This window comes from Heterocephalus glaber, unplaced genomic scaffold (genome assembly GCF_053883595.1).
Source record: "Heterocephalus glaber isolate CG9 unplaced genomic scaffold, H.glaber_assembly_v1.0 deba00001531, whole genome shotgun sequence".
NCBI lineage: Eukaryota > Metazoa > Chordata > Mammalia > Rodentia > Bathyergidae > Heterocephalus > Heterocephalus glaber.
Window position 1 is genome coordinate 20,944,019 of NW_028258329.1, and position 243,793 is coordinate 21,187,811.

Genomic DNA, 243,793 nt, shown 5'->3' on the forward strand with positions numbered 1-243,793 from the left:
CCAAAATAGACCACATACTCACACATAGAACATGTTTAAGTAAGTGCAAAGGAATTGAAGGTATCCCCTGCATATTATCAGACCATAGTGCAATGAAACTGGAGATCTATAGCAAAAGAAACTCAAAAAATTTCATAAACACGTGGAAATTGAATAACACACTTCTGAATAACCAATGGGTCACAGAGGAAATTAAAGAGGAAATCAGAGAGTTCCTTCAATTAAATGACAATGACAATACAACATATCAGAATTTATGGGTCACAATGAAAGCAGTCTTACGAGGGAAATTCATAGCAGTGAATATGCATATTAGGAAAACAGAACGAGCCCAATTAAACAACCTGATGCTGAACCTCAAGCTTCTAGAAAAAGAAGAACAGGACAACCTCAAAGCTCATACAAAGGAGGAAATTATATAGATCAGAGGAGAAATCAATGCAATGGAGACTAAGAGAACGATACAAAAAATCAATGAAGCCAAGAGTTGGTTCTTCAAAAGAATCAACAAAATTGACAAACCCTTAGCCAACCTTGTCAGAAAAAGGAAAGAAAAGGCCCAAATCCATGCAATTAGGAATGAAAAGGGTGAAATTACAAGAGACCCAGCAGAAATCCAGAGGATCATCAATACCTACTTCCAGAACCTATACGCCAATAAGGTGGACAACACAGGACAAATGGACAGATTCCTAGATACATATGAATTACCAAAGTTTAATGAAGAAGACCTAAAAATTCTGAACAACCCAATATCAACCAATGAAATTGAAAATGTAATTAAAAACTTATCAACTAAGAAAAGCCCAGGCCCTGATGGCTTCACTGCTGAATTCTACAAGACATTTAGAGAGGAACTACTGCCACTACTGTTTAAACTCTTCAATGAAATGGAAAGGGAAGCAATACTCCCAAATTCATTCCTGGAAGCAAGCATCACCTTGATCCCTAAGGCAGAGAAAGACCCAAGCGAAAAAGAGAACTATAGGCCAATCTCACTAATGAACATAGATGCAAAAATCCTTAATAAGATACTGGCAAACAGAATGCAGACGATCATCAAGAAGATCATACACCCTGATCAAATGGGATTCATCCCAGGGATGCAGGGATGGTTCAATATATGAAAATCAATCAATGTAATACACTATATCAATAGAGCCAAGGACAAAAACCATATGATTATCTCCATAGATGCAGAAAAAGCATTTGACAAAATCCAACATGCATTTATGATAAAAACCCTCCAAAAAATTGGAATAGATGGTCTCTACCTCAAACTGATAGAAGACATCTATGAAAAACCAACAGCCAATATCATACTAAATGGTCAAAAACTGAAATCCTTCACACTAAAATCAGGAACAAGACAAGGATGTCCACTATCACCACTCTTGTTCAATATAGTTCTGGAAACATTAGCCACGGCAATTAGACAAGAGAAAGAAATAAAAGGAATAAAGATAGGAAATGAAGAAGTCAAATTGTCATTATTTGCAGATGACATGATACTCTATATAGAAGACCCCAAGAACTCCACCAAAAGTCTTCTAGACTTAATAACCAAATTCAGTCAAGTAGCTGGTTACAAGGTTAACACACAAAAATCAATAGCTTTCCTCTACACCAATGACAGACTCACTGAGAGAGAATTAGGGCAAATAATTCCTTTCACAATAGCATCCAAAAAACTGAAATACCTAGGAGTCAACCTAACAAAAGAAATCAAAGATCTCTTCTCTGAAAACTATGGCACGCTGAAAGGAGAGATTGAAGATGATATCAGAAAATGGACAGACATCCCCTGCTCCTGGGTAGGAAGGATTAATATAGTGAAAATGGCCATACTTCCAAAACTGCTATATAGATTTAATGCAATTCCGATTGAGATCCCAGCAGCATACTTCATAGACCTTGAGAAAACAATCCAAAAATTTATTTGGAACAAGAAGAGACCCAGAATAGCAAAAGCAATTCTAGGTAACAGAGACATGGCAGGGGGTATCATAATCCCCAACCTGCAACTATACTACAAAGCTACTGTGATAAAAACAGCATGGTACTGGCAAAGAAACAGACCTGAGGACCAGTGGAACAGATTAGAAGATGCAGAAACAATGCCAGACACACTCAGCCATCTCATCTTCGATAAAGGAGCCAAACACCCTCACTGGAGGAAAGGTAGCCTCTTTAATAAATGGTGCTGGAATAATTGGGCTTCAACTTGCCAAAGATTAAAACTAGATCTATATCTCTCACCATGCACTAAACTAAAATCAAAATGGATTAAAGATCTAAATATTAAAATAGAAACTCTGAACCAGTTGGAACAGAGGTTAGGTAGAACCCTTGAGTACATGGGTGTAGGAAAAGATTTTATGAACAAAACCTCAGTTGCCCATGAACTAGCACAAACAATTAACAAGTGGGATCTCTTCTTATTAAAAGGCTTCTGCACAGCAAGCAAAACCACCAGCAGTGTGAAGAGACAACCCACAATGTGGGAAAAAATCTTCACCTGCTCTTCCTTAGACAAAGGTCTACTATCTCGAATCTATAAAGAACTTAAAAAGATCAGACCTCCCAAATTTAAAGACCCAATCCAAAAATGGGCATCTGAAATGAACAGACATTTCTCAGACAAAGAAGTAGAAAGAGCAAATAAATACATGAAAAAATGTTCAACATCACTGGTCATTCGAGAGATGCAAATGAAAACAACGCTGAGATTCCACTTCACTCCAGAAAGAATGGCTGCTATCATGAAATCAACAAATAACAAATGCTGGTGGGGCTGTAGGGAAAGAGGAACCCTGCTCCACTGCTGGTGGGAGTGTAGACTGATGCAACCACTGTGGAAATCAGTATGGAGATACCTCAAAGAACTAGGACTGGAAGTCCCATTTGACCCAGCTATTCCACTCCTGGGGATCTTCCTCAAAGAATTAAAAGAATCATACCACAGTGATATATGTGCACCCATGTTCATAGCTGCACAGTTTGTAATAGCTAAAACTTGGAAACAGCCCAAATGCCCATCAACTGGAGACTGGATAAAGAAAATGTGGTTTTTTTATAAAATGGAGTACTACTCAGCCATAAAAAATGAGAAATTAGAGACATTTATAGCTAAGTGGATGCACGTTGAGGCCATACTCTTAAGTGAAATAAATAGGACACACATGTATAAATACTGAATAGTTTCTCTGGTGCGAGAAACTGAAAGTGTAAATAAGGACTAAATGTATAACAGGTAATGTGAAATAGGAAGAAAAGGGGCAAAGGGGAAGGAAGCAGGAGGGCTAGGGGAAAGGATAGAAGGGAATGGGATTAATATGAGAAAATGGAAAAATAGGAACAAAATGTTTGTAAACAGGGAGGACTGGAGGGGTTGAAGGGAGGGCTGGGCAAGGGTGAAAAATAAGAACCAAGAGAGACTATGTAAAGGTGCAAATTTCCAATGATGAATGTCATTATATTGTATACCTAAAATGTACCAATGATTAGAATGAATAATCGAAAATGTAAATTAGGAAGAAAAGGTCCAAAGGGGTAGGGGTAGTGGGAGGGGTAGGGGAAAAGAAAGAAGGGAAAGGAAAAATGATGAGAAATGGAAAAAATGGAAATAAAGTCTTTGTAAATAGGGACGGGTGGAGGGGGTGAAGGGAGGGCTAGGAATGGGGAAAAAATAAGAACCAAGATGCATTATGTAAAGGTACAATTCCCAATGAGAAATGTAATTGTGTTGTATACCTACAATGAACCAATAAAAGAATTTAGTGAAAAAAAAAAAGAATGAGGAACTAGAGACATTTATAGCTAAATGGATGCACATTCAGGTGATAATCTTAAGTGAAATAAATAGGACACACAGGTGTAAATACCGAATCATTTCTCTATTGTGAGAAACTGAAAGTGTAAATAAGGACTAAAAGGTATAACAGATAATGTGAAACAGGAAGAAAAGGGGCAAAGGGGAAGGGGAAGGGGTAGGGGAAAGGAAAGAAGGGAATGGAATCAATATGCGAACATGAAAAAATGGAAATAAAGTCTTTGTAAATAGGGAGGGATGGAGGGGTTGAAGGGAGGGAAGGGGAAGGGGGAAAAATAAGAACCAAGAGAGATTATGTAAAGGTGCAAATTTCCAATGATGAATGTTACTATATTGTATACCTAAAATGTACCAATAAAATAATATTTAAAAAAAGAATGTGCTTTCTGCAATAATTAGGTGAAGTGTGAATGATCAGATCTTGTGGGTTCAAATCTTCCCACGTCACTGCTAACCTTTGATCCACTTTCTGTCAGTTACTACTACAAGAAGCATGATAATAATCTCTTACCTTGTAGCAAAGCTGAGCTTTAGTCTTGGCCCTTCTGACCTAGTTCCACGTTTCTCTTTTTCCTAGAGCCACAATTTCAGTGAGCTTCTGGTGTTCACCATGGTTCCTAGTCTGTGCCAGGCCCAGAGGATTCCTTCTGCCTCGCCCTGGGAGACTGCTGTAAGCTCTGCCTAGCTCCTGACTGACTCCTGACAGCCTCTTGCCACCATCTACCTGACAAACGCCTCCAGGGCCCAGTGGGACCCCCTCCAGTTTCACCCCCTGTTCCCTTCTCTCCAGGATCTTGACCTCTCAGATCCACTGCCTGTACAACTCTTGTCTGACCCCAACAGGTTTTATTTTTCTTAGTGTCTGTGTATCCAGTTTTTTTAGCTGATGCTGATATCAGTTGGCAACAAGCTAGTCTCCCCTTGCTGGAAGCAGACATCTTTTTAAAAGAGAATTGAAAACTCTCTGAAAAATATATGTATGGGAATTTAGAATTGACAAAATTATGAAAAAGTTCACATCCGTGCCTATGTGGGCCAGCTAAAAGCCTCAGCCATGCCCCCCGTTCCCTGATAATGACTTTGGTGAGATACCCATTTTGTGTCCCTTCTCCCTAATTATTATTACACAACCAACACTAATGAAGAAAAAGCAGTTGATGACTCATAATCTCATTCTTCCAAATAAAAACACCCCTTTTTATTTTGTTGTATGTACTATTACATATTCTTTGTGCATAAGTTCCCCCTATCGTATCATAATTTATATATCTTTTTGACTTGACGTTATGTCATAAGAAACCCTGTCTATGGCATCCCAGTGTTTAATACCAGTGTCACACAGCCTAAGCTGCCCTACACACTTGTTAAAAACCTCCATTTCTCATGTGACTTGCCTGTGTATCTACTTATTTGACAGTCATTATTTAAAAAATTGGATCTTAGAAATGGCTGTTTTAAAAAATCTATTTTATTTTTATGCTATTTTATTTCTCAAGGCATTTTCTTTTTACACAGTTAAATCTGTCAGTTTTCTCCCTTGTGATTCCTTCTATTGCAGAGAAACCAAACCATAGCTGGCTCTGTGCGTTTGCTGAGGATATATTTTAGAGTCCCCACAGGGCAAGAAAGACTCTGATTACTGTTGCAATCATAGGGTGGTGAGGAGGAGGGAGGTGCAGAGAGGAAACAGCGATGAAGGCATGCTCTTGCCCCCGAGACACTTACCCTCTCCAAGCAGTGACAAATGGTCCTTGCCTGTGAACACCTGAGTTCATCTAACTTTGGTGAGAAGCATAACAGATACATTAGGAAGGGACCCGGGAAGAGCACAGTGGTGCACACCTGTAATTCCAGCACTTTGGGAGGCTGAGGCAGGAGGATTGCAAGTATGAGGCCAGAAAGGGCAACTTAGTGACTTAGTGAGATCATGTCTCAGAATAAAAAATAAAAAAGAGTTGGGGATGTAGCTCAGTGTGAAGGCCCTGGGAAACACAATGGAAAAAATCTTTAGGGGGTAACAAAATACAACTAGTCTTCCCTTGATATTTGCGGGGCATTGGGGTATTAGATCCATGACTCCTATCTGAGGATACAAAAATCCTCAGATGCTCAAATTCATTGTATAAAATAGTGCCGTATTGGTATGTAACTTATGCACATCCTCCTATATACTTTAAGTCATTTGTAAATGACTTAGAATACTTAATATGATGTAATGCTATGCAAAGTTGTATTATTTAGAGCATAAACAACAAGGAAAAACATCTGTACATGTTTAGTATGTCTGCAATTAAAAATATTCTCTATCCGCAGTTGGTTGGCTCTGTAGGTGTGCAACCTGCAGGTACAGAGGGCCAGCTGGAAGTGTTCTTCTTCCTCTTGGCTCCTTGGGACTCAGAGGAATCATGAGTGACTTCTCTGAGCAGTTGAGTGGATAAGAATTTTCAGCAGAAAAGATGATCTAGGCAGAAGGGAAAAGCATGTGGCGAGATGGAAGTGCCTGAATGCATCAAGCAATCAGGAGAGAGCAGGCGAGGCAGTCAGGGTGCGGGGGTGGGGTAGAGGCATGAATCTAGATTAATCCAACAGGTACAGAGCATACGGAAAATGTTCTGTTGTGCAGTGAGCTCCCTGTACCTTTTCCAGACCACCCATTCCCCTTCTCTGGGGATAACCATTCCTATTCTCTCCTTTCTTTTGCAATTTGAACTCAGTAAAAATAAATGTTTATTGCTTAAATTGGCACAGAATTGTGAATATTTTCATCAGCCGGCTAATGAGAACATCTGAATAACTCTTTATTAAGAGAACTGAAATGAAATATTAACTCAGATTAGGTGCGCCCAAGTTGCACTTGGCTGTTTCATGGACTCAGGTATCAGCATTACACCCGTATGCTGTATGGTGTGGATTCTATAAAAATTGTTTGATTACTACTAATTACCATTATGAACTCTAAATTAGAGTTATGACAACAAAGTTTCATATACTTATATGCTTTTTATGGTGCAAATTTTAAAAACTGACATTATGTTTTTCACCCTAAAGATGAGCTTTCACCTTTCTTAATTCTTACTTCTTTTCCACTGGAATAGTACTCTATGCATCTCCATTCTCCCTTCTGGTGTTCATGCAGACATTAACAGTTGATCCTGAGGACTTTGTAGTTGAGCCACAATGTGGTCTCAGAAAGTTGCACCCTGACCCCCAGGCATCACCATCCATGGACTGTACATATTTGTGAGATGAAACCTATTTACCACCCCGGCATCATCTCAGTATTCTTATTTTTCCCCCTGACATTGGAAACCTTATGCTTTAAACACAAACCTCTCACTCTGTGACATTCATACATTTCTTCCCAATGGCTGGCCATGATTACTCACTTCCTTCCTCAATCTTTGGCAACAGAGGACTCTCCTAACATCCGCATAACAGAGACACCAATGCAAAATATCCAGGTTGGGAATTCTTATTCTAGCAATGAATCACCGGTCTAGCAGTCTTTTCCAAATCTAAGGAGAAAAATTCTAAGAAAGAACTTGGAGAAATCACCTCCTTCACCAAAATATTTCCAGCTGTGAGATTCCCTGAATTTTTAAAGTGTAAATGATGGTAAAGGTATGGCCTTGAAGTGGCTCCAATCTTTTGGCACTGACACCCTTTCTCTATAAAGCTTCTGTCTGAGCTCACATCAGACTATTTACATTACAAAAATAGTGCATGCTTGTTTATTATAAAAACAGTCACAAAATACAGAGTGTGGAAGTCCCCACTCTCCTTTCCAACTCCCTAAAGGTAATTACTGTTAAAAGTTTCTTGAAACAGTCTTCTATATACATGTAAATATATATGTATTTCTTTTTACCCATAATGAGAGCCTTTTTAAAAACAAGAATGAGACTATACCATACATATATATTATATATATTATTCTGTAATTTGCTTTATTTCCCCTATATGGTTGATATACATGCATATAGATATATTTTTCCATTTCAGTGCATACAGTTCTTTTCTCTATAATTTTTTATATGCAGATAAACCACAACTACTGATCTTCCTACAATTACTGGGCTTTTGAACATAATTTCAAATAGTGCTACAAGCACCAGATTATGAACTCGGGTGTATTTACTTGTGTACTTATATGATAATTTTTTGTGGGAGAGATAACCAAAAGTGAAATTTCTGAATCTAAGGGTATATGTTAGAAGATTTTATGAGAATATGTCTTGTACTTTTACTAATACTGGGTATTATTAGTCTTTCAGTTTTTGCCAAGATATAATCTTTTTTAAAATTCTTGCATTTTCCTGATCACTGCTGAGGCAAAATATTTTCCTATATTTGTATTTGTATTTCTTCTCTAAATTCTTGTTATATTCCTGGCCGGTTTTTCTGTGTCATTGGCATTTTGTTGAGTTGAATGTCCATGAATATGTTTGGTACAGTGGTTCTCGCATTGGAATCACCCAGGGAACTCTTAAACAACAGGCCCCAACCTGGGGAATATTTTGCTTCTAATGGAATGTGGTGAGGTCCAGGGATTAAGTCTCCCAAGTGAGTGTGATACACAGCCAAGGTTGAAACTCACTGGTCCAGGTGGCAAGATAGGAGTAGGTGATTCAGTTAGGCTGTAGGAGGGTGAGGTCATAGGAAATAAGATGTCAAGGAGCTAAGAGGACAGAGTGTTGGAAGAGTTGGGTATGTGGTTGTCTTAGCTCAGGCTGCCATAACAAAACACCATAGATCGTGTGGCTGAAACAACAAAAGTTTATTTTCTCACAGTTGTGGAGTTTGAGAAATCCAAGATGAATGTCTGATGATAGGGCTTGGCCTCTGGTAAGTGCTCTCTTCCCAGCCTATAGATGGCCACCTTCTCACTGTGTTCTCAGAAGGCAGAGACTGAGAGCTCTGGTCTCTTCTTTTTTCTTATAATGACTCTAATCCCATTTGGGGGCCCCATCTAACTCAATCTCCTCCCAAAGGACCCCCCAAACACCATCACTTGGGGGTTAAGCATTCAATATACAAATTTAGGGAAATGAAAGCATTCAGTCCACAGCTAAATGGAGTGGTAGCTACTATTTCATTCCTGCTGTTGTTATTTTGCATTTATAGTATTATTGTTGGGAGCAATGCTACATAATTCTAGGGAAAAATCATTTGAGTAGGCCTAGTTCTCCTGCCTACAGACTAGCTACAACATTCCAGACATAATTGCATTTTGGCCTTGGGTCACAACTGAGACTTTAGTGATCCCCGGATGCTGTAATGCTCCAGAACAAGACCACACCTGCGGGAGACACCGGAGAGAAACCAAATCTTCATCTGCATAGTTCCTCATTGTTCTTAGATTTCCACTGCCCCCCAGTCTTTTTACATCTTGTTTATCCCAATGTAAAGTACTGAGCTCTGCATTTTCACTTGTTACATCTGTTTCCCCAGGTACTGAATAAAAACTGCTACAAGCTAGGGGGCTTTTGTCTTTGCTCCCTAGAGCAGCACTGATCAGACCCAAAGCTCAGCTTCTTCTCATTTGTCTACCTTTCCTGTAATTCGCCGTGTGCTGCCATGGCTCGCAGGAGACTAGGACTTACTGCAGAGGTTCTGGTAACGTCCCCTTCCCCTGTTCCCTACATATTATATTTTTTATCTTGGTGAGACCAGTTAAGTTTCACTATGTTAATCTTTCTAGTCTTTGCACAAAGCTTGGTCTGTTCTACTTTATTCTCACCCCTTGCTCTGTGTGTTTACTGTACTTCAGTTAGCTTCTCAGTTTGCTTCTCTTTCCAATTATATTAAAGTCAAGTCACAGGTTCAGAGAGCAGCCAGTTTGTAATTTCATCCATTAATGTTTACCCCAAAATTAGGAGCATAAAGTCATATCTGGTCATTGGAGATTAGTAGATGAAATTCTTTTATGCTGTTTATTCTTGGACAACTTCAATGGAACTATGTAGTATCTAAGATTTTACAGAAATTTTTTGGGAGCGAGTCAGAGCTGGAGATAGACGCTTATACCTTGGGAGCACAGGGAACCCTCGAATCTGATGAATGATTTCCTAATTTGATTCAAATGCCACAGGGTGAAGACAAGGAAACCAGAGCAGTAAAAACAAAAGGAAGAAGTAATATAGGGAGATGGGATGGATGGAGCATAGGCTGTCAGAGGATGGTCCTGGCCCAGCCCTGCAGCCAACTTGCCGAGGGGACTTGTGCCAGCATTACCTTGCCCAGGATGGACTTTATCTATAGAAGGGGCTGGAGGGACCTCTGAGTTTTCTTCCAGCCATACATGCCTTTAAACAGGAAAACACCAACCCCAAACTCTGCCTTTGGAATTTACTTGTCCATGGATACAGTGAAGTCCCCATGGGTATGTTCTCCCCAGTTTGTAGCTCTTTGTTTTGCTATTAAATCCTTTAGTCAGGAGAAAAGAATTGGGGTGACTGGCTCAAATGAGTGTAGCTTCCACATCTCTGCATCCACCTGAGTTCTAGCAATATCATATTTGCCACACAGTAACTGCTTTGTTCAAGGAAATTTTATCCTAAAATGATGTTTAAAGTACAGAGTAATGGGTTTTAAATATAAATATTAAAACACAAAATTCACACATCACATGTGCTTTTAGAAGATTTAAAAGAAAGAAGGGTTTTGTGGTGCCAAAATTTATTTTTCAATTTCTCGCCCACTTTCTTTCCTTTTCACAAATTCACGAGCGTCTTCCACATGGCAGTAGGATGGTCAACTGTGTAAGTCTTAGTTTGCCCTTGACTTTTCCAGCTTTAGCATGCAAAGTCCGAGTCCTGGGAACCCCTTAGTTCTCAGGAGATGGAGACAGTTGGCTGGATTCTGTACAAGGCATCGAGTATACAGTGACAAATGAACAAAAACCAAACAATTACAATAGCTCCTATATCCCAGTCAGACTAAATTTAAATGTTTAATTTACATTTGGATATTCAGCAAAATTGGACTGAACATTAAGATCTTCAATATTTAAAGATAAAATTTACAATGAGTGAGTGAAATCAGCCTTAGATGAATCATATGCTTTTCCTTGAAGAGTTCCTGGATGTAATTTCATACACAAATCCCCAGATTACCCAAAGATGGTTCTATTGAATGTTAATATGAGAATTATGAAGCATCAATTAACAAAACATGGAGTTGGTTTGACACTCTGAAATGGCTAGTTCTCATGAACTCAACATCTACTGAAGACTGTATTTAGGACACATAGTCAACTTTAATTAATTTGTTCACTTTTTTTCCTCAGCAAACAGTTTTCCTCAGCAAATAGCAATACCCTGGAAATATCTGTACAAAGCATTGCCTTACCAGAAGGCTTTGAATAAAATGCACCCTTTACACACACACTTGGTGGTTGTCACATATGGAAAGCACTGGGGGGAATCATTTTATTTTATTTTTTTTATTTGGAAATGCTTTTTATTTTTTAAAAATTCTTTTATTGGTACATTTTAGGTATATTATGTTTACATTTACCATTGGGTGTTTGTACCTGTACATGATGTATCTTAGTTCTTATTTTTTCCCCCATTACCTATGCGCCCTTCACCCCCTCCATCTTTCCCTATTTACATAGACTTCATTTCCGTTTTTTTTCTTTTCTCATAATTTTTCCTTTCCCTTCTTTCCTTCCCCCTTCCCCTCCCACCACCCCTACACCTTTGGACCTTTTCCTATTTCAAATTTTCAATTATTCATTTTAATCATTTTAATCCTTATTTACACTTTCAGTTTCTCACACTAGAGAAACTTCTGTATTTACACGTGTGTCCTATTTATTTCACTTAAGAGTATGGCGTCCATATGCATCGATTTAGCTATAAATGTCTCTAGTTTCTCATTCTTTATGGCTGAGTAGTACTCCATTTTATAAAAAAACCCACATTTTCTTTATCCAATTTTCAGTTGATGGGAACTTGGGCTGTTTCCAAGCTTTAGCTATTACAAACTGTGCAGCTATGAACATGGGTGCACATATATCACTGTGGTATGATTCTTTTAATTCTTTGGGGAAGATACCCAGCAGGGGAATAGCTGGGTCAAATGGGACCTTTAGCCCTAGTTCTTTGAGGTATCTCCATACTGATTTCCACAGTAGTTGCACCAGTCTGCACTCCCACCAGCGGTGGAGCAGTGTTCCTCTTTCCCTACAGCCCCACCAGCATTTGTTATTTGTTGATTTCTTGATAGCAGCCATTCTTTCTGGAGTGAGGTGGAATCACAGTGTTGTTTTCATCTGTATCTCTCGAATGACCAGTGATGTTGAACATTTTTTCATATATTTATTTGCTGCTTTTACTTCTTTGTCTGAGAAATGTCTGTTCATTTCAGATGCCCACTTTTGAATTGGGTCTTTGAATTTGAGGGGTCTGATTTTTTTCAGTTCTTTATATATTCTAGATAGTAGTCCTTTGTCTGAAGTACAGCTGCTAAATTTTTTTTCCCAAATTGTAGGTTGTCTCTTAGCTCTGTTTGTGATTTCTCTTGCAGTGCAGAGGCTTTTTAACAAGATGAGATCCCAGTTGTTGATTCTTTATACTAGTTCCTGTGCTACTGAGGTTTTGTTCATAAAGTCTTTTCCTATGCCAGTGTCTTCAAGAGTTCTACCTAACTTATCTTCCAGCAAGTTTAGTATTTCTGTCTTAATATTTAGATTTTTAATCCACTTTGATCTTAGTTTAGTGCATAGTGATAGATTTGGGTCTAGTTTTAATCTCTGGCAGGTTGAAATCCAGTTTTTCCAACACCATTTATTAAATAGGCTATCTTTCCTCCAATGAGGGTGGTTGGCTCCTTTGTCAAAGATGAGGTGGCTGAGTATGTCTGAAGTTGTTTCTGAATCTTCTAATCCATTCCACAGATCCTCAGGTCTGTTTCTTTGCCAATACCATACTGTTTTTATCACAGTAGCTTTGTAATATAGTTTCAAGTTGGGGATTGTGATACCCCCAGCCATGTCTCTAGAATTGCTTTTACTATTCTAGGTCTCTTCTGGTTCCAAATGAATTTTTGGATTGTTTTCTCTAGTTCTGTGAAGTATATTGTTGGAATTTCAATCGGCATTGCATTAAATCTATATAGTAGTTTTGGAAGTATGGCGATTTTCACTATATTGGCTCTTCCTACCCAGGAACAAGGGATGTTTTGCCCTTTTCTTATATCCTCCTCAATCTCTTTTTTTCAGAGTGCTGTGGTTTTCAGCATAGAGGTCTTTTGCTGCCTTTGTTAGGTTGATTCCTAGATATTTTATTTTTGTTGGATACTATTGTAGAAGGAATTGTTTCCCAAATTTCTCTCTCAGTGAGTCTGCTATTTGTGTATAAGAAGGCTATTGATTTTTGAGTGTTGACCTTATATCCAGCTACTCTACTGAATCTGTCAATTAGGTCTAGAAGTCTTTTGGCTGAGTTTTTTGGGTCTTCTATGTAAAGTATCATATCATCAGCAAATAATGACAGTTTCATTTCTTCCTTTCCTATCTTTATTCCTTTTATTTCTTTCTCTTTTCTAATTGCCGTGGCTAATGTTTCCAGAACTATATTGAACAGGAGTGGTGATAGTGGGCATCCTTGTCTTGTTCCTGATTTTAGTGTGAAAGTTTTCAGTGTTTGACCATTTAGTATGATGTTGGCTGTTGGTTTTTCATAAATAGCCTTAATCAGGTTGAGATAAAGACCTTCTATTCCAATTTTCTGTAGCGTTTTTATCATGAATGGGTGTTGGATTTTGTCAAATGCCTTTTCTGCATCTATTGAGATGTTCATATGGTTTTTGTCCTTGACTCTGTTAATATAATGTATTACATTTATTGATTTATGGATGTTGAACCATCCTTGCATCCCTTGGATAAATCTGACTTGGTCAGGGTGTATGGTCTTCTTGATGACCCTCTGTATTCTGTTTGCCAGCATCTTGTTGAGGAGTTTTGCATCTGTGTTCCTTAGGGAGACTGGTCTGTAGTTCTCTTTTGGGGTTGGGTCTTTCCTTGGTTTTGGAATCAAAGTAACATTTGCCTCCAGGAAAGAATTTGGAAGGCTTGCTTCCCTTTCAATTTCCTTGATGAGTTTAAAGAGTAATGGTGATAGTTCCTCTTTAAACCTCTTGTAGAATTCAGCAGTGAACCCATCAGGACCTGGGCTTTTCTTTGTTGGTAAATTTGTTTTATTACATTTTCAATTTCACTCATTGTAATTGGGGTGTTTAGAATTTCTATATCTTCTTCATTTAACTTTGGTAATTCGTATGTATCTAGCAATCTGTCCATTTCTTCTGTGTTTTCCATTTTATTAGAGTACAGGTTCTCAAAGTAGGTATTGATGATCCTCTGGATTTCTGCTGGGTCTGTTGTGACTTCACCTTTTTCGTTCTTAATTGCATGGATTTGAGCCTTTTCTTTCCTTTTTTTTTGATAAGGTTGGCTAAAGGTTTATCTATTTTATTTATTCTTTCAAAAAACCAACTCTTTGATTCATTAATTTTTTGTATTCTCTTAGTCTCCATTGCATTGATTTTTGCTCTGATCTTTATCATTTCCTTTCTTGTATGAGCTTTGGGTTTGTTATGCTCTTCTTTTTCTAGGAACTTGAGGTTCTGCATTATGTTATTTTTCTGAGTTCTCTCTGGTTTCCTAATATGGGCATTCACTGCTATGAATTTCCCAAGTAGAACTGCTTTCATTGTGTCCCATAGATTCCTGTATGTTGCACTGGCATTGTCATTTACTTGTAGAAACTGTCTAATTTCTTCTTTAATTTCCTCTGTGACCCATTGGTTGTTCAGGAGGGTGTTATTCAATTTCCATGTGTTTGTGGGGGTTTTGCAGTTTCTTATGTTATTGACCTCCAATTTTATTCCACTATGGTCTGATAACATACGGGGGTAACTTCAATTCTTTTACATTTACTTAGACATGTCCTATGAGCTAGCATGTGGTCTATTTTGCAGAATGACTAGTGTGCAGCTGAAAAGAACGTGTATTCTGATTTTGTGGGGTGGAACACTCTGTAAACATCTATTAAGTCCATTTGTTCAATAGCTTGGTTCAGTTCTAAAATTTCGTTGTTAATTTTTTGTCTAGATGATCTGTCTATTTGTGATAGTGGGGCATTGAAGTCCCCCACTACAATTGTATTAGTGCTTATTTGATTTTTCATGTCCATTAATAATTGTTTTGTATAGTTGGGGACATTCATATTTGGTGGATATATATTTAGGATTGTCATCTCTTCCTTTTGGACTGCTCACTTAACAAGGATGTAGTGACAATCTTTGTCTCTCTTAATTAGTTTTGGTTTGAAATCTACTTTGTCTGCAAATAAGATTGCTATACCTGTTTTTTTCTGGGTTCCTGTCACATGGAGAACAGTTTTCCATCCTTTTATTTTCAGTCTATGAATTTCTTTTTGAGTTAGGTGTGTTTCTTGTATACAGCATATTGCTGGATTTTGCTTCTTAATCTATTCTGTTAGTCTATTTCTTTTGATTGGTGAATTGAGACCATTAACATTGAGTTATAATTGATAGATATTGACTCAACCTTGTCATGAAGTTTTGCTGTTGTTGGCTCTTTTATTTCTTATATTTTTCCCCCTTTCCCTTTAGTTTCTTACCTTGCCTGGTGGCTTCCCTCTATTCAGCCTCAAGGAGTTGTGACCTTCACTGTCTTTTTCTAGGATATTGCTTAGAATTGTTTGGAGTGCTGGTTTGGTGTTCATGAAATTTCTCAGGTGTTCTTTGTCATGGAAGTATCTAATTTCCCTACCAATTTGGAAAGATAATTTTGCAGGATATAACAGTCTAGGTTGGAAGTTATTTTCTTTTAGGGCTTGAAATACTTCACTCTAGGATTTCCTTGATTTGAGGGTTTGTGTTGAGAAGTCTGCCATGATTCTGATGGGGTTTCCTTTGTAGGTGATTTGTTTCTTTTCTCTAACTGCTTGTAGGATTTTGTTCTTCTGCTTGGTTTCTGGGATCTTGACTATTATATGTCTATGTGTAGATTTTTTCTGATCATGGGTAGTTGGAGTTCTATATGCCTCACTTATCTGTATGTCCAATTATCTACCTCTGTTTGGGAAGTTTTCTACTATTACTTCTGTGAACAGTTTTTTTTATGTCAATTGCACTTTCGCCTGTTTTTTCATGGACTCCTATCAGTCTTATGTTATTCTTCTTTGCATCATCTAGTAGCTCCTGGGTTGATTTCTCATGGTCCCTTACTATTTTGAAGAGCTCTCTGTTTTCATGGTCCTTAATCACAATCCTGTCATCTATATCTGATATTCTATCTTCAGATTCCTTTAATCTGGTCTGCATGCTTTCAGTGGAGTTTTTAATCTCCTGAATATCTGTTTGAATCTGTTTCATGGGTTCCATTTCTTTCTTATGTTGGGTGATTATGGTTTCCATTTCTTTCTTATTCTGGGCATTCATGGTTTCCAGCATGTTTCTGAGCTCATCTATTTTTTTTATCTGTTTCTGTTCTAGAGCCTCTAATCATGTCTTTCACTCTGCTCACCATCTCTGTAGTTATCTGGGAAATTATTTCTGTTTTGAATTTTTCTAGAGCCTCATTCATCTGTTTTGTTACTTCTTGTGCTATCAGTTCAGGGTGTCCAGGTTGTTGATTATCAGACTTTTGCACCTCATTTCCCCCAGAATTTGTCTTTTGTGGGGTGGAAGTCTGAGTTTGTGTCTTACTTAAATGTCTTCTCATTTTTGTTTTTGGTACTGTCTCTGGTTTAATTCCTGGGTTGATACTTTGAAGTTGCTTATTGTAAATATCTTTGTTGATGTATTTAGAACACGTATGGAATGATTGCTTCTCAGAGGTGTCTCCCAGATATAGCTGGTCTTTAGGTTTTGAGTCTCTAATGGCTCTGAGGCTGTCACATTTTCATTATACCAGGAAGGACAACTGATTAGATCAATCACAACAGCTTAGCCCAGTGATACAATCAGCAACACAATAGCATCAAGTACCTCTTAGAAAATGACAATTTGTGGTAGTTATGAATCAATCACCTTTAACTGTGTGAATTAAATCAAAATCAAGGACCAACCCAACATATGTTTATAGTGAATAAACTCTTCAATATAGCAACTTTACCCTTTGGGATGGGGAGTTAGAAGGAGCTGGGGAGGGAGGAATAGGTAAGTAGAAGGATAGGGGAAGGTTAGCAGTGAGGCCAGAGGGCACAGGCAAGAGAAGGAAAGAGAAGAAAAGATAAAGAAGAAATCTGAATTAGGGCCAGAACAGGAACACAAAGGGAGATGAAGAACAATGTGGGACAGCAAGTTAGAGAGGCAGAGAGAGAGAAAGAAAAGAGAAAAGAAAGGAAAAAGAGAAAAATAAAAATTTTAAAAGAGTAACAAAGAAGAAAAAATATTAAAAATAAGAGCAAAAGAAAAATAGTGGTGATTTTGAAAATAACAAATAAAAGATAAAAATGAGGGACCTCCTTCAGGGGATGTGTCTGCTGTCACAATAGACAATGTGGGCAGAAGTATGCAGTTATAAGTCAATGAGTCTCACGTGAGATTCATGCAGATTGCTGGCTGCACGTCCCAAGTTGAGCTCCCTGTCCTCCTGCAGGGTTGAACTCTGCAAGGTTCTACTGCAGGTTCCAGTTGCCTTTCCCCTGAAGATAGTCCAGGTTCTGATGGGAGGTGATGATCCCTCCAATTTACCAAGCACGGTGGTCTGGTGAGCCTTTATTGCGGAGATTCTCTTCACTTTTCCAGTGGGCTTCAGTTTTCATCAGGGAGCCTGAGAGAGGCTCTCTCTCTGTTGTTCACTTCTGCAGCTCAGAACAATGGCCTTTATGCTCCCCTGTGCCTCTGTAGTGTGGATCCAAGTAGCGGCTCAGTCTCCTGGTCCAAAGAGGGCTGAGCGAGCCTGACTGAGCAGGGCACACTCAGCCCGCGCCTGCTCTGCCTGCGTGCTCGGCCAAGCTGGAGGTTGGTGGGCGTGCCCGGGGGTCCTCACCGGCTCGGTCTCTGGCTTAGTGTCCTGGTCCTGAGGGAATCATTTTTAAAGTCCTTGCACATAGACTATCTCAGTTAGCTTTCAGGAACCCCCACCCCCACCATGGGAGAGAGTTGTTATTATTTTAAGTTTACAACTGAGCAACAGAAGCTCAGGCAGATTAAACTGCTTGTGCAGGATCATTCAGTTAATGCCAGTTGTGATAAAACAATGTGAAGAGTATTTAAATTAAAAAACTTAAAAATGTATTACACATTTCCATGAATCCCCCTGCAAAGCCCTTCCCCCCTTTGAACACACTTATCCCATTGTTCTTGCCACTTTCTGGAGCAGTTCTGAGTGTCTTCTTTCATTTAGTGTCTTTTGAGGTGTGATGAAAAATACAGTGAATGCTACTGCTGAATGCTATCCAACAGAATGTCCTCATCCATCTTATTCACCAGATCTGGCACTGTGTGATTTCTGACTCTTCCCCAAGGTAAAGATGTTCAAGAAAGGTCGACATTTTGAATCCATTCAGAACATTTAGGCAGCCACAGCAATGCAAGTAAAGACACTCATGAAATATTCATGGCAATGTGTCTTTTACTATAATAAAATTTTAAAATTTAAGCATTGACCATATGGTTTGATCATAACACATTAAGAGGCAGAGCGGGATTTGAATCCTGGTCTCTTCTGTGCTGCAGTAACATTTGAACAGCAGAAAGAATGAGGGAGGGATGGAGAGAAGAAGGAGGGAATTTACTGAATCACATCTCTGGCAATGGGCAACCAAGAGAATAACTCTGCTTTTTTATTTCCAGAAAAGAAAGACTTTTGGATATTCAGCACAATTGGGCTTAACATTAAGACCTACTTCATTAGTTTCAACCTAGTCTATAAACAGTAATTTATTCTCAAATATTCCCAGGGTGGAATAGACATAGAACAGACACATACTAGATCATTCTCTGCTGTTCAGACTACAGAGAGAAAAAAATTAAGAATGACTAGTCTTTCCTGCAAGGACTTTACAAATTGTCAGTGAGGCAAATACACAAACTGCTGCATTTCAAGAGCAGAGTGTGGCCCGACAGAGGGAAGTGGGGAAGAGTTGACTCTTAGAGAACACTATGGGGAGCTCCAGAGGGGGCCGGTCCACGAGAAGGTGAGGAGTGAGGTTCAGTCACGGGCCCCTGTGTGGGTAAAGGCAGAGGGTTGGCTGGGGGGGGAAGTAAAGGCCAGTGATCATAGGACAGCGACTTGGCTGTGTGGCTCTGAAGTCAGCTGAAGGCGGGCAAGCCACACTTAGGTGTTTTAGCACATCCGTGCCCAGCACACCAGCTGAGGTTGTCCCCACACACACTTCTGCTTAAGCAATCTGCCTTCTCCCAAGAAGTTACCTGAGGGAACCATGAAATTATATACCTGGCAGTTGAGAATAAAGGTAAACAAAGGGCAGACACTGCCTGAGGTCACAGGGCAAGCTGGTAATAGCATAACAAATTCCTAAAGGGAAGAGTAGTTTGGCTGCAGCTGCAGCCGCCCACAGAGCAGGGTAGGTGCCGACACAGGGTCCAGGACACCCCAGCGCGCATGCTTTCCATGCCATCGCAGCAGATCTGGGTCCATGGGGGTCCCTCGCTGCAGCTGGGCTCAAGATCCAACCTCACAGGCTGTGTCTCAGGGGCTTGAGGCCATTTACAAACTGCCAAAGTCACAGGCAGACAGGTTTCCTGCCAGGGATTATGAAATGGTTGCTAATTCAGTCTTCTCTTTTTGGACTAAATTTGAGGGCATCTGTACAGATGTGAATTGAAATAACCATGCAGCTGGGAGCGATGACAATGTGCATGTATGCTAAGCACTGTACATTTCATGTTAAAGACAGAAACTAACACAGAATCCTGAGTTCAGTCTTGAGGCCCAAGGTAAACTGTTAACAAGTCTAATTTTTAGTACAATTGGAAACCAGATGCTGATAGCTTATGTCTGCATTGGTAATAAATACAAGTTTCGTGAGTGTGTTCTCTACTGTGTCCCCCGTGCTAATTGTTAGCTGAATAATGAAATAATTCTAGACAGTGAAAACTACCACACAGGCACTAGGCCTTGGCTGACTCCAGAGCTGGTCAGAACTTTCCGGGTGGGTTGGAGTACCTTCTTTTCTCTCTTTAAACTCCCACTTCAACCGTGAATCGTGGTCCACAGCCTTTTCCGTGAGAAAATGGGTGTTTTAGAGACACCATAAATCGTGTGTGTACAGAGACACGCGTTCACACACTGTCTCCCAGAGATACTTGGGAGGCTGGTGACATTGGAGTCGCACTGCTTTGTGGCTTGCATCAGGAACTTGGCTGCTCAGCAGAGGATGTCCTGGAGACTCCAGTTGTCCTCCAAGGCCTGACAGTTCACTGTGGCAAAGGGTGCCACAGCCTCATAGCTGCAGCTCCTCTGTGCTCCATGACGGACATGGACATGCAGGATCAAGAGTGTAATTCAGGCCCCACAAAACCCTATTTCTCAACTTGGTCTCGCAATTTAAAAATAGACCAGCCAGGCATAATGGTGCATGCCTGTACTCCCAGTGCTCTGAGAGCCTGAGGAAGGAGGATCAAAACCATGAGCCCAGCCTGGGCACCTTAGTAACTTTAGCAAGGTCCTGTCTTAAAAAACAAAACAAAACAAAAAAAACCCAAGACAGGCTGGGGATGTAGCTCACTATGAAGGCCCTGGGTTCATTCCCAGCAGTGAAAAAAAAGCCTAACAAAGGCACACACACACATCTACTTCTCATCAGATTTATTTTTCTTTCACATCTTCCTGCAATTTGAATTAGTGCGTACAGCACAGAATAATTAAAACCAAACCCCGGCAGTGCCTGAAAGTCAGCCCCCTTGCTCTGAGTCATCAGCTCTCAGCTCAGCCCCCAGACCTCCCTCGGGTGTAGGTCCAGGGGACAGTCGGCTGGGCTGGAAGACAGGAGGGTGTGGACCTGGTCAGAGCCTCTTCCCTCTCCACTGCTGTCTTCCTGGAGCTACTGAGTCTTCTATGAAAGGCCAGGCCTGTCGGGACACGAAGCAGCCACAACAGGTCCTCCAGGCAAGACTTCCCATAGACAATTTGGCCAAATTCATAAATTAAGTTGAAAATTTGATCCAGCTTGCTGCCAAGTGGGGCTAATTAATTTCTGTAGAGACTGATGAACAGGAAGCACAGTATTCACATTATTTCATCAACAATTAATTCACTAAGCTCCGATTCATTAGTTTCCTGGCATTCGCCATCCCAAACAGTGTTGGGAAGGTGCTTGTGAAGGGAGCCTGGCTATTTTAAGCCTCCTGGAGAAGCCCGTGGGCTGGGCGCCTCTCACAGGTGACTTCACCCTCCCTCGTGGAGGACTCATTAGGGGTTGTTTTGTAGCCCTGAAGGGGAGGCCTGGGTGGTGTGCCTTTTGGTCCGGGGATGTTCTGGGGCTTTGTGCCTCCCTGGCAAGGGGAAGCCTTGCTCTGGGCCCCACTTTAATCGCTGCTTCACTAATGAGCTTCCTAAATGCCCCAGGGCCCTCCCAAGGACCGGAAGCTGGAAGGGATAGAGCTGCAGCTCAGCTGGGCCAGCCCTCTGGTCTTCTCAGGTCCCCTCCAGGCCCAGGGTAGGAGGTCCCAGGTCCAAGAGTTCTGGTCAGCTGGCAGGTACTGGGTGTGATCCTAAGTGGCAGTTAGGGAGGGTGTACAACATAACTGTTCCATGAGGACAGGAGCCCTATTGGTTTTGTTACAACTGTTGGCTATGTGATTAAAAAATAGGATGATATGTTTAAGTAAGTTTTTTATAGTAAAAGGCACAGTGTCATTAATCTCCCTTAAAATCCTTCCCCCTGGTTTGAACCCACTCATCCCATCATCCTTGTCACTTTCTGAAGCAGCTCTGGAAGTCTTCCTTTGTGAGTGTCTTTAGTTGCTTTGTCATGGCTGCCTTGATGTCCAGAATAGACTCAAAATATTTACCTCTCGTGGTCATTTTTTTTTGACTTTACAGGAGAGCCGGAAGTTGCACAGTGCCAGATCCGGTGAATAAAGTGGATATTTTTATAAGCCTGTTTTTTTGTTGGATGGCACTCGGCAGCAGCATTCATTCCATTTTTAATCACACTTCAAAAAGACACCCAGGAAAGAGGACTTTCAGAGCGGCTTCAGAAAGTGTTGACAACAATGGAATAGGTGTGCTTAAAGCAAGGGTAAATGTTTTGAGAGGAATTAATGGTGATATGTCTTTTATTATAATACATGTTTTAATTTAAACATTTACCATATTTTTAGATCACATCTTTATACTCATTTCCTAGCATAGGTCCTGACAATAGGTAGTCAGTAAATGTGAGATATAGAAAGAGAGGGAAGGAGGGAAAGAAAAAAGAAAGAAAGGTGGAAGGGAAGAAAGAAAGATAATGACTAAGCTGAAACTTGAGTAGGAGCTACTCCCAGACAGGAGAAATAAGGTGGAGGTGGCAGTCAGAGCCATGCTGTTCAGTTGTATAAGTTGTGCACTGCACATCTCTGAGGCACCACCTACCCAAATGGACATAGAGCTTGTTCACTGCATTGTGACTACGGGCATCCTCATTTAGGCTGCAAACAAACCATAGGAGCCCTGTAAGGACAGCCTTTCCCAAGCTGGGTGCAGGTTGGCACAGAGAAGTGGTCAGATTGGTTCACCTGGCTGGGCTCCACCTTGTGAAGGAGGAAAGGCCTGGGAGAGGCCTTACCAGGAGTCCTGGCTCCAGTTCTTGGCAGTGGCCGTGCACTTGACGCTCTCTCTGTTCATGAATTTCCTTTTCTGTCTGGGCATAGTGAACTATTGTGGCTAAGGCAGGCCTTGGCCAGACCAGGCAAGTCAGAGACCCCGGCCAGCCTTACTCCACGGCCCGGACTTGCTGGGACCCTGCCTTGCAAGAAGACACTGCCCACGAACACCCTGCTGTGCTCTTCTCTGCAAGGGGTTACTCATCACAGACTCTTACTTCCCCTGAGTGTTGCCAGAAACAGGACTTCACATGGGTGCCAATCTCTGACACATTTTGCAAGAACTGTTGGGTACTGCGCTCTCTGCAACTGCAGACAGTAAGAGAAGCTGCGTTTCCCCTAGGAAAGGCTCCAGGCTCAGCTCGGAGGGCAACATAGCCCTTCCATCTGACCCTAAATTAAGTTATGGAAGATCCATGAAAATGGGGGAGTCTAGATTCATTCTGGAAGCTGGGTCAGGCTGCCAAGCAAATACCTGAAGATTTCAAGGAATGTCTGTTAGAATGAGAAGCAATGGCTCAAAATGAAGGCACCATGTAGGGACCCAGAATTCAACTTCCCCAGGAAGAACCAAGGCTCAAGGGAGGAGCCGGGCAGATCCCAGATGTCCAAACTCCTTCTGGCTCAGAAGGGAAGACCAGGGGATGCAACCTGGGATTTGGAAGCAGCAGAAAGCTGAAGAGGAGAGGCAGGAAGGCCCTTCCTGGGCCACAGATGTCCCCTCCAGCAGCCCTACGGGCAGATCAGCCACCTGTTAGCCCTGGCCTGCAGCTGGGTTGACATAGGGCCAGCTTCACCTGGCCTCCTCGGGGTGCTGTGGGAGCTCTTGGGGGATATGGCGGGGGGGTGTTGCCAGAGAACAGGGCTGCTTTCTTCAGGGACAGTGGAAATGGCCAAAGGCAAGGATCCCTGATGTCTCCCCGCACACTTGGGGGCTGAGTCTGAGAACTGACCTGTGTTTGTCTTTCTTTTCTTCCTCCTTTTTTTTTTTTTTTTCAGTATTAGGAATTGAACTGAGGGCCTTTTCATTGAGCTCTACCCCAATCCCTTTCTTTTGCACTTTTTATTTTGAGACAGGGCCTTGCTAAGTCACTAAATTGCCTGGGCTCCCAGAGTGCTGAGATCATAGGTGTGTGCCACCTGGCTGTGTTTTAAGATCAAGTAGAAAACAAGTCAAACAGTAGTACTGAGGCCAATTAAAGCAGAAGCATCGAGCCAAGAAAGAGTTTTTAAAAAGTTTTTACAATAATAATTTATTGAGGTGTAATTTATATAACATAAAATTAACCATTTAGAGTGACCAGTTTGTGACATTTTATACATTCACAATATGGCACAATCACTTCCTCTATGCCAAAACATTTCCACCTCTGCAGAGTGAAACCCCCGGCCCATGAAGTGGTCGCTCCCAGTCCCCATTCCCTGCCTGCTCTTGGTAACCGATGCTTGGCATCTCATCTCTATGGATTTCTCAATTCTGGAAATTTCATGCAGATGTCACCATACCACATGTGACCTTTTGTTTCTGGCTTCTTTCACTTACCATAGTGCTTTTGAGGGTCATCTAATTAGCTTACTGATTATAGCATCTATCAATACATCACTCCTTTTTATGGTGTAATAATTGCATACATACATTGTGTATACCACAATTTGTATATTCTTCCATCCACATCCATCCATCCATCCATCCATCCATCCATCTATCCATTCATTGATGGGCATTTGGCTATTTCCACTGTTTGGTGCTGTGAATAATGCTGCTATGAACACGAGTGTACACATATTTGCGGAATACTGTTCGATTCTTTTGGGGAATATGCCTAGGAGCAGAACTGAGGGGATGCATGGTATGCATCTATGTTTAATTTTTTGAGGAACTTTCAGCTCTTTCCCAAAGTGGCTTCCTTGTTTACAATCCTCCCAGCAATAATTGAGAGCTCAGATCCCCATATCCTTGCTAACATTTGTTGTTGTCAACTTTTAAAATTTTTTTATTGCAGCCATCCTAATGGATGTGAAGTGGTTTTTTTTTTTGGTACTGGGGATCGAACTTAGGACCTTGCGCTTGCGAGGCAGGCAGTGGAACCACTGAGCTAAATCCCTGGCCCTGAAGTGTTTTTTATGAACATTCAGTTTTGATTGTTTTGTTTTGGGGAATGAAGAAAACTTTCCTTGACCTTTTGCTCAGGACCCAGAGATGGGAGGAGAGCACCCCAAAGGGGTGAGCTCTGGATGGAGTCTGATGATGATGTTAGCAGCTGACATCTGTTAAACAGCAATGACAGACACATTAAAATATATATTTTAATTCCCACTAATAAAAACTGAGGTGGTTTATTATTAATCCCATTTAATAGATACAGAAACAGAGGCCCAGAGAGGGTCAGGAACTTGCACAAGGTAGGGGGAAGAAACACTTCTGAAAAAGATTTCCTGTGAAAAATGCATTTTACATAGCATCTGCTTTATTCTCTCTATAAAATTCAGGAATGCTTTCCAGAGATGAAACCTGAATTAAGATGAAAGGAAGACTATGAAGGAGGCCGTGTGATGTAATGATACAGGGATGCGATCCTAAAATGTTATGGTGGAATTTGAAGCCTTAGAAGCCTCGAAGAGCAGAATTCATGCTGGGGAAGGCAGAAAGGGAATCCATTTCTTCATCTGCTGGCAGTGTGGAGAGGAGGAGGGGTGAGGGGTGAGTGAAGGTTTGTGCCATTAGATGCCAGGCACCACGCTGGAGTCTTTCATTGGAAACAGTTACACATTTTCATCTGCCTGGAAAGATCTGGATCCCATCCTGCCAAAAAGGAAGGGGATCCAGCCCAGTTACTTCTCTGCTCACTTTCCAGCTCTTCTATTCTGTAAGGTTCTCTTCCACCAATCCCAGCTATGGGCTCCATCAAAAACTAGATATGAAGTCTAGTGATTTTTTAAATTTTTTTATTGTTGTTGGGGGAGCAACAGCCATATTTTAAAAACTATAGTCCCTTGCATTTCCTGTGGGGCCTTTGCTTCCCTGGGCATCTGGGCATTTTTGGGTGGGTTTTCTTCCTCCTTGGCTGGGCACTGCCCATCTGCATCTCTCTTTCCCTGCAGGGTTTAGCGCTGACCTGCAGCCAAGGCCTCCTGAACCCAGGGGAATGTGTCCTCCAAGGGCAGAGCCTCCGGGTGCAGAGCAGAGCTGGGTGGACCACTGATGAGATTGCTTGACCCCTGCAGTCAGCTGCACCTGAAACTTGGCTCTACCTTGTCCAGCCAATCATATGAGCCAATCAATAGCCTTGCGCTTAAGCCAATGCGAGTTGGGTTTTCTGAAATCAACCCTACTGTCTAAAGTTGAGCTCACTTCTCAGACTCTGCGGGTGTTTGCTACAGCATTAATATTAACCTCTTTGCTCTTAAGAACAGTCTGTCTTCATAAGATGCTTTTTAAGAACAACTAACAGAAAGGAAATCAATGAGCTGTATGTAAATGGCATGCACACAAACAGAATTTCGTTCACGCTTGCATGTGTTATTAGTATTTTAATTTTCCCGAGAGCTGACCAAGGGGAAGAAGAGGCTGAGTGAATTGAAGGTAGCCTGCTGTCTTCCCTGCCCTGTGCCTGATGCCCAGCCCACCCCATCTGAAGAGGAGCCTGTGGGTTTGTTCAGTGGCCCCCACAAGACGGTCTCTGGCTGTGTAGAGGGAGAAGCTTCTTTTGTCCATTTGACAACACTTCCCACCCTCTTCATGCTCAGCTTCCTTCCTCCTGGCTCCTCACCTCTGCTGTGCCCCCCACCCTGTTTGCTTTCACAGCACCCACCATGGTGGCTTGTGGTAAAGTGCTCACCAATGTGTGCAATGTCATACACACTGTTCCCTCCACTGTCAGGTCCACAGAGCACTGGCCAGGGTGGCTTCAGCCTCTACATTCAGGAAGTAACCTAACAGCAACCCCGTCCTTGCTGATAAATGTATGAATAGGATGAATGAATGAATGTGTGTTGGGCTCCAGAGGAATAAAGGAGTGAGTTTCTCTATACACTATTTTTGTCTGAGACATTTCTCCCCTCCAAAGCCCTCTCTTTACTCAAATGTTGGTGTTTAGTCAGCTGATTTTGACCCTGGCTTTTGCAGGGGAGGGGAGCCAAGGAGGGGGAGCAGGGGCCTGGCGTTACCCAGATGCAGTTCTGGAGTTTATCTTCCTGTGCGTGCAGAGCAGGCTGTTTAGGGGGGATCTGAGAGTGAGCTGATTCTACTTTCTGAAGGGAATTTACTAGCTGCTGCCAGGAGTTGGGGAGAGAATGGGCTCTGGTGGATGGGTCAAGTCCTGGTTGGGGTAAAGCAGTGTTATCACATCAGTGTTTGTAATTTTATGTAATTTTCCATTGCCCAGAGACTTTGGAGAATAAGAGAAGTTCAGCAAGGAAAAACTGGCTCTTTCTTTTTCATATTAAAAATTATCCTGGAGATAGGTTCATCTTCTACAAGAGGAGATTAGCTCAGTAAACAAGGCCTCATTCATTGGGAAAATATTATGCATCCATTAAAATGGCTTATAATGCTATAAAACAAGATTATACTATAAAGTCTAGAGCTACAAACAAAAGCAAAAAAAAAAAAAGCTCAGGACCCAATGTTGTAGCTACAGAACAAGAACCAGTGGTTGATAAGTGCAGGGCCTGGCGGGCCTGGCTTCCCTCCCTAGCAGCATCTCTTATCACCCTGCCTCCTGGAGGCCCCTGCCCTTTGCCCTCCTACCACCCTAGACCCACATTTCACTCACACACTGCCCATTGCTTCCCCTCCCCTCTCCAGGACAGCTCCACTGGACTCTTTTCTTCTCAGTTTAAATAGAGTTGGTGCCTCTCTCTGGAAACCCTTCCCTAAACCCAAAGGAATCACCTGAGGTTGTACTTCCAGGTCATCAGTCTTAACCTTGGGTCTCTCCCCAGGGCTGTGAGCTCTTTGAGGTGGCTGGAGTCACTCACTGTGGTATCCCTGCTCTAATGCTGTGCCTGCCTTGGTCTCCGTAAGAACACGTTGGGTACAGACCTGAAGGAAACAGGATGGAATGCTGCTCCAAATGGAGTAACTTGTGCTGATTTTGATTCCTTTTGAAATGTTCTACAATCGGCGCATATCGTACATGTGTTTACAGATTCTCTGGTGAGGGATTGGATAGCTCATGTTTTCTTTCTTCACACAGCAGTGGGATTTTACCTGTGCCTTTTAGGTCTTTGAGGGCGAAACATACAAATGCACCAGGACACAAGAGAGAGGCTAAGGAGGCGAGTGGGCCATGGAAGCCGTGGGGACATTGTCCAGGGTGCCTTGGGCCAGCAGGAACCAGGCTGTTCACCTGAGTGACCCAGTCAGGGCCTGGCACAGCAGGGACCTACTTAGTTTAGATGTTCGCTGAATTCTTCCATCCCAGTTCTAGGAATAAGGCTCGTGTACATGAAGGTAAAGAAAAGCAGACTGTGTTGATGCCATTATTTTGGGAATGTAGGGTTGTGTGTACGGGAAAACTTCCCTCTTCTCAGAGACAGCGGTACAGTTGGTAGGTGTATACATGCAAATCAACCTCCATTTATCCAGAGTTAATACTTAAAGTGACCACAGTCTTCCAGACTATGACTAAAAACAAAAGAGGAGGAGGGCTGGGTGGGGTAGCAGACACCTGTAATCCCAGCACTCTGGGAGGCTGAGGCAGAAGGATTGCAAGTTTCAGCTCAGTCTGGGCAACTTGGTGACTTAATGAGAACCTGTCTCAAAAATTTTAAAAAGGGCTGAGATATAGCTCAGTTCAAAGGCCCTGGGTTCAATCCTTAGTACTGCCAAAATAAAGAAAAAAAGAAGAGAGGAAGGAAGGAAGAGAGGGAGGGAAGGAAGAGGGAGGGAAGGAAGCAAAATTTAAAGCATCTTGACAAATTCACAATGCCCACACCCTCAGGTTCAGCCCTGGAAACCTCCAGGAACATTGTGGAGCCTCCCTTAAAACTGTCTACAGGTTCTTTGGATACAACTCTCACAAAGCCAGTCTTGAGCCTAAAAGAGGGTCCCAAATCATTGCGTCCAAGGACATTTTCCCCAGGGGCACACTACCTTCCATGTTACAAATTTAAGAAACAAAAAATATCCACACCAGGTCAGGCCTTTATAAATCATCCAGTGAGGGCCTGGGATTTAGCTCAGTTGTTCTGCTGCCTGGCCGAAAGTGCAAGGATCCAAGTTCAATCCCCAGTACCGGAAAAAAAAAAAAAAAAAAAAAATCCAGTGAAGTCCACCCTCCTTTTACAGGTAGAGAAGCACAATTAGACAGGTTAAGGGGCTGGCCCCAAATCACAGAGTAGAAAGTAAAGCTGTGATACACAATAAACAAAAACTGCCCAGCGCTTGGCTGCCTGTCCCAAAGCAACTGTAACTGAGGGTCCTGGTGACCAAATGATGCAAAGGAGGCAGAGGAATAAGTCCTCTATTTTAGAATGATTCCCATCAAATTTTCTTTATAGTTTTAAAATTGATTCTTAAGAGTGATTTTCCTCCACTGAAGTACTGAGTTCTGGGCAAAGTTTCATTGCTCAATATTGCTGGACACAAAAGATCTCTCTCTCTCTCTCTCCCCCTCCCTTCCTCCCTCCCTCCCTATTATTGAACAGACTGGGGGCTTTGTGAAGGCAGGATTTGACTTGCTCATTTCTGCACAGTACTCAGTACCCAGGGCAGTAGTTTTTCTGGATGAATGAATAAATGAATGAACGAATGAACGAATCTCAAGACTCTGTAGTGAGCTGTCCTATTTCAGTTTTAACACAGCATACCCATGTCTTGAGGCCAATTCTTAAAATCCATATTGTAGATGCACTTGGCATGACAGGAAGCAATTAAAAAACACCGTAGCATGAGGGAATGGCTGTCAACACTTATTCTGATAACCAACAAACAATGCGGAAACAGCATTTTCGCCTGCAGTTGGGGGCATGCTGACTTGTGGGAATGTAAAGCAAACTTCAATACAACATGTAAACTGTAGTAGGTGAAGGAAAAAAAATCACACAAAGCAGTGTTCCCTCCCTCCCTCCTTCTCTCCCTCTTTCTTTCCTTCCTTCTGATGCAAGATTTATACTCATGTAGTTTTGTGCTTCTTTTGTTACCTCACCTTTTTTCTCCCTGGAAAACTGTTAAAATCATTCTCCATTTAGTTCTTTCATTTAGTGCCTCCTGAAAATTCAAGCTATTATTTCTTCTAATGAGCAAAATTTGGGGATATTATCCTACTCATCTGCATCTCTGAGACTACAAATTATCAGGATGCACCTCATGTCTAGACACCTGCAGGTGTCATTTTAGTCCCGATTCAAGCTGTTTACACCCTACATTGTTTTATTTATCCTTCAACATCAGGTCTCCCGCTAATTAGAGTTGACTTTGGTCCTCTGGCATGCCCAGCTCTCTCCCCATTGCAGCGCAGAGGAGGTTTTGCTCCTAGTAATCCCCCCTCACCTCTGTCTGATTTCACCCAAGAACACCGCGTGCCCCATTCCTGGAGCGCTGGGGTGGAAACCTTCGGGCAGCGCCAAGGAACTTCCCATTTACAAGCTGCTCGCTGGGACAACGCTGATCTTCCCCAGACGCTAAATCATAATCTTCATGTTTTTCGTATTTCACATTCTAGCCACAATTTCAACATCCCATCCCCGTGACATTAGGGAATGATAAATCAGTAGGCGGGACAGCTCCCCTGTACAGACTGGTACGGGGACCAAGCTCTGCCAACACTTCTCTCCTCCACCAGGTTAACCCTTTCTTCAGCCTCCCCCAAGCCTGCCCTTCCCAACAGGCAGCTGCTTTTGCAAACATCAAAGGGCTTTTCTTTTTGAACTTTTTTTTTTCAGTACTGGGGATTGAACCCAGAGCCTTCTCATTGAGCTACATCCCCAGCCCATTTGACTTTTTGTTTGGAGACAGGGCCTGGCTAAGTTACCCAGACTGGGCTTGAATTTGCAACCTCCTGCCTCAGCCTCCCAGTGTGTGTAAGCAAGTGTCACCCCACCCAGAATCTTTCAAACTTTATTTCTTTCCTTCTCTCATTTTCTTCCCCTTGCCTACTTTCCGTACCTTGCCAGGTCTAACAGCACTTTTATTAAAGCAAATGAAAGTATCAAACCATCAGCAATGGAAAATAGTGAGTCTGTATTGACACTGTTTTGTTCTCTCCTCATCACCAAATATTGCCAAAGGAGGATGAGGGTGAAAAAGTTTCTTTTAAGGTGGTGAAATATTTAAAGCTTCATTTTTGTTGTTAATTTTAAATACTTTTATTGACATATAATATACATAGCAATGAGTTTGTCTGTTTTACCAGTGCTTTCCAAAGGTTTTGGATATATTTATAGGTTTGTATCATCATAGACAGAATCTAATTCTAGAGAATCTCCATCATGAACCCTCTAACTCCTGGTTGTCCCCTGGCAGTCATTTCTGTCCTTACCCTCAGGTAACCACAACATCTACATTCTGTCTTTATAGATTTGCCTTTTCTGAGCATTTTACACAAATGGAATCATACAATAGGTGGTCTTCAGCATCTGGCTTCTTTCACTTAGTCTAATGTCTTTGAAGTTCAGTGCTAATGGCTTTTGTTATATGGCAAAGCCCTTTGGAGTAGCCAAGCTGTCCCAGAAGCCTATGTGATATACTGTGTGCGAACTAAGTGTATGTGTAGAGCACACACTGCATAGTGTATTCCTCAAAACAGGGCTAAAACTCTGTTTGGGGTCTAGTTTTGAGGGGGGTGTAGGAAATGGTTGTCAAGGGCCCTATGCAAACGCAAAGCAACTTACTCAGTTGTTTTGTTTAGAAAGGGAAAAATCCTGAACATAAAATTCACTTATTATTGAACTGACATATTAGGGCTACATAACTTTAAGAAATACAGCACTTTTTGTTTTCTTTCTAGTACTGGGGATCAAACCGAGGGGTGCTCCATAACTGAGCTACGTCCCTAACCCTTAAAAATTTTTATTTTAAATTTTGAGACAGAGTCTTACTAAGTTGCTCACATGGGACTCAGACTTGTGATCCTTCTGCTTCAGCCTCCATAAATAAGTGTTGGGATTGCAGATGTGCGCCACCACATCCTGTAGAAACACAAGGCTTCTAAACTCTCTCCTTTTCATGTCATCTGATGGGATTATTATAGATGTTAAGACAATATACATTTCAGTAGTTTACCTACCGAAGTGGTATGCTCAGGTGGAAAGTATTCTTATACTACTAATATAATTATAACTAACATATATAGTTAGCTATACATAGTTACTTAATTAGAACCAATTCTTACATTACCTAATTTTTCATATTAACTAATATATATCATTAAAGAAGAGAGAAGGAGAAACTAAAAGCCAGACTGAGAGGTCAAAGGCAGCAGAAATATGAGAAGAAAGACAAAGAGTCAGGCTTGTGGGCTGATTGAGGTGGTGGCATCAGAGGAGGGAAACTGCCTTTCCCCACACAGGCGCGGTGTAGGCAGCAGCGACTCAGTAGCTTTCTGGTTGCTCTTTCAAGTTCCCATCAGTGTGCTGGTGCTGCCTCTTTTCCTACCTGAAGGTTACAGATTGCTGTGGCCCTTGCCAGGCTGCACAATGGAAGTGGCTTGGGGAGTTCTGCCACTATACCCAGGCCACGTTCAATCCTAAGCCAATTATGAAGTCTTTGGAGGTAAGACCTGGACTGAAGTATTTTTGAAGAGTCTTTTCAGGTCATTTTAACATGAGGACCAGGCCTGGGAACCAGTGAGTAGGCAGAGCAGTGCTTATGTGCACAAAAATCACCTAGAGACAGGTTTGGATTCAAGGGTTCCTAGGTAGGGTCCTGAGGGCCTGCTCTTGTAATAAGCTCCTAGCAATCCCCTTGCTGCTCCCCCAGGAACATACTTTGAAATGGGAAGAGCTAAAGGAAATTCAAGGTTTTTTTGGCTTGACCTGGGGTACTCCATCATTTGCTTTTGTGGTTTTTAAAGGGCGGTTCTCAAGCCTGCAGCATTAGCACCAGCTGGCAACTTGTTAGAAATGCAAATCCTCAGCCCCCATTTTAGATATATGAAACCAGAAACTCAGGGAAGGTCCAGCAATCTGCATCTCCTCAAGGCCTCTGGGTGATGCTAAGGAGTGTTCCAGTGTGACAGCCATAGATCTGCTGTTTCCTAAACATGCTGTGTTGTGTATGTGCTCTTACTGCCTGGTATCCCTTCTCCACGCTGCCCACCCTCATCAAACTCGCATCCATCCTTCAAAACTCGTGTCTTTTCTGATGCCCGAGACACAGTGGTGCACTGGTAAATATTTATCAATCAGCTCTCCAGGGCACTGATTATAGCATTTGCTGATTTCTGACTCTCACCATGGCCAGTTTCAAGCCACCAGTGTTAAGATTCTGAATGTCAAATTGGGAAGAGGGGCCCACTTGCTAGCAGGGAAGGGCTCCAGCACAGTTTTGCTTGTGGTTCCAGCATAGCTTTGCTCTGTCCCATACTTACCCTTCCGTACTAAATGTTTGGCTTTCTGCCTGTTAACAGGCTAAGAGGTGAGGCTCCACGTCCTCCATCTGTGCCTTCCTTCTCCATCTCTAGAGTGGAGTCTGCACTTTGAAGGTCCTTAGATGTCTGTCCTGAACTGATCCAACCTTTGTTGTGGCAGCCTTGTAGGTGCACACTCATCTACACATCTGAACTTTTCCAAATGAACATTGTTCAATAATGAAGTAACTATTTCAGCTTTAAACAAACTAGAAGTTAGATTGAGCATAAGAAAATGTTCCACCTATATTTCATTTCCAGGACTGAGGCATGTTGAAGTTCATGCTAGTGGTGACCTTATGAATTAGGAGCAGAGCTTTGGTTCGTTTGATAGTACTCACCAGAGTGGAAGCCTCCAGAAGGTGGCTTCCCACAGGGCAGGGAGATGGGACCCAGGGTGGTGCTCCTAGCTCAGCCACTGACCCAGGCTCACCCTTCCCTTACCCTGTGCTCCTATCTGTAAAGGAGGGTGCTGTGTTGTTTGCTGGCTCTGAAGATCCAGGCTACCCCTGATTGTTAAGTCACAATTTAGGACTCCAAATGCTCTTTAAATTGAGAAGAAAGTATGAATTTAGAAATTTGTTTGGCCCATTAAAAAATAAAACACCGTGTCTATCTCACAGTAAATGAGTAAGTCCCTGATATGACCGAAGAGTCAAGGGCTTCTCTTGGCATCTTGTTTTCTTTCTTCCTGACGAATTGCCTGACGCTCCCCTGATCCTGTAGCTCTTTAGAAAATAACATTTGGTTCTGGTCATGGCAGAATCCCAGGCCTTGCTGATTTAAAGCCATAAGGAATGTGACAGCAAATTTAAATACTTTCATATCTATAAAAGCACGAGTCTTGAAATACAAATGTTAACATAAAACAGTGTTGGCTTTTTATGTACACTGGAGTTTTCTTTAATCATTAGTGGTTCAGTTAGTATTTATCTCTAATTCCTTTTTGGAACTTCAAATCTTGGATTCAGTTATAATTCTCTATATTGCTAGACTATGTTAAGACTGAACTGTAATTTCAGGGTTTAGATTTCAATGGATTAACTTTACAGCATAAATAATTAGGAAACTGATACTTTTTCTCTAATCTTCCATTTCAGTGATCCTGGCATTGACTCTGTAGTGGTAGGTTTTATCAATACATTGTTATATGATTTTAAAAACACAAATAACTGTCAATATCAGAAATTGGTTTTAAAAACTCTCTGAGAAGTCTTAAACATTTTTAGCACATGGGAGGTAAGAGTTTAGGGGTAGCTATTCTGTTTGCAATTCAAAAACATAAATTAGGATAATTGTTTTAGAAAAGACTGAGAGAAGATGTGCTGATAAGTTTGAGCCCTAATTAAGCAGCCTCTTTTTAAGCCATGTTTCATTTACCTCCAGATACTTTCTCTTTTTGCTAGTCAACATTGACACAGACCTGTCTGCTTCAAGAGTGTTTGTATGGTCCATTAATTGGGGTTTACAACTAGAGTCTTAGCATTAGGTAAAGGCTTAGAATAAAAGATAGCTTTGAATTTAAACAACTTCAGGAAAGACCTCAATGTTTTTATTCATTTCAAGTCCTTTAGCATGTCAAACTGAAGATGTAATGACTGAATTAATTACTTTTAATCCACAAAAATAAGCTCAGGGCTCCCATAGTTCACTCACTGGTAGGTCATTCTCCCAGCCTCAAATTCTGGAGGGCTTTTCTTTCTTTTCTCTCCACATTCTATATCCAGCCAATTGTTAAACTCTGCCAACTGTTCCTTGTAATGCATCTAGAATATATCTATCCTTCCTTCCTTCCTTCTCCCCTCCTCTGTGTTTTCAATTTGAGAGTGTACCATTAGCACTTGAGGGAGCTTCTAATTCCAGGGCCCTTTCCCAATATGTGATTCAGGATGTTTGAGATGGGTCCTAAGAGATATTCATTTCTAATGGGTGATTTTGAGGGCCTTTCCTCAGGAACTTTGGGAGGCTGAGCAATAGGAACCAGCTTAAGAGGAAGGAAGGATTTCCAAACAGGCAGCCAGGCTAGCAGGAGTGAGCCCTGGGCATAACACAGGAGGCTGCAGGCTGGGGAGCAAGGGGGAGGCCCCAGGGACCAATGTGTGGGACCTCTCAGGCCCAGTGAAACAGCTCTGCCTTGGACAGGTAGAATCTGAGGTACCCCAAGCCTCCTCCCTGGAATGCTAGCTGGAAGCAGGAAAAGGGTGTCAATAGCTGAGGAGAGGTCTGGGCTGGATTGGATCATTAGCTCTCTTGGAAGGAGATGAGAAGGGACCAAGATGGAAGCCCATTTAAACAGTGACTGGGGAAGATGTGCCAGAAAGGACAGGAGGAAGAAGGGAAAGAGCTGGAGAAGCCAAGAGAAAAGAGAATTTAGAATAACAAAGATGCTGTTGACTATGTCACAGTCACTCTAGCATTCCCTATGCCCTGAACAAAATAGGTGTATAATAAATGTCTTCCAAATTGAACGGGAAGGCTGACCAGGCCAGGGAGGGTAAGAAACACATGGGGAGAGGCTGTGGGTCCCTGTGTGACCTTGGCCAGGCAGCCCCCATGGAGGGTGAATGAGGCAGAGCATAGCTGGTTGGGGAGGAGGTCTGAGGGGGGCTGTGTGTAGACCACAAGTGTAGATGCTGAATAAATGGCTGAACAAGGCAAGGGAGGAGTGGGATGTTGATTGGATGAGGAGCAAGGTGGGGAAATGGGAAAGGAAGAAATGAAGGCTGTTCTGTTTTTCCTCAGGTATGTGGCCACTTTCCATCTGTGGAGCATGGGCTGTCAGTTCCTCAGAAAACAAGGGAGCTGTCTCTGTGCTCACCTAGATTGTTCAAAATGTTGCCTCCATGGTTTCCTCTTTGAAGAAATATTTCCTTTTTCATAAAGCCGTGGCTAAGCATGTCTTCTCCAGAATGTTTAGCTTTGGGTTTCCTGATGCCAAGGATTCCTGGCTGGATGCAGCCTGGGTGCCATAGTGTTACTGAGGAGGTGCTTTGCCTGTGTGGGCTCATCACAATCTCCAACACTGGGTTCTTGTCCTACCCACCCCCCATGACCCTTGCCTGATTAAGTGGTCATGCTGGGACACAAGCCTGGTGCTGTCTGACTCAGAAACATCCTTACTCCACCCAGACCGCCTGGCTTCCATTGTACAAATTCCAAAATGACAGGGCTGCCTTCTTCCAAAGTTCCTGACCTCTCTACAGTCCAGACAGATCTTTCCAGTTGGAGTGTTGCTTCTTCAGTCACTGAAGGCAAAGATCTTGCCCTCCTGCTCCAGCCCCCTCCTTCCCTCCCTTTCTCCCTCCCTCTTTCCCTCCCCTCTCCCTCCTTCCCTTCATAAACCACACAGAAGCCATGAGAGAAGCTGCCTGCTGCTCACCTCCCAGAAGCACCCCTGTCCTGCCCTGCTCTGCTCTGTGGGACCTGTTACCTGCCTCCTGGTGCCCAAGCATACTGGACAGTTTAGTGTGTGGTCCAGCAACCCTCTGGGGCCCCTTCTGGCTTAGAGAAATCATATCCACTCAGCACCCTTGTCCAAGTGGGGCCATCGAATTTAAGCCACTGCATGTTGCTGGCTTGATACTATCATCTCTGTGGCACACCTGAGGTAACTTTGCCTCAGAGGGGAGGTGACCCTCAGGAACACCTGCCTGGGGGTGTTGAAGCTTGTACTCAGCCCGGGTCTACGTGCATTTGAAGACCCTTTATTACATTATCTCCCAGGCAAAGGTGAAATCACAGTAGCAGACACTTCTGGTGCGGAGCTGGGTTGCTCCAGGAAGGGCACAGACTGGAAGGAGCAGGGGAAAGTAACTGGTTATGAGAATATGTCAATACTTTGCATGCTTTGATGAGAATTTTATAATTTAAATGGTAAATCTATTAAATTCACATTCCTGGTAGTAATAAGGGTTCCTCTTATCAGTGTATCTTTTTGTGCCTCTCCCTGTTAGTATTTAACCAATCAGACATTTAAAAATATGTATTTCTAATTGGAGATGTTGCAGGTGCTTCCACTACCAACCTCATTTTCAGAGGAAGCACTGGACCCTGGGGCCAGGAACTCTGGTATGAACTAAGGACAGCAGTGAAATAGCTGAAAGGGAGTGGACCTTTAGGATACCTCAGCTGATCTCCCAGGCTTCCCAGCCTGGTCCATGCTGGAACTGAAGCAGAACTGTGTGGCTCACAGCCTCTGCAGGTGCCCACATCCAGTGATGATGCAGAGTAGATGGGACCGGTAGTGTGCTCCTGTCTGCTTCTTCTGAGTAGGGGGGCAGCATCCTTGGCCCTAAGGCCCTGACTGATGCCAACCCCACCTGCCAGGTGTGCAGACTCTAAAGATGCTTCTACCATCCTAGTATAGCCTCCTTTCAGCCTAGAGCCTGAAGTGCACTAGCTGCGGGGAGCCTCAAGGAACTCTCCTGTCTCTGTCTCCATGTTTCCATGGACACGGGTGTGGGGTGGAACCTTTTCCTTGTTCCCCGCTGGGAATGAATTCCCAAAAGTTGTCCCTCTCTGGCAGAGTCCCTGCTTTAAAATGGAAAGCAGAGAAAGTTTGGAAATGTTATAAAGCTTCCATGGGCTTTTATTAGACAGTGAAGGCTCTTTAGGAATCCCCAGGAAATGTTTATTAAGGCACCTCTGGAAGCCCCAAGACACCCGCTTTCTTATGGTGGTTTCTGATTCACAACTCCTAGCTACATACCCAATCCCTGAGGTTCATGACACCCTGCCATGGCTGGGGCATGAGAGTGTGTGTGGGTAGGATTTGGAGCCCCCTTTGAATGTGTGTAATATTTTGTAAATCTGCATATCATTTGCATTTGTAACTATCATCAGATTCTCAAAGGAGTCCTGGACCAAAAGGCCAAATACCACTTGCCTTGTATTTCTGAGGCCTTGGCCAGACAGGGCCATTTGGAGAGGAGAAAGAGGAACCTTTCAAAAGCCTTTTGGATTTGAATACAGTATGAAGGTCTGGTGTTTTGGTTTTCCCTCTAGTGGGAGTTTGTTTGGGGTGAGGCTGGCTTGGGGAGCTTTTTCTGTATAATACTGTGATAAGCTGATTTTACTTCTGTTGTTTTAGGTGCCTGATTGTTGGGAAAAGTAGCAGAAAACTGGCAGATTCCCCAAGAAATCCTGCTCCCTTTGTCCCTTCACAATGAAGCTCCTTCAAGGATTTGTCTGTGCTGGATTCTCTCCATTTCTGGGTCTTCATTCATGCCCCAACCCATAGCCATCTCAGCTTCCTCTCCTGTCTTACTGAAATGGCCCCTCCTCCAGGTCCACACTGATCCTCGTCTTACACATCCTTGAGATGCTTTTCAACTCCTGCCTTGCTTGACTTGATTGTGGTTCTTTATATGGACTTAAATAATTAATCTTCATCTATCTTAGTCAAGGCATGCTCTGTCTATAGCACTGTTAGCTATCACTAATACACTCTCTAGGAAAAGCAAGGAATTTTAACTTCAGGTTCTGGCACTGCTAAACACTCACACCTAGGCTTGGTATCAATATCTATAAATTCCTTAACTATTACTGAGGACGTACTGGGTCCCCTGCACTGTAATGGGTGCTGGTGATACAAGGATGGGCTGGCCTGGGCCAACAAGGTGGCTACCCACGCGCTCCAGGAGAAGGAGCTCTGAGAAGGATTCTGTGGTTAGGATTTTGGTTGCTTCTACTGAAACTACATTATTCATATGGGCTGGCCAGGGGTCCCTGAGAGTTCGGCCTTTCCAAAGTTAAAATAATCAGAGAGTACTTTCCTATTATACACACACAGGCACACACATGCACACACACATACACGCACACACACACAGTCAGCAACCACTGCAAGGTCAGGCTTAAATGATCAGCAAGATATTAATTTTCTAAAGGGGGCCCAAGGGGTGTGTATGTGTGTGTGATATAAAATTTGATTCCAAGTTCTAGAACAATAAGAAAATACAGTATAGTTGCACCTCCAACTTGAAAGTTTTCTAATCTGGTAGAGAGAGCAGGCTGAACACATAAGCAATACAGATCTGAGTATATACCCACAGGTACAAAAGGGTAATTAATCAAGGCAATGACAGGGTGAAACAGGGATTTTATTCTTGCCTTGAAATTGCAGTTAAGTCACTAAGCAGCTTAGGCTTGAGCAAATCCAGGGGACCCCAGCAGGAGTGGTCACTACCTGCAAGGCTGGCTGGGAGGTACAAGGTCAATCTGGGTCAATCCAGAGACCCACTTCCTCCCCTCCCACAGGAGTGGGAGAAGGCTGCTGGCCTGAGGGCTGAGTGGTACTCAGGGCTACTCTTTCTCTTCTCTGTGTGGAAGAGGAGGCCCCCTTCCACGAGTGATGGGCTCTATGGAGCACTGGTGATGACTGCAGGTTCTTAGCAAAGGAAGGAGACAGGCTTCTGGAATTCCTGTGGTTGAACCACAGGAGTGAGTGTGGGAGAGTCCCCATGAGAGAATCCTTGCACTCTTGAAGCTTGCTCTTTTCTCTTCTTTTCTTTTTTTCATAGAACCCATATCAGGTTCCATGAAGAACCTGAAAGGTTTCTTCACCCATTTTCCAAAGTGGTCAAGACCTTAGGAGCCCTAATCTCAGGCCTTCAGCCCTGCACCACTTCTGGACCTTGTACATAGATGGTGATATAAACAGTAGGTCATGGTGGTCCTGCCCATTGTGCCTGTTCAATGGATATGTTCAGATGGAAGTAGCAATAAACTCTCCAATGGGTTGATCCAAAACAACATTTGTCATTTACTTAAGGGTCTAGAGCTGAGTGGTCCCAGGACTGGTGTTCAGGATGCCCTTGCAGACCCAGCACCTCCTGGTTTTGGATTTCTGTCCATTGCCTCTCCCCTTGGCATTGCCACAGGCTTGCTACAGTTCCAGATGCTCTGCATTGACACCATGGTCCAAGGTCAAAGGAGAGAGCAAAGATGAAAAGCTGTGTCTTTCTTTTTATTGTGAAGGGCAGGCTCCAGAATTCCTCTGGGTGTCACTAAGCAAAAGGAGGACAGGAATCCCCTAAATGGTTTAGGCCAACCATGATGCTTGCCCTGAGGTCAAGGATGTGTTGAGGTCCTTCAGCCGGTAAATAGGTTAAACAGACGATGTCCAGAGTCTCCATCAGCCTGCAATGAGTTTTGTACAGTTTCGAACATGGGTTCATCTCCTTCCTTCTTGCACTTAGAGAATATTTACAGGCTGACCTCTGCCTGCCAGGCTGTGTGCCGGAATTGCTAGCCAATCTCCAACAGCACCCTCAGCATTCTCGCTCTCAGTCCGGTCATCTCTAATACTTCCTGACCAGCTCTAATTGCAGACAAGCCCCATTATTTGCCTCTTTGCTTCCCACTCCCAACCAGAACACAGCTGATCACCCATTAGAATATTAGATTATCAGCCTAATCACTGGACACTTGACAGATCCCATCAATTTTTATGTTCCTGGCAAGTTCCTCTCCCATCCCCAAGGGGCTATTTGGAACTTCTCCCTTCTCACCCACTCAGTCCTCATCTTCCTCCTCCTCAGATGTTTTCCACTTCCTTCCTAGGACAAATGAGGGCCAAGGGGGTAACACTCCTTGCTGTCCTCCTCCCACTCACCTTTATGAAATATCTGGCCTGGAGCTGAGCGTTCCAACATGAAAAACATCAATTTCATCTTCACACCAAGAGCACCAGTGACTCCAGTGTTAAAACAGGGCAGAGCGCATGTTCAATCCCAGATCCACCCAGAACTTGCAAAGTTTTGCTCTGTGCAGGGTTGAGATCTCCAGGGGCTCACCTCCCCTTGTCACCACGCTCCCCCGGCACGCCACGTGGTTTGCTGATGACACCTGTCTCTTGTCTGCTTTCCCACTGGACTGGGAGTCTTCTGAGGGAGGGCAGAGATTCCAACTGATTCATAGTGTCCTCCCAGACGTTGCTCTTTCTGCTGTGTGGCAGCCATAGGTGGGAGGGGAGTTTACTGATGACTAAGGAGACCGGAATTGGTGACATCTGTGCCCAGGAGCTCCCCAGCCAGAGACAACCCCCTCTCCAGGAGCCCCCTCCTGCCCATACTCTGGGAAGTTACAACTCACTCCAGACCTAGCCACACTCTCTAGCACCACAGGCCCTGGCGTGAGTATCCCAACATAGCCCCCTGTCTTGGAGAGTCCAGAGCTGCAGGGAACTGCCCAGTCTGGTGTGTCAGCAGGGAGTAAGCTATGGTTGCTGGCATGTGCCCGGAGTCCCTGGTGTCTCCCTACAGGCACTTGCCCCACCCTGTGGCTTGTTAGAGTCACCTCACTGCTGCAAGTCCACACCCCCATCCTTCTGTCCCCCTCCCCCCCCAATCAGGGAGTCCACCCTGTCCCCAGCCCCTGTCCTAACTCTGTCCAAGGGGACTGGATCATGCAGGTCTGTGGGACTCCGGGTCAAGGGAAACAAGCAGTTTTACAGCCACATGGGTGTGAGGCTCCCCAGAGGGCAGGGAGGAAGGTGCTGGCTGGCAGTGTCCTGACTGCTGGATCAGTCTCTGGAGTCTACAAGAAGTTTAAGTCTCCACAACTAAAGATGCTCCTATGTGCCAGCCTCCCAGCCACTGTGGGCAGTGATCTCAGTGGTCCTGGGACAGGGCACTGCGAGTCTCAGGTGAAGCCCTGAGTGGTTGGTGCACCCCAGCACCGTCACCATGAGGTCATCCTGCCCTAGGAATTTCCTGTCCCTTAAACACTGACTGGAGACATCCCCGCCCATTGCCTTGTCCCTGGGTTCCTAGACTCCCCAAATACCTCCAGCAGTCGGTGCCAGGTAGTGCCAGGCCCTGCCTGCAGGCCTCAGCTTGCCGCAGACTGGGACAGGTGGTAAGCCACGTCTGCGGGCATGTTCTGCGGCATGTCCTTTGAGGCAGACAAGCCTGCTTTCCTGAGCAGTGGCCCAACTCTGTCTCATTTTGGTCCCACTCTTTCAGGGCCTGGCAGAGCTGTTGCAGAAACTGGGCTCCCTGGAGAAACTGAAGGCTGTTGGCCAGAAGGTGCCCTGGGGACCACTTGGAGGAATGCCCAGCTTCCTGAAAGGATCAGGTTTCACCTAGCAAAAGCTGAACAATCTTCCAAGATGTGCTTGGCAGGTGAAGACTGGGCTAAGAATGTTGCTGTCACATGAAACCTATCTGTCCCTGGTCCCAGGAGACATGAGGCAGGAGCCCTTCCTGCTGTGACATGAGCTGGGATAGACAACCCTGGGGGTGTGCTCACTTTTGCATCCAGCGTCCTTTGCACACACAGTGCAGAGAGCACAGTGACCTCTGTCCTTGTTGAAGATGGGGGTCATGGCCTGATGTTCCCCTGGGCTGGGCACCGTCTTCTCTGGTGCAGCAAGAGGGAGGAGAAGAAGGTCTCAGACACAGGAGGAACTGCACTTCAGGAGCCTCGTGTGAGTTTCAGCAAGAGAAAAGCTGAGGGCAGAAGTGAAGAGTGCGTTACATGCAAGAGGATCGTGAGGATAGTGGAGCCCAAGTGTCAAAGTGGAACTGGAACAGGGGAGGGGACATTTCTCACTTCGGGGTTTGTGAGGGGCTGGGTGTGTGAGGTCATGCGACCCACCCATCCTAAGTAGGCCTTGCTACCTGGAGCTCCAGGAGGTGGGGACCTGAGGCATGCAGCCTGTCTGGACAGGTCCATTTGGTCACAGTGTCACAGTCACAGCGGGGAGGCGCCCTCAAGTGGCTTCATGCAGCAGACCTGAAGGAGAAGCTGGAGCTCAAGAAGGTGAGTGGCTGATACCTAGCTCTTTCTCCCAGAAATACTTGGTGGTGGTTGGAGCAAGTCAGGAAGAAAGGCTGGGGGCAGGGTTGAGAGCCCTTGAGACAGGATACTTGATAATGTGTCACCGGTACGTCCCATAGGCAGAGGGCTAGGAGAGAATCGTAATACTTAGCAATAGGATATTTTATCTTGAAAGTTGTATTTCCAAACAAGAGTAATTTTTAAAAATAGCATTTACTATGTGCCTTCTTATTACAAACCAGTACTTGTTTATGCAGAAATGTGGATGATATGGAGAGATGGCAAAAATAAAATAAGAATAACTCTCTTCTCAGAGGTAACCACTCTTTACATTATATATTATGCATATTGTTTTGTATTTTACATTATCCACTTAAAAGTATGTCATGAATCTTTTCACATGTCAATAAATGTTCCTTTACATTATTTTTTAATGGTAGTTTAGTATTCCTTTCTGTAGGTCTGCCAAAAATTATTTAACAAATCCGTCTATGAGACATTAAGGTTGCTTAGAACTGTTAGCCATAAAGTAAGTCTGTGAGCAGCCCTGTAAACAAATCTGTGTGCACACGCAGAGTGAGTTTCTTATGATAAATTCCTACACATATAATTGCTGGTCAGATGGTATGCACATCTCTTAAGGCTTTTGCTATCCATTAAGAAACTTCCCTCCAGCCACATGGTTTCAATTTATACTTACAAAGCCTGAGAATTCCCATTTTTCCACATCCTTGCCCAAACTTGGCCTTTAAAAAAAATCTTTTTATCAATTTGAATGTAGAATCTGATAATGTTTAAATTCCCATTCCTTGATGATGAGTAAAGGTGAGCAAAAATATTTTTTCAGTTTTCCTTTTTTAATGTAAATTGTTTGCTTATCTCATTTGTTTATTTTATTGAATGCTTACTATATATTATTATTAGGCCTTTCCTACTATGTGCTTTCAATTCTCGTTTTCAGTTCTTTAGATAGTATTGTTACCCTCTTGCTTGTTATGTTATGAAGACTTTATCCTTGTTTGTCTTTTAGCTTTAAACATTGCTTTTGCTTTATAGAATTTAAAAGTTTTTCAGTAGTCAAAATTGTCAGCCTTGGTATTACATTCAGAAAGGTTTTCTCCATATCAGCAATGTAAGAATATAATTTTCTAGTCCTCCTCCATTTAACCCAATTACTTTTACTATAGTAAAATACACATAATATAAAATTTACCACTGTAATAGTAATAATTTAAGTGCTTTTAAAGACATTCATAACACTGTGTAGCCATCAATGTCATAGCTGTTTTCATTTTGTAGAAGTGGAGATCCACGCAGTGAAAGGACTCCTGCCCCTGGTAGCCACCATGCTGCTGTTTTGTCCCTATGACTTTGACTATTTGTAAATACTTCCTATAAATGGAATTATACACTCTTTGTATTTTTGTGACTGGTTTATTTCACTTAGTATAATGTCTTCAGCTTCATATCCCCCACCCACTTTCCCACTTTTATAATTGGTGTGTTTATATTTAAACCTTTAATTCTACTTGTATTTATTTTTATGTCCTTTCAGGTATTGCATAAGTACCTCATTTAATTTTTTTCAAAAGTTCAGCCAATTTTCTCAACATTGATAAAGTGCTCTATCTTTTCCTCTAGGATTTAAGATATGACTGTTTTAATATTTTGATGATTTTCATATGTGCATTAGCTACTTGCATTTCTTCTTTAGTGGATGACCATGACTGTCCTTTTTCTATCAGTGCTTTCATCTCTTATTGATTGGAAAGGGTGCTTCATAGACTGAAGCTACAGATCCTTTCCTGGTTATTTGTGTTGCAAATGTTTTCCCTCTCAGAATTAATTTCTATAGTTTTTATTTTGGGATACCGAGGCTTTGTTTTTTCTTTAGTCATATTCATCTTTTCCCTTATGGGTTCTGAGCTGATGATTGCACTTATGAAGACCTTCCCCATGCCAAAGTCATATAAATTATCACCCTTAGTTTGTCTTATTTTCTCCCTTCTTCTCTTACTTGCTTCTACCTTCGACTCTAATTTGTCTATAATTTATGCTGGTATGCTATGTTGGCAAAAATCTAATTTCATCTTTTCCCCAAAATGTTACCCAATGATCCCACTATTACTTATCTTTCATTTTTTCTTTGCACCTGTATCATAAACTCAATTCTCAGCACATGCCAGGTCCTGTTTTCTTGCCAATATCCTACCTCTGCTCTGTTCTGAATTCTGAGATCCCTTCCCTGCAGAACCTCCGTCCTGGACGAATCCTGTCTCCCATCTCCTCGTTCTTCCTCTCTGGCTGCTCAGAGTTTCTGGGAAGTTCACCCCTGATGGTCAGTGCTGCTCTGGGATCATGGTCTTCAGCCTCAGCTGGACCTTCTGCTTGGGCTGGAGCTTCCAGTTTCACAATAGCCATGTCAGTCCTCTTCCCCAACACCTGAAGATAACTCCACTGTCTACCCAGAGAAAAAATAGAAATTGTACTGGAACCTTCTCAACTTCCACCACCTACCAACCTTCCCTCCTTGAAGAACAACAATCACCAAGGTTTATTGAGTGTTTACTCTATGCTAGGCAATGTTTAACTGTGAGATGCCATTCATCCTCACAGTGCCCCTATGAAGTGGACCATAACTTTATCCTCTGAAAGTAGGAAAATAAACTGAGGTCAGTTTATATAATTTGCCTAAGATCTCATTACTAGTAATGGCTGAAAGCTGAGATTTGAATCTTGCTAATGTCCTAGAGCCAAGTTCTGGGTCATCTCTCTGTATTACTCTTTTCAACCGTGGTGTGTTTAACAGACAGGTTTTAACTTTTGTCCTCTGATATGGTGGGAGAATTATTCACTTATCAATGACCCATATATTCAAGTGTTCCAGAAATATTCAGGCATCTTTTGTGTGGCAGGAACTCTTCCAGGGACACAACTGGAAACAAAACCAGACATAGACCTTATCCTTCTAAAGCTGATTAAATTGACCAAAGAATCACACCAACGAACACAAAACCACATGCCAAATAAATACTCTAAAGCTGAGGCATCGTTCTAGCTCGAGGACTACGGGTGAGGGTGTTTGGAGAACCCCTGCCCCCGAGAAAGCAACCAGTGGGCTCTGGGCTGAGAGCTGAGGAGGGGAGGAGCAGTTACTAGGTAGAGGCAGCACTGCCAAGGCTCCATACACACTCAGTGAAGGTTCGGGAGGGGTACTAGCACAAGTGCATAGACACAGGGCCTATAGGGGGTCTCCACCCAGACTCAGCCCAGGGTAATGACTTGGATCTGAAATTCAGCTGTGTCATGGGTGGCTATAGCCTTTCTGCCCCTGCCCTGCCTGTATATGATGCCAAAACAGCAGCATTTGACCACAGGCCCTCCTGACCTCTAGGCCCTAACAGCTCTCACTGGAGGAGTCACTATGATGCACTGTGGAGGGAAGGTGTGTCAGCTTGTGCAGCAAACCTGGTTTACCTTTGTGTTTGGGGAGTGTCCTCCTTGACTACCCCATGTTTTCAGATGTGGGACTTGCATCAGGGGGACCCTCCTGGTCCCCAGCCCCACCCCCTGCTCTCCTCTCAGAGGTAGGGTGAGCTCTCTAACTGGAAGCTGACACATACATCTGCCCATGGTTCTCATTTGGGAGGAGCTGATCAGAACCTGTCCCCTCCTCCTCCCTTCTGGCCTGGGACAGGTGCCAGGCTCCTGTGAGTATGTGTTCATCGGTGACTGGCACAGGCTGAACCAGGGTCTGGCCAGGGCAACAGAGGGGCATATACAGGAGTGCTGGCAAATCCTCGTGGCCAGGAATCTAAGGACCTTCTCCAATGAGCTTGTCAATGATAGAGCTGATGGGTTAGAGCTCTGTCCATCTCTTTCACATGTTTTATATTTAACTATTGGTCCTGTTCCTAGGAAAGGAAAAACAGTATTATGTATGATCTCTCTCAAACCTGTAGGATACACACATAAGGCTTTGGATGGTAAAGGACCACTCTCATGATGGTGGTTACATCTTCACACACAAGGATCGTTGTTCACTGTCTCCCAGGTTCCCTTGCCAAGGAGGGCATGGGGAAGCAGATAAGAGATTGGAGGCCACAATTCCAAGCTCCATCATGATGGCTGAAGCTAATTTCTGGGGCATATACAATTTCAGACATAGGTGTAAGACCGTTGGCCTTACCAAACGCTCCGAGGAGCTGACTGCAGCGAAGAACCCCCGGGAAGGAACACCCTGGACAAGTTGGAAAGTAAAACAGACCTTTATTAGTCTGGCCAGACGGCACTCCCAAAGCAAAATAGCTTAGAGAGGCAGCTGGCTCAGAGTCTGAGGCTGTTTTTATAGGGGGTTGAGGGGGGAAGTTAACATATAGAATTAAAGAAAAAGGGACAAAGGTTAGTGGTCGACTGTCATGTATTGATGGTCAGCAGACATTTGCAGCTTGTTCTAAAAATTGTGGTGCCCAGAACATCAGTTCCGGGCAAACAAGGAATTGAGTAGTTTACTTTGGGACTTTAGGTCTGTTACAGATTTTTATCTAGTGTCCCAAAACTAACAAGTATCTTTATCCATTAACTCACATTTAAGCACAATGGGGCTGGAGAAAAGGAACAAAGGTTATGCAGTCCCACATAGGGACAACCTCCATTCCCACCACACGGAAATTCTATCCTTCTCTGTGATTTGAATGATCCTACCTATTGCCCTCCCTTAGTACAGGTATGTGGGAGCTAGTGCTTGTGGCCAATGTTCCAGAAATTGTGTGAGCTCTAAAGGGTCCAAACCCATTCTGGCTGGGGACACAGCCTTGCCCCTGCTCTGCTGTGTGTCTTCCTGAGACATTGCATAGTGGACCCGGGGACCAAGGCATGGAAAGATCCTTCTTATGCCAAGGTAGACCCCCCACTGGTTCTGCCTCAGTGTTTGTTGGCAGACCCCAGAGTGCCTCACTCAGCTGGTCTGGAAGCAGAAAGAGGGGCTGGCACAGTTGCAGCTACTCTTTGGGCATAGCAGCTGCTGGTTTTTATTCAACAGGAGGAGAGCAAGATATGGTCTCTGAATAGAGTCTCATGTGACTCTGGGTTCAGTCTGTCGCTTTTTAGGGTAACCTGGTAGAGGCAGGAAGGGTGCCAGTTGAGCAGGGTGGGAATAGCACGAAAACCTTGAAACGTTCACACCTCTGTCTTGGGATCTCTTTGCAACTCTGCATTTTGGTGAGTTACTGTCTGGAGGAGAGAGTGAGAGGGAACTGGAGGAGATGGACAGGTGTTAAGGCCACACGCTTGGGACAACCCACAGGAGTGGAAGTAGATTCTTGGCAACCTTATGCTCAGTGCTGGTACAGCTGGCAAAGGCATGTGCACAATGAGATAAGGGCTGGCATGTGACACCTTAGAAACATGCTAAGCATCACACTAAGCCACTGAATTCCAGTAGCGTTGGTTGTAGAACATGGAGGAAGATGGAGGTGAGGTTGAGGTTTAGCAGAATCAGGAACAATCCTCGCCTCTGCCTAGAAGCAGCCTGTCACTAACTCTGTGCAAATGTTCTAATGTCCACCAATCTCTGCCTTTGTGAGTGAAGAGGCCCTGGGGGTGTGGGGCAGGGACGCCTGGAGGCCATACGGGGGACATTCAGCTTCCCCTGAAGACTGTGAGCACTGTGCTTCATGCCCTGGGGCTTCCGGATGGAACCACAGGGCCCAGTGGCTTGTTGTGTCTCCTGCCTTGCTTTAGGAGCACCCCCATCTCAGAGGGAACTTCTGGGGGATCTCAGGATGCCCCACCCCAACACGCCAGTCCGAGTTTGCAAACGTGGACTTAGGAAGTGAGAAGTTTATTGAAGTTATCTCAATGCCTCGCCTCCCCTGCCTTGGCAGCCTAGGCCTTCTGATAACCCTGGGGTTCCCATGGGAACCTCTGAATTCTTTCTGGTAAGAAAAACACCCCCTCTGTGCTCTGGAGGATCTATGATCTGGTGTTTCTGGGCACATAACAAGCACACTCGGGTTCAAATTCAGGTTCAGGATTCATTGCAGCCTCTCAGCCAGAGAAGGTAAAAGAACAAAGACCAGGGAAATATCCAAGTGGGCAGACGTGTCTCCTGTTATCTTTATTTATTTTAAAAAGAGTTATCTTGAATCCCAGAGCTTACATTTTCTGAGCCTGCTTTGGGGCTCTGGTGTGGACCTCAGTGTGCGAAGTCCGTGGGGTGGGGGGGTCACTTGCAGAAGTGGGGAGTCATCAGAGGGCTTTTCAGGGAGAGGTGGACCACAGGCCTCCGTAATTTACATCTAGGTGCTGACTGGCTGAGAAACAGCAGGCTGAGTTTGTAAGCAAATGGGGTGTTGCCATGGCAACAGCAAACACTGGCAAATTAGGTTACTGTTAAATGTGGATTATCACAGGCCTTAGGCACACCTCTTCCTCCTCTCTCCCTCCCCAGTCCCCACCCAGTCCTTTATGTGATTTGTGGTTATTTGAGGGGAAAACATTACTAATGACTACAGGGTCTGAGGGTCCATTTGAGCATTTTGAATTTAGAGTTAAATACAGAATGTGTTTGCTCAGGAGTAATCTTTGAAGGGGGTGTTTATCTGGCTGTGAAATGTTTGGAGATGCAAACCACCCTCAGAGGTCAACTGGCTCTGTCTCTTTTCCAGGAAAGGAATCCCTTCTCTATAATTTCTGCTCTAGGTCAAGAAATAGAAAATCCAACTCAAAATAGCTCAGACAATAAAGGGGCTGATTGATTTTTGTACCTTGAAGATCAAAAGTAGTAGGGTGGGCTTTAGGGCTGGTTTGGTCCAATGGCTTAGTGAGGAAAGATGAAGAACAATGTTTCTTGCTTTCTGTGTACTCTGATTCCATTCTTTCTGAAAGTTTCATCCTAAACCTGGTCTTCCCCATGATGGCAAAATGGCTGCAGCAGCTCCTGGCTTCACATATACATTCCATGCTTTGTAGAAGATGAGAAAGCATCCTTTCCTAGAGTGCTCTCAGGAAAGTGAACAAACATTTGTATTTTTCAAAGACCTCACACTTTCCCCATTGAACTGAATTACATGCCCTTTGGGGAATTTGATGTGCTGATTGGGAGAGGCAACCACTGTGGCATAGAGTTTGTGATTATCCTGCTTGGCTTAAACCAAGAGGAACCCACATTTGGATGTTGAGTCACATGGCTACTACAGTGAGGGGTGGGTGTTGAGGTCTGCCGTGTACCTACCCCGGCATCCCCAGCAGGTGGGAGCCTTTGCTGTGGCAGGGTGGCTATGGCTGTGGCCTGGTCCCTTTCGTGACACAGGAGCTGCATCAGAAATCTGCCCCTTCTCTGCCCACTGGAGCAAGGGCAGCATCTCCTCCAGCTGTCCCCTCCTCTCTGAGTAGAGGAGGGGTGGTGTAGCAAGTGTCCAAGGGACAGTGGGCAGCTGCTGCCTATCTTCTTGCCTCCATGTCTTCCTCAGGGGCAGGAGCTGTGACAAGGAGAGGAGCATTAATGATGCCCTGGGAGGAGGGAGAGGAGATCTTTAGGGATCAAGCCTGGGGTTGACTTGTGACTCCAGCCCAGGTGGTCCCTTCTGGGCGTGGCATGTCTTGCTCTCATTCCTCCTCCCAAGCCAGGTTAGTATGTGAGACTGAGGTGCATTTAGAGATCACATATGACCTCCAAGGGTCAGGTCTCACCTGGGCCTGTTGTGTGTCTTATGAATAGCAGGTCTTGGAAACATCACAAGTCCTATAACTTAAGGGAGAGAAGCACAAGCCACCTTTTGCCCCACACATCAACTTGCTGGCCTCAATGGATGCCTCACCCCATATACCAACACCGAAGTATGCCACAAAGCCTCCTGCAAGTGGTGATATGCGTGTGGGTAAGCTGTTACTCCAGCTTTTACGCCTCATTTCTTTTTCATGCTTATTGCATTGAAGAAACTTCCTAAATTAGTAACAACAGTAACTTCTGGATAGTAAACTTCTTGAGAGCAGAGGTCATTGCCATATGACTTTATGTCCCATCTAGCAAGAGGGACACAGTAGATGCTTAATAATTGTTGGAAGGAGGGTAGGAATGAAAGAAGGCAATAGGGAATTGCTCCTATGTTTTCCTTTGCTTAGAGGAACTGCTTCTAGCTTTTTACCACTTAACATAATTTGGGGCATTTCTTTTAGAGTGGGTGCTGTTTAAATTATTTAAAAGTGCTTTACACCAATATTCACTTTGTGTTTTTTCTTTAAAGTTAGTAGGAAGTGCCAGAGTAAAGTAAAAGCACCTGGGTTTTTTCTTCTATTTTTGTATTAAATATCCATGAATATATGCAAATAGGCAAGACCTGCCTCAGTGTCGGGAACTGAGGAAAAGAATGAAGATGAATCAGGACCTGGGAGGGGCTGGGTGGATGGCTGATTCCTCTGACTTAGGGTGGCTGGTCCCCACAGTGTCCCCACTCCCTGCTCTGCAGTAGGGCTGACCAGGCCTGTCTGTAGTGCCTGGCCTGGGATTCCTGGCATGCAAGTGGCTCTCCTTGATAGTGCAGGCAGTGGGTGGGAGGACTGTTCCTTTGGTGGATGCTGCTGCTCCGATGAAGGAAATAGCTCAAGTCTCTCCCTGCAGCTTCACTCACAAGCAGGACTTGAAATCCACAATGGAGTTCTCCTTCCCAGCCTTTATTTTCTGAAACAATCTCCAAGCTGGCAAGGGGACATTTCTCCTAGTACTTCTGGAAGTCCTCTCTGGTGAGTGTTTTTTTTAGGTGTGAAAAACAAATGCTGTGGAAGTTGCTGCTGAAGGCCATTCAATGAAAAGACAGGCTTGTAAAAACAATGATGGTGAGTCTTCATCCACCTCATTCACTGGGTCTGGCAACATGTGACTTCTGACTCTTCTCCAAAGTTAAAACTACCATGAAAGGTAAAGGTTTTGAATCAATTCAGGACATAAAGACAGCCATAACAACACAACTAAAGACATTCATGAAAGAAGACTTCCAGAACTACTTCAGAAAGTGTGAAGAACAATGGAATAAGTGTGGGGAATAAAGGCAATGTGTATTTTGCTGTAATAATTTTTAAAAAATTAAATATTCATTATCATTCTAGATCACTCATCATAAGTCTTTAAGTTTCCTGAGGGAAACTATTAGAAATGCACCTCCTGAATTCAACCCTACAGAATCAGCACCCATATTTTAAGGTCATGATTCAGAATGCTCAGCTTTGGGTGTTGAGGGCTTAGCAGGCTTGGAAATAGCTGCATGCAGGAAGCATGATTTCTATTCCCATCTCTCTGCACCAGGATGGACAGTTGGCCGCCCATGAGAAGCAGAAAGTGTAAGGGATGAATGGGGGGTGGGAGGAAGCCAGTTACTCCAGATGTGTGTGTGTGTATATATACACATATGTATGTATGCATATACACATGTATATACAGAAAACAAAGTATATTTTGATTCAGATACAAAGGAAATGATGTTCTTGGAGAGCCTTGCTATTCAGAAATAAGAGCTTTTCATCATACTCTGATTAAAGGTAAGCCACTTTCGTAATCTAGATCCATCCACTGAACAGCTGGACAAATCCCAGTTTGGAAAATTATTGCCAAATGTTGTGGGATCTGCCTTGCTGTGGTGGTTCTACAGTTTGGTCAGAATTCTGTGCTTGGGACAGATGGCTGTTTGGAAAATTACTTTGCTTCACTGAGCAGTGCACAGCCCAGGACTCAACGCGTGATTATTACCAAAGCCGCCAGTAATGAACACTTTTCCAAATTATGACTCATTCCTCTGAGCTGACTCTTCACAGCGTCTGCTTAGCTGTACCCGTCCTGATCACTCCTTTTGTCATATGACTTGCAGACGGGTGCCTGATCTCCTTTGATATACTGTACATGACATCCTAACAAACCCTTCTCTTTAATCAAAGACATCAGACATGTGCCACTGTCAGAAGTCGGGTGGGGCAGACGTGGAGCAGATGTATTCCTGCAGGTCAGACGGAATGATCGGATTTGGAATGTACACTCGGCATACTCTTTCAAATCAACCCAAGGATCTATTTAAAAATAAAACTCCACATTTTTCACGGGGCAGAGACATTGTTGCCAGCGGCTTCTAGCAGCAACAACAGATGAAAAAGTCCTGAGATAAATTTTTCTAAGTCTACTGAGGAGTTGAGCATCATTGTGTGGAAACTCTTGAGCTAGAGAGCCTCACCTTTTAGATATCGAAAGAGAAAACACCTCCATGTTCAAACGCCAGAAATATACATATGAATTCCAAAGCAACCTGTGAATAAGACCAATACACAACTAGCTTACACATACTAATTTTTATAAATCACATTGTTGAATGTACATATCCACGGCAGGGTAGAAGTGTATTTTTTTTCTGACAATTCAGCAGGGCTATTTTTGTTCAAAAGGGGAGGGATGCTCAACAAAGGCTCTGTTGTGATGGACATGCTCAGAAAGGGCTGAGATGAGATGCAGATGTTGAGCCAGAGGTTGGGCTTGTGATCTAGGAGAGGCCTTTTTCTGCCTGAGCTGAGATGCAATGTCTGATGCACCCACCCATTTCCTCCACCCAGCTCCTCTGCTGTGTCTGGGGATGTCTTGGTCCTCGGTCCCCGGACACCTGCCTGGCCTGTTCATCCCAGGCCCCATCCGCCCTGTCTTGGCTTCTTCTGGAGCGCATCTTTCCTGGTGGATGACATCTGTCTCCTCCCAGCCCATCCTTTCAGCTGTCAGTGTCAGTTCCGGGAAGGAAGAGAACAACAGAACTCCTCTTCTAGAATTTCTCCCCTTTATCTAAAAACAGGATCCTCATTTTCTTTTCTTCACCGCTAGGAGACGGGGTGAGAAAATAGAAAGGCTGGATTTTTTATTTATATGGATTTAAATCTTAGCTCCACCACTTTCTGTACAGTGACCTTGGGAAAATCAGCTAGTCTCTCCAAACCTCTTTGGTGACCTACTGATTTGAGGTGTATTAAGCTTTTACTATGTGTTCTACACTGTGCTGGCTTTGGAGGAGGTGACAGTGAATGACAGCATCTCTGCCCCAAAGGGACGTATAGCCTAGTGGAGCAGAAGGAAGTAAACTGGTGGTGAAGGCGCAGTAGGGCCAGGGTTAGGGACGTGAGAAAGCACACAGGAAGAGCACCCAGCCACTCACTTTCTCCAAGAGGCGGCTTCTGCAGAATGGCTATAAGGGTGACTCAGATGAAAGATGGGGTGCAACAGACACAGAAAACATGGGGAGTCCAGAGACTTCTACCTTATTCTTTGTGGCTACAGCTTGGGATGGGGATGAGGTGAGAGGCAAGGTTGGGGAAGCAATCAGGAGCTAGAGCCTGCAGCTTTGACATAAAGGATTTGGGACTTGAAGGATCTTGAAGGAAATGAGGTCCTGACTCCTCCCCTTCTCTATCCTGTCACATCTGCTCCCTGAGCAAGTCTTGTTGCTTTATTCCCCAAACATATCTCAGAACTGCCACTTTCTCCAGACCCACTGCCATCTTGCTTTAGTCAATTCCAATCCAAATAGCCCGAACCTTGGTTTCTTTGGCCCAAGGGAGAGACGAAGTTGGTCTGAACTAAAGCCATGATTGTGGCTGTGGAGACAGTGGGTCAGAGTATAAGGAGACAGAATCCTCTCATACTGAGCTGGGCTGGGGATAAAAATTCACCTGAACACACTCTCCTTGCCTTCATGGAAGTCACTGTGTTCCTGAGGAGACAGAAATTAACTCAATGAACTCAAAGTTGCCACAATGACAGTGCTGTGAATGTCCTGCCCTGGGGCATGGCACCTGGTACACCCAGACTCTTCAATGGGAAGAGAGGTTCTAGTGAAAATGGCCAGGAAGTTTTGCTAGAAGACACAGAAAGAGAGGTAGGTCCCTGAGAGAGGAGGCCTCTGCCCAATTCACTGAGTGTTACAGGCAGATCAGCTGTTAGGCATGGAGTCTTTTTCCTCTCTCAGCAAAATTGAGGGGACCAACTTTAATCACATGGATTTCAAAATTATTTTGAGAAAATAAAAAAATGGTTTGTTAATACAGTGAAATATAATGTAGATTTCTTAACATTGAGAGAACCACAAAACTTGCCTGAAATTGTGAAGCATCCTAACAATTTAAAAAAGAAAACCAATCAGGGATGGAGGCAGAAAAGGATAAAGTTCTTCTGCTCCTTTCAACCCAGAAGTCCTCTTGTGGCTGCCATTCTGTCCTGTAGCAGCAGCAGGAGGAATGTCTGGTCAGCCTTTCTGTGGGACTAAAATTGCAAATAAATGATACAGACTCTCAATGCTCAATTATGCTCTTTGTAGACAAGATGACACCTAGAGCTTTGGAATGGGGTGGGGGACCCAAGCACATTTGTGCAAAAGCCACATGCTTTTTCCAGGAGACCACAGTCAATAGTGGGAAATGCCTGCTGGCAGGAAGCTTTTAAATTACTGAGACCATTAGACACAGCAGATGTGATTTGAGTAAACATCTCTTAGATTCGAAGTATGAATGGATAATGGAATTCATGAGAGGCAGGATCAATGAAGCATTGTAACCTGCAAATACAGAGATAGACAGGTGCCCAGGGAGACTGTTGAACATGGAGATTACACCTAACCACAGGGCTTTGAAAAACTTTGAACTGAGCGTAAATAGACTGGATATAAAGTGTATCAGCTACTAAATACGGGAAATCTTTTGTAAGAACTTAGTTTAAGGCAGTGGTTCTCAAGCAGAGGCAATTTTGTCCAATTCAGACATCTGGCACCACCTAGAGATGGTCATGTTTGATTGTCATAACTGGCAGGAGGTAAAGTGCTTCTGCCACCCAGTGGGTAGAAGCCAGGGATGCTGCCAAACATCCTACAATGTTAGACACTTTTCCCCTCCTCACCTCAACAAAGGACCATCCAGCCTGAAATGTCAATAGTACAGAGCTGAAAAACTCTGGTATAAGAGGAAAACCGCGTGAAAGATTAAAAAGGGCAAAAGCACACAACTCTTTGAAGGAGGCTGTAGGCCTACAGGTTGCAGGTGGGCAATCCTACAGGAGAGCGAGGGAAGCTGGAGTCCTTCTATAAAACTCACCTTCAAGGAAAAGCAAGAAGGAAAGACAGGCTGGCTCAGGCTGCCCTGTAGCTCAGTTATGCAGCAGTTCACCTCCATCACCCTTTTTGTTTCTAGCTGGCTCTGATAAAATCAATTCACTTTGAGAATCTTGAGTGCACAGTAAAACAAAGGTATTACTAAAACATAAAGGATGCTGCTATCAGCTCATGTGGGCTACTGCAGATCTCTTGGACCCACGTCCAAAGGCAGAATGGAAAGTGAGAAGAGCTGGCCAGGGCCCCCTCCAGACCCAAGGATGGGTGGCTTGCTGCCTATGCTGTTGGAAGGCTCACTGCTCTGGGGGTTTGAGAGCTGAGGCTGGACTTGGGACAAGCCCACTCTTTCACCCGTGATGTCATGTACCACAGGCCCCATGGCTAGCTTCTTTCTGTGTCTTCTGCACCATGGGAAGGACACTCGGTGTTCACATGTTACAGAGTAAACCAGGGTTTCAAACAGCAGAGAATCTTGTCTCATTTCAAATGTATTTCCAATTGTTTAGATGTCCACAAATAAGCTGTTAGATTTCATGGCCTTCTATTTAAAAGTGACTTATTTTCCCTTTTCTGCTTAGCTCAGAAGTTATGTCTATGTTTTCCCAAGTCTGTTCTCACTCCTGATTCTGCATTGGGACTCTTTTGAGTTCTCCTTACACTGACCGTCTTCTCGTCTGTAACTTCTCTTGTTCTCTCTCTTTCCTTGGCTCTGTTCTTTCTATCAACAAACCTAAACTCCAGCCCTTAAAGTCAAACACAAGAAACAACCCTCTCATTGTCTGAATCAGTGATTTGCCCTGGAGTTGTGTAACATCATGGTATTGTACCCTCCTTTTGGAGTTGAAATAAAGATTAAATGATTTAATAGCTGCAAAGCTTAAAATAATACTTAGTACATATGTGGTCATCAAAAGTTAGAAGACTTTAATGCTCAACATCAGTTGTCTCAACATATTTTTCTATTTTGATTTGCTTCTTTTGACTGAGTACTATGATATGTACTTGAATTTTTTCCTACGTGCTTCAGAATGTTGCACTACTTTTTTAGGACATCTTGGCTGGTTATAAAACTCTCAAGTATCCCTTTCTTCTCCTTACCTTTCGTAGACATTTCTCACAAAATGTTGCGGTGGAGAAGCCCAAGGTCAGCCTGATTTCTTGCCCCCGATCATGTATGTGATTGGCTTTTGCCATATCCATTCCCATAAAGATTTTTCTTTTAATCTAAGCTTATTCTGTTCACCAGGATATATCTTAGTGTAGGTCATTCTGGATCACTTTCTCTCCTTGGAGTCTTTGAATGTCAAGATTCATGTCTTTAATTCAGGCGAGATATTTTCTTTAATATTTTGATGTTTTTCCTGTTCTCTCCTTTAGGGACACAAAATGGATTAGTTGCCTTCCAAATGTATTTCCCAATAATATCAAGCCTCCTTTTTCCTGTTTCATTTTGAATGCTCTCCTTAAGCTTTCCACATGAACCTGACCACTTCTTCAACCATGTTTAACATGCTTGTGTCATATTTTCATTCTCTTTCCCCTACGATCTTCAATTGGCTCTCCATCCCCTTCTGTTGGCCTATCATCTTCATTTCAAACTCTTCTACCTCTTGCATCACTTCTTTTGAATCTCTTACCTTTGAAGAAAGTCATCCTGTTCTATAATTTTATTGGCATAATGAAGGATTATTTGTATAAACTCTTACTTTGTGTCTTTGGATAATTTCTCAAGTGATTTACTTTACTTTGCCTTTTAAAGTAAACATAGTTCATGCTTCATCTTCTTCTTTGATTGTGGCTGTCTATTAATGTATAATAGGAAGTTTTAGAGTGTCCCACTTTCTTTCACTTTTTTTTTGTCCTGGGACCAATTCTCTTCCAGAGGTCAGCATTTAGGAGTTTGGGGCCATTTATAGATAAGTCTTTAAATCCTGGTTTCCCTCTGTTGTGATTTGACCTTGTTTCCACCACCCTTTCTTCACTCAGCTTTTCCTCCGGAGTCTCCTCCTTCCATTTGGTTGAATTATGACCTCAGGGTATGGGTATGGATGCCTCGCCTTGAACTATGCCCCCCTTACCTCCAACCAGAGCTCAAAGGATCTTTTCACAATGACATTTACTTTAGGAGAACTATGTACCTGCTCATTCAGAAGTTCTTGGAAGCATATGATAATGGGTATGTCATCCCAACAGCCTTGGGGAATAAAGGCCTTATATGGTCTCCCAAAAGCCTCAAGTGGCCATAGGCAGAGTTTTTAAAAGGTGATTGAATCATGGGGGTGCTATAGCTACATGTGATGTTGAGAGGTGGGGTTTAGTCAGAAGAGAGGGTCACTGGGGGTGTGACACAGAAGGGCATAGCTCCCTCCCTGGCTCTGCCTTTCTAGGCTTTCTGGCCTCCATGACCTGAGCAGCTTTTCTTCTACCAGGTCCTTCCACCATGCTGTTGGTCATGAAAGGACTGAAACTTCTGAAGTGGGAGCCAAAATAAACCTCTCCTCCTTTAAGTTGTGTGTGTTGGGTATTGTGTCTTAGCAACAAAGTGACTAAAACAAGGACTATCTGTCCAGTTGGCAGGGGTGTTGTTGGCAAGCAGCCCTAGCTGTTGACTCCCTTTTGAATGCCTCTTCTGGTGAGAGTCCCAATGCCTGAGGTCTTACCCTGTTCCTAGATTTTCCCTCTGAATAGGGAACAACGCTGGGTAGTGCAGGGGCATAAAGGTCAGATCCCTCAGCATAACTCAGAACATCTCTGAAGACAATCCTAGCTCCAGAGATGCCTGGAAGGGGGACTGAGGCCTTAGTCCAGATAACATTACTGCTCCCTGCCTTCTGTTGCCCTCCCACCCATGGCATTGATCTCTAGAACACTCCCAATAAAGGCTACACTTCCAACTCCTCTCAGACAAGGCTTCCTGGGACACAAGGCTGGACATGCTCACTTCCTGAGACATGTGTGGGCTTTCAGGATGATCTCTTATCTCCATGCAGATCTCACAGATTCAGAAGATTTTGTCTCATCAAAAATCCTTACCCCCCACAAAGGGTTCGAAGGCATGAAAATGAAATAAGAAATGCTGTCATCCTTGCTCTACTGAAGAAGAATCTAAAGTCAAAAGAACTAAACCAAAAATTTTTATTTTCATATAATTTCAAATTTTGAGAAAAGTTGCAAAAGCAGTACAACTTCTTTCTATATATACTGTATATATTTCTTATATACATGCATATATCACTTTATTATTTGAACTACTTGAAAGTAAGGAGCAGACCTTGGCTTCCTAATTGCTAAATACTTCAGTATACATTTGCTAAGAACCAAAATATTCTCTTACAAAAACAAGTATGATGATTATTGTTGGAAAATTTACACTGATACAATACTCTCTGTCAATATGTGGTGGTCCACATTCAATTTTGTTAACTGTCTTAATTATGTCCTTTATGTTCTTTTATGACCTGGAATTCAATCTAGAATCATTCTTTGTACTTAGTCACCACAAATCTTTAGTTAGTTAATTAATTAATTAACTTATTTTTGAGATGAGGTTTTGCCATGTGACCCAGGAATCGCAAATAGCTGGGATCACAGGCACACACCACTGTGTCTGGTTTTTTAATCTCTTTAATCTGTAACAGTCCCTCAGTTGTTTTTTTTAATGTTTGTCATGACCTTGATATATATATATAATATATATATATATAATATATATATATATGTTTCCCTATTAAGTTTATTGGTACATTTTCGGTATAAAATACAGTTACATTCATCATTGGGATCTTGTACCATTACATGAGTCTCTTGGTTCTTAATTTTTTTCCACTTCCCTTGCCCACCCTTCCCTATTTGCAAAGAACCTTGTTTCCATTTTTTCCCTCTTGTCATATTTTTTCCTTTCCCTTTTTTCCCTTCCCCTACCCCTATCAATTCCCCTGCTCTTTTAGACTTTTTCTTCCTGTTACACAATATCAGATATACATTTTAAAAATTACAATATTAAGATCTAGGAGACATTACCACAAATTTTACAGAATTTAAAAGGATATAGAAAGCATATTACAAAAATCTTTTTTGAAATAAATTTGACAACTTCTAAGAAGTACCTTGGAAGACAAATTAATGAAACTAACTCTGGAGGAAATATAAAATTTGAATAGCACCTATTAAAGAAAGTATATTCCTAGCTTGAAAACCTATCTATATGACAACAGCAGGCTCATATACATTTTAACTGATAAATTATATCAAACAATTAAAGCAGAAAAAAGAAGGAACACTTCTCCCCTCATTTTAGGAACTCAACATTGTGCTAATCCTAAAACTGGATAAAGATAATAGAAGAAAAAAGTATGAACACAGATAGAAATTTGTTTAACTAAACAAACTATTGAAAGTCAGATCTGGCAGGATGTAGAAAGTGGTTTTGTTATAGGGATGGAAGTGTTGGTTCAGCATTGGAAGATCCACCCCCAAAAGTCATCATTTAAACAGAGGAAAGGAAAAAGCCATATGATCCTGTCACTAGTTGGAGAACAAGTATTGGACTAAATTCTACAGCTGTTCATGGTAAAAGCTATCAGGAGACTAGAAGTAGAACAGCACCTTTTCAACAGATTAAAGACATGTGCTCCATACTTCCAGCGAGAATGCCTTATATGAATGGAGAAGATACAATGCTTTCTCCTTAAGGTGGGGAACAAGGGCAGATATGCTTACTCTTTATCTGTCCATTAAACTTTGAAACCTAGTCCCCACCAAACTAGTCTGGCAATAAAATGACACAATTAGGATAGGATTGGCATGGCAGAAGCAAAATCTTTATATGTAGATGAAATGATCATCTACAGAGAAAATACTAAGAAATCTCTAGGAGCCCCTAGAACTTGTACTTGAATTTAGCAGGATTAGAAAACACAAGGTATATGTAAAAATTCAGATCTGTGTATACTTGCTATAAATGAAGAATTGGATATTGAAATTTAAAAGTTATGTAGGAGTACAAAGGACCTAGAAAAGTTAAAAACAAAAACAAAAACAAAAGTTTTGGGAGACATTTAGTACCTAATTTTAAGACTTCTTCTAAAGCTACAGTAATCAAGGCAGTGTTGGTGTAAGGAAAGATATATAAATCATTGGAATAAAACAGAGAATCTAGAAATAGGACCACACATATATGGTCCACTGAGTTTTGAAAGATTATTTAACATTAGCATTTTATAGAATATAAAGTCAATTCAAGAGGTGAGGAAGAGATGGTGTTTTCAGCAAATGGCCCTAGAACACCTGGTGTCTATATATAAAAAATTAACTTCAACCCTTTTTTTCCATACATGAAAATAACTTGAAGGGATCTATGAACCTAAATAAGAAAGCCTAAAAGTATAAAACTTTAAGAAGAAATTATAAGGGAAAATGTTTATGAATTCAGGGTAGACAAGAACTACCTAGGATACAAAAAACATGATGTATAAGAGAAAAAAATTGATAAATGAGATTCCATCAAAATTTAGAACTTTAAATGACATCATTAAAATGAAAAGTAGTCCTTAAACAGACCATATTTACAATGCATATAACCTATGACCAGAATATATAAAGAATTCTTAGAGCTCATTAATAGACAACCCAATTAAAATGTAGACATAAGAAGATGATAAATAGCCAGTATAGCACAAGGAATGGTGTGCAACTCTAGAATCAGAAAAATACTAATCAGTACAATAACAAGATTGAATTATACACTCATTAGGGAGATGCAGTTAAAAGTTTTAAAAGCCTTGTCATGACTTTTTCTTTTTGTTGGATTCTCCCCCTTTGTGTTTAATTTGTCACACCCAAGGGATTCATTCTGCTGGGTTTCCTGGGGTTGTGATCCTCATTGTCTTTTCCTAGGGTATTGTCTAACATTTTTTGGAGTGCCGGTTTGATATTCATGAAGTTCCTGAGGTGCTCTTTATCATGAAAGTATCTTATTTCTCCATCAATTTTGAAAGATAGTTTTGCAGGGTACATCAATCTGGGTTGGAGGCTGTTTTCCTTTCGGGCTTGAAGTACATCACTCCAAGCTCTTCTTGCCTTGAGGGTTTGCATTGAGAAGTCTGCTGTGATTCAGATGGGCTTTCCTTTGTATGTGATTTGTTTCTTTTCTCTCACTGCTTGTAGAATTTTGTTCTTCTGTTGGATTTCTGGAATCCTAACTATTATATGCCTATGTGTAGATTTTTTTTGATCAAGGCTAGCTGGAGTCCTATATGCCTCACTTATCTGTATGTCAAGTTCTTTTCCCCTCCTTGGGAAGTTTTCTGCCATCACTTCTGTGAACAGTTTTTTTTATGTCATCTGCACTCTCTTCTCTTTCTTCATTGACTCCAGTCAGTCTTATGTTATTCTTCTTTGCATTGACAAGCAGCTGCTGGATTGATTTCTCGTGTTTCTTTACAATTTTAAAGCAATTTTTCTTTTCCTGGTCACTAATTGCAATCTTATCTTCTATATGTGAAATTCTATCCTCTCATTGGTTCATTCTGCTTTGCAGACTTTCAATGAAGTTTTTAATCTCTTGGAAATCTGTTTGCCTCTGTTTTATGGATTCCATTTGTTTCCTATGTTGGGATTCCATCATGTTCCTCAGATCCTCTATTTTTTAAATCTGTGTCCTCTCTAGATTTATTAATCATGTCTTGCACCATGAGCAAAACCTTTGCTGTTATCTGAGTAATTATTTCTGATTTCATTTTTCCCAGATCCTCTTTTGTTGCCAGTTCAGAGAGTCCAGGTTGTTGAGTATCAGATTTTTCCATCTTGTTTCCCTTTGGGGTTGCTGTCGGTGATCCAGAAGTCTGTTTTTGAGGCTTGTTTACATGTCTTCTCATTTCCACGGGGGGTGGGGTGGGGTGGTGGTGCTTCTGGCGCCTGCATGGCTCACCTTCTCTACCCTAGGAGCTTGGGATGGTGGTGGAGGAGGTTCCTTCTGGGTGCTGGGACTAGCTGACTTTCTCTGCCCTAGGAGCCTGGGATGGAGATGGGGAGCTTCCTTCCTGGTTCTGGGACCGGCTCACCTTCTCTGCCCTAGGAGCCTGGGATGGCGGCGGGGGAGCTTCCTATGACCTTGATATAATTGAAGGGCAGAAGTGAGTTATTTCGTAGAGTGTCCCTCCATTTGGGTTTGTTTCCTCATGACTAGAATTAGGTTCTCTCTCTCTCTGCAGACATGTCACTGTAGTGGTGTTGTGTTGTCTTTGTGTCATACTAGGAGCGATATGATGTCACTCTGTCCCAGTATTGGTGAAATTCACTGATCACTTGGTTAAGAAGGTGTCTGCTAAGTATCTTTTCTCTAAAATTAGAATTTTCCCCTTTGTAGTTCATAATGAATTTATGGGAAATACTTTGATATTATGTAAACAACCTGTTACTCATCAAACTTTTACCTATTAAGAGTGTTCACTGATAATTTGAAAGCACTCTCTGTCTATGTGTATGTTTGGGGGGTGGTGTGTTAGATATTCATATATATAGATATGGATATTAGGAACCACTTGTGATACCTCGGTTCCCATCAAATACTACAAGGTTTATTCTGTATTTTCCTATCCATATTTGTAACTCTGCTCTCCAGCAGTGAGAAACTTGCTTTTCATTATCTTCAATAAATTTACTCATTTGCTCCAGGATAGAGTACGAAAAGTAGCTTTTGAATTGCTAACATATCCCATTGTGGAAGCATAAACCTACTAACTAGAATTGTCTGTGTTGAAGGATCTTTTTCTTTTTTAAGGTAAAATTTACATACATTAAAATACATAGGCTTAAGTATATAGTTTGATCAATATCTACATCCATGTAATAAACACTATAGTCAAGATATAAAACATTGTCATCAGCCCACAAAATTTTGTTAAGCTTCCTTTTAGTAAATCCCTATCCCCCCTCAGGGCAGCTATCGATACAGCTTTACTCACCACAAATGAATTTTGCCTATTCTTGTAGTTCATATCAGTGAAAAAATAATAGATGTACTCTTTTGTGCCTGGCTTCTTCTATGCAACATGATATTTTTGTGGTGTATCCATGCTGTGGCTTGTATCAGTTATAACACTGACTTTTATTAGTGAAAAGTAGTTCATTGTGAATATATTGCTATCTGATTACCCACACTCCTGTTGATGGATGTTTGGTTGTTTGGGGTATTTTGAATAAAGTTGCTGTAAACATTCCTGTACGAGTCTCTTTAAGGATCAATGTTTTCAACTCTTGAGTAAATAGCACATCATAGGATATTTTGTGTGTTCATAAAAAAATCACCTGCCAAAACATTTTCAAAGTAGTTGTTTCACTGTATATTCCTACCAGCAATATATGAGAGTTCTAGTTGCTCCTTATGCTTGCCAACATTTGGTGCTATAAGCATTTTGATTGTAACTACTTGAGTGGATGTGAGGTGGTATCTCATTATGACTTTTACTTGCATTTCTCAGAACAAATGACACTGAATATCTTTCTATATTCTTACTGGTTTTTAAAAAATATTTTCTTTTATTAAATATCTGTTAAAGTCTTTTTTCTGCTTTTAATAGGGCTGACTTTTCATTATAGATTTGTAGGAGTTATTTATACATTTTGATTACAAGTCTTTTGTCAGATATGTATGCTGTGGCTCTTTTCTCCCAGCCTGTGGCCCTCCATTTTATTTTCTCAATGGTGCTTTAATATGCAGAATATTTTGATATCATTCATTTTATAAAAATATTTTGTTTAGTGCTTTCTATGTCTTTTAAAACAAATCTTTGCTTTCTCCTGCTTTTTATCCTAGAAGCTGTATAGTGTTTAGGTCTATATTCCTTCTTAAATTAATTTTGGAATGCAGTAGAGGTCAAGGTTCATTTTTTTCTCTCTATGTTTATCTAATTGTTTCAGCTCTATTTACTGAAAGACTTTCTTTTCTGTCTTTGAATCGCCTTGGTATTTTGGTTGAGAATCAGTCCTCTTACATGTGTGGGCCTATTCCTGGACTCTATTCTTTTCCATTAAGCTCTTTCTCTGTTATCACATTAGTCTCTTGTTTACTGCAGCTTTATAGTAAAATTTTAAATCATGTAGTATGTGTCCTTAAGCTTTGTTCTCTTTTCAAGATTGCCTTGACCGCCCGGGGATTTAGCTCAGTGGTTTCTCTGCCTTCTTCGCAAGCGAAAGGACCCGAGTTCGATCCCCGGTGCCAAAAGAAAAACTAGGTAATCAAAATTGCCTTGACTATTCTGTTTATTTCACATATATTCTAGAATTAATTCATCTATTTCTCAAAAAAATGTCCTTTGAGAATTTTATTGGTATTAATCTATAAATTAATTGGGAGAATAATTAGAATCTCTTTTTTTTTTTTTTTTGGTACTGGGGATCAAACTTGGGTCCTTCTACTTTCGAGGCAGGCAGCGGAACCACTGAGCTAAATCCCTGGTCCAATAACTAGAATCTTAATGGTAACATATCTTTCAATGTCTGAACTTGACAGTTAAGAACTTGAGTTAGATAGATATTGCTTTTTCATAATCCCCAAAATTTTATTTTTAAGAAGAAAAATATAATCATTTATTTAATAATGAAAGGCTATATAAATCTATCAAACAATTATATAGTTTAAAGTAATATTTAATACTACATTTCTGAAAATATTTAAACCATTGTGTAATTCTTGAAATTGTATTGATGATTTTTCTTTCTGTGACATTTGTAAGTGTTGTATATTCAATCAAATAATTTTAACTGAATTAACTTGCAGATTGCAATTCATCATTTTTTCCCATTGCTTTTCCCTTTGTTTATTTGAGTTTTGTTAATGTGATTTTTGACTTCAACCTATTTAGTTTTTTTTAATCATCATTGTAGTGTTTGAAATCACTGACAGCCCTGTTCAAATGAGAAAAATGTTAAGGGGAAATTAAGTACTAAGTAATTTCTATGCAACTCTGTGGAATTTTTTTCTAAGAAAGAGTCATTTCCACTTTTTACCATAGCAATACATAACAATCACATTCATTTTGGGGAACTGGTATATACACATATCACCTATCACATCTTGACCATTTTTACTGAGTTAGACTTTGACCTTTGAATCGATCTCTCCCATGTATAGGTGCACATATATATGTGTTCTATATACTTATGCTGGACAACAGTAGTCAGTAGTGAGCTCTTTGCTCTACTCCTGTGGAACTGAAAACAAACTCCACCCTTTAGAAACTGTAAAACAAGGATTGAATGCAGGAACATTATGTCTACCAGCTGACTCTGAGAAGACTTGGCAGTGGGGATGACTGGGAGAGAGGCCCACATTCCTGGGTGCTGCAGGCAGGGTAGGCCAGGGTCTTCCTGGGTGTAGCCCATGGCCCTGGTAGGAGAGGGACTGTTAGAAGTAGAGAGAAGCACTCAGAGCTAATATTATGGAATGCATGGTGGAGACATAAACTATCTAAGTCCTGGTTGAAGTGCTGGTTATCTGAGAAAGCTGATGAGAGAAGTGGCCACCCTAAGCAGATACCATGTAAATATCTTCCCTAAAGTTGCATCTGTCCCATTCAGAGCTGGGCTGAGTCTTTGGATCTGAAAGATAAACTGTCCTTTGCTTCTCAGGGCTGGTCACTTTTGTGGATATTTTACTGTAGTAGAGTGACATAATGACACAATGACATAATCTAGTAATAGCTATCCTTTATTGGGCACTTATTTTGGGTCAGGACCAATCCTGCCATTTTATATATTTCATGTTCTGTGATAACATTACAAAATAGGTGATATTAGCTGTAGCTTACAAGTGAAGAAATTAAGAATTTGAATAGAGAAGTGGATGGGAGCACAAGTCTACTAAATGGAAGAGCCCTTGTTCTAACCCCCACATCTCCTAGCCTCTCTACATAACACAGATCTATAGTCACTTTAAATCTCAGTCTTAAAGCCCCTGAGACTTCCTCATCCTGGGGGAAGCCCTGTTGATGTCTCATTTTCCTTCTTGGCATCTTTTCTTCCTCATAAATCTAGACCAAGGCTAGGGTGAGTTTCTCTGTCAGATTCTGTCTCCACTGTTCCTTAATTAGCACAATGGAGATGGAACACTGTGGCCATCAGGGCTGGAAATTAGAATTGGGAATTCCCCAGTGGCGATCAGGCCATTACTGCTCAGCCTGGGCTTGCTTCTGGGCTTTTACGTGCTTTAGAGCACTCTGCATTGACGAGACTGCAGCTCGGTGCTGGCTCACTTGTCAAATTACTTCCCATTTGTGCAGCTTACCTGATGTTGTTGAAGCACTTTCCTGGCATTGGAAGCTACTGGTTCATCCTGAGGGATCTGGGGATAGGCCCTAGTTTTACAATGGGGAAGCTGAGACCTAGCCACGCTGCGGAAGTGTATTGTTGGTCACTTTCAAATGCTTCATGTTTGTAACTGGAGTGATTTTTTTTCACGTGGCCTGATTTAAAATTCCAATCTGATGGTTTAATGAGCTGCGGAGGGAGGCCATGTTTGGAACATTGAAGTAACACAGAGAGGGGACTGATTCATTGTTGAATATGGGTCTGTGGAGAACACAAAGGGATGCCCTGGATTTAGAGGAGGGCATATTTTTTCTCATATTTCTGGGTGTAGAGGCTGGTTGGTTTAAGTCACATGCCTAGCCATGTTAGTCTAATGGAAGTTGTCTGCCAGAGACTGTCCCCTGATGAGAGCAGAACCAAGGCAGAGCTGTGGTCCTAGGACTTCACCTTGAGTAGATGCCATCTATCCACTTGATAAGAAGGGGAGCTATTTAGAAGGGAAAGAACAGCACATCCATTCATCCATCCATCCATCCATCTGTCCATTCATCTACCAGTTCCCATATCCACCCCTTCTACCACATTTTAATTGGGTAACTATTGTGAGCTATGTTTGGTAGTTGAAAAGCACTTAGTATGGGAGAAAATTGGATGGAGTGTGAAGGAGATGTATACCTAGGCAAAGCAGAGTCTCCAGATGTGGTTTGGGCAAGAAAATTCCAACAGGCAGATGCTGGGCCAGGGCCTCCATTCCCCAAGGGTTCAGCAGAGATACACTAAAAACAGGAGTCAAAGCAACTTACCCTGCAAACTGGAGCTCAGTTAGAGGATGAGCCCAGGGGTGGCACTGAAATGGTTTGTCCTTGGCCAGTCAGCTAGGAGGAGTGACTTTATTCATGTTCCTAACTTGGGAGAGAGCCTGAGGATGTTCTACTTTAGGTCTGTTATTCTGGAATGTAGGAGCCACACTGAGCTCTGAGACCCCAGAAGACCAGGCCTAGAATCTTGGGATGGTCAAGGCTGGGGATGAGACAAGGATTCATGGCAAGACTTTCTATATGTAGTAATTTGGAAAAATATTGCTTTAGGCTGCTTTTTGGATACAAAGAATAACTTTTCAGTTGAGTGTACCTACTTACCTCTCTTCTGAGTGATGAACCTTGACTTCTCTAAAACTCTAAACATAACAATCATTATGGGCCCATTCACAGTAGCTTCAAAAACATTAAATACTTGGGAACTAACCAAGGAAGTGAAAGACCTCTATAACAAAAACTTTAGTATTCTGAAAAAAGAGATTGAAGAGGACATCAGAAAATGGAGACATTTCCTGACCCGGATAAGCAGAACCAATATTGTCAAAATGGCCATACTTCCAAAAATGATATACTGCATAGATTTAATGAAATGCCAATCAAAATATCAACAGTGTTCTACACAGAACTAGCAACAGAACCCTAAAATTTATATGAACCAGAAGAGGCTCAGAAGAGCAAAAGCCATCCCAAGCAACAAGAGCAAAACAAAAAGCATCACAATCATAAATTTCAAGTTTTATTACAAAATTATAGTGACAAAAACATAGCACAAAAACAAACATATGGCTCAAGGGAACAGAATAGAGGCTGCAGAAACAACCCCGGGCATGTTTAACCATCTAATCTTTGACAAAGGGGCCAAAAGACAGCCTCTTAAAAATAGTGCTGGGAAAACTGGCTATTCACAGGCAGAAAATTGAAGCTAGACCCATATCGCTCACCAGGTACTAAACTAAGATCAAAATGGATCAAAGATCTAAATGTTAAAACAGAAACCTTAATCTGCTAGAAAATAAAGTTAAAAATCTTGACAATATAGGCACAGGCAAGGATGTTCTGAACAGAACCCCTCTGTACAAGAAATACCAAGAATCAACAAATGGGACTATATCAAATTCACAAGCTTCTGCTCAGCAAAGGAAATAATCAACAGAGTGAAGAGGGAACCTACACAATGGGAAATTTTTTTTGCCACGGCAGAGGACTAATATCTAGAACATATAAAGAACTAAAAAAAACATGCCTGCACCCCAATAAGAGACTCAATCAAAAAATGGGCAATTGAAGAATAGACACATCTCAAAAGAAAAAATACAAATCACCAATATGTACATGAAAAAATATTCAGTATTTCTGGCCACAAGAGAAATGCAAATCAAAACAACAGTGAGATGCTTACTCCAGAAGGAATGGCTATCATCAAGAATTCAAAAAACAACAAATGCTGGAGAGTATGTGGGGATGAAGGAAACTTCTAGATTGTTAGTGGGAATATAAACTAGTACAACCACTATGGAAATCAGTATGGAGATTCCTCAAAAAACTAAAAATAGAAATCCCATTTGACCTAGCTGTGCCTCTTCTGGGTATCTTCCCAAAAGACCTGCTTCAGATAATGACAAACTGGGTGAATTGGGCCTAACCTGCTGCAGGGAACAACCATAAAAACTGGACATAAAATAAAATCTCTGTAAGGTACCAAAGACCCAAAAGAGTGGGAAAATTGACAGTGCCCAGAGCTTGGAGGAAAGGAAAACCCTGAAGCATAAGCTTAGCATTTTGGGATGATTTTTCCCTTGGGATGTCATCCTGTCCTGGGAAAGGCAGCTGAGAAAGAGAAAAGTTGAGCTACACTCTCAGCATCTCGGGAAGGAGGGCTCATGGCTGACATCGCCTTTCCTTCTTTGTTACCAAACTCTGTCACTTTTACCTGACGATGACTATGTTTGTTACATTCCCGTCTCTGGAATACAATATTGGCACCCACAGTTTAAAAGGGAAAGATTTATTTTGGCCCGTGGTTTTCAGAGCATTCAGTCTATGGTCGGTGGCTCCAAGGCAGAAACAGTATGGTGGAATGGCCTGGCAGAGGAGAGCTGCTCACCCCAAGCCGGCCAGGAAGCAGAGGCGGGGGGGGGGGGAAGCTGGGGACAAGAATACATCCTTCCAGGTCACACTTGCAGTGACTTCCTCTAACCAACCAGGCCCCGCCTCCTAACAGCACATTCAGCTGTATTCAACAATGGACTAATCTACTGATAAATATAGCACCCCATGATCCAATCACCTTCAAAATGCCCAACTTCTGAACACCTGAGACTGTTGGGGAACATTTAGATCTAAACCATAACAATGTCCCTGGAATTCATTCACTTCTCTTACCACCCCCACCTTGAACCACAGGGCTCAGATCCCCAGCTCCTCACATCAGAGTCACTGCCCCAAGCCAACACCCTCTGATCTGTTGTCCATTCTACAGCTCCTTCACAATACAGCTGCTGGTTGGGTCACTAATGTGCTTCTTGCTTTAAAAATTTTCTGTGACTTCTTGGTATATTTAGGATTTGGATCCAGAGCTTTAATAGAACCTATGAGGCCCTGCATAGTCTGGCTGCAAATACCACTCCAGCCTCATTTCACAGGATGCTGGCTCCAACTTTGTGGTCCAGCTCCTTGATCTTCTTTCAGCTCTATGCCCTCCCCTGCTGTAGGACCTTTATGCATGCTCTACTTCTGCCTGAAATGGTCTTTCCAATACCCATGCCTCAGATTATTTTTTAGCTCTACTAAGGGGAGCATACTTGAAGGGAGAAATGAGTGTTGTCTCTCGTCGATTAATCAGCTTCCCATGGATGTGTGAACCATGGAGACAAAACTCAGACACAACTTTCCACATTGTGCAGGTTACCTTGAAAGCCTTTTTTTTCCCATTAAGTTTATTGATATTTTCGGTATAAAATACAGTTACATTCATCATTGGGATCTTGTACCATTACATGGGTATCTTGGTTCTTATTTTTCTCCCTTTCCCTTGCCCTCCCTTCACCCCCTCCACCCTTCTCTATTTGCAAAGATTTTGTTTCTATTTTTTTCCTTTTCTCATATTTTTTCTTTTCCCTTTTTTCCTTTCCCCTACCCCTCCCACTTCCCCTGCTCCTTTAAACCTTTTCTTCCCATTACACAGTATCAATTATACATTTTAAAAATTACAATATTAAGATCTAGGAGACATTACCACAGATTTTACAGAATTTAAAAGGATATAGAAAGCATATTACAAAAATCTTTTTTGAAATAAATTTGACAACTTCTAAGAAGTACCTTGGAAGACAAATTAATGAAACTAACTCTGGAGGAAATATAAAATTTGAATAGCACCTATTAAAGAAAGTATATTCCTAGCTTGAAAACCTATCTATATGACAACAGCAGGCTCATATACATTTTAACTGATAAATTATATCAAACAATTAAAGCAGAAAAAAGAAGGAACACTTCTCCCCTCATTTTAGGAACTCAACATTGTGCTAATCCTAAAACTGGATAAAGATAATAGAAGAAAAAAGTATGAACATAGATAGAAATTTGTTTAACAAAACCAACTATTAGAAGTCAGATCTGGCAGTATGTAGAAAATAGTTTTGTTATAGGGATGGCAGTGTTGGTTTAGCATTGGAAGATCCACCCCCAAAAGTCATCATTTAAACAGAGGAAAGGAAAAAGCCATATGATCCTGCCACTAGTTGGAGAAAAAGTATTGGACTAAATTCTACAGCTGTTCATGGTAAAAGCTATCAGGAGACTAGAAGTAGAACAGAATCTTCTCAACAGATTAAAGACATGTATTCCTTACTTCCAGGGAGAACGCCTTATATGAATGGAGAAGATACAATGCTTTCTCCTTAAGGTGGGGAACAAGGGCAGATATGCTTACTCTTTATCTGTCCATTAAACTTTGAAACCTAGTCCCCACCAAACTAGTCTGGCAATAAAATGACACAATTAGGATAGGATTGGCAGTAGAAACAAAATCTTTATATGTAGATGAAATGATCATCTACAGAGAAAATACTAAGAAATCTCTAGGAGCCCCTAGAACTTGTACTTGAATTTAGCAGGATTAGAAAACACAAGGTATATGTAAAAATTCAGGTCTGTGTATACTTGCTATAAATGAAGAATTGGATATTGAAATTTAAAAGTTATGTAGGAGTACAAAGGACCTAGAAAAATTAAAAAAGCAAACAAACCAAAAACAGTGTTGGAAGACATTTAGTACCTAATTTTAAGACTTCCTCTAAAGCTACAGTAATCAAGGCAGTGTTGGTGTAAGGAAAGACATATAGATCATTGGAATAAAACAGAGAATCTAGAAATAGAACCCCACATATATGGTCCACTGAGTTTTGAAAGATTATTTAACATTAGCAGTTTATAGAATATAAACTCAATTCAAGAGCCGAGGAAGAGATAGTGTTTTCAGCAAATGGCACTAGAATACCTGGTATCCATATATAAAAAATTAACCTCAACCTTTATTTTCCATACATGAATGGATCTATGAACCTAAATATGAAAGCCTAAAAGTATAAAACTTTAAGAAGAAATTATAAGGGAAAATGTTTATGAATTCAGGGTAGGCAAGAACTACCTAGGATACAAAAGACATGATGCATAAAAGAAAAAAGTTGATAAATGAGATTCCATCAAAATTTAGAACTTTAAATGACATCATTAAAATGAAAAGTAGTCCTTAAACAGACCATATTTACAATGCATATAACCTATGACCAGAATATATAAAGAATTCTTAGAGCTCATTAGTAGACAATCCAATTAAAAAGTAGACATAAGAAGATGATAAATAGCCAGTATAGCACAAGGAATGGTGTGCAACTCTAGAATCAGAAAAATACTAATCAATATAATAACAAGATTGAATTATACACTCATTAGGGAGATGCAGTTAAAAGTTTTAAAAGCCTTGTCATGACTTTTTCTTTTTGTTGGATTCTCCCCCTTTGTGTTTAATTTGTCACACCCAAGGGATTCATTCTGCTGGGTTTCCTGGGGTTGTGATCCTCATTGTCTTTTCCTAGGGTATTGTCTAACATTTTTTGGAGTGCCGGTTTGATATTCATGAAGCTCCTGAGGTGCTCTTTATCATGAAAGTATCTTATTTCTCCATCAATTTTGAAAGATAGTTTTGCAGGGTACATCAATCTGGGTTGGAGGCCGTTTTCCTTTCGGGCTTGAAATACATCACTCCAAGCTCTTCTTGCCTTGAGGGTTTGCATTGAGAAGTCTGCTGTGATTCAGATGGGCTTTCCTTTGTATGTGATTTGTTTCTTTTCTCTCACTGCTTGTAGAATTTTGTTCTTCTGTTGGATTTCTGGAATCCTAACTATTATATACTTATGTGTAGATTTTTTTTGATCAAGGCTATTTGGAGTCCTATATGCCTCACTTATCTGTATGTCAAGTTCTTTTCCCCTCCTTGGGAAGTTTTCTGCCATCACTTCTGTGAACAGCTTTTTTATGTCATCTGCACTCTCTCCTCTTTCTTCATTGACTCCAATCAGTCTTATGTTATTCTTCTTTGCGTCGACAAGCAACTGTTGGATTAATTTCTCATGTTCCTTTTTCTTTTCCTGGTCACTAATTGCAATCTTATCTTCTATATGTGAAATTCTATCCTCTCATTGGTTCATTCTGCTTCACAGACTTTCGATGGAGTTTTTAATCTCCTGGAAATCTGTTTGCTTCTGTTTTATGGATTCCATTTGTTTCCTGTGTTGGGATTCCATCATGTTCCTCAGATCCTCTATTTTTTTAATCTATGTCCTCTCTAGATTTATTAATCATGTCTTGCACTATGAGCCAAATCTTTGCTGTTATCTGAGTAATTATTTCTGATTTCATTTTTCCCAGATCCTCTTTTGTTGCCAGTTCAGACAGTCCAGGTTGTTGAGTATCAGATTGTTCCATCTTGTTTCCCTTTGGGGTTGCTGTAGGTGATCCAGAAGTCTGTTTTTGAGGCTTGTTTACATGTCTTCTCATTTCCACAGGGGGGAGGGTGCTTCTGGCACCCACATGGCTCACCTTCTCTGCCCTAGGAGCGTGGGATGGTGGCAGGAAAGCTTCCTTCTGGGGCCTTGAGAGCCTTTAAAAGGGTAATATTCAAAATTGGAGTGAATGGTACTGGGTGCCACAATCAGAAAGATAGTAAATGTTTGAAATTGGCCTCCTTTCTCAAGAGAGGTCTGTTATTCTCTCTGGAAGCCAGTGGTTGTTGCTGATAGAATGTTTTGTTCCCACCTGGCTAATTAGATTGATCTGAATCCTACTCATCCCCTGACTTACTCAGACCTATATCAGGTTGGCCAGCATGGGTACAGCAAAATGTTGTAAGAAGTCTGATGGGTACACCCACTGTGGAATGCTAGGGAAGAAAATTAAGTGAGTTAAACACTCTGGGCTCTGGGTTCAGCTTAAGTGATCAGGTTCATTGTTAAAGGATTTGGGATAAGTACAAAATTGGGAGTGGACTTCATAGTGGGCAAAGTTTTATCTAATACAATCTCTGTGAAAGTTTTCCTCTTCCAAAACCAGCTTGTGCTGGGACACTGCTGTCTTCTGTAGTAGAAGGGTCATACTGTGTCCAACAAATTTCCTAAGAGACTTGGCTGCAGTTTTCTCTAAGTTGCTTGGGAAGCTATCCAGCCACAGCTCCTGGGGCTTGTGGAGGGAGGCAGAAAAACTTGCAGGAGGAAATGTCCCACTTTACCTCAACCTCCAAGATGCCAGCATAATAGGTTTCCTGAATTCTGGTGTTTGGGGCATGCTCCTGTGTGCACATAAGGCATCTTCAGTAGAAAAGCAGCAGCCTCTGGTCCTTACTTTCCCAAAGCATTGCAGTCCTATGTGATTAAACTCTTAGGAGGATGACAGAACATACTTGAACTGGGAAAAAACAGGGTTTGAGGAATTTCTGAGATAAGAGAAACATTGATGTAGTAGAAAGAACAGTGCAAACTCAGAAAAGTCTTAATGGTTTCTAGGCACCAGATTTCCCATCCATTTCTAAAATTTGTGTATCTTTACCTTGTTCTCCACAGCTACTGGGAACTGTCACCCATTTGACCAGTGACTCTTCTCTCTTCACTTTTTATTGAAGTCTTGCTCCTTCCCACACAATCACCTTCTCACAGCTAGCAGATTCTGATGGGAGAGCCTCCTCCAACAGTGTTTTGAGGGCCATCTAAATGTTTATCTCCTCAGTGAAGAGTTTCATCCTGCCTTTTCAGCTTTGCTGATTCCTCTCCATGAATCACTTTCCATCTCTATGCTCTCCCTGCTAAAGAGCCTGCACTGCTAGACCCCTCAGAACAGGCTATGTGAATGCAGTGGCCTTAGCATGACAGGGAATTAAGGCTCGGCCACAGGAATCACAGTCCCCTGGCCCTGGGCCTGAGCTCCTCAGCTTTTCTCTCTCTGAATTACTTCTGGTTCCAGAATGTACCTCTTTCCTTCTAGCACCATTCCCACCACTTGAGATCCCTCACTCAGTCTCTGTGTGTGAAAAGCTGCCCATTATTCAGACACATTTATGTGTGTGTGTGTGTGTGTGTGTGTGTGTGTGTGTGGTGTGTACGTCCATCCAGATGTAAAGCAGCCTTCTGACTTGAGCAACCAGGCAGTGACATTCACTGAAGTAGAACCATGTTTCAGAGAAAAGATGATGAGGTCATTAATAGACATATCAAGTTTTTTTGCATGTGAAGTGAGGTAGAGGTCCAACTTAGTTCTTTTGTTTGTATATATACAGTTATCCCCCAAATTGTTGATCTTCTATAAACTTAATAGAGTATTCATATTTCTTGAAATATAAGAAAGATTGTAGGTTTCTGGTCACAAAATACGCCAGCCAGAGATGGCATCTTTGAAGAGCTGATAGGCATCTGCAAACCTAGAGTTTTATGCCTAGTGAAAATATCTTTAAAAAATAAACATGGAATAAAAACTTTTCCACACGAAAGACTGAGCTAATTCAGTGCTGGTAGACTCGCACCACAAAGGATGTGAGAGGAAGTCCTTTGAATGAAGGAAAATGATAGCAGATGGACATTGAGCTCTACACAAAAGACTATTAGAAATGGTATACATGAAGGAAAATGTAAAATATATCTTTTTATTTAAATTTTTATTTCAATATAATTGACTGTTTAAAGCAAATACAATAATGATTTATTGTGAGGTTTATAACATGCATAGAAATAAAAAGTATGATAATGATAATGTAAAGTGTAAGGGGGAAATAGAAGTATAATATTGTTAATTTCATGTATAATACGCAAAATGTTATAACACTATGTGTAGGAAGACTGTGACGTTACAGAAGAATACTGTTAACCTAAAGCAACTACCCAAAAGAACAAAACAATACAACAAAGAGCTATAGTTAGCTAATAGTGGAAAAATAAAGTGGAATTATAAAAGGTACAGATTGACACAAAAGAAGATGATACAAGAGAGAAAAGCTGACAGAGAACAGATGGGAGGGATAGAAAAAATAGCAAGATGGTAGATTTAAGCTCAACCATAATAATAATTACATTAAACATAAATGGACTAAAGACTACAATTAAAAGTCAGAGATTGTCGGATTTAATTTAATAAAAAGAAGCCCCAAGTCTATGTTATCTATAAGAAACCTACCTTAACATAAAGATATATATGGGTTAAAACTAAAGGGTGGGAAAATATAGCAGGCAAACACTAACTAAACACCCCAGAAGCCTGCTTAGTCACTACACCAGCAAAGACGGAAGACCAGCTCCATTTTTGTTTGTGAATTTGCCATCCTGTAGTAATGACTTTTAAAAAGAGTTACACCACACAATGAGATTGTATGCAGTAGCTTCATGGGCCACCTCACCTTGTCTTCCCCCTGGGAGGCTTATGTGGGAAGTGTCTTGTGTATAAGGAGAGATCCCCATCCTCAGTTGACACATCCATTCCCAACCAGGTCCCCTTACTATAGCTCCAGTACAGATATCACTGTTGACTCTATACAATCTCCAAGCAGTGTTTCCACTTGTGCTCTGGCTAATTCCATGCTTGAAACCAGCCTGTTTAACTGCCAGGACAGGTACCTCTTGGTTCAGCTTTACAGAGTTCAATGGGCATTAGAGTTCCCTAATCGCAGATAGCTACATCTTTGAACTGAGAAGGGAGGCAGGAGGAGCCAAAGAAGCTTACCAGGCTTGCTGGTCATGTGGTGTGGTCTCTTGGAATCCCTCCCTACCTTTGGAGAAATCCTCACATCTGCTGGTGATTAGGAGGAGCAGAGCAGTGGTCTAATCCCCTCTCAACAAACTGTGCATGTGCATGCATGCACACACGCACACACACAATTCTTAAGAATGTCTAACAAAGCCCTTTTCAAAATGTAATATATTTTTACTGAAGCAGTATATGCACAAAGTTTTCCTTTCTGGGTCATTTAAAACTTTTATTAATACCTGTTTGCAGTACATACTCTTTCGATTCCTTGTGTGGAGTTGGTGCAAGTACACAACACATCTTCATTCCTTTTTTCATCCCCATCCTTCTCCTTCTTTCCTCCCTGTCCCCCTTCTTCCATTTCTTGATCCCCTTCCCATTTGAGAAAGATCTGTCTCCCTAATTCCTATTATTTATATTTTATTTTTCTCTTTATTTATAATTCTGGTTTCTCATATAAGAGAAACCATTACATAAGTGCATAGTTTTAAAATCAAATGATACCACATATGTTATAGGAAGGTGAATGATCCTCTTTTATTCCAGCTCTCCTAAATCTCAATTTCTCCTTCCCATCTCTACCACTCAGAAGAAATACTTTAAACTGTTAGCTCTTTCTTCTCTCTGTCTTTATTAAACTTTGGCATTTCTACATAATATGTTTATACTAGTATTTATGATTTGTTTTCAGTACTGGGGATTGAACCCAGGGCCTTGCATGTGCTGGGCAACTGCTCTAGCTCTGAATTACATACCTAGTCTTTGAAATTCATTTAGTCTTGAGACAGGGTTTCACAAAGTTGTCCAGGCTGGCCTTGAACTTGTGATTGCTTCAGCCTCCTGAGTAACTGGGATTACAGGCATGCACCACCATACCCAGTTTATTTATAATTTTAGAAATTTTGTAAGTTTCTTTACTTCCTATGATCAAAACTCTATTTTTTTCTAAACCGTACATTTTCTTTCTCCTCTCAACTTAGTCATATCAGTTTTTCTGTCAAATTCATATTTTATATTGTTACGATTATGCAAATATTATCCACAGCAGCTAGAATGCATACTGATTCTGTTTCCTTTCTTATACCATCTTTAACAATTGCTTGACTTTTATTTACTTAGTTTTACAGCAATTAATGATCATGGATTCAGCCCCAAATATTCTAGAACATTCTAGAACACAAACCCTCCTCTCCAGACATACCAGGTAACGGATGAGCTCCATGGTTTTACTTATAATTTTTTGAGTTTTAGAAATCTGTTCACTTTCTCTCATCCAAACCCTGTTCTGTTTTCCTAACTTCCATACATTCCCTCTCATTATCCTTTTACCTTAGCTATATCATGTTTTTTTGTCATACTGGTGTTTTGCAGACAGGGCCGGCCCTCTGAATGTCAGGGCTGAATGTGGGATGGGTGAGGGGAGAGGGGCTACATCCCCCTGCGGGAGATGTCTTTTGCGCTGCATCGTAGCCAGGCATCCCTGCCTCAGTCTCCCTGGAGAAGCAACTCCTGTCTTCTGCTGGGGCAGAGAGGAGAGGGTAGGGGCATGCCGCTGGCCCATCTACTCCTCATTCAGGCTTTAATTCAGTCCTGCACTGGCAGGGTGCTGCCTGACTCGTCCTCCCCTTCCTCCTCAGGTGCCTGTGCCTTGGTTCCTCAGGGTTTCTTTTCCCCAGATTCCTGTCCTCTGTGTGGTTCAATCTGTATCACTTCTCCAGCTGTCTTCATTTCCCCAAATTTGGTTAGAGTTTCTGGTTTGTTATCTCTCATTTTCTTCCTTATTCTTTTCCTGTCTTTCTGTGTGGGTCTGGAAAGAGGTGGAGAAAAGCATGTTTCAGCTTTGTTTAGCGAAGGCTTCCTTTGCTCAGTTCTTTACTTTGTCATTCAGGTACAGAATTGGCCCAGTGGAGATTCAAGAGATGGCAGGGCTGAGCCCACAAAGCTCATCCATGAGCACCCTTTATGGATGGGATGTGGCCTGGTCTTCCCAGCAGCTCTCCCCCATCTGTGCAGCCCATAACTCTGCTTGAGGTGAGCAGAATCAGTTTCTCTTGGACACTGTTGTCTTCCTTGTCACCTTGTTCCCAGTGCTTTTCTATCTGTCTTCTCCCTAAAGTGGCAGCTCTTGGCCTGGCCTGGGTGTTCCCCGTCCCTGGATCACACAGAGTCTGGACAGGAGTCCCCACTTTGCCCAGTCCTGTGGCTGGAGATGGCAGAGGGAGTCTCAGACCCTGCTGGTGGGGTGGAGGGAGGCCACTGTGGTCATCTGGTTTCCAGGTGGATCTCTAACATACATCAGATGTCCTGGGCTGTTAGCGTATCTCCTGTGTTTTATTATCCCGAAGAGTCTCAGCCTTCTTCCAAGACTTGGGTTATGTTACACGCATCCTTTTCAATCTCTTTTCAATTCTCTGGGCTGAAGACAATGGGAGAGAGAGAAAAAAATCCCAAGAACATTTAAAAAATTCAAGCAAACAATGTTGCTTGCATATATTAATCAGTATTTTGTGACACCTAATTTTTGTGTGTGTGGTACTTGGTATTGAACCCAGAGCCTTTGCACTAAGCTACAACACTAGCTTTTTAAAATTTTTAAATTTGAGACAGGGACTCATAACATTTCCCAGGCTGGGTTTGAATTTGCAATCTTTCTGTTTCAGACTCACAGAGTGCTGGGATTACAGGCATGGGCTACCACATCTAGCTATGATATATATTTGAAAGCAAAGTGCAAAGAAGCTGAATAAACTTCTGTTTTAGTTTTTGTCTCTTTCATTCTAACCATCTGGGCAGAGCTCACAAATTGGGCATAAACCCTCTGTATGCTATAATTTGCTTAATAAGTCCCTGTGGTGTACCAAGTTCTATAAATTTAATTTTTAAACAGTAGAGTGGCTATGAGAAACTTCAAAGAGAGAAAGGTAATACCTTGGGCAAATTCTAAGAATTTGTTAACTGTATAATAGAAACATGAAACTAAAGTTGAAGTCCCTTAGAAAGATTGGCTGAATGATTTTATCAAAAAGTAGAGGAAGCAAAAAGATATCAAAGTTACTCAAAACATCTCCAGAAAAGTAGACCGGGTTATACTATGAACAGTTGGTTCCGTTATGCATCAAACAAGGCACCTAGTTTCCAGCTAAGAAGGTTCTAGATATTCAGAGAGATTCAAATATTTCAGTCCATTCAATGAAATTATTTCCAAAAGCCTGAACATCTACACTTTCAATGCCACTGAAAATTAGGCCTCATGTCTGGAAATCAAGGAAAGGAAATGTAAGGCAAAAAACAAAGGGTCAAGATTGTGTAAAAGGTGAACTCACATCCCAAGGGAGAGGCTGCCCAGTGTCCTTTCGGGGCAGGGAAGGGGTCTAATTCTTTTCCTGAAATTGGAGATCTTGAGAAGTGAGTGGGGCCAGGTCTGGAACTAGCATTTTCTGTGGGTGGAGATGGCACCTTCCTCCTAGGCCCATGAATCAAGGCCATGGAGAGCAGCTGAGATGGAGTCCTTTTCCTCACAGAGGGAAATTGGGGAAAATGTGGGTTCCCAGGATCACAGTCGAGGGGAGATAAGGGGCTGGAGGAAACTGATGCCAGATGGATTCAATTTTCTATATAAAAATCGGGTGAAGTCATCCGACAAGGGGGGAAAACAGAATGGAAAGCAGAAGAGCATGGGGGTCGTTTTTGAAGTTTTTAGCCTTAAATTTGTTGCATGGGGGTGGCCGGGATTAGGTAATTGGTGATTTGTTTTGTTTTTAAACAGAAGTGAAAGACCTGCAAAGGAGAAAATTCAGGGCATTTGTTCATTGTCATTGATTGAAGCAAGCACCCGGAGTTAATTCCTGTTTTAAAAATCACTGCTGTATGTAGCCAAAATGTTTTAAAGTTCTGAGAGTAATGCCATTTCCTTTTGCATACAGAAAAGTGCATGTGTATCAAGAGTGTGGCTCCACCAATTTTCACAGAGTGAGCCCACTCTCAGCCCTTGCACCCCGACAAGGAGCAGAACCTCAGCAGACTCAGCCTTACATGGCCCCTTCTGGACTTCCCTGCCCTCCCAAGGGTGACCCACATCCTGATTGCTAACAGCTTACATCAGTGTTGCCTAAAATGAAATGAACTTTAAAGCCAATCCATTCCTGTTGGGAAAGCCCATGGGTAAAATCTCAGCCCTTCATTTACTTCTCTCGTCTTGTGGAGTGGCAGAGTTCACCAGGCTTCCTTCCAAGGAGGACGAGTGTGTGTGCCGAGGCAAGTGAGGCAAACTTCACCTTCCATGAGCTTGATCAAAGCATGCTCATGGTCCCCGAGGAGGGTGGGGGAAGAGAGTGCATGTCAACGCTCTGAACATTCTGTTGCCTCCCTTGAACTGGCTGGCTCCTGGTTCCTCAGCACGGTGGGCAGAGGGCAAGACTATGTGAGGAAAGGTCAGCAGCCAGGGAAGAGAGGGGACAGTGCCAACTCTGTTCTCTTGCCTACCAGACTCTGCCCAAGCTCAGAGTCGGGTAGGGAGGGGAACAGAGCCACAACTAATAACTACAAGGAAAGAGGGGTCACATTGGGCACAAAGTCTTCTGTCTCCACTGCACTCCTGGCAACAACAAATGAGCAGTCTTGTGTTCCTCTGTCAAGAAGTACCAGAAGGGGCCGGTGGCAAGGACTCAGTACACTGACTTGAGCTGAGACAGTCCACAGAAGCCTGCCTGCATGTTACAAATGTCAGTTCCTGCAGGACTCCTCTGTGCCAGCCCAGCCCCCAGCAGGAGGGCAGGCATATAACAGGGAATCAGTAGATGTCATGATGTAAACTAAGAGTCAATGAATGGACTCCAGTGTATTCTACTGCAAGGAGGTCCCAAATGCATGCAAGCCCTGGTCCTCTATGGGCTGCAGGCATCTGTGGCCAGAGCCCAAGACATGGGTCAATCCCACTTCATTGGATGTCAGTCTCTCTCTCTCTGAGCTTGGATATATCTCATGGAGGTGCTCTGAGAGCACAGGGTGGTCCAGCACGTCCTATACACACTGTGGGTCTTGTCCTGTGGATCCAGAGCCTGCCATGATCTGGGCTATGGAAGGTGGCTGCAGGCCATCAGCCCCATCCTTTCCACGTAGAGGTCCATTCTACTCATCAGGAAAAATCTAGAAAATTCAGGATCAGATTCCAAGAACTGTCTGGGCTGAGGTGAGGATAGGTCACAAGGGAGAAAATGATCCTCTGCAGCCAAGGGCAACACATACCTGGAATTCAGCTGTTTTCCATCTAGCCCATTCCCCGGAACACGGGTGCTGTGGGCCTGGTGTTCAGCACTCATCAAGGATCTGTGTGAGACTGGACTCTGAGACTGCTCAGGACTTGTTGTTTGTAGCCTTGCTACCTGAAATGTGGTCCCCGAGCTGCAGCAGTCTGTCCTGGGAGTGCGTGAGACATGCAGAGACTCAGACCTTGGGACTCCTGCAGACCCAGGCACCAGGCCCTTCATCCCATCCCCTGCCCAGGGTATTCTGTGCACTGGAGAGATTATGAAGTGCTGCTTTAGGAGCTGTAGGATCACAGCGTCTGCAGTGGGCGTTTCTAAATTCTGCATTTCGCGTTGGGGCTCCTTGCTGCCCCCTTTTGGCCATAATCAGAACAACAATAGGCTAACTACAAATCATCCCAGGGATGGATAGATGTGCGTAGATGTTTCCTGTGTGATTAGAGGCCCTGCAGATTCTTGAGATACCAGATACAGAGCGCATTGCTGCTGCATTTGTAAACACAGCTACCTCCTGCACCCAGGGAGAACCACCATTTCTTCTCAGAGGGCAATGAAAAGAAAGATAGAGTCAATCTGGGGGTTTGTTTTTCTACGGCTCAGAGGAAAATGAATGGTAGCCTATCAAGCAATTTCTCCTAAAACTGAGTATCTGGGGGCCGGGGATTTAGCTCAGTGGTTTCACCACCTGCTGCGCAAGCGCAAGGACCCGAGTTCGATCCCCAGTACCAAAAAAAAAAAAAAACAAAAACAAAAACCTGAGTATCTGTGTCTTTATTTTTGAGTTTTCATGGAATGATGCAGTGAAATACAATTTCACAACTATTACCTCTAAGCCCTGAGAGTTTACATCTTCAGTGTTTTCATTTAGTGCACTTTATACATGGAATCTGACATTTCTTTCCAAGGTGGATGAGCTCAATAGATGCCACGACAGCATCAGTGCAGTTGGTGGGTGGAGAGGAAGGAGATGGAGGAATATGACAAGCCTGGGCTGATGGATCTAGGGCCACTGAGGGCCCTAGAAGAGGAATTAAGCAATGACATGAATGAAAATGTATTGTATATTCAACAAAGCTCTCCCAGGCCCTACAACACCTGGGAGGTCTTTGCTACCAATCTCATAGTCACTTATGAAGCCAGGGATCCATAAGGAGGGGAACACATTCCAAAGCAGGTTTCCTGTTCCCCTAGACAGCTGCCGTGCATGCCTGGTCAGATGTACCACAGGAAAGCCGTATTTCCTGTACTCCCCTTCCTGCTGACCATCATGCAGGATTCCTAACCCTTGTACAAACTCTGGCTGCAGAACCAACTACATTACTACATGGAAATCACAAGACTGTTGATCGCATCGCCTTGAATATACATGATCAACACCACCTTACTTTTACTGGCCTTCCTGAATCATCACCCTAGCTGATTGCTAAGTGTAATACATTACCCTAGTTCCTCATCTACCCTCTTGATTGTCATTAAATGAATATTTATGTTTATTGAGCAGCTCCAGGATTTCAGGACTCTCTGGTATTAGGATCCCGGCAGTAAATAAAGCAGATTAATGCTTTGGCCTTCTAGAACTGTGCAGCTTAACACAGCAGTCACTAGCCAAATGGGGCTATTTAAAGTTTAATTAATTGAAATTAAATACAATTAATAGTTAAGAGCCTCAGTTACTAACCTATAAGTAATCAGGATTGGACAGACCAATACCAAACATTTCTGGTATCACAGAAAGTTATGTTGGACAGTGCTGCTTGAGAGCTTTGATTTTATTCTAGTAGAGGAAGGTAAACAGAAAACAATCAAAGGAATATACACATGTATATAGAAACACAAGTTAAAGTGTTGCGTAAGGAAATAAAAGCAAGATAGTGGTGGAATTGGGGTCCCAGGGGTGCTGTTGAAACTACTGGATCTGATGGCCACTTTGTCCTTTTCAAACTTCCTCCTTTGGTACCAGGACACCTATCTTCGTTCTCCTACCTGTCTTGGCTGATACCATAGGAATGGAGCATCCTTCTTGAGATCCTCACAATAAAAACTGCAAGTTGCTGCAGCAGCATTTTTACACTAAACACCATTCAAGTGGGATACAAGACTCAAGGTGCTTGTGTCTGTTTAAACTCTGAAGTTTACTATAAGTGACACAAAAGTAACCTCTGTCTGATATGGTTGTGGTTAAGGTTTACTTTTATCACTTCTTAGTAACACCACGAGGTGGCAGCTGTAGCTCATGAAAGCCATTTTGCATGGTTCACCTTATCCCTTACCCCCAGCACAAGCTTTATGCTCTATTTATTAGAAGTGGAAAATAAGTCATCCAGGGTCAAGTATAGAGATGTAAAATGGCACCTATGTAGTTAACAAAGGGAAACTATAGTTGCAGCATGACTTAGAATAGTACCTGAATGTTTAGACAGTTCAGAATAATGGAGTCATGTGTATAACTATGATATGCATTAGTTTACTAGGTAATTATACTTGCCTTTGTTGTTGAGATGTTGCCCTTCCCTCAGTCCTCATTTTTAAATAAATTGAAATCTTCCAGGTTTCCCCCCACATTCTAAAATGAAAAGTCTTTCTATCCTTCTCTTGACTGAACATTTGATTTTCCCTCAGCTTCATGTAAAGCAGTAAGCGAATGAAATCTATACATTTGTTCCCAGTTGTGATCTTGCAAGTTCAAGGCAAATTGCCATGTTCAACATCTGGGATATATCATGTCTGTTCTGTTACCTCATTGACAGCACACATCTTTCCCAGATGGGGGAAAAAAACTACCTTATGAAGTAACAAGGAAAGCAAAACAGCGCCGATGCTCTCGGCTTTCTGCTGCAGCCAGGTGTGGTGTGTGAGGATAGTAAATTGAGGGAAGGCCTGGTTGTGGGTCTCGTTTATCTGAATACTTGGCACCTGCACCATGCTGCATAGGCTCAAGCCCCACTCTTTTCTTGGTGAGTGACCCAAGATGTCTCCCAGAAGGGAGTCAGTGAGAACTTTTTCCATGAGAGGCAAAGCTAGAAATCAATAGGTCATGGTTAAAAGAACATTTGGGGTTAATGCACAGCATTGGTATTCAAACTCAGCTCCCCATGTACTGCCTGGAACTGAGTCCAGAGTTTGTGTCAGGCCACGAGTTGGCCCACTTTTTAGACATGGAATTCAATTTAAGGCAAACAGAAGACACAAATCCATGTTTCTTTAGCTCCTTTTTCTCCCCTTTTTCTTTTGGTCCCCTTTACCTTTTCTCTCATTAATGACCATGTAGCATGGGAATAATTAAAAACATGCCACACATAAGTTCTACATGTCAATTTGTACTTAGAATTATTCAAGTTCTTAGATACACTAATTTTACACCTCAGAGTGCATCCTAAGGAACTATTCTCACACACAGAAAGAAAACCCTAATATAAAAAGAGATGTTTAATGCAGTATTTTTAAATCATGAAAAAATTTTGGAGAAAACCTTTAAATACATAATAATTGAAAATGATCAATTATAATTTGACATATCCACCATATTCACGTAAGTGGTTCATTAAGTTGTCATGAAAATAATGTGTGTGGAGACTGAACAATATAGGAAATACTTATATAATTAAAAGAACAAATACAAAAATAAAGTACGCATAGTGATGATTGAATTTTGCTCAGGAAAAACTATAAAAGAAAAAAATGGCAAAATATTAACAGTGTTTGTTTCAAATACAATCCCAAGGTGACGTTTTCATTTTTTTTTCCTTTTGGATAGTTTCTAAGTTTTCTTTAAGTCTTGTGTAATGGAAAATATATACCTATGAAAAATTTTGAGTTTCAAAAATTTATTTTTAAGTTCTCATTCTCCATTTTTGTCTCCTTGCCTTAAAACCAACACCCTATACATCAGTCTCACACTGGTTTATTTGTTGTTTCAGACCAAAGAAATTGGGCCCATTCTAGTCTCTGTCCCAAGGTTCTCAGGTGGAACCTGGGCAGGTGGTATTCTGAGCAGAAGCAGGTGATGGGGCGGGGGGGCGCGAGACTGGGCTCTGGAGCCTGGCATAACCTAGACACAGCATGGCTGCCATACCACATTTAATTATTGATGGTGATAGGGAATATAAATTCAAATATTTTACAGGTTGATTATAACCATTCACTAAGTAAAAATTGGGTGTATAAATCAAAACAAAGGGGACGAATAAGCAAAGAAAATGTGAGTAACAGATACTAATGATAGAAAATGAGACTCTTTAAAGGAAAAACAACAGACATCATAAAATGGCAAAACTAAGACAAATCATACCCCTTCCCTAATAAGTGTGAATACTTTAAATCTCTCTAGAAAAAAGACAAAGAATATTTGATCCAAAAACAAAGTTTGTATTTTGTTTATATCAACACACATTTAAGACAAAACGAAAGTTCTAAAATAAAGCTAATATTACCAACTAAGATATAGGATGCATATATGAACAAAAAGCAGGGATACAAATATGGATTAAAAAAGTAAAAAGCGAAAGAGCCAAAATAGAACAAATGTTATTTTTTTTTTAGATAAAAGGAACAATCAACAAAGAAGCTATGACAATCATAAACAACTATAAATATTTAAGCAAAACCCCCAAATATAAAGGGCAACAGACATAATCATAACTGTGGGACAATCATCTTGGGGTAGAATACACTAATGCTGGACAAAAGTAGAAAAAAATATTTGGATCCAGAGTATTTGAATAAGCTCTGAGGACTTGGTCTATGCTACAGTGGGATAATGTTCTGAAGCATCAGTAAATATTCCTCCTCCTGTATTTCAGTTACTTTCTAGCTGCTGAGACACAATACTGGACACCCACAACTTAAAAGAGGAAAGGTTTATTTTTGGCTCACAGTTTGTGGAGGTTTCAGCTCGTAGATGGCTGGCTCTAAGAATGAAAGAATTGCTCAAGGAACAGGAAGCAGAGAGTGATCAAGGGAGTGGGAGGAAGATGCACCCTTCTGGGCCACACCCCCAAATGACCCACCTCCTCCAACTAAGCTTCACATTTAGCTATAACCCCATCACACCCCCAAAATCCTATCACCTCCCCCAAAACCCATGTATGAGTGCATGAGGCTTTGGGGGAACATCTAGCTATGAACTGTAACACCCTGTATCACCTAGCTAGGATTCTTCAGCACTCCCATACCCACCGCCAGATAGATGTGAGTCTCTCCTTACAGAACCAGAGAGAAGGACTGCAAATACTAGGTTTAGAAGCTGGTCCCAGCATAAGACAGAGAAATGCCAGTGTGTACTTAGTGGCAAAGCAGTCTGCAGACCAAGGAGAAGAAAGGGATGGAGAGAGACAAGGGTTCATCTTAAAAGAACACTCATACCTCTGCCAGAGTCTGGGCCACCTCCTCAGAGTGCCAGAGACAACTTAGGTGTCCCGTTGGCATAGTCCTTTGAAGTTAAAGAATGTCCAAATGTCCTTCAGTTCAGAGTGGTGTCTGTGTCCTAAGACTCTTCCCTGTTCCTGTTAATTTCAACCCACGAAGACAACCTGCACAGTTTCTTTTTATTTTCTCTCCATCTTTGCCCCCTTAGCAAAGATAGTGGATGACATTTTTATATCCTTCCCCAAACAAAGGTGCTATGGGCCCTTGGGTGGCTTTAAAGGTGTCATAGGCTATGAGGGAAAGCCTAGAATGGCCAAGCCATTCTGGTTTCATCCTGCTCTGAGCTGCAAGCTGTGGCAGAACACAAGTTCCTATTGCACATAAATGGCAAATCTGTACACTAGAAACCGGAATGCCACACATCATTGCAAACTTCTATGGTAGATATCTTCATTTTAACATCACAGGCTGTGTACAAAAAACCTTCAAGACCTGTTCTTTGACAACGGTAGCACAAATTTAATATGGAAAGAATAAAAGACCAAACCACCTAGAAAAGACTTTTTAAAATTGTCCTGAATAACATTTGAACCAAAGAAATCAAATCTGTAATTTTAAGTTTTTTAGAAAATAATCAGAAGATCTATATTATGAAAACAAAGCATGAAACCAAAGCTTTTGTCTGGTGGGAAATCCATAGCACTATGTTCTAATCCTAAAGAATAAAAATAAATAAACCTCACAGTCAACTATAAGATTAAGGAGGGCCAGGGACTTAGCTCAGTGGTTCCGGTGCCTGCTGCGCAAGTGCAAGGTCCCAAGTTCGATTCTCTGTACCAAAAAAAAAAAAAAACAACAAAAAACTGAGGAGACACAATGGAGACTCAAACTATAGTGGAGATTTATTGTTGTTTGTTACATAATTTTGATTTTTTGGCTACCTAGCTTCTGGAGCTTCTGTCTACATCACAGAAATCCCCTGGCACCCCTCCTGTGAATTTCCCAGCTACCTAACATCTTTCTTCAATCCTTCTTTTCCAGATTATATTAACCAGAATCAGTTTCTGTTGCTAATAATTTCAAACTTTGACTAGTCTTCTGAATAAAACAGAAGGAAAGAACATATAAGGATAAAGAAAAACTAACAAGAGAAAAAATCTGTATCAATGATAAGTAAGTTCAGAAATTGTTTAAAAGAGCGGTACAATTGGCAGGCATTCAATGAGTCTAATCACTGGAAAAAAACTAAGAAAAATCACAAATATTTTTACAAAGAAAAATGTATGTGGAAGTTTCTAAAGGGAGCAAATTATGAGAATATGATCTACAACTCTACACTTGATTAAATTGAGATACCAGAATTAAAGTAGAAAACTTGAATATATGACCAACCATGGAAGAAATGCTCATAAGCTTTTTTTATGTTTTAAATAACCTGCTTCATTCTCATAGAGCCAGATTGGTTTAGGAGGAAGTTCTTTAAACCCGTGCTGTTTAAACTACTCTTGGGCATGGAGAAAGCAGGCAGCTGAATGTGGTATACACAGCCCTGGACCAGCCCAGGACAAAGGAGATCCACCAGGCCTGGTTCCTGCTGGTTTTCTGCCTTGGGCGACAGCTACCCTAGGAGAGACTTCACTCTCAAGTGGGACTGCTGGTGGACAGGCCATCTGTGGCTGGTGTCAGCCACCCCTCGGCCAATCAAGCCCAAGTGCTAACCAAATCACCCTCAGCAATACACTGAGCACCAGGGCTTCTCCTAGGTTCACACATTTCTCCCTCATCAGACTCCAGTCCACTCCATACAAGGTAATATGAGGAGACTAAGGCACAAGACCTTGGCGTGACTTGCCGGGTCCTCACCAGGATGAAGTCAGGGAGAAGCACTTGGGCCTGACTGCCACAGGAGAGGCTGTGAGATGTTTGTCTTGAAGAAATCCTACACCTGAGTGGATGTCAGGGCCCAGACAGAAGCAGGACATGACAGGGCAAACTGGGGTCACTAAATGGGACCCAGTGAGGGCCCACACAGAAACTGTTTTTAGGCTGAGACAGAAGGAGGAAGATGTTTCTTCCATTGTCAAGTGTCGCCAAAGTGGGTTCTAAATGTTAGGTGCCTTGGTCCTTGGAAGGCAGATTCTGGGGAGAGAGTCAGGTCAGGTATGACCGTGGAGTCCACACAGTGCTCCGTGCCCCAGGCTAGGCCTCACTGTGGGAGGGCTGACTTGTGGACTCAGTGCAAAGTGACGTCCTAGAAGGGACAGCGGCCGCAGTCTCGGGGATCCCGGACTGCCGAAGGGTCCCGGATAAGCTCCCCGCAGGTAGCTGCTCTTCATAGCTCACAGGGAGACTGCAAGAGCACAAAACTGCCTGGTCAGATTGCACCCAAAGCACAGTGTCCAGCCGTCCGCAGACGTCCTCCCAGGACAATTCCCCTGTCTTGTTCCTTTCCCTGCCCAGGCACCTTTCCGAGGGCCTCTTTCCTAAAAACAGACCTCTCCCGGAAAACGTGCCAGAGGAAGGATGGCGACGTTGCTGGTTGGTGAACAACAGCAGGTTTCCCACCAAGTCCCCAGCGTGACACTCAGACCCCGCGCTCCACGCCCCGCGCCCCGCAAGGCCTCTTGGCTCGGCCAGAGGACCAGGTCCTCCCCGCCGCGTCCCCTGCCCGCATCCTCGGGTCTCCACGCAACAATGCGGGTGGGCGGTTCGCAGCCTCATTTGCATACCGCCTGGCTGGGCCAATGGGCGGCGCGGGCTCTGCGCGCTGGGACCCTCAGCGCGCGCGCGGGTGCGCGAGGTGACAGCGGCCGGGCCGGGCAGTGGGACGCCGAGCCCAGCCCGGGGGACCGGCCCGCTCCCCAGCGCAGCCGCGATGTCGGTGGCCGGGCTGAAGAAGCAGTTCCACAAAGCCAGCCAGGTAGGGTACCCCGCTGGAGGGGCCCGGGCGCCGCGGGCCTGAGGCTCTGGCCTGTGGGGCTCAGGATCGTTCCTTCCCGCCTCGCTGTCTTCGGCCCCTTCCCGGTCCACGGCCCCCACTGCTCCCCGGGCCCGGGCACAGCAGAGTGGGGAGCAGCGGGCAGCTGCGGGGTTTCGCGCGCTCAGACAGGGGACGGGGAGGCCTGGAGAACCCAGCAACCCCGCCGCCGCGCGCTGGAAGGGGGACCCCGGCGAGCAATCGCTGCGGGCTCGGTCCCTGCCTGGGGGTGACCTGGCGCCCCTGCGCCCCTGGGGGCCCCCGCTGCCCCTCTCCTCCTACTCTTCCTGCCTGGCCCCGAGCTTAAAGGGGCTCCCCTGTGGCAGGGAGACACCTACACCTGCGCGTAAACAAACAGTGCCAGACGCGCGGAGGCGAGGGCCACGGGCGAGAACACGGCGGGGGCGTCAGGCAGAGCTTCCCAGAGGGGAGGGGGAGGGGAAGGGGGAGCGGGGAGAGGAAGGGCACTCAGAGTGGAGGAAGCAGGAAAACAGCGAGGCATGGCATTGTGTTGCGTATATGTGTTGATGACAACCAAATTTGTTGTCCAGCCCTGCAGGTTCTGCCTGCCTAAAACCTATTATTCCGCACTCCTATCCTGCCTCCTCAGCCTCAGTTTTGGAAGCCCTCAGGTGCACAGATGCCACTGCGATTCAGTGCTCGCTCACATCCTGCTGCTTCCACCAATAGGTCAGGGAGGAACCCTTTGGCTTGCCCGAGCCTCCTCTTTCAGCCTCCTGAAGGGCAGCGCCACCACTCCCTCGCACTCCTTCCCCAGGAAGGTGGGCAGTGCTGTATGGGGGCACTGGAGGGACTGGGTGCTGTTCAAGGGGTGGGAGGGCAGTCATGGCCATTCGCCGCTGGCTCTAGAGGAGGCATTCAGATGTCAACATTTAGATGTCAGCTGGCCTTGGGGCAGGTGCCTGTCCTGTTTAGGGCCCAGGGGGTGAGGCCAAGACAGGAGCTACTGATTTGGGGGCATTTGCAAGGCAAATGGAGGCTTAGAAAGGTAAATGGGAAAAGGCACAGTGTGCTAAACACAAACACTAAGGACAACCACATTAAGGGATATTGGCTAGCCCAGAGTTTGATAAGCAGAGACCACTCAACAAATATTTTTGAATAAATGAAGTTTGGGGTGGAGCAACACAGGAAGGAAAGAATTAAAGAATATAGGAGAGAGAAAAAATGGGACATGTTTAAAGGCAGGAGCAATCCGGGTGCTCCTGTGGGGTGAGTAGGGCAGTGCAGTTGGCTCGGGCAGCAGGCGGCCAATGCTTCTCAAAGCAATGCCAGAGGAATTGCTGGCAGCTTGTTACATGGGCTTTCTCAGCACTGATGGGGTGAAACTCCTAAAGTATTTTCTTTTATTGAGTAAGGACTTCATAGGCACAAAACTTGGAGATAATCAAGATGCCTTGGTTGATTCAGATTGTTTTCTGACCACTAACCTGAATGGATGGTTGAAATCTTCAGAAGTTATGCTCATTGGAGAAACGTTATGCCAGTGATAGGTGGTTTGGTTTAACTACTTATAATCAACCCATTAAAAATGAAAGAAGCCAAGGGTCTAGAAATCACTTGTGACTTTATATGAAAGGAAAAGCCATCACATTCTCTCTGGGTTTACTAATAACATTTTGTTCGTAAAATGTTTAACAGATAAATTTTTAATCTGTTCTAAAAGTCTTTCTAAGAAATCTTGCAATGCAACAGATTGGCTGGAGAAGTCAGACTGGGTTTAATAAAATAATAAACACACAGTGATTAAAAAAAACCAGCCAAATATTCACAGACAATATTTTAACAGTGGGTTTTAATTCACACAGAACTTTCCTAAGAGCAGGGGAAAGGAGTCCCGGATGATGTCAATGGGAAAGGAATTCCTAGGGATTCAGGGTTGGTTTGGCCAGTGGTCAGCTGTGTGACCTTGGAAACATGACTTAACTTATCTGGACCTTGGTTTTCCTCTCTGTAGGATGGATTAGAGGATTTAGAAGCTGTGTCCCTCTTCTAAAATCAATTGGTGATGGTTGCTCAACTCTGTGAATACACTTAAAACCACTGAGTTGTACATGTAGTTGTACAATAGGGTGAATTGTATGTCATATGAATTATATTAGTAAAGTGCACATATATGTGTATATGTGTTTATCCATCCCAGTTCTGAAATTCTTCCACATTCACTTAAAGATGATGAAGTAGATCTTTTACAGATAAAGGTAACAGGGCCATAGCAAACTGAGATCATTTTCCTCAACAATAGACAAGCTAAAATTACTTACAATCGCCTGGTTAATGGATACCTTACCTGTCTTTGAGAAAAAGATATCCTTACTTTACAGAGAATGATCTGTAAACCCCAAGATTATGCATCATTTTGGCTGAACACAGAGCCTAACAAGACAGAGGATAATATAAACTAAAATGAAAGGAGTATAAGTTGAGCTACTAACAAAAGTAAGTCAATTCTTTGCTTCAGCATTTGGAACTAGAACTCAGGTTTCCTGAGACTGTAATTCCTTTTTTTTTCTTGATAGATTTGTTTATAGAATTGTTTACTCTTCCCTTGATAGAGATGGAGCTGGAACTATTATAAATGAATCCAAGTAGCTTAGGGATGACCCTGTGGTTTCTTGTTATTGGTCCCAGAGCCTGACCAATGAAAGCACAGCTCATGAGAACTACGTTACTTGTCACTCACTGACTTGTGTTCATTATGCTTAATTCCTAGTCATTTTTCTTGACAGCAGGTATAGTTGGTGAAGGAGAACTAGACCACAGTAGTGGATACCCTGACCTGCACACTGTACTAAGACTCACGTTACAGGACCTTCGTACTTTCTAGGGCCTTATTCTACATCCCCGTAAAAGTTCAGGGACAAGTTTCGTCTGTTTTTCTTCTTTTCTCCCGAGACTATCTCCTGGTGACATCCTTGTGGACTCCATGTTAAATTTCTTTTTGCCTTTATGTAGTAATGCCCTTTGACCTCTTTCATGTGACCTAGAAACACAATAGGGACGAGAAGCCTTTAACGTAGCTGTTTGGTGACTTCTTCCCTGTCTCTTAACTGTCTCCTAATGCACTGAACAGAAAAACGGTAAGTGGTTATAAGGGGTCCGGTCACGTCCCCTGCAGTCACAGTCCAGGCTGACCATTGATGGGTAAATGCTTCAGAGAAGGATGTTCTTTCTAAATTATGAGATTCTCTAGGGAGAGAATGAATGTCTCTTGTTTCACATTCTCATTAGGAAGAAAAAAATGCACTTTGCAAAATCCATAATGATTTTTTCCTCTTAGATGCATCAAAATATTAGAGCTAAAATATTCTTACTGCTTTCCATATAGATGATTACTTTATAAATTAATCCATACAGTAAATCTGTGTGGGTTTAAAAAAAACGTCAGGGTGGAAGCTCAAATCAAATTGATTTGGATTTTTAAAAACATCTGAAGGATATAATATCATCCAAACAGTTTTTACCCCCTGGTAATTTTTTATTCTATAAACATAATTCAGGTTACCAATTGGAATTTGATTTTAAAGCAGAGATTTTTTTTCCTGTTATTTAAGATTAGTTTTTCAGATTTATTAACGAATCAAATATAAATTATATTTTCCAAAGTTAAATGTATTTGTGGGTGTCTCATGTGTATTTGGGGAAGTTATTATTGGCATGTTTTACCCAGAAAATAAAACTGTCAATAAATGGAATTGACACACTATTTTTAAATTTAATTAATTAATTAATTAATTTATGGTACTAAGAATTGAATCCAGGGCCTTCACACTGAGCTACATCCCCAGCCTCTTTTTATTTTTAAATTTTGACACAAGGTCTCACTAAGTAGCCCAGCTTGGGCTGGAACTTGTGACCCTCCTGCCTCAGCCTCCCAGAGTGCTGGGATCATAGGCGTGTGCTACCATGTGTGGGTTTTATTTGGCTAAATAATAGGTGAACATATTCTGGAGATTCTACATCAGCACAATGTGGATATTTTGATTTTGCTTTCCAACAGAAGCCTGGGAAGGTGTTGAGCTGGCGGTGGGCATGGGGAGGAGTTTGGGGGAAGCTGAGACAGGAAGGCATGGTCATAGTTCTCAGTATTCTAGTTCTCTGAAAGCCTTCTCCATGGACTCTGCCTTTGCAGTCCATTCCCTTTGGACTCACTTGCTTTTACCGCAGTGCCAGGAGCCAGTGACCTTCCTGAGCCCATACTCCTCTTGGTTTCTTTCCAATCTTCAGGCACTGAATGAATCTGTCTCAAACGCTGATGCCACCAAGGATGTTGCCCACTGCACTCATCCATCAATGGCAAGCTGCTGCTATTTCATGCTCCACGACTTGGGCAATGCCCAGTCAGTCTGACGAGTCACAGCTTGTCATCTGCATCCCAGCTGTTTCCTCCTGGGTCACAGCTCATGAGTCCAGCACATCCGGCTGGTCACTTGGTTTCCGTGCCACCAACACTGCCTCCTCTCCTTGTCCTGGGCTTTACCCCCGTGGGCACGTCTTTTCCACAGGACATTTCTTCTCTCCTGGGTCATTTTCATCAGCATGATGATATGCTCTTTAGTGTCTTCTATCTTGCATAAACAAAGGAGAAAACCTCCCATAGTCTCAGACTCCTTTTATCCCTGGCCCATTTCCCTTCTCCCTTGGTCTATCCCTGTCTCTGCTTTCTTGTTACCCATTCTCATCTCAGCCCGTTATGGTTGGCTTGCTTCTGCACTGCTCTGAAACTACACTCAAGTGATCTCCAGCTCTACATCTGATGGTCACTTTCCCATCTGAACTCTCAGCACCACTTGACCTGGTGGGCTGATATCGGAGCACAATGCCTTCTACACTTGCTCAGTTTTCTTCTGGACTCTGTGGCTGCTCCTTCAGGTCTCTCTTCATGGTTTCATGTCCCTTTGACTGATAAATCCTGGAATAGCCAGGTGCTTGTGGTCTGTTTTTCTAGGTTTGTGCTCTGTTTTTCTAGGTTTGTGCTCTCTCAAGCCCACAGATGTAAATATAATATATGCCTGGATTACACTTTAAATTATATTTCTTTGCAATCTAACTCTCTACATCACCTCTTTCCTTGAATATTTAAAAGGATAGCAAGCTCCAGATGTCCAAACTCAAGCTCTTAATTTTCTTCATCCCAATATGTTTTTCTATTGGTGGTTTCAAACATCTGCTCAGCTGTGTAGGTGAAACAAAGCAAAGCAAAGCAAAACAAAACAAAAGCCAGGACTCATCCTTGATTTCTTTCTTCTTTTCCTCAATTCATCAGCACATCCTTTCTCTTGGTTCATCTTTGCAAATACATTTGTAAGCCATTCACTGACCATCTCTGCTACTATCATCCTGGTCCTGTCCATCATTGCTTGACCCCATGGCTCCAGTAGCCTCCTAACTCATTTCCAGACCTTTGTAGTTTCCACCCAGCTGTTTACCGAGTGGCCAAGATGCTTTTTCACAAATGTATTTCAGGTCAGGTATGGTGTTGCATGGCTGTGATCCCAGTACTCTGGGAGGCTAAGGCAAGAGGATTGCAAGTTATAGCCCTGGCTGGGCAATTTTGTGACTTAGTGAGACACTAAAAAAACCCTCCAGTAAATATGCACATGCACGCACACACACACACACACACACACACACGCACGCGCGAGTCTCAAAACTAAACATAAATCCTGGAGAGGCTGTGGAGGAAAGGAACTCTCAAATGCTGTTGGTAGGAATGTGAATTAGGTCAGCCATATACAGAAGAGTATGGAGGCTCTTCAAAAAACTAAAAATAGATCTACCACATTATTCTGCTTCTGAGTATATATCCAAAGGAATTGTAATTAGCATACCAAAGAGAGCTACCTGAACACACATTTACTGAAGCACCATCTCCAGTATCTAAGATACAGAATCAACCTAAGTGCCCATCAGTGGATAAATGGGCAAAGGGAATGTGTATATATATTATGGCATATTATTCAGCCACAAAGAAAAATGAAATCCTGTCATTTGTAGCAAAAAAATAAAAAAAGATGGATCTGTACTACATTATGTTAAGTGAAAAAGCCAGACACAGAAAGACAAGTAACAAACGTAGAGACAACAGAAAAATCGACCTGAATATATACAAGTGCTTAATATCTTAGAGCAATGATGGCGAACCTTTTAGAGACCAAGTGTCCAAACTGCAACCCCAAACCCACTTATTCGTTGCCAAGTGCCAATAGTTCAATTAAACCTGAATACTGAGGTTTTAGTTTGGAAAAAACAACTGTTATCCCATGTTTCCCTGCTGGGGCAGCTTGGCTCATGTGCTGAGACAGCGCTTTGTGTGGCCACTGCTGTGTGCATGCCATAGTTTCCCCACCACTGCCATAGAAATTGGTGTGTGTGTGTGTGTGTGTGTGTGTAAGTGTAAAGAGAGACTAGGTTTGATTAGTGTGTGCTATATGCATATGTTGGAATATCACATTAAACTCAGTATGTATAATTAATACATGTTAATAAAAATGAAATATTAAAAAAAAGAAAAACAGGTATCGCAAACTATGTCATTCATCTGCTCTCGAATCTCTATTAGCTTCCAGTTGCATTTAAAATGAAACCCAAACTTAAAATGTTACTCTTGGTGATTTTCTTTGTTCTGACATCTACTTTATCTGATATTAAGGTAGCTAATCTGCCTTTTGGTTCATATTTGCATGACATATATTCTCATCTTTTTGCTTTCAACTTGACTATATTGCAATATTTGAAGGGTGTTTTTTGGAGACAGCATATAGTTAGGTCATGCTTTTAAATCCACTCTTTGGTCTGTCTTTAATTGGTATATTTGAACCATTTATACTTAATGTCATTATTTACATATTAAGGCTGAAGTCTGCCATTTTATTTATTTATTTATTTTTATTTGTTGGCTTTGTTTTGCATTTCTTTTCTTTTCTTTTTTTTTTTTTTTACAGGGGAAGAAGTAAAACCATATGTGTTTATATCGATTTGGGTTAAGGAAATGAATCACAAGCTATAAAATTGAGATAAACTGGAAAACTTAAAGTACCGTTTCTACTCCCAGCCGCCCAGAACAAAAGATCACATTAAAAAATCCATGGTGTGAATTCCCACCATGGGCCAGAAGGGAGGAAGACAGGTTTCCCTGCAACTCTGCCGACTGCACCCTGCCCTCCCTGATGTAGCAGAGCTCCCCAGTGGAGAAGCAGATACAAGTGCGTTCCTTAGGGCTGGAACGGAACCTCATTACTTCCCGGGGCACCCAGAGCTCAGACCCTGAGACCCAGCCCAAAACCTGCCCTCAGGAGGTCGAGTGGAGCCATGATGGGCCCCTATCAAGATACACCTGCAGGGAGCGGGTTCCTCCCCGGAAATCATTTCTTTGGTTGCCTGATGTCAGTGCTGGCCTCAGGCACCTCTAGGTCTCAATCTTCTTCCCCACTTTCCTTTTCCATTTCTTTATTTTATACCCAAATGAATGCTTCTTCTATTTCACTATTTTCAAAACAAAGCAAAAACAGAAAAGGGAGGTAGGTAAGCAGGGACGGAGAGGGTACAGAGAACCTAAAAATACCAAGAACCCTACCACACGAGGACGGCCTGTGCCACTGCCCAGTGAACCTGAGTCCTCTGGGCCTCGTGCACCCCAACTACACAGGGCCACCCATGGGGCAGAAGCTCTTCCACAACCTTTCTCCTTGCCGTGCCTCCCCACCTGGATGTGAAAAGTGGCCAGAGAGCCTGGCAAGGCCAAGCAAACTCCTGGGAAAGGTCACCATCTTGGTAAGAGCCACCTCACTAGAGAATTTCCTCATCCTTATCCCCAGAGGTAGAATCATTTTACCCAATATCTGAAACACATGCTTCCAGTTCTCATTATTGCAGTAACTCCTGATAGCACACCCCGCCCCTCACACTTCCAGTGTCCTCTGCCCCTGCAAAGGGGCCACAAAGTGCAGGCGCAGCTCACTGTGCAGGTGCCACTAACAACCATTGCCCCATGCTCACCCTACCATGGGCATCTTCACGGCCTCCCCACATGTACACCAGCACACGGTATGCATGGTGGCCAGATGTACATTTATAGCGTGAATGTGAGTGTGGAGCCGGCCCCATGTCCTTGAGCAGGGCTGCCCCTTAGTCCTGGGGTCCTGAGGCTGCTTTGCAGCTAGCTCGGCTCAGTGTTTGATCTCCAGAACGGAAGGGTTGTGGTCCGGGATGGCCAGGATAATCTTGTCCATGTACTGCCTCAGCCGGAAGTTGATCTCCTCCTGCTCCTTTAGGGCTTCCATGAGCTCATCTCGAGAGGCTGTGTCTATTTCTGCAGCCAGAGACTGAGCTTTGGTCTGGGTAGCAAAGAGGTTCTTTGCTTCGTAGAGGCTCGGCTCAGGGTCTGTCCATTCAGGTCATCATTCTGATCCCGCAGCTTGTGATTCTCCTGCTTCAGCCGCTTGACCTCATGCTCGAGCGCCACCTCTTGAGCTCTGGCGTTAAACTCGCTCAGGCCGGATGAGGAGCTGCGGCCCCTGCCTGTCTGCTCACAGTCCAGCTTGTACATCTGCAGGTGCTTCAGCTCCTTCCACAGGTCCTCGATGAGCTCCTGCGTTGCTTCTCGCTCCTTCTGGAACTCGAGGCGATTCTGGCATAGCTTGTCCATCACACGCTTGTACAGGTCCATCTCATCCTTGAGCCGCAGGCTGGTGTCCTCCAGCCGGTCAGACATGCGCTGCCGCTCCTCGTCCAGTTTCTCTGTCTGAGACTTGAGTCATGACACAGTTGTTCTAAGCTCGGTGTTTTCTTCCTCTAACTGCTGCACCCTGGTGTTGAGTAGGTCCAGCTCCATCCTCTACTCCTGCTCCAGCTTGCTGTAGGCCTCTTGGTGTCACCGGGCCTCCTCCAGCACCTGCTCAGCAGTGGTCTCCTGGTCCTTCACCATCTCCTCCAGCTCGTGCACTCTGTGTACCAGCTGCATATTCTCCTGCTTCAGCTTGCTCTTCAGGTCCCCGTTGGTCAGGCTGTCATTCTCCAGCTCTGTCACCTTCTTTTCCAGGAAGCTCACCTTCTCTGTGATGTCGTTGTCACAGGAGTCAATGCTGTCCCGAAACAGATCTTCTGTGCTGCCGTTGCTGCTGCTGAAGTTGCTGTTGTGCATGAGCTGCCGTCCAAAGGCTGTGCTAGAGATCTTCCGGTTGGGGCTGTTGGCCTTCAGGTTTTTCAGCCTAGCTTCCAAGTCATTCAGCAAGTTGATTTTCTTGCAGCACTGAGAGCAGTATACATCCAGCAACTCGCTGTTGTACACATGCCGCATCTTCCTTGAGGTCTGTCCTGCACTGGAAGACACTGAAGACCCCAGGTCTGAGGAGACTTTGGTCCTGGTCTTGTCGTCAGGGCAGGGGCTGCTGGGGGCACAGTCCACATCATCCCCCTCTCCGTAGCCTTCAAACTGCTCCTCGCTGCTGATGAGCTAGGCAGTGGAGTGTGTGGAGAGGTCTGGCATCATCATGGACGGAGTGTGCACCAGGGACTTGTCCTCTGATAGAAACGGGCCCCCAGGTTCCTGTTCCTTCTCCTCAGCAGGACTCCCAACAGACCCCTCCAGACTCTGGGTGCTCTCCATGGGGCTGTCCATGTCTGACTCCAGGGGGGCCTCAGACGGGGCGAGCGTCACCTCTTCCTCGTCCTCAGGAAAGAAACCAGGTTCCCTGGGGAGGAGCTTGCCATCAGCAAAGGTGGAGCCCAAAACCTCGGTGCCCTCTGCGAGACCCAGTGTGCTCATCTGTAAGATGACGGGGACAGCACATTCCAGGGTTGCTGTTCTCCCTCACACCTGTTTTGCATTTCTTTGCTTTTTAACCCTGTCTTCCTGGTTATTAGTTGAAACGTTTTCAAATTCCATTTTGATTTCTATTTTTATTTTTATTTTTATTTATTTATTTTTTCCATTTTGATTTCTATATGAAGCTTTTCTTTTTTTTTTTTTGGTATTGGAAATCAAACTCAGGACCTTGAGCTTGCAAGGCAGGTGGCAGCACCACTGAGCTACATCCCCGGCCCTTATATGAAGCTTTTTCATGTTATCCTTTTGTGTAGATTGGTTGGTAATGGCTATTTTAGGTATTACATTATATGTACATAATTTATCACCTATTAGTGCCATCATTTTACCAGTTCAGGTGAAGTGTAGAAAATTTACTTTCCTTTACCTCCCATTCTTCCCTCATATATAATTGCATTAAATGCTTACCTCAATACATTTGGAAGCACATCAGGCAGTGTTATAATTTGGTTACAATTTGTGCTTTAGCCATCAAATAATTTAGAAAACTCAAGAGGAGTCTCTTATGTTCACCTATATTTTTGCTTATATTATTTCTTCCTTCTTGATGTTCCAAGTTTTCTTCTTTTATTGTTTCCTTTCTGTTTTAAGAACCTTCTTTAGCTCCTCTTTCAGAGTAGGTCTGCTGGTTAAAAGTTCTCTTAATTACCTTCATCTGAGAATGTCTCAATATCTCTTTCATTCCTGAATGGTATTTGCTGTGGATCTAGGATTCTGGGATGATGATTCTTTTCTTTCACACTTGAAAAATATTGTGGCAAGTTCTTATTCTTCTGACCTCTAAGGTATTAAATAGCAGGAGGCCATTAGCCTGAGGTTGTTTAGATAGTCTTGAGTTCCTACATAATGAACAGCAAACAGTACTTAAAACAAATTGAAATTTAACTTAAAAGTACAACAAACAATAGAGTTTGAACCAATCACAAACAGCCAGGTTTTAGCCAATCACAAGTAGCCAAATGATTGGACCATGCCCCAGAAAGTCAAATACTGGTCATACCATGCCCAAATAAGGCAGCCACCCTAGCTATAGCCAATTAGGTGATTTTTCTGCTTTGCTTCTATGTTCTACTTATCAAGGTTTGTGCTCATACTGCTGATTAGAGCTTTCTGAACATTTTGTGGTTCTGAGTGCTGCTCAGTTGGTCTTTGCTCAAATAGGCTCTGCTAAATTTAATTAATCTTTTAGCAGTGATTTTGGATGAGAAATTGGTGGGATTCCTGTCATTTGCTTCTAGAAGTTAGGTATCATGTCTTTCACTGCTTGCAAGATTATTTTGTGTGTTTAGCTTTTAGAAGTTTTACTATGACGTATCTTGATGTGGATTTCTTTGGCTTTAACCTGTTTGGGGTTCTCTTTTCTTCTTGGATTAGTAGGCTTTTTTTTTTTTTTTTTTTTTGCTAAATTTGGAATGTTTTCAGTCATCATTTCTTTGAGTGCTTTGTCATCTCTTCCCTTTTCTCTTTGTAGGATTCTGATATGAATGTTTAATCTTCTGTTATAGACTCACATTGTTCCTGAGTGTGTCTTCCCCTTACCCCAAGTTAGTTTTCTCTGTGTTACTCTGATTGGATAATTTATGTTGTTTTGTCTTCCTGTTCACAGATCCTTTTCTTTATCTCCTGCACTCTGGGTGAGCTGCATGCTAATTTTTTATTTCAGTTATTGCATTTTTCAGTTCTAAAAGTTTTATTTGGCTCTGCTTTATATCTTCAGTCTCTTTGCTAAGTCTATTTTTTTCATTTATTTCAAGCTTGTTTACAGTTGTTTGCTAGCTCCTTTAAAATCTGTGTCATGTTTTTAATGTTTTTTTTTATGTTGGCATTGGTGTCTATTAATTTTCTTTTCACATTCAACTTGAGATCTTCGTGGTTCATAGTACGATGAGTGACTTTCTTAATTGAAATTTAGGTATTTGGGGTATTAAATTATGAGATCTTTTTATATATTTGATTGTGCTGGTTTTATTTATCACCATGATGTTGGGGAAGGATTAGCATAACCTTGTGATTTCCATGTAGGGGTAGACATCCAAGTTCCCTGCATGACTGTGTTGGCTCTAAAGGTGGGGCTCCTCCTTACTGCTGAGTAGTATGGGAATTCTGGCTCCCTGTTTAGCCCATGTTGGCACCTCTGTAGCTAGAAGAGGTAGAAATGTCTTGTTATGGCTCATCATGTGGCCTCAGCTTACACCATGGAGGGACACCTTCATTTCCACTGGGTGATGAGAGAAGTCCTAGGCCTCCTCTGGTAGACCAGAGGGACAAGGAAAAACACCTTATTATTGGTGGGAATGATATCCAGACTCCCTTCATAGTTTCCACTGACGCCAAATGTAAGGCAGGAGGGGTTAGCAGTGCCTTATGTGATGACAGTCCCAGCTTCTCACCTGGACTTCTCTGACCCCACTCTAGGGGTGAGATGGGGAGAGGGTGTTGAGTCACCTCATTTCTAGGCAGGGGTGGAAATCTAGTCTCCTACTCATCCTGACTCCTGTGAATCGGTTGAGATCACAGCCTTTTCTGTGATGTTTGGCTGAAGCAGAGCAGTTGCTGTCTAGAGATTTTCTGTCTTGGGAGGCTCTCCCCTTGCCTGGTCTGTTTGCTAGAGTGTGAGGACCTCTGTGGGGGCTTTTGCTTAGATGCCTATTGGCATTTCATGTTGCCAGCTTCTTCAGCTCCAAGTCTTGAATATATGAAGGAAAGAGGAAACCCAGGACTCACCAGTATGTCATTTCTCAGGTCTCAGAGTCCCTAGCCAGGGGGCTTTCCTATCTCCACCTCTCAGATTCTTCTTATGTTTGTGCTATTAATAGTGCGCTGGGATTTTAGTTGTATTAAGTGGGAGAAATGTGGAAAAATACATGTACTACATCTTTCCTGAAGCAAAAAATCCTCTTTGTCAGCAAATATTAAATCCTTTCTTAGCTGATATTACTGTCTGATAATTTCTTTTCCTGTTTTGCCCCTGTAGTATCCCAAGCCCTCCAAACAGTGCCTTGCACATAGTAGGTGCTTAGTAAACTCTCTACCAGTGTTGAATAAATATTCAGCAAATGCTGTTGGGAAGTTGGGCCCAGATGGCCTGCTTCTGTTACTTCCAGGCCATCATTTGCCTCCATCTTCTTGATTTGGGTGTATGGGGTGTAGAGTGATGTTCAGAATTCAGATTTTATGTGTAATTTCCTAGTTTTGAATATTTATACTTAATTAAAATTTCTAAAAAGCTGTGGAGGTGCAAGGAAACATGTGTGATGAATTAATGTGGTCCACTACCAAAAGGGTGGCACTGTTCCTTGCAAGTCTTAGATAAGAATATATTGTTCCCATGGTTCACGCACAGGTTGCCTTTTGCTCATGTTTGAATAATAGAAGAATAACACCTGCTTGCTCCGCTGTTGTTTGGGAGCTAAATGTGGTCTCTGCAGAGATCCTGGAGACCCGTGGAAAGGCAGATTGGTAGAACTGAGCATTTCTGGTGTACTGCAGTGTGATCTCTTGAAGGAGCTTGACTGGCTTAATGTGGGGATTGCGGCATAATGGGGCACCAGGGCAGGGAGCTGGGAAGTCTTGATGCAGATTTGACAGCAGTGAGTGGGCAGAGCAGAGGAAGGCAGACATGGCACAAGTGGGCAGCACTACACAGCGGTACAGATGCTGGCAGGCAGGGAAGCAGAGCCACAGCTTCGTTGGCAGTGACCTACTTAGGACTCTTTGAAGTAGAGAATTCAGGAGTAGATGGCTTCTAATAAGGCAGATCAAATCCCCTCCTTGGTGGTCTCATGGAAACTTAGCACTTCATGTGTGTAAAACACACATTTTAATAAATATAGGTCACAAAATTTGTTTTTAAAAAAATATAAACATTAAAAAATTTTAATAAATATAGCTCAAAAACATTTTAATAAACATAGCTCACAAAATTTGTTTTTAAAAAACATTTAAATAAATATAAACTTTGAAACATTTAAATAAATATAGCTCACAAAATGTTTTAATAAATGTAGCTCACAAAATTTGTTTTTAAAAAAGTTTACCAATATTCTTGAATTTTATCTGTTCTGAATCCCTATTATTCAAGATGATGTTTTGGGTCAAATACTTTTTCCAGGAAAAGAGGAGTGTTTAAAAACCAGGGTTGATGGAGGGGCGTCCTGGACCTGGAGTGATTCCATAAGGTTAGCATGTAATGCACAAATTCCACAGGGTAAAAATAAAATTCCATCATTTGGCCACAGATAGCAAGGATTTGGGTCTTCAAAGACCACAGGTTCACTTCTTTTCTCTTACTTTCCCACAGCGTATTCCTTTCCTGGAGAGATTGGGTAGAGTCCCAGGTTTAGTTTGTAGATGTGAGGATGAGAGCAGTCAGGAAAATAATTTTTTTCTCTCAAGAGAGAGAGAATCTCCCCCTCTCTTTCTTTCTCCTCTCTCCAGCTACTCTTTCTTCTCTTCTGCCAGTAGCACTGAGCCAAGTATATTAAATGTGCCTTTCATTAAACTCCATTCTACCGTGTTTTTTATTTATCCATTTTTATTAGTACATGTTCACAGTACATGCAGTTTACAATCATCTTGGAGAGTGGACACACATACATAATTCAGCTTGGTTCTCTTTTTTTATTCCCCTTCCCTCTTGAGTCTCTCCCTCCTCCCCTAAATCCCCTTTCCCCATTTTCATTCTTGTTGTTAATATTTATCTTAGCTCATGTTTTTTTTTTGGTACCAGGGATCAAACTCAGATCCCTGCTCTTTCTAGGCAGGCGGTGGAACCACTGAGCTAAATCCCCGGCCTCTTAGCTCATGTTTATGACATATAATGTTTACATTCATTGATGTTATTAGGTTCATGGACATGGCATTTTTTGTTCTACTTATTTTTTCTTCCTCTCTGGCTCTCCTCTCACCATTGGACTCCTTCTCATTTGCAAGAGATCCATCCCCTTGTCTCCTTCTGTCCATTCTTTATTATGCTCTTTGTTTGTACGTTGCCTCACTCAAAATGACAGATATTATACTGTATTTAAGCTTGTGTGTCTGATTTATTTCACTCAACATTATATTTTTCAGGTACATCCATTTTCCTACAAATGTCTCAAATTTGTCCTTCTTTTTAGCTGAGTAGTATTCCATTATGTATAGATACCACATTTTCTTTATGCAGTCATTTTTTGATGGGTATACAGGCTGCTTCCAGGATTTGGCTATTACGAATTGTGCTGTTATAAACATTGGTATATGTGTATCACTGTAGTCTTTAGCTCTTTAAAGAAGATTCTGCAGTAGTTTGAAGCTAACCCTCCAGGAAACGAGCCTCTGTTGGTGCTGGTAGAAAGTGCTTTGGGCCAAAGGTTTCAGGGCTGCATTTGAATGAACACTGCTGTGCCTCTGTACAGCTTTGAGTTGCTTTGCTCATCTGGAAAACAGGGCACAGATAACCTCACCAGCTGGCTCCAAGGTAAAGTGAGGGGATCCAAAAAGGCTTTGTCGGCAGTGAAGCTCATCACCAGGGGAAGTAGCCTGAAATACTAGAGAGGCAGTGGGATTTGGAGTTGGGAAAATTAGTTGTGACTTTGAGAGAGCAACTTCACTTCCCTTGGGTTGATTTCCTCATCCCTGAAGTGGGACACTGGGGCCACTGTCAGCATCTGTTCACAGGCGTTTCTGTTCTCTGAGTGCTTCTGTTTACACTGACTGTAGTAGGTACTTAGACATGCACTTAATCTGCTTGCCTGTTTCCACCATTTAACAAATAATAGCAAATGAGAAAATTCAAGAGAAGCAGCCCTTGAGATGTTCCAGGACTGTCCAATTCCTGGCGATCTCTCTTGGAAATTTACCAAATGAATGAGGAGGCTCCAGAGGTCAGGCAGTGCTCTCAAGTCTACAGAGTGGTCTCATCTTTGAGCAGAGGCTTGAACTCAGCTACCATGAGGGCCTCTACCTTGGCCACCATTTCTTGTATTCTGAACATGATTTCTCAAGAGTGAATGAGTAAGTACGTGAACGCACAGGCTGGTGAACTAATTCTTCTGCAGGACAGAGAGGTAAGGTTTGCACTATTTTGTTTGCCATCGTAATTGCTTTTAAAAAGAACAGATCATAACACACTAAATGGTGCTTGAGTGTTTATTTGTATGCATTTGGTGGCGTGTACCCCACTTCCAGGCATGCTGCAGGGGCCTATGGAAGGGCTCAGGGAGAGTCTGATGCCACAGTGCTGGGGCTGCTGCTTTGGCAGGAGGCCACTCCATCCCGCTGCTCTGAACATGCGGGGAGTGTGTGTCCCAGCCTGTGCCTTGTGTGTGTGGTTTTCCTTGCTTTCTCTCCTGCCTGTTCCCTAGCTGCCCTGGGCTCTGAGGTCACCAGCCATCCTCACAACATTATGGAAAACTAACAGACCACACCCACTGTCTCTCCTAGAATCTACCACATTCCTCCCTTTCTGGCTCATTTTGTGGCTTCTTATTTCAATGTTGGTCTCCTCTTTTTTCATTTCTTAACATTTGCTCCAAAAGTCCTGTGTAGATTTTGCCTGAAAAACATTCTCCCATCACCCCTTGTCCCCATCCTCACCACATGCCCCTGCTTCACAGGGATTGTGGCTCCTGCCTCACAGAACTCTGTGCTCTGTTGCCACTGGCATAAATTTGACCTTTCATCTGCCATGGGGGTCCCCAAAGGCATCAGGTGAGCTCCTTAATTTCATGTATGGGGACATTTCTGGCTGTGCAGTTCCTTCTAGCAACCCTCTCTCTGAGCTAACTACTCCCTTTCCCCTCCCATTCTCTAGGAGCCCTGCACCCATTCACTCCTTTGCCTGTGCTATTATTTCTGCATGGAAAAACCCCTCCCCACTTTCAGAGCCTGGCCCAGGGCAGCCCGTCTTCTGCCCCTGCTGCCTGAGCCCTGGTGTACAAACTCTGATAATGGAATGTTGTACTGAAATTATTTTGGTCTTGTCTTGAGCCTTCCATACTAGACAATGCAAGCTGCCTCCCTAATGGAGACCTTCAGAAATGCTTGCTGAGTGAATGAATGAGTGAATGAATGTCTACACTTGCATTTCTTTTCAATGGCCTTGAACTCACAACTCTTAGAGAAATCTGAGGTTTCCAGGCTTCTAATAGCTGAAGAACTGGCATGTGGCACTAAGCTTAAATTTTTTCTTTATTGTGTTATCTTTGTGTTTAATCCTGGCATCTACTTTTTATTTTGAGCTTTGACTTTTATAAATAAATGATTAGGAACTGAGATTTCTAAACATGTTATCTTCATATCCAGGAAATGTTTTACAATCAGCCAATCATCAATGTGCATTGGTCATTTTACTAAATGATTTTATTTTGCAGAGGCCCTGGATGCTGTGCAAAGTATTTTAGAGGCAGGGTTTCATTGAATCGTCACAAAAACTCTTATCAAAAATATACTATTATTTTTATTGGGTTTCACTGTGACATTTCATGCATGCATATAACATCCCTTGATCATATCCATCCCTCCCTTATCCTTCCTTACCTCCCTACTAAGCCCTCTTCTCCTATCTAATAGTCTGCCTTCTACTTTCATGTCATCTTTTCCCCCTAGATTGTGTAAATGGTACTACTCTTGTCCTTCAACACAGGAGGGAATTGAGGTTTGGCAAGGTCAAGTAAAGCTTGCTCAAGGTCACAGAGTTGGAAAGTGATCTTCCCAGGAATCCAGGATGGGCTTGTGTGATTCCAAAGCAAGGTCAGCGAGTACTTGTCACTACTGTGTGAGATAAATCTGTCCTTCAGCCTCCTCCCCATGATTTTGAATCTTTACATACATTTCATCATTCATCATCATTCATTTCATCATTTTTCATCATTCATTTGAGCCAGATGTCGCCTGTTGAAATTCTGTATTGTAGAGAATACTCTAAAACATTGGTGGTCAACTATAGCCTGGGGGCCAAATATGGCCATTGCCCATTTCTCTGTATATCCCTTGAGCTCAGGATAGCTTTTATATTTTCTTTTAATGATTGGAAAAAACCCCAAAAGAATAAAAATGTTTGGTAACACATCCTGATTACATGAAATTAAAATTCCAGCTTTTTAAATAAAGATTTATTGGCACACAGCCATACTCATTCTTGTTGTCTGTGGCTGCTTTTGCACAACAAAGGCAGAGGTGAGCAGTTGTGAAAAGAGTGCATTGGACTGAATGCCAATCCTGAAATATGACTGGTCCTTTGCAGACAAAGTGCACCAACCTTTGATCTGGACGGTAGGTCTGGGGAATTGACGCATGGCAGCATGCGTGTTTCTGGTGCCAGAATGCTAGACACATGTCTGAATACACAGTTTGTGTGTGGATTTTTTGAAGGGTCTCCATTTGCCTAACAATCTACTTCATTCTGGTGACTTGGGACGTGCCTGGCAGTGGAATAAATTCTTTTTTTGTTGATGCTGGGGATTGAATCCAGGGCCTTATATATTGCAGGCAAGTGCTCTACCACCGAGCTATGTCCCCAGCCCTTTATTTATGGAAAAAAAGGTATAATATTGTTAGGAAATGAGTAGAGATATGTTAACAAATGAAAATATATTCTTTTAAGATCATGATACACAGTGTATTTACCATTGTTATTCTCTATTTTTGTTATGAAAAATTATTTTTTCATAGAACTGTTTTTATATTTTCTTTATTAATATCTACTTGTATTACATTAAAATTAAAAAGGTCTTAAAAACAATTTTTTTGTGAGACATAGTCTCACTAAGTTGCCCAGGCTGGCCTTGAATTTGCAGTCCCCCTCTTCAGCCTTCTAAGTAGGTAGGATTATAGGTATGTGCCAGCACACCTGTCCTGGAATATAATCTTTATAGCTCGAAGGTAAGCAGGCACCCAAAGTCACATCTGCTAATGTGTCATCCTATTGTCACACACTGAACCCTTCTGTCCAAGCACAGTTATGCACAGGAGAGTGGCCATTCAGTCAGTGATGGACCATGTATATGATGGTGGCCTTGTAACATAATGGAGCTAAAAAACTCCTATCACCTAGTGACATAGCCATTCTAATGTTGTAGTGCAACACCTTACATATTTGTGGTGTTACTGGTGTAAACATACCTACTGCACTGCCAGTACCAGAAAAACAAAGCACAATTATGTAAAGTACATAATGCTTGATAATGACAGTAAGTTACTGTTTCTGGTTTATATATTTACTATATCATACTTTGTAAAGCAGCCTCATTTCTTGTTTCCTATGTTTCTGGACTGCTACATTTTTCAGTTGTGCTTAATTTAATCTTGTGTTTGCTCATTGTGATGCTAGGAGCAGTAGGATTGCCTGTATATATCTATCTACATATAATATATGTATACATGCCTAGGCATGCATGTATTATATATGTATGGAACAATATAATTAACTATATCTATCTACATATAATATATAATATGTATATATTATAAACCAAATAACTTAAGTCTGTAGTGGGCTGGACCATCAAGGCTTGTGCAAGTGTTCTCCACGATGTTCACATGATGAAATCACTCAAGCTAAAGGCAAGGAAAACACCCACCTGTACAACATACAAACTCACTGTGTGTGCAGATCAGCTGGAGAGCGTGGCCTCCTGCCAGAGCAGCAGACCACCTGAGTACATCTGAGTGCCACTGTGGGTGCCTGGAAAAGGGGTATGTACAATAAAATTCAGTTATCAGGATGAGTCCTGTTATTAAGCTGCAGGTGAGTATGACAGGTGAGCAGAAGAATGACCACAGAGTGTTTACCTGGGTGGCGACTCCCCTTCAGTTGCATGGGGAGGTCAAGAGGTGTTGTCTGTGTGCTTGCTTGGCATTTTTCTGGGCACCTCACTTTGACTCCTTACTGCAAACACGGCTTTGCTCCTCTTCCATCTTCTTCCCCTTCTCCTTTTAATGCTTCCAACCCTGTGTTGCCTTCTCCTTTGCTGTATTTTGAAAAAAGTCCTGTTTGCTTTTCCTGCCAGCACTCTGCTGATTTTCCCAAGGGCTCAAAAGTGATTCCTAGGGTGATGTCATTTTTGTGTTTATCTTTCCTGTCTAGCATGACTTTGATTAAGTATGCATATTTAATTTGTGACCTGTGTTCGGAAGGAGTTGATCATTGTCTCCACTTGAAAGGGCCGTGGCCAGGGTTAGCCTTGATTAACCTGAGTCAGTTTGTACAATAGCAATGTAATGTTTTGGCTTCTATTGGGGCAGGCATGAGTTGTATGTGTTCTATAGACTTCAGAAATTTTATGCTGAAATTATGTGAACCAGATGGTATTCTTATGAGTTGCCAGACATGCATGCTTAAAAGAAATATGGTACATTTATTCTTCTTGGGAGATTTCAAGGGAGTCTTTGGGAATGGAAATCAGCTGAAATTACCCCAAATGAGAAATTTTTTGGAGCTTGTCATCAAAATAAGGAGTGTAATACCAGAAGATCGTTATATATTTTTTAGAAGGAACAAATATTATTGGATTAATTTAATTTACTTGTCTGAAAATGAAAAATTCCATGAAATTACGTAAAACAAAGCATAATCCTTGGTATGTTTTTTTCTTTGATAAGGCTATTGATTTTGTTTACTTAGGACTCTTTGGGAGCTGTTATGGTTTGGATTGAAAATGTTCCGCAAGGGTTCATGTGTTCAGAAGTAGGGGCTTTTGTAAGGTGATTGAATCATGGTGTGCTGTGCTTGTTAGTGGATTAATCCACTCATGAGTTCCTAGTTGAATATGCTGTTAGGAGATGGGGCCTGGATGGAGGAGGTCACACAGAGCATGACCTGGAAGGGTGTGTTCTTGTCCGTTTTCTTTCTCACTGGCTCTTCCCTGCTCTCTCTACTTCCAGCTATCATGAGATGAGCAGCTTTTCTCTGCCGTGTCCCTCTGCCACCATGTTTCTGCTGTGGAGCCATCCAACCATGTCCTTCCTTTAAGTTGTGTATCTTAGGTGATGGAAAGCTGACTGATACAGGGATATTTTGAGAGTAGGTAGATGAGAAGCAGGTAAGGGAGACTGTATAGTTCTCGGGCTGAATGGAGGTGGGGGCAACACATTAAGCCAAAAGCTGAAGGGATAGGGTCAAGTGACACTGAGGAGACAAGGTGTAGATGAGCTGCAGATTATAGAAAGAGCTGAATTCAGAGAGGATGACCACTGGGTTTCCTCTGAGCAGGGTGAAGTTGCAGACCAATTCTAGTTCACTCTCAGCCCAGAGATTTGAGATCCAGCAGGGACTGTGAGGGGGAGGTTGTATCTCTCTGCAGATCCCACAAGGAGCAGAATGGAACTGGGAGCCCCAACCAGGGAGGCAGAGTTGAGCCTGCTTGGCTCTGGGCACTGGCACTTCCTGGGGACTTCGGGTAAATGTCTTTCAGTGCCTCAGTTTCCTTATTTGCAAAATGTAGTTAATACCTCAAAGCACAGATGTATTTATGAAGCTTATACAGTATTTGGCTCAATTTTAACTTACAGGTTTTGAGAAATTATGTATCTAAAGAGCTTTCTACATCATATGTGGTTTAATGAATGAGGCCTTAGAATAATTATCCTTTAGTAGGGAGTTGTGTAAGGTATTGGTTAAGGGTTTGGTCTCAGAGTCAAAGAGACCTGGTTGGAGTCCCAGCTCAGCCATCTTAGTGGCTGCATGGCTGTGAACAAGACACTTCTCTTCAGCAAGCCACAGCCTTCCCTTTTTGTACAATGGAGCTCCAACATGTGGACTCACTTTGGGGATTAAGGGAGCTAATGCAGGTGCAGGGCTGAGCACAGACCTTGATAAAGGTCATTTATATGCTAGCTGGGAACTTTTGTCAGCTGACCTCTTCCATCCTAGGAAAGAAAAGCAAATTCTGCTCTTGAAAGCCAAATTTTGCAAAGTTATCTTTATAAGCCAACTGCTCTTGGAAATGCCTTCTTTATACTCTGTTAAATCCTTTTGTAGGTAACTAGGGTGCAGAAGCCCTGTTTAGGTAATGACTTACGTCTCCAGAAATCCACTCTATCCATCCATGATGAGACATGTTTTTATACTGCATTCTTTAAGGTCTGTAATTCATTTATGATTTAAGGGCTGGGTGCATCTGTTGTCCTTGGCTAAGGTGGAATGTTGCCTCTGCCACCTGCCAGCTCTGTAATATGGCACATAGATGTCCCCCCAAAGCCTCATGTACTCATAGGTGAAGCCTTTGGAAAGTGACTGGATCATGGATGTGTGATAATGAATTAGTCAGCTGAGTGGTTTAGCAAAGTTCTGGATGTAGATGATGGGCTTCCTGAAGAGGGAAGATCCACCTTGTGTGTGGATGGCACCAACCATTAGACTTATAGCCTGGATGGAATAAAAAGAGAAAGAAGGAAGTCTCGCTGATCCCTGCTTGCCACACTATGGACTGTTTCTCCTCTGTGATGCCCCTCTCCTCTGTGTTGCCCTGCTTTTGAGCCAGCCAACTATGGGCTGAAAGCTATACAAACTGGGAGCTAAAATAAACTTTTCTTCCTTTACCTGTGGGTGTCAGATATTTTGTCCCACCAGCGAGAAAGTAATTAAGACAATAGGTATGGGAGGGGGTAAGTGTCTTTGCAATATGTTGATTTCATTTCCTTTATGTATATACCTACTAGTGGGACTGCTGGGTTATATGATAGTTCTATTTTTTGTATTTTGAGAAACCTCCATATTGTTCGTCATATTGGCTGTACTAATTTACATTCCCACCAATAGCATGTATATGTTCTTTTTTTACATCTTTGGCAGTATTTGTTATTTTTTATCTTTTGAAAAACCCTTTCAATCTTACTATTCTTCAGCTATTATTAATCTTTTTATTCCTTTAGAATCTATCAATATAAATTCACATTTCTACATAGTTATAACAAGTAGTGACAAACACTATTTTTATCACTGCTTGTTCTAAGAAGAAAATTTCAACCCAGAACCCAGTCCACTTTACAGGTTTTATCTCATCTGTTTGTGCTTTATGAATTAAGGGAAGTAATTCCTATCATGGGAGGTGGAAACATGCTGAAATTATTTCCAGCAGGTAACTCTGGGAACCAGGGCAATGTGACACTAGGAGATCGAGTGGGCATTGGATTTCTAGTGATTTGTCAGTTTTGCTTTATTGAAGTGGAGCTTCATTTAATCTACTTCCATGCCTACCCTGCTGGTTTGGAGTAGTTTTCTTCAGAAATGCCTAATGTATTTTGGATTTGACTTGAGTTACATTAAAGCAGAAGAAAAGATGTTTTAGGAACTGAAATTTCAGGTTGGCAAAAGGAAACAAGGCTCTGTTTTTCTTAAGCATGGATCGGAAAGATCATAATGGTTCACTATGATGGCAGAACTTCATTCTCTGTAATGATGTGAAGGAGTTTTAGAGACTAAAGGATTGATTATTTTTTCTGACAAAAATACTTCCTTTTATATGTGCAGAAAAATATGTGAATTGGGTTGTGTTGAAAAGAAGCTATTCATGCTGTTTCTCTCATTCCAGCTTGTGCTCTTAGATTTAATATTTTCTATATGAGACCATTCTACTTGAGAGAAAAATATTACAAACGCCACTAGAGAGGCATTGGACTCTTTTGTGGGGGAGTCATATTTAATTTTCTTTATGAAAATTAATTATGGCTTTATGAAAGAGGGGAAGTCATTTCCTATTTATTACCAAGGAAAAAGATGATTAATTTATCCTCTCACCAATAGTATTTGAGAGCACCTACTTGCCATTTCTTTTCCAACACTGAGAATTGTTATTCTTTTTAAATGTTTGGCATTGTGACCAGTTAAAAACGAGTTGTTTTGGTTTGTATACATTTGTTCCATGTAACCTAAAACACAGAGATTCTTTAAAGATGATGAATTTATTTGGGAATGGACATTTCAGTGGGAATACACATGGCATAGTAAACAAAGGGAGGCAAGGGGACATTTTTAAAGACAAAATGTGGAGAGTTTCATAAGTTGATTTGAAACAATTATTTTTGGTGACATGGATCAATAACAAGGGTGGCAAAAGCCCAAGGATAGACAGGCAGTTAATGGACAGACCTCATCGCAGAAGTAGTTTCTGCATAAGGTTGCTCTTGTGCAAAGCTGTGGTTTTGGCAGGGACTTGTGATGGATGTTGTTATCAGGCATCTGTGAATGAGATCTCCTTTTTTTTTTTTTTTTTGGTACTAGGGATCCAACTCGGGTCCTTGCGCTTTCGGGGCAGGTGGTGGAACCACTGAGCACTGAGCTAAATCCCCAGCCCAGATCTCCTCCTTCTTAACGTCCAGGCTTCATTTAGTTTTTGTTAGGATTTTACCCAAGTGACTCTGTTTTGATTCTGGCAGCTTCACAGTGCCAACTATTTGCATTCCTTTTTTGAATTTCCTTTTGTCATTTTCCATGTGTCATTTAAAAATTTATTTTCAGGGCCGGGGATTTAGCTCAGTGGTTCTGCCACCTGCTTCGCAAGTGCAAGGAACTGAGTTTGATCCCTGGCACCAAAAATGGAAAAAAAATTTATTTTCATATGTTAAGTATAATAATCCTGCTATCACATGTCTTATATATTTTATTTAGTTGATCCTCTGTGTTGTAACTGTGTGTTTTTATTACAAATTACATCTTTTTTTGGATATAAAGTAGCCTTTTTATGTATTCTACTCTTCTTTATCTCTTTGGGATTCTTACTACTATATAGATTGACCCTCCCAGGGTTTGTTTGGCTTAATCTCCTATTTCTATAAATATTTATCTCTAGATACTTTTTTAAGTTCTGGGAGAATTTTCTTAAGATTTGTTTTCCCCTAAAGTCTCTGACTTCATTTCCCTTGATATGTGAGCTGATTTTTCAGTACTATCTTGTCTTTCATTTGAATAATTATATTCTTTGAATAGAAGTCTTGATCTCAATTTGTCCTTTATCCAGAGATGCAATGCCATCATAGTAATAGGAGTAAGTGAGTTGTTTTCATGCTTTCTTCTTCTGCTTTGTGTAGGGCTGGTTCTCAAGGGCATACTTACTTTTGCTTATCAGATCCAGGCTCTTATTTGGAACTATCAGCTTTCTTCACATATGTGGTGATTTTCTCCAGTGCTCTTAAAAGAAAGTGGCCTTAGTGTGTCTAGTTTCAGCAGGTGAGATCTGCTCTGTCAGCCCAGACAAGGCAAGAAGGGAGAGGCTTAGACTGAGAGTTTAGCTTCTCAAAGGAAGGTTGTGAATGCTTTTAAGAGCCAGGAAGGCATTGGCCAAGACCTACATTGCCCAGTGCCACTTCCTGTGATGAGGGACATGTTAGGATCCCAGCTGTGACTTTGATAGCCACTAGCCACACATGGCTATTGAGCCCTTGAAATGTGGCTAGAGTGACTAAGATGTAAGTCTATAATTTTTAATCAATTAAAATAAAAATTTAAATGGCCATGGGTGGTCATGTATGTATTGGATCACATAATCACTGAGTTTAGAGATCACAGAGGTTTTGTTTACTGCACCATTCCTGGCCCTAGTTACTGTTACATAGAAGACACTTAATATTTGCAGAAATGAATGAAACCCCCATCCCTACCTTGAGAGTGTCTCACTTCTGTGACAGTCATTCCTTTTCCTTTTGTATGTCTACCCAGAGTAAGAGAGGTGCCCTGCTCTTGCCAATAGGTACCACAGTGTTTCTTTAGGGGCATCTGTGGGACTCCCACTCTAGCCTCTGGGTTTACCCACTCTGTGTGCCCATCTGACTGGTGAGGTCGAGCCATCCTTGCCTGCTTCATGTCTTTCAGAAATTTCTCAAGCCTGCTGCCCCATAGTTAGGTAGTTGGGAGTTGCCTCAGTTTTGAAAGATGGTCTAGATGCTTTTCCAAATGTTATAGCTCTCTAGCCACTCCAGGAGACTCTTGGTGCTAAGGAGTGAAGCACTCAGGTATAGATTTTGAATCAGGAGCCTATCATCAGATTTCTTTCTGTTTAAGCTACTTAATGTGTCTTGGTACAAAAGCTTTGGTTTGATTGAGTCTTTGTTAGTGATTGTATCTTTCAGCAATATAAAAGGACCCATTTGAATCTCACTTTCTGTCTTCTGCTTTAATTCTACTCAGAGTGACATAAATACTGCCTCCTGATTTAATTTTTCCCTCACATTATCCCCCTATCTTTCAATGTAACACCACAGTGTTATTTTAAAGGAGCTTAAAGGAGCAGGTAATTTATGCTTGTACCATGTTATAGTTGGTCTTGAATATCCCCAAAGCTATGTGTTAAGGCTTGGTCACCAGCCCAAGGCACTGTTAGGAGGTGGTGGAGCCTCTAGGGATTGGGGTCAAGTGGCAGGAAGTTAGGTCATTGGGTTTGCCTTTGAAGAGGATACTGGAACCCTTCCTATGTGTCTCTTTGCTTCCTGGCTGTTGTGATGAAAGTGTTTTCCTCCACTGTGGGCTTCTGCCATGATGTGCTGTGTTGCCACAAGCATGTAAATAAATGGGTAAGATGTTAGCAGACTGAAACCTCTGAGACTGTGAGCCAGAAGTTTTTCCTCTTATAAATTTGTTTTCTTAGGCATTTTGTCACAGTGGTAAGATAAAGAATTCAGTGGCATTTAGTACATTCACAGTGTTGTGCAACCATCATCTCTACCTAGTTCCAAAAGACTTCCCTCACCCCAAAATTAAATCCTATATCCTTTAAGCAGTTACTCTCCATTGTCCCCCCTCATCCCTGGCAACAACCAATATGCTTTCTGTTCCTGTGGATTTGTCTACTCTGGATATTTCATATGAATGGAATTGTATAGTATGTGACTTTTTGTGTCATGTTTTTTACTTTGTATGTTTCTGAGAGTCATCTATGGTGCAGCAGTACTTTGTTCCTTTTTATGTTTAAATAATATTCTATTGTATAGATACACCATAACTTGTTTATTCATTCATCTATTGGTGGACATTTGGGCTTTTCCTTTGTTTGGCTTTTGTGAGTAATGCTGCTATGAATACTTTATTCTAGTCAACTCAGGGTGCTAAAACAAAATATTATAGACTAGGGAGCTCAAACAGCAGATATTTGTTAGTCATAATTCTGAATCTAAGATCAAAGTGCTGCCAGATTTTTCCCTTTCTTTCTTTCTTTTTTTTGTAGTAGTGGGGATTGAACCCAGGGCATTTGAACTGAGCTACATCCCCAGCTCCCCCTCCCCCTTTAAATTTTTTAAAAAAATTTTGAGACAGGATCTTATTTTTAAATTGCCCAGGCTGGGCTTGAACTTGTTATCCTCCTGCCCCAGCCTCCCAGAGTTCTAGGATTACAGGTGTGCACCACTGTGCCTAGCAAGTGCTGGCAGATTTGATTCCTGGTGGGGGTCCTTTTCCTGGCTGGGACTTTTGTGTCAGAGAAAGAGAGAGAGCCACTGAACTCTGTTTTCTCCTCTTCCTCTTACAAAGACACTCTCCCCACTATGGAGTCATTGCCTTTGTTGGTTTTTCTAAACCTAATCATATTCTCAAATCTCACTTCCAAATTCAATCTTGTTGGGGGTTAGGACTTTTTCAAATGCATCTAGGGGCACAGACATTCACTCCACACAATACAAAGTATTTGGGACCTGTTTTCAATTAATTTTAGTATCCACCCATGGGTGGAGTTGCTGGGTCATTTAAATCTCTTAATCAAGTGCTCCCCTCACCTCTTTTATTTCTATTTTTTTCTTTTTGTTCTTTCCCTTGCAAGATGTCAATGTGTTGTCCCTCCCTTGGCTTGTTCTCAATATTGTCTCATGTCCTTGCCCAGCATGTTCCTCTGTGCCTTGCATGTCTTGTAATTTGGTTCTTTTTTTTTTTTCTTCAGTTAACTGTGTGCTATATTGGCCTCTTCTGTTTTGTACATGGCCTGTTTTGAGGACTATGCCTTCCTGTCCTAACGTGGACCCAGAGCAATTTCTGCTCTTCTTTGTAGTGAGTCTTTGTGTGAGGAACATATTGTTCTGATTATTCCAGGAACTGTATTTGTCCTTTTATGCTCCAGATTCTGGTCCTGAGCCGCTAGCTGCTGTGTCCCTTCTCCCTTACCCATGAACAAGCCTAGTGTTGGTACAAGAGTGGGACATGGGTTTCTCACACTGATGTCACTGGCCCCAGTAACATTCCTTCTCAGGTCTTCAGCCAGAGACAGCCCTCTTCTGTGGCACATCTCAGCCATAACATCCATCTCTGACAAGTGATAAAAAGGCTGTTGATCCTTGCTATAATTTGGATCCAAAATGTTGCTCCAAGGTGCATATGGTCAAGGCTCAGCTATTTCCCCTGGAACTTCTGGGAGCTGGAGGAACTTTAGGAGGTGGGGCCTGGTAGAAGAAAGTTAGGTCATTGGGCCCAGCCTTTGAAGGGCACAGTAGGACCCCAGCCCCTTCCCTATCTCTGCTTCCTGGATGCTGTGATGGGAACAGGCTTCTCTGCCATATGCTCTTCCGATGACTCACTGCCTCACCACAATCTCAAAAGCAACAGGGCTCACTCTCCATGAACTGAAACCTCCAACACGAGGATCCAAAATAAATCTTACCTTCATATTCGCTGAATATGTGGGGATTTTGTCACAGTGCTGAAAAAGTGCTTACATGTCCTTCAGGGCTGCTGGGCCACACTGACCATTCTGAGACATGAACATGTACACCTTCCAACAGCAGTGTCCCCAGGTGAGGAGCCCATATGGCAGGGAGTAGTTAGTATGGGCATCTTCACACCAGCCCGGTTGTCCCCTAAGGACTGTGGATATGGGATGGATGAGGAACAGAAGTTACTGATAAAGACAGACACTCAACCTGGTGTATGTATGTGATTTGACTCAAACTTCTTAAGGCTCTGTGAGGAGCAGTGGTGTATGGGAGTCAGCATGTCCCTGCAGTCACTGCTAGCCCCAGTGATACTCTTTGCTTGAATTAGAAAAAGGCTTCTCTTCCTTCCATGTAGGGGAAAACTTGAGCTACATTAACTGGTTAGAACTGGTCACCTATGTGCCTGCTAGAAAAATGGATGCTAAGTACCCAAATCTATGGCAGAAAGACACCCCAGACCCCCAACCTGGAATTCTTTCTTTTTCCTGGCTGTGTTCTCCCAGGCTTACTGGTATATTTTTCCTAGTTAAGCCAATATATACCTACCTATGAAGAAAATTCAAGTTGCACAGTAAGGCTTGAGGAAAAGGTAAAAACTACCCTAAATTTCCACTATCCAGGAGTGATGACCCTTCAGCTCCCCTCCCCATCCCTGCACAAGTCCCCATTTCCACCCTCATCCAACTTGCTCCTTGTATTATCTCAGGATTGTGTCTGTTTCCAGAACAGGGGTGAGCCCTCCATACCCCAAGAAACTTAGTTGCTTTTACCCCATCCTTAGCCAGGGTTTGATAGTCCAAGGGCAAATTTGTGTATTTGCAAACCAATTGTTCTATAACTAGAGATCCGAGGTTCCTTCAATATTGAATGCTCCAGTTTCTATAGGGCACATGAGTTTAGATTTCAGTTTGCCATTTCTGTGTGATCTTGGGAAAGTCACTTAGTCCCTCTAGGTCCCTCTAGGTCTCTCTAGGTCTTAAAATGAAGAGGCTAAACCAAAATGCTGTTCCAGGTGAAAGCAAGCAAGGGAAGCAGAGACCAGACTGAGAAATAGAGAGCAGACAGTGAGTCGGGTTTTTGCCTGATGGTGACAGAGTCTGGAGGAAGATGGCAAAAGTAAATAGGCAGGGAGATAAATAGATAGGTTAGGGAGAGCAGCTTCAGTGAGGACAGAGGTCTCCGATGAAGACAGGAAGGAGGTCAGTGACCTTGTCTGGACACCATCCTTGGGGAGATGGAAGAGGCTGGGACCTGTCCAGGGACCCCTCCTCTGTGGACCCAGCCAATTTCTTCCTGTTGTGTGTGTTTCTATTGCCTCTTCACTGAATGCTCTCACTTGTTTCCATGGACCCTGATAAGCAAGGTTCTGGTCTGCACACTCACTGTCCAGGTGATCTTGGTGCTGTTCTCTGGTGGGTCAGGGCCAGAAGGACACAGAGAAGTCATCAGGTGGGCTCCGCCACCACTCAGAGAGGAAGACATGTGGCTGGATAACGATTTATTTTTTGGTAAATGTATTAGGTAGAAAATATTATTTGTGCTTTGGAAATGACCACACAGAATTCAAGTGAGGAAGGAGCGGGTTCCCTGAAGCTCAGCAAGAAACCATGCTCATCTTCTTGGCCCATCAAGGAGGTGCGGCCTCTTTGATGTCCCCGTCAGCTTCTCCCACCCTTGCATCAGCCTAATGCAGCCATATATAAGGACCACCACTGGGGCTGTCTCTGGGCAGGACAGCCTTTGCTCATCATGAAAACAGCAGTGTCAGTATTGCAGGAGCAATATCATCCTCTGAAATGTGTTCACTTTTAATGACATACTATATTAAGATTGTTTTCCTAATGAGCATTATCCTAAACACCGAGAAGACTCCTAAATCAGAACATGAATGAATGGATGACAGTTTTTCTGGAACAATATGTAAACCTAATAAGCCTTACCTAGATGGGAGAAAGGGCATGGGGAAGAACTAAAATTGGAAGTCATTGTCATCAGTACAGAAGCTCAGAAGCAACTTGCAGACTTAAATGAGAGAAAGTGGGGAGCCCTCCAGGAGCAGGAGTGATGAGCAGGGGGCAGTCTGAGATCCTGTGCACACAGAGAAAAGCAGAACATAGGAAGTCCCCATGCATGTTGGAGGACAAGAGCACAAGTGCATGGTGCAGGAGCAAGGGGAAAAGTAAAGAAAAGGCCTGCAGCATGTGGCCATCAGTCAGGAGCCTCATGCACAGACTGGGGAGCCATGTTTGTATCTCAAGGCTTCTTGATGGTGTCATTCAGGGATCACTATTAGAAGACAAACAGAAGGCATTGCAGGGGAAGATCTCTTTAATATGGGGTATAAAAATTACTCACAACTGAAAAATAAAGATGGGGTATGGGCTGAAAGCCTGAGATAACATTGAGGAAATTGGTATGACCAAGACTGAGAGGAACTCCTTCCCATCAGTGGCCAGCGCAGTTCCCGAGCCCATATGGTTGGTAAGCAGTTTTTGAATGAGTGATTGGACAGTGTGGACCCCAATGTGGAGAAAGCTTAATGGCAATGAGCAGGCAAGACCTTGGGAAATAAAATGAACAGAGTCTGCTGCCTGAACAATGATGACTAAAAGTCTTCAACTTGTCAGTATTGTATGATACACACTTCCGATAGGGTCATTCTTGGAATCTGGTTTTATCTTTCCTTCCAGAGTCTCATCTTGTTTCTTCTGAGTGCCTTCTGTGCACACGGTGCAGTAAGACAGACTTTTCTTGTGAAATAGTGTAGGTAAGATTTAGAGGCTCTGAATGTCCCTGTGCTTTGGAATTTGTTGAGGCTAACATGTCAGTAGATCCACACATTGAAAATTCAAAATCAGTGCTTACACTATTCTGGTATTCAAGTTGGTTTCCAAAGGAGCTTAGTGTTTGCAAGGTGCTTTGAGGAGCAGGGGAATAAATGACATCTTCAGACGTTTGTGCCAGGTCAACTTTCCTTGAAAGGCCTTTGAATGACATAGTCTAACTTGTCCACTTCATGTTTGTCAGCCTCCACAGTGCATGGAAGAAGTTGCTTCTTTCATGCTGGGCAAACCTTTTGTTCCAGAAATGGTGGAAAGAAATACATGGAGACACAGAATTCAGGTAAAATAATAAAAGTTTACTTGCAAGCAGGCAGGACCACCAGAAACTGGTCTGGTCAGTGTCCGTGCACCCCTTTGTTCAGCATTTCCTTTTATATCCTTTTTAGCCATTATCTCATCCCTAGTGGTACTTGCTGAGCAAACAAAATTCCAGTTTCTGTTTAATGGTTAGACATAGGTGGTTTCTATCACTGGTTACAGGCACAAACACATGACAGTTAAAGCACATATATCACAAATTTTCCCAAGCATTGCAACTTTGTTTTTAAGATGTTATCTGTAGGAGGGCTGTAGGTCAAAAGAGTCGTATATCACTTTAAACAACCAAAGCAATGGGCAAAGCAAGTTTTAAAGGGATACACTACCTATTTTGTTCCTACAACTACTTTAATTGTTAATCTACTAAGCAGTCTAAAACTTTTCCCCATCATTCCTCCCTCTGTTTACTTCAGGATAATTCTTCTATCCATAATATGTTTTATCTAGCTCATCTGTATTTCTTAGCACTAGCATTTTGTAGTGTTGAGTGGCAGCAATATGCTGCTGTATACATTTTGAAATCCATTGAATGACACAAGGACTAAACATTAATATTAATATTATAACAAGGAGGGGACTCAGAAGAGGTCCTATCCAAGTTTTTCATCCTGTCAAAGTAAAGTTAATTCCATAGGATGGCTCTCCTGTACCAAATTCATTATCAAGAGCTTTGATCCGATCTTTCAGTTTGTCTAGTGATTCTTGTATTACACCAGATTTATTAGCCTGATAACAGCACTCTTTACCGAGAAATAAGCAAGTTCCTCCTTTCTGAGCTGTTAGCAAATCAAGAGCATGCCTATTCTGTAATACAACATTGGGCAGTGAATCTACTTGGGTTTCTGAAGCCTGAATTGTGTCTCGAATTTCCTCAAGATCATTCTTGTCCTAATGAAATATATTGTTTTCTTCCTTTAACAAGACTAGATTTGTGCAAGTGTTGTTTGTCCCATTCTTCCTTCGTCGCCCAAGGAAACATGTATCATTTCCAGTAACCTTTCAGGGGTATTTCAGAAGTGAATGCATAGCTTCCTATATAAATTTGATACATTACTCCTTGTAGCCAAATAGGATCCCATGGGGCTGGCATTTACATAGATATAGGATTACATTGACCTTGTTTACAGTTGTTACCAGTGGCTCATCCAACAAGGGAGCTGTTGATCCAAACTTGTGTTTTCTCTTTGCAATATAATTTCTCATTAGAATAGCCCCCACAGTCAGAAGCTACCCCAGGTCCCCCATAATGTTCTTTTGGGCAGGCATCAAAGAACATTGTAAATGGATAGCCTTCTGGTTCCCATTTTACCATTTTAAAAGTCACATATTGTTCATCAAATTTTTAATCACTAGGCTTAAACACCCACAGTTCGAAAACAAAGAAACTTAGAGCCGTGGTGATCTGGAACAAGAGCCCATATTGCTTTTCTTGGTGCTCCCATTCTTCAGCTGAGCATTGACTCACCAGCCTTTGGAGTGGTGAGGGCAGGGCTTTGAGTGTGTTGTCTTTTCTGGCTTTCAGGGTCAGCCTTGGTGTGGGATTTCTTCACTTGGGAGTGGTGAATCCATCGTTGGATGTTAGTGACCCTGACAGCTGTGGGAGTAACCATAAGTGTAACATATGGTCCTTCCCATATAGATTGTAAAGGCATCTTTTTCCAACTTTTAACATAAATTAAATCACCAGGCTTAATCAAATGTGCAGGAGTCCTAATTGGTAAGCCTTCCTTTGTTCTCAACTGACCTTGTATATGGTTAAATGCTTTTCCTAATTCTAACACCTGCAATTCCATAGTAGAGGTTCCTAATTGTGTGAGGTTACCTGTAAAATCTCTTAAGTATGCAAGGAGGCTGACATCTCTGAGATACCTATTCACACAGAGCAACCACACAAGGGATATAAAAATATTTCTCTAGTAGCTTTTGTAATGCAGTCTTGCCTCCATGTGTTAACTCATGATACCAGTTTACCCAGTAATAGGATGAAGGTTCAGGAATAACTAGTCTCCCTTCTGCAAGTACCCAGATGTCTCCTTGTTTCTCTACATGCTGTTCTTTAACCCAGATGTTCTCCTTGTCTGAATATATTATAGAAATCTGCAGCTTTTGAGCACTTTGTTGTGCAGCTTGTGTCCATGTTAGCATGACAATTTGTAGTTTTTGCTTGGCAGCCTTCTTGGCTTCCATGTCTGCTTTATTATTAACTTGTGTAATGAAGTCTTTGCCTTTCTGATGTCCTGGAAAATGAATTACTGAGACTTTGCTAGGTTCCCACACTGCCTCTAGCAACTGTACGATTTCCTGTTTATTTTTAATTTGCTTCCCTTCTGCTGTGAGAAGACCTTGCTCTTGACAAATCATGCCATGAATGTGCAATGTAGCAAATGCATAGCGAGAATCTGTGTATATATTTACTGTCTTATCCTTTGTCCATTGGAGTGCCTGTATGAGTGCCCAGAGCTTAGCACATTGTGCCGACCAGCCAAAAGGAAGGGGCCTGGCTAGGATCACCTCATCCCTCATGGTTACCACATATCCAGCATGATGAACCCCATCTTCCACGAAGCTGCTCCCATCCGTGAGCAGAATGAGCTCAGCATCGGACAAGGGTGTCATTTGCAAGTCAGGGCAGCTAGAAAAGAGCTCATCAGTGACACTCAAGCAACCATGATCAGGAGGGCCTGTCTCCGTGGGCAAGAAGGTAGCAGGATTTAAAGCTTTTACAGCAATAAACCATAAGCAGGGGTTCTCACAGTGAAGGGCTTGGTACTGAGTAACCTGATTATTTGAGAGCCATTGATGCCCTCTTGTGTTCAGCAGTTCTAGGACCACGTGTGGAACCTGCAGTCAGTTCCTGACCTAAAGTTAGCTTGTCTGCTTCTTGAATTAACAAAACTGAGGCTGCTAAAGCCCGAAGGCAAGGAGGCCACTGTTTTGCTACTGGGTCTAAATTTTTAGACAAGTATGCCACTGGTTGTTTCCATGGGTCTACTTCTTGCGTTAACTCTCCAAGGACAACATGATTTTTCTCAGTCACATATAGAGTAAAAGGCCACTTCACATCTGGTATGCCTAGGGCTGGGGTGGCTGCCAAAGTCAATTTTAGTTTCTTAAAAGCTTCCTCTTGTTCTATAGTCCAAAAGTAGATGATTCTCCTCCTTTCCCTTTAGGGTTTCCTAGAGGGATTTAGAGATTTCTTCAAACCCCAGAATCCAAATCCTGCAGGAACCTGCTGCCCAAAGAAACTCTCTCAGCTGTTTCTTTGTTTGGGGCTCAGGGATGGCACTAATAACCTGTTTTCTTTCATTTCCTAGGTAATGCATGCCCTGCGTTATTTGGAATCCTAAATATTTAACATGCTGTACACAAATCTGGGCTTTCTTCTATGATACCTTATATGCAGTTTCCTGTAAGTGCAGCAACAACACTTTGGTGCCGTTCCAGCACTGTTCTTGGGTTGGGCTGCATAACAGTAAGTCATAGTGCTCTGTTCCACTGTCTACCATAAAAGACATTTTGGCCCCCAATCATTTTTTTAAAAATTCTTTTATTGGTACATTTTAGGTATACAACACAATTACATTTCTCATTGGGAACTTGTACCTTTACATAATGCATCTTGGTTCTTATTTTTTCCCCATTCCTAGCCCTTCCTTCCCTATTTACAAAGACTTTATTTCCATTTTTTCCATTTCTCATCATTTTTCCTTTCCCTTCTTTCCTTTCCCCCGCACCTCCCACTACCCCTACCCCTTTGGACCTTTTTTCCCTATTTTGCATTTTCAATTATTCATTCTAATCATCGCTACATTTTAGGTATACAGTATAATGACATTCATCATTGGAAATTTGCACCTTTACATAATCTCTCTTGGTTCTTATTTTTCAGCCTTGCCCAGCCCTCCCTTCAACCCCTCCATTCCTCCCTATTTACAAAGATTTTGTTCCTATTTTTCCATTTTCTCATATTAATCCCATTCCCTTCTATCCTTTCCCCTACCCCTCCCACTTCCCCTTCCCCTTTGCCCCTTTTCTTCCTACTTCACATTACCTATTATACATTTAGTCCTTATTTACACTTTCAGTTTCTCACACCAGAGAAACTATTCAGTATTTGTACATGTGTGTCCTATTTATTTCACTGAAGAGTATTGCCTCAATGTGCATCCACTTAACTATAAATGTCTGTAAGTTCTCATTTTTTATGGCTGAGTAGTACTCCATTTTATAAAAAAACCACATTTTCTTGATCCAGTCTCCAGTTGATGGGCATTTGGGCTGTTTCCAAGTTTTAGCTATCACAAACTGTGCTGCTATGAACATGGGCACACATATATCACTGTGGTATGATTCTTTTAATTCTTTGGGGAAGATCCCCAGCAGTGGAATAGCAGGGTCAAGTGGAACTTCCAGTCCTAGTTCTTTGAGGTATCTCCATACTGATTTCCACAGTGGTTGCACCAGTCTACACTCCCACCAGCAGTGGAGCAGGGTTCCTCTTTCCCTACAGCCCCACCAGCATTTGTTATTGGTTGATTTCATGATAGCAGCCATTCTTTCTGGAGTGAGGTGGAATCTCAGCGTTGTTTTCATTTGCATCTCTCAAATGACCAGTGATGTTGAACATTTTTTCATGTATTTATTTGCTATTTCTACTTCTTTGTCTCAGAAATGTCTGTTCATTTCAGATGCCCATTTTTGGATTGGGTCTCTAAATTTGGGAGGTCTGATCTTTTTAAGTTCTTTATAGATTTGAGATAGTAGACCTTTGTCTGAGGAAGAGCAGGTGAAGATTTTTTCCCACATTGTGGGTTGTCTCTACACACTGCTGGTGGTTTCTCTTGCTGTGCAGAAGCTTTTTAATAAGAAGAGATCCCACTTGTTGATTGTTTGTGCTAGTTCACGGGCAACTGAGGTTTTGTTCATAAAGTCTTTTCCTACACCAATGTCTTCAAGAGTTCTACCTAACCTCTGTTCCAACTGGTTCAGAGTTTCTATTTTACTATTTAGATCTTTAATCCATTTTGATTTTAGTTTAGTGCATGGTGAGAGATACAGGTCTAGTTTTAATCTTTGGCAAGTTGCAGCCCAATTTTTCCAGCACCATTTATTAAAGAGGCTATCTTTCCTCCAGTGAGGGTGTTTGGCTCCTTTATCGAAGGTGAGATGGCTGAGTGTGTCTGGCGTTGTTTCTGCATCTTCTAATCTGTTTCACTGGTCCGCAAATCTGTTTCTTTGCCAGTACCATGCTGTTTTTATCACAGTAGCTTTGTAGTATAATTGCAGGTTGGGGATTGTGATACCCCCTGCCATGTCTCTGTTACCTAGAATTGCTTTTGCTATTCTGGGTCTCTTCCTGTTCCAAATGAATTTTTGGATTGTTTTCTCAAGGTCCATGAAGTATGCTGCTGGGATCTCAATCGGAATTGTATTAAATTTATATAGCAGTTTTGGAAGTATGGCCATTTTCACTATATTAATCCTTCCTACCCAGGAGCAGGGGATGTCTGTCCATTTTCTGATATCATCTTCAATCTCTCTTTTCAGAGTGCTGTAGTTTTCAGAGAAGAGGTCTTTGATTTATTTTGTTAGATGGATTCCTAGGTATTTCAGTTTTTTGGATGCTATTGTGAAAAGAATTATTTGCCCTATTTCTCTCTCAGTGAGTCTGTCATTGGTGTAGAGAAAAGCTATTGATTTTTGTGTGTTGACCTTGTAACCAGCTACTTGACTGAATTAGGTTATTAAGTCTAGAAGACTTTTGGTGGAGTACTTGGGGTCTTCTATATAGAGTATCATGTCATCTGCAAATAATGACAATTTGACTTCTTCATTTCCTATCTTTATTCCTTTTATTTCTTTCTCTTGTCTAATTGCTGTGGCTAATGTTTCCAGAACTATATTGAACAAGACTGGTGATAGTGGACATCCTTGTCTTGTTCCTGATTTTAGTGTGAAGGATTTCAGTTTTTGACCATTTAGTATGATATTGGCTGTTGGTTTTTCATAGATGGCTTCTATCAGTTTGAGGTAGAGACCATCTATTCCAATTTTTTGGAGGTTTTTTTTTTTATCATAAATGCATGTTGGATTTTGTCAAATGCTTTTTCTGTGTCTATGGAGATAATCATATGGATTTTGTCCTTGGCTCTATTGATATAGTGTATTACGTTGATTGATTTGCATATATTGAACCATCCCTGCATCCCTGGGATGAATCCCACTTGATCAGGGTGTATGATCTTCTTGATGATCTTCTGCATTCTGTTTGCCATTATCTTATTAAGGATATTTGCATCTATGTTCATTAGTGAGATTGGCCTATAGTTCTCCTTTTCGGTTGGGTCTTTCTCTGCTTTGGGGATCAAGGTGATGCTTGCTTCCAAGAATGAATTTGGGAGTATTGCTTCCCTTTCAATTTCATTGAAGAGTTTAAACAGTAGTGGCAGCAGTTCCTCTCTAAATGTCTTGTAGAATTCAGCAGTGAAGCTGTCAGGGCCCAGGCTTTTCTTAGTTGATAAGTTTTTAATTACATTTTCAATTTCATTGGTTGATATTGGGTTGTTTAGAATTTTTAGGTCTTCTTCATTCAATTTTGGTAATTCATATGTATCTAGGAATCTGTCCATTTCTTCTGTGTTGTCCATCTTATTGGCATATGGGTTTTGGAAGTAGATATTGATGATCCTCTGGATTTCTGCTGGGTCTGTTGTCATTTCACCCTTTTCATTCCTAATTGCATGGATTTGGGCCTTTTCTTTCCTTTTCCTGTTAAGGTTCGCTAAGGGTTTGTCAATTTTGTTGATTCTTTTGAAGAATCAACTCTTGGCTTCATTGATTTTTTGTATCGTTCTCTTAGTCTCCATTGCATTGATTTCTCCTCTGGTCTTTATAATTTCCTCTCTTGTATGAGCTCTGGGGTTGTTCTACTCTTCTTTTTCTAGAAGCTTGAGGTTCAGCATCAGGTTGTTTAATTGGGCTTGTTCTGTTTTCCTAATATGTATATTCACTGCTATAAATTTCCCTCATAAGACTGCTTTCATTGTGTCCCATAGATTCCGATATGTTGCATTGTCATTGTCATTTAATTGAAGGAACTGTCTGATTTGTTCTTTAATTTCCTCTATGAACCATTGGTGATTCAGAAGTGTGTTGTTCAATTTCCACATGTTTATGAAATTTTTTGAGTTTCCTTTACTATAGATCTCCAATTTCATCGCACTATTGTCTGATAATATACAGGGGACAACTTCAATTCCTTTGCACTTACTTAAACATGTTCTATGTGTGAGTATGTGGTCTGTTTTGGAGAATGACCCATGTGCAGCTGAGAAGAATGTATATTCTGAATTTGTGGAGTGGAAGACTCTGTAAATATGTGTTAAGTTCATTTGTTCAAGAGTTCAATTGAGTTCTAGTATTTCATTCCTTATTTTTTGTCTAGTTGATCTATCTATTTGTGACAATGGGGTGTTGAGGTCCCCCACTACAATTGTATTAGTGCACATATGACTTTTCATGTCCATTAGTATTTGTTTTATATAGTTGGGTGCACTAGAGTTTGGTGCATAGATATTTATGATTGTCATCTCTTCCTCTTGGATTCTTCCCTTTACAAGGATGTAGTGTCCTTCTTCATCTCTCTTAATCAGTGTTGGTTTGAAATCTACTTGATCTGCAAAGAGGATAGCTACTCCTGCTTTTTTTCGGGTTCCTGTCACATGGAGAATTGTTTTCCACCCTTTAACTTTCAGTCTATGAGTTTCCTTTTGAATTAAGTGTGTTTCTTGTATGCAGAATATTGTTAGATTTTGCTTCTTGACCCATTCTGCTAGTCTATTTCTTTTGATTGGTGAATTCAGACCATTAACGTTGATGGTTATAACTGAAATGTATTGTCTTGTCATTGCCATGACTTTTTCTTTTTGTTGGGTTCTCCCCCTTTACATTTAATTTCTTGTCATGCCAGATGGGTTCATTCTGCTTTTCTTCCTGGGGTTGTGATCCTCAATGTCTGTTCCTAGGCTATTGTGTAAAGTTCTTTGGAGTGCTGGTTTGGTAGTCACGAAGTTCCTAAGGTGCTCTTTGTCATGAAAGTATCTTATTTCTCCATCCATTTTGAAAGATAGTTTTTCAGGGTACATCAATCTGGGTTGGAGGCTGTTTTCTTTTAGGGCTTGGAATATGTCACTCCAAGCTCTTCTTGCCTTGATGGTTTGTGTTGAGAAGTCTGCTGTGATTCTGATGGGCTTTCCTTTGTATGTGATTTGTTTCTTTTCTCTAACTGCTTGTAGAACTTTGTTCTTCTGTTGAGTTTCTGGAATCCTAACTATTATATGCCTATGTGTAGATTTTTTTTGATCAAGGCTATTTGGAGTCCTATATGCCTCACTTATCTGTATGTCAAGCTCTTTCCCCCTGCTTGGGAAGTTTTCTGCCATTATTTCTGTGAAGAGTTTTTTTTTATGTCATCTCCACTCTCTCCTGTTTCTTCATTGACTCCAGTCAGTCTTATGTTATTCTTCTTTGCATCATCTAGCAGCTTCTGGCATGATTTCTCATGTTCCCTTACAATTTTGAAGCAATTTTTCTTTTCCTGGTCATTAATTGCAATCTTATCTTCTATATCTGAAATTCTGTCCTCACATTGGCTCATTTTGCTGTGTAGACTTTCAATGGAGTTTTTCATCTCCTGGAAATCTATTTGCATCTGTTTTATGGATTCCATTTGTTTCCTATGATGGGATTCCATCATGTTCCTCAGCTCCTCTCTAGATTTATTAGTCATGTCTTGCACTAGGGGCACAATTTCTCCTATTATCTGAGAAATTATTTCTGATTTCATTTTTTCCAGATCCCTTTTTGTTGCCAGTTCATTGGGTCCAGGTGGGTGGTTGAGTATCAGAGTGTTCCATCTCATTTCCCTTTGGGGTTGCTGTAGGTGATCTGGAAGTCTGGTTTTGAGACTTATTTACGTGTTTTCTCATTTTGACTTGGGGGGGGCTGTTTGCACCTCCACGGATTACCTCCTTTGAGCTGGGAGAGGTGGGACAGGGGCTGTGAGCGGCGGTAGGGATGGTGGCCTGGAAGCCCCTACCTCTGGACATGGAGCTGTGGGACAGCGGCTCAGGAGCCCCTATCTCTGGGCTGGGAGCGGCAGGACTCAGTACCATGGTCTGGTGGTCCGGTGTCCTCTGTGTCTTTGTAGTGTGGAACCAGGTAGCTGTACAGAGGAGCGGGTGTGGGGGAGGTCTGTCCAGTGGATTATTGCCGGGGCATGGGCTGATTTGGCGTGTTCTGCGGGACTCCCAATCATTATATTGACCATGGGCTCATGGGGACCTAACTTCATTGAGCCCGGTCTGTGTCAGTCACTGTCTTCTATCACAGGCAACAAAGTGCCAGTGTCCTTTCTTTCCTTTGAGTCCTGCTTTTTCTTTTCTTTGAGCTTTGGGCACTTGTTTTTATAGTGTCCTTTCTCTTTACAATATGCACACTGGTCAAACTCTAAATCCTCATCTCTAAAGCCTTTCTTCTGCTTTCCCTCTGGTTTTGTTCCCTGTCTTTCTTTTTCTCTTGCTTCCTTGGCCTTGCTCTTATCTCGTTCATCTTCCTTCCTTGCTCATTCTCTCTCTCTTGCTGACTCTCTGTTCACATATACTTTCCTAGCTAATCGCAACAGTTGTGTTATATTCATGCCTTCCCAAGTTTCTTGCTTCTGAATCTTCCTTCTAATATCTGGAGCTGACTGAGTTACAAAGGTCATATTGATTAACTGATGGTTATCAGGAACAGCAAGATCAATGGTGTGTACATTTTGTAGACCTTGCAGAGCTACTCATAAAATTTCTCAGAGCTTTCATTGGGCTCCTGCTGTATCTTTGACACTTTAATCATATTTGTAAGTCTTTTACTCGCAGCTCGTATTCCTGCCAGAAGGGCCGTCTGATAATTGTTTAAGCTTTCCTGGCCTGCTGGGGTATTGGGATTCCAATTGTGCTGCACGTTTACTGGAAACTGCTGTTCATGCCAAGCATCTGGATTTCGTATGTCTCCTGGCATTAATCTTTTTAATTTCTCCTAAATCTCTCTGCATTTCTTTAAAGGTTAACAAAGTTCTACAAAGTTCTTTATAGTCCTCCCAATTAGGGCGATGCGTAGCAAAGATGGAATTGAATAATTGAAGCATTTTGGAGGGGTCTTGATAGAGAATAAATGACTTTCTTTTTCTCTTGACCTAGCCTTCTTTGCCCTTTTTAAAGTCAAATCTCAAATACCGCACCTTGGTCTGACATATTTGTGCCTTTTCCCAACAGTCTTTTTTTTTTTTTTTTTAACTAACCTGTTGACCCTTAAACCCTTTGCAGATGACCAATGTACACATATTATAGTAACATATTTAGAATTTAACCCTTTGTGACAACCAATGTAAACATAACAAACTTGAAACCAACAAACAAATGTACATATTTTTTGATAAATCACTTTTGCACATCTTTTGGCACACCTAAGCCTTCTGGTCTTGTATATCTCTTTTTATCTTTCTAACAAGACAAATATACAAAATTTTTTATATCAAAAAAAAGAAAAGTTAACCCTGTAATTACAATTGAAGAATTTGCAATGTACAAGAAATATTTTAAGCACACTAATTAAACATCAACTCAAACTGAAATACAAAACATTTGTCAATTAGCTAAAATTTATATCTTGATTTCTCTTGTAAAATTTCTTAATTTCTCTGGCTTTGTTTTATGATCTTCAGAGCTTTCTTAGCTGTTTTCAATCCATTACTTATTTTCTTTTCAGTTTTTTTTCCAATTTGAGTGTAAGCCCTATTTGATCCTCTCTGAGTCTGACCATAGCAAGCACCCTCTGGTGCTCTAAAGCCAAGCATTTCTCATGCTTTTGTCCCCACCTCCTCTGCACCTGTGAATTTAGCAGCTCAAAAGGAGGGGGAAAGTCTAAATTTTCTTGGTCCAGATCTGAAAGGTCAGTTTTTTTTTAGCATTGTCCTTTTTCTTGGAGGACCAGGATATTGTTTTTGCTTCCAAGGTGCACATATGAAGCCAAGGAGGGATTCTGTGGCACAATTTGAGCCATAAATCAATATAGGGAAATTGATCTGGGTGTTCCCATCCAGGGGCAGTGACTGTTAGCCAGATGGATGAGACAAGACCCTCATCTAGGGATCTCCCAGTTGGCCAAGCTGGCCAAAGCGTGGGCCATTTTAACTCACAAAAGGTTCTAAGTTTTTGGGGTTTCATCTTAATAGCATAATTTCCAGTAAAACCTGTTTTGAAATTCTTAAGCATGCATTTCAAAACAATAGGACGAGTTGTTTCTGTCCCCATGATGTGCTGATCAGAGTGTTGGTGTATGTATGGGTACTGGTACCCTTGTACGGAGATGTAAGACAAAGGTGGGGGATCACTCGCTCACCTGTCTGGCTGTGGGCCTCGCGGCCACTTTAAGGTCCATTCAGGCTAAGGTGGGCTGTCGCTTAAGCTTACCATTGTGCCTTTGTTAAATGCAACCACATACAAGTTCTGTGACAGACCACACACAAGTTCCGTGACTCAGGGAGGACTCTTTAAGCACAAGTGCCTCCTCCATCTGACTTGGTACTACAGTTCGTTCCACTCACTCTGCTATTCAGAACTCTTTCACTCACACATTTATTCAGAAGTTATCACATTCCATCCTGGTGACCCCTTAACTGTAACCAAAACAAATGAAACAAGCTACCTTCCCAAATGGCAAAACACAAGGGGTGATCAGGCCCCTGCACTATTTTTGCCCAAAGTTCACAAAGTGAACCAAAACAAATGGGAGAAGCTATCTTCTCAAATGGCAAAGCACAAAGGGTGATCAGGCCCCTGTGCTGTATTTGCCCAAAGTTACAAATTACAAATTCACAAAGTGAAACCAAAGTGAAACCAAAAGTCAATGACTAGGGGGTTTCCCGGGGTTTCTCACCCAGCAAAGGAAAGAGACAGACGAGACACCAACAGCAGCAGCCCTCCTTCTGTTGTCCTCCACCTCGGGTTTGGGTGATCCGCAACCAGTAAGCAGGTCTCCATGTCCTGTTGGGGAGCCTAGGAAATTAGTCCCAGGGGCGCACCTTTCCTCTCGAGGAGATGGAGAGCTGCTCCCTCCGGTGGGGTTTGGGCCGATGCCCAAAAGGGCTATTTCATTCCCGATTCCTGGTCAGGGAACCAAATGTTCCAGAAATGGTGGAAAGAAATACATGGAGACACAGAATTCAGGTAAAGTAGTAAAAGTTTACTTGCAAGCAGGCAGGACTGCCAGAAACTGGTCTGGTCAGTGTCCATGCACCCCTTTGTTCAGCATTTCCTTTTACATCCTTTTCAGCCATTATCTCATCCCTAGTGGTCTTTGCTGAGCAAACAGAATTCCAGTTTCTGTTTAAATGGTTAGACACAGGTGGTTTCTATCACTGATTACAGGCACAAACACATGACAGTTAAAGCACATTTATCACAAGTTTGCCCAAGCATTGCAACTTTGTTTTTAAGATATTATCTGTAGGAGGGCTATAGGTCAAAAGAGTCATATATCACTTTAAACAACCAGAGCAATGGGCTAAGGCAAGTTTTAAAGGGATACACTACCTATTTTGTTCCTACAACTACTTTAATTGTTAATCTACTAAGCAGTCTAAAACTTTTCCCCATCACTTTAACTGTTAGAAGCCTGCATTTTTTTCTAAGAGTTGGGCTGCAACAGGAAGGCACAGCTTTGCTGATAGGAATTCTTGGCAAATAATAGACTCAGGGTCTGATCAATCTTCTGTCTAGTTTATAGAAAATACAGAGGGTAAGGGAACATACTACATGATACCACAAAGATGGAGCCATCCAGATTTAAAATGTGGAAATTTTAAAGGACAGTTGACACATTTCTTAATAAATAAATGCCAAAGAAAAAGACAGGGGGGGAAATGCTGTTGAAGGAACTTTTAAGAAACTGTGGTATTGTGTAATGTTCAAATCAGAATAAACATAGCTATCTCTTTAAACATTTATCATTTATTTTTCTTTATAGTGAAAACACTCAAAATTCTGTTTTCTAGCTCTTAAAAAATATACAGTAAAATATGTTTATGTATTGGCACCCTATTGTGTAGTAGGACACCAGAACTTTCTCCTATCTGATTATAACTTAATGCCTGTTTCTCAAACTTTCTTTCTCCATTCCCTCCATGTCCTAACCATTGATATCCACCATTTATTCTCACCTCCTATGAGATCAACTTTTTAAGATTCTTCTTTGGAGTGAGATTGTGTGATACTCATCTTTCTATCCCCGGCTTTTTTCACACAGGTTCAGTTCCATCCATATTGCTGCATTTGACAGGATCCCTTCCTTTTTTGGCTGAATAGCACATATATATAACTTTTTAAAACCCACCCATCAGTAGATGGACACTTAAGTTGTTTCTGTTTCTTGGCAGCTGTGAACAGTGCTGCAAAAACCATGAGAGTGGAGATGTTTCTTTGACATACTGATGTCGTTTCCTTTGGGTATATACCCAGTAGCAGGATTGGTGGATCATATGCTAGTTCTATTTTAATTTTTTGACTTACCACTGCTAACTCTACAGCTTGCTGGAGGCTGTGCATTTGGAATACCTGTGACCCTTCGCCTGAGGGCTTTTATTTTGTCCCCAAGATTAAGCATGATAAGCAGAGCATTATGCCAGAGAATAAAAGGCCTGGAGAGCTAGTGCCCCTGGTGGTGGTCCTCAGCCTGTGTTGGATGGGGAACCAGTTGTCAAATACCCCAGAATCCTTTCCTCTACCCCAATGATGGGAAAAGCTCTAAGAGATACCTCACAGTGTATCCCAGAGTTGTGCAGAAGGCTTGAGCCCCTCACCCTCTGGTAACACACTGTTGGCTTCCTACCTGCCCTGGCCACATCCATGGCCCCCTGCTAGGTTTGCTGAGATCACCGTTTAAATGAACTATTTGTATTAAAACCATTGTTTGAACGTCTGTTTTTTGGGGGAAACCAAACTAAGGCAGGGACTGATCAGTCTAGTGCAATGCATGAGCATTGTCAGCACCCTGATTCAAACTAGCTATCTGACCAAGGACATTTGAGTGTGTTGGGGAAATACGGACATCAACAGATGTTAGATGATATTAAAGAAGTAATTTTTAATTTTTTAGGTGTGATCATTTTTCTTTGTGAGGTAAAAAAAAAGAATGCTTATGTCGTTCTGAAGTACTTACAATTAATATATTCTGCAGTATTTTCAAATGAAATCATTATGGTATCTGAGATTTGCTTTGAAACCACCCAGTGCTGGTGGAGGGGTACCAGGGAGGGGGACACAGCAAAATAAAATGGGCAAAATTTTGAAGATTGTTAGAGTGAGTCCTGGGTATGTGAGGGTTCATTACAATGTTTTGTCTACTTTTGTGATGTTCAGATTTTTCCATAGTAAAATGTTAAAAATAAACAAGAAGCATATGGACACCCTTCTGGTCCCACTGTCCTCTGAGGCAAGATGAAATGACTGTTTTGAGCCCTAGCACCAGGACATGCCAGCTCTGCCTTGGGTGGCTCAGCAGCTCAGTGGGAGAGTTCTTAGCATTTTAGTTCTTGGCCCTTCTTCAGCTTGGAGTCCTCACTTCCCACATTGCATCCACTCATCTCTACTAGCTTCCCCTGAAATCCTAAATTCCATCTGATATCTACCTATTTCTCTGGTCGTCTTGCAGCTACTTCCTGATCTGTACCTACCTCCATGCATAACCCGAGAGGTCTTGTCTGTTCCATGCCAGAACTGCTGGGCCGGCAGGTGGATAAGGTCAAGTTTAGATCCCAGTGGTGACCCAGGCTATGCAGGTTCCCCAGTGGAATATCAAGAGGATATAGTGACTTTGAGCTTGGTCAAACACCCCAAGGGTGTGACAGTGGAGACCAGCAAAGGTGGAAGTACTGTTTCGCTCTGAGAGGAGAAATGGAAACCTTAATCAGGGAAGGACCCAGGAGGGTAAGGGCAGGAGAGGGTTAAAGAACACTCGAGTGGTCAGGGCAGTGACCAAATAGCTTGGGCTTTTCCGAAGGGAAACTGGTGTGTAATCAGGAAACTGAGTTAGAAGCCAAGCTCTGCATACTGGACACCTGGCCCAAGTTCAAGTTGGGTCTGCTGCCCAACAATGGCCACAGGTATTCCAGGCTTCTGGCAGCAAGAGGAATGGTAGAGCTTAGGCACCGGCAGGCATGGTTCCAGATGAGTTCTATCACTGGACAGGTAGGAGTGGGTGGAGAACCTGCAGGCTGAAGATCTGTCTATTGTCTTGATTAGTGAGAAGTCTCAGCTCTTTATACACCCAGGAACTGGGTTCCTTTTATCCAATCACTGCTTCTTGCTGTACAGAACAGACTTTCCTTTCCCTCTGTAGAGTAGGACTCTGTGGAAACCTTAACTTTCTTGCCATACCTACATGAAGAATACATACATGTATTCTTGCTGTAATTATGACTTCATCCTTTTGGTTTTTAAAGTATCAGCTTCCAACCTGATTGACTGAAAATGTGTCCTGGGAAGTGTGGGCAGAGACAGGATCCTGGCCCTGGCAGTGGCAGAGGGGCTAAGATCTAGCACTGAGGTCCTCCTTCCCCTGATGCTGGGTGCTAGGACAACATCTGGGGAGGCTGGGTTTCTGAGGTGTGTGTGGTTCCTGTCCTTGGTTTTGTGTGCTGCTGGTTTCCTGATGTGGTGGAGGAGAACTTGGAGTGTGAAGCTTTGTACTGTGGTCCCTTTTTCTGAGGATCCCCTCCTCCAGAGTGGCAGCCATGTCTCTGTTTGGTTCCACCAGTGGTATATAAGCCCACTCTATTCTCCTGGGGTGTGTCCCATTGTTTATCCCTGAAGCTACCTGAAAGTGCCATGGGTCCCCTCCTGCTGCTTCCTCAATTCGCACCTTCTTGTTGAGTCAGAGGAATCTCTTTCTGTCACTGTGACAAAATACCTAAGAGCAATCAACTTAAAGGAGAAAAGGTAAATGCCTCAGGGTTCAGTCCATGGTTGATTGGCCTAGTTACTTTTAGGCCTGCAACAAGGCAGTACATCATGGTGGAAGAGCAGAGCAAAGAGACATGCTCACCTCATGGTGGCCAGGAAGAAAAAAGAGAGGAAAGGACCAGGGGAAAATATACCTTCAAGGGCACACCCTCAGTGACCTACTTCCTCCAGCTAGGCCTCAGTCCTAAAGTTTTCACCACCTCCCAATAGTCATGAAGCTATGAATTCATCAATAAATGAGGTCGGAGCTCTCAGCATCCAGTCGCTCACCTGGGGCCCCAACTCTGAACATTGCTCCCTTGGGGTCTGAGCCTTCAGTATGTGATCTGTAATATTTATTTAATATATTAAGGAATATTTAAGATCCAAAGCATAACTAATACTAACAATCCAATTCTGAGCACATCAGATATCTTAGTTGATTTAATCCTTCTGATGACCATATTGAATGGACATTTTCTGGTCTTAAAGATGAGGCATCTGAGGAGCAGAAAGGGTATGTATTGTCTTGGTCACTTAGTTTATGAGTTGGAAGGACTGAGATTGAACCTGGCCCACCTGGCTCAGGTGTTACGTGTTGCTCTTCTCACCTTGAAGGTCCCTTCTTTTCCTCTCCTCTGTCCTCTCCTGATAGTGATGTGGAAAGGGTTGGGTGGGAGGATGGGAGCTGGTGGGGCAGGAGCAATTTTGGCATCTCCTGGTAAGTACAGTGTGGCCATAGCTGGTGTCATGGCTGGAAGCCTGAGAACAACTCTGGATGTGGGATAGCATGAGCTTTTCAGCCTTGAGTCATCTCTGATTCTAGGTAGGCAGGACAGTTCTGCTCACCTTTCTTTTCATGTAGTGCAGCTATGCTGATAGACCAGGCTCTTTACCTGAAGGCTTTGTCCAAGGCTGGACACCTTAGGGCTTCTCTTCCTTTCCTCCCTGCCCAGATTCCATGCAGGGCAATCTTCACATATACCCTCACCTCAGCCCCTCTGTGGTATTTCACTACCTCCCGTAGTATCAAATCTTGGAGTAGGCTGACATCTGTCTTCTCTCCAATCAGGAGCTGCTAAGAACTGCTGAAGAAAATTTTGTGACTGTGCTAATGTTACATATTTATGGCTTCAGGTTCTGGAGAAGCCACTAATCCTCTATTATTTCCCAGAATGGCTTCTTCCTCCTCTTTTCAGAGTGGTTCTTTCAGACCCTCTACAGCCCTGAGTTCTGTGGCATTAGTTCCACCTTCTTCCCCTTCATCTTTGTCTTCAATTTCTCTCTTACTGATACTTAATCAAGTGTGTCTCACTTTTAAATCCTTCTGTTGACTCAGTCTCCCCTCAAATCTCACTCTTCTCACTCCTTTCTTGATTGCTAGACTTTTACAGAGCATATCTCATCCATTTTCTCATCTCATGCACTGCCAACCCAGTGTAATCTGCTTTCCTTTCCATCACTCCATGAAACTACTTCACTTAAGGTCACCAATGTCTTCTCGAAACATGAATCCAACAGGTATTTTTGTCTTTGCTTGGTCACATTTTGACCATCTCCTTCTTGAAACACTTAATGTGCTCCCCACTATACTACTCTGTCCCCTACCTTTTCTTTTCTGGCCTCTCTTTGTCCATCTCTTTAAAATCTGGGATCCCTAGTTTGATCCTGGTCTTGTCTTGTCACTCTGTTTACTCTGTGGGTGATGCCATTGTTGTCATGACAATCTATTTAATCACTCATTGATAATTCTCAAATCTATATTTTTACCTCCTGCCATTTCCCCTACGCTTTGGACAGCCTTCCTGGACCTCTCTACTTGGTCTCTACATCACACCTCAAATTGGTATTCAAAATTGTGCTTTTATTTCAAAAATAAAAATCTTTCCATCACGTCAGTTGTTAGAAATTATAAAAGTGACTTTCTTTTTAGGTGAAGAGCTCTGAGCTTGATTGCCTGAGCATCAGTCCTGACTGCTGTCCTGAGGAGCTGGGTGAGCTTGGGTAGGTCATCTAACTTCCCTGTGCCTCATTTTCTGGAAAACAAACATACCTGTCTCAAGGATTGAGTGAAGATGAAATTAGATAATAAAGACAAAGTTCTTGTCACAGGGATCAATATGAGGTATGATCAAAATATATGGTGAATGTTTAAATTTAAAACAAAATTTATTATAGTAAAAGACACATTACCATTAATCTGCTTCAGAATACTCCTCCTCCTTTCAAACACATATCCCATCATTCTTGCCACTTTCTGAAGCATTTCTGGAAGTTCCGTTTCATGAATGACATTAGTTGTGCTGTTATGGTTGCCATGATGTCCTGAATCAGTTCAAAACATTTACCTTTCAGGGTCTTTTTGACTTTTGGAAAGATCCAGAAGTCACATAGTGCCAGATCCACTAAATAAGGTGGATGAGGACACAGTGTGATGTTTTTATTTGGCAGAAGTTGCCATAATATTTGGAATCAATTCAGGATATCAAGGCAACTACAAAAGACAGTCAAGGAAGAGAGTTTCCAGAATTGCTTCAAAAAGTGGCAAGAATGATGAGGTAAGTATTTCAAAACACAGAGCAGTGTTCTGAGGGGGATTCACTGCAATGTGTCTTTTATTGTAATAATTTAAAAATTTTAGATTTAAACACTCACCGTATTTTGTGATCATACTGCATACATAGTAACTTCTCCCAAGCACTCTTGCTATGGTTTGGTTTGGAATGTCTGTCCCCTAAAGCTCATTGTGTTGCAGGCTTGGTTGCCAGCTGAAGGGCTTTTGAAGTGATTGGATGTGAGGACTCTAACTTCATCAGTGGATTAATCCATTGATGAAATCATAATTTGATGGCATTATTGGGAGGTAAAGGAATTGAATAGAGCAGGTCATGGGTGTGTGACCTTGGGAACTGCGTCTTTCTGGCTGCCATGAGGTGAGTCCCTTTGTTCTGCCATACCCTACCACCACAATGTTCTGGCTCACGGTGAGCCCAAAGTGGTGGGGCCAGTCAGTCATGCATTGAAATCTCTGAGGCAGTGAGTCAAAATAAGCCTTTCCTCTTTTACGTTGATTTCCTTATGTATCTTGTCACAGTAATAGAAAGCTGACTAATAGAGCCATGTTTGCTTATTGTTGCCACTATTCTATTTGTCATTCATTCAAAATTGCTGAGTGTTTTCAGTTTTTTAGTTGCCATTACTGACTGCACAGCCCTATATCTTCAGGGCCTGCTTTTACCTCCTAAGTGCTCTGAGGTCTGTCAACCCCACTCCGTACTGTAGGACGTCATTGCTTATCACTTGTGTTGTCACTTCTCCCCCTCCAGGCCATCTTCCACACTGCTGCTGGAGGGGTTTTCCTAAAACACAGATCTGATTATGTCACTACTGAAAATTCTTCCATGGCCCATCAGGATAAACCTATACTTTTTCCTGTGACTGCCAAACTCTGCCTGTGTCCACTACCCTTGCTCTGGCCAGATACAATTGTGGTTCTCAAACTCCTCCTTGTTGGGTCACCACTTTGGACTTTTGTCTGTATTTTTCTATTTGCAGAAGTATGTTTTCTCCACTTCCCCCCGTTGTCCACCTGGTGTTTTGCTTTCTCTTCTTTCAAGACTGTTGAAACATCACCTGCTGCTTTGGGAATATTTTGCCTCAGTTTCTTCCCTGGCTGCCCCAGGATGGAGAAAATCAGTTATAGCCTCAGTATTCCTACAGCATTTCATATGTATCTTGCCTCTCATGATCAGGACACTGTCTTTCTCTTCCTTGTTTCTTCAGGAAGGAAGACTTACAGCTATGTATCAGTATTTTACTCAATATTTAATTCATTAAAGCCATAAATAGAAAAATTTATTCTACCTCACACATTTGAAAACAACTTATAAATATTATAAATTCATTTGTAAATCTAGTCATGTTAAAAATGAGATGCCCTCATTTCATTTGTTGTTTGAACAATGCTCAACTTTTAAGTTCAAATTCCTCAATTAACACCATTTATATATTCTGTTAATTTCCATTAAATATTTTAAAGTATAGTCACAAGTTCCATGGGTATGATTCTCGTAAGGCTTTTTAAAAAGTAGACAAACCATCCATATATAAAAATGCCTGAAAAGTTTATTACTATCAATAAACCTTATTATGATCATTATACCCAATTCAGAGGCTTTAACACTGGGAATTCAATTTGTTTTTCTGTCTCACAATTCCAAATAACTCAACTAACCAAGGGGAACACAATGGCCATTTCATGCCAGCTGTGGTTACCCTACAAAACATTGGGAACCAAAATACAGCCAGGCTCCATGTTACTGTTGGAGATTAGGACCTGGACTCAAAGTGAATGCTCCTTCAGAGTGATTCTCTCTGAGTTGGTGTTTGTTCAAAATTTTGTTAAGGAGTTTCCATATCAACAGTGAATGGGGGGCTGGGGATTTAGCTCAGTGGTTCCGGCACCTGCCCTGCAAGTGCAAGGACCCGAGTTCGATCCCTGGTACCAAAAAACAAACAAACAGTGAATGGGACTTTCCTATTCTGGTCCTCTTCGGTGAGATCTTGCCCTACCTATTTCGTGTGTCGATTTTTTGGCAGACTGGTCCCTTTTCGTGAAATAACATGTCTTTAAAATATCAGGGACTTGCTAGGTTCTTGGGCTCTAGTTCTGTTTTCCAGGATTTTATTACTTCTCTTCCTTCTGTGTCCAGACACTGCTGTGTAAGGTATGTGTGCATTAGTGGGAATTTATATGCTTCATTCAAGTTTCAGTCACACCATTTAGAACACTGGTGATTAATTTGCTTGTGTTTCTAAGCTGCATGATCTCATTGTTTACCCCATGTGGCTGTGTTGTTGACTATTAGTCATGGAGTCTCCTGGTCCAGAGCACTGTCAGGTACACATGCTAGGTATTCAGTAAACATTTGTTTAGTAAGTGATGCCTGTTTCCTTGAGTGGATCTCAGTGAGGATTGGATTTGTCTGTTGTTTTGCTGGAACCCTGCACAGACTAAGCCTGGATCATAGTAACTATGCACTGTGCACACACATGGAGACAGGATCAAGGAGAAATTGCTGTTACTGATAACTGAGTTTATTAAAACAGTTGCTTTATTTCCTAAAACAGCTTTATTTCCTAGATCTTGTATTGACCCAACTCTCCTGAATCTTACGGGATTTTTTTCCTGCTGCCTCCTTTGGATCCTCTCCTCCTGATTACGTCTTGCTGACCCCTGCCTGCCTCTCAGAGCAGGATGGAGTTCATAGATGAAGCCCCGGACCTTTGCAACCCATAACTGAGCCCTCTCAAATGCTATGTTTCCTTCCATTTTTGGTCTTGGAAGAAATCCCAGAGGCCCAGGGCCTACCCTCTTGAGTGCTTGTGTGAGGGCCAGATGGAGAGAGCCACAGTGTTGAGGTTCACAAGGTGCTGGGCAAGTCATTCTCCCTCTTTTCTCCCACCTGTGGTCTGTTCTGAGGTGCAGCTGGTTCTTACAACTTTCTGAGGAAATCCCAGAGCTGATGAACATGTTTTCCTACTGGCTTGGCTTGCTTTGAAAGTGACTGGCTTGGTTACACACTTTGTCACACACTCCTTAGTATCATTCATGGTGTATTAAGTCAGCTTTCTGGTTGCTGGGACAAAATACCCAACACCTAACAACTTAAAGGAATTAAGGTTAATTTTAGCTTACAGTTTTTGTGGTTTAGTCCATGGTTGGTGGCTCTAAGACAGAAACAGTATAGTGGAAGGATCTGGGAGAGGAAAGCTGTTCAAGTCATGGCAGCTAGGAAGCAGAGAAAAAAGAGAGGAGCTGGGGACAAGAATGTACCCTTCCTAGTCACAACCCCAGTGACCTGCCTATTTTACCAGACCCCACCTCCTAATAGCACAGTCAGCTATAAACTCAACAATGGACTAATCCACTGATGAGTTTAGCATTCCCATAATCCAGTCACCTTCCCAAAGCCCCAACTTTCTCTGAACACAAGACTTTTGGGGAACATTTTAGATTTAAAGTATAATACCCGGCCTGATTCTTTTCCTCATTCTTTGTTTTTTTTTTTTTTTTTTGGTACCGGGAATCAAACTCAGGACCTTGTGCCTGTGAGGCAGGCGGTGGAACCACTGAACTAAATCCCCGGCCCCTCTTTTCCTCATTCTTATAGTCTGAAGTTGTAACTCTTAGAAAAAATTGTCAACACTTGCATTCATGAAATTAGGTACTTTTGGGGACTGGCTTATTCTGTGGCCTTGTGATCAGAAAATATAACCTTTTAAAATTTGTTTTCACCTTTAAAAAATGTTTTAAAGTTGATATATGCTTATCAAAAACAAACAAGAGCTCAATAATTCATTGAAGGCCAACAGCTTGTAACCCTGTTTATAGCACAATTAACAAGTTTATGACATTTAGGAAAGCAGATGGATTAAATTTATAATTATTATCTGAAAAAGTATAGTTTTGTATTTTATAAGACTTAGGTTAAGCAATCCAAGTTATGGATATATTTCATATTGTAAACTGAACTTTTAATTTCATGTTTGTGAAGTTCGTCATGAAAGTACTTTTTCACTTAAAATTTTTTTCTCCTGTCTTACAAAATTATAAAGAGTTCATTTGGCTGATCATGAGTCTCTTTAATATTCCTGGGAGGATTAGAGGTGGAATTTTGAGTGTGATTATGAAAGGTCAATTTATTCATTTTCATGTTTGGGAGCAAGATCTCAGTCACTCATCCTAGACATAAGAAAATCCTTTTTGTATTTGAGACTTACTAACTTCTTTTTGGACACAAGTTGCAGGACAATAAGGAAGCCTAATGACTCATTAGAAAAATAAAGAATGTTATAAAGAATGTTAATTGCACTTAGTTCACATGCAGACAAATCGAAGGACTCAGCTTCTCTCCAGGAATAATACAAACCTTCCAACTGAAGAATGATTTAAAGTTACTGGAAAGTGAGGTTATGCTTTTAGACCTAGCAACTTCTGTGTGTATAAGTTACAGTCTTCTTTCTGAGGGTCTAATGCCCTTCTCCTGGGTAGGATGCACCCCTGTGCCTAGCATATGGACATGGGAAGCAGGTTGGAATTGCAGAACTCGGAGTGTACAGCATTTACCACCTGAGGTCATTGCATCATTGTGACAGGCTGGGCCTTTCCCGGGGCTGCCTCAAAGTGCTGTCACTTGTCATGGTTGGAGGAGCCCCAAGCTGAAGGAGGACTGTGACCACCGTGGTGTGGCAAGAGTAGGAGTAAGGCACACCGAGATCACGTGAGGCCCCAGCTTCCACACCCAGTTGCACATTATTCCTGGGTTCAGTTTTGTGTTGGCCCTATTACTGTCAGGGTGTCTGTCTCCCATGCTGCCCTGGAGAAGGGCCTGATGTCTGTGAACCATGGGCTCAGGCAATCTATCCATGCCTGTGTGCCTGCATAGGTGAGGGGTGAATGAATGAATGAGCCTGAGGCTCACTCCTGGGGTGATGTGTGAATTGTGTGTCTCCTGTTTGGATTTGGTCACACGCCATGCCTCCATCCATTGGACTATTAGGATTTTTAAATGAATTTCGATAAGCTCCCAGTAGACATTCTGGAGGCTTTATTAGACACAGGCTTTGAGGACCCTAATATGGATTCATTTTAGGAGCAGGGCTCACTGTTTACTGATTGAGAGTTTGTGGTAATTTTATAGCACACAACCACTGTGAATAATGAGAATCCACCGTGTTTAGGCCTCTATCTCAGGGACTATGAGGGCTCAAGGTTGTGTGACACATATCTGCTTACTCAACGAGCTCCAGATGAATCTGTGCACTAAAAAAAAAGTAATCTCTGGAAAATGTGATAGCCACTGAAATTGACAAACCTGTGAGAACTTTTAAATCTCTTTTCAGGTTTGATAGTTTCGATTGTTTCATTTTTAAGTTAATCATGTATTTCATACATCATTTATGTTCATTCAAGAAATATAAAATACAAAGGAAAAAGTCTTTCATACCTCATTAACATATTGTTACTCTTAGTAGTGGATGAATATATATATATATATATATATATGTAAAATAAAAGTGAAATGATATGTAATGACTTCTAACCTGCTTTTCTCAATTAACAATATACTTGACCATGTACTTTTACACTAATAAATATAGATCTGCATCATAATTTTTAGTGGCTTCATGATATGGATATACTATAATTTATTTAATTTCTTACTGTTGGATGTTAAAGTCATTTTTGATTTTTCACTAGTAATAAGAAGTACAGTTTAGTGAGCATTTACCATATCAGGAGAAGGACTTAAAATGTTCATATGTATTATTGCCCCTAAGCCTTTCAAAATCCTTAAGGGTTAGCCTTTGTTCTAGTCTGACCTAACATAAATAAATGTTGGAGTTGGGATTCCATTCTTGGAAATTTGACTTCAGTTTTTTCTCCTAACTGGAGAAACCAGTTATATATATATATTATTAAGACTACTTGCTATCATCTTTGATGTGTCCTTGACGATTTTGGGGGGATGGGTCTCATGGATATAAAGTTGCTGAGTCAGCAATGCATGTTTTATAGACTTTGCTATGCATTGCCAATTTATATTCCATAAAAGTTCTACCTGTAAGAGAATGTTCATTTCGATGTCTTTATTGATACCAGGAAAAAGATTGCATTTAAAAATTACTATCCTAATTGTCATTTCTTTAATTAATCGTGAGATATCTTTTTACATTATTTTTGCATTTTTAGTTCTCTTATGAGTCACCTGCTTATTTATACTGTTTATCTCTTATTGATTTCTAAGGATTCTTTATATTTTTCATATATGATTGTCAAATTGTTGCAAATGATTTTCCCTAGTTGATTATTTAAAGTTTCGATCCTGCTTAGAAAGTTTACTGGATTGTATTGCCTCTTCTCAGAGTTTGGTCCTAAATGCTACCCGTGTTATAAAGTGGGGTCCCAGATGTGGCTCTACTTCTGAGCTTCCTGCTTTGTTCCTTGATTTTCCTGTTGACTCGGGCATCTCCTGCACCTCTTTTTTGCTTACTGGACTTTGCAGTACATCTCTGACAGGGCATGTGCCTGATCATTGCTCCGGTCTTTTTGTTTATTTGTTGTGTTTTTTAGCATTTTCTGATTTTTTTTCACACGTTGTTTTCTAGATGAGCTTTAGGATCCCTTTGTCTATTTAAAAAAAAATTATATTATAAGAATTATAAGAATAATTATAATAATTCTAATAATAATTATATTATAAGAATAATTATAAGAATTATTATTAAGATTGTGCTGTAGATTGATTTGTGGAAAAACTGATTCATTTGGTATAATCTTCCCACTTAGGAATGTAGCACTTCTTGCCATTTACTTTGGAATTCTTTTATGTCCTTTAGTGAAATTTTGTAGGTTTTATTTCAACATACATCTGGCAAATTATTCTTATGTCTTGTTAGTCCTGCATATTATTTTGTTGCTGGGGTCAATGGTCCTTTTCTCCTGTATTTCCTCATGCACATGTTTTCAAACCCCGACTTCCTCTTAGCTAAGAGCTTCTGAGAGGTGTTGGAGGGTTGGGGAGCAACACAGCTCGGCTATCTTGTGACCAGCATAGATTTTCTTGATATAAGATATTCCCCTTTGCTAAAAAGAACAGAAGTTCCATGACTGGTTATTAGTTATTATTGGGGCCTGAGAACCTAGTTTTGTGTATTGATTTTAATTAGTGACCTTGTACTGATAACTTTTATTGGTTTTAAGTACTTTTTAGTGATTCATCTTAGATGCCATGCATTCATTCATTCAAAAAATGTCTATCAAGTGCCCACAGTGTACCAGACATGTTTCTAGGTGCTTGCAATATATGTGTGAACAAAACTGATGGGTATATAATATGGGGAGCTCAAGCTTTGGGAAGGAAGAAAATGTACAGCAAAGGGAGGCTGGATCAGGGTGCTAGAAGTTGGGGCTGGAGGCCAGACACAATTTTAAATAGTGTGGCCAGCATAGGCCTCCACAAGAAGCAGAGACTTGGGGTGAGAAAGCTGGGAGCTTGCTGGACAGAGGCTCCAGGGCAGCACCAGGGAGGAGAGCCGGGGAGCTCATGAGCCAGGAGGAAAGCTGCACCCAGGGAGCGTGGGGGCTGTATCTGTGTGGCTTCCTGCAAGACTTGCACTAGGGGCCACAGAGGGTTCTCTTTTTACTCTGGTTGTTCTACTGAGAGTGGACTTGGCGGACACAGGCAGATATTGTGAGGCTGTTGCTGAAGCACCTCACCCAGGCACTGCCTGTGGATGGAGCAGCTGGTGAGGCTTACAGAGAGAACACTTTTGAAGAAAAGATAATTGAGCAATTTAGTGTGCATTAAAAATCCAGACACTTAAAACCACACATTTGCCTTGAGAAAGGAGTGGGCAGCAGCACTGTCTGTTTGACTGGCCATTGTGCCCGGCCTGGGCCCTGTGGGGACGTAGAAGTGAAGAACTGGTGTGCAGTGAGGACTCTGAGGATGCCACCTCCTCTCCCTTGTGCCATTAGAGTCCATCCCTGTACACAGCAGAGGGGGCGAGGCTGGCAGGCCGAAGGAACCCTTGCTTTGCTCCCAAGTGATCACTGGGGTTTCAGCTGAAACTGGCTTGGAATTTCTGCTGTCTCCCTCCTTACCAGCTCTTTATTCAGGAGGCTAGAACTGAAGAACTTTCTTTTTAAGTTAAGATTTCATATTTCAGATCTACTTTTGTTGGGATGATAAATAATGTTAGCTGTTAAATTTAACAGTTGGTCAGTATTGCTTCCCGTGAAATTTAAGAACTCTATTTACACTTTGAAGAGACATTTAAATCTGGTGTTAAAGGAAAGAGGGCAAAGTTCTTTAAAGAATGTGCTGTTTTTATAATGCCTTCTTAATTATCCAGAAATATGAATAATTCATGGCTTTAACCTCAGAATAAGTATATATTACCATGTTGTCAACTTGAGGGCAGTTCTCAATTAGTTTGAAGAGATTCTGCTCCACTCCTATCCCCTCACCCCTGATTTCACAAAACTTAATTTAAATTACACCCTTGGAAAACTTGAACTCAAAGACATTGTTCAAATATTTTTGGTGTGGAGTTTCACATTTCTTTTATTTGGTCTGTTGCTCTGGGCCCACATACTTTGGTCCTCTGTATGGTGCATGCCCCGGGCTGGGTCCAGAATGAATATATTAATGTATATGCTCATCAGTGCCTGGTGTTGAGGGGAAAAAACAGAAGAGGGTGTCATAGGAGGCTTACAGATTTTTTGTTCATTTTTGGAAATACAAAGTGCTTTTTGTGATTCTGTGCATGAGCCATCACCAGACAACTTCATCCAGAATGCACAGCAGTTCTGTAATATGGCTCAGCCTGGTGCAAAATACCTCATTTTGTATAGAAATGCAGAATTGCTTCATGTAGATAGAATAAAAGAATCTTTGCTTTATTCACATATGAATAAAACGTCTTTGTTCTTGGGAGAGAAAAGTGCTTCTTATTGTTTGGAAGCTTGATGAATTTTAAAATAAGCTGATGGCCCACTATATTATATCTGTTAGGGAGAAAATTAGCTTTGCTTATACAAGTTTGGAATCCAAAGCCTAATCTGGTGGCATAAATGGCTTTGCTTTCAGATTTGGTTATTATATGAAAAGATCTTATGTTTGCCATAGTGACTGCCTATTGGTGAATTACTTTGCAAAATTTTATAATTTTAACTTAATCTTTGTATATTCTCATTGTGTATATTCTCTTGTTCCACACAAGATTTGATGCAGTTTGTAAGAAGTTTAAAAACTACAATGTAAGAGTAATGTATCGTGATCAAGGAAAATATACGTACTTTGTGAATGGTCATCTCGTGGAATTGCATGGGAGTATATTTACATATGAGTATGTATGTATGTATGTATGTATTTATTTATTTTTTCTTAAATTCTTTTGTTGGTACATTTTAGGTATACAACACATTTATATTTCTCTTTGGGAACTTGTACCTTTACATGATGCATCTTGGTTCTTATTTTTTCCCCATTCCCAGCCCTCCCTTCACCCCCTTCACCCTTCCCTATTTACAAAGACTTTATTTCCATTTTTTCCATTTCTATGAGTATTTATGTGTAAAGATCCATGGTGTTGCTAATACTGATGCACACATTTGATATCGAGCTTCCTGGTAGTCAAAGTAAAAAGAGAGAAGGAATCAGTTAATCTGTTTTCTGGCTCTAAATGGACTCCTTAAAACATGCTCACCACCAAATGGAGTGAAACATTTAAGCTTTCCCAAAGGAAAACTAGCCAATAAGAACAAATTAAGTAGAGGTCTCCTGTGGATCCTGGCACCCCAGTGTCTGCGCCTTGGGCCTGCTCTCTAAGGAAAGCATCCTCTGCCCAGGACCACAGGCAGAAAGAGGCCTGCCAGAGTGGCAACTGTCCAGCCACATGCTGTCTACCACCAGATGCAAAGTTGTAGCCTCCTACAAAGTGTTCAGTGGTTCTTAACAAGATGAGAAAAAGTAAGGACAAATAAGGAGAAAAAGTAAATTTCTTTTAAGTCTGAATTTACTTGAATTCAGATAGTATGTTCTTTCTATAATTTTAGTATTAAAATTCCTTTAAAGATGAAACAGAGGTTTAAAAATTTTGTGTCCTTTCCTGGGACAGTGAAAAACTGGGTATGTTTTCTTACCTTGTAAGCCTACTGCTGCTGCTGTGGGCATCTGCTGCCTGTGAAATCCTGAAGTCTGGGAACTGCTATTCTCTTGGGCTCAAAGCTGCCCTCTCACTTGCTTTGCATCCAAGATTAAGGGTTCCCTTTTGGGTGTTCTGTGCACACGCTCCTTCCCCACCTGAGCACCTCAACTCCCAGGAAGCCTCACCCTCGATCTTCACTGTTCTTCCCGGGCTCCTCCAGCACCTCCCCCTGAGCAGGGCTGGTTGTGGCTTCATGCCCTGGTGTGGCTTGGCTGCTGCTTCTGGTTCCCAGGATCCTGAATAAGACGGTATTCGACACCTGGGGCAACACTGGGCCTCAAGGGTCCTTGGAAGGACAGTCACTCATCATGAGTCTCTGCCCAGTGTCAGCAGTGCAACTCACTGTGTCTGGTGTTGCACGTGGTTCCTGGCTCCCCTGCAGAGGGTTAGAGTGACTGTGACAGGCTGTCAAGGTGAATAATGGCCACCATCTACTTAGGGTATTTACGGGGACTTGGCTCATCCGTTTTTGTCAGTTAATCAGTGAGTTCTGAAGTTCTTCAAGGACTCTTCCTGGGAAGATCTCAGTAGGAGGGTGGGTGAGGGGAGGGGGGGTAGAATGGTGGGATCGTGTGTTAGTGGGATGGAGTGGTGGGGGTGGTGAGGTGGTTTGTTGGTAGGATGGTGGAATGGTGGGTTAGGTGAGGGTGAGTTCTTTTGTAGCTTTCATTTGAAAACCATCCCTAAGCTCATAAGTCTTGTAACTACCTATGTTTCAAGAGTTTGCTTTTGGGCAGTGGCCACGGCTGAGCTTTGCTTGCTCCCAGCCTCCTGAAAGCTGCTCCTCTCCTTTTTCCTGGTCCCCCTCAAGGTGTCTGTGGAGCTGGGCCTCTGATTCCCACCTTCCGTGCTGTCACCACACTCCTGTCTCCCCGCAACTTCCTCGGAGTAGGTGTTAACACACAGAGCACTTAAAAGTGCTCATCAGCTAGAAGAATGAGCTGCTAGCAGTGTTTTTTCTGCTTCTTGCGTTTTAAAAAAGTTATATCTTTTTTTCTTTCTCAACTTTTAGAGCAATCTAAAAGAACCCTTTTGGATTAGATTTACATAACATTGTGACAAATCCTGGTGCTCCTTTTCAGACAGTTCTCAGTGACTCCATGAAGAAATAGTCAAAGTTAAAACACATGTTGGACATTTCCTGTTGGGATCCTGTATGTCACTGCTGAGTTATTTTCGATATCTTTTCCCCCACTTACCTTCCACTAGGTGTGTCCCTCACAGCAGGAAGCTGGGAGGTGTGGGATTAGATAGCTCTTTGAGAAATTGTTTGAAATAGAAGTAAGTCATGGTTTTGGATATTAAACTTGTGGGATATTAATTGCTTGGCGAAAGAAGGAATTTCTATGAACCAACTGTGAAGGCCATGGGATAAACTAACATGGTGTCAGGTGCTCTCATGACCTTATTCAGCCTCCCTTTCCAGGTGGATGTGTCACCTGCTGTCCCTACTGGTGCTCAGTGCTTTGGCTGGGGCTTTTCCTTCACCTGGGAACCTCCTTCCCCTCCTTCTAGACCCTCTCAGTGCTGCTCTGTTTCCAAGGCCTGGTCCTCACCCACCTCCCAGGGCACTTTGCCATACTCTGGGCTCTCATCATGATTCTTTGCACACATTTGTGCTTTGCACACCTGTCTCTCCTGCTTCATCGTGACCCTGCCTCGTTTCTGCTTCCCACTCAGCCTGGGCTCCTGAAAATGCTCAGTGAAGCTTTGGTGAATGGGATTTTCCCACCTAATCCTAGGAGTGGCCAGAGCAGAAAGTCATGAATGGATAAGGACCGTAAATAGACGAGTATCCTAAATGATAGTCATCATAAATGAATGGGATGGACCCAGAGAACAGAGCACTGGTGAAAATGGGGACACTCTGGTTCCACAGGAAGTTTCAGTTTCCTTTAGGTTAGGACATAGAGAAGACAGTGAGAAGCAAGCTGTCCACCAGAGTCCCTTCTGCTGCCCATGGGTCTGCTTTCCTCAGCTTTGTAGTGGGTAGAGGCTGTGTTTTACAGGTACCTGCTAAAGAGAGGCTCAGGGGAAAAACTCAGTGCCTGGAGATTGGGATAATATTAAACGAACAAGAACTTTTTGCAGTACATTGAGATGTGACCATATCATCTCTGTTTTCCAAAGCAAGGACTTGTCTCCTTTGAATTTTGAGACCTAAAGAATATTTTCCCTGAAAAACTTTTCCTGCTGTAATTCAGTCCTATTTTGCAAACCCTTTCAAAGGTTAAAGTGCACTGGAAATAAAGGGGCATCATATCTGCAATTTGTTCTCAAAATGGTTTGGTGGAGAGAGGGAAAATGGGGGGGGGTGTAATAAAAGCAGACAAGCAAAATCTAGGGAATCCATGAAGGGTATTGGAAATGCTTTGTAATACAGGGGAATTCTTTATAATATTCTTGCAATTCTCAGAAGCCAGTCATTATTTGAAAATAAAATGTTTAAAAAGGCAAAAGCAAATTCTTTGAGTTGTTTTGAGTTTAAAAGAATCAGATGAACTGCAAAACAGTCTGTAGGCGGCAATAGTTGTGCTTTGTGGTTGAGAGTCTGTTCATAGAGAACTGCATTTGGGCAGTGTCTGTGTGCCCCTTCTGACTCCTTGGCATTTAAACAAAGAATTGAGTTGGTCTTATCCACAGCTGTCACAGGTCAACCTTCTGCCACCAGGATGTAGTCAGTGGAATGAATAATAACCCCCCAGAGTGTCCATGTCCTAATCCCTGGAACCTGTGAGTATGGCAAAGGGATCTTATAGATGAGATTAAACTAAGGACCTTAGGATAGATTATTCCAGGTGACCTCGTGGCTCCATATAGTCACAGGGGTCTGAATAAGACAGAGGCAGGATGGAGTGCAAAAGGGCATGTGAAGATGGAAGCCAGAGACTGGAGTGATGCGATGCAGGGACCAGGGCTGAGGAATGCAGGTGACCTCCTGAAGACAGAAAAGGCAAGCAAACGGGTTCCCCCCAAAGCCTCATGAAGGAACCAGCCATGCTGATACCCTCATGTTGGCCCTGCAAGACTGATTTTGACTTGCAGCCTCCAGGACTGTAAAGTAATACATCCATATTGGTTTAAGCCACCATTTCTGTAATTTCCTATGGGAGCCAGTGGAAACTGATTGCTGGATGAGTGGGTTCTATACCAGTTCATAAGCAGGAGTGATGGCAAAGCACAAGCTCTGGATCATGTTTGCTCATTAACATTTCAAAGAATTGTCCCCTGGCACAAATAAACTGTTTTCATACTTTGCTCAATTGCTGGTACCTTAGTTTGGTCCCCAGCTTTGATCACCTGTATGACAAATGGAATCAGAATGAATTTCCATTCAGAGCTGGCAGGCTGAGGGCTAGACGTCGCTCCATGGAGATCTTGCAGATGCTTGGAGAGTGTTTTGCTTGAAATGCCTGGCTTTAAGTGGCACGTTCTGGTTTTGTCCCCAGGCAGAGGGGGAGAGGTGCAGGGCACTGGCGAGAGGGAGAGAAGGGGCGCTGATTCCTAGGCAGGTTTCTGCAACCTGTGTGAAGGGAGGCCCTTTTCATAAAGGGCACCTGTGCTGACTTAGGGTTATATTTATTACATTGTTACTTAAATATGTATAAACATAAAATTGTTAACATATGCTTACAGCTCAAAGACAGCTATAAACTCCAAACTTACTTAAAATTAAATGCAAATGAAACTCCAGACCCAATAAAATTCAAATTAACACCACCAAGTTAATGTCATAGATAACTGTTTTGCTAAATCTAAATTGGTGTTCTCAGTGTGATTTCACACACATTTGTAAAGTTCTGGCATATTGTATTTGTTTCTACAGAACTGTGTTTAATTCACTACAAAAATACTGTGCAGTTGACAGAAGCATATACAGTATAGAGGCATACAGATCACGGTTATTAATCAGCCTACCAAGGAGAATTTTCAGGCTCTGATACAAATATTGAGTTGCTGTAATTTGTGTAAAAATCAGAAAAGACCAAGGCAAAACAGTGTTCGGTGCTGCACATATAGGGGTTAAAGTGGGGCAGTGGCAGACCATGAGGGGAATGGTCAGGTTGTGTTGGAAAGGGGCTCACAGGCTGGGGAGACTTTTAGTTTGTTTTTCGGTTTGACTTGGGTATTTCTTTCTTTTCTGTTCCAGTTTTTAAAGGCATAAGTGTGCATAAGACAGAAGTGTGCAGATTGTTGGATTGTTATAAACCATCGTGTACCCCCATGAAAAACAGGAAATAGGACAGAAATTCCCCCATGTTGCCCTTTACATTAGATGCTCATCTCACCCCACCCCAAATAATTACCATCCTGTCTTTTGCAGCAATCACTTACTGATTTTATTTATAGTTTCACAACCTAAGTAGGCACACCTAAATACTGGGGGTTACTTTCACCCAGGTTTGAACTTACCAAAACAGAGCCATGTTGCACCTTTTGTGTTTTGATGTTTTTTCATCCATGATTTCATTCTGTCCATGTTCTGTGTGGCTGTAATCCCTCCCTTTCTATGGCAGTATGGACTACCACTGTAGAACTGTACTGTGGTTATCTTCTCTTACTCTCTCAGTGGGATCTGTTAATCAGTTTAAATTCTTAGTTTTTTTCCATTTCGTTTATTGGTAAATTTTAGTTATACAATACAGTTACATTCATGATTGGGATCTTGTACCTTTACATGATGTGTCTTGCTTCTTATTTATTTTTATTTTTTTTTTGTTTTTGGTACTGGGGATTGAACTCAGGTCCTTGCGCTTGCAAAACAGGTGGCAGAACCACTGAGCTAAATCCTCGGCTCTCTTGGCTCTTATTTTTTCCCCATTCCCCTGCCCTCCCTTCACCCCCTCCACCGTTCCCTATTTACAAATACTTTGTTTCCATGTTTTTCCTTTTCTCATATTTTTTCTTTCCCTTTTTTCCTTTCCCCTTCCCCTCCCACTTCCCCTACTCCTTTAAACATTTTCTTCCTATTTCACAATATCAATTATACATTTTGATTCTTATTTACACTTTTAGTTTTTTACTCCAGAGAAACTATTTGGTATTTAAACATGAGTGTTCTATTTATTTCACTTAAGAGTATGGTCTCAATGTGCATCCATTAGCTATAAATGTCTCTAGTTTCTCATTCTTTATGGCTGAGTCGTACTACATTTTATTAAAAAAAACCCTCACATCTTCTTTATCCAGTCTCCAGTTGATGGGCAATTGGGCTTTTTCCAAGTTTTAGCTAATACAAACTGTGCCACTATAAACATGGGTGCGCATGTATTGCTGGTGGTATGATTCTTTTAATTCTTTGGGGAAGATACCCAGCAGGGGAATATACCCAGCGGGGGAATAGCTGGGTCAAATGGGACTTCCAATCCTCGTTGTTTGAGGTATCTCCATATTGATTTCCACAGTGGTTGCACCAGTCTGCACTCCCACCAACAATGAAAAGGGTTCCTTTCTCCCCACAACCCTGTCAGCACTTGTTATTGGTTGATTTCATGACAGCAGCCATTCTTTCTGGTGTGAGGTGAAATCTCAGTGTTATTTTCATCTGCATCTTGTGAATAACCAGTGATGCTGAACATTTTTTCATATATTTATTTTCTGCTTTTACTTCTTTGTCTGAGAAATGTCTGTTCATTTCAGATGCCCATTTTTGAATTGGGTCTTTATATTTGGGGGGTCTGATTTTTTTGAGTTCTTTATTCTAGGTAGTAGACCTTTGTCTGAGGAACAGCTGGTAAAAATTTTTTGCCACATTGTAGGTTGTCTCTTAGCTCTGTTGGTGGTTTCTCTCGCAGTGCAGAAGCTTTTTAATGAGATGAGATCCCAGTTGTTGATTCTTTGTGCTAGTTCCTGTGCTACTAAGGATTTGTTCATAAAGTCTTTTCCTATGCCAATGTCTTTGAGAGTTCTACTAACTTGTCTTCCAGCACGTTTAGTGTTTCTGTTTTAATATTTAGAACTTTAATCCACTTGGATTTTAGTTTAGTTCATGGTGAAAGATAGGGATCTAGTTTTAATCTTTGTTTTTTTTTTTTTTTTTTGGTACCAGGGATTGAACTCAGGACCTTGCGCTTGTGAGGCAGGCGCCGGAACCACTGAGCTAAATCCCTGGCCCTAGTTTTAATCTTTGACAAGTTGAAATCCAGTTTTTCCAGCACCATTTATTAAAGAGGCTATCTTTCCTCCAGTGAGGGTGGTTGGCTCCTTTGTCAAAGATGAGGTAGCTGAGTATGTCTGGATTTGTTTCTGCATCTTATAATCTATTCCACTGATCCTCGGGTCTGTTTCTTTGCCAGTGCCATGCTGTTTTTATCACAGTGGCTTTATAGTACAGTTTCAAGTTGGGAATTGTGATACCCCCTACCATGACACTGTTGCCTAGAATTCCTTTTGCTATTCTAGGTCTCTTCTGGTTCCAGATGAACTTTTTGATTGTTTTCTCTAGTTCTATGAAATATGCTGCTGGAATTTCAATTGAGATTGCATTGAATCTGTATAGCAGTTTTGGAAGTATGGCCATTTTCACTATATTGGTTCTTCCCACCCAGGAACAGAGGATGTCTTTCCATTTTCTTATATCCACTTTGATCTCTCTTTTCAGGGTGCTATAGTTCTCAATGTAGAAGTCTTTTGCTTCCTTCATTAGATTGATTCCTAAATATTTTATTTTTTGGATGCTATTGGGAAAGGGGTTGTTTCCCTAATTTCTCTTTCCTTAAGTCTGTTATTTGTGCACAAGAAGGCAATTGATTTTTGAGTGTTGACCTTATATCCAGCTACTCTACTGAATCTGTCAATTAAGTCTAGAAGTCTTTTGGCAGAGTGTTTTGGGTCTTCTATGTGGAGTATCATATCGTCAGCAAATAATGACAGTTTAACTTCTTCCTTTCCTATCTTTATTCCTTTTGTTTCTTTCTCTTTTCTAATTGCTGTGGCTAATGTTTCCAAAACTATATTGAACAGGAGTGGTGATAGTGGACATCCTTGTCTTGTTCCTGATTTCAGCATGATGGTTTTCAGTTTTTGACCATTTAGTATGATGTCGGCTGTTGGTTTTTCATAGATAGCCTTTTTCAAGTTGACATAAAGACCATCTATTCCAATTTTCTGTAGGGTTTTTATCATGAATGGGTGTTGAATTTTATCAAATGCTTTTTCTGCATCTATTGAGATGATCATATGGTTTTTGTCCTTGACTGTTAATATAGTGTATTACCATTTATTGATTTACATATGTTGAACCATCCTTGCATTCCCTGGGATAAATCCAACTTGGTCAGGGTGTATGATCTTCTTGATGACCCTCTGTATTCTGTTTGCCAGTATCTTATTGAGGATTTTTGCATCTTTGTTCATTAGGGAGATTTGCCTGTAGTTCTCTTTTTTGGTTGTGTCTTTCCCTGGTTTTGGAATCAAAGTAATACTTGCTTCCTGGAATGAATTTGGAAGTATTGCTTCCCTTTCAATTTCATTGAAAAGTTTAAAGAGTAGTAGCAATAGTTCTTCTCTAAATGTTTTGTGGAATTCATCAGTGAAGCCATCAGGACCTGGGCTTTTCTTTGTTGGTAGATTTTTTTAAAAAATTAATTTTATTGGTACATTTTAGTTATACAATATAATGACATTCATCATTGGAAATTTACACCTTTACATAATCTCTCTTTGGTGTTGGTAGATTTTTAATTATGTTTTCAATTCCACTGATTGTAATTGGGGTGTTCAGAATTTTTATATCTTCTTCATTCAACTTTGGTAATTCATATGTATCTAGAAATCTGTCCATTTCTTCTTTGTTTTCCATTTTATTAGAGTATAAGTTCTCAAACTAAGCATTGATGATCCTCTGGATTTCTGCTGGATCTGTTGTGACTTCAACTTTTTCATTCCTAATTGCATGTATTTGAGCCTTTTCTTTCCTTTTTTTGATAAGGTTAGCTAAGGATTTATCAATTTTATCTATTCTTTCAAAAAACCAATTCTATGATTTATTGATTTTTTGTATTGTTCTCTTAGTCTCCATTGGATTGATTTCTGCTCTGATCTTTATAATTTCTTCCATTGTAAGAGCTTTGGGTTTGTCTTGCTCTTCTTCTCCTAGGTGCTTAAGATTCAGCATTAGGTTGTTTATTTGAGCTTGCTCTGTTTTCCTAGTGTGGGCATTCACTGCTATGAATTTCCCTTGTAGAACTGCTTTCATTGTGTCCCATAGATTCCTGTTTGTTGTATTGGCATTATCATTTATTTGTAAAAACTGTCAAATTTCTTCTTTAATTTCCTCTGTGACCCATTGGTTGCTGAGGAGAGCGTTATTCAATTTCCATGTGTTTGTGAAGTTCTTGCAGTTTCTTATGCTAGTGATCAAAATTCTTAATTTTAAAATCGTCAGCTTTCTCCATTTGTTTCCTAAATGATAAGTGCTTTTGTACATTTATTAATACATCTTTTCCATGTCCAGATTATGTTGTTACTTTTTCATTTCCTAAGCTGTGTAGTTTGTTCACACACAGTAGTGTAAGTCAAACATAATGCTGGGTCTGAGGCGTTATCCTGACCAGTTAGCTGCCTCAGGTTGTGAATGCTGGCAGCAGACCCAGGACTCTGAGTCAGAAACACACAACTGCCTCACTCAAAGCAGTGTGAGTGTCTGTGTGTCCTTGAGCCCGTGCCCTGAGTCCAGCTTCCCACAGGCCACATGTGCTGAGGGCCAAGTGACCCTGACCTACAGTGGCTTGGGTTAGAGGTGGGGAAGCTCTGGCCAAGGGAACTGGAAATGTTTATAATGGGCTGGAAGCTGGCCTGGCTGTTGCCCTTGAGGGCAATATTGTTTTTATTATACTGGACAAAATACAAACCTGTCCTTTTCCTTGGGGAGAGACATTATATCTTCAGAATCTTGAACAAAGGGATCAGAAACATGAGAGACCCAGGGAGAATTATCTCCCAAAGATGTAACCCACCTGTTACTTGTTTGTGTGTGACCAGGTGGGTTTTATCACCATCCATGCTGATTCACAACTACCCCAACATCAAGACAGGGCTGTTTGACAGGGGACAGCTACAGGTGAGTTAGACACAGGTTGCTGTACAGGGGAAGTGAGAGGCTGGGCTACCTGCTTTGGAGACAGAATTTTCAGGACACCACGGGGTGGTGGTGGTGGGGAAGGGGCTGAATGAGGGAGAAGTGTTGGGAGTAAGAGTCTTCTTCACTGGATCTTAAAATGTACTGTGTCCAGCCAGGCATAGTGGTGCATGCCTGTAATCTCAGTAAATTGGAGCTGTTCTTTCTAGCACAATATATGCCTGAAACTTTCATCTTCGATATTACTTATTTGCACTATAGTGGAATTTTCAAAAATTATGATGTAAGTTTAATGCTCAGAACCCAGTGTTATTTTTTGTGGCTAGTCTTCCTCAAACCCATCTTCCATAGAAATTGACGTGGACATTCTGTACCTGCTCATTTTCCTTGCTTGCCAGTGAATGGAGGAAGAGGCAAGTTCTCATGACCCCAGTTTTGCAAGTTTGTTGGATCTTGTTTAGCCATCCCACATGCTAATGGTCACAAGACTGTTACTACCTTAGTTTGGCTCTAGAATTGAATCTGACACACTGTCTTTTCTTGCTTTGTCATCCTAGTGATTGTTAAGAAGAAAAATTACTAAATTTTCTGAGTCAGTAATTTCAGTTCAACAAAGAAAAGGGAAAATATATGCAGGATTTAAAATCTATTTTGGGATTATGGAATAATCCTTTTCTGATTCAGGAATCCAATAAAAACTTCTGTGTGAGGATAGGAAAAGGCCTGTGTAGGCTAGCACTAGTACAGTTGAAAGATTGTAAGATCGTTTTTTAAGATGCTTAAATAATAACCCTCCCTCCATCATAGAGATATTCAGCATTTTAAGAAAAGTAGATGTTCCCAGATCTGAATTTATTTGATGAATAGATCTAAGGGTGATCTTTGCATGAATACCCTTTTATTTTACCAAAGGATTCCTTTTGATGGTTCTTTTAAAAAAGCAAGTTCCTAAAATGAATTTAAAACAGGTCCTAAATTATGAAAAGCAGATCGACACAAAATTTTTCAAGGTCACATCCTGTGAAGGAAGTACAGTTGCAAAGTGTTGAGCAAGGTCATGAACATTTTTACGGGAAGGAAAAGAGTGTATAATTTATTTCTACCTTTTCTTCTCTCTTACTGACATCTCAAAATAGACCAACAGTGCACTTTATTGTTACTATGTATTTGCTGCTATATCAGTGGCACCTCATTTGACTTTAGTCCTTTAGCCTTGAGCAGAAAATGACATTGTAGAGACAAATAAACCCTGTGCAGATGCCTGGCTCTGTCTGCCTGGGAAGTGCAGGGGTGGGCTGCAGGGAGGGGAGTGCAGGGAAGAGGGAAGAAAAGTGCAGAACAGCATCTGAGACTGACTTTTCTTATATGAGATTTGGGAAACTCCCCAAGACATTTCAAGCAGCAGTATGGCTTTCAAAACTTTCTGAGTTGTGAATTAGTTCACAGATGTAGTGGTTTTCAGCTTACTGTGGCTGAAGTTGGTTTGCTTTCATGAAATCCTGCAAATATCTGGCCCTTATCTTTTAAAAACTTCATTAATTATTTATTTTTGTGGTGCTGGGAATTTTTACTTATAAAGATGTTGATTTCACCTCACTGATGATTGTGTTTGTGTTTTTTTCTTTTTTGGTACCGGGGATCGAACTTGGGACCTTGCACTTGCAAGGCAGGCGGCAGAACCACTGAACTAAATCCCTGGCCCTGATGCTGGGAGTTGAATCTAGGATCTTTGCATTGAGCTTCATGCCCACTCCTTTTTAAAAATTTTTCTTAAATTTTGAGACAGGATCTCACTAAGTTGCCTGGGTTGGCTTGAATTTGTAATTCTATTGCCTGGGCCTCCCAGAGTACTGGGATGATAGGCATGCACCACCACACCCAGCTTGACCCTTATCTTTAGATGGAGATCCAACTTTAATCTATGTATACAGTGTGGCCTAAAATACTTGTTTTCTATTCTTTCTCTCTCCTGTCTGCCTGTCTGTCTTTTTCTTTTACTTTCTCTCTTCCTGTTTTGTTGTTATCATTCTTATTTCCCAGGGGCCTCAAATCTTCAAACACAGAAGAATGTGAAATCAGGGAGGCTTCTCCTCCTTGAGGCCAATATGTTGGCAAAAGCAAGGACCCCTGCAACACCCTAATATCTTCTGGTAGAGTGGGTAGGGCCGATGGTGCCTGGTGTTTAGCATCTTTAAAAATAAGCAGGCAGTGGATTCCAGAGGAAAGCTGGTAGACACTGACTACACCGTGAGTGATCCCTTCTCCACTTGTGACATTTCACTAAGTCTGGCTCTTCTTGGAGCGTGGAGAAGTATGGTCTTTGTGAGAAGAGGTGATGGGTAATGTAGAAGTTAGGGAGCTCCGCAGGGCCGTGGTGGCCCTGAAGGTTTCCATCCATAATGTGTTGGATAATCAGCCCTTCTGCCTAAAAGCACTTCCAACTCACTGATCTACTGGGTAGTTTTTTTAAAAAAAATTTAAATTCTATACGTGTTGTTTTGCCTCAAGGGATATATCTTCTCATGTATCTATTCTTTCATTTAGAACTCTGTTCAGCTGGTTTTTTCTATAGAAGTTTTTTTTTAAAAAAAACTTTTTTGTACTATGTCCCATATAATTCTTGTCAAGTGATCCAGACAAAATCACAGTAATTTTGTGCTTTTACATATTTCAAAATCACTAAAACAGCTTTGCTTTCTTACATTAATCCTCATGCTTTTTATTCTCCCCAGTCTAGCAATTGCATGATGAGAAATTCTTTTTTATCTTTTTAACTTCACTGGAGGCTCCCAGGCTAGGAGATTACATTTGTAGAGACAGCATGATTATTTCTTCCCCATGCACAGAAGTAGCCAGCCCCGCCATACCTGTACCAAGTGTCTGAGTCCATTTTTTGTTGCTATAAAGAATACAGCAAATTCTAAAGAATTTTGTAAATTCTTGATGATTTATAAGGAATAAAGATTACTCAGCTCATGGTTCTGGGGCTTCAAGTCCGAGGGGGCCACATCTGGTGAGGTTCTTCTTGCCGATGGGAACTCTGCAGAGTCCCAAGATGGCGCGGGGCATCACATAGTGAGAGAGGACAAGGTAGCCAGAGAGAGCTTGCCTGTATAACAAAGCCACGGGTGTGATAACCTTATAATCCAAGGGCCCATTAATCCATAAATCCCCTTCACATCTTACTGGTGTCCCCTTCTACTACTTCACAGTGAGTTTTGGTGGGGATATTTAAACCATAGCTCCAAGTAAAACAATGTTACCATGTTTGCTAGCATTCAGGACCTAATTTTTCAGAATTTCATTGAAGAAAAAATGTCAGAAATAGAAATATAAACAGTGTCCTTCACATGCCCACAGATGACTTTGAGACCCTTCCATTCTTTTGCCTGGGCAGGAACCGGCTGAGGGTCCCACCAGTTGGCATCCACGTGGTAGTGCCTGACATTCCAGGATCAGTAAGACAGCTGAGGTCTTGCCCTCATGACCCTACAGGCTGGTGAGTGCCACATTAGCACTGGATGCGTGAAGGGATCTGCAGGGGGACACCTGGCTGAGCCAGGCTGGGGTTCCTAGGAAACACCTGAACTCAGCCTTGAGGGCCGTGCCAGTGAGGTGGGAATAATTTCTGGACAATGGGAGCAGTGTGACAAGGGAGGACAGAGCAAGGGATGGAGTTTAGTGCTTGTCGGGGAGTGAGGCTGGAGAGAGGCAGGTGGCATGCAGATTGTAGAGGCACAGGGTGCTGTGAAAGACAATGGACTTCATTTTACAGGCCATGGAGGGTCGCTGATCAGTGTGGAGAGTGACATTATTATGTGGGTGTTCTGGATGGATCGTTGGGAGCAGCATGGAGGAGAGTTTGAGGAAGGGAGGTAGGAGGCTGTCCACGTAGTTCTGGGATGAGATGGTGGTGGTTGAATTGTGGGTGTGAGGAAAGGGAAGCAAGATGTTTGGGATGTAAAATGGACAGCATTTGCTGTGTGTGTGTGTATGTGTGTATGTTTGTGTGTGTGTACACTCATATGCACATGTGTGCACTCCAGGAAGTTCAGTGGGTCTTTGGTGGTCCTAAAGGTCTTTTTTTTTTTTTTTTTTGTGGTCCTGGGGATCGAACTCAGGGCCTTGCGCTTCCGAGGCAGGCGAAGTACCACTGAGTTAAATCCCCAGCCCCTAAAGGTCTTTATTACAAAATGTGAGTCAGCCTTTCTTCCTGAAGGCTTCAGCAAGTACATGACTTCCTGGCTGTTTCTTTTTAATTGAATTTCTGTATTCTTTGTTGTTTTGTCATGAGGGTTGCATCTTCTAAATTTCAAGGAGAAATCACATAGATCCATGCCTTTCAGCTGTACTTTTTTGGTAAGAGAACATATGTACACACATACTTGTGAATATGTGTGTATATATATATACATTCTTTAACATTTGTAAGGTCTAGGACAACTTTCAGATTTCAGTCTGTATCAGCTCTGTTAACTAATTAAGAAAATAGTAAGTCAGAGAAGGGGAACGATAAGTTTATAAATTTTGGGTTTGAGTTGTCTTTGGAGTTTCCAAAGAAAATTTCCACTGCTATCAAGAAATCAACCAATAACAAATGCTGGGGGTGTGGGGAGAAAGGAGCATTTCTCCATTGTTGGTGGGAGTGCAGACTGGTGCAACCACTGTGTAAATCAGTATGGAGATACCTCAAAGAACTAGGACTGGAAGTCCCATTTGACCCAGCTATTCCCCTGCTGGGTATCTTCCTAAAAGAATTAAAAGAATCATACCACAGTGATATATGCTCACCCATGTTTATAGCGGCACAGTTTGTAATAGCTAAAGCTTGGAAACAGCCCAAATGACCATCAACTGGAGACTGGATAAAGAAGATGTGGTTCTTTTATAAAATGGAGTACTACTCAGCCATAAAGAATGAGAAACTAGAGACATTTATAGCTAAATGGATGCATATTGAGACCACACCCTTAAGTGAAATAAATAGAACACACATGTGTAAATACCGAATAGTTTCTCTAGTGTGAGAAACTGAAAAGTGTAAATAAGGATTAAAATGATCAAAATGAATAATTGATGATTTGAAATAGGAAGAAAAGGTCCAAAGGGGTAGAGGAAGTGGGAAGGGAAGGGGAAAGGAAAGAAGAGAAAGGAAAAATTATGAGAAAAGAAAAAAAAGTGGAAACAAAGTCTATGTAAATAGGGAAGGGTGGAGGGGGTAAAAGGCGCACAGGTAATGGGGAAAAAATAAGAACCAAGATACATCACGTACAAGTACAAGTACCCAATGATAAATGTAAACATATTGTATACCTAAAATGTACCACTAAAAATATTTAAGGAAAAAAAAAAGAGAAAATTTCCAGTAGGCAATTGAGTGTGGAAAAAAAAATGAAGTTTAAGAGAGAAGTTTGGGCTGGGTTATAGATTTCCAAGTGAGTAGCACATATAGGTGGTCAGTACATCCATGAAACACAGATAAAATCATCTTGGAGGTTTACTGTACTTAGGGTGAAGGATGCAGAAGGCCAATGATGTAACCCTGGTTGGATAAAAAGGTAACTGAGGAGTATCTGGGAGAGACAGGGGTGAGAAGGGGCCAAGAAAATGGATTGTTTCAAAAAGAGAATGGTCAGTAGTGTCCAGATGTCTCAGAGAGGTCATCTCAGTGGGGGGCCAAATTGGATCCTCAGGGTGTGGGAGTTAGGTCACCAATGACAGCAGATTGTAAGGAGCATCAGTAAGGAATGAGGTGGGCTGCAAGGATAGAATTCATCCATAGCGGGCTGCTGATTGGAGTTTACTTTTCTCATATGCCGAGAGTGCAGAGGTGGAGGCCGCCAGTGTGTGTTTGGGGGTCTTCATCTTTGTTAAAATCTTTCTTCATGGCCTTGAGCTGCAGCCTGAGACATCATGTTTGTATTCAAGGTATGAAGGAAGGAGAAAGAGTGGCACTTTTATATTAAGACATTAAAAGCTTCCCAGAAATCCTTATGTGGCTGGCTTCTGCTTAGGTCTTGTTAGCCGCAATGAGACCGTGACACTTGTGGCTGGAATGAACTCTGGAAAGCAAGGATAGTTCTGGCGTAGCCTGGGCCAGACACATTGCCACCTGGAACAAAACCCTGCTCCTGTCAGCAGGAAGAAGAGAGAGTTCCTTGAATAGGCAGCTGGCAGTATTGGCTTTGCATGAGTTGAGAAGTGAACAGGAAGTGAGGAAATTGGGACAGTGTCTAGGGCTGCTTAAAGAGGAGGCTGAGACAAGAAGATTGCAAATTCGAGCTCAAATTGGGCAATTTAGCAAAACTTAGACCCTGTCTAAGAATGAGAGGGGTGCTGGGGACAGAGCTGAATGCAAAGGTCCTGAGTTTAATCCCCAGCACCACAAACAACAACAACCACAGAAATAGAGGTGTTTCTGAGAAGTATGGACTAGAGAAGGTGGTGGACAGGGAAGAACTGAGGAAATGATGGCAGGTTACCTCTGAGACTGTGAAAGGCTTGAGTCCTGTCAGATCTGATCTGAACGGGGAAGCTGAGGATGCACAGAGGTGACCACACTCTGGGTTGACACTCTGGGACTCAGGACAGGAGAGGCCTGTGCTTTTCCCCCCTAACATGGCAGAGGGGGTTCTGGATTCAGGAGTCTTTCAGCTGCCAGAGAGTGCATGCGAGGTTGAGGACCTGGAGATTTATTCCCTCACCACTCTCAGTGTTCAGTGTCCTCATGCATCCTGTTTGTAGAGCACTGTGTTCATCGGGCAGCGTGGTCTGGGTTCACTCGCTAGGATGTCTGTGTCCATGTGTGGCACAGCTGGAGCCCTGGCTGATGGCAGTCGCCTCCCTCCAGGTAGGACAGCCATGGCCACCATGGGTGTAGCGGGTGTTTGCTTCCTTGCTGCACCCCTCTGTCTTCCCTCTGGTTAGTATTTGCTTTACTAGCGCAGTGCACGGCTTTTTAAAATCTTTGGTGGCACCAACCTTCTTTTTGGGATCTTCTTCCAGAGGATCCCCTTGATACTCCGGGTCCCAGCCTTTCATTTTCCTTGATGTTGAGGGTGGAGCCCTCCCAGTGCAGCGATGTCTGTGTCAGTCTCTGCCTCTCTCTCCTCATCACTCCCTCCTCTGCCCTCCTGTTGGTTTAGGCCAGTAGCCTCTGAACCTTTGCATCTGTCTATAGATTTTTTTAATTAAAAATTCACAGATTCATTAACCTGCTTCTGAAGCTCTTAGGAGTTCCATGCAGGCCAAGCAAAATTCATGAAGAAATGAAAAGTACTTCACATTATAAAGAAGAAATGAATTTTTTCTAGGAAAGATGAGTTAAATTAATTAAAAAATTAAAAATTAACTCCAAGACCTAAAAACAAAACATTTAGAAAGAAATAGCCACTTACAAATCTTTCCCTCCAACTTGCTCTCAGCATCATTAAATATTACCAAACAGCAGGACTTGTAAGGAGAGACAGTGACCCACTGTGTTTAGCTGGGAGCAAAGAGGGCACTAAAGTTTTTTTGTTCTTAAACAAATGCCAGAAAAGGTCTCATCTTAGGGTGGTTACAGGTAAATATGTATAATTTACTGTCACTTTTATAGAAGAAATTGTGTATATAATTTAGAAAAAAGTAGAATTGTCCAAGACTGTTATGTCAGGGAATAGAGGAATCCAGCCTTTTAATTCATATAACTAAATAAATAATTTAATAAGATTATACTTTTTTATATTTTTCAACTTTATAAGTTATCATCTGGAAAAAGACTATCACAGGTCAAGGGCTTTTTAATGCAATATTTTATTTCAAGTAAGGGTTCTTGGTTATTTGTTTTTAAAAACTGAGGCATGTTAATTGTGCTAGAACTGTCTCTAGACTGATATTTATTGGTGAGCATTAGGAATAAAACATCCTCAGCTTCTACTTTCTACCTCTTTTTGAAGGTTTTAGAATTTCCCTAGGTCACACAGGATGACTTGAGGAGAATAAAGTATGTTTTTGTAGCCAAATTATTTCATGTGGCTCAAGACTCACTCTGTTGTTCTACCACTTAATCTTTGAAACACACCTAAAGAGCCACTCAACACAGCCCTCATCAGGTCTTTGCCTGCCTAGATTGGCAAAAAGCATATGTAAACAATATACCCCACAAAGGAAGAAGGTAGAGAGTGACTCCTCCCAAAATTCCAGCATGACCTTAAGTTTCTGCACCTGTCATGGTCTGGCCCTGGGCACAAATTGGTCCCAGGAACCCAGGTTCCAAGAAAGGGAGGCACCTTCATGATTAAGTACACTCTCAATAACCTGCCTTACCCATGTAGGGTCTTATACAAAACCAGTTTTTTTTCCTGAGCTACATCCTCAGATGTTTTAAAGTTTTATTTTGAAACAAGGTCTCAGTAAGTTACTTGTGCTGGCTTCAAACTTGTGTTCCTCCTTCCTCAATCTCTTGACTAGCTGGGATTATAGTTGTGTGCCACTGTGCCCAGCAAAGAAAATCCTGAAAGACCATGTTTTGCTCTGAATGGAATCAAACACAAATCCTACTTAGAAAAGTTTTCAGAAGGTCAGGCTCAGAGAGGCCTGTACTGAATTACTGTCTTGGGATGTGTTGGCAAGCTTTGAAAGAAACATATGTAAAGAGATTCATGAGACAGATACCAGACTCATCCATTAACCTTACTTGAACACAGCCAACAAAAAATACAAATAGATGGGAACCTGGATCAGAGCTAGAAACTGGAAAAAAGAAGCATTCAACTTGAAAGAAGTTCTGCCCAATATTGGACAAACTGCAGGAACACCTATGGGTGTCCCTTTTGAGACAAACCTAAGGTTTGCAAAATGTAAGAAGAGACCCAAGCCAGCTCTGGTGGCATATGGCTATAATTCTCAGCACTCTGGGAAGCTGAGGCAGAAGAATCACAAGTTGTAGCCCACCCTGTGAACTTAGTATCTTAGCAAGATCCTGTCTCAAAATTATAAACAAACTTTTTTAAAGGGGTAGGGATGTAGGTCTTTGAGAAGGCCCTGGGTTCAATCCCCAGTACCAGGGTATGGGGGCTGGGGGAAAGATCCTATTGGTCCTGGGTAATAGTTCTTGATTTCTAGGTGTGGGAGCTGAGAAGGGTCAGCCTTGGTACAGACTGGACACATTTCCTTCCACTGGAACTCCTTTTCTCAAAGGAGTTTGATCCACAATTTAGAATCAGCTCCTGTGGGAGCCCAAATCAGGCAGGCCTTCTTCTTTGTGTAGTGGGCAGGAAATTCAGAAAGAGGGTAGTCTAGGGTAGCCTCAGTCAAGGAGCATGAGGCCAAGCTTCTTTCTACTTCCTTTCTCTTGTTCTTTGCTGGGGTATTTCTTTAACTCTGTATTCTTTTTCTTTTTTTTTTTTTTGGTAACGGGAATTGAACTCAGGTCCTTGTGCTTGCGAGGCAGAAACACTGAACTAAATCCCCAGCCCTAACTCTGTATTCTTAATAAGCTAATTCTGATTTCAGCTCTGTTCATTCTGAGATTCACTTTTTTAAAATTAAAGTCAAGTTTTCCACCTTGTTCTGGTTGCTCCTTTTTCATAGTAGTGTATTCTTGTTTTATGTATATAATAACTTCCTAAATTTATCTGAATATTAATGTAAACTTAAAATCTTCCCTTCTAGATCTAGATTATCTCTCTCCTGCCTTTGAATCATTCTAAAGTTTCCTCTTTCATTCTTTCTCTCATGTCCCTGTTTTCCTCAAATTTCTGTGATTCCTGGTTTTACTCTGTATCAGTGAAGGGCCAGGTTGGTCATTGTAGGTAGCTGGGGTAGGTTTTGTCTGTTCACCCAACAGCCTTCCCTCATTCCTGGAAGCACTTAGCATAGGCTGGGTGTGGCGATCAGTGGGTTCAGTGGTCCAGGGACCAGACAGGTTCTGTTATTACCCAAATATTGCAGATAAGGAACCAGAGGCATGGAGCACTCCAATAATTTGCCCAGAGTCGCTTCTCGACCAAGCAGTGAAGCAGGATGGGAACCAAGATAGTGTAATTGTGGAATATGCCTTTGGGTATAGAGTTGGGGTGTGGAGCTGGGGAATAGGGCATCACAAATCCTCCTTACTTTCCATAGAATTTGTTTTTAAGTAAGTATCTTGATAGTTACCCGTTCTTCTTATGTTTACTTATTTTAGTCTCAGATTTTCTCTGCGTTAATTTATATCTTGGGAGCAGTTTTCTGCTGTGTGTATATTGGTCAGCTTTTTTCTCAGCTCTCTGATCTCATCTGATCTCTGCCTTCTCGGAATTTCTCACCATTTATGATCTTCTTAGGGCACCTTTTTTCTGGTTTTTCATTCTTGTTGTGGATATGTCCTATTCCTCTCTATGTAATCTCTGCATTTGGTGTGGCAGAGAGGAAGGTGTCCGCATGTGAACTCTGTCTTGATTCAGTTCTTCCAATATTTACTATATGCATTTTCACTAGTTACTTAGGGTAGGATTAATTATTATTTTTATCATGCTGCTCTAATGATTAAACTCGAAGCGGCATTTGGGGTGTAGGGGACATAGTCACAATGTAATGGCCCCTAAGCTTCTTGCTCTGTTGAATGTAGATTATTAGAATCTGTATAGTTTGGCTGTGACTTTGCTGAACAGGAACTTCCAGATGTGGATTACCAGACACGAGCATTATTTCTACTACTCAGAGGAGGAAGGTGTGAGATAGCTTTTCTTGTTAAACTTGCTTCTAGGTGAATAAATCAGGAAAAGTATGATGTAAGTAAATGTCAAAAACATTGAATTCAGGGTTTATGGGAAGGATAGTTGAAAATTTAAAAACGGAATAAAACTTGCATACACTGAAGTGATGGACTCATCAGTGTATAGCTTGATGTATTTTTAACAGAGTGATGTGTTCATGTAACCCATACAAGATGCAGGATGTCAGCAGTGTCCCAGAAGCCTCCTTTATAATCCCAGCCAAAGATGACCACTACCTTGACTTCTGTCCTCGCAGATTAGGTTTTCTTACTTTTGATTTTACATGAATAGAGTAATATAGTATGTCCTCTTTTTGGGGGGAGGGTACCAGGGATTGAACTTGAGACCTTGTGCTTGCGAGGCAGGTGGTGGAACAATTGAGCTAAATCCTGGCCCCCAGTATGTCCTCTTTTATTTCTGCACTTTATATCATTAGACTCGCACTGCACAACTGGCTTTTATTCAGTACCTGAAATTTACCTATATTGTTGTGTGTCCTAACATTAAATTACCATATAGTGTTGAATACTAGAAATAATAACCATACTATATTTATTCATTTTATTATTAATAGCATTTGAGTTACTTCCAGTTTTTGGTTGTTATTGAATAATGCTGCTTATATATGAATGTAGGTGCACAAATATAGGAATAGAATTTCCTAGTTAGAGGGTAGGGATGTTTTGTACCTTCAGCTTTAATAATAATAATAAACTCTGCCAAACTGTTTTCCAAAGTAGTTACACCAATGCATACTTTACCACTAATGTATTAGCCTTTCAGTTGCTCCATTAATCCTTGTTGTTTTAAAATAATTTTAGCCATTCTCTTAGCAATATGGTGACATGTCTTTGTGGTTTAAATTGTATTTCCATGTTAATAATAATAAGGTGAAAATATTTTCATATGCTTATTGGCCATTTGGATATTGTCTTAATGCATTTGGGTTGTGACAGCAACAAAAACATACCAGAGTAGGTGGCTTAAACCACAGACCTCTGTTTCTCATGGTTCTGGAGACTGTGGTGTCCAAAGTCAAGGCAGTGGCAGATTCAGTGTGTGGTGAGGGACACCTCCTGGTTCAGAGATATCCATCTTCTGGAAGGGGCAAGAGAGCTCTCTGGGGACTCTTTAACAAGGGCACTAATCCCATGTATAAGAACTCCACCCTCATGACCTAATCACCTCCAAAGTCCCTACCTCCTAGTATAGTAAACTTTCATTGGAGTATGGGAATTTGAGAGTACACAAACATTCTAGTCATAAGAGATGTCTTCCTTTTATGGAATTGCTTGTACAAACTTTTTACCTATTTTAGAAAATATTGAAGCCAGGGATGGTGGCACATGCCTGTAATACCTGCACTCTGGGAGGCTGAGGCAGGAGGATCACAAGTTCAAACCCAGCCTGGGCAGCTTAGGGAGACCATGTTTCAGAATAAAAAAGGGGTTATAGCTCAGTATGAAAGTCCTGGGTTCAATTCCTGTATCCCTCCACAAAATTGACTATATTGTGTTCTCTCTCTCTCTCTTTCTTGTTGCAATGCTGGGGATTGAACCCAGAGCTTGAACACTGAGCTATACCATACCCCATTTTATTAAATTTTGAAACACGATCCTCCTAAGTAGCCCAGGCTGGCCATGTACTTGTGATTCTCCTGCCTCAGCCTCCTGAGTAGCTGGGGTTACAGGAGTGCATTGCTTTTTGCTTAGCAGCTTGTAGGAATTCTCTGTGATATCTGAATGTTAGTCATCTATCTTTGATAGATGTATGAAAAATATCTTCTACTTTGTAGCTTGATGTTTCACTCTCTCGTGTCTTATGAAATACAATATATCAGTCTTTTCCCTTACAGTTACTATTTTGGAAACTATATAAAGGTTATGTTATTTTTTAGAATCTTTAAAGTCTTATTCTTACATTTATTTTTCATATTCATGAGGAATTATTTTTGATGTATGATGTAAGCTAGAAGTCCTAAATTATTTTTAAAAAAATAAAGGAATCTTGCAATCAGAATTTGAAAACTGGTGATTTAGAGCTATAATTTTCCCTTTAAGAACAGCTTTAGTTATATCCCACAAGCTTAGATTTATCTATATATTAATTTACTTATTTAAAAATATTTTTAAATTTCCATAGTGATTTCATTTTGACTCAGGTTATTTAGGCATGATGTTTAGTTTCCAAATAGAGTATTTGGAAGAATTTTAAGTATTGGTTCCTGTATTAATATCACCTAAGACAGGGAGCATTCTCTGAATGATTCAGTTTTTGAAATTGTTAGAGTTGTGTAGTTGATCATCAGATATGTGTCACCATGCCTGCCTTAGATTTTTAAAATTCTCTTTTATTCCTCTTTTAAAAAATCTCTTGTATTTCTCTTTTATACTAGAGTAGCTTGATAGTTATACATCATTTTATTTGTTTGTTTTTTTTGTTTTTGGTACCAGGGATTGAACTCGGAACTTTGAGCTTGTGTGGAAGGCACTGGAACCACTGAGCTAAATCCCCGGCCCATCATTATTTTATGATTATTAAAAATACCTAAGGCCAAAAAAAATACCCTAAATATTACAACATGAATTGCTTACACTGTGAAACTTTCATTTAATTAGTGCTTTATCAATTCCAAGTAATAGAATACCTTATAACAATTTAATTCTACCTAATGATGGCCACTGTCTTTATGTTTCAAAATTCTATGTGTATTTATAATTTCACAATACATTATTGTCATTTTAAGCTGTAGATATTCATTTATGCTTATCTTTCTGATATCCTTCATCAGAAATTCTTTCTGAATTTCTCTCTTTCCATCTGAGATATTCTTCTTTTATTTGAAGAACCACCTTTGGTGTTTCAGTGAGGAATTCGCTCAGTGTTTCTATATGAATATTTCTTTGATTTTGCCTTCATTTATGAAGGAAATACTCACTGTGCATAGAATTTTAGTTTGGAAAATATTTTATGTTAGTAATTTAAGAATGTGATTTCATTAACTTGTAGCTTCCATGATTTCTGTTGCAACATCAAGCAGCAAGCTTTTTGTTTCTTCTTTGAATTCAACGTGTATTTTTCCTTTGACTGCTTTTAAGTTTCTCTCTTATCTTTAGGCTTTAACAGTGGGACTGTGATGTGTGTAGGTATGGTTTATCTGCTTGGAATTCATAGAGAACCTTCAATCTGTAACTTATTATTTTTTTCTGTTTTAAATAATTCTTCCTCATCTCTTCAAACATTGCTTCTTTCTCATTCCTTACCCTTTAATCTAGAATTCCAAAAGATATTTGTGTTTGGTATTTTCACTGTGCTTGATATGTTTGTAATTCTGTTTTTGTATTTTTATCCTTTCCCTTTATATTTCATTGTAGATACTTTCTACTGATATCTTTTAATTCACATGGTCTTATTTGCAGTATTTATTATTAAATCCTTCTGTGGAATTCTTAATTTTTAGTTATTGAATTTATTTTTAATCTAGAATTTGTTTCCTCTCTTTTAATGTTTTCTAGGGTTTTTTTTTTGGGTAGAAACATACATTGACATCTGTTTTCTTTAATACATTTATCATAGCTATGTTAAAGATATTTCTTTTTTAGTCTTTTTTTTTTTTTTTGGAACTGGGGATTGAACTCAGGTCCTTGCGCTTGCGCAGCAGGCAGCGAAACCACTGAGCTAAATCCCTGGCTTAAAGATATTTCTGATGTCAATATTAGGATTATGTGTGCATTTTCTTTCTGTTAGTTTCCCATTGTTCAGCTCATCCTCCTGGAATGCCAAGTGACTTTTTACTTTGACAGCAGATGTGTGTGAAGAATTTAACAGTTCTTAGTGATATATCTTTCTCCAAAGTTAATCTATTTTGGCAGATAATGAGGACAAAACCTGATAACTTGATACTAATAGGGATTGAAATGATTCTGGGTTGCATTTCAGCTTTCTGAGGTCAGCTCTCTTTGAGCTTGCTGTAACTCCTAGATTTCAGTGAAGCCTTCAGGGATGAGCTAAAACCCCAGGGTGTTTACCAAGCATCTCCTTTTGCAAAAATCTCTGCCTAGATTTTTAGTGTAATAGTTGGTTTCTCGGTGTATTGCCTATCTTAGCTTGTGTATGGGCAAGGAATTGTCAAAAGCCCAGAGAGGAAATTGAACATAGCTTGTCAGGTTTACTTCTTTATGTTTTCTTTTTTTCTAGAAATTTGGCCTCATTTATATCCTGGTTTCCTTGGTTACAGTGAATTCTGACTTTCCTTTCACATAGTGTAGTGAGGCTGCTGCATACTCTGGGCTGGAGTTTTCTTCTTAGACACTCTACTGCGCTGCAAGACAGAAAATCCTCCAAAGGAAGGAAACAATTTACAAATATGTGACTCCCCTCAGTGCATTTCCTTTCCTCTTGATTTTAGCTCCTCGGAACCTCTCTACCTTAGTTGCTCTGATGCCCTCAGAGATATTTTAAAAATTCAAAATCTAGAAAAATTTTAGGCTTACAGAAACATTTAAACAAAAAGCATGCACACATGAACACACATACACACACACACACCACACACACACACACACACACTCACACTCCTTTTCTCATTTTCTGATAAAAGCAGAGCATGGCCCCTAACTGGTGAAAAGAAAAAGCAAAGAGCAAGTAGAGAAGCTGAGATTTTGGGCACAGAGCTTCTCAAATGTGTTCCTTGGAACGTTGCTTCTTGCAGGTTTGTCTTTGTGTTAGGCGTCTCACATACTGAGTGAGTGCGGCCAGCGCTACATCTAATAAGCGCCCCTTTGGACCTCCACATATGTTTCATAGCATTTTAAAGCCTCTGACAGTATTTTTGTAAAGTGATCTACTTAATTTTGTTTCCCCTATGCTTCCAAACTTACATGGCCCTTACTTACAGTGAGTGTTTCGAGCTAGTGATTTGTGGCACATCGATTGCAAAATACTCTTATGGAATAATTTCTAAAATTTGAAGGTTTATATTTTGTTTTTTTACATTTTCCCCTAAATTCTGGCATTCTTCCTGTTTTGTTTCTTGCTCCATAGAAGGGAAAAGATGGAGAAGCCCAGGTTTCTTTGAAAACAGATATTTGCATAAGAAGGTGTCCAGGGTGGTGTCCATATTTACCATTAAAAACTCACTACATCTAGGTGAAAAACGCAAAGACAAAAGCTTCATGTTTCCCAAATAGAAGTTTCTTTTGCAATCTCTCACTGCTGTGCTGTAGTCTTTGCAAATGGTTTTTATTGTCTGCTATTGACCCAGGGGGAGCCGCCAGGGTGCGGGTGTGGAACAAGGACTTTCTGGCTGTGGCACTGGTGTCCTGGTCCTGAGACAGTCTCACTCACAGCCTCGGTGCTCTGTTCCAGCAGGTGGAGCACATGAGCCGCATCGATGAGCCACATGCTTGTGCTTTAGATTTGTACCTTTTGTCTAGTGAGCCTAAGTTTGATGCAGGGCCTATTGGGTCTTTCTGAGACTCAGATCTGTCTACATCACTCACCTGCTTAAAAGTCTCCATGGTCTACAGATTCAGTGCAGCCTCATGACCTGACCCTCCCTGGTTGTCCAGTCCTTTTCACTGGGTCAGTTACCTTTGCTGAATTGTTAGGCTGTTTCCTTACTGTATATTTTAGAGTCATGGGTTTGTGCTTCTCTAGGCCAGGAACACCACTTCTTCTCTCTCTGGTGAACTCTATACATCCTTTGGGCTGTGGTCTGGAACTTGCTTGGCACCTTCTCATCTGATGATCAGCTTCCTTCCCTCTGGTTTCTGGAGGCAAGTCCTGTGTCTCTCCCTTTTGGACCTGTGCTCATCTCCTGACGTTATGGCTGTTTGTTCACATCCTGCCTTTCCAGGGAACAGTGAGCACTTGCAATAAAAAGTGATTTGTATTTTTTCAATAAACATGAATTTAAAAATCTTTTTATTAGTACATGTTTGCAGTGCATAGTAATTACATTCATTGTGGGGAATTGGTATGTGTACATAAGAGTAGTCACTCTGACATTTGTCATACTTGTGTTTCTAGCATACTGTATTGGCCCAGTGGGCTGACATTCCAACTCTGGAAATCAGAGTTTCAAAATTAGATTGAATAACATTATATACATTTGAAACATTAAGTTTGGTTTTTTTTCAATGTACTTAAGATTATACTTTGATTTCCATGTACTACTTTTGCTACATCCCACAGATTTTGATGTATAGTATTTTTATTTTAAATTTTTTAAAGTTCAATTTTGTAATCTTTTTTTCTTTTATTTTAGTTTATTAGGACATGTGTGTAGTACATAATGTTTACTTTCCTCGTAGGAAGTTGGTACATGTAAATAACACATCTTAATTCCTTTATTCATTCATCCCCTATCCCTTCCTCCCTTTACCCTTCACCCATCTCTTGATCCATTTTGATTTTTGTTTAGTACATGGTAAAAGATATGAATCTAAATTCAATCTTATGCATATGGAGAGCCGGTTTTCCCAACACTATTTATTAAAGAGGCTATCTTTCTTCCAGTGTGTGTTTTTGGTCCCTTTATCAAAGATCAAATAGTTGAATGTACTTGGGGTTGTTTCTGGATTCTCTCTTCTATCCCACTGATCCTCATGTCTTTTTTTTGTTCTGGTACCATGCTGTTTTTATCACAACAGCTTTGTAACATAACTTCACATCTGGGATTATGATGCCTCCCACTTTGCTCTTTTTACCTAGGATTGCTTTTGCTGTTCTCAGTCTCTTTTGGTACCATATGAATTTTAGGATTGTTTTCTCCAGTTCTGTGAAGAATGCTGTTAGTATTTTGATTGGGATTGCATTAAATCTGTATATCAGTTTTGGAAATATGACTATTTTGACTATATGTGTTCTGCCTCTCCAGGGACAGGAGACATCTTTCCATTTTCTGATGTCCTCTTCAATTTCCTTTTTTCAGACTTTTTATTGTAAAGGTCTTTCACTTCCTTAGTTAGGTTAATTTCTAAGTATTTAATTTTCCTTGGTGCTGTTTTTTTTTTTTTGTACTGGGGATTCAACTTGGGTCCTTGTGCTTGCACAGCAGGTGGTGAAACCACTGAGCTAAATCCCTCACCCTTGGTGCTATTTTGAGTGGTATTTTTCCCTAATTTCTTTCTCATGAGTTCATTATTAGTGTACAGGAATGGAATTGATTTTTGTATGTTGATTTTATATCCTGCTACATTACTGAATTTGGTTATTAATTTAAGAGTCTTTGGTGGATATTTTTTAGTCTATGTAGATGATAGTCATCTGTAAATAATGGTAATTTGACTTTTTCCTTTCCTATATATATATCTCTTTTATTTCTTTTTCTTGCCTAATTGCTCTTGCTAATGTTTCAAGTACTGTGTTCAACAGGAGTGGTGATAGAGGATATCCCTGTCTTGTTCCAGATTTTAGAAAGAAAGCTTTCAGTTTTTCCCATTTAATAAGATATTGGCAGCAGTTGTCATGAATGACTTAATCAGATTAAGATAAGTTCCCAATGATGAGTGTAACTGTATTGTATACCAAAAGTATACCAATAAACTTAATGGAAGAAAAAAATAATATGTATTCTGGGGTTTAATTTTGGAATTTAACATTCCAAAGCATGTAACTAGAAAAAGAAAATCATTTTTACAAAATAATTGTGATCAAACGAATCTAATATTTCTCCAAAGCATATATTGTCTACAGTTTCAAGCTCAACTTTAAAAAACCAAATACATTTTTAAAAACATAATAAATGGGTCAGTGATGCAGCAAATAGATATGCTCAAGTGGAAACTCTCCTGTCATTGAAAGGCAAGACAGCCTTCTGCCTTTTAGAATAGGTCAATAGAGGTCATGAAAGATGTGTAGACAAATCAATCTGGATTAATGAGATGAATCCAAGGAATCAGAGCAGTTGATTCCCACCTCTAGAGTGAGTCCAGAAGAAAGTGGAGAGACATTGGATTGTTTCTACTACTTACTTTCAACAAGCTTCAAAAAATATTGAATATTGAATAAAGACTCATAAAAATGAGTCTTAAGCCAGAATTGACTACCAAGAGGAATAAATCATGATTTTTTAAATTCAAAAAAAAAAAAAAAAGATAAGGCCCTTCTATACCTATTCTTTAGTGTTTTTTTTTCATGCAATGATGTTGGATTTTGTCAAAGGTTTTTTCTGCATTTATTGAAATAATCATGTGATTTTTGTCCTCTCTTCTATTTATGTGATGTATGATATTTATTGGTTTTCATATATTGAACCATCCTTACATTCCTGGGATGAAGCCTACTTGGTCATGAGTATGATTTTTTGATGACTTGTTGCATTCTGTTTGCCATATTTCATTAAGGATTTTTGCATGTACATTCATTAATGAGATTGGTCTGTACAGTAATACCTCAGTTCATGAATGGTTCTGTTTGCAAACAATTCAGTTCACAAACAAAAGTGTTTGGGAAAGTTTTGCTTTCACTCTCAAACTCCATCTTGGGTGACAAACACAACCATGGCCATCTTCCCCATACAAACACAAATGCAGCCATCTTTCCTAAAATTATAAAACAAATTAAGTTCATAAACTGAGGTACCACTATAGTTCTCTTTTTTGGTTGGATCCTTGTCTGGTTTTGGAATCAGGGTAATAGTAGCTTTTAGGAATGACTTTGAGAGTATGCCTTCCCTTTCAAATTCATTAGAAAGCTTGAAGACTATTGGTGTTAGAATTTCCTGAAATTTTTGTAGAATTAAGCAGTGAACCTGTTCAGACCTGGGGTTTTCTTAGTTGGAAGGTTATTTATTACTGCTTTGATTTTGTTGGATGTTACTGGATTATTCAGAGTTTTTAAATTTTCTTGGTTCAATTTTGGTAATTCATATGTATTGAGGAATCTGTCCATTTCTTCTGAATTCTCCAGTTTATTGGCATGCAGGTTTGTGAAGTAGTCAAAATAATGTTTTTTATTTTGACAGTACCTGTTGCAATTTCACCTTTTCATTTCTAATTGCATTGATTTGCATATTTTTTATCTGTTTTTGGGCTAGATTGGCTAAGGGTTTGTCTATTTATTCAAAGAATGAACTCAGGTTCATTAATTCTTTGTATTTTTTTTTGGTCTCAGTTTCATTGACTTCTGCTTTGATCTTTATAATTTCCTTCCCTGCACTAGCTTCGGTTTGGACTGTTTTTTTCTAGGACCTTGAGGTGCATTGTTAAGCTCTTTATATGGGCTCACTCTGTTTTTGGGATGTGGGCATTCATAACTATAAACTTCCCTTTTAGGACTGCTTTCATTGTGTCTCATAAGTTCAGTTATGTTGTACTGGCATAATCATTTGGTTCTAGAAACTGCCTCACTTCTTCCTTTTTCTGTAACCCATTGTTTAATTAAGAAGGTATTGTTTAGTTTCCATGCATTCACATAATTTCTGTTTTCTTTTTTTGTTGTTATTGATTTGTAACTTCATTGCACTCTGATAGTATGCATGGTATAATTTCAGTTCTTTTACATTTACTTAAGGCTGATTTACTGGCTAGTATGTTATTTTCTTAGTTATTTTTTTCATTGCTGAGACAAAATACTTGATACCCATAAGTTAATGGAGGAAAGTTTTATTTTGTCTCACAGTTTGTAGAGGTTTCAGTCCATAGTTGGCTGGCTACAAGGCAGGGTAGCATGGCAGAGAGGCATCACAGAGGAGAAACAGTCCATTCCAGACCAGGCAAGAGGCAGCAAGCAGCAAGCCTTCTGGATTTTTATCTCACCCAGGATACAAACCTATTGGATAGCATCACCCACACCCAGGGGTTAGCCACACCCAGAACTATGCTAAAGCAGTCAGTGGATTAATTTAGATTTCATACACCCTTAATACATCTTCACTCACCCTAGATTCAGCCATCTCTAAAAAGCCCTACCTATGAATACATGAAGCTTTGAGGGGACATCTAGATACAAGCCTTAATACAACCCTTAACAGTGGTCTATTTTGGAGAAAGTTCCATGTGCTACTGAAAGGTTGTATCCTGTTGTTGGGTGGAACACTTTGTAGATATCTATTAAGTCTATTTGTCTGAAAGTTTTTTTCAACTCTGGTATTTCTTTGTTGATTCTTTTTTTTTGTGTGTGTCTCATTGATCTATCTGTTTGTGATAGTAGGGTACTGAGGTCCCCTACTATAATTGTGTTTATGTCTGTCTGATCTTTTGTTTTATGAAGAACTTGTTTTATGAAGCTGGATGCACCATTTTTTGGTGCATATATGATAGTAATTGTTACCTCTTTCTATTGGATTGTTCCCTTAACCAGTATGTAGTGACCTTCTTTGCCTATTTTTATGAGTTTTGGCTTGAAGTCTACTTTGTATGAATATAAGATAGCTACACCTGTTTTTTGGGGGAGTTCCTGTTGCATGGAACATGTTTTCCATCCTTTAACTTTTAGTCTATGAATTTCTTTTTGGATTAAATGTGTTTCTTATATGGAGCATACTGTTTGGTTTTGTTTCGTGATCCATTCTTCCAGTCTGTGTCTTTTGACTAGGGAATTGAGACAGTTTACATTGAGAGTTATTACTGATAGATATTGACATATTCCTATCATTGCCTTATTTTCCTGTTGCTGATTCGCTATCTTTCGCTTCTATTTACCAGCTCACCCTATCTGGTGTGTTCATTCTATTAGACCTTTAGCCATTGTTAGCTTCACTGTCTCTTTCTAGAATATCCTTAAGAGTTGTTTTTAGTGCTGGTTTTGTGGTCATGAATTTTTTAAGATGTTCCTTATCATGAAAGTGGCTTGCTTATTTCTCCACTGATTTTGATAGATAGTTTTGTAGTATATGTCAGCCTGGGTTGAAAATTGTTTTCTTTTAGGGCTTGAAACACTGCACTCCAACCTCTCCTGGCCTTTAAGGTTTGTGTTGAGAGTCTGTTGCAGTTCTAAAGGATTTTCCTTTATAAGTGAGTTGTTGTTTTTCTCTAACTGCTTTTAAAGTTCTGTTCTTGTATTGGACTTCCAGGATTTTCGCTATGATGTGCTGTGGAGAGGTTCGGGGTTTTATATGTCTCACTTATTTGTATGTTAACTTTTTAACCTTATTTGGAAAGTTTTCTGCTATTAGTTCAGTAAACAGGTGTTTTTTGTTTTTTTTAAAATCTTTTATTGGTACATTTTAGGTATACAATACATTTACATTTCTCATTGGGAACTTGTACCTTTACATGATGTATCTTGGTTCTCATTTTTTCCCCATTCCCAGCCCTCCCTTCACCCCCCTCCACCCTTCACTATTTACAAAGACTTTGTTTCCATTTTTTCCATTTCTCATAATTTTTCCTTTCCCTTCTTTCCTTTCCCCTGCCCCTCCCACTTCCCCTACCCCTTTGGACCTTTTCTTCCTATTTCACATTATCAATTATTCATTCTAATCATTGGTACATTTTAGGTGTACAATATAATAACATTCATCATTGGAAATTTGCACCTTTACATAATCTTCTCTTGGTTCTTATTTTTCGCCCTTCCCCTGCCCTCCCTTCAACCCCTCCATCCCTCCCTATTTACAAAGACGTTGTTTCCATTTTCTCATATTAATTCCATTCCCTTCTTTCCTTTCCCCTACCCCTCCCACTTCCCCTTCTCCTTTGCCCCTTTTCTTCCTATTTCACATTATCTGTTATACCTTTTAGTCCTTATTTACACTTTCAGTTTCTCACATTAGAGAAACTATTTGGTATTTATAGATGTGTGTCCTATTTATTTCACTTAAGAGTATCACCTCAATGTGCATCCATTGAGCAATAAATGTCTCTAATTTCTCATTTTTTATGGCTGAGTAGTACTTCATTTTATAAAAGAACACACATTTTCTTTATCCAGTCTCCAGTTGATGGGCATTTGGGCTGTTTCCAAGTTTTAGCTATTACAAATTGTGCTGCTATGAACATGTTTCCACATATATCACTGTGGTATGATTCTTTTAATTCTTTGGAGAAGATACCCAACAGGGTAATAGCTGGGCCAAATGGGACTTCCAGTCCTAGTTCTTTGAGGTATCTCCATACTGATTTCCACAGTGCTTGCACCAGTCTACACTCCCACCAGCAGTGGAGCAGGGTTCCTCTTTCCCCACAGCCCCACCAGCATTTGTTACTGGTTGATTTCATGATAGCAGCCATTCTTTCTGGAGTGAGGTGGAATCTCAGCATTGTTTTCATTTGCATCTCTCGAATGACCAGTGATGTTGAACATTTTTTCATGTATTTATTTGCTCTTTCTACTTCTTTGTCTGAGAAATGTCTGTTCATTTCATATGCCCATTTTCCCCAAGAACTCCACCAAAAGTCTTCTAGACTTAATAACCAAATTCAGTAAAGTAGCTGGATACAAGGTCAACACACAAAAATCAATAGCTTTCCTCTACATGAACAACAGACTCACTGAGAGAGAAATAGGGCAAATAATTCCTTTCACAATAGCATCCAAAAACCTGAAATATCTAGGAATCCATCTAACGAAAGAAATCAAAGACCTCTTCTCTGAAAACTATAGCACTCTGAAAAGAGAGATTGAAGATGATATCAGAAAATGGACAGACATCCCCTGCTCCTGAGTAGGAAGGATCAATATAGTGAAAATGGCCTTACTTCCAAAACTGATATAAAGATTCAATGCAATTCCAATTGAGATCCCAGCAGCATACTTCATGGACCTTGAGAAAACAATCCAAAAATTCATTTGGAACAAGAAGAGACCTAGAATAGCAAAAGCAATTCTAGATAACAGAGACCTGGCAGGGGGTGTCACAATCCCCAACTTGAAACTATATTACAAAGCTACTATGATAAAAACAGCATGGTACTGGCAAAGAGCCAGATCTGAGGACCAGTGAAACAGATTAGAAGATGCAGAAACAACTCCAGACACACTCAGCCCTCTCATCTTTGATAAAGGAGCCAAACACCCTCACTGGAGGAAAGATAGCCTCTTTAATAAATGGTGCTGGAAAAATTGGGTTTCAACTTGCCAAAGATTAAAACTAGACCTATATCCCTCACTGTGCACTAAACTAAAATCGAAATGGATTAAAGATCTAAATATTAAAATAGAAACACTGAATCAGCTGGAACAGAGGTTAGGTAGAACTCTTGAAGACATTGGTGTAGGAAAAGATTTTATGAACAAAACCTCAGTTGCCCGTGAACTAGCACAAACAATCAACAAATGGGTTCTCTTCTTATTAAAAAGCTTCTGCACAGCAAGAGAAACCACCAACAGTGTGAAGAGACAACCCACAATGTGGGAAAAATTTTTCACCTGCTGTTCATCAGACAAAGGCCAACTATCTCTAATCTATAAAGAACTTAAAAAGATCAGACCTCTCACATTTAAAGTAAACAGATTTTTTATGCCATTTGTGCTATTTTCTGTTTTTCACTAATTTGAATTAATTCTAGATTAATCTTCTTTGCATCATCTAGGAACTGTTGGATGCAATTTTCATGTTCTCTTGATGTTTTTAGGATGTCATCAACTGGTCACTGACAACAGCCCTGTCTCCTAGCTGTAGGGAATTTTTAATCTCCTAAATTTCTATTTGGAGCCCTTTTATGTGTTTTCTCAGCTGGTCATGCATGTTTTATGTCATTTTTTTTAGCTCTTTTATCTTTTTACTAGTGTTATCTTTAGTCTTTCTTATGATTTTGTTTAACTGGCCCAGTATCTTGTTACTTATGTCTTCTGTGATCTTGCCAGTTGCTTTATTGTGCTGTTTTGTTATCTCTTCTGATACCATTTCAAATAATTTAGGTGTGAGGTTTTGATTTCCTCCTCTTGATGTTCCATGGGTTAGCTTTTGGGAGTTGAGAATTTTTTGGAGGTATTTTGTTGGCTTAATTTCTCAAATTTCTATTTTTGCTTGTTTTGTGTTGAGGTTTGTGGGTTTATTGTAGTGGAAAGTTTTGTTTCTAGTATGGAGACCTCTTTAGTTAATGTCTACTTTTCAGTGGTGTCCTCTGGGTGTGACTAACTACTGGCTTTTGCTTCTGTCCCAGGATGCACCTGGGACGTTTGCTTGAGATGGGAAGTTGCAGCATGTTTGGTTCAGTATCCCGTTCTCCTAGAATGGGCCACAGTATCATTAATGACCCCTAGGCCATCTAGATATTGGCATTTTAAGAAAAATAATTGATTATAACAGCTATGATACTTTGGCTGTAGTAATAAAATCAGCATCAATTATATTTTTAAATATAAACTGAATATTGGTCAATTCTAAGGACCAGTAATATACCATCCTTGCCCATAGAAAAGAACTCTGTAATTATATTATGAACAACAAGACAAACCAAATATTGACCTGACCTTTAGTAAATATCTACTAAATAACAGATTTATTTCTGCTAACAATAATACAGTATTCATCAGCAGTAGCCTAAGGTTAACTATTATCCAGAGATTCATAAAGCTTAGTAGTTATACTAATAATGGTGGAGGGGATGAAGAACTGGAGAATGAAAAAAAGAAAAATTTGAAAAATTAATCGATAGAATTGAGGAGGAAATAAAAATAAGAGGGTTTCCTATTAAGGAGTAAAAGTAAATTGATAGTGATAGAGAATGGTTGCTGGAAAGAATAAACAAAAAAAGAAGAAAAAAGATAACAAAAACAGGAGATAAAAGAAAGAAGAAGAAAAAGAAAAGAATCAGGAAGGGAAAAAGATAAAAGACTAAAAACAAAACAAAACAAAAAACAACAAAACCCCAAACCTAAAAACCTAAAAGATGAGGAAAAAGTCCCAAACCCTGAAAAATACCTGATGAATGAAAGATAAAAATAATACAAAATAAGAAAATCAAAGAAAAGGTTGAGTTAAAGAAAAAATTCCTGTGTTATTGAATGAGTGGTTTCTTTCCTTGATCTGCTATCTTGAGAGCCAGCCAGATACGATCTTTTGTGCCTAGCTTTAGGGCCCATGGGTCTTTGCTGTGCCCTCCTTGCACTAGAGAGCCTTTTGCCTGTTCCCCCCAGACCATGGTTACCATTTAAGCCAAGGTGTTTCATGGCTCCTGTTGGTAGATGTGGAACATGATCAGCCTTCTCACACTGCTGGTTGTGGGCTGCAAGGAGGGGTTCAAGTGGGCCGTTGGACTTAATATAGACAGTGTGGGGTCTGGTTGCTCCCTTTCTTCCCTGGGTGTTGTCTTCATCCGGTATTGAGTGGGTTGGTTAGTCTTTGCCTCTGCTGCCCTGTGCTGTGCTCGCCTGGGAACAGGTCCCTGCTCCTCTGTCACGGGCCTGCTCTCTCGCATGGAGGGGCACTCAGGTATTTTTATTGTTGTTTATGTTTTAATTTTTTTTTTGTAATTTATGTTGGGGCTTCCTTTCTATCCAATTGTTTAGCAAAGAATCCTAAAATTTTGTACCTATATATTTATTTTTACTGTTAATTCCTAACTTAATTATGTTATGCAAACAACAATAACAACATGTTCTATCTGGCATTGATTTATTTTGTGACCAGGTGCATGAGTAGTTTTTTTTTAATGTTCTATTTGTAATTATAAATATTATATATTTTCTATTTATTGGCTGGAGTACAAGGGGTGATCAAAATATAAAGTGAATGTTTAAATTAAAAGATATATTATAGTAAAAACACATTGCCACTCACTCCTCTCAGAATTCCCCACCCCCATTCCTTTGAATATACTTATTGCATTGTTCTTGCCACTTTCTGAAGCAGTTCTGGAAGTCTTTCATGAGTGTCTCTATGAAATATGATAAAAAATACAGTGAATGCTGCTGCCAAGTGCCAGCCAATGGAAATGCAGGTTTGTAAAAATATTAGTGTGTTCTCATCCACCTTATTCACCAGATGTGGCATAATACAACTTCTGGTTCTTCTCTGAAGTCAAAATGACAGTGAAAGGTAAACCTTCTGAGTCGATTTTGGACACTGAGACAGCTGTGAAAGTTCAACTAAATACTCTAATGAAAGAGCACTTCCAGAACTGCTTCAGAAGTGGCAGGAATGATGGTATGGAATGATTTTTAGGGGGATTAATGGCCATATGTCTTTTATGGAAGTAAATTTTAAAAATTTAAACATTCATCATATTTTTCAGTCCCACCTCTTATACATACATGTGCACATGTGATCAAGGTTATTATTTTGGGTATTCATGGCATCTATATCCTTTTCAGTTTTTAAACATCATATTTGATATGCTAGTTTTTAATAGTTATATTAAATCTGCTTAATTCATGGATTTGTCAATTTCATTATTTTGGTTTTTGCTTTATAGTTTTGGAAATTATGCTCTTGGTAGATATAATATCATTATGACATAATTAGTGGATTGGTGAGGGTTTTATTACCCAGAGTACCCTATTAATGGTTTGAATTAGGAAAGTATTTTTTGTATGATATTATTGTTATAGGCTTTATTTTAAATGATAGTTTTCTAGTACCTGTATGTTTTTTTATCTATTTATTTTCAATCTTTTTATGTTTTAAGTGTGACTCTTAGAAGCCACACATAGGTGGATTTTAACAATCCACTCCACTTATTTATCTTTTAATCGATTGAATTCAGTCCATTTGTGTAATGATTACTGGTCTGTTTGGACTTATTATTACTATCTTTTTTGGTGGTTTCTATTTACCGTTCCTTATTTTTCCATCCATGTCCTTTTTCCTGATTTCCTTTGGGTTGGAATACATTGGTTTCCCACCAGTGTGGCGGTATGGATACTATATTATGATATAGATAGAACTATTATGTATATTGTTGTTTTGTGCTTTTAGTAGTTTGCAGTAATTATATAACAGAGATGTTTCCTATGCATTATTTTAATAGTCTAGTATTTCTTAACTTCTTCTGAGCATACTTGAACTTTAGTGTGCTCAAAATATCCCCTGAACACCTTCCTTTCCCTCATTATTGCTTAACATTTTAGTTTTGCCCTTGTATAAACTCAGATATTTTAGTTTTTGCTTGTTTTTAGTCAGGAGTTAAATTTGCCACCATAGTTTATCAGTTTCCATTCTCACCATTGTTTCTTGTTGTCTGCATTTTTCCTTAGTTCAGTTTTATTTTCTTGATATAGTAATTTCACATTACTTGAGTGCAGTACTTTTGCTTTGGTACTATAGTGGCCTGAACATGTCTTTACTTTGTTCTTTTTAAAGACAATAGTTTAGGAAGACACAAACATTCTCAAGTTTCCACTTATTTCTTCTTAGATCTTTATGAGACCATCTCCCAATGTCTCCTGGTACCTGCTGTTGCACAAAGATGTCTGCTGTCAATCTCTCTGTTGTGTTGAGTGTTCATGCCCAGCCCTGACAGTTTTAGAAATTTTTATTCTTGAGATCTTGATGTGTCTGGGTGTGGATTCATATTTATCTTGCTTGATACCAGAGTACACTTCCAAGCTGGATTCATACATTTCTTCATTGATAGAAAAAAAGCTATTTACTCTTAAAATATCAATTCTGCTATATTCTACTCTTTTTATCTGGAATGCCTGTCAGATATATCTTGGAGGCTCTCATTTTCCATACAGTTTAACTGATATTTCATTAAAAAATAGAACTCTGTTCTATTTCATGGTTGTTATTCTCTAGGTAAGTTCCTTATTAATTCTTTCCAGTTTGCTATTTCTTTCCTGATTATGCCAAGTCTGGAGTTTATTCTATCAATCTTTTGTATTATCCTGACTTTATCTTTTGTTTCTAAGGTTCCTAGATTTTTGTCTTTTAAATTTTTTCCCTTTTGTGCAACAGCTTGTTACTTATTAATTGAAATTGTTCCTTCACTTAACCTGTTTTGATAGTATCCTAAAGATACATGAGAAGTCTTTGTCATCATGTTTTATAAAGTTGTTTTCAGGCTGGGGCTTTAGCTCAGTGGTTCCACCACCTGGCTTGCAAGCACAAGGTCCCCCAAAACAACAACAACAAAAAACAAAACCAAAACAGAAGTCAATATAGTACATGCTTGTAGGGGGAAATCAACAGAATATGTTAGGGGCCGGGGATTTAGCTCAGTGGTTCCACTGCTGCCTCACAAGTCCAAGGTCCTTAGTTTGATCCCCAGTACCCACCCCCAAAGTTTTTTTCATTAGGAGTAAATTAATGTATGTTGTGTGATTTTGTTGGCTCTTTTTCCTGGTGTTATTATTTTATTCATGTGCCTTAAAACCTAGATCTAGCATGAACTTTAATTTGGGGGAAGTGTCTTTTTGTCACTCTTGAACCCTCTGATCTGCCTGTGGTTGTGGTCTCTTCTACCTGCCTGTCAAGTTCCAGCACAGAGTGATGGTCTCTCTCCTGGATGATATTGTGGATCTGGATCTGTCCACAGAGCTGTGTGTTACTTGATGGATTCTTGTTCTCCAGTCCCCTTGGGCCTGCAGATTGCCAAATGTGATAGCATTGGACAGTGGTTTACACCTGGAGTTTCTCCCTATCCTTACTGTCCTTCCCAGCTTCTGTACTTAGGCAGAGCTAGAGTCTAGACTGTTGACTCAGGAGCATTGTTTGCACTCAGCGTTGCCCCCACTTCACCTTCCCCCACCATAACATGTCCTTTGTATCTGAAAGTCCACAGATTTTATTCTGTTTTTTAGCATTGCTTATCTTTCTAGTTTTTTCAATATTTAATGTGTCATTTTTATGTATTCAGAGCATAGAGAGTGCATAAGAATTGAATTTCTATAGTCATCTTGACCAGAAATAGAAGCTTGAGTATTTACATTTAGTTTCCAACACCTGAAAGAAATAACTCTATATCCCTGCACAGAGGCCAAGGGCCTATAGGAACCACATCTGTCTTTTTCATCTTTATATTCTAGGTACCGTCATGGTGCCTTGCATGTTGTAGGTGCACAACAAATGATATTTGTTGTATAATGAAGTATCAAATATAATAAATGTCCTCCATATCTAGGGTCATATATGTATTTTTACTTACTGTCTCAAACTACCAAACATGACTGGAGTATTCAGGAAAAGTAAAAGGATGACCATGACTCTTACTGTGACTGTCATTGAAAATGAACTTATATGTTGTTTCTTTCCAAATAAGAGAGCAGTATCGACCTCTCTCATTTCCAGTTTTTGTTGTTGCTTTTCTTGTTGTTGATGGTGCTATTTGTGTTACTATGAGTTAAACCAGGAGTGCTCTACCATTGAACTACATTCTCAACTCTATTTATTTATTTATTTATTTATTTATTTATTCATTCATTCATTTATTTATTTATTTATTTATATTTTGAGACAGGCAACTCATTAAGTTGCCCAGAATTTCAAACTTGAAATCTTCCTATGTCAGCCTCCTGAGTACTTGGAATTACACCTGTGCACCACCACACCCAGCTCATTTTTCTTCTTGAAAGTAGACCCCGTTCCCCACCATGAGGCACTCTGCTTTCTGAAAATAGATTAAGAGCAACCTGAACAAATTAGACTTGATTCACATTAGAGGCTTAACTCTCAGTTCTCAGAGATTTTCAAGCAGATATTTTAAATCAGGGATCTGTGCATGAGTTTCTGTGGTTCCTACAGGTACAGGAAACTAGAGGCAACTACAGTCCTTTACTGCATCCCCTGTTGTGTGGACGAGCCATTTGGGGTGAGTGTGCTGGGAGGGTCAGCTGGTGTGGCCAATCTGGGTTCCACTCATTCACCTGTTGGCCATCAACAGTCAGGTGAGTGGGGGTTGATGATTGTATACTTATCTCTTTGCCCCCATGGCCTCTCATTCTCCAACAAGCCAGCCTAGGCTGGTTCACATGACACTGGTTACAGTGGACCACAGAGTATGAGCAGAAAGATCCAGAAAGGCTCCTGCTAGGTTCAAAGTGTCTATGAAGTCCTAACTCAAGACTCACACAGTGTGGCCTCCCCTCCACTCTCGGCCAAAGCAAGTCAAGGGTGCAGTAATAGGGGAACTCTGGGGTTGGCTGTTTCTGCAGTCTACCACGGCAACAAAGTGTGATGGAATGGTGGTGGAACCTCCATTACAGTATCAGAGTTTGCCCTCCAGAGTCAGGAACCGATATTTTGGGTGGCTTCACCACTGAACAGCAATGACAGAGATGTTCACTCTGTTGCCTGGCATGTGGCCATGGGATTCTTGATTGTTTCCTCTGAAGGTCACACCCAAGCCGCGGAATGAGGATAGTTCTCTCTGATGCTATTCCCAGCCTGGAAAGTAAGAACTCTGGTCAGGTGTATAAGTCAGTGTCTCTTGAGGACAAAGCACCCTGGAATTTAATCGGTTAAAGCAGCACCTTTTCCTGCCCCTCTGTTTCTGCAGGGTGGCAGCAAGAGCTGGCCCTGTCCTGCTCTCTTATGCAAATTCTGTCAGTCACTGGTCAGTGAAGTGTCCACCTCAGGATCACCCGGTACAGACAGGAAGCTGGGTGCTTCTCTGCCTAGCAGACTCATCAGGGCTTGTCCTCAAGACAGCAGGAGGGCTCATGGGAGCAGATGGAGGTACATGAGGTCCCCGTGGGGTCAAATCGAGTCCCTGAGCCCAGCCCTGCTTCCTTGAGTGGTGAGCAGATTGCAGGGAGCATGGAGGGGTCCAGGCATCTGGTAATCTTTCTTATCTACTCTCTTCAAGAAATTCCAGTATCATTCCTCAACTTTAGGGAAAACACTGTCTCCATTTATATCCCTCCATTAAATATTAATACTGTGTGTGCAATGGTAGTAGTGTGAACAGTAGGAGAAAACCACACTCACATTTAAAACAACCTGGGGTCCCATCAGCATCCATTGATGGAATCCGCTTTACTACCAATCTGTGTGTTCATAGTAAGACCAAAAAAGACATAAATTCCATGGATATACTTCCTAAAGACAGCAACTAACATATTTTCTTCTTCCAATCCATTCTCCTTGTTCGCTAATCCAACCTGGCCGAGACTGGAGCTGCTTTTCTGAAGGGTCTTCTGTGTTCGATTACAGTCTTTGGGGCTTCTTGGTCACATGCTTCACCTTGGCATTGCGGTGTCTGGCCTCTGCCTATCTTTTGGGTTGTATTTTCTTTCTTTTTCCCTTGAGCACCAATCTCTACAGTTAAATAAAACTCTTTGCTGTTTCTTGGGCACATTTGTCCAAGGTCAGCACTAGTGGTTCTCAATTCTGGAGTGTGTGTCTGTGTATGTATGTGTGTGTGCACATGCACATGTGTGCACACACTGCTGGCATCTAACAGGCAGACACCAGGGAGGCTGCTACATGTCTGATGGCCGGCAGCTCCACTGCACAGAATTATCTGGTCTGGGTTGCAGTAGTGTCCAGGCTGAGGAAGCTCACCCTGATCATTTTTGCTCTCTTTTTTAGTCTCTTTTCCCCCCATGCTGCTTCTTCCTAGAAGGCCTCTCCTTTAGTGCTTCATATTGAAAAGCCCCATCCTTAAAAAGGCAGCTCCATTGCCAGGTGTTCCTGGAAACAAGTCCTGGGTAGCCTATTGCTCTTTATTGCTTAGCGCTGAGCAGTTATGGCAGTGTGGGTTCAGTACTACTCCTTGTCATTGTTCTTACTGCGCTTACCTTGGATGCTACTTGAGTGTTAGTGTATTAACTCTTTCTCTGGACCATGTGCTCCTGTGTGACGGGATCCTGTCCTGTCCTCGTTCTCATTCATCTACCATGTGCTTTGCACACAGCAAGCACATAATAAATAAAGGTTGAATGAGGAGAAACATAGATCTTCCCATGTTCTTAGGTCTGATTACTCCTAACAATTCTCTTAATGGATTTAGTTTTGAAAACAATCCAATAAGTGGAATACAAGATTCTGTTCTTGATAATTTAGGTTAAAAAATAAGTAGAAGAACTCATTGTACAATGCATTTAATTATTTGTGCTTATTTCTGCAGCTGTTTAGTGAAAAAATAAGTGGTGCTGAGGGAACGAAGCTAGATGACGAATTTCTGGACATGGAAAGGGTAAGAGAAATTTTAATATGTAAATTGAATTAGAAATTATCTTTTTTAGTTTCTTTTTTATTAGTATATGTTTGTGATACCTAATAATTACATTCATCTTGGGGAATTGATACCTATACATATTGCACCTTAGACGTTGTCCTTTATCGTAATACTGGAAAGGGTGTCAGAGTGGAAAGTGACAGTGCTTAAATATGAGCGTGGATTATGCAACCCAGAAGGCTGTTCTCCCTGACCTCCAAGTCCAGTCTGACTCCCTTGAACCTCATCCAGGGAAGGGGCTTGAGGAAGGAAATGGGATGTGGCCGACAGGTGCCCTCTAGTGGCCAGAAGTCACAGTGCTCAAAAGATGGGCCTCTTGGTTACTGGCAGGCCGTAGTAATTGTGGTTAGCTACGGTGGAGTCAAAGTGTGTTTCTGGGACAAGAACTTTCGGATCTGTAACAGCTGACTTAGCGCATGGAAGACGCAGTCTCTGGTCCTGCACAGCGAGAGTATCTTTGTTCTGGTTTTGCCGTCAGAGAAGCAGTGTGAGCTTGTGTCTGTCCTTCCCCAGCTGGGGAGCAGAGGGATGAGCTGTCTCCTGTTGGCCTCACGCGGCTGTTCAGAGAACCACGAAGAGCACCAGTGTATTTGGAACAGCTAGGAAAACGTGACCACCTTGGCACAGGAACGAGTGTACCACACTCCAGGGGAAGACTGCAATGTCCCTGCCCTGTACCGAGTTGCCTGGGCAGCTGAGCAGCCAACGCTGGCAGAGAGGCAGAGCAGGGCCACCTGTAATTACCAGCCTGCTCAACTTCCATCCCCTATATCTTAGATCTCTGTCTTTTCAATTGTTTATTTTTATGTGTTTGTTTCTTTGTGGTACTAGGGACTGAACCAAGGGCCTTCACACTGAGCTATACTCCCAGCCTTTGTTATTTTTTATTTTGAGACAGGGTCTCACTAAGTCAGGACATTGTCCATACTAGACTCAAACTTGCTATCCTCCTGCCTCAGCCTCCCAGAGTGCTGGGATGACACATGCCTGGCTTTGTTTTGGACTTTTCTCTTTTTGAATACTAGGGATTGAACTTGAAACCTTGCTCCTATGAGGCAGGGGGTGGAACCACTGAGCTAAATCCCCAGCCCGTTTTGGACTTTCTAAAGGAGGCCTGGTTCTAATGATGAGACTCCCCAGAGGAGAGGAGGAGGTGGCATGAGGCTGGGGTGTGGCAGGTTGGGTAGGGGGCAGCTGGTGCTGGGGATGAACTCTAGCCCTGGGCTGTGGCCTGGACAGCGCTGTCCTCAGAGTGCTGTCTTCTGGAGTGCTTGCTTTTCCAGAAGAGAGATACTAAGTTTTTAGAAATGTGAATGCCTTAGAGAGAAAAGGTAATTCTGTTTTTACTTAGAAAAATTTAATTTTCCCAAATTGAAGATCATGGAAACATTTTCACGTCATTGACATTCCTGGAATTTACTTTGAGAAATTGCTTAATATACAGAAGTAGTACATGTAGCACTGTCACTCACAAAATGATTCATTTATAATGCGAAATTTGAAGGCGTCTTTCAAGAGTTACAGTTTTGATTGACAGACTGAAACCTCTCTTGTTTACCTCCTTTTCCCTCCAAAAATTCCAGAAGTGACAGAAGAAATATAAAAATAAAATATATTATCTGTTTTATTGCACCAGTGAAAGGCATGGAAATATATAACATATGACCAGACATTTTAAGAACTTTCTGAAAGTGATATGTTAGTATCAGACTCACTTGAAACATGACTCAGAAATGACAAATTAATGGAAAAAATGTCCCATAACAAATGCTAACCATAAAATATAGGGGAACAATAGTAATATCAGGGTAATTTGATACAAAACAGCACTGAATAGAAAAAGTGCTTTTCTTAAAAAAAATTATAAGATGAAGTCAGTGTAGCTTGTCAGAAAATGATAAAAATTATAAACTATTTTGCACTACAGGCAAATAAAAGCTGTCAGAAATACATGGAGAATTGACAAAAATCAGAATAAAAGACTTCACGTACCTCTCTCATGAAATAACAGATTACACAATTATCAATAGGCTCATGGAATATTTGGATAAAATTTGGTTAATAATTTTGATTATAAACTGATACAGATATCTGCATTCCCCAAATGGAAAATTCACATTCTTCAAATTTTGTAACAGGGCCTGGGTCAGGGCAGAGGAAGTGGGGAATCGGCTTTCAGGCACCTTGTGGGTAAGGTGACCACGTTGAACGGGGCTCTAGATTCAGGCCACCAGCGCAAGGGCTTGATGAAAATACTTTCTCCTCTTTTCTTTCCTGTGTTTCCCAGTGGTTTGCCAAGATATTTACGTCATGTTTGTTAGCCTCAACAGACACACATGCTCAGACACATACATGCATGCATACGCAATAGCCCCAGTTATTCGAGTAGGAGGGTTGGAGTTTTTTCTGTTTCTAATCTACCTGAGTTATTCTTTCTATGTTCACCTTGACCACCCATGTTTGCCAACATGTATAATAGGCACCCTCTAAGATCGGAAAGGGTTTGTTTCCAGATTTTTTTTTTTTTCTAGTACTGGGGATTGAATCCAGGACTTCACATTGAGCTACATCCCCAGCCTTAAAAATTTTTTTTTAAACAGGGTCTTGCTAAATTGCTCAGGCTGGGCTCAGACTTGAGATCCTCGTGCCTCAGCCTCCCAGAGTGCTGGGATTAGAGTGCATCGCCATGGCTGGCTTTGTTTCCAGTTTTGATGCTGGGCCTGGGCTGGAAGCAGCTTGGTGTGTACCTGGCAGGGCCTCTGAGGCAGGAACATATTTTTGGTGAGTTGTTTCCCAGCTTTTTTTTTTTCAAACAATGTAGAAGGATCTAAGGTGAAAAGTCTTTCCCCCTTTGATTGCTGTCATTGTCCTCTTTGGAAGGTGCTTCTGGGGACGGGAATGTAACTCAGCGGCGCCATGCCTCCCCACCAGGTGCAAGGTCCTGAGTCTGATTCTAGTACCAGAAAAGAAAAAAAAAGTTATGTGCTGGGGATATAGCTCAGTGGCCCCTTGCATACCTGGAAGGCTTCCAATCCACAGGGTTGGCTTATCAAAGGGAACATCCTAGGCTGTGTTTTAATTAGTATTTAATTTATTAAAATTAAAAATCTAAAAAACCTAGTTTTCTTGAACTTTAGGCAGAATTTATGAATCTTATTTACAAATAATAGTGATTTGATGTAAAACAATGATTTTTCATCTTCATGTTCCATTAACTCCTAAGTTTAACAGATCCATCCTTAAAATTACCACCAGTTACATGTTGGCCAAATTTTAGAACCCCAAACTGATCACTAACACAGTGTATAGGATTTCCTCACACTTCCTCTCAAATCTGAAACAGAATTTTCCCAAGCACTTACATTTCTTGTAACTCTCATAAGCATTGAGGTGAAAAATTCTTACACATTTCACAAAGGAGCTTCATTCCCAGCTGAACACTCTGGAGAGAACTCAAAGTTTACAGCTTGTTATGTAGCCAGATGCTGCACACACGCGTGCACACTCTTGGACAGCTTGCATACACAGCACTCAGGTATCAGCAGTAGGTTTCAGTCATGTCTGACTCTTTCTGACTGCTTTTTTAAGTTTCTCTGATGCTCCGAATTTAGGCATTCAGCTCAGGGGACAAATTTTTTCCATTAATTTGTCCTTTGAAAATTTGAGACCCTTTACCAGAGCATAGTTTTACAGTTAAAAAGTAAACTTTTGTTTTCATTACTAACCAGGCGACAGCTTGCTCTCTTCCTTGGCAATGTGCCTCGGGCATCTCCCCAGTGCATACAGACCTTCCTTATTTATTTATTTTTTCTCATGACTAAAGAGTATCTCTTTACGTGGCCGTTTCACACTTTATCCAGTTGCCTCCTATTGGTTACACTCTCGGTGGTTTTTGATTCTTAACACTACGCAGAATGGACAGACAGGCACCTTTCTGCACCACTGCCCTTTGCCATCATGTTTCTATGTGATAAATCTCTAGGAATGGAACAGCTGGCAGGTTAACAGCCCTAATATTGGTTAACAGCCCTAATACCTTTGCATTACCATCCTGTCTGAAACGGCCCTTCATTCCACACCAGTATGATACCTAACACTGGGCATCTTTGATCTTAAAAATTTTTTTGTCAATCTTCTGAGTGTAAGTTCTTTTTAATTGACAATTATGAATATTTTGTCAAATGTTTGTACATGATTTATGTTTTCCCTCACTTGTAGATTGCCAGTATATTTTCTTTTGCTTCTTTCTTCTTGAGTTTATTTATTTTTCTTTCTTTTTTTTTTGGCACTGGGGATTGAACTCGGGACCTTGCGCTTGCAAGGCAGGCACCGGAACCACTGAGCTAAATCCCTGACCCCCAAGTTTATTTATTTTTAATAAGAATTCTGTGTGCTGTAGATGTAATGCTTTGTCCTTTGAAGAATTTTCTATTTGCCACTTTTTTTGGGATCAAACCATGTGTTGTCTTTCCTTGTTTAGTTTTTAATTTTCATAAAGTCAGAACTTTGGTCTTTTAATTTATGACCTTAGAGTTCCAGGTGACACTTAGGAGTTTCTTCCTATTCCAGTATTTTAGAGTATGCTCTTTTTTATTTTGAGTTTTTTATAGATCAGTATTTTAAATTCAGCGTGCAGTATGAATCTAACTTTACTATAAATTTTCCAAGTTTTAACCAAAAAAGAAAAAAAAATGAAACTGTGATGAGTCTTTAATTTACATCTTTCCAAAATTAAGTTTTCTCATCTAGAAATGTGGTTTTCAGGTGGTTACTGTGAGTTTCTCATAGGATTTATCCATTATTACTGCTCATATTTTTATTGCTCTTATGAATAGGAATCTCCTTTTCCTTTACATTTTCTTGCAGGCTATTGATAGTATAAAATAAAGCTACTGAAATTTGCATACTTAACTCTACCGTATATTCTCTGTTAACTAACAACCAGAAAGTTTTTGAAAAAAAGAAAGATTCAATCTGAACCAGGCAGAGAAAACTTTAATGTTAACATCTTCTGACCATAGCATAACTGAACATGTTTACTTTAGCTATAATGCTAATATTTATGATTCTCTTGATAATTACTGAGATAGTTTTCAATACGAGTCAGTACTAAGCATAGATAAGCATAGACATTCAAGTACGCCTAGCCGATAGGAAAGTTTGGAGATGTTCTGGTCTATCCAGTCATTCAATGGGAAGTAATAAGTTTTCCAGTTCTGTAAATATTTCATTAACATTCATTTTCATGTTAAGAAGGAAAATAGAGCTCTCTGATGTCATTCATTGGCAGGAAATGATAGATATCCCAACATTAAAAACCGGGAAAATACTGCCTCTTCCCAAAATGTTGAAAACATTCATATGGATTACAATTATCACAGTGGTGTTAAAAGTATTAAATTAATGAAACTCCCTTCTCTATTTGTTCAGTGAATTCATTGAATTTTCTGCTACTAACATTTCTGTGTCTTTTGTCTTGTTTTTAAGAAAATAGATGTTACCAATAAAGCAGTTGCAGAGATTCTTTCAAAAGCCACTGAATACCTTCAGCCGAATCCAGGTAACGTTGGAAAATGTCTTGAAATATTCTGTTGCTTATTTGTTGTCACAGACTCTAATAACCGCAGTATACTTGGCATTTGGTTGACAAAATCTAGAAGCAACTCCCCTGCCATGTTCAAATGTTGAGATTTAATTTTTAAAAGTTAAGTTTTCAGTAACCAGAAGTAGCCAAGTGAATCCTTGTTGATGAGCAACAGCAGTAACTGTTGGTCTGAGTACTAGCTGCAGGCAGTGCTAAGCAAAGGCACCTTCTAACAGGTGCTTCAGAAACCTGCTAAATGTTTTGTAAATATTTTCTTACTTAGTTGTTTCTTCTTTAAATTAAAAAAAAACCACTCCATCCTGTTCTAAAGGGTCCTGTTCTTCCATCCTGTATATTAATTTGAAAGGATTTTCATGTTACTGCTCACATGCTAACGAAAGGAAGTGTGATGAATTTGAAAAACAACACAAGCCAGTTCCCTGTTACATTGGCTTTCTCCAGAGGAGGTCTTTTAATTCCTGAGTCCTCAACCAGTGGGCCCCATGTTTTCTTAGGTTGTGAATTATATGAACCGGTAGGGGGCGCCCAAGCCCGGAGTTCTGCGAATTTACAGGCTGTGAATTTCTGATGCTGCCTTTAATTTTTATGAACTTACTATTTGCATGTAGTTACTGTGATCCCTTTGATTGTAGGAATCAGCACAGACATAACCATCTTAAAATCGAGAAAGTGAAAATTTAAGAAATTTTAAGTTTTATCAAATTTATCCAGGGAGGATGGCAAGTGTAAAATTTACTTTAAAATTATATTGATGATTATGTCTTTTCTCCCGGCTTCATCAGTTATCGAAACGATGAGCTCCTTTTCCTATGTGTCAGCCCACAAATATGTAATAAGTGTTTCTTCTATCTGAAGGCTTTCTGGCGTGTGAGAATGCGCTGTCAGATAGAGACACCAGCCCCAAAAGAGCTGACAGTGGGATGGGGTGGGAGGGTGCTGGCCAGCAGTGAAAGTGTCCCTTGACCAGAGATCTCTGGTTCTTCTTGCAGAAGAGGGGGGGAGTCCTGATGACTATCACTCAGTGCACAACACACCCACTCCAATAGTGGGAAACAGGCTGTGTGTGTGTGTGCGTGTGTGTGTGTGTGTGCGTGGTAGGAAGTGAAGCCTTTGGGCCTGGGCAGCTGGAGGATCAAGGTTTTGAGGCTGAGGTTGGCAGGGTGCAAAAGGCTGGCACTGACTGCCTAAGCCTTGCTACTCAAAGTCTGGTCCGTGGACCAGCAGGACCAGCATCCCCAGAGAAATTGTTGGAAACACAGAATCTTGGGTCCACCCCAGACTCTATATTCTAACAAGATTCCTGGGTTATTTGCCCACATATTAAAGTTTGATGCACACTAGTCTAGAATGCATTAAAAATAAAAGTCTAAATACCACAAACTGATACATGAATCACTCTAGCTTACAGAGTGAGAATGGAATCTCAAACCTGTAGGCTGGTGTTCAATTCATAGTCACTTTCGCCCCAGATGCCTCTCATTTTGTCCTGTATTAATTTCTCTTTAGATCAAACCAGCCTACTCCTTGTCCATTGATAGTATCATAGTTGTCTCCTCTTCTACACTTCACTGACGCTGCTTCCTGCACATTGTAGGAGCATTGTTCAGTCTTTCCTGAGCGTGTTGACATCTTTTCCTTTCCCAGCATCACCCTGGACTTGATTTCCACAATTATATATTCTGCCTCCCTGTGTAACTAGACTGTGAGCTCCTTGAGGGCAGATCTGGAGATCACAGGCTCCTCTGGACTCCTAGGAGTGTACAGTGTGTCGCACAGGCTGGGGATGAGTAGACTCATTGCCTAAGTCAGAGGAGAGAAAGGAAGGTAGGAAGCAGCAATTGCACATCAGGGAGTCTGTTCACTATGGCCAGGGTCTGTCTCCTCCTCCTGGCTGTCTCCCTAGTGACCTTGGATATCACTCAGCTGAATCAGCCCTGGGGAGCACAATGAGGATATTAATTACCAGTTGATAGCTTGAAGCATCCACCTCCCAATTCTATTCTTGCTTTACACTGGGTCCCTGCAAATTTGGTCTACACAGGTGTCAGCATCTGACATTAGGGAGTTGGTAATTTCAAGTGATTCCAGAGTGGCTCCCTGTGGGTGACTTACTATAGCCCTTCCTGCTATTACTGAGAGACAACATGGGCCCTAGTTTCTGTGTTCCACATGGTTATGTGACAGCAAGCTCAGCACCCACCTTGGTAAAGAATCCTGCAAGTCCTGAGGAAATGAAACAGGTCTCTGGCTCCCTGCACCCTTGGGCCTCTGGTGTTTGTATAAGGTGACCTCCATTTGGGCAGCTGCGTTTGTTAAATGCTATGTTTCTGTCACTCTACCTGGTAACTTTAAGGAATTACAAATGATGATGTTTTTAAGCATATAGAGCTAAGCTAGGAATGCTGAATACTGTGTCGAAGATCCGAGGGCAGGTGAAGACCACGGGCTACCCGCAGACGGAGGGGCTGCTGGGGGACTGCATGCTGAAGTATGGCAAGGAGCTTGGGGAGGACTCCACCTTTGGTGAGTGCTGGGCTGCCTGAGAGGAGGGTATGAGTTGTGCACAATAACTTCTGCTTGACAATGTTAGAGTTTTTCTCCTACTACCAGCTAATGCATAGTCATTGCAGTTAGTTTGGAAAACAAGGCAAGTGAAATAAAAGAAATGCTGCCACCACCCATAATCCAGCTCCCCCGACAGGCCTCATTAAACTCCTTGTTGTGTATCCTCTATATCGTCTGTTTATTCTTTTTTTAAATTAAATTCTTTTATTGGTACATTGTAGGTATACAGCACAATTACATTTCTCATTGGGAATTGTACCTTTACATAATGCATCTTAGTTCTTATTTTTTCCCCATTCCTAGCCCTCCCTTCACCCCCTCCACCCTTCCCTATTTACAAAGACTTTATTTCCATTTTTTCCATTTCTCATCATTTTTCCTTTCCCTTCTTTCCTTTCCCCTGCCCCTCCCACTACCCCTACCCCTTTGGACCTTTTCTTCCTATTTTACATTATCGATTATTCATTCTAATCATTGGTACATTTTAGGTATACAATATAATGACATTCATCATTGGAAATTTGCACCTTTACACAGTCTCTCTTGGTTCTTATTTTTCACCCTTGCCCAGCCCTCCCTTCAACCCCTCCATTCCTCTCTATTTACAAAGATTTTGTTCTTATTTTTCCATTTTCTCATATTAATCCCATTCCCTTCTTTTGTTTATTCTTAAAGGTGTATTTTTAAAAATAGATAAACCTTTAAAAATCTGAACCAGGTTGTAGTATATATCTTCTTCTGTAACCTGGTTTTTCCTGCTGATTATATCATGAATCATGACGAATCTTCTATAATATTGCTTTCAAAGGCTGCATAATATTGGATGTACATAGTTATATGTACATCATATCAAATTTTTTTTTCATGTAATTTTTTTGCACAGCATTTATAATAAGCATTTTTCATAAGTAAATCTTTGGAAACATCTCAAGTTTTGTTCTTTGATGTTATTAGGTGAAATTCGCCATAGTAAAATTACTGGCTCAAAAGTGAACTTACTTGTTCAGTTTTCTTTCAGTGTTGATGATTGAACCCAGGGCCAGCTACATCTCCACACCCTCTACTTTTTATTTTTGAGAATGGGTCTCACTAAGTCACTAAGTTGCCCAGGCTGGGCTGGAACTTTTGATCTTTCTGCCTCAGCCTTGCAGAGTACTGAGATAACAGGCCAGTGCCACCAGGCCTGGCTTTTTTAGGTCCTTTGACACATATTCCCAGTGGCCCTCCACAACGATCATTCCAGTTTGACATTCCTGCTAGGAGTGTAAGAGAGTCTTTCCCAACACAGTTACCGATGTGGGAATTCATCCTTTTCATTTACTTTTAAATAACCGATAATTTGAAATAGAGTGTTGTTTAATTTCACTTTCAGATTATATCAACGAGTAGAATCTTGCTCATGTTTGTCACCCATCATCTTCTGGAACTATGTTTGTGTCCTTTCCCTGTTTTCCTTGTTGACCTGTGAGCCGATGGGCAGGACCCTGGCTCCTTGCCGGTCTCCTACGCTGAGGCTAGGCCCCAGGCAGCACCACCTTCTGACCTCACTTTATAGAGAAAGTCTTACTCTTTATTTAGTGGCACTCATTAGTTTTCCTTTATGCTTTCTGATTTGGCATCATGTGTAGAAAATCTTTTCCATCCCAACTCCCTGGGAGCTGTGTAAATGTTTATTTCTACTTTCTTTTGAAATGTATGTTAAGTTTTCTTCTGTTTAAATTTCCCAGCTCCCGAGTTTATTGACAACACTGTACAGCAAAATCCCAAGTGGTCCCAGTGCTTTATAAAAGCCCAAATTTCCCTGCAGTTTTGAGATGATCCTTAAATTATAGACTAAATTTTTATTTTTTAAAGTTTATTTCCATCCTTTCTCTTCTTTCTCAATCTATATCCTGTTTTGATCCAATGTCATGTTGTTTTAAGTATTGTAGTTTTAAAAATATAGTTCACTAAAATTGCCCCTCCTGATTTAAGTGAGAAAAATTACAGGGACATACTTAACATTTTTATTTTTCCAGATGGAGCTTAAGTCATTTTAACCCCCTCCCACTATTAAAAAAACAAAAACTCATTATATTTTGGTTGATCTTTACTTAAATTATAAAACGAAATTGAGGACAAATTGAATTTAATATATTCAGCCTTCCAGGAGAACTTGGTATGGCTGCTACTCACGTAGTGCTAATGAGGCAGGAAATGGAAAATGAGAAATCAATTATTTGGCCATAATAATTATTCTAGGAAATTGGAGGAAAAATCTTTTGAAAATTTGCAAAAAATCTGCAATGTTAAAACATTAATTAATTAGTGACAGTGGGTAACAATCTCCTCCAGTGCAGTATAATGTGGAGTTTACTTTGTTCCTACTTTTCTTACCTGAGGGTACATCGTGGAGGGAACAGGTGACCATCAGCAGGGGCTGGGCCAAGGGGACATTGTTGCCATGCACCTGGCCAGGTGACAGTGTGACAGCCAGCCAGTTAGGTAGCTTCCAGGTGCCCACCCTCTTACAGGAAAGCGGGTTCTGGGGAGCTGATGTCAGCAGGGCACTGGGGACAGAGGGCTGTTTCCTGTCCCAAGCAAGCCTGTGCCCTGAGATGCTTCCCTATTTTTCATGCAAATAAATTGTCTGTGTCCTGGACTGACTGAAAGGATTCAAAGGTTAGGCTTGGGCTGGGCTTTCAGGTTTTCAAGCCTGGGAATTGAGAGACTGTTTTACAAAACCAATTTGGAAAACCCCAAATAGAAGAAGAACAGTTCTAATGCAGCATCTCCTGGGTGTCTTCTTGAGGACCTGCAGTCCTCACTGTGTCCAGCAGCCAGTACCCTTGGTTTGCAGAAATCTTGCGCATTACTGCAGATTAGCTGGACCAACACACCCGGGTGTAACTCAACCCAACTTGCCTGTTCCTGCCCAATCCCAGGAGGGCCGCTCGGCCTCCGTGCCAGAACCTGGTGAGAGCCGGGCGAGTGTGACCCTGCAGGTGGGCTTCGGCCTTGGAGACCTGGCCAGGAGCCCAAGAACCATCTTCAGGGGTGCAGAGCAGCCCCAAGAAGACTCCACAACCAGAAGCTGAGACGAGGCTTTGTTTATTTCTATTTCGATGTTTATTGGTTACCACTTAGCCCCTTGTGAATGAATCCTTTCACTGTTTACAAAGAGAGATTTTACTCCCCAGCTTCTAAGGAGCCCTCGGTGCCAGTTTCCAGGAGCACCGGGTTTTAAAAGGAGCTTGATCTCCACCTAGTGGCCAGCATGGCGAGTGCTTCAGTCTGAGGTATGTTTCATTTCAGGTGGAGGTAAAGCGCAGAAGGTAGAGAGGAAAATGTGGAAAAACAGGAAGGTTTATTTTATTTTACTTTTGCTTTTTCATACTTTTTGAGTAAAGATCCAAAGATGCTGGAGTGAAGGGCTTGTTACACCATCAGGCGCAAAGTTTTGGGAATTGGTTAAAAAATATAACTAGGAGTATTCTCCTGTTTATGTTTGCATTTTCTGTTGAAGGCAATGCGTTGACCGAGGTTGGTGAATCCATGAAGCTAATGGCCGAGGTGAAAGACTCTCTTGATATTAATGTAAAGCAAACTTTTATTGATCCACTTCAGTTACTCCAAGATAAAGATTTAAAAGAGATTGGGGTAAGTCTTCCAGGCTACAACTAAACCTGTTCCTATTTCAAATGATGCTTTTGTTTAAAATCCTTAGCTGGTTTCTGCAGAGACTCATAGCAAAAGTGTTATCTTACTGTGGGTGGTGAAAACACAACTCGGTTCTGTTTTCCTGGGCTGATGGGGAAAGAGTACCGGGAACAGTTAGCCCTCTCTGCTGTGGAGATGGGTGGGGACGTGTGAAATGCTCCCCCAGCTTTAAAACTGCATCTCACTGGGGCCAGCTAGAAGCCTGGCTAACAGTCCATATTTCTACAGCCATTTCTCACATAAGGAGAGGATTCCATAACTCTGCAGTACAGTTTTGATTACCAAAATCATATATCTTAGTTGCATGTTTTGGACACATTGCAGTGGTGGTTTTTATTTTCCCTTACGTCTTGAGGAAATCATTGTCTAGGAGTTGACTGTTTTTCTCTGGAAGGCTGCTAAGAGTAGCTTTCCAGAGCATATGTGGGAACTTCCAGGTCCCTGCAAGGAATTGCACTCTACCTGCTCTATCTTTTGTAGATGTGAAGGCAGGCCCAGGATGTCTACCTCACCAGGGACTTTTCTCTGGGGGTCCAGGTGTCCTCTTTTGGGGCCTCTCAGTGCCTTCAGACCTGACCTGACTGCAGCTCAGGCCAGCCCCAAAGTCACTGAACTGACAGGATGTCCTCTCTCAGGATGTTTTCTCTCTTTAGGTGTAATGAGTCTTGAAGTATGGGCCTTGGATCACTCATTAGAAATGCACATGCTTCTGGCATAGCCCAGACCCCGGAATCAGGAGTTCTGTGGGTGAAGCCAGCAGCAGTCTGTGCTTTATAAAGTCCTTCATAAACATGACTCTGATGCCCACCCCTCCTCCAGCCTATCCTTTCCAGAGATATTTTGTGGGAGATATGAATCCCATGGGTCCAGGCTGTGTGACAGGGACAGAGAGGGTAGGAGCTGGGGCACTGGCCCAGTAGCAGCTCTGCAGTTGAGGGCTGGGAAGGAACAAATGGATGCCAGCTCTTTGGCTCTTCGTTGGTTCATTCATTCTCCCAGCAGCGGTGACTCAGGGGCCTGCTGGACTCGGCCACTGGAGTGGGCACTGGCCACATGTTGCTAAACAAGCACTGGCTCTTGCCCTTGTGGAGTGGAGAGAGAGTCAATAGCTACAGCTGCTGTGAGGGGTGCTGCTGGAGAAGCCAACCCAGGAACACCAAGCCTGGGCACCTCCCTCACCCTGGCTGGGACTGCAAAAGCCTTGGAAGAGGAGCAGCTGGCAGGGCTGACTCAGATGGGTAACTCATCCAGCACAGGCCGGCCAAAGGGCCAGAGCTGGGGAGCAGTCTTGTATGTGCGTGGTCTGCCGGCCGGGGCAGGTAGTAATGGCGGAGGGAGGGCTGGGGTCCTGGAGGACCCTGGGTGTGTCTCAGCATTTAAGAGTCTACACTGAAAGCAAAGGATGTGAAGTGGGGAATGGTTGAATCTGGAGGGTTGGTGACAAATGAAAGCTGAGTGGAGAATGGTGGCACACACCTGTTATCCTAGCACTCTGGCAGGCTGAGGCAGGAGGACTGTAAATTTGGGCCCAGCCTAGGCAACTTAGCAGCTAACAAGACTATCTCAAAAGCAAGCAAACAAGAGGCTGGGGATTTAGCCCGGTGGTGCCACGCCTGCCTAGCAAGTGCTAGTTCCTGAGTTCGGTCCCCAGTACTGGGGAAAAAACCCCAAAAACAAGCAAACAGAAAGGGCTGGGGCTGTAGCTCAGTGTGAAAGCCTTGGTTCATTTCCCAGTACTGAGAAAAAGAAAAAAAGAAGCTGCCTTCCAGGAACTCCTTAAGCACCCCGCTCCCCAGTGGGCGCCCCTCGGCCCCGTACCTGTGCCATCCTTGCCCCAACTTAGGGAAAGCATGTCCCTGTTGCTGTCTCCTACTGGTCTCCACAGATCCAGGGTCCACACCCTTTTGCCATGGCCACAGTCCTGTCCCCTGCAGCCTGATCTTCCCCCTTTTCTCTGCTGGCTCCTCCTGTTCAGCAGCACCCACCCCCATCTCACCATTCTCCACACAGGGCTGTCGCACGAGACCCAAGTCCCTGCAGCTGTGGCTGACCCTGGGGTGACGGTCCCTCAGGCTCCCACAGCTTGGCCCTTGTTCCTCCGTGGGTGCCTCCCCATCCCCCTTAGCTGTCTGCAGCTCCTTCCCAGGGGAGCCATGGTGGCTCTGTCCTCTCTCTGGATTCTGCTGGGGCTCAGTGAGTGTCCTTCTATACCTGGCCATTGGCATCCTGCTTGTCTTCCTCTCTGATTGGATAGTGACTTTCTCAGGGTGGAGACCATGCTGGCTCTGCTGTTGGAGCCACACCCCTGCCACATTCTGTGCTCCCGATTAGGACTGAGGGGATGAACCCAGAGAGGAGATGGCATCTGGGTGGCAGAGATGCCCCAGCACCTTCCCCAGGTGCAGAGCCCGAGGACCAGAGCCCTCCATCTCTGAAACGCAGCACATTTCCATTCTTCCTGAGCTGCTGACCTTGGGAAGGCTGTATGCAAAGTCCTCAGGGTGACTGGTCCCGTAGGGCAGCGAGCACGGCTGTGGGTCCTACATAGTAAGTGTAAGAAATGTGTAAAAGACTCCTAGTCTTAAATCTTGCATTCACTCTGCAGCCAGATAATTTCCTAAGTGGCTTCTTGTTACTCAGCTGCTGTTTGATGTGGAAACTGTACAGATCAAACTTAAACACGTGGGTGCTCAGAGCCTCAGGTTCAGGGAGGCCTTTCCTGTCCCACTGTGCTGTGTCAAGGGTGGAGCCTGCTCACAGAGCACACTGCTTCCTGGCCGCAGCTGACTTGAGATTTGCCCAGAGTGACAAATGCTCCTGACCTCCTCCGTCCTATCAGCCCCTTCACACTTCGTCATCCCAGAAGCCAGAGCCATGCTTCCCACCAGAATGAACAGCATGGGTTATCCATGCGTCAGGGGCACTATCCGTTTTCACACACATTTTAGATATCAAATGTCTGTTTTCCAAGGTTTATGTCATAAACTTGAAGAGCCCCTGCCTTGCCCTGTACAGTTATCTGCTGTACGCTGTTTCTGACATGTATCCCTCTACTTGAATACAAACAGTGACAGGGAACTCACTACCACTCCAGGTGACCCTTTCCCTGAATGGACTGCTCTGTTACCATTATCATTTCTTATTAAAGGGATTAATGTCATTTAGAAATCTCTCCATGGCAGAGGTTGCCTGTGTCTTTCTCACCTCTGTGTTCAGTGATAGCATTTTATACAACTTTTTCTGTAATTGTTTGGGAACTTTAAGGAAGACTCATAAATATCCTTGACTCAAACACGTGCACTAAAAATGTGTGTTTTTAGTCTCTTGGTGAAGAGCTGACTGTTGTGCCAAAAAATGTCCCTATTTTTTGTATGACTCATGTGTTTAGAAGCTCTCTGGCTGTCAACAGAGCTGAAGCGAGGGGATCTTATAAAGGTTGGAAGATGGTATCCGAGCATCATTTTTCTTTTTCTTTTTTTTTTTGTGGTCAGCACTGGGGATTGAATGCAGGGCTTCTGCACTGAGCTACATCTCCAGGCCTTTTTAGCTTTTATTTTGAGGCAAGGTCTCACTAAGTCAGTAGGTCGTCCAAGTTGGGCTCAGTCTTACAATGCACCTGCCTCAGCCTCCCAGAGAGCTGGGATTACAGGCATGCACCTGGCTGTGGATCCCACATCCTGTGTCCCGCACATACACAGGTTCACTCTCTCAACCACCTTCCATTGGTCTGTCTGTTCTGAATGTTCCCACCCACTTGGCCACCACAGTTGACCCCAGAAGGTGCAGAGATGTCTACACATAGTGGTGATGATCAGTCCCCCCCTCAGGAATTTACACTGAGAAGAGGGGACGGATGTTTGCATAACAAAGATTGTTTTGTGTCCCATTGTGAATGTACCCTTCTCTCATGCCCTTCTTCCTCTTTTTTAGCATCACCTGAAAAAGCTGGAGGGCCGCCGCCTGGATTACGATTATAAAAAGAAGCGAGTAGGTAAGATTCCAGATGAAGAAGTCAGACAAGCGGTAGAAAAGTTTGAAGAGTCAAAGGACTTGGCTGAAAGAAGCATGTTTAATTTTTTAGAAAATGATGTAAGTATTTACACCAAACAAGAGACCTTAATGTGAATGAATGTGATTAGCATGTTGAGAAACTCCAAAGCTCTGGTAGTTACGGAAGTTTCCAGAACGTTCTGTAACCATTATCTCCTGCCTCGGAGGTAGCTTCAGACATCCAGCAAGCCCTGACTCAAGTCTCAATTCTTGGGAGGTCCCGTTTATCCCAAGATTGTTTCAGAGATGTTTCAAGCAGGCCCAGTTGCTGGCTTGTCTCAAGATTTCAGGGTAGACCGTTTTTGTCTTGGAGGCCACCCATGGCATTTGTGGTTTCACAGGGGATGGGAAGCTCAAGGCATGAGGCAAGTTGCGTTTTGGCTAAGCCTTGGCATTGCTTGTGAGGCAGACATTTAAGGGCTAGGGCCTCCCTCACCCCACCGCTCTATGGCCTCTATCATCTGAGTGAATGAATATGTGGGGTACAGAAGTGACCTACATTTTCCACAGTGGTGCTTGCGAACTTGGAGATTGTAAAGGTCTTGGGTGGTATTCTCCAGAAATACCAGTATTCTCTTGTACTGTGATTCTAACCACCAGCTTTTATTTCTTTGTCCACATGAAGTGAAATGAAGTGGAACTAAAGGGGATGAGTGCACCCTGATGGCAGGCCGAGGGCCTCCCTTCTTTCTTTGGCTGTGAGGACTCATGTGGTGTTCTTCTGCCTGAGTGGAAGAGGCCTCAGCCACTAGCCCCATCATCAGTCCCTGCACTCAGCGTGGCATCACTGACGCCAGGGGAAATCTCAGCCAGCATTCGCTTTGGGCCTGTTTATTAAACTTTCCCACCTGTGGGAACAAGTCAAGGGATTTATTTCTCCTCAAACCCAAGTCATACTTAGAACAGTTTATTGAAAAGTACACCATGGTTTTCTCTCTTTTTGAGTCAAGTCCAAATATACTGAGCACCTTTTATTCCTTGGTGATTCCTGAGAGAATTACGTCCACTATGCACCATTCTGAGGCCTGGAGAACTAATTGCTACAACTGGAGAAGCCAGTTTGAAATTTCTCATGCCCTCAAAACCACTGAGAACTGGAAAGTTCACTCTATTATGTTTCTCCTTCAATTTTAAAAAAATATTTTATGGGAAACAGGAGGAAGAGTAACAGGTTGCTGTCTGTTTGTCCTCAAATATATAAATTTCCTCTTTGGATTTTCCCCAAGTGATGGGTATTTTTGTTTTGACTCAGATTGCCATATTTTAATTTGCTTGAAGGATTTGGGAAATGTTTTTGAGGTGGCATCAGATGCCCCACAAGGGCCATAGCAGGTGTTGCTGCCCACTCAGGCCTATTAGCAGTGAATCGAAACACAGGTTGTGTCGTGAGCTTCTCGTGGTGGCAGCAGTGAAATTTGAAGGGGACTGTGGTATGCTTTGCGTGTCCGGGGGTCTGACGGTCTCCAGACAAGGACAGAACATCTCCAGTTCAGCAGCTTGCACCCTGTCATGCTGATGCCAGTACCACCTGGTGCTTGGGGGTCAACCCTCGGCTGGGTTTGGCGGGGAGAACAAAGTGCTAATGCACAGGGGGTGGGCAGGAGTTGAACCCACAGCCCGTCCTTAGTCTGTCCCCCATACCCAGGCTGGGGTGGGGTTCTGCGGCCCTTGGATTCTGTTCCCTCTGCACCCACAATCTCATGCCCAGCCTGTGCCACTCATCCTCACAGCCATGCTGCCCCTTTCCTGGGGAAAGGCTGGCAATGGCTGGATTTCCTCTCGGGAGATGATTGTGGCACCAACTCAAGGTGACTGGGACCTGTCTGACTCCCAGGTTGAACACAGCAGATCTGCAAGTCCAGGACTTGACAGGGCTCCCATCTGGCAGACACTGCTGGAGACAGGTGCACACAGTGTCAAGCCTCAGAGGGAGCATGGCAGCTGGCAGCAGGGGTGTCGGTGCTTCCTCCAGACGCTTGGGAAGCGCTGATATTACAGGTTAGAGATGTGGGGATATCAGTTGCCGCAGCATTTACCACTTCAGCCTCTGAGTAACTGAGCAATCAATGCTGAAGCCAGGGTGGAATCAAGGGGTGGATCTTGACAGATGAGATCGCCCAGTAATTGGAAAATGCAGACTTGGTCAGCTGTGCTGGAAGACATGGCACAGGCCCGAGTCCTTGCCCCGCCCCACCCCCCCCCAGCTGGTGGGAGCGAGCCCTAGTGCAGAGCTGGCCAGATTCACTCATCCAACATAACCTGTACAACCTGTGACGCTGCAGCCAGGTGCACAGCTCCACAGGGCCCCGGCTGCTCAGAGTGCCACTGACACGGGGTCACCTATCCTCCTACTTAGGGACAGTCCCGAGTCTCATCCACAGGAAGCATGAAGAGCACTGGAAGAGGACTTGGGAGGGTGAAGGGAGGGGAGTAGAGAGAAACCGGTGGAGAGATGTGTTTGGTGGCACCTGCCCATGTCCATTTAGCACCAGCAACTCAAAGGCCAGAATCTCACTTCCCAGGGAGCATCTGAGCCTCCTCCAGCCCTCAGGTCCTGCAGTCCTGACTAAGACACAATAGAAGCTTCACTGGAGAATGCCCAAAAACATTTGCCACAGCTCTGCATGATTTGGGAAGAGCCGTGACCAGTATCAACAGACTTGGTCTTTCTTGGATGCCCCAGTGAGGTTACATAACTCTTTGTAGGATTTCTCTGGCTAACAGGACATTCATAGGGGTTTCCAAGGTGCAGTTGTTCCTCTGTCTTCACATCTGTGTTCTCACATCTGAGCAACAAGCAGGGAGCCAGCAAAGACCACACTTCAGCACCCTGCCAAAGGTCAGGCTCCCTGAATGTGCTTGAGGAAGGGCAGCAGGGGCCTGGGCCCACAATAAATGTGCAGAGAGTGCTCCCAGGCCCTGGTCTAGGCCTTGGAACCACCACAGGGAGAGTGAGATGTGTGGGACAGAAATCCGGATGCACACACCATCTCATGACTACTTCACAAAGAATAAGAGCCACAGACAGGGCCCTCCTGCCCTTGCCTGCAGTGTCCAGCTGCCCTGGCCATCATGACCAGGTGGGTGCCCAGCCTCTGGCATCAGCTGTTAGAGAGAGATCACTTCACAGGTGGTGTGGAAAGAAGGGAGGGACAGTGCAGAGGCCTGAATTGTTCTGGCCAACATTTCTAAGCAGAAGCTCCACCTGTTTTCCTCAGAATTGGGAATGGGAGATTGGAGAAGAGTCTCCTTTGGCCCCATGCTGCAGGTTTTGCTTATAATGACAGTAAAGATGGATTTCAGGCCTGAGCTTCATTTTGCTTCTTGTTTGAGACCAAGAGCATCATTATTTAACAGGCAGTGGAGCAAGCTGGGGGTGTTTGTCCTCTGGCTTTCTGGGGACCCCTGAGGACCAGATCTAGGACTGACTGCTGTGTGCTAGGGTAGCCCTGCCCTTGGAGAAGGGTGGGGCCACAGGAAAGTCAGCGGGTGCATTCTGAGCCTTCACACCATTTCTTGGGAACAACGAATCACCCGTGGGCTTGTTAGCATTCTCTTTCCTCTGTCTTTGCAGAGAAGCTTATTCTCTATGACTTGACATTATCAAATAGAAGTTTTTGACCTTAGCAGGAACCAGAGATGCTGCATAGAAGATGAACATTTCAGCCAGGAGGGCCAGACCCCTGTGGTATCTACCAGCTTCGTTGGTACACATAGATCCTCCAACCATGGGTTCTCAAGACCGGTGGAATTCTAGATTCCTGAGTCCCTCCATTGATCTAGAGTAACATTTTCCAAAATTAAGTCCATAGACTGTTAGTGTGTATTATATTAATAATATCTCTATGGTCAAATAGATTTGGGAAGTCCTGGAAGTTTTGTAGCTAAATAAAACTACACCACATTCTTTAAAAAAATAACTTTTTAGCATCTCTACAGATGATAATATGAAAGATTAAGCTTTGAGGAGCCCCTAAGAGAGGGTGCAGTTGGCAGATTACCAAACTCATTGAACCACAGAACTGCTCGACATTGTTGCGATGATTGACATTTCAGGGGACCAGTGACCGGGGATTAAGGTACCTCAGGAAGTATTGGGCCAGCGGAAGTGTGCCCTACCAGGAGTAAGAGACCCAAAATCTGTTTCTGGTTTTGCTTCTGCTTAGTTTTATGTCTTTAGGGAAGACAGGTGTCAAGGAAATGGGCAACTGCATTGGAGAAAAAATTGAAGTATGAAGTCAATAATGAAAACATAAAGATTATTATCTATGTTATTAATGTAATTGTACATTCAGGCTTTTTATCAGAAATTCTGAATAAAGATTTTTTGACCCATTGGGAAACAACATCTTTATGATCAGACTGCAAAATTCATGAGAAATTTTTTCCCAGGCTCTCCAAGAAATCCAAAAAGAGCAGAGGTCTTTGATATGATAGAGGAAGGAATTGGATTATCTCAACCTAAATTGAATGTGGTCTCCAGTGGAAATGCGTCCTTTCAGTTGTGAAAGAGGATGGCACACTGTGGATTGTAGATATCTATGTAGAGTGTCACCTACTCCCAGCACAGTTACCTCTGTGTCACCGCCATGGCCTTCAGAGTGTGCCTCTCTGCCACTTCCTGCTGCTAACCATTCTAAGGAGGAGGTGCCACAGCCCTGCTTTTGTTTGGCCACCCCATGTTCCATGGCCCTATTGCAGAGAACTGACTTAGGGGGACCTTCCTGGAGGCTGCCTTCCTTTGAGTCCTTCTTCCTTTGGCGACAGCCCAGGTCCTTTGCAAGTTGGTCTATGAGGCCAGAAGAATGGCTCAGATTATACCCCAGTGTGCCTGGGGTTTCCACAGCTCCTGGGAACTTCTGGCACCTTAATACACTGTAGTTGGGGATCTCTATGATTGTCCTCCATCCCCAAGGCTGAGTCCTGCCAGAGTCCTCATATATCTATTAGTTTGCAGCTAAAGGGAACTTAACGGAGTTAAATGCATCTGCAGGTGACATACAGGCTATTACACCCTGGAGAGAAGTTGAATCCATCCCTCTTTTGTCCTCCTGTTCACGGGAAGAGACGGAATAGCCGCGGATAGAGCTGAGGCAGCAATGAAATCCTCAGGCCCAGCCACAGTGGTCTCATTGCCCCATGCATTCGGTGCATGAGTCTCAGGCAACAGGGGAGCCTGGCCAGCACCAGCCTGTCCTTAGATTGTCCTGGACTTGAGAATAGGCCAAGGTGGCTCTGTATTCGTTTCCTATGGCTCCTATGACAAATAGCCACAAACAGCATGGCTTACAGCAACACAAATTTATTATCTCACAATCTGGAGGTCAGAAGTCCTAAAGTCAGGAAACTGGCACCAAAGGCCTTCTGGAAGCTCTGAAGGAGTCTGATTCTTTGCTTTTTCTGCCCCTAGAGGCCGCTTGCGCTTCATGGTTGCTGGGCTAGTTCCTCATCTCCCTCTGCCTTCAGACCTAACAGCAAGGCCTCTTCAAATCTCCTGCTCTGTCCTTTGTTCCCTTTGTTCTGCTCTGACTCTGACCCTCCCGACTTCCCCATAAAGGACGCTTGGATTATGTTGGACCACCCAGACAATCCAAGATACACTTCTCATCTTGAGATCCTTAACAGAGTGGGGTCTGCAAAGTCCCCTTTGCTCTGCACAGGAACATATTCCCCGGGTTGGAGGAATCAGGACCAGAACATTGTGGCAGTGTTCTGCCTGCCACAAGCTCCTTCTGGTTTTATAGTTTCTTGGATTTCCCAGGCCCCTCCCTGGCCACCCCCATGGCGTCTGTCAACCAAGTCACCTGGACTTCATGGTCCTCTAGTTTCCTGGGCAGTCCGGTGTGCCCTGTGGGTTTCTCCCTTCACACAGCTGAGTGGGTGCTGGTGCACCTCGCTTCCAGAGATGAGAAGGAGGTAATTCTCTGGTGACTCTGTCCCTCTTCGGGTATCATGAGAATTTCTGTAGTCAGAGGTCGCTGTTGCTCTGAGGTGGCACCAGCAGAAGTGGCACCCCAGCTCTGCCTCTGCTTGAGCCCTTCTTCTCACCTTCTGTGTCAAGACAGGTTGCCAAGTTGAGCAGTGTGGCCAGTGGGAGAAGTGTTTCATCTACTGGACAGGTTTGGGTTTTTGCAAGGCCTGGGGGTATTGCTTTATCTTGGTCCTGCCTTTGTAGTTATTTAGTTCTAACTGTGGCTTTGGAATCAGAGGCTGCCTGTGCTGGTTCCCAGCACACAGCTTGATGCACATGAGCTGGGGGACAGCTGCAGGGTCCCCTTTCCTTTTAGTGGGAGAAAGATAAGGTGGCACCATGTGTCTTCCCGTTTAATAAGTGAGACAGCTTAGAAAGTGCCTTTCCAGGATTGTGCTGCGCACCTGCTTTGTGCAGACCCTGTGCACCACTGCTGATATCCCCCAAGATCTAAGGGGCTCTGGGGTCTATTGCCATCCCAAAGCCACCACCAGATTCAGAGTTCCAAGTGCATTTCTTAGTCCTCTAGTTGTGTGTCTTAGCCATATCAGAGAGAAGAGCTGGTGATCCCCAGACCCCTTTCCCCCTGCAGCACATACATTTCAAGGAATATTCATTTAGCTATCATTCATTTTTTCTTTAAAAATTATAAAATGCCGAGCATATTTTAAGGGGGTGCATAAAATAAGACACATTAATTTTATTAAAGACAGAGGTGTGGCTCAGATTTTACCAAGCATACAACTCCAGCCTAATTGTAAGAAGAAATTGTGGTGAATTCTGCCATGGTCATGTTAGGCCATGACACTGGACATACTTAAAAGTATGTGTAAAAGCCAAAGAGGTGAAATTTAAGAAATCCTTAGGATTTTATAGAGGCCAGGCTGTCTTTGTTTTGTTTATTGGGTTTGGAGAAATTTAAGGCTAGCCTTCCTGCTTTTTCAACCACCTAGCATGGTAAAGGAAATGTAATAGGATGGGTTTCCCTGTTCACATGCTAATTACATTTTGGCACAAGCACTATTCCATGTATATCTTAAGTACACATTGAGCCCATGTCTAAAATAGTATGAATGGGAAAGGAAAATTAGAGAACAGGCAACTAAAGAATGGTTTGCAGTAACACATGGAAACCGCCTGGATCTCTCAAGGCAAGCAAGGCCATGGCCGTGATGTGGGGTGAGAATGAATGAATACCCAGCAGAGTTCGCCCTAAAGCTGATTAGAAAATGATGTAAGAATACGATGCAGAGGCTTTGCAGAAGTCTGGGAAGAGTGATTCTGATTTGTGTCTTTGTCCAGATCTGGAGTTCCTGTGACTCGTGCTGGGAAGCTCTCGGTCCTCTGGGGCTTGAGTCTGAGGCTTCTAGATGTAGACTTAATTAATCCTTATTTCCAGTGCAGTTCCTCAGCCAGGTGGGAGCAGGAGAGCTCTCAGGTTCTCAAAAAGGTTGCTCTTCCTTAAAGCATGCATCTCCAGGTCTTCTGAACTTTTTCCACATAACATAGCCCCCTACCCCCACACACACCTTTTAAACTTCCACTATAAGTTGACCACTCATTTCATGGATGCGGGAATTTGTGGGAAATTTGTGGGAAAGATAATTGCCAGTCTTTTCATTCCTTTCTGCTGTATGTTTCAGGGGAAATACTTTGTTCTGGTAGCAAGAAAAATCTGCAGGGAATGGGGGCTGGCAGTTCTTTGCCCTGGAGCAGTGCTGCCCCAGAACCCCTTTCTTAACTTAGTTTCTCTATGTTTTTTACCTAGAAAGTGCCCTGAGAAGCACTTTACTAAGTGAGCTCATTTAGTAAACACTGGCTTCACTTGTCACGGGAAAAGATTGCTCTCTTCATCTTCAGATCCTCGAGCTGTAACACGTAAGAGTCTCCCAAGAATATCATCACCTGATTGGAAAAGAAGGCATTTTGTTAAGTTACATCCAATTCACAATCACACATAAATTGAAAGATGTTTTTCCAGCATCTACAGCTGTGTACCAGAACCTATATGGTTATTGCACAGGGCTCCCTGCAGGCTGGGCCTATGTTGCTGCGCCCCAGTCTCTGGACCCTGCATGTGCTCTGGCCTCCATGGAATAATTTTGCTCTTCTGCTGCAGGTAGAGCAAGTCAGCCAGTTGGCCGTGTTTGTCGAGGCCGCACTAGACTATCACAAACAGTCCACAGAGATCCTGCAGGATCTACAGGGCAAGCTGCAGATGCGGTAAGGGCCTTCTGCTCCCTCCTAGGCACTGGCTGCAGAGCTGAAAGCAATGGAGATTCATTCTCTCTCTCTCTCTGGCTCCCCACTTTTCCTTTTCTCTGCCCCATTCAAGTTTTAGTTGGCTGTCATGATTGGATGTGGGTTGGAACTAAACTGGGAAAGGGATCTCTGGCAGCTTTTCTACTCTTTCTTTTCCAGAAAGCCCCTTTTCTGTGACCTGTATTTAGAGCAGCCAGACAGAGGAGCCAACCTCTTCATAGGTCCCCTCCTGAGCTGTCCCAGCTTAGCTGCTGAGAGTTCAGCTCCCTTTTCACAAGCCAGAGTGGCAGTGGTGGTGTATACCCTCTCCTCGCCATCCAGGGGCATGGAGAAGACTGAAGTGTATTCAGAAAATGTGTAAATATCTATTAAAAAAGATGGATTTCCACTTCTTCAGTAAAAGTATCAGGTTGTGTTCATAAGATTGACCCTAAGAGGTATTGAAAGAGCCCTCTATTTCTTCTAAACCATCAAAAAAATGTTGTTGTGCCCCCCGGCTTTCATGATCAATGTAGTCAATATTTTTCATAAAATTAGTACTATATATAGTATGCATAGCAACCCTATTAACTAAAATGTTGACTTTAAAAAAACTACCCTGTGTTTTGAAATAGGCTTGATAACAGAAAATTGTTTTATACCATATCATAGTAATGAATACATTTGGAGAAATTTCACATAAGTCAGTGCTGTAATAATAGAGGAAGGCAAAATGTGTGTCCATTTTCTGGAACATCTGCTTCTGTAGGCAGACAGTCATCTGGCTCTCAGAGGAGCTGTTTGCTTAACTTTCTAGCAGAGGAGAGAGGAGATGGCAGCTGGCAGTGCTGAGGGCTATTGCTCCATGCCTCAGGGGTGTTATGAGGGCAAATACTGTAGTCTTCTTCAAGGTGAATTTCACTGAGGTGCTCAACTAGGTATTCTGAAGACTGCATTTGAGATACCACCTGTATCACTTTGGGCTACTGAGGAATCAATGTGTGAAACTGCCGCTTGTAACCTAGGTTACCTGTATGCTTACAAGCATAGAGTGAAGGTGTGTTGCAGGCTTTGGTGTCTTTGGCAGGTGTCTGACTCGGCTTCCAACATGTGTTACAGGATATCAGCTGCATCCAGTGTCCCCAGGCGAGAATACAAGCCAAGGCCAGTGAAGAGGAGTTCTAGTGAGCTCAATGGAGTTTCCTCCACCTCTACAGCAAAGATGACAGGTGAGTTAACCATTCTGGGTGCACCGTGCGTGCCTCTGATGGCTCTGATGGGAACATGCATCCACTGCTTGTTGCTCAGTGTGCATACACAGAGACCCTGGATTGCTTTCTTTGATTGTTTGGTGAAATCCTCCTTTTTCCTTCAGCAGTACCCCTTTCTCCTGTTTCCTGGTTTTAGGCACTTACATCAGATTTTGAAAACTAGAAGCAGAAGGAATGCCATCACTTTACTAATGCCTTCTAATGTGGCAGTTAGGTAGATACATTGTTGCTACATTATTCTTTATATTTAAATTGTTAATGCTTTCAAAATATTTTATTGTTTTAAGAGCTTTAATTAATATTCATTGAACATTTTCTGTATGCTAGTCATCGTTGTAAGTGCCGCATCATTAATTTTTAATGACAGATGACATAGTTGAGTCAAATAATCAAATTGAGAAAAACTTCAAATGCTATAAATCCCCATTACCCTCCAGTCTTCTCCCTAGAGGTAGCCTTTGCCCACCATTTCACATAAATAGTGTCGTGTGTATTTATGTGTGCGTATAAATATGTGTCTGTGTGTGTGTGTATCCCATACATACACTACATAGTTTCAGATCATTTTCTGTTTTGCAAATGTAGGATCATCCTAGGAATATTGTTCTGAATTTTGCTATTTAAAATGGACTATTTCTTGGTATCATGTCCATGTCATGCATGTAGATCCATCCCACCATTTTTAACAGCTTCATAGCTTTTCATTATAGATACCATAACCCTGTGCACTGACATTCTGGGTTTTTGTTGCAATGAGTATCTTTTATCTGATGGCAAGTCTTTATAGGAAGTGAAATTGCTGAGTTAGAAAGCCTGTAAATTTTCAATGACATGGTAGTATATATTACTAACTACCATCCGAAATGGCTAACTGCTGTTAGTGTGTGCAGATCAGCTTTCCCATGCCCACGTCATTAGATTTTAATGTTTGCCAAGGACTTACAGTAAAAAGTGGTATTCAATCTTAACTTAAGCACTTCCAGAATTAGTAGTGAGATGAAACATTTTTATATGTCTTAATTTGCCGTTTGTATTTTCTTATGTGTGAATTGTTCATGTCATTTATTCATTTTCTTTTAACTACTGTAATTTGTTGTCTTAGTGACTGATAGGAATTCTTGACATATTGGGATAGTAATAGTTTTTTCCACTTTGTTACTTATACTTAGCCTATGAAGTGTTTTGTTTATTGTTTTTGTTCCTGTTATTTTCTTTGTTTAGCTTTATTTTGGGTATATACATGCTCTTATTTTGATGTAATAAAATATATCAACCTTTTTGCTTCTGGACTTTGCATTTTATGCCTTGTTGAGAAAAGTCTTTCTGTCCCCAGTGTTATTCTGCTACAGTTGTCTACTTTAAAATATTTCTTAATATATAGTTCTTTTCATATGGATTTTGCTTCTGTAAGTTAAACTGCTAAACCATCGGAGTGGCAGTATCGTTCCACAGCCCTACCAGCCGTGCCTGAGCAGCTCAGTTTCTCCACAACCTCGCCAGCATCTCACTGTGTCTCTTTGTTGACAATCTCGAACATCTCTTCGTGTGCTTATTTGCCACCTCGGTATCCTCTTTGGTAAAATACATCTATGCCCATTTTCTACTTGGATTGTTTATATTTTTTACTGTTGTGTTTTGAGAATTCTTTACACGTTCTGAATGTGAGTTCTTTGACTCATCTGTGGTTTGCAAATATGTTCTTTCTCTCTAGCTTATCTTTTTGTTCTCCTAAATGATCTTTCGCAGATCAAAAGTTTTTAATTTGGATGAAGTTCAACTTATCAGTTTTTTCCTCTTACATGCATTTATTGTGAATCTAAGAATTCTTTGCCATGCTAGGATAAGATTTTCTTCATGGCTCTTCTTAAGTCCATCGTCCACTTTGAGTTACTTTTTGCGCAGTGTGAAGCTAAATTTGAGATTCATGTATTTGCTGTCAGATGCCTGGTGGGTCCTCTACAGCGTGTACAGCTGCCCAGTTGCAGTTTTCTTCCACCATCATCACTGTCCACTGAGGGGTTTTTCAATGAAAAATAAAAAATTATCAGAGTAATATGGGCAAAGATGTAAAAAGAAAATGTTACGACAAAGGTTTTTATTTATGAAAAGCAGTTGTCTCCTTCTCTGCCCCTCTCCAAGGGTGACCTCCTGCTGTCAGAGCAAGCCAGTTTCAACTATTTTTGCTATTAATTTGGTATTTAACTCCATTGTTCTAAATATAATGTATATATTACTATTTCTTGAGTTTTTGGTTTTGGGTCATGTATAATGATTTCCCGATGTGGAAGAGGAGGCTTTTGCTCTCTATTTTTCAGTCTCTCGTATATTCCTTGTCCTTCCAATGTACTTATAATCACCATTTAAAAAAAATGAATATTCATTGTATAGTCATCACTTCCATCATGCAGGATTCTTCAAATGCCCTCAACCCTGTTTTCCTCTGCTGCTGTTTACACATAGTTGATTCTTCCTGTGGAGGAAATGTGAGTGGGCCCTGTGACTTTTTTGGTTACTCTTGGGTCATATAAGTTCTGCAGTCACTTGACCATGTAAATTCAGGCGTGTGCAGTAGCCAGAACGATCTAAGACCCATGAAGTAGTCACCATCGCCATTTAATTGTTGCAGTGATAAACTTGGCCTCTCTCTCTCAATAGGAAGAATGTAACCCATTCTGCCTTCTTCACGCTCTTGCCAAAAATTTCTCTAAAAATCCTTTCTAATCTCCATTTGAGATTAGACCTGGTTGTCCCTTGGACATAGGTTGAAGTCAGGCAGTGTTAGTTCGCTAACACTGGTCTTCTTTTTCTAAGTTGTTTTGGTAATTTCAGTTCTTTTGTATTTACCCATGAATTTTACAATCATCTCTTCAATTTCTACAAAAGAACAACCACATTCAGATTCTTACTTGGATTGGGTTGAATCTATAGATTATCAAATCGATAGCTGAATGATGCTGAATGTTCCAATCTTGAATAGAATCTATTTTATTTTTCTTTTATTTAGGTTTTTCATTTCTCTCAGCATTGTTTTGCTGCATTCAGTATTTGGTCTTATACAGTTTTCCTCAGTTTTTAAACATTTCATAATTTTGAAGGAGTTATAAATAACATTTTTACAAAATTGTCATTTCCCATATTTTCATTTTTTCATTGTTAGAAACATACTTGAGTTTCTTATATTGAACTTATATCCTATTGTGTAGCTACATTTGCCTATACTGTATGTCTGAGTACCTTCTATTTATTTCTCTTGACTTTTTGCACATTCCGGAACCTCCAGGATAACGTTGAAGAAATGGTTTGAGGCAGTGGACCTGGCCTGTCCCTGATCTTAGGAGTGAAGCATTCTGTTTCATAGTTAAATATGATATTAATGCTAATTTTTTCATAGATTGTTTGATCAGACTGAGGGAGAGTCATTCTAGTCACAGTGTGCTGAAAGTTTTTAATAGGGAACATTAAAAAATTTTTGCCATATGCTTTTTTTGGACATTTATTGAAATGATTACTTAAGATTATTAATTAATATGGTTACTTATATTAAATCTATTAAATCAACCTTACATTCCTGGGGTAAGCCTTCTACGTGAAAGGTATGTGTAAAAATATACTTTTAATTTTGGAATATTATTAGATTTCCAGGAAAGTTGTGAAGATAGTACAAAGCATTCCCATATACCCTATTAATTTTCTCTACTATTAACATTTTATTCATATGGTATGGTATGTTGCAATTAATGAGCTTATATTCATTTATTATTATTATTTGTGGTGCTAGGGATGGAAACCAAGGCTCTGTGTGTGTGTGTGTGTGTGTGTGTGTGTTTATTGAGGTTATCTGTTTCTTCTTTTTTTTTTTTGATACCGGGGAGTGAACTCGTGTCCTTGCGCTTTTGAGGCAGGTGGTGGAACCACTCACTGAGCTAAATCCCCAGCCCTATCTGTTTCTTCTTGAGTGAGCTTTGGGAGTTTATGTCTGTCCAAGAATTTGCAAGAATTTGTCCATTTCATCTAGGTTGTCAAATTTATGGGCATAAAGTTATCCCCCTTCTAAAGTCTATAGATTCTGTGGTGATGTCACCTCTCATTTATTTCTGAAACTGATAATTGGTCATTTCTTTTTTTTCTCCAGCATTTTGCCTGTAAGTTTCTCAATTTCAATGATCTCAAAGAACAAATTTTCTAGTTCATTGATTTTTCTCTCTTGTTCACTTTTTTACTGAGTTCCATTTTGATCTTTATTCTTTCATTTCTTCTGCTTGCTTTGGATTTCATTTGCTCCTTTTCTAGTTTCTTAGCAGAATCTAAGGTCATCGAATCTGTTCTCTTCTAGTGCATTACATGTGGTCAGTGCTATCAGTCCCCACTCCAGGTATGACTTCAGCAGCAGCTCTTGGATTTGAATATGTTGTGTTTACATTTTTATCCTCTTCCAACTGCTCTCTAATTCTACTGATTGTATTCTCTTTAAACCGTGGTTTCATTTGAAGTATATAATTTCATTTTTACATATGTAGGTACTTTCCAGATAACCTATTTTAGATTTCACATTAATTCTATTTTGTTCAAATAACATACTTTGTATGAATGGTGCCCTTTGCAGTATTTGAGGCTTGCTTTATAGGCCAGAATTTGATCCATTGTGGTAAAAGTTCTGTGTGTACTTGAAGAGAATGTGTATTCTACTCTTGTTAGATGAGTGTTCTAGAAATGTCCATTTGGTCAAGTTGTTAGATGACATTGTTCAGTTCTTCTAAATCTTTACTGATTTGGGCTCTGTTTTTTCCTAGAAATTTTTGGATAAGGAGTATTGAAATCTCAAATGATAGTGGTAGATTTGTCTATTTCTCCTGCTAATTGAATCAGAAATATGGGAAGATGGGTTCCTTCATTCTCATTCACTCTTTTAATCTAATTACTCATATTGTTTTTAAACATGGAAAGATGTTTTATTGCCTTAAATATTTTTCTTCTCCATCCCTTCATTTTTCCCTTTTAAACTTCTATTAGATGTTGACTCTCTGCTCTTCCTCGGTCTCACTTTTCTGTCTTACTTTCCATATCCCTGTCCTCTGAGGATATCTCACTTATTGCTGTATTTTATACTCATTTATTTACTTATCATATCCACTGAATTTATTTTAACTGGATTAATTCTCTATTGATACCTCTAAAAATTACTGCAAATTGTGTGGCTTACAGTAACACAGGCTTATTCTTATATTTTACAGTTCTGGGGATTAGAAGCCCTAAAACCAGGAAGTTGTTCTTCCTGGAGGGTCTGAGGAGGATTCATTTCCTGCCTTTCCTCCTTCTAGGTGCCTGCACCCCTTGGCTCCTGGCCCCCTCTTCCATCTTCAAATCTGCTTCTGCCCTATTCTTTCATTGTCACTTCTTCTTCTCTGACTTGGACCCTCTCGCATCCCTCTTGTCAGGCAGAGCCCTGGTGATTATATTAGGCCCCTCACATAGTTTTATGCTCTGGGCCCAGCCACATAGTCCAGGGTAATCTCCTCACATCAGGATCTGTAATGTTTCCATCTACAGATTCCCTTTGCTGTGTAAGCTAACATATTTCACAGGTCCTAGAGATTAGGAGGAGGACATCTTTGGGGAGGTATTATTCTACCTAACACACAAATACTCAAATTTCTGAAAATTTAGGTTCATAAGTAATTAGACTCTTCATCTCCTTTTGAGGAAAAGAACATATATTTTAAATGTCTCCACTAAGCAACTCTCCTAATTCTATCTGCTTGAATGTTTGTGGCGATCTGATGTCTCCTTCCTGCAGTTATTTCATACTACCAATTCTTGGCCCTGTACACAAACCTTCCTTTTGTCTCTGTGGTGGAGGGGACATGGATGCTCTTCTGGGGAAGTGCCCTGGTTCCTCACTTTCAGGATGTTCCCGTCACCCATGTCCCCTCCTGGAGGCAGTGGCCCGGTCCTGTGTATGCGGTGGCCCCCTGGGATGGGAGGACCCACCTGGCTGTGTTTCCCCCAGGTGCCCGCTGGTCACTTGGTGTCTGGTATTCCCTGACCCTGAGCTTTGGGCACTCTCAGGATCCACCTTCATGCACTCCATCCTCGATCATTCCCCTGTCTGCTGCAGTCCATCCTTCAGCAGTTTCTCGTATTTCTTATAATTTCCATTATAACAGCATGGTTCCTTTGTGTTTTCTGATACGGTTTGGAACTTTTAAAAATTTCTATTTTGAAGCTGACAGGGATTTGATATGTGGAAGGAAGACCCCAGTCTGGTTCTCAATCTTCCCTCCTAGCACATGTTCCCTTTAATTTATTCAGTGTCCTGGTCACACTGGGTGCATCTCTCCACCATCACCCAGGGTGGCTTTAGGGGCTAAGTGGATATAGATGCAGATAACCTTGAACCACATCATGCAAAAATATTCTTTTTCAGCTTCATTGGCCATATTGATAAAGCCACAGTTTTATGCTGGGATATTTTTAATGTTGCATTTTAACAGAGAGTATAGGGCTCAGGTTAAAGTAGACAAAAGTACCTAGCTTGAATTTAACCAAATTGTCTATAATTATCTTCATAATTATTTTCACGATTACAGACTTGTATGGCAGGTGTTGCTAGTTTCCAATTTGCATTTTTGATATAATGTTTCATTTAAAATTATTTGAATAAAATTGGTTTCATTGAATATTATCAAGAGGATACTCAGGTATAATTCTCTGAAGACTTCTTTTATATTGTATTAGAGTAACAACAATTTGTCTAAAATTTAAAAATACAAATTCAGCATGCAACAACATAAGCTTCTCTCACTCATGAGGCAATCCAGAGATAGTGTTGGGGAGGACAGGAAGTCTTCATGCACTGACATGCTGGGGCCTGGGAGATGGAAGTGCCATTGTTCCTACCACATGGCCTCCAAGTTGTTGCCTCTTAGCCTCCAGAATGGGAGAAAGAACAGGAATTTCTGGGCCAGACATTTCCTCTTAAGCCAGCAAGCCAGAAACCCCTAAGTCCTGTTCCAAGGACAAGATCTTAATCAGCCACATACAGTGACAGAGCAGCTTGGGAAAAGCAGTCTCTAGCCAGGTGGCCCCTGCCCAGTTACCATGGTGTCTTAGTCTATTCCTGCCACTGAAACAGATACCCCGGGCTGGGAAACCTGTAAGTAATGGAAGTTACTGCTCACGGTTCAGAGGCTGGTGAGTTCCAGATCAGAGTACTGCAGAGTGTGTCTGCTGAGAGCCTCTTCCTCATACATGGCACCTTCTAGCTCTGTGCTCACATGGGGAAAGAGGCCAACAAGCTCCCTTGGGCCTCTGACAATGGCACTGATCCTTTTCTTGCAGGCTCTGCCCTCAAGACCCCATCACCTCCTAAGGGCCCAAGTCTGAGTGCCTTCTCCCAGGGATTAGGTTTTAACATGGATTTTTGGCAGGTGCAAGCATGTAGACCACAGCGAATGGAAATACTCAGCAGCACAGATCCACACTGATGGAATCCTGCTGCATGGAAATTGCAAGGGTGTCCTCCTTGGTGGTGAAGCAAGTGTCTTGCTCTGCTGTCTGGCAGCTGCGGGTGGGGGTGCGTCCTTGTCCTCATCTTGTGAGCCTCTAGATTGGCTTTCTCAGAAATTGCTCATGTCTTCCCAGTGCACACCAGAAGCAGGCTTTCGATGGTCGGTTGCCTTCTTTGGGATTTGTATGTGTGGGCTCTATAAGGTTCAGTAGAATCAGATGTTTTCAGCTTTGGCTGTTGCTTTTTCTCACCATGGATTCCTTCAGAACCACGGTGAAGGTTTAATCTATGTGCTCTCAGGCAGTTCCACGTGCGCATATTATTCATACCCTGGTTCTTTCCTGGGTATTGCTTTGATGACTGCTTCCTTTGCTTTCTTTCTTTCCTTCCTTCAAGCTGGTGGCTCCCCTTCAGATTATGGAGCTACTTTGGGGCCATCTGAAACCAGATTTGGGTGGGGAGGCAATGACTTGAACTTAATCCCTAACACAACTGGGTGTCTTTGGCTTTGGGGTGTGGGTCTGTGAGAATTATTTGGAACAGCAACCTGCCTGTCTCCTGTTAGCTTCTCTAACTAGCTCACTCCTGACCTCAGATCTTTCTCTTTATCTGTATAGTGGGCTTTTTCTAGCAACTTCGTAAGCACATCAAGGAATAAGTGAAATACACCAATATTCTGGGTTTATCAGGTTTCTTTCTTTAGAGGTACAGGTACTTGGTCTTCTTTCAAGCCCAGCAGAAGCAAAAGTTTTACCCAATATTTTGCCGTGACCTAATGAGGCTGTCGACTTTCATGCCTGTTATATCTTTCTTCTTTATCACTGCCAGCTTGCTGAGTCACTACCATTAGCTGTAGGTTTTATTACAGTAGCACACCACTTCTGGAATCAGTTTCTGTATTAATTGGGGCAGTAGTAACTACTGTTCCAGAAAGACTCAAGAAAGCAGTGGTTCAAATAAGATAGAAACTCAGAAAGGAAGTCCTGGGCTACAGAATTCTCTTAAGGAAATGAGCAGCCAGGCATGGTGGTGCATAACTGTTATCCTAACACTCTGAGAGACTGAGGCAGGAGTATCTCAAGCTTGAGCCCAGCCTGGGGAACTTAGTGAGTGCCTATGTCAGGAGTGGCTCTCACATCACATCTGTTGCCACTCCTCTGGGCAAGGGTGCAGTCTCATGACCCATCCGCTAAGGCCAGGAGAGATTAGCTGGAGATCCCCATCAACCTCTAAGGACGTTACTATGGAGGAAAGATGGGCGGGGCTTGGTGGCCAGCTTGCAGACTGTACCACATCCATGTACTACAGACTTGCTGCGCGTGAAAATGTCTGTCCTGTCACTCACTGTCCTTTTTAGAGCCCCATGTAATTCATTTCTGTTAGAAGGAGGTGCTGCCACAGCTCACAGGCAATGCAGGATGTACATTAGGATAACCCGAAGTCAGGTAAACTGGGTAGCAGGCCAGACAGTAAATGTTTTAGTCTTTGTGGGCACTGTTGTAACTGCTGGACTCTCTACAGCTCACATGGCAATATGTATGTGAGAATGGCATAGTTATTCTGCCAACCCCAAGCTGGGAAGCCAGCTAAGCAATATCTCGGTCAAATGTTTATACCCTTTCTGTGGCTTCATTGCTGGAAGCATATCCTAGAAATAATTTAACCTCAGCACTTTCAGAGACTGAGACAGGAAGATTGCAAGCTTGAGAACAGCTTGGGCAACTTAGCGATTTGGTGAAACCCTGTCTCAAAATAAAAAATAAAAAGGGCTGGGAAGTAGCTCAGTGTGAAGTCCCTGGATTCAATCCCCAGTATCAAGGGGAAAAAAAAAGAAAATAATTTAAACAAAGCATATTCCTTTGTATCTCTTACAGCATTATCTAATGAAACAAAAAGTTACAATAATGGCTAAGTAGACTTTGGTATATCAAGTGGGACATTATCAGCTATTTGAATGTATTAATATGTAGATTTTGTAAAAATGTTGATGGTGTGACATTAAGTGGGAAGACATGAAGATATAAATATAGTATGATTGCAACTTCTACCATTTAGAATTATAGGTGATATTCATTTTCAAGATAATCTTCAAGTGGTATTTCAATAAGAATACTTGAATAAATAAAAGTGTATTTAATAGTAGGAAAAGTTGATGGCTTTGAGGGATAGGTCCTCTTCCTTCTCAGGAATTATGTATTGAGTTGTATTTTCATTTCCTTTGGGCACCAGGAAGCTCAGCATCCAATGAAAGGTTCGTGCCCAGCTCCTGAACTGACTGCAATTCCCGCCTCCCCTGCCCTTTCACGGAGTGACTGTGTGCTGCATCCCTTGGGACAGCCCCATTGGATGTCTGTTGCTCCAGCATCATTTTTGACAGCGCCCCCCCCCATTTTCAAACATTCTGTAGTTTGGATGAAAACTGTATTGTTTACCTACTTTTGATGACTATCCTTTTTAATTCTGATCTGAAAAAACTTTGTTCTGAATGCAGATATAACTATAAGACAATTCAAGATTTCTGTTTAGCAAGAAGTTGGATATAAACAAACAAAATCTTTGAAAACAAATTCAATTCTGGCCCCATCCCAGCCACCCCAGTACACACACACACGCACACACACACAAATTACATGCATATCATATGTTTATATATATATTAATTACATACATATACATTTATATAATGTACACATATATATGATACACACATTAATGTTTATATATAACCATACATATACTCATATTTTATATTTTTTTGAGTAAAGCAGAACCTGAGACACCAGGGCTTAGTCCTTGCCCCCTACTTCCAGCATGTACCGAAACAAGGGGACCCTTGGAGTCAGGACCCCAGGGCCTGGGTCAAGGTCTCCAGTACTGTGCTCCTACTCGCCACAGAGAGAGCTCAGCTTTCTTTCTTCTGGCCTCTCTGACTGGCAGTGTGTTGAGTGCTAAGCTGTATACAAAGAAAAAGGCATCTATCTGAACTGCAGCATCACTGAAGGGCAGAAGGCGCTAGCATTTGAGCACCTACAACATGCCAAGTGTTGCTGTTTGATGCTTTATATACAAACTCATCTCATCCTTATAAAAATACTGTAAAAAGTGATGATAAAAAGAAAACCATGATCAGTAATAACACTATCCTAGCAACTGCGCTGGGGATTTAGCTCAGGGTTCCGCCGCCTGTCTCACTATACTAGCAACTGCACTTGAGAACTCCCTGTGGGTCAGTTACTGCACTAAATACTTGCCATACATTTCCAGCACAGTTTACATTCCCATTCTACAGATGAGTAAGTGGGTATCCAGGAAGGTTAATGAGATTTTCCCAAGGTCATAGGGCCAGTAAGTAGAAATGGGTGCTTTTTCTTATAGATATTTCGTTGTGTTAATGAGGAATACTGGAGAATGGTACAAAATGTTCCAGAGCACTGGGAATGATTTATTTGCAAGACTCGGGATCACAAGGAATGAATACTCAGCACGTACTGCATAGGGATCTGCTGTATGCATCTGCTCAGGAGGACAAAAGCACTGAGACACAGTGAGTTCCTTGGCGTACTCACTGAGCTGCACATGTCCTAGCAGGTCCCTTCCTTCTTAGCCAGTAGCTCAGCCCCAGGGAGGTTAAGTTGTTAGACCAGTGATGTTCAGCCAGATGTGCAGGAGGCACTGTTGAGAAGTCTCTGTGTCCATCACTTGCCTCCTTGACTGCTCCAAACTCTCCTATGTGCCACTGCTTGCCGGGTGCCTTTCCTGGAAGTTTCTCTTGGCGGCAGATCCGAGTCCCTGTGTCATACATCCAGCTTTGAGCTTCATAGATTTGTGGGTGGAATTTTCAAGTGTAAAGGGGACCTGTGCTGCTTGTTTCTCAGGCATAGTTTCAAAAGAAAATAGCATTTTATATCCTGCATTAATGGGAAATTACTTTCCATTAGGATTCGGAATGATTTGCACATAATGTTTATAAAGTAAAGGAAAAATGTCAAGCATTTCACTAACAATTTAAAGCAAAGCTCACAAGACTCTGCCAGAAATGAATTCCAAGAACATTTTCTTCACCATTTCTTCTTTCTAGAGAAAAAAATATTAAGAGAAAGATGAAAGGACAGGGGTCAATTAGGCAGAGTGCATCATGGGCCTGAGATGGAACCTCTGATACCATCATGGCTGGGGAGTGAAGAGAATAAATAAAGTGAGCCAGAAACAGAGGAGGCAGGGTGGGGGGATCACAACTTGAAATGATGGATTGTAGACAAAGTCCAAGTTCAGGCCCTGGCCAGGAGAGAGGAGCCCTGTCCAAGCTCTCGGTATGGACGAGGTCATGTTGCTTTAGCAGCACACGCTGCCCCTCTGTCCCCGCAGAGAAAAGGAGGCCAAGGAAAGTCCTTGAGCTGAACTGTGCGCCTAGAGGCAGTTCTCAGAAAACCAATTTTGAAGAAAATCATACAGACACTGTGACCTTTGCTCAAGTATTTTTCCCATTACCAAAAGACAGAGGACAAGATGTATTTCACGTTTTTATCAATTCATTTATTTTTGCTGATTTTTATTCCCGTGAAATTCTCAAAGAACGTACCACTTTATGTAATGACAGTGAGGGGTTAAAGGCTCCAAATTGAGTTCTACTTTAAAAATGTAGAAAAGGCTGAGACTTGTTAATAAATGGCATTCAGTTCCAACTGTGTGCTGCAGGCCTGTCAGAGTGAAGCAAAATAAATCTCTCAAATGACTTATATTAAGACATTCTAACTCTCTTTAGGTATAAAAGAGACTTTTATAAATTTCTTGACACTTGTAAGGCTGCTCAGAAATAACTTCTACAGTGTAAGTCATTCCTTTCATTGGCAAAAAAAAAATCTCTAGGATTACATTAGAAAATAAACATTTATTCAAAAGTGAAATGTGCAGTTTAAAAACTAAAGAAGACGAGCACTTTGCAAATAGAAACATATGAATTTTTACCTACATTTCCAAGGAGGATAGAGTTTGCTCAGTCAGCAAGTTCTTCCTTTTCTTTCCTTCTCTTTTTCCTTCCTTTTTTCCTTTCTTCTCTTTTTTCCTTCCTTTTCTTTCCTCGGCCACCCCGCCCCAACCTCCCCCATGATGTCGGTTATTGTTCAGAGTTTAGAGCCAAGGGTTCCAGGTAAGAGAGAAACAGGAAGGGAGACAGAAGTGTCCCACATTGGAATTCAAATTCTGGCACATATTAGCTGTGTGACATTGGATCAGTTTCTTAGTATCCCTGGACTCATTTGAACTTGCCCCTAAATGAAGAGATTGGGCTTCAGATATTCTAAGGTACTTTCTAGCTCTAAATGTTGTGGTCACAGTGTTTATCTTTTGTGAGTACTTGGCATTCTTAAAAATTTCAAAGTGGAGAGGCTGAATATTTAATATTTTCTGAATTTAAAAAATAAAGTATGAACTATGATTATGATTATTGATCTGGAGTCATGGATGAGGGAAAGAGGAAGAGTCTTTTTCTTTTCCAAGCTGAAGAAAGCTTTGGAGGGAAAGGTTTTCTCACCACAGGAAATGGTTTCCTGTAATTCTTCTAAACAGTCTGTAAAATGAGTTTTTGAAAAGCTGTAAGACAGAACTTCTAACTTACCTGTGGGAATTTTGATATGGCTTAGCTAAAATGGTTATATAATCATATTATCTTAATGCTGTATATCTTAAAATCTTATATATTTTATAATAATACATTTAATCTATAGGCTAAGATTTAAAATAACATCATACAAATGTTAATATATGTAATTATTTTTAAAAAATAGCATAAGTGTCGATTGTTTCCAGGGGTTACAGACAGCTATGTCATGTGATTCCACGGATTGCTGTGTTTGACTCCACATGAATGACACCCTCTGCCATTGTCCACTTGTCATGGGTGCAAGTGCAAACTCTCCAGATCATGGGTATTCAAGGCATAGGAACCATGTAAGAAAATCGCCCAGGGCTGGTGACAAATAGCTGACACCAAGCCTTGGGTCAGGACAGGACAAAGAGGAGAGTCTGCAGCCCACTAGGAATCACTTGCCCTATCTCACGGAGGTGACTGGTGAGTAGCAGCAGCTGCCTCTTGTTCGAGAATGTGGCCCAGGATTGCCAGCTTTCCTGATTTTTCAAAAAGCCAGATATCAAATGTTTATGTAAAGTTTCCCAGTGTTTCAATATTGGCAAAGCAGTCCACATTGTAAAAAGTGAGCAGCAGGTCAAACAAAATACCATCTGCAAGCTGATTTCTGTGCCAGTGGCCCAAAAGCCACCTCTGCTTAAGGCTGCCATTCATCTTTCCTATTCTCATATCCCAGCACGGCAAAAACAACCCACAAACGTTGGTCCTGGTTGCAGGAGACTGGGGACTGCTCAGGAAGCTTGATAAATAAATGAGCCACAGCTTCCAAGGAAGCTGTCATCTCCATAGGCAAGCCAAGGCTTTGGAAGTGGAGGGATAAACTTTATTTGTTATACCCAAGTAATAAAAGCTGTGTGACTGGGGGAAGATTGATATTAAGGTTAAAACAAATCCTACATGCTTATTTTTATAGATTACAATGATTAAACCTGAGTTCCATTGATGAGTAATTTCAACAAATCACATTTCCTGTGGGTAAATACAAGGCAGCTGTTGCTAGAAGAGACCTCTACTAGACTTCACTCAGTGGTTTATAACTAACTTACTCATCGTAGACTTAAAATTTGTGGAAAAGGAAATTGAGATTCAAAGGTGAACTAGTCCAGAGCTAGGTTCTCAAATTTCCATCTACTACACCAGTGATGGCGAACCTTTTAGAGCTTTCAATGATAACAAACAGCTGGCTGAGGCACGCATGCCATAGGCCCACTACCACTGCAACTATACTCTCTCCAACGGGCACAATTAGTTTTCTAAAGATGGAGAACAGAGTAATTTTTGTGGTATTTTCAGGATTATTCACCAACGTTGTGAGCTAAAGAAAAAGTATTAGCTCTAAAAGAATTTTGCTACAAAAATTTGATATTCTAGATTGGAAAAAAGAAAAGAAATTATAACTCCTAAAAGGAGTTTGAACCAGATATGTTAGTTTTAATTCAAAAGAAATGATGTTGAATGGGGTGAGCATGGTATCTGGCTTGGGGCACACATTTGGTGTTTGAGAATGAGTCTGAGCCAGAAATAAACTTGGAAGTGCCAAACCAGGTTTCTGCCCCAATGTGGTAGGAGAGGGACTGTGTAGCCGGATGCTGCAGGTGCTGTCAGATCTCAGGGTGATTTGCCTGTGGCACCACAGCTTACGGAAGGAGACTTGGACCCCATCCCTGGGTGTGCTGCTGACTCCTCCTTTAACAGGAACCTTCCTCCCTGCTCTTTGGCTGCCCTGCGGGTGGCATCCGTCACAGGGAACACCTTTGAAGTTTGGGACCTCATACCAGGAAGCGAGTGGCAACTGAACCCCTCCCCAGCCAGGAGGGGCGAAGAGGTCTTTGGAGTCAGAGAGAAGCCCAAATCCAAGCGCTGTCACTTCATGCTCCTGGGTCTCAATTTTGCCACCTAAAGCATGGGGATTTTGACTCCACCTGCACGGGATTATCCTGGGGATTTAGTTAGAGCATGTGGATTAGGGTGTGAGGTGGGTGCTTGCTACAGTGTAAGAGCCCACTGTGCAGCAGCTGTTCATGCTACATAATTGGTTATCTGATTTCCCAGCCTACAGCAGACTGAAACCAGCAGATTAGAAGGGCTCGAGGGACAAGGGACGGCTTCGGGAAGGCCAGTGGCAGCAGGAGAAAGTGACAGGTCGGAGAAAAGCTCTAAAGAGCAGGAGCAAAAGCTCAAAAGGCACAGCAGTCTGGGGCATTTACTAAAAGACCAGGTCAGTAGCTTCCTGCAGCCACCACTCCTCATCCTGGGATGGGCTTTGTGGCAGCAGTGGGGTGTGGCACTTTCCTCCCATCCCTTTCCCCAAACAAGCAGGTGTGTGTGTGGGGTTGGGGGGACGGGTGTGCTTGCTTTTCAGGGCAGATTTGCTGACCAAATGCTTCCAAATCACGAAATCCCCAAAGTCAGGGCCAGCAGAGGAGAGAAAGCTGTGGATTCCTTCGATGGCCTGAAAATAAGTCAAGTACAACAAAAGAGCTGTGAGACTTCCTGCTACAGAGAGCAGGACACCGCTTACCCTACTGATTGGGGTTAGAAATAGAGCCTCTGAGAACAGCTTCCACACCCCCCGAGGAGGGCAGAGGCAGGGGAATGAGCGAGAAGCAAGTGTAGGCTGCAGAAATGCCACTGTGCCCGACACTGTCTCCGCCTCCAAGGGCTCTGGGCAGCACCCTGAAGATCAGGACAGGATTTAGCGATGGAATGCTCTTAGAGCGTCCAGGGCAGGCCCTGCTGTGGTCCAGAGGCTCATTCCAAGCCCAGCTGGTGCCCAACCCTTCCCTGTGGATAGCTCAGAAAGGAGGGGACGAACTCACCTACTGACAATTCCCAGGGGCAAACCACGAGGGGCGCAGGTGCTGGGCCTAGATGGAGGTCGAATCTCAGCACTGCTGCTTCATTGTGTTGAACCTCAGTTTCTCTAGCCCATAAAATGGGGAAATAGTGATCTTAGGTAATAATCGGACTTCTCTGAGAATTTATCCTTTAATAACTCTGAGGCACTGCAGTATTGCCTCAGCACATGGTGAACACAGACACCATGATTCCATCCCGATAGCTGAGTGGGGCTAAGGAATTGTGGGAAAGGATGCTGCAACCGGAACAGAGAGTGCCTGACATTTGTGTATGTGAGCAACACACTTTGCAGTAGAGACTTGAGCAAAACAAACAAACAAACAAACAAACAAACAATGGCGAAGCTGGGCGTGTTGGTACACACTTGTAATCCCAGTACTCTGGGAGGCTAAGGCAGGAGGGTGGCAAGTTCAAGCCCAGCCTGGACCACTTAGCAAGACCTTGTCTCAAGAAAACCAAAAAACAAAGGATAGAGGGGATGGAGGTGTAGCTCACTGCAAAGGCCCTTGATTCAATACCTCGTACTGAAAAAAATTTGAAAAGGTGAAGTCATAGGAAGGAGATTATGAAGAATTTTCCTGGAGTTAAAATAAGAGGGACCTTATGTTGTTAGAAAACGGACCATATTATTTCCAAGAGAGAAGTGAAATTTATTTTAAGGAGAAAATGGTTTCCCTACCTATTGTGTGTTGCTGACAAATGTATTTATTGTCTGGTCATCATAAAACCCTTGATAGGATTGGTCTCTCTCTTTTCCCCAATCATGTGGGCAGAGCTCAAATAATAAATATTTACAGGGACACTCCCCTTTCTCTGTTAAAATAATCTTTGTTCCAGCACTTCCACAAGGAAGACCAGGATTTTCCCACCTCTGTTCTCTGGTTCCACTGAGCCAGGTCTGGGTGTAGGAGCAACAAATGGGCTCCAGGGAGAGAGGAGGGGCTGCCCCAGGTGGCAGCTGTAGCACAGGAGAAAGGGAAGGGGTAGGAGTGGCTGAAGAGTAGCCACAGGATGGCAGGGGAAGAAGGGTGTGACTGTCCACAAAGATGGGCTCATGTTTGCTTATGAGAAGTTTTTGAGAGAAGTGCTGGCTTCTGGTGCCACCTTGCAGATGCTGTGTCTACTACAGGGTGAAAGATTCCGCCCACGGAGGAGATGGAGCCCATTCTGTCTGCACTCGGGTTCCCTCTGTGAGTTGGCTTATCTTTTCTGTCAAGGGAAGTTTCAGTCACTATCACTCAGGTGGGCACAAACCTCTTTGCTCTCTGACTAAACTGAACTTGCTTAGGAGCCTCCATTTAGGCCAGTGGCAGAAGCAACTTAATCTTTTTTCCATTTCTGCTGTTGGCCAGAAAAAAAAATTAATCTTTTTTCCATTTCTTCTAATGGTGGAAAAAAATTAATCTTGCCATTTCACGGTAACTCAGTCTCTTCCAATAGAAAGTATAGATGATCCCCATTTATTACTTAGTCAATTCAGGACTTAAACACAGTCAGTTCAGAGCAGAAACTCTTTTCAAGGCTGTGAGTTTTCTCCGAGGCTCTCTCCTCTCCCTTGTCTGCCCCAAGATATTGGTTGCCTGGGTTCAAGGGGAGTTGATGAAGGATCTTTTTGACAGGCGAGGAGGTGACTTGTCACAGGAGGACCTGTGCCCCATCCTCTGCCTCTGGTTGCCATGTCTCTGTACCCTGAGTCCTGTGTACCTGTCTGTAGGTGGCCTCTGGCCTAACGGGACCCTCAGCTTTTCCTCACGGTGTTGGTCAGCTTTTCATCACTGTGACCAAACAACTGACATCTACAAAGGATAGGTATCTAGTTTCAGGGGTTTCAGTCCATGGTCCACTGGCCCCAAGGCAAGAGCAGCATGGCAGAGGAAAGCTGCTCACCTCATGGCAGCCAGGAAGCAGACTGAGAGAGGGAAAGAGCCAGAGAGTGGAAGAGGCCAAAGAAAAAGAACACACCCTTCCAGGTCACACCTCAGTGACCCATCTGCTCCAACCAGGCCCCACCTCCTAACAGCACATTCAGCTGTGAGAATTCATTGATGATGTTGGCACCCCAGTGATCCATCACCTTCTCAAAGCCCCACTTCTGAACTCATGAGCCTTTTGGGGACTGTTTTTGATCAGCTGATACATGAGGGGATTTGTTCACAGTTCATAGGGAGCCTGCCCTGCTTAATTATACCACCCCAACATTTTAGCTGGCTTGGTCCGTCTTTCTAGTCTGGAGCATTTGGGTAACCTGCCTTCCCAGAGCTCCAGTGGGAAGTGGGGCTTAACCACCTCCCCCAGGGCTGGGGATTTAGCTCAGTGGTTCTGCCACCTGCTCTGCAAGCACAAGGACCCGAGTTCTATTCCCTGTACAAAAAAAAAAAAAGACCACCTCCCCCAGGGGGAGATCCAGTGCTCTTTCCCACCCCAGCCCCTCCAGAAAAGCATATATGTCCTTTGAGAGTGGCAGGAAACTGTCCTTCCCTCTCCATGGCTTATAATAAAATTTCTAGGCTGAGAGTCTTCAAACTCTGGTTCTTTGGAGCCTGAAGTCTCAGCCTCTCTCTTTCTCTGCCCCACCTCTGTCACACACACACACACACACACACACACACACACACACACAGCTGAAATGGCATCATTTTGGAACTTAAAGCTCAACATCGACTTCTTTGTTCATGTGCAGGTTCTGCCCTTTCCCCAGGTACAGGAGGCGCTAGGCAACAAAAACAACCCAAATGCAGTGCACAGGAGATATTTTCAAGTATCATCCTGTTCTGCTTCGTGTGTAACTCAGGGCAGTGTCTGAGCCCTGGAGGATGTGAATCCATCAGGTGCCTGTGCTGTTGAGAATCATGCAGGGTGTTGTGGCCCACAGAGGAGAGCCGAGGGCCAGGTGCACATGAGTTACTTAAGTCAGGAACTCTGGCTCAGGGTCTCTGTGGTCTCAGGAGAGGTGCTATGCCTTGCGTTTAGGTGCTATGCCTTGCGTTTAGGTGCTGATGGAGTGTGATGTGAGTGATGCTCTCAGAATGTCAAAGTAGGCAATGTGGCAGTGATTGCTTGCCTGGAATGAGTGGAGAGGTGTGTCCATGCCTGTTCCCTGATATGTTCCTTGTGTGTGACACATAGGTGGTGGCTTACACAAGTGCACTGCCTGCCATTTAGTATGGACTTTGGTCATTGCAGGTGGCTTGTGGAATGGGAGAGGAAGACAGGGTTAGCCTCATAGCATGATAGCCAACAAACATCTTGACAGCTGTTGCAGTGTTGCAGATTATGTAGGAGGTGACATGGAGCAAGAAAGGTCACAGTATGGGGGCTGGAGCCCTGGAGTCTCATTATGGCATGGCTGTTAGTTAGCCGAGGGGTCATATCGGTGAGACCTCTTGAATGCATTGCCATCTCCTCTTCGAGAAGGGAAGGGTTCATGAAAGATGCTGAATTTCCTTCTGGCATTTACATTCTGTGTTTGAGGAAATGTTTCCTGAGGATTCCTTATGTGTTGGCACCTGACTCCTCTTAAAAACTGGTAGTGAGAGAAATGCTCAAAGGATACTAATCATTTTTACATGCCACATTAAGACAGTTGAACATTAGTGACATTGACCAACTCATAGCTCCAGTTGCTGTGCTTCTCAGCCTCCAGCCTCTCCACATTCAAGAGAAGCACTGTGTGACCAAAGGAAACAGTGAAAGAGTTCAAATGCTTGGTTCCTTAGTGCTTCCAGATCACTGAATGCTGTTCTTTTCTAAGCCCCAGCATTTAAATCCTTCTGTTCCTCAACTCCATCATTATGACTAAGGGAAGGTACAGGAAGCTGTCATGGAAGGAGCTACCCAGAGGCATAAAAAGTCAGGGGTGCACTAGAGGTCACTTCAGGGGGACCAGAGGCTAAGGCTGAGCTGCCTGTGGGTCACCAATGGGAGGGAGAGGGAGAAATGTGCTCACCACTGCCACATCAGCTGAAGCTCACCAGGTCCTCTAATCTCTGGGGAAGGACCATGGAGGGAAGAGAGAGTCCACTGGTGGTGCTCAGTCTCCCCTGGACATTGAGAAGATCTGGGAAATTTAAAACTATTGATGCCTGGCCCCATTTCCTGGGCATCTAATTTTATTGGCCAGGCTCATCCTGGGCACTGGGCCCTTGGATGTGGTGGCAAGCAGAGAATCCTTCCCAAAGGAAGCAGTGGTAAGCCACCCTAGTGCTCCCCAAAGCCACTAGTCACAGATCTTTGGCTGGGTGTGGGCTCACGTGGACCTGGTCAGAGTGTGAGAAGGCATAGGGGTGGATGGCCCTTGAAGAGGATGCCCTGTTGGTCAGAGAAATGGGTGAATTGGGTACTACTCGGTGAAGTTCACACTGTTGAAATCAACATCCTAAAAATCTTCCCAGTAGGAAAACTTCCCTACCCAGTCCCTCCCCTCTTGTTAACCTCACCCAGGACAAAGGGGCCAAACACAGAAATACCCTCATTTACTCTCTTGCTTTACTTGGATCTAAAAGAGTTGGTGAGGAAGGAATAGAAGCTCTAGCAGAACTTGCTTTAAGTCCAAAAGGGAAAAAAATGGTTTCATAATAACAGAAAAAGAAAATATAAATGGAAAGTATAAAATAGCTTTCCTGGTGTGGCATTCAGCTTCCTTCTAGTCCCTTTTTGAGAGACAGTCTTGTCTCCTTCTAGTGAGGTCATGTCTCATGTGGCTGGTGCCCTCACCTCCTGCTCATACCTCCCCTTTACCTCTACCAAGGACCTGTGGGACCACTGAGGTCCTTAAGGGCTACAGAAACCTTGTCTTAGTTAGGTTTTCCTTGCTGGGACAAAATACCCAACAACCACAAGTTAAAGGAGGAAAGGTTTATTTGGGCTCACAGCTTGTAAAAGGTTTCAGTACATAATCAGCTGGCTCCAAAACAGGGTGGCATGGCAGAAGAGAAACAGTCCATGGCAGGGTAGGCAGAAAGCAGCAAGCAGCAGCCTCCCTTCTTTCATTCTCTTTTTAGGCTATTCAGGCTATAAGCCTATTGGTTGGTGTCACTCACACACAGGTGGGTCTTCTGTTTTCAGTAAATTCATTCAACCACACCCAGAACTTTGCTAATCCAATTAGTGGACTAATCCAGTTATCACACACCCATGATCCAGCCACTCCCAGAAGCCCCACCTGGGAACACATGAGGCTGTGGGTGGATATTTTAAATATAAACCATAATAGACCTGGAATGATTTGACTCCATCTCCACCCCAGGCACACTAAGTCATCATCCTTAGCTATTTTTAAAAGTCCCATGTTCAGAAATTCATAATTCCTGGATTCTTTGGGGTGATTTTCCCCCAAATTTTCAGAATGAATATTTTAGAAAATAGTGAAGAAACATTTAATTTAAAAAAATCAAGCCTGACAAAAATGCACAAATAAAATCATCTCACTTCTAAATTACTGATACAAAAATCTTAAAATAGTAACAAACTTAATCCAAACAAATAATACAAGCATAATATATGAACTAGTGTTGTTTCTTTAAGAGATCAGTCATTTAAAAAAAATCCTAAAATTAATCTTATTAATACTCAAAATGCATGATCTAGTCAAAATTGAAATGAGATTTTTTTTTTGTGGGATAAACTGGATACACTGATGCAAAAATTTACCTGGTAAAATGATTTTATGAGAATAGCTAGGAAATTTTGAAATAGAAGAGTAATGATTAGGAAATTGCTTTAATAGTTATTAACAATTATTTTAAAGCTATAATATATTTTTTTGGTACCAGGGATCAAGCTCAGGACCTTAAAAGCTATAATATTTAAACTGATATTTATAACATTTAAACTATTGTCAAAATGGATCAGTGGAACAAAACAGAAAGTAGAATAGATCCCAGTGCTCATAATGATTAAATAAGTGATAAATATAAAGGTAGTACTTGAAATCAGTGGAGAACATGGATTGTTCATCAAAGTATGTTGGTATAATTGCTTGAGCATTATTAAAAACAATAGACCTTACCTCTTTTGCCCAAATCCAAATGGATTAAAAGTAAAAGTTCTAATGTGAAAAAAATTAAATAAAAACATTGGAATGTAGCTTTATTTATATATGATGTTAGTGGATAAATAATGAATGAAAAGTTGTCCTCCTGCTTATATTGTTATGATTTTCTATATGTGTACCCAAACAAAACAGAAACTATATTTCTTACCCATCACCAGCAAGAAGTGCAAAAACAAAATAAAAAAAAAATCCAAAACAAAAAACAATAAATGATAAGCTGGGAATGTTTGTATCAAAATGACAGATAAAGGGCCAGTAATGTTTGTATCAATGTGATAGATAAAGGGTCAAAGGAGCTCCTAAAATTGTATTAAAATAAAATAATAATAGAATAATAAATTGACTGTAAATGTCAAATATCTTGCAAAATTCATTTTATATGGCCATCAGATCCCCGTCTAGGAATTTATCCTCAAGAAAAATTGCATGTTTGTATGTGTGCATACATGCATAAACATATATATGCTTTTTTTTCCCAAAGACTTGTCTCTGAAAGCCAAGAGGGAATGAAAGAAAAGGAAGGAGGAGAAAGAGGGAAAAAGAAAGGAAGGAAAGAAGGAGGGAAGGAAAAGAGGGGAGGGGAAGGAAAGGGAAGGGAAGAGAGTAGAAACGAGAAGAAAGGAAAGAAAAAAAGAAGGAAAGGCCTCAAATTTCCAACCATAGATTAAAGAAATTGTGTTATATTGACATGGTTAACAGCTGGTCAGTAAAAGGAATCTGGGAGCATGGTCACGTGGTGTGTACAAGGAGATGCTTTAATGAAAACAACTATATGTAAATATATACACAGATACATTCACAAAGATGCCTGAAGTCTGAAAGTTTCACATTGGTTGTCTCTGAGTAGGTTACAGCTGACTTTTTCTCAAATTTATGTATACTTATTTTCTCTCCTTTTACAACTGCCATATTGTAGTGTTAGGACAAAATGCTTTTTCAAATGTTCTGAGAATTCTAGGCTTGGTATAACGATACCTCAAGATGTTGGGCTAGTCTGTGAACATTCTTCTCATTGTACCTGGCTCAGTCCTCTCCTTCTGTCCCCATCCTGCTCAAGTCAAGCTGCTGGTCACCAGTTGTGGAAGAAGATGTCTCTGACCATGGAAGATTCTCAGATCTGCTCTCCTCGGAGCTGTTGGTCATGAGTGATCACCATTTTGGCTTTGTCCTTTAGATATTCCCCATGTCCCACCCAGTTTCCACTGTGTAGGATTGGGCCTTGTGATTCTTCTACTCCTGCCTTGGGCTTTAGGCCAGGCTGGGATGGCCATGCAAAGCAGACAGGCTTAGCATGTGTCTTTTGCCTATAAGTACTCAGGGGATGGACCCTGAGCCTGGGAGGTCAGCTGAGGCAGCTGGGGAGCTGAGGAGACCAGAGACCACAAATAGACCCCAGGGAGAGGGGAGGAGCCAGGGCTGTCAGGGGCAGGGAGCCAGGGCTGCTCTTCCTTCCAGCTGTTCTCCTGGCCGAGTTTCCCAGGGACAATCTGCAGTGTTAACCTATGCTTTTTGTCTCCATATCATGCGGACAGGTTCTAACATTCCTGTGGACCAGCCCTGCTGTCGTGGTCTCTATGACTTCGAGCCAGAAAACCAAGGAGAATTAGGATTTAAAGAAGGGGACATCATTACATTAACCAATCAAATAGATGAAAACTGGTATGAAGGAATTATACATGGGGAATCCGGATTCTTCCCTATTAATTATGTGGAAGTGATTGTGCCTTTACCTCAGTAAACATGTAACTCAAACTTTGGACACACTGTCATGACTGAAATGAATTCACACCGATGTTCTCGCCCTGTGGTGTTCTGTGACCTCTGTGCTCTGACCAACTTAATGACTTTTGTATGTGTGTTCTCTTTCTAATGTATTTTGTATCAGTTTAATTTGTATAAATGATTTTCTTGTTCTCACTACATGCAAATAGTTTTCTTCTTTGCTTATTGTTCTAATAAGTCATTGGTTAAATGTATTTGCTTCTGGTTGCTAAAAAATAAATCATACCCATTGCCAGTATGTCAGCAAATTGCCTATATACTGTTCAGCTGCAATGGAATGCAACATTTGAAACTAAGAAATGCTAAATATTTTGTTTTTTGACATTACTGATGGCATCTGGTCTTTTCATTCTTCCTCATGTTTTAAGCTTACCTGTGAATAGCCCAATAAACATGACACACTGTGTTGGCAAAAGGCCTTGGTGATTTTTAATGTTGAGTTGATTTTTAAGCAGTGTTAAGGCTGCAGATTCCTCCTGTGCCCACTGGATGATCAGGGATAACAGCTGGAGGCTCCAGTGATGGTACCTGAAGACACTGGCCGACCCGAGCGGGGCCTTCACTATGCACAGACTCTTTCCAGCCACAGCATGGGCAGCCTTCCATCTGCTTTCAAGTTTGTTCACGAAAGAGCCCAAGTCAAGCTTTGTCATCAAATATCAGGTGGGTTTCTCTGTCTGCTATGGATGCTCAGGAAGTAATGTGGCCAGGAGTTGGGCTTTGTGTCCACTAATGTGACCACTAGGTTCAGTGAAACAGGGTAGGCACATGTCACGTGCTTTGGCCCAGCAAGGACAACAGGAATTCTGGGGCAGAGAGTATTGTCCCTCTTTTGTAAAGGAGACTCATTGGATGCCTTCCCAGGATCAACAACTCAGTAGTGGCAGAGGCAGAGTTTGAACCCAGGTTGTTTGATGCCCCCACTGCCCACTTAAGTCTTTGTCATTGGCACTTGTAACAACTGCCCAGAGGCCAGATCAGTCTCCTAAACCAGGTGATTAAACTAGTTTTCCCCAGTCTTTTGGGTCTGTGGTAGTCAGCAAATTTGGACAATGTGCTTTCTTGCCAGCCAGTTACAAGCGCGCGCGCGCGCACACACACACACACACAGCACACACACCTCATCCAAAACAGTTGCACATCTATTATCTTT

The 243,793-nt window shown here is 41.8% G+C and overlaps 1 protein-coding gene and 1 pseudogene across 4 annotated transcripts; one reads left to right on the forward strand and one right to left on the reverse strand.

Moving 5' to 3' along the window:
• The first annotated feature begins 90,930 nt into the window (after positions 1-90,930).
• Sh3gl3 (SH3 domain containing GRB2 like 3, endophilin A3) lies at positions 90,931-243,055 on the forward strand. 4 transcript variants are annotated; one of them, XM_087188455.1, is made up of 10 exons: positions 90,950-91,078; positions 164,043-164,144; positions 193,284-193,352; positions 198,882-198,954; positions 201,379-201,522; positions 205,070-205,203; positions 209,194-209,352; positions 217,404-217,507; positions 218,645-218,754; positions 242,391-243,055. In XM_087188455.1, exons 3-10 carry the CDS (start codon positions 193,344-193,346, stop codon positions 242,594-242,596), a joined length of 939 nt encoding a protein of 312 aa, XP_087044581.1. In that variant the 5' UTR covers positions 90,950-91,078; positions 164,043-164,144; positions 193,284-193,343; the 3' UTR covers positions 242,597-243,055. The 4 variants fall into 4 exon arrangements, with proteins under 4 accessions (XP_004852931.1, XP_004852932.1, XP_087044581.1 ...); XM_004852874.3 differs by lacking the exon at positions 164,043-164,144 and having other exon boundaries at positions 90,931-91,078; XM_004852875.3 differs by lacking the exon at positions 164,043-164,144 and having other exon boundaries at positions 90,943-91,078; positions 201,386-201,522.
• On the reverse strand, positions 99,310-100,764 carry LOC106009991 (rab11 family-interacting protein 4 pseudogene; annotated as a pseudogene).
• Positions 243,056-243,793: the final 738 nt, after the last annotated feature.

Excerpts from the sequence above, each read along its gene's own strand:
- Sh3gl3 (XM_087188454.1), top strand. The coding sequence starts at position 126,135 with ATGATACCTTATATGCAGTTTCCTGTAAGTGCAGCAACAACACTTTGG. Across the intron at positions 201,523-205,069 it reads TGGGGAGGACTCCACCTTTG|GCAATGCGTTGACCGAGGTT; the intron begins GTGAGTGCTGGG and ends TTTCTGTTGAAG. Across the intron at positions 209,353-217,403 it reads TTAATTTTTTAGAAAATGAT|GTAGAGCAAGTCAGCCAGTT; the intron begins GTAAGTATTTAC and ends CTTCTGCTGCAG.